We start from the raw sequence: 288,358 nt of genomic DNA, 5'->3' as shown, positions 1-288,358 counted from the left end.
ATGCAAATTATGCAATGCCCGTATGTAATCAACTCTCCTCACGCGTAGCGAGTCTACCCCTGTAGCGTTCAGACGGCCCAGTTTATATCGGTGCTGCCCCGCAAACTAGCATTTACTCCGGAGTAAATTTCTTAAACCACCTCCCGAGCAGGGTTAGATTTGCACCGGTTTAAGCAGCTTTCAGGAGCGACACCGGGATAACTTTGTACCGTGTGAACGCTCTACCGGGGCAGCCCCGGCGCTACACCGGAGTAAAAGTTGCCGTGTGAACACCCCTACCTAAATGATCCTTGTTCGGATCTAAAAGCGTGCAGTGAGGCAGTTTAGTCCTGCAACAAGACATGAGCGTCAGTGAATTCACCTCTCCTGAATGACTTCTGGAAATTATTCCATATGTGGATGTTCTGCATCTCTATTCTCACCTCAGTCCTATTTATAATCGAACCATGCTGAACTTCTCAGGTGGATCTACAAACTGAAACTTCTATCACGCAGGCAAAAACCTGGTGCTTCTACAAAAACCTTGATCTGTCTTTCGGTGAGAGACCGGTTTATTACAGACCAGCCTCGTCAGATTCTCGCTCATCTAAATATAGCTGTACTTAACAAGTTGGGTGTAAAGCTCAGCTCTAAAATAGGTGTTCGTGTTCTCTGAGGAAAGATGCAATCTGTTTCGCAAGACTGACTACAGTACGTTGTGCTGCTCTGCACAGCTAATAGAGCTGCTCTGTCATTTTATTGCAAAAATAAGTGTAATACTGTAGAACCAGTGTTGTAGTCGAGTCACTAAACCTCGAGTCCAGTCTCGAGTCCCCAGTGTTCAAGTCCAAGTCATGAAAAAAGAATTGAGTCGAGTCCAAGACTCCATCCGCACCATTTGACGGTGTCTGTTTCAGCGCCATTAACATTAGTTTGTATGAACAGGTGAATGTGCTTCTCTTTATCAGGGAGAGTGAAGTATTCCGTCAGAGATGGCTGGGAGACGGATGTAAGTGCAGAAGGTGTGTTTATTAATACAAGTGAAGACGGTAAACAATCCAGAACGGCAGGCAAAATCGTAAAACGGTGAAAACAGGCAAAAGGTCAAGCGAGGCACAAACAGGCCATCGTAGACTCTGCAGAATCAAAGACGAGAAACAAGAACTCAGGGATCAGGAACCCAAACAAGGAAATAAGGCTCGGTGATGTGTCAGTAACACAACTCAATACTTCGCAAAGTAAGTGTGCGTTCACGGTTTTTATATCGGCGTGCTGATTGCGCCTTAATCCTGTGCAGGTGTGAGTCGTTTACGGCACGCCTGAGAGTCCACTTGGCGCGTGCGCTGTCCGGAGCGCACCCAAGAGTCTCCAAGGCGCACAGGTGTGACACTCTTGCACGAAATTAGTACAAAAATTAATGTAGACATAAATATCTTATGCCAAATAATTATGGCATGTTACAAAAAAAAAAAGAAAAAAATCCGAGTCCTGGTCTCCAATTTACAAGTCCGAATGCAGTTAATGCACGAGTCTGAGTCATCAGTACTCAATTCCAAGTCAAGTCACGAGTCCTTAAAATTAGGACGCGAGTCGGACTCGAGTACTACAAGCCTGAGTAGAATTAACAGTTATTCTACAAAATCGAGTCGTACATGGGCTAAAAGCAGACGAGGCACGTAGCACCGAGTTGGCTATAAGCCGTGTACGATGAGATTGAGTGGAATAACTGTTTCTCTCCACAGTCACTGGATTTTGAGAAACAGAGCATTTTTATTTTTCAGCAAATTCAATAAATAAAAGCTTTATACAAAAACGCCCGACAAAATAATTTCCGCTTAGAACGTAAACAAACCGGCGAAATGACAGGAGCAATGTGTCAAAAATGTGATGATAAAAACCATATTTTCCGGGCGATAAGGCGCACCGGATTATAAGGCGCACTGTGAATTAACGTGTATGTTCACACATAAGGCGCACCGGATTGTAAGGCGCATTAAGCAAAACGCAGTCCAGTAAATCAAACTTTATTCCACTCAATTGTAACAACAAATACTGGTACAGAAAAATACACTCACTTATTGATTCATTCCTCTTCCAACCCGCTTGAAACCCGCTTCGTAAGCATGCCTCTTAACAGGTGCCATTTTGGGGGTCCTTTTACGTACACACAAATGTACTGTAATATAATGTTGAAGCACAGTACATATTATGTATAAAAAGTGGCAGGGGTAAGCGTACTAAATACTGTTCTCTGACTGGTTTATTGTTGCTAGCGTGTACTCCGGGCCCAGGCTGCCTTACATGAATGCACTTCTAGTTTAGACATTACAATCAGGCAGTCTTGTAGACTGCTCAGGGGTCCTGTTACGGGGCCGATCAGGTAGTGACACAGCGTACCATAATGCTCCGAATATCCATTGAGCGGAGCAGCTTCGTTGCTTACCAAAGTCGTACTTACACATTTCGACAAATTTTTGAGCGCATTGTACCACATAAAATCGGTCAGTAAGCACAACAAGTAAATCATACATAAGGCGCGCTGTCAATTTTTGAGAAAATTTAAGGATTTTAAGTGCGCCCTAGTCCCAAAAATACGGTGTGTATATATGGTTTTAGCCTAAGCATGACGCAACACGAGGGCCTGTTGCGAGTTTAGTCTGGCCAGGCAAGCTATCTCCAGCTCTTCCAAGCTCCCAAAAAATTGGGAGCCAATCAACTTTGAGCATCTCCAACGGCCCTGGGTAGAGGCGTGTTCAAGGCACTGACATAGTAGAACTGCGACCGGAAGCCATAGATTGTTTACAGAATCTATGATGGAAGCGCTTCATTCACTAGAAACATTACGAACATGGAGCAAGTTCTCGTTGAAAACGGAGCAAAGAGCAGCCCTGGAGGTATTTATTGAAAGGAAGGACGTTTTCGCCTTGCTCCCGACCGGCTTCGGTAAGAGTTTAATCTACCAGTTAGCCCCGTCGCGTCACATACGTCAGAGGAAAGAGTGATGTGATTGGTTTAAGCTTCGTCACAGCCTTTTCTGGCTTCGACCAGTAGCAAACTGAGGCATTTCAGGGAGGTGGGTCAACCACGGGCTCTGGGAAACGGTTGGGCTTAATATCTTTGCCAGACCAAATGCTCGCAGAGCTTTGAAGTCGCGTTAGCCAGACTAATATGGTTTTGTTTTCGAGTAGAGTTTTTATTTCGTCCTCGGTTGGTTCAGCAACACGCGCCGCCATTTTGTTTTTCCTCATCTCATGGTATATGAGCTGATATCCTAGTAGTAGAGTGGCCAATCAGAGTGTGTGACTGCTCATATCCAGTGAATGTGGATAGAATTAAACTTTTACTTAAAAGGGCACACGGTAGAGATCATACCTCCACCAAGCCACAGATCAACATCAAAATCAAAATCACTTGAACCGATGATAATACTAAAGCTGTATAACAAATTCCATCACAATCGGTTCACTACTTTTGAGTTACACTGGGAACAGAAACCATAACCTCCTCCAACAAAACTGGCAGAAATTTACATGTACAATTGAATCTCGTGAACCCTAAATCCGTGACGAGCGGCAGGGCTGTGCGATACAAACACTGACGTTACACTGATATCGTGATCAATGATGTCACAATAAGTTTTTCTGTGATATTGTGAATATCATTAACTTGTGTTATAAAATTACAAACTCATTTTTGTTAACATTGTGTTTAATCTTTAAAATTATAAACTTTTTTAAAATAAAACCTTATGTAAACGTTACAAATGAGGACTTTTGTAGACAATAAATAAAGATCATTAAACAGTTAGCTTTTTTTTTTTTTTTTTTAAATTGCAAGACTACTGCTTTGCTAGAAGTTTCTCCAGAAAAACGTCCCCATCATCATGATGATACACACGCCACAGTCAGTCACCCATGGCCAAGAGCCTAGGAAACAAAACTGGCTGTTTAGGTAGGAGGGGTGTACCTCTTTCTCCTGTCAATCACAGGGAAACTAGCCAATCATGGGCGTCTGTAAGCTCATGTATGTGGAAGAGGGTGGATAGCTCTTTCCTCTGAATTTTGGTACGCTGCAGTTTGAAAAGATGTTGCTGGCTGGCTTCACGTGACTCAGAGCAAGCATCCATCCATCCATCCATCCATCTTCTACCGCTTATCCGGATCCGGGTCGCGGGGGTAGCAGCCTAAGCAGAGCAGCCCAGACTTCCCTCTCCCCGGCCACCTCCACCAGCTCTTCTGGGGGAATACCGAAGCATTCCCAGGCCAGCAGAGAGATGTAATCTCTCTAGCGTGTCCTGGGTCTCCTCCCGGTGGGGCATGGCCAGAAAACCTCCCTTGGGAGGCGTCCAGGGAGCATCCTAACAAGGTGCCCAAACCACCTCAACTGACTCCTTTTGATGTGAAGGAGCAGCGGTTCTACTCCAAGTCTCTCCCGAATGACCAAGCTTCTCACCCTGTCTCTAAAGGAGAGCCCAGCCACCCTGCGGAAAAAACTCATTTCTACCGCTTGTATCCACGATCTCATTCTTTCAGTCGCAGCTCGTGACCATAGGTGAGAGTGGGAACGTAGATGGACCAGTAAATTGAGAGCTTTGCCTTTTGACTCCGCTCTCTCTTTACCACAACAGACCGGTTTAGCGTCCGCATCACTGCCGACGCTGCCCCGCTCCCCCATACCCTCACTCGTGAGCAAAACCCTGAGATACTTAAACTTTAGGTAGCAACTCCCCCCTGACCCGAAGTAGGCACTCCACCCATTTCCGGCTGAGCGCCATGGCCACAGACTTGGAGGTGCTGATCCTGGCTTCGTGTGACTCAGAGCAAGCACGTGCTAGCTTTCACCCTCACTGTCGTGTGACAGTGAGCTAGTAGGTGCGAGAAAGAGGGGGGCGGGGAACCCACACACACACCAACATTCCAACAGTGAAGAATCGTGAGATGATATTTTTGTCATATCGCCCACTCTAACAGCAAGTTTATCTGGCAAAAAAACTCTTTTCCTGGCATCGACACCCTGATTATGAGCAGAGCCCAGACTCCACCAGACTTCAAACAGGAGCATGGCTCAGCTCCAGCATTCTCCCAGCTCCACCTGGGTGTCTCAGCAAATCCTTTAGAACTGCTAACCCCCCCAATCACGGTCTTTGTGTTTAACATCAAAACAAGTCATGGTCTACCCACACACACACACAAAAGCTTTGAGCGACACAGAATTACTCATGAAGGCTGTACCACTGGGGAACAAAGCCGAGGTAAAACCAGCCCTTCCCAGTCCTGTAACTCTTTCCTCTGTGGAACGAACAGAGCACAGACAGCAGAAAGGAGAGCTCGGTCTGTGAGTGAACATGGAACTGGATTACGGATCAGCCGCGCGTCACAGATTCGACTTCATGTCCACATGATGCTGAACTAAACTTTTACAAACTTGACCCTTTCATTCCAGGTGTCCAGACTTCCAGAGCTTCAGTTTAAGGGCTTTAGGCTTCAGCAAAATACAAAATCACCTCCCGATCACAGAGAGAGAGCATTACTGCAAACTAACATACACTTCTGTGGATGGAGAAAGAAGAAGAAAGAAGAAAGAAAGAAAGAAAGAAAGAAAGAAAGAAAGAAAGAAAAGAAAGAAAGAAAGAAAGAAAGAAAGAAAGAAAGAAAGAAAGAAAGAAAGAAAGAAAGAAAGAAAGAAAGAAAGAAAGAAAGAAAGAAAGAAAGAAAGAAAGAAAGAAAGAAAGAAAGAAAGAAAGAAAGAAAGAAAGAAGAAAGAAAGAAAGAAAGAAAGAAAGAAAGAAAGAAAGAAAGAAAGAAAGAAAGAAAGAAAGAAAGAAGAAGAAAGAAAGAAAGAAAGAAAGAAAGAAAGAAAGAAAGAAAGAAAGAAAGAAAGAAAGAAAGAAAGAAAGAAAGAAAGAAAGAAAGAAAGAAGAGAGAAAGAAAGAAAGAAAAAAGAAAGAAAAGAAAGAAAGAAAGAAAGAAAGAAAGAAGAAAGAAAGAAAGAAAGAAAGAAAGAAAGAAAGAAAGAAAGAAAGAAAGAAAGAAAGAAAGAAAGAAGAAAGAAAGAGAAAGAAAGAAAGAAAGAAAGAAGAAAGAAAGAAAGAAAGAAACAAATGATGGATGGATTCATAAAGTAAGAAATAGGGATCGAAAATAAAGATAGATGGAAAAAAAAGAATTATGGATGGAAGAAAGAAAAAATAAAGATGGATGGATGAAATAAAGAAAGAAAAGATGGATGGGTGCATGGGTGAAGGAAAGAAAAAAGATGGATGATGGAGAAAAAAGAAAGAGGGGTGGAAAATAAAGATGGATAGAAGAAAAAAGAATTATGGATGGAAGAAAGAAAATAAGGAGGGATGGATGAAAGAAAGAAAGATGGCTGGAAGAAAGAAAAAGAGAAAGAAAAAATAAATAAAGATGGATGGATGGATGGATGGATGGAAGAAAAAGAAAGATAAAGATGGATGGAAGAAAGAAAGAGAAAAATAAAGAAAAAGAAACAAAGATGGATAGATGAAAGAAAGAAACAAAAGAAAAGTAAAGATGGATGCATGGATGAAAGAAAAAAAGAAGGATGGATGGAAGAAACCCAGACAGAAAGAAAGAAAGGGAAAAGACAAAGACAATGAATACAGACAATAAAGACAGAAAATGACAAAAGCTTGCACCACTGATCAGTACGCCACAATCAGTAACTGCAAAACGCTCAGAAATTATATTTTCTTTTAAAATGCGTCTTCAACGTCACGTATTTTAGACCTGAACGTTAAACACTGGAAGATTTTTTTTTAGGCACACTTCTTCAGCTTTTTCACTCATTCCTAACACTTTTTCATTCAGAATCAAACCGCACCCATCATGCAATTTAAGATTTAAAAAAATAATAAAGAGAGATAAAAAGAGAAAACACTTAAAAATCTAGATATACAGCCCAGTAATTTGAATATGAAAGGGTTAAAGGAGCAGTTTGTCTTTTTTTTTTTAAACCTTTGTTTCGATGCAATTCTTCCGAACCTTGTTTAATATTCTGGCATGACGTCGACACGGCAGCGAGGGCCCCTTCGGCTCGGAGACTTTTAAAGGCAGAGGGACAAGAGTCAGGTGAACACTACTGCATCAGTAATATTCAAACACCAGACATCTGATCAGCAGACAGCTCCCACTGCACACTCGGCTGCAAAACGCATTAAAGCAAAGTGGGCCTTCATATTTATACAAACGCAACAGCCAAAGAAGAGGGAAAAGAAGAAGAAACGTCTTCGGGAATAGTGATGTGATTATTTTTTTTTAACCACCCCAAACAGAGATTAGAAATGAGCAATTGCTGTGGCACAGATTCGGCACTGTGGTATACGAAGAGTGTCATATTTCTGGAAGCAAAATATGACGATGACCATCAATGAACCCATGCGTACAGAGTATAATAGCTCTTCTGAGAAAGAAACGATCACGCTTGAGTGAGACGCTCCGTGACGACGCTTGATATTAGACAGTAAGAAGAGTTCAACATGGAAGGACGAACAGCAGCCAGGAAGTGCTGAACAATACGCTGAATCGGAGCTGATCGTGTATCAGGAGGAAGTTATTGATGGCAGTAACTCCATGTTTTGTGGAGAAACGATGACTAGCGTTTCCCGACGGTGGGGAGTCCAGCACGCAGCCAGCGCACTTTCCACACGGTTATTCATTCTCAGCGCTCTCTAGCAACCAAACTAGCGACACCAAACACATAGCATGGCTGCTGATGAACATCGGCTTTTATATTCCGTCACAGAGGTTCATTAGTAAAATAATACAACGTTTTCGAACCATTTCAGAGAGAGCACAGAGTAATTTTCAAACGTGTAATTATCACAACAGCACAGATCTCCAGAAAGGTATCGGTGTTATGCACGTGATGTCACAAACAGATTTTGGAAGACTGTTTTCAACAGACCTTGAGAGTTTTATGGACAATGGAGAAAATATTAGATTAGCATAATGTTAATGAGACTTAACTGACTAAAATTATACAAAGTATAGCCTAAACGTAACAAGAATACACCAACTCCAAATTTGATCTCTTAATGACACTTTTTTAAGCATCACTTCACCCCTCAGCCCAACTTCGCCCACTGCACAATTTTGAAAAATGCTTTAAAAATGGCCAAGGAGTTGAGAAGAGGGCGGGGAGTGAAGGAGGCGTGGTTGTATGAGGTGTATTTGAAAATGAGGACAGTTTCACAGACTCCTACTCAAGGGCGGGGCCTGGGGAAGATGGGCCGCCTACTTCTGATTAAAAAGCGTTACATTTTTTTATTTTTAAGAAAAAGTTAACGATGTAGAGAAGTACGAAACGGTTGACTCTACGTCAGCATCAGCCTTGAAAGGTTCAGGGTGATATTCACCAGTAGAGGGCGTTTTGAGCATGTTCAACTCAAAATGCTGAATTTTATTTAAAAATGACAAAATTAACACCAGCATTGATGTTTTTCATCACGGTGCAGTTAGAGCATTTATTTCACAGCTGTAGCAATGTATATAGAATACCCTCCACAACTTTTGGCACCCCTTGTAAAGATTAGTAAAAAGAACAAATCCAGCCTTTGTTGAAGTCGCTCTGAACGAGAAAAATCCAACCTTTAATTGAAATAATTTTACAATTACATCGTACACTTTGGAGTCAGTTGATTGGAGTGTGTCGGAACTTTCAAGCTGTAATCCATGACTTCCTGATTAACTGGGGAACAAATATGAGGTGACACAGAGGCCAAATTCCCTTACCCTGTGTCCGAAATCGCTCCCTACTCGCTATATAGGGCGCTGTATAGTGGGGACGCCATTTTTAAACCTTAGTGAGGATTATTTACACTCTATATAGTGCACTCAAAGTATCCCACAATGCATCACGAAAAGTAGTGTACAACCGATGGTCACTAACCAAAGCAATATATCCCATCATGCATTGCGGTCGCGCTGAAAGAAATCAAATTAAGTCTCAAATTTGATTTAATAAAAGGCAGCGGCAAAGAAGAAAGTATTAAACTGAAAGATGCAGCAGACACAAAGTACTTTGTAGCGGAGCTCCCAAGCGGAGCACCATACCCAAGAAAAAATGGTAAACCCATCGTCAATTTTTTGTGGTCTGTCCATGTGTGTACCACCAGTTATACACACCGCCTAGTGGCCAGTGTTAGTAATTACCAGTCATACACACCGCCTAGTGGCCAGTGTTAGTAATTACCAGTCATACGCACCGCCTAGTGGCCAGTGTTAGTAATTACCAGTCATACGCACCGCCTAGTGGCCAGTGTTAGTAATTACCAGTCATACACACCGCCTAGTGGTCAGTGTTAGTAATTACCAGTCATACACACCACCTCGTGGCCAGTGCTAGCCAGTAAAGCAATAAAACAAAAGAGACTGGCTATGATATAAAAAAAATTCTACAACCCAGAAATAGATGGGCGCTCCGCTTTTAGGCAGTGCCTAAATCTATATATTATTGATTAATGCAGGAAATACGCTCAGTATAATATGGATTTATCACAAAAATACATCCATGTGTTTATTATTTTGAAAAACCACCAGCCGACTGATCTGGCACGTTTTAATTGTACGACAGTAATGATGACGTAAATACCAGCATGACGGAGTAGTGTCCGAAAGCAGTTTTTCATTTTACCAATGAGCTCACTGTATAGTCCTCTATATAGTAATTCCCCATTATAGGGAGTAGTGAATGAGTGAGTGATTTCGGACACAGAGTTAGCCATCCATCAACATGGAAGAAGTGTGTTGACCTTCATAAGTCAGGGCATAGTTATAAAAAATAGCTCCTCACCTGAAAATGTCCATTTCAGGTGCAATAATAAAAAAAGTGGACACCAACTGAAACTGTTACAGACTCACCTGGAAGAGAACCCAAGTTTATTTTACCCCCATGTACAGTGAGGAGGATAAGAGAGGCAAAAAAAAAAAATCCCCAAGGATCACTGTTGGTGAATTACGAGAAAAAGTAATATCTTGTGGTTTCCAAGTCTTCAAAACCACCATCAGACTCCACCTCCATGCCAACAGATTATTTAGGTCAGAGAGGAAAAAAAAAAAAGAGAAGCCTTTTCTGTCAGTTAACCACAAACACACCTGAAGTTTGTGAAATGCTACGACAACTTTGACTGGAACCATGTTCTCTGGTCTGATGGAACAAAAATGGAGCTTTTTGGTAATAAACACTCAAGGTGGGTTTGGTGTAAAAGAAGGATGGCTATAACGAAAAGAACCCGATCCCTACTGTAAAACATGGTGGAGGTTCTGTGTTGTTTTGGGGCTGTTTTTCCTCCAAAGGCCCTGAAACCTTGTTAGGGTCCACGGCATCATGGACTCCACGAAATACCAGGACATTTTAAATCAGAATCTGGCTCCTCTGCCAGGAAACTAAAACTGGGTCGTCATTGGATCTTCCAGCAGGACAATGATCCGATGTTCAAATCAACACAAAAATGGTTCACTGAGGACAGAATCAAGCTTCTGCCCTGACCATCTCAGTCCCCTGACCTGAACCCCAGTGAAACCCTGTGGGCTGAGCTGAAGAGGAGAGAGCACAGGAGAGGGCCAAGGACCCTGGATGATCTGGAGAGACTGTGTAAAGAGGAATGGGCTCAGATGCCCTGCTCTGTATCTCCAACCTTATGGAATGTTACAGGAGAGACTCAGTGCTGTTTTACTGGTAAGGGAGGTTGTACATAGTATTAAATGCAGGCGTGAAAATAACAGTGGTATGTGTTTTTGTTGAAAATAATTGCTTTTCTTCAGAATAAATTGATTTCAAGTGAAGGCTGGATTTTTCTCATTTTTTCAGTGTGAGATGAAGTGACTTCAACAGGTAGATTTGTTTTTCCCTAACTCTTTTTACTGGTCTTTACATGGGGTGCCAATAATTGTGGAGGGCACTGCAAGTCTGCAGTATCTCTTTAGGATTCAAATAAAATATATACTAGTGCATCTCAAAAAATTAGAATATTGTGAAAAAGTTCAATATTTTCTATCAGTTATTTAAGAAAATGAAAATGTTATATATTATAGACTCATTACACAAACTAAAATGTTTCAAGCATTTTTCTATTTTAATTTTAATCAGTATGGCATACAGTACAAAAACAAAAAAAATCTCAAAATATTAGAATATTTCATTTCGAGTTTGAGTAAAACAGTATGAACACAGTGTATCTCTCAGTCTAGTTCAGTACACACAACCACAATCATGGGGAAGACTGCTGAGTTGACTGTTGTCCAGAAGATGATCACTGATGCCCTCCACAAGGAGGGTAAGCCACAAAAGGTCATTGCTGAAAAGGGTGGCTGGAAAAGGTGCACAAGCAACAGGGATGGCCGCAGTCTTGAGAGGATTGTCAAGAAAAGTTGATTCAAGAACTTGGGAGAGCTTCACAAGGAGTGGACTGAGGCTGGTGTCGGTGTATCAAGACCCATCACGAACAGACATCTTCAAGAAAGGGGATACAACTTTCGCATCCCTAATATCAAGCTACTCCTGAGCCAGAGACAAATGTCAGAAGTGTCTTATCTGGGCTAAGGAGAGAAAGAAATGGACTGTTGCTCAGTGGTCCAAAGTCCTCTTTTCAGATGAAAGTGCATTTTGCATTTAATTTGGAAATCACGGTTCTAGAGTCTGGAGGAAGAGTGGAGAGGCACAGAATCCAAGGTGTTTGAAGCCCAGTGTGAAGTTTCCACAGTCTGTGATGATTTGGGGTGCCATGTCATCTGCTGGTGTTGGTCCACTGTATTTTATCAAGTCCAAAGTCAACACAGCCATCTACCAGGAGATTTTAGAGCACTTCATGCTTCCATCTGCTGACGAGCTTTTTGGAGATGCTGATTTCCTTTTCCAGCAGGACTTAGCACCTACCCACAGTGCCAAAACTACTACCAAATGGTTTGCTGACCATGATATTACTGTGTTTGATTGGCCAGCCAACTTGCCTGACCTGAACCCCAGAGAGAATCTATGGGGTATTGTCAAGAGGAAGATGAGAAACACCCGACCCAAAAATACAGATACGCTGAAGGCCACTATCAAAGCAACCTGGACTTCAATAACACCTCAGCAGTGCCACAGACTGATCACCTCCATGCCACACCGCATTGATACAGTAATTCATGGTAAAGGAGCCCCAACCAAGTATTGAGTGTATAAATGAATATACTTTTCAGAAGTTGGACATTTCTGTATTGTAAATCCTTTTTTTTGATTGATCTTAGGGAATATTCTAATAATTTGAGATACTGGATTTCTGATTTTCATGAGCTATAAGCCATAATCATCAAAATTAAAACAAAAAAGGCTTTAAATATTTCACTTTACATGCAATGAATATAGAATATATGAAAGTTGACCTTTTTGAATTAAATTATGAAAAAAATAACTTTCATGGTATTCTAATTTTTTGAGATGCACTAGTAACTCACACCCATGAAGCAACACAGTGAATGAAGATGGAGATACATCCTGCCAGTTAAACATGAAACACTGGATACATATTTGACATACTTTCCTTGATAGTGATGGTATAAAGTCCATAGCAAACACAAAACCTCAACCCAACCCGGTGTGCAAACAGTGACGCAGAACTTAACCTTTCGTCTGTTCGAGGAAGCGCTCATGCGCTGTTGTGCCCGACTGTACACAGCCTCACCCCTCCAAGAGTGGAAAAGACTTGAGGACTTGTACTTCATTATTATTTGGGGGTATTTATAGAGTCATTGAAACTGAATACTTATATTTTACTTAATTATATTGCTAAGAATAAAATCGTACGTTTTATTCCTTTACGTTTGTATTTAGATCTACTTCTGACAAAGCTTGACCTTCACATGCTGCACAACACAGTTCATGCTGTAGTGATCAGTGTGTGATGATGATGATCCGCCAGACTGCAGTGTTGAACGCGAGGATGAGAGCTCCTGGCCTTACCTCAGCGAAACATTTCAGTATGCAGGCGTAAACAATGACTCGCGTTACACGAGGCATCTCCGTTGTCTTCCTGAACACCATCTCGTTTGAAAAAAGCATGCTGGGGGAAGTTCTGCCAAGTTGCTCACATGAACTGGTTTTTTTTTTTTGCTCGTACCAGTTTAGACTAGTGTAGTTCTCTGATCAGCCAATCCCCTTGACAACAAGTCAAGTCAACTTTATTTGTATAGCGCTTTTAACAATAAACATTGTCGCAAAGCAGCTTTACAGAATTTGAACGACTTAAAATATGAGCTAATTTTATCCCTAATCTATCCCCAATGAGCAAGCCTGTAGCCACAGTAGCAAGGAAAAACTCCCTCAGATGACATGAGGAAGAAACCTCGAGAGGAACCAGATTCAAAAGGGAACCCATCCTCATTTGGGCAACAACAGACAACATAACTATAACATTAACAGTCCTAACATAAAGTCAGCTTCGTTGATGCTACAAACCCCCCACCGACGGAAACCCGAGTGCAAAACCATTCACGACAACCGCAGTCCCAAAGTCAGCAAGGTCAGCCGCGGTCGCAAAGTCAGCAAGGTCAGCCGCGGTCGCAAAGTCAGCAAGGTCAGCTGCGGTCGCAAAGTCAGCAAGGTCAGCTGCGGTCGCAAAGTCAGCAAGGTCAGCTGCGGTCCCAAAGTCAGCAAGGTCAGCTGTGGTCGCAAAGTCAGCAAGGTCAGCTGCGGTCGCAAAGTCAGCAAGGTCAGCTGCGGTCGCAAAGTCAGCAAGGTCAGCTGCGGTCCCAAAGTCAGCAAGGTCAGCTGCGGTCCCAAAGTCAGCAAGGTCAGCTGCGGTCCCAAAGTCAGCAAGGTCAGCTGCGGTCCCAAAGTCAGCTGCGGTCCCAAAGTCAGCAAGGCCAGCTACGGTCCCAAAGTCAGCAAGGTCAGCTGCGGTCCCAAAGTCAGCAAGGTCAGCTGCGGTCCCAAAGTCAGCAAGGTCAGCTGCGGTCCCAAAGTCAGCAAGGTCAACTGCTGTCTCCAGCCACAAAAAGCACCACTGCAAGAGTCCAGAGCATCCTCCAGGTGCGACCCCCAACTGTCCACATGGGGCCGCCCTCCACAGGAGCGATGCGATGAGACTCCAACCAGACACAGGGCACCAGGATGGATCAGGCAGGTCAGACAACAGCGCGATGCATGACATCATACAGAGCTTCAGCTCATGTTCACTTCAAACATCAGAATGGGAAAAATTGTGAACGCAAAGCGTGACTTCCTTTCACTGTGACATGGGTGTTGGTTTGAGCCAGATGGACTGGTTTGATTATTTCAACAAGAAACTGCTGATCTCCTGACACACAGAATGGTGCGAAAAACAAAAAACAAATATCGAGTCGAGTGAGCAATGACAGGTCTGTGGGTGGAAACAAACATCTTGTTGGTAAGAGAGGTCAGAGCAAAATGGCCAGACTGGTTTGAGCTTTTTGCCAGTAACTCATATAATCACTCTTTACAACCGTGGTGAGCAGAAAAGCATCTCGGCATGCAACACTGGGTTCCATTCCTGCAGCCAAGAACAGGAATTTCAGAATCAACGACGAGTCCCTATTAAAGCGGCCGGTGAGCGTATGACCGGCACACTTTGTCTTCAGGCAAAACAGCATAGATTTTATAACAGTTTCTTACAGTACACAGCTACAGTGAAAAAGCTGCAGTTGTTTTTGGGGTTTTTTTAAGCCACTTTGAATGGAATAAGATTTTGTCCCGTTGTTTATATAAGAACATTCGCTTGAATACAATTTCTCAGTACGTTTTCCACGACTGTTCCTAAGTGCAGGATTATAATCATAGCGCCCTGCTCCAGTGAGCTCCACTTAATAACAACAGTAGTAATTTATTTAGGATTTCGTGTTTCTCCCTCAGAAAGTTAAGCAGCAGTTTTCTGCCTCTTGCCTTGTCCTACTGAACCTAAACGAGGATTTGTAAGAAGATTTACAAACACAAACAGATCAGTGACGATCAGTGCAAGGGATGATGGGATCCCCGATGCCATTAGACTACTGGGACAAAAGTACTCAATCAGGATTGAGTATAACTTAATAATTTCGGGCTCAAAACTGAATAATCAGCTTAAATGTGGCTGATAAATTATGTTTAGGAAATATCCCTGGACATTTCTGTTTGTTGCTGGATAATCTAATGATTATTCCTTTTCCCCCCAATACCAATAACTAACTAATGGTAATTAAATTACAAATAAGAAATTTAATGAGGGTGGCACGGTGGTGTAGTGGTTAGCGCTGTCGCCTCACAGCAAGGTGGTCCAGGTTCGAGCCCCGTGGCCGGCGAGGGCCTTTCTGTGCGGAGTTTGCATGTTCTCCCCGTGTCCGTGTGGGTTTCCTCCGGGTGCTCCGGTTTCCCCCACAGTCCAAAGACATGCAGGTTAGGTTAACTGGTGACTCTAAATTGACCGTAGGTGTGAATGTGGGTGTGAATGGTTGTCTGTGTCTACGTGTCAGCCCTGTGATGACCTGGCGACTTGTCCAGGGTGTACCCCGCCTTTCGCCCGTAGTCAGCTGGGATAGGCTCCAGCTTGCCTGCGACCCTGTAGAACAGGATAAAGCGGCTAGAGATAATGAGATGAGAAATTTAATGAGTAATATTTTAAAAGCACAAGACACTAAATGAATCTTTATCTCTACAGTTTATCTAAACTGTACTAAATCTCATTCACACACACACACACACACACACACACGTTCACCATCATTCATCTTACCAAGTCTAAGTAAGCTATGAAATTGCTACTGCTATATTAAAAGCCTCTTAAATGAACAGTAATATGAAGCTATAATGTATACATTTCACTCACCAAGCAGGCGTGCTTTTGTTTTTCCATTTTTAACTGCCTCATGAGCGCTGGGCCTGAAACACAGCTTTGCGCACAGTGCCGTGTGCTGCAGTAGTATCAGCACTGCTGCGTTCGCTTTGGCACAGTAATGCAGCCTTACCAAATTGGTTTTAAAAATCACAAACACGTCATCATTAATTACCAGAATTCACATCCACAAAAGGGCAGAGTTGTGTTTCAACATGGTGCATGAAGCAATGTTAACGTCACAGCAATTTTGTCTCTAGCGCACTGTTACACTCATCGTCCATCTCCAAATGTTACCCTGCTGATATCAGCTGACCAAAATAGAGCAAACTGTACACTATCTGTTCATACAATGAACACAGGAAGTCAGTTAAAGAAATGAAGTTTGCTTTCAAGGTCTACAAGTGTAGACATCCAAAAAGGCTGTGTGTTATTTCTTTTTTCTGGTGAGCTCAAGATAACTAGTGTTGTTTTCTTGAGATCACAACTTCATTTTTCTCAAATGTCGAGATGAATTACTGGGCATACATACTATACATCAGGGAGCACCTTTACATAAAGTAACGGGTACAGTGGTGGAGTTACGGCCTTAAAGCTCCAAGGTTGTAGGTTCAATCCTGGACTGGGTGACTATGTTGTGGTTGACTATATTTTTCCTAGATTTCCTCTCCAGGTCAATAAAGTACATCTATCGATGGATCCATGGATGGTCCCTCAAATTGACTGGCAAAGAAACAGAGTACTTGTTTAGGATCACTATAGTGTTCACCATGGTGTAGTTGCAGAGTTGCCTTCTCATATGACGGGCATTCATTTGGAGATGGTCAGATGGATGGTCAGATGATCAGCTGGATATGGTCAGATGCTCAGATGGATGGTCAGATGCTCAGATGGATGGTAGGATGGACAGACAGTCGGCTGGATGGTTGGTCGGTCAGATAGATGGTCAGATGAATAGCAAGTTGGTCGGGTGAATGGATGTTAGATGGTCGTTCAGTCAGATGGATGGATGGTTGGTCGGTCAAATAGATGGTCGGATGGAGGGACAGTCGGTCGGACACTCAGATGGAAAGTTGGCTGGTCGGACAGATGGTCAGATGAATGGCAAGTTGGTCGGATGGATGGCTGGACGGATGGATGGCTGGTCGTTCAGTCAGATGCTCGGATGGATGGTTGGCCGATCAAATAGATGGTCGGATGGAGAGACGGTCAGTCGGCTGCTTGGATGGATGGTTGGTTGGTCAGATAGATGGTCAGTTGGTCGGATGGATGGATGGATGGTCGGTCGTTCGGTCGGATGGATAGCTAGTTGGTCAGATGCTTGGATGGATGGTTGGTCAGTCAAATAGATGGTCAGATGGAGGGATGGTCGATCGGATGCTCAGCTGAATGGTCGGTTGGTCAGATGGATGGATGATAGATGGTCAGGCAAATGGATGGCTGGTCGGTCAGATGCTCGGATAGATGGTTGGTCGGTCAAATAGGTGTCCGGATGGTCGGTTGGATGCTCAAATAAATGGTCGGTCAGTCAGATAGATGGTTGGATGGATGGACAGATGGATCCATCATGAGATGATGAGAAAAATTAGCTGTGATCTCGAAAATACAACTTTTCTTTTCTTGAGATCACAACCAAAAATAAACAAAACACATGGTCTTTGTGTACTACAAGCTTATTTACTGTTTAACCTGAACAATCAGAAGAAATCCTCTTTGAAAATCAATCATTCATTCTCAAGAAGGTTTAAGCATGCAAATAGTCGTTTTATGCACACATCACCTAAAATTCCTCTTCTACCTACAGTTAGACCTTTGTGAGCTGATGCACTGGTCACAGACCCCAGGATCTCTCAGAGTAAAGTGACCGACACACCATTCGACCTCTAAAGGAGAAACAGTACCATGATTTCAAGTCAGCATCCGTAACCTGAGCTTCAACTCCTGTTCCACTGCTTCCACTTTTAGAACAGTTACTGATTCTCATCATCTCTCAGAAACCTGTCTAAACCATCATGATTGCCATCAGCCAAAGACAGCAGCCCTTCATTTCCTGCTGAGGAAGCACAAAGTCTGGTGTGGGAAACGCTTCTTAAACCTTCTCCTGCCGTCTTAGCCGTGGGTTTCTAAAGAGATCTGTGAAGCTTCGCCTCTGTTCTCAATTCATTTACAATCCGCTCACAGCACAGGCAGAAACGACTATACTGAGCACAAGGCTGTAAGGCAAGGTTCTCCTGCTCTGCAAATGACAAAAAACACCAACACGCAAACAATCCGAACAAGCAGGTATCTCTTTATCCCAGTCAAGTCAGTGTACACGTGCGTATTTGTTCACATTTTAAGCATCAAAACAGCGAGTTTCAGCTAACATCTGCCAAAATTTCCAACTACATTTAAACTTCTAAGTTACATAGCATTTTCACACACACTTTATACTTGGGTGGTGCGGTCCGGTATCGTACACATGTCCCGTTAAATTTAAAAACGTTTAGTGTTTTTACTTGGCTAGTTTTGAAAAAGCAGTGTGGCTACTATCGGAAATAGAGCCTCTAAGCAACAAGAGTCGTCTTCCCTGCTAAGTGTTGGACTTTATTTACTTTACTAGTTTGTGTTTGTTAGATACTGTACTTGGGTCAATAGAGATCTTGCAGTCACGTGACCGGAAAGTACACAGTCGCCATCTTGTCGGTAAAAAACACCGCTGAATACTGCTGCACTCGTGTACAGAATGGATCAATTTCAACCGACGGACTACACGGCTCATTTTTCTAATGAACAGATAACTAGATATATGTCTAAAATAAACGACCTACAGATTAGTGATCCTTATGGCTTTCCAGATGTAGTTTTCGCGACCGTGTCCGCGGATATGGAACTGCCAGAGGTGGAATACCCGGACGTGTATAATTACCTCATTAACTTTCCCTCGCTGTTCAGTGGTGAAGCACTGCGTGTTTATAAATTTCTGGACAGTTATCTTTACAGAAATTCATGTGACCCCTAAAAGTGTAAAATAATTTTATATCTAGAGACTACACTGATTGTCACACCACTAAAGACCCAATCCACCCCCCCGCCCCAAGCCTTTTCTCAGGTTCCCACTTCCCGGAATTTTTTATTAGAGCAAGTCATAAACTTATGTTGCGAATAACCACATGGATATACTGAAATAAATACATGGCGAACCTGAGATGAAATGGTCACTGCACAGGCGCCAGTGATCGTTCTTTCCAGTCGGTTCCCATGCCTTGTTCTTGTTGTTTGCATCGGCCCGGCCGATAGCAGCAATCCACTTTGCACGCCTGTCAGGGTCCCGTGGCAGCCTATGAAACTTTCTTCCCGATTTCTGACCTCTCCTGTTGTGGCATTTATATGCCATACAACTCTCCGGCATTGTGGCACGGTAATATTTGAAGATTTGGGCGAAAAAAAAAAAAAGTCAGTGTTGGAAAGATGGCGGAAATATGGCGTTTGACCGACAAAAGGGCGACTGCTTACAATCTGGAGCGGATGTGACGTCACGTGCAAGAGCACTTGTCTCGTGTTAGCTAGCTACTACATATAACTAGCAATTTTGACTAGAATTAGTTAGGAACAATGCCTAGCAAGTTACGCGACTGATTCACCAAGCACTTAGTACAGGAGTCCTCAGAAATATTTTAGGCTGAGGCAGAGCGAGAACAAGTGGCTTGCGAAACTTTACCGAAATCATCAGTAATGTATTCAATTCAGCAGATGTTATTCAAGTAAAAAAAAAAAAATTTATTTGTCACAAGCTCACATCTTGGATTTAGACGTGTATCCAAATGAGACAAGGTGACTGCTTCAACCCGCAGCTCCAGGCCCCCCGAGTGGCGCAACAGAAAAACCGAGTGGCGCCCTTTCATCGCGAGTTCGAATCAGGACGTCACAGCCACGCTTTGACAGGAGTCAGAGAGCAAAACTGGTTGTGCTCTCTCTCCCTCCCTCTCTCCTCTGTTGATCATAGTGAGACTAGCCATTTGTTGGCTTCTGTGAGCTCGTGTATGTAGAAGAGGGTAGACAGCGAGTGTCTCTGATGCTGCTGTTCAACACACGCAAGTGCCGTTTATGTAGAATTAGGTTTGTGAATTTCCATCTAGGATTAATAAACGTGATCGATCAATTTATCGTGCTTAGTTACAGCCAATAACCTAAATGTTATAACTTGTAAGCATTCCTTACCTTATTAATGGGTAATTAAAGCGAGATCGCCTTTCGATTTCATAAAATGCGTGAAATTTAGTTGAAATCTTGGTCATTGTGATAAATGCTTATTTCTGCAATATCTCAGAAAAAAATAAAAACAGGCCATTCTGTGGCCGGGAAGTTATTTAATTTGAGGGGATTCCTGAGCAAATAACGCGCATTAAATCGCTCGCTTTGCGCAGTCGAGCAGACAGAGGAAGTCTGTGCGTGTGCGCAAGTTTACCACCTTCTTCTTCTTTTGGGTTTTATGGCAGCTGGCATTCACAGTGTTGCATTACTGCCATCTACAGGTTTACCTTTGACCGCGCACTGACAGTTCCATCATTCTGTCGCTAAACGAACAGCTGATCACACCGAGGTGCTCGCTGACCACTGATATTTATTAGTTTGGTCCTGCGTTTCCCTTCCTTCGTATAGAACATAACGTCTTTTCTTCACGCTTTCCGTTACTGCAATCGGTCTTTCACGTTTCATTTGCGTCCTCCACTTTCCTCTCCTGTTTCAAATTTGTATCCCACAATGCCTTGCGTGAATGCGGAAAGCCCACCACGCGATGCATGACGTAGTATCTTGAACTGGGTCATGGTGAAGCAGGAAAAAATAGCGGAGAATTTAGGGCCACGTGGAGATAAATTAATTAATTGTTTTGTTTTTTTAAAAATAACTAATAAAATTGGAAGTCTGTGATTTGAATTCAGTAACTTTTGGCCCGCTAAACAAAAATAATTAGGTGTCAGGGAAAATTTTTATGACCTACACTTGAGAAATCTGAAAGGCAGTCTCGCTTTAAAGCAAAAAAGACCAAACATTGGTGACTGCAGCTACGTTCAACTCGTAATCAGCTTCATGCGTTACATATGTCTGGCCACGCCCCTTCTCCACCCTCAGAGCCACAGGCAACACTATTATTAATCAGCAGTTGTTAGGGTGTGCGATAAGATGACGACGACAGTGTGTTGCGCAGAATCTCACAAGCCTCCCTCAGAGCAAAAGTACTTTTGAAATCCGTAGGAACATCACGAATACTTACAGTAATGAAGTAATGATGGTTGCACCGTGGACTCAAGAAACGATGAGCCAACTACAAGCACGAGTCTGCGTCCAGCAAACGTATACACATCTTCTACGCAGACGTGAATATAACTCACATTAAAAGTTAAAGAAGGACGTAAAGATCATTACACAGCATTCTCTGAACAAGTGCTCATCACTCAGACCTGTTTGTTTGTTGTATGGTGCTCATACACACACATGGCATTGCTCATCTCCGACAGATTAACCTAGATTACCGGTGGTGTACTGCAGACTCGTCTGAGCCGACACAGCCTACTTTACGAATCTATAGTCGGTACCACTTACCTCTTTTTTTCCCCTCATAGTGCAGTAAAAGTTCAACATAAAAGTAACCCCTGAGCACCAGATCACCTTGAGCGGAGGTTTAAACAAGTAAATTGAGACAGGACAAAACACAAACAGTACCATCAGACGGAAAGTATTTACTCAGCACTAATACCTAACTAAGTAACTCCAATGTCAGAACATTAACCAGAACTCGATGTGAAACAACCATACGGTCGTATGACACAGTGCAAAGATTCACACTCTTCGAAATTCAGCTCTACTCCACTAATCATTCATCATTTGTGATGGAAAGTCAAGTCAGGGCATCCTGTGATTACTCAAGCTCCATGATGCATGCTAATCTGGTTCTACATTTGATCTTATGTTAAAGTTTTACTCTTGGGAACATGCCATAAGCCATACTAACATTCATTCTAATGTACTTCACTCGCTGGGATGTAATAGCTAACGTGACCCTTGTCACTTCTTTCATACGCCTATATAACATCAATAAACTGCACGCTTGAATATATTGCATCACCATCACAAGAAGATTTTAGAGCTTACCTGAAGCGGTGGTGGAGATTCATGAAGTCAACACTATTGTTATACACACTCATGGTTCATGGACGTTGCCTTTATGCTGCCATTCCATCAAACCTGATCTTGGATTAGAACAAGTTTAGCGCTCCGCTTGAACAGACTCTCGGCTGTACTCTGGTGATTAGGATTTGCATCTACTGTTGTTCTCAGAGCAGCTGCTTAATCCTCCAATTAACCCCTTATTGTGCGGTCGGGAGAGAACGGAGCCTTATAGAGGCTTTGAACAGTCATGTGACCCCATAGCAACGGTAACTAGAGCGCCATGACGGGGGGCACGCTTGTAGTGCTTGATGCAGATGAGTGCAAATAGTTTTGAACGAAACAAAAACAGCAGATTTTTTTTTTTTATTTACTAAAAGTAATTCATCGAGGGGAAAAACTAGAGATTTCTAAATGCAGAAGGGGAAAATGGGGGGACATTCAGTGGGACTCTGTCACACAGAGTGGTCAAAAACCCAATGGTATGCTCACTTCATTTCCACAGAAGTAAGAATTTAAAAAAAATTAAAAATTCAGAACTGCAGCGTGGTGCTCATTCTTATACAGTGAGGTGAACATGAGCCTCAACACAGCGGCTCGGCAGAACCTAACCTTCACTGAGACTTAAAACGTGCATTTACTTTCGGGGATCCTTCAGGGCATGTAACATTAACAGTCCTAACATAAAGTCAGCTTTGTTGATGCTATAAACCCCCCACCGACGGAAACCCGAGCGCAAAACCGTTCACAACAACCGCAGCCCTAAAGTCTGCAAGTCACCTGCAGCCCTAAAGTCTGCAAGTCAGCTGCAGTCCCCAGCCACAAAAGCACCACTGCAAGAATCCAGAGCGTCCTCCAGGCACAACCCCCAACTGTCCACATGGGGCCACCCTCCACAGGAGCGATGCGATGAGACTCCAACCAGACACAGGGCACCAGGATGGATCAGGCAGGTCCAAGGAGCAGAAGAGGTCAGCATCTCGATCCCAGGACTGTTAATGTTATAGTCATGTTGTCTGTTGTTGCCCAAATGAGGGTGGGTTCCCTTTTGAGTCTGGTTCCTCTCAAGGTTTCTTCCTCATGTCGTCTGAGGGAGTTTTTCCTTGCCACCGTCGCCACAGGCTTGCTCATTGGGGATAGATTAGGGATAAAATTAGCTCATATTTTAAGTCGTTCAAATTCTGTAAAGCTGCTTTGCGACAATGTTTATTGTTAAAAGCGCTATACAAATAAACTTGACTTGGGACCCAGTCATTATGGTAAGCACCTGATGCTGATTTGAGCACAATCAGCACACACATATAAGGACACTAAGACTTTGTGAAGTATTCTGTCAGGTCTGTGGCGGTAGACGGATTAAAGTGCAGGAAGAATATTTATTAGCAGGTGTGACTGTACAAAAATGAAACGTCATAAACATGGCTACAAATGAACGTGACCGTGATAATGATGATACTTCACAAAGCATCTGTGTCCTTATATGCGTGTGCCGATTGCGCTCAAATCAGCATCAGGTGTTTCCCATAATCACGGGGTCCCAAGCATGTGCACAACGCACTCCGAAGGATCCCCGAATGTAAATGCACCGAGTCTCGGTGAAGGTTAGTCTGTGCCGAGCCGCTGTGTTGAGGCTCATGTTCACTTCACTGTACAAGAATGAGCGCTGCAGCAGTGAAAATTTTTAATTCTTACCTTCGTGGAAATGAAGTGAGTGAGTATACCATAGGGCTTTTGACTTCTCTGTTCAACACCGAGTCCCACCGAATGTACCCGCCCCCCCCATTTTCCCCTTCTACGTTTAGAAATCTCTCTAGTCCCCCCGCCCCATGATGAATTACTTTTGATAAATTCAAAAAAAAAATATATATACACGTATATATGTTTTTGTTTCGTTCAAAACAACTTGCACATCCAAAAATGCAGCAAAAACTTGCCGTACTGATCAATAACCACTAACTCGTCTGAATCAAGCACTACAAGCGCGCGCCCCGTCATGGCGTCCTAGTTACCGTTGCTTTGGGGTCACGTGACCGTACAAAGCCTTACTTCACATGCATACAGCAGCGACGGACTCCCTCTGAAGGCTAAGGCACATTTTATGAGCTCTGATTAAGCATTAATAAGGTGCAAAAGTGTTCCTGGAATAGGATCGGTTCATATCATGCACCTTGAGGGAAGAAGGAACAGCAGATGAATGGCTTTTCCTGGAAGAATATTGACACATGACTGCCAGGTTTCCCAATGTTTCATGTTAGGAGTGCCAAGTTGGAACCAGCTCAGACTTCAGTTCAGTCACGCTTTTAAACAATGGACCAATGTTACAAAGCAGATTTACAGAAACCCAGAAATACAGTCCTGTGCAAAAGTCTTAGGCATACTGTCTCATCTCCCATCTCATTATCTCTAGCCGCTTTATCCTGTTCTACAGGGTGGCAGGCAAGCTGGAGCCTATCCCAGCTGACTACGGCCAAAAGGTGGGGTACACCCTGGACAAGTCGCCAGGTCATCACAGGGCTGACACATAGACACAGACAACCATTCACACTCACATTCACACCTACGCTCAATTTAGAGTCACCAGTTAACCTAACCTGCATGTCTTTGGACTGTGGGGGAAACCGGAGCACCCGGAGGAAACCCACGCGGACACGGGGAGAACATGCAAACTCCGCACAGAAAGGCCCTCGCCGGCCACGGGGCTCGAACCCGGACCTTCTCGCTGTGAGGCGACAGCGCTAACCACTACACCACCGTGCCGCCCCTGGTTCAACATTTTTAAAAAATTAAAATAAAAATAATACTATGATAAAACAGTAATCAGTAAGCCATAATGAATGAAACAAAGTCAATATTTGGTGAGACGACCCTATCCTTTAAAAAAAAAAAATCGTCTGAGGTCCAGTGAGTGCAGTTTTATGCAGAAATGAGCTGTAGGTTTTACTGAGCATCTTCCAGCCTAAGACTTTAGTGCAGTCGTGTAGATTTAGATCCCCAGTGAGCAAGCCAGAGGAGATAGTGGTGGGGGAAAACTTCCTGATCCGACACGAGGAAGAAACCTTGTGAGGAACCAGACTTGAAAGAAAACCCATCCTCCTCTGTGTGATCACGTTTCATTACCATTCAAAAACCGGATTCTATAAAGGCGAACAGTGCTAAGTGTATTGAAAGGATCCTTATGATTAGCATCAGGGGCTAAACTAGTTTCAGTCAGTGCAATCTGTAGGCTAACCGAGTGAGACCATCTTCAGGCATCTTTAGGTCCTCAGCAATCTCACAGCACACTTTAGGCTCCCCATGTCAAGCCATCCTCAGCAGCAGCCAGGGGTTCTCCGAGCAGAAGTACAGTACCAGGATGGACCAAGCAGGTCCAGAGGGTGGAAGGGACAGGAACCGAGATCCCAGTAAGGTGAACAGATTCTGATAGAAAGCCATTACGCTGCAAGTCTAAAGCCATTTTTAACAAATATACAATTCTCTCCATTATAATATAGTGCTGTGCTTGAACATATACTCTAAATAATGATGCGCAATTATGATGTAATCTGGTAAGACGTTAAAAAGCTATAAAAACAAAAAACGTGACGTTTCATTTAAATACACCATAATACTAATCTTAGTATGTTAATCTGCAGAGTTATACAGACAGAAATCATACACCGTCCCTAAATACAGAACCAAAGTCACAGCTGTCTGCATCAAAAAGTATTACAAGATGAAGTTCTAAGGATGCTTTTTCACGTGCAGTGTTGGAATTGAATCCTGGGGTGTTTGCAACTGGTGTGGTTTCATTTAAGCACGTGAGAACACCCGCTAGTTAAAACAACAGATCCGAGGTGGTCTCGGCCCGGCTCCAAACCCTAATGCGGCTCGATCTGGACCCTGAACAGACTCGACTGGATAAAGTGAACCCATCATGCTGTGCGCTTCGGTTCCTGCAGGAACCTTCTTTGTAGATGCAACGTGCAAACTGAGCCAAAGGACAGATGTAGCAGTGCGGGGGAGGGGGAAGAGGTGCTCTGGATATTTGGAGTTTAAAACAAAAAACAACCCCACACCATACACACAACCTTCTAAACTAGTTATTTATATAAAAACATATTAATATTTATTGAGCACCGTCTCCATGGTCTCCGTGCTCGGGTGATCTTATTCGCTTAGGTACAGTGTGATATGGAATCATGGGAGTGCCATTAAAAAAATTAATAAACAAACAAGTGTTGCCAGGCAGGGCGGCACGGTGGTGTAGTGGTTAGCGCTGTCGCCTCACAGCAAGAAGGTCCGGGTTCGAGCCCCGTGGCCGGCGAGGGCCTTTCTGTGCGGAGTTTGCATGTTGTCCGCGTGGGTTTCCTCCGGGTGCTCCGGTTTCCCCCACAGTCCAAAGACATGCAGGTTAGGTTAACTGGTGACTCTAAATTGACCGTAGGTGTGAATGTGAGTGTGAATGGTTGTCTGTGTCTATGTGTCAGCCCTGTGATGACCTGGCGACTTGTCCAGGGTGTACCCCGCCTTTCGCCCGTAGTCAGCTGGGATAGGCTCCAGCTTGCCTGCGACCCTGTAGAACAGGATAAAGCGGCTAGAGATGAGATGGAAAAAGTTCCCTATGGTTACTGCTTATAAATAAAATAGTTTTCTGATCCCATGTCCATACAGTAAATATCTTATCTCATCTCATTATCTCTAACCGCTTTATCCTGTTCTACAGGGTCGCAGGCAAGCTGGAGCCTATCCCAGCTGACTACGGGCGAGAGGCGGGGTACACCCTGGACAAGTCGCCAGGTCATCACAGGGCTGACACATAGACAGACAACCATTCACACTCACATTCACACCTACGGTCAATTTAGAGTCACCAGTTAACCTAACCTGCATGTCTTTGGACTGTGGGGGAAACCGGAGCACCCGGAGGAAACCCACGCGGACACGGGGAGAACATGCAAACTCCACACAGAAAGGCCCTCGCTGGCCACGGGGCTCGAACCCGGACCTTCTTGCTGTGAGGCGACAGCGCTAACCACTACACCACCGTGCCACCCCTACAGTAAATATAGCATATATATTTACTCTATGAGGCCACAAAAATGAAGCATAATCCAAAAAATGAACAATTAAAAAATAAATAAAAAAAATCACAGAAGTAAAATATACCAAGTGTCTGTACTTTATATTATTCAACTCTTACAGTTTTCGAAACTAAGACCTCTGAACCGAGGCTGACATGCACATGCTGTCGCCACGACCCACACTCTTATTTCCTGGAAATGGCCAAGTGCTAGAGCTCAGTGGAACGTGCTTTCCCTCTGTAATAAGCATAAACATGTCTGAAAGCGATTTCTTTAGTCTAGTCCATTTATTTCGAATGGTGAACTGAATTGTATACACTCACCAGCCATTTTAATCGGAACACGTGTATGTGTATGCACAGTGCGCGATTGTTACACTCTTACAGCATGACGACGTAGTGGCTAGCGCCTCTATATGAGGCAGTAAAAAACACAACAAAAACAATTTTGACCTTTTTGGTGACCTTAACCAGACGACCCTCAAAATGCTGGAGGTTCTATTTGAGACCAATGCCCAGCTATCCTGAACGTTTCATGAAGATTGATCCAGCTGTTTTCCTGTAATATAATTTACAAAAAAAAAAAAAAGACCGAAAACACTTCGCCCTGCTTACTCCATAGCAGGTGAGGTAATAAATAAAATCTGGAAAAGAATAAGAAAATAAAAAAATGTTGAAAACGTATAAGAAAATAGATATTATGAAACTAAATGCATTAATAAACACAAAAATAAAAGGATAAGAAGATAAATGCAGAAATAAAAATAAATTAAGAAATTCCCAATAGGGAAGAGCAAAAGCAATAAAGAAAAACATTTATTTTTCTTATTCATTTATATCAATTTATTTATTGTGTTTTATTGCTGCATTTATTTTCTTATTTTATTTTTGCATGTTTATTTTTTTCTTATTCTGTTATTTTTAATCCTGCATTTATTTTTATATTTTTTTAATTTTATGTATTTTCTTATTCTTTTACAAATTTAATCTTCACAGCACTCATGTGAGTCCATAGTATGAAACCAAATAAATAAACAAACAAACAAACCCACAAACAAAATATCTTCTATCTGATTGTGGATTAACAGGTGTGAACGCTCCTCCAACAAAGCTGAGAAGAACTGAACGAAAAGAACCGTGAACATCGGCCACTTCTGATAAAATTCAGCTGAATCGGTCAAACGAACTGAAGAGCAGCTGCGTGCGTTAGTACGAGAGAGTGATCCAAACAAACCGTTATAAAATATTCATCATAATCTGAATAGCAGCCACATGCTGCAGTTCAGCCGTGCACATTCCTGACACTGCAGGGGCTTTCGAGGGAAATTAATTCCCATTATAAAGCTCTTTACAGACTAACGTTTCACAGAATTCAGCCGGTTTCACCGTTTCCTCAAGGTCATTAAACGGCTCCCAGGAATGAACATCATCTCAAGACACCATCGTTAGGAATCTGCAGACTTCGAATTAAAATGACTCCACTAACGACAACAAATAAAGAAGATCTTTTTAAAAAGGAGCCTCAGGAGAAGAAACTGGAACTAACTTGGAGCTGCAGTGAGATTTAAGGAGTTCAATTCCTGCTTATAAAGCCATGAGAAGTCTAAAGCCATTTTTAATGAATACACAATTTTCTGTACTATAAATAACACGAGCACGCTGTGTCTCCACACGATTATTACGGTACATTAGTGCCTTCTTATCTTAAAAAAAATTTTTTTAAATATGATCACAGACTACAAAATAAGCTTCTTAAAAAGATATTTGCCACAATTTAAATCATACTTTATTGGAATAATTAATACACAACATGTATTTTATGAGAGCAGTGCACTTACACAACCAGAGCAGATAAACGAGCACAAGCGACTTTAATGGCGTATTCACACCTACGTTGTTTGGTCCGGACCAAACGAACCAAATTTCCCTTGGTCCGGACCTTTTGGGTTGGTCTGAATACAAACCACCGAACTCTGGTCTGGACCAAACAAGCGGACCGAGACCGAGCTGCAAGGTCGGACTCGGTCCGGACCAAAGGAACCCTGGTGCGGATCTTTTGGAGGTGTGAAAGCAGACCGGACCTAATCCGACAGTTTTGCTTTTTTGTACCTCGGGAGTTTCCGTCGTTTGTCGAGCATTATGGGAAACAGAGTCTTGACACTCCACCGCAAAGTGCAAACACTGTTTCGGTTGTCAAGGGAACCTTACAACAGTCGTTCAGTCATTCAGACCAGTGGTAGGCTAGACTACAGAGTACAAAAAATGAGTAGGGGGCAAACGTGGGCCGAGGAAGAAACGCGCACCCTTGTGGATATATGGGCAGATGTCCACATATCTGAGCTTTTGGAGAGAACACACAAAAATGCCGACGTGTTTGCTGTATTCAGTGAGAAAATGAAGGAGAAGGGGTTCACGCGCTCCCCAGAACAATGTCGGCTAAAAGTGAAGAAACTCCGTCAGACCTACATTAAAATCAGGGACGTTCTTTCAAAAAGTGGCGGTACTAGCGACGCAAAAAAGAAATTCATCTATTACGTGAAGAGCCAGAACTGTCACAACATGATGTGCGCTCATCAGCGCTATCCTCCGTAGCCGCCTTGCCCTTTGTCGTCGTCGTTGATAAATTACTTGTACAATAGCATAGTAATCGCACAATTGTGAAAACTGGAAAAAACATATAGCTTTGATGACATTAAAAAGAATAACAGCACGGAAAGCCTCCATGACTACTTTTGAACTTAACGCTTTGTGCGCGTGTCGTCTCTGACCAATAGCTGAACGACCTCAGGGCGCGTGGCTTTGTTGACAGATTTTGGTCCGCTTACTATAGGCTACGTTCACACTGCAGGCTGAAGTGACTCAAATCCGATCTTTTCGCCCATATGTGACCTGTATCCGATCTTTTATTGACAATATGAACGACACAGATCCGATTTTTTCAAATCCGACCCAGGCCGTTTGGATATGTGGTGCTAATTCCGATCCCTATCCGCTCTTTTCATATGCGACTTCAGTCTGAACCGCCAGGTCGCATTCATCCGACTTACACGTCATCAACAAGCCACAAACGTCACTATTCTGCGCTGAAGTAGGCGGCGGGTCTCTCAAAAAAAGTTACAACAACATGGCGCATAATCATGGGCGCAGATAGAGGGTGGGACTCGTCCCACCCAGATTTAAATTCACCTCGTTCGGTCCCCCCCCCACTTATAGGGAGGAAAAAACGTCTATGCTGTCCTTCTTTGCATAAGGCAAACCTCACGGAAAAATCAAAAGACTAATTACCATTCGGTTTATTGAGGTGCACAGCAGTGTATACATAGTTGCAACAACTCACATAAAACAAAGACTGATATTCGGTTGGTTGAGCTGCGCAGACTGCACAGGTTGCGAGCTCGAGCTTGGTTGCTATGGTTACTAACAACAAGTTTGACAGGCATATCGGGGTTGGTTTGCTGGCAGCTTTGTCCCCCCCAGTTTTTTGTCCCCCCCAGTTCAAAAAACGTATCTGCACCCCTGCGCATGACATCAATGCGAGGGACGCTTCGGGCTGTGAAGGTTCTGAATCTTCTCAATGGAAGGACGCAGAGGTTAGGGAGCTGATTTCCATTTGGGGGGATGCAGCTATTCAAGCTAGATTGGATGAGTCATACCGCAACCGGGCGGTTTTACTTCCGTAAACACTGGCCATGCTCACTGCGTGTGACGTCGTCGTATCCTGCAATGTGCATGCGGAACACTTTTAGGTCGCTTTTCGTTCATACTGAGGATCACATACAAGTCGCATATATTTGTTAATGTGAACGACCTCACAAAAAAATCGGATTTCACAAAAAAATCGGAATTGAGCATTAAGCCTTGCAGTGTGAACGTAGCGAAAATGTACAGTGTGAAAGCGAACCGCACCAAAATGAAAAAATACAAAAAACCATTTGGTTCGGACCAAAGCAAGTGAACTATCGAACTATCCTGGTCTGAATACACCCTGAGACTCATTTTAACACGCGCGACGAATCCGTACGAGGCGTGACATGAGACACGGAGCAGGTTTCTTCTTCTTGGAAGAGATCAGCAGGTGTGATTTGTCAGTAATAAAGTCATAAAAGAATCAGATTTACGTCACCAACGTGGCAAAATAGAGGAGACGCCCAGCTGAAAGTCTGGTGCTTTATTTTTTGAAAAACATTCCACACACCGCAGGCTGTTTACAGTAACAACAGCAGCACAGAAAGACGCAGCAGCGTCCAAATTTAACCTCAAAACAGAATCAGTGTTTTTCAGAGCAGGAGCTGTTCGACTGATCGATGCACTAGTCTGATGTACTGCGGCTGGGAACAAAACCCAAAGACAGACAGTAAAGAACGCAGACTAAACCTACTGATAAACATATTCCAGAATACACAAAGCCGTTTCTGTAGACCACGATGGGAAAAAAAAAGAAAAAAAAAAAAAAAAAAAAAAAAGTGTTGAGTTGGTTTTTTATTTGTTTAATCCAACGTTAGCACTTTTATAGTCAAGTGTAAAAGGTGTGCACAGGACTCCGCCCACTCCTGAAGGAACTCTGACCAACCCCGCCCACTCTCGCAGGTATATTTTTTGTCTGTACCCACCATTTCACTCCAGCTGTGCTAATAAAACATCCAAAAATAGTGATGTGAAGAAATGCCGTTTTAAGACGACTAGTCGACTACTTTTTTTGACTTGGTGATCAACTAGGAAAAATGAACAGTCGTGTTACACGGTCGTTTAGGTTATATTATACAGACGCGAGTGTTTTACTGGGAAATACGCCACTCGTATTTTTCATACGCGCTCCATCCGGGACATGGAGAACCAAAACCGCGAAATGAATCTCTATATATGACTCACGAGGAAATCGATGAATTGTTTTGATAAATTTGGGGACTTTGTGACTGTGTCAATATAATAAAAAGAAAAATCACACATTGGCTTGAAGATATGAAGTTTATCTTCTCGTGTTGAAAAAGTCACATTTTTCAGACGAAATCCATCACGGATCTGAGTGACATATTTAAACAATATTGGCTGGCGTCAAGTGGTATATCAGATATATTCCATTCAGCGAGTAAAGGGGTGTTCACACCGCACATATTTGCATCGATGCTGCACCGATGTATTTTGTTGCGATGTATCTTACACCGGTGTAAATTTTGTGGCACGTTCACACATCACAACCCTGCTTACTAGAGAGAAGCGTGTTAGCACCGGTGCAGCCCCACTTGCGTTCACACGGCAGTTTTTGCGACCGTGCTATACGATAGTAATAATGCGGAAATGAAATATGCGCATGCGTGAAAATGTACTTCCTTTTCCCGGTTGTCATGGCATCACCAAGCGCCGGGAAAACAACGTGGATGAAAACACCAGTGTTGCCAGATACTGCTGACGTTTTCCAGCCCAAAAGATGTTCAAATCCGCCAAAATGCACTTAAAACCGCCCAATCTGGCAACACTGGAAGACACGCAGTTCCATTGTTGTTATTTGCCATTTTGGAAGCGCAAAATACCAGGATGCAAATTATGCAATGCCCGTATGTAATCAACTCTCCTCACGCGTAGCGAGTCTACCCCTGTAGCGTTCAGACGGCCCATTTTATAATCGGTGCTGCCCCGCAAACTAGCATTTACTCCGGAGTAAATTTCTTAAACCACCTCCCGAGCAGGGTTAGATTTGCACCGGTTTAAGCAGCTTTCAGGGGCGACACCGGTATAACTTTGTACCGTGTGAACGCTCTACCGGGGCAGCCCCGGCGCTACACTGGAGTAAAAGTTGCCGTGTGAACATCCCTTATGATACTGAACCAGTCGAAGAGGAGTATATATCTGATACACCACGAAAAAAGCCAGCCATGATTATTATTACTACACACACACTTCATATCAGCATTCTCGAAGGCCGACACTAGCTTACCCGTGACTCAGTGCTGTTAGTGCAGCAGTCCAGTTAGCTTCCAGCCAGTGTAGCAGTAGCGAAGGCCAACACTAGCTTACTCGCAATCGCAACTTGGTGCTGTTAGCACGGCAGTCCAATTACCTTCCAGCCGGTGTAGTGCTAGCAAAGGCCAATACTAGCGCAGTCAAGCCGATCATCATCATCATCCCTGTGTAGTTTACTTCATTACTTTTAAAATCAACATTTACAGCTACACACAACAGGGCGACCTGGCAGCCAAAATTCTCTCAAAATCTTCCGTATTTAACACATTATCCTGGCAGCCACGTTTGTTTACAAATTGTCACTGGCACTCGATAACGCGTTTTACGTCTCTAACGCGTGACGTCATGTCTTGATGAGCATGCGATATCGTAAACCATATTTGATGCTCATTCTCCATTGGGTAGAGTGACCTAATACACGTAGGATAAGTGATATACTAACAATATTGCACGCTATCGAACCAAACGAATGAAACCTGCCAGAAGGGAATAGCACACGCTTTTATTCCGTCGAAAAAGTGTCCTGTATGTATAATAATTCCTGATATTTCACTCTGATGATGCCACTCCCAGTGTTTTCCTGCTGACTGGATGCGTGTTGTCAAATGCCTCAGTCACAGCCGGCCGTACGTGCTCCTACGGCCGGTCTACATGCAAAAAACGCAAGAAACGCATGGAGGGCGCGCGTGTGACGTGCTGATTTTCGAGCCGTAGACTGGCCGCAGACCAGCTGCAGAGGTTCTTTGTCATGTCAAACAAACTCTATGGGCGCTTACGTTTTTTTTTTTTCAGGTTGCAAGACAAACTTACGGCCAACATGCGTCTTTCTCCACGAACAAAACAAAAAAAAAAAAGGCAGCGATTTGGGAAACGCCAAAAATCGCACGGCCAAAAAAATCGTACGTCCGGTTGTGACCTAGGCTATAATGGCAAACCGGTTCAGAATTAAAATTGAGTAACATGGATTTTTTTTTCTTTGTGGATGTGTCCATATAATATTAAAAAACACATTATATGGTTGCACGAAGATATGAAGTTTATCTTCTTGTGTTGAAAATATATACACATTCACCACTCGAAGATAAACTTCATATCTTTGCACAACCGTGTAAAATCCTCTGTATCTGTTCGCCTTTATTTCAAGTTTATTTTTTCATAGCGCTTTTAACAATTGACATTGTCGCAAAGCAGCTTTACAGAATTTGAACGACTTTAAACATGAGCTAATTTTATCCCTAATCTATCCCCAATGAGCAAGCCCGTGGTGACTGTGGTGAGGAAAAACTCCCTCAGACGGCATGAGGAAGAAACCTCGAGAGGAACCAGACTCAAAAGGGAACCCATCCTCATCTGGGTGATAACAGATAGCGTGATTATAACATTAACGGTTTTAACAGGAAGTCTGTTTTGTTAATGTTATAAACTCTTCACTGATGGAAATTTGAGTGCAAAACTGTTCATGACAACTGCAGTCCTAAAGATAGCAAGTCAACTGTAGTCCTCAGCCATAAAAGCATTACTGTAAGTGTCCAGAGCGTCCTCCAAGTGCGACTTTCGACTGTCCATAAGGGGCCGTCCTCCACAGGAGCGATGCGATGAGACTCCAGCCAGACGTAGGGCACCAGGATGGATCAGGCAGGTCCGAGGAGCAGAAGAGGTCAGCATCTCGGTCTCAGGATTGACATGTAACTCATGTCAGATTTATTTTGCTTTAAGAGTCCAAATTATTGATATTAACCTCTATGAATCTTTCCAAAATGTCAGGAACCAATGAGAATAAAACTCCAAAAATACAACATTAAGTATTTATTTATCATTTACATCTTGTGCTCGGCATGTTCATCCTTACGACCTGCATTTTCCCAGCCGCTGTATTATGTTTTTGCAGAATTTGCTCGACATATTTGTACAACTGATAAGTTAAGGAACTGAATTAGGCTTAAAATGCCATCGGGGCCAGGGTAGGGTAGGAGCCAAGTTCGACACCCCTGGTGTAAATGTGAAGGTATTTAGCTCTTTGTTGTGGATGAAGGGAAATGGGATGTGGTTGGAGCTGTTCTCCAACCAGCACAGTGATCCTGTACACTGTCAGAAACAGGGGTACAGTAGGAGTCCATTTCTGTGCCCCCAAGGTCCGATCTACACTAAGGTACCCCCTAGGGCTCATTATTGGACTTCAAGGTAACTATGCGTACCTTTATAGGGCCAAAGAGGGACATATATGGTCCCAAGCACTGTACAAAGGGTACTGGTATTGCCCCAGTGACAAGCTGTTGTACCCCTAAAGGTACAATAATATACTTTATTTTTTTTGTGGTCCGGTTTCCATCAAACCCTGCGCTCTGACTGGCTGGCGAGCAGGTCCTTATCCTACGATATGGACCTCTGGCAACTTGCTCGTTCACAACAAACATAGTAGCAATTTTTGTCAACATTTATCTTTTTTTTTTTTAAATAAGATTTATAAGATTTTTATCAAAAATCTTATAAATTTTTGCCAGCATTTCTCAGGAGAATAGCATTAATTTTACAGCATGGATAGCGATAACGACAGTGTTCACAGCGAAAGCGAGTTTTACTACCCTGAGGAAGAAGAAATAAAAGAAAACATTTCAGGAGAAAGCTAAAAACCTCTAACTGTTGCTAACGCCGAGCAAAAACATGGCTGAATCCTGAATGACTCAATTTTGTATAAATAGGGGACTACATAGGCGGCAAAATGTCGTTTTTTTTCCTGCCATGGAAGTGCACTTGTATACCGAGGAGGAAGCCATTTGCATTACAGCCGTGAATGAGGATTCAAAATGGCGGCTCGGCTCGGTTTTCCCTTTCGGGCGCTCTCGTTTTCTGTTAGAATTTGGTAAAGAAAAAAATATATATTATTCACCAGCTTAAGGTCGGTCCGTATGGTGAAATACCATGACCTCGGCCTTGAATACTGACCTCGGCCCAGAGGGCCTCGCTCAGTACTTTCAAGACCTTGGTCACGGTATTTCACCATACAGACCTCCCAGCTGGTAAATTTTATATTATATATATATATATATATATATATATATATATATATATATATATATATATATATATATACACACATATACACACACACATATATTTTCTAAGAGTGTACTTTGTCTGTACTCCGTGTCCAAGTGAAACCGATATTCATATTGTAACAACCCTAATCAACATTTGAAAACAGCGAATATCAGCATGCTTTGAACGGAGGGACAGAGTTTTTCCAATTTTTCCAGAAAGGAAATGTAGGATGGGTTTTCATCGTTCCCTTACAGCGATATTCCTCCGAGATCCGCCGACTGCTGCTCTTTTCCATGGCAGGAACACGAGCTCTGGACTGGAGAGCAAGGGTGTGAAATGAGTCATTATACTTAAGACATGATTCAGTGTTGAACTGGGTGAACACACACACACACACACGTTGCTATGTTAAGAGATATCAGAGGCCTCCCTGGTCTGATGTGATAATATTATTCCTAACACTGAACAATGACACAAAAAAAAAAAAGCAAGATAGTGAATTCAATACAAACACATTTATTTCTCCACGGAGGAAACTGGTTCCTGTCTCTCATCACCACCTCCTCCTCCTCCTCCTCCCCCCCTCTTTCCCTGACTTTTCAAAGTACAATTCCCAGATAAAACAAAAATGTCTTAAAAATACCAAAAACTCCCATGTGACCCCAGTACAGGACACCGCCGCCGCCACCACAATAACCCCAAGCTCTGTCAGGCTGATGATATCAGCGTCACTGCTGACGGGCGACTGCGCTTCGACGCTTTCTATCTCAACGATTTTGATCAACTTTTTAAGGTCATCCAATCAGCGTGCTAGCAGCGAATCACATGACCTCCTGAGAGCTTCTGAAATTTTCAACAAAAGATGGCGGCGTCTCAACGGCAGTGGAGCGAAGAAAAAGAGAGAGATGACTTGCATCTTTGTCTAGCGGCAAGTTGTTCTGCGTAAACCCAAAGTGGTAAATTTACCTCATCAAATGATTAGAAAGCCAACACGCATCTATTTTTATGAGTTCAGGTTGGAATTAAGACGTTTATTTATTTATTTATTTAAACTGCCGCTAGCGAACCACCGCTCCACAGAGACTGAATGTGATTTCAGTAACTAGCAGTGGTTTTTGCTAACATAGTTAGCTGAAAGTTATCACTAGCTATGTCGGGAGAACGTTAGCTCTCTTGCGTCAAGTTAAAAGTGATGGGCAGCTCGTGATTTTTTTTTTTAATTGTCGAACTTATCGTCTGAGCCAATTCACATACAGAGCACGACTACTTGTGGAACCTGAGGGGGGAAGAAAACGGTACAAACTTCGGTTCGGGATGTAAAAAAGAAGGAAAGCCTTTCAGGAGCTCTGTCAGCTGTCTCCTGCTCCACGTCCTTTTTGCTGAGATGAGAATTAAACCATTATGTGTTTGTGATCTATGCGTCAGTTATAGCATATATGATTGAAGCTAGTAGCATTTTAAAAGAATTTTTTTTTTAAAGTGTTTATTATTAACAGAATAACGTGGTTATTTTGACTTATAAAATGTTAAAATAATCGCAAAGTATCTTTTGACCAGAGTATCTATTCGGTTTTGTTCCAGAAGTGATCCTTACTTGAGCGAAATGAATAAAAGGCTGAAGCCGAGACAAAAGTGACCGCTGCAAATGTTTCAGTGTCCATCTTTGCGGTGTCGGTCTCCCTGGCAGTAGATTTGCTCTTATCTGATTGCTTGTTGCCCTAATTACCCATTGTATCCTGCTCACATTGCCCAAAAAGTTGCCCCGTATTTCATCACCTTCAGAGTCTTTTTCAGACATGGAGTTAGAATTGACCGGACCGTCCTTCATCCTCCTTCATATGAATGAAGCGGCCGGAGAAATTATTTCATTGCTGAATCTTCATTTCATTTCATTGCACGCTTCCCGGAGGGGTGTTTATCTGTGTGTTGTGTTCTTAAACACCTCTCTGGACCAGGAAGAGGACGAAGGAAAGGCATGGCCTGGAAGCTGAGCGTGAATTCACGGATTTGTTGAACAAACATTAATGCATGAATTTGTTCACAGAAGCATTTACACACAAATAAAAGGGAAAAAAAAGTGCATTCGTGAAAAGCTAAATCAGGTTAAGGGGAGGAAAAATAAATAAATAAATAAATAAATAAATAAAACACATTTGTATCCTACTCACTAAATTAAGTTAATTTTCATTAATTGGCTTCAGATCTTATAATTTTCATGACTGTGTAATTTCACATCCAGACTGGTTGGCGTGGTGCAGACTGTTCACCATTAAAGGAGAACTGAAGTCATATACCGGTATAAACTTGCTTTATTTCTTAATTAACGTGTTATTCGGTTACATTTTCGGTTTTAGTAACCTTATATCGTGATTCGTCTCCGCAACTAATTGCAATTAAATATTATACTTATCAGCCTATTGGGTTTTTAGCCATGTTGAATGTAGTTCGTTTGGTTCACGGCAGGCATCGCTTATCCGCGCGATCTTCACGAGACTTGTGCGAGACTTCGAAATGTGAAGTGTCAGCACCGCCATTTTGAAAACTGTTTTCCAAACGAAATATTGCACAAAAACGAGTTTAAATGACGATTACTGCATACTTTTTTCAAACTTTCCTGATCACTGTCAAAACAAATAAAACTTCCGGCTTGATTAGGTCAACATTCGAAAGCGGGCGCGCAAGTCTTTTGACAACGTTGGCAGATGTCGCCTGTGTCCAAAATCACTCCCTACTCACTATATAGCGAGGACGCCATTTTGTAGTGCTGTCCGAAACCTTAGTGAGGATTATTTACACCCTATATAGTGCACTCAAAGTATCCCACAATGCATCACGAAAATTAGTGTACAACACTGGTCACTAACCAAAGCAATATATCCCATCATGCATTGCGGTCGCGCTGAAAGAAGTCAAATTAAAAGTCTCAAATTGGATTTAATAAAAGGCAGAGGCAAAGAAGAAAGTATTCAGCCTTGATTTAAAAGAACTGAAAGATGCAGGTACTTTATATTGATTAATTTGGGAAATGCGCTCAGTATAATATGGATTTATCACAAAAATGCATGCATGTGTTTATTATTTTGAAAAACCACCAGCCGACTGATCTGGCACGTATTAATTGTGCGACAGTAATGACGTAAATACCAGCATGACAGACTAGTGTCCGAAAGTGTTTTTTTTTTTTTTCCACCAATGAGCTCACTATATAGTCCTCTATATAGTAATTCCCTATATAGGGAGTAGTGAACGAGAGTTATTTCGGACACAGGGTTTGATTTCTGCTGTACGTTTTACTTCCGTCCTACGACGTCTCGCACAGGTCTCAACGGATCTCGTTTACGGCCATCGCTTTGACATATGGACTGATATATTGCATAGCGTATTTCAAACACTCATAACTTGCTATAGCAGCGACAAAATAGCAATCAGAAATGCATTCCGATATTTAATGAGATAAATAGAATTTTGTTAATAAAAATTTGCCTTCAGTTCCCCTTTAACCCGATTCTGGAACCTGTTTGGAACTGATCAGGCAGAGCTAACTGTCTGACGAGAGCTAAAAAAAAATAAGCTTCTGTTGCTTTCACCTGATCCTCGATAAATATGACCGGTCATACTGATGTGCACAATAACGTCTTTATTCTCACAGCACGTCTGGAACACCAGCGTGAACTGCAAAAAACATATCGTGATTAAGAGCAAGCCAGAATTTATTCTCTAAAATGCCAAAATGTTGTGCTGTTGGGTATCAGAATTTGGGAAACGTCCATAAATAAAATACTTCCACACACTGTATTACCGAATCGGACACCTCTGGACACCAATGTTTACTTCACACTAAGAAAAACAGGCTCACTACATATGGAGGCTATACAAAGCACAGAAATGTAGCATACAGTTGTCCCATCTAGCAGTTTCCACATTCCCATGGTGAGGCTTTCCTACATTTGCCACAGGTGTATTTGCGGCAGCGTACACAAAGTTCAGTGCTTCTGTTATTATTGCAGAGTATGCGCACCTGGCACTGTCTTTTTCTTCTGAGAAACTCTCATCTCAACACTGCTGTTTGTGTTCTTCCCCTTGTGCCTTTTCCTGCAAAAGCCTGTTTTGAAGTTCCTCTGCAAGCTCCAGCATGAACAATTGGTGACTTTCTTTGGATCCTGTACGTACATGCTGTGTACAAAACATGTGCATTTGTGACAGCCATGTCAAGCAGGTTGTAAAACACAGCCATGGGCCATCTCCGTGTTCCTGCACGCACCGAGTAGTTGCGTGATTTCTGGTCCATGGTATCAATGCCGCATTTGAAATGGTTGTAATCAACAACAGTGTTTGGTTTTGGTTTTTGGGTGTCCACAATTTCCACTTTCTGATGCATGGTGCTCAGAAGACAAACAGATTTCTTTTTTTTGTTGCAAACACAGTCAGCAAGGCACTTCCAGATGTGAACACCTGTGTGGAGTACCCGTACAACTGGCGCCCCAAGGTTTCCTTTGCAGTTGCTGGTAGCTCCTGACGATTTTTGTTGATGGTGCCAAGCAGAGTTGTTTTTCATTGAAGAAGCCTGTTAGCCAAAAACAGAGAGGTGAAGAAACTGTCCATAGTTACAGTCCTTCCCTGGTCCATAAATGGTTCCATCAATTTCAAAACAACATTCTCTGATAGCCTCTCTCCCATCGGACGAGTGGTATCTTTTCCCAAGTAAGGGATGGCATCTGCTGCAATCCAAAACTTGATTCCAAACTTGTCAGGCTTGGATGGAATGTACTGCAGAAAGGGACAACGAACCTTTGAAGGAAATAACTGCTCATCCACGGTAACATATTGCCCTGGACTGTAGGACAACACAATTCTGAACAAACCGCTGACAGATGTCTGAAATTGCTGCAAATTTGTCCGTTTGTATGCGCTCCTTGTGGGTGTCCTTGTTGTCGAAGCGAAGGTACCGCTTTATTTCAAGAAAGCGGTTACGGGGCATTATGGCTTTGATATCTGGGTTGCCAAATCTATTGGCCCACATGAGTCGCATGGCACCAATGTAGCCCTTGGCAGCCCTTCGAAAAAGGATTGCAAGGAACGCCATCAGCTCGAAGACACTCATCCGCCAGCTTGGATTTGTTCTACGGCCCTCCTGGACCGTGCAGTCTCTGATGGTCAACAACATGCTGATATCCAACAAACACAGGAAGCTTTGAAGGCGACTCGTGACTTTGCGTGTTGCAAACTCTGTTGGCCCTCCAGATCCATTGAATGCTATCTGTGGAGTTTCATGAGCAGAAAAGTCTCCAACTTTGTGGTGGAACCACACTGTTCCATCTTTCGCCTTCTCTGTGGATCCAGGTGTTATGCCCACATGTGCAACTTTTTGTTTTTTATTACAAGGGGGGGGGTTTGACATGCATTGCGTCTTCCTCCTCATCTGACATGGCCTCTGTGTCTGAACTGTCCTGCTCAATCACATACTTGACCACCCGTCTCCTGGTGCGTCTTTGGAGGGGAGGATTTACTGGTGCAAGAGCAGTCGCATCCTCATCACTTGACGAATCGGTGACAAAATTTTAATTCTGAAATGCGAGGTCCACATCTCCATCAGATTCACAGTCTGACATGCTCCGTAGAATTGCTAAAGCCTCCTGAGCACTGATCCTTCTTGGTTGCTACATTGTGAAGTCTGGGTCTGCGTGCCAGGCATTCCCTATTTATGGTTGTTTCTCGCCCACAACATTCACACCTTTTACGACACGACACTCCCTTCCTTCGTCGAATCTAAATTGTATGATGCCCACTGAGTCTTACCAAAGGGCACATCAGAGGCTATTTCTCAGGTAACACAATTTGTCTTATGCCCTTGTCAAATGCCAGCACGGTTTTTGTTACAAATGTTATAGTGGAAAAATGGTAAATATTTTGGGTATGTGCCTTTTATGGCCAGTGATTCTTACAGAAGGGTACATCAGAGTTGCTGGCCTGCAGAATATCCTGCGTGTGGGGGTGGGGGGCTGGCAGGGACACAGCTCAATAATTAGGCTTCTTTACACAACAATGGGAGCCAGCTAGTGGTATGTTGTGGTGGTGGGGCTGCAGGCGTGCAGGAGGGAGGGGCCAGGGTTACAGGAATGCTGGGAAATGTAGTTCTTCTGTCATCAAGCGCCATTTTCAAAATGAATATTTGCCAGCCGTTATCTCTTTGGTTCAACTTATTTCACTTACTTTATTCTCATGCTGTGTTCACACTTATACCGGTACGAAAGTGGTATAACTGTATCGATACAAAGTATACCGGTACAGTTTAGTGCATCTGTCCACACTAGCGAGAAATGTTTGCGGTTTTCTTTCACGGTAGTTGAAATGCGCGTGCGCGAAATGTTTCCGTGGTTACCGAGTAACTTCCTTCCGAGAATATGGCGGATGAAACAACGTGTGTGCGCTTTTTGTTGTCAGTGTACAGTCTGTATTTCTGGTGGTCATTTATTCAGTCGAATCGTATAAAACGTGCGAGGCAGTTCAGAAAGAAACAAACGAATCTCCGTTCTTCACTATTTTATTCAGCGAAGACATCGATTGAGGTGTGTGACTTTGCGCATGCGCATTATATTTGTATCGATACAGAGCCGCTTCATCTGTCCACACTACAGCGAAGCGCTACAGTACCGATACTGTACCGGTACGAAACCCATACATTTGAGAGTTTCGTACCGATACAGTTATACCGCTACAGTACCGGTATACAGTAGTTGCTAGTGTGGACAGGTGTTGCGGTACGAAAGTAGTTTTGTATCGGTACAAAATCCCTAGTGTGGACAGGGTATTATTAGACTTATTCACACATTTGGGGGGGATTTCATTGCAGACTAAAGTCTGCACTTTGGGCCTTCTAAAACAGGGTGCCCACTCACACCTGACTGTCATCCCATTGATTGAAAACACCTGACTAAGTTCACCTTCAAATTAACTGCTAATCCTAGAGGTTCACATACTTTTGCCACTCACAGATATGTAATATTGGATCACACGGTTGGGTGAAGATCTGAAATTTATCTTCGAGTGGTGAATATATTTTCAACACGAGAAGATAAACTTCAGCTCTTCACGCCACTGTGTAATGTTCTTTATATTATATGGACACATCCACAAAAAAAAAAAATAAATAAAAATATTTTTTAAAAAATACTGGGAGTGACATCATCGGAGTGAAATATCAGGAATTATTATGCATACAGGACACTTTTTCGATGGAATAAAAACATGTTCTATTCCCTTCTATCAGGTTTCATTCATTTGGTTTGATAGCATGTGATATTGTTAGCATATCGCTTATCCTACGTGCATCATGTCACTCTACCCAATAGAGAATGAGTGTTGAATATGGTTTACGATATTGCATGGTTGTCAAAATATGACATTACATGTTGGAGACGTAAAACTTCTGCGCTAGAGAGCGAATGACAATTTGTAAACAAACATGGCCGCCAGGTTTGCTTCGTTAAATACGGAAGATTTTGAGAGAATTTTGAAAGAGAAAGACGCGTCGAACACCCGTAAGGAATGTGCATAGGCTTAGCTAGCGAGCCATGCAGCCGTGTTTTACACGGCCAATTCTCAAAAACCACGCCCATAAATTTTACACCAACCCGTGCTAACCAAAATTTTGTTTTGTGAAGTAATTTTATGCATTTCTGTCGACGGTTAGCGGTTTCCCGAGGCGTGCCCGGCCCACGCGCTTTCCATATATGGAACTTAAATCGAGAAAGTCAAATTTACCGCCAAAAACGTAGCGTTCTTATTGGTCGGACTTTGAAACGAGGCTTGAATGGAAGCGAAACACTACGGATTTTGAGAGCTTCGCCGGCGAAGCTCAACAGGTTTAGAATGAGGTCGTGTATTTCGATAAATATCTTCATGAGTTTATCATCCAAGCCTGATAAACATACTGACAAACTCTACACTTTACACTTTCCTATATGTCCACTGCCAAATAACATTATAGTTTTTTAAATGATGTAAATTAGATGAAACATAAAACTTGTCCCTTTCCTCAGTCCCACCAGACTCGGCGCACCAAGAGCCCGCTTCCGCATTCATAAAAGACTGTTCCCATGGTAACGGCATGGTCATCACTTTCACCCTTTCGGTTTCGATTGGTTTCTCTTTCGCCAAGATTTACATTATCTTAAAATAGTACTTTCATAAACTACCGCGTTTATGAAACACGGTACCGCGGGCCGTGTTTGTTTACAGTATTTACATTTCACGTAACTACAGGAACGTTTCCTTTCATTTCTAACTTAATTTCACTCTTAACTCCTGTTTATTGCACTTTTTAACAATCAAAACGATTCCTAACGTTTTGTGATGTAACATTTGCATTATGTATATTTCATAAAATCAAAACTTGTTAAAAGGTATCTATTATTTTCAGTCGTGTATATTACATAATCTTCAGAATCGGCTGAATCTCATTTGTTGTATTTAGTAAAGATGGATTCTGTGTAATACGACTCGATTGCAGCAATTTGTATCTTGTCTTAAGCGCACTAGAAATAATTTAAGGCTTCTACTTTTACTGCAGGAATTCGTAGATGATTTTATTGATAATTACAGTGATTTCTGGTTAATGAATAGGAAACTAAATTTAAACTTTGTTATAACATTTTAAGTTAGTAAATAAAATGTGTTAAATGCCTAATAAAATATAATTCACACAAAATTAAATGTTTTCTTTCATTTCTTTTTAAGGCTCAATTGCAGCTCCAGAAGTTGCCAGATTGCACCAAAAAAAAAAAAAAATTTCAAAATTTGCCCCCTGGTTGCGATCAAATTACACTCCCTACTTCCAGAAAAATCACTCCCAACCTTCCTAATCCTGGCTAAGCCCCTGGGAATGCATATGTATAATAATAATAATAATAATAATAATAAATAGCTTTTTTCATGGTATATCAGATATACTCGTTTTCGACTCGTTCAGTATCATGCTAGCTGAATGGAATATATCTGATATACCATTCAACACCAGCCAACATTATTTAAATATGTCGCTCAGACCCACGATGTATTTTGTACGAAAAATAGTGTATTTCCCAGTAAAACACTCATGTCTATACATCTCTGGTGATTGCAGGCTAGTCCAATGCTTATCATCATCTATAAGAATCTTCTAGAGTTTCACCATTTGAAAGTGTTCGCTGACAGTTAGGGAACAGTTTAGCGAACCTCAATTCGATTCCTAAGTAAAATTCTTGACAGAGTTTTTGAGTCAGATTATAACCAAGTAGCATCAGGTTGCTATGCTGAATGAATGAAGGATCGTGGTTTCAAGTCTCGACACGTGTGATCCAGTTCTCGAGAACCAAATTAGTTCCTTTGAAATGGTGGTGATGATAATGGCGGTGGTGATGGTGGCAATGATGGTGGTCGTAATGATGGTGGTGATGGTGGCAATGATGGTGGTCGTAATGATGATGGCAATGATGGTGGTAATGATGGAGTAAAACTGGCACTTCATCTCATCATGGATTTGTTAAGTGACGTACAAAGAACGAGTCCTGGTTCAACCATAAAACACATCAGGGATCAAAGTCCAAAACCTAAACTTTTACTCAGTCCTTATTACTCAATAACGCACTGTGCCAAAGCCATTTTCAGCTAATATCAGTTAATTTTCAGTAGAAATGTATCTAACCCCCCCCCCCATTATACCACATTGTTATTTTTCCCAGACTGCCATGACACCACATGGGAAGCTCATTTAATAAAATAAATAAAACAAACAAAAAATAAACTCAAACTAATGCAACTTTATTTCGAAAATGGCTTATAACATGCCAAGGTTTAAAATGTCCACAAGAAAAGTGGGGTAGGTTCGGACCTTTGGACCCGACAGGCCAAAAATAACCCCAGCAGCCTCCTCCAGTGTATTACGCCAGTTTCAGAGAGCGTGCTTTTCCCTGACCTTAGTGTTATAACGTTCCATGTGGGTCAAAAGCAGAAAAATGCTTAGATCTGAAAAAAAGAGAAGAGCGGTGAGGGGAATCTGATTACTGAGAATAAAGCCTGATTGTTGCAAAGAAGAAGGACTGAGAAAGTAACTGGGTCACTTCAGAGTTTGAGGATATCTGCGAGTACATCATAATGAACAAAACACACAGCTGCAATGCAAAGACAAATAAATAAATAAATAAATAAAACAATTAAAAAAAAAAAAAGCAACGTATTCTGATTGGTCAGTTAAAACGGTGTGTGTGTTTATCTGCGTAACTCACCCGTCATCTCTTAACTGACACCAATGCAGTGGTCTTTAAAATCCATTTCTCTTTAAATAAACTACTATTAAACTGGACACACACAGTAACATGTTTTACCTCCAATTCATCTCCAGAACATCATAAGTCAACTTTGCCGTTAGGGAACAGACTAGAAATATGGTGTGATGAGTTCATCAGTCCTGCAGGGCTCAGCTGTGTAATTTTAGAAAGTTTCATGTCTGCATGGGATTAGTCAGAGGTCACGCTTTTTGAAACTGCCACGTCGGCAAACTTTCCCAGTCGGCATCAGTCAGAAACAGACGACAAATTGGATAAAGCGAGTAGGTTGTTCAGCTTATAACAAGGAATTAAGAATGAGAAAAGTCTGATGCGAGCTACATGGTGCTGGATGATAAACGGCGGACGGGAACTGTATCTGACGCTGCGCCGATCCAATCGAATTAGTCGGGATATGAAAACATGCTCGAGGACCCGAATCGAAAGGAGTAACTGGTTAGACTGGGCTTCCCTGACGCAACTGATGCGTTTGCTTATTGTGTTAGCATGAAAGAGATGAAGTACTGTTGGGTTTCATTTTCACAAGTTAACTTCATTGTATAACTCAGCTAAAGACAGAAAGAAAGTTACAACAAACAAGAAAAAAAAAAATCCACTCTGAACGAACTTCTATACCTTTACACTTGACAAAATGGTGGATTACTTACACAACCCAGGCACTGAGACGAGTCGAATGTGTTGTATTGCTGAGTCGTTTTACACTAACAGCACATAGTCATACACATACAGCTCAAGGTTTGAGGTTTTGTGCATGCGGAGATGCTTTTCTGTTCACCACGGTTGTAAAGAGTGATTATTTGAGTTACTGTCGCCTTCCTGTCAGCTTGAACCAAACTGTGGTGGGTTTCCCAAAAGCCTCTTAATGCTAAGAGCCTCTTAACTAGGCAGAGAGAGAGAGAGAGAGAGAGAGAGAGAGAGAGAGAGAGAGAGTACAAGTGAGTGTTCTCATTGTGCTGCTCGCTCTAGCATTTAAATGATGATCTTTGTGCCTCGATGCTTTTGGGAAACTCTGCGCTGGCCGTTTTCCTCTGCTCTAACTCTGTCTAAACTCCAGAGACTATCGTTTGTGAAAATCCCAAAAGATGAACAGTTTCTTAAATACTCACACCAGTCCATCTGTCACTATGATCACCTGATTTACATAAAACCTGTATTTTTTTTTTCTTTTAAAAAAGATTCGATTTGGGACGGCACGGTGGTGTAGTGGTTAGCGCTGTCGCCTCACAGCAAGAAGGTCCTGGGTTCGAGCCCCGTGGCCGGCGAGGGCCTTTCTGTGTGGAGTTTGCATGTTCTCCCCGTGTCCGCGTGGGTTTCCTCCGGGTGCTCCGGTTTCCCCCACAGTCCAAAGACATGCAGGTTAGGTTAACCGGTGACTCTAAATTGACCGTAGGTGTGAATGTGAGTGTGAATGGTTGTCTGTGTCTGTCAGCCCTGTGATGACCTGGTGACTTGTCCAGGGTGTACCCCGCCTTTCGCCCGTAGTCAGCTGGGATAGGCTCCAGCTTGCCTGCGACCTGTAGAACAGGATAAAGCGGCTACAGATAATGAGATCCGATTTGTTTTATTAGTATTTAGGGTTCTGAATTTGTAAAAATCCAACATCTTACCCCTAGCAAATTTAAAGCAAAGGATACAACAGATTAACTTATGAATTTATTAAATACACCACAGCCGGGGGGGGGGATATCTCTACAAGAAGTGATTTTTTTGTCGCAGAATATCAAGCATGTCTGATACCTGCAATCTGTCACAAGCAACAAAAGGGGGGGGGGGGGGGGGGGGAGTTAAATCGCTGTCACAAATATCCACACACGAAGCGAGTTTTCACTTGCGTCAAAAAGTTGTCAAAAAGTAACTCTCACTCCAGTGTTCTAATGGTACAATGTGTTTGCTCATTGCCTCAGAAGGCTAATGGATGATTAGAAAACCCTTGTACAATCATGTTAGCACAGCTGAAAACAGTTGAGCTCTTTAGAGAAGCTATAAAACTGACCTTCCTTTGAGCAGATTGAGGCTACATCCACACGACAACGAGATTTTTTTTTTTTTTTTTTTAAATATTGCGTCCACATGGGCAACGGATCAGTAAAACATCAGGTTCATATGGCAACGCAATGCTTGCTGAAAACGATGCAATACACATGCCACACCTCTACGTGCGCTGTAAGACGGTCCCATCGGAGACACCAGAACAATAGAAGTAGACGCATGCGCATAAACCCCTTCTGTAGCATTAGCCACATATAGTTTTGATTATTAATCAGTAGCGTAAAATAGTATCTATTGTCTAAGACACATTTATATTTCATATTAAAATGTCTATGTAAATTAATACATAGAAAGCCTGGCCAGGCGCTGAACGTTCTTCTGCCTTCACTTTAAGAGAAATTCAGAGCAAGCATGAGCCTAGGAAGTCTATAGGGTTCTTCCCTGTCACTCACCCTGTCACTGTCACACGCACATACCTTCTCACTCCCTGTCCTATGGATATAGTCCCTTTAAATCACATGCTCGTTTTTTGAATGGAGACACGGAAAAAGAGGAACGAACGGGGGTAGATGGAAGCCGGTACGCCAACATTCTGATATCCTCCAGAATTCTTTAATGGCCCGGAATAAATTGAATGCTACACGTTGATGGATTACTTTGTTCTTCTACGCCCTTTTTGAGGAATGTATTGTCGGGCTTAAACCAACATCTGAAGAGGTGAGATCGCTCCTTTTTTTCCCCTATTTTTGCTGGCGGGATTGTTTTTGTTTTTGGAAAGCGCACAGGCGGTGCGCAGTTTTGTTTATACTGCTTCCGCAGTGTTTGGACTAAAGACTCTGCCCTAAGGGCTATTCTCTCACTCTCTCTCTCTCTCTCTCTCACTTTGAACCATTACACAATAAATATTCACAGTGAAAATATTTTGTAAGCGCGTTTCATGAACCAAGTTATAGGATTTGTTGACAACTCGCATCGAGTTCGTTACACTTCTACCCGGCATGAAGCACTGACAGTCATGTGGTTGTGACGTCATCGTAAACAAATCCGTTCTACTCATCCAGACGACTTCACAACGGCGCCGTTACCAGATTTTTCCACTCTGGAACCCGTTCTCAAAAGATTTCGTTTTGGGGCACCCAAAACGCCGGTGCCATGTGGACGCCAGGCCGAAACGATAAACAATTTTATCGGATTCACCTGAATCCGTTGCCGTGTGGACAGGGCCTGAGTTTCTGGAGCATCACATTTGTGGGGTCGATTAAATGCTCAAAATGGCCAGAAAAATGTCTTGACTATATTTTCTATTCATTTTACAACTTATGGTGGCAAATAAAAGTGTGACTTTTCATGGAAAACACAAAATTGTCTGGGTGACCCCAAACTTTTGAACGGTAGTATCTAAAATTAAGTGCTGTTTTAACTGTGCAGCAAACTAATCACAGCTCTTCTTTTAAAGTGCTTTTTTTCTTTCAGGAAAATAATTCAAGGCTAAAAACATGACCTGCACAAACCCACAACGTTGCAAAACCACCTACGCTGCAAACAGATCAATTCAAAATCAAGTCTAACCCCCCCAAAAAAAACCCCACCACATTACACAAACATTAACAGTTCCAAAAGATTCCAAATCCAATTCCAGAGTCTCTGCTATCCATTCCCCATGTAATGCCGAGGTCACCGCGATACTGACTGTGCGCATCGGATCGAGTTCTGTTATATTCTGACCCAGCACTGGTTTACAGAAATGTCCCAAAAGTAGCTTTTTTAGCGTGCACGAGAACACATGTTCTCCCAAAGTCTCAACTCTGTGAGAAAACCCTTAATTAGAATTCCACTCCTCATTACATGTTACATCACACTCTCTCTCTCTCTCACTCACACACACACTTCCGTGGTTGGAAGTGATCCAAGAGGAAGCAACGCAGAAAAAGGCTTGTGCTTCTTCAACACCACCTATGGAGAGAAGCAGCGATGCTATGAATAGAAAACAATAAAGGACATTATATCACCGTGGAGATAAGGACGAAGGAAACCCACTGAATGGAACGGCATTTGGCCAGACCAATTCTCTGCGGAGTCACTGTTGCCATTTAAACGGCGTGGATTCGGAGACGGCTGTGGAGATAGCAGGTCGACAATGCCTGCAGTGAAACGGACAAAGCAAGGCAGGATGAAATCGAACACGAGCCTTGGTTTTTAATCTCGGTTTGCAGTCATCTGATAGATTGAGCGAGTTTGAAGGCGGTAAACAAACCGCTAACGATACGGCACGCCAAGTCATTCTGTATGGCTTTACATACCCCAGAGATACCGTATGTGGGCTCGGTTTGGCCAAGTAAAAGACAAGACAATCCCACCAATATCGACATGGAACATCGTTCGATTTGAATCGATGAAATAAAAATGAAAAATCACAATTATCGTCAGGCTGTGTAAGCTTAGTTGGTTTTTTTTCCTTTTTCTTCTAGTTACAACTGCGTTGTTTAGACAGCAGAGGGCTGTACAAGAGCGGGAATACATGTGACTTCAGCCTAGGAGGAAGTAACAGCTCTAATTTCCAAAAACAAAAAACAAACAAAGATGCAAAATGGAAAAGAGCTGTTGTGTGATTGAGTACAAACGGATTTAACAAGAAATCAGAGCTCTTTACAGGCTGCTGAAAGGTAAAAAGAAGAACATCGAGGCGGTACAAATGTTCGTAAAAATCTATCAAGAAAAGGCCTACTTGTTATTAAATTCTCATTTTTAATAAAAGGGATATTTTAGTTAATAGGAGATTTTATTTTTTTCGCGGTCCAAATCCTGCGCTCTGATTGGCTGGCGAACAGGTCTGTATCCTACAGTACGGACCCCAGTTACGGACCTCTGGCGACTCGCTCGTTCACAACAACAAACATAGTAGCATTTTTTGTCAACATTTATCTTTTTTTAACAAGATTTATTTATAAGATTATCAAAAATCTTACACATTTTTCCAGCATTTCTCAGGAGAACAGCATTAATTTTACAGCATGGATAGCGATAACGACAGTGTTCACAGCGAAAGTGAGTTTTACTACCCTGAGGAAGAAGAAATAAAAGAAAACATTTCAGGAGAAAGCTAAAAACCTCTAACTGTTGCTAACGCCGAGCAAAAACATGGCTGAATCCTGAATGACTCAATTTTGTATAAATAGGGGACTACATAGGCGGCAAAATGTAGTTTTTTCCTGCCATGGAAGTGCACTTGTATACCGAGGAGGAAGCCATTTGCATTACAGCCGTGAATGAGGATTCAAAATGGCGGCTCGGCTCGGGTTTCCCTTTCGGGCGCTCTCGTTTTCTGTTAGAATTTGGTAAAGAAAAAAATAAATATATTATTTACCAGCTTAAAGTGTCATTCCACCATTGGATGTATTCTTTGGCATAAAATCCAATATATTTTATGACATGACTAGACAGAGAAATCTTTTAGCTTCAAAATGATATATCAAACATAATTTTTTGACGACAAGTATATTAATTTTGCGACCAAAGTCACCTCCCCTTTTAATTTCCGCGTGGTAGTGAAACGTGATGTCATCGGCAGGTTCCCCTTCTTGTGTACCACGTCATGTGTGACATGGCACAGATTATCAGCAATGGCGGATAGAACGCGATTGTCAGCTTCGGAAAAGAAGCGAAGGAAAATAGCAAGTGATGCCCAAAGGAGACGGTCGATGGTGAATATCGGCACAGCAATCGACAAGTGGAAATCGCGTCCTATCCGCCATTGCTGATAATCTGTGCCACATCACACGTGACGTGGTACACAAGAAGGGGAACCTGCCGATGACATCACGTTTCACTACTGCGCGGAAATTAAAAGGGTAGGTGACTTTGGTCGCAAAATTAATATACTTGTCGTTGTCAAAAAATTATGTTTGATATATCATTTTGAAGCTAAAAGATTTCTCTGTCTAGTCATATTGTCATAAAATATATTGTATTTTATGCCAAAAAAAAAAAATCCAATGGTGGAATGACACTTTAAGGTCGGTCCGTATGGTGAAATACCGTGACCTCGGCCTTGAATACTGACCTCGACCCAGAGGGCCTCGCTCAGTACTTTCAAGACCTCGGTCACGATATTTCACCATACGGACCTCCCAGCTGGTAAATAAAACGCATACGTATATATTTTACTCCAACCTTTACAAGGGTGGGTAATAAATTATTGGTGGATATTAAGAAAATAAAAGTTGTTTTTTATTTAACAAAAGAAATATTTAAATTGGTAAAGAATTGGAAAAGATGTTGATTTTTTTTGTAATAAAATTAATTTAATTTTTTTAATATTGTGGTAAAATGGAGTCATGAACCCAATATTGTGAGTTGGGCAAATTGTTCCTAATATTTATTTATTATTTGGGTGAGCAAGTAAACAAAGCGTACTAGCAAAAATCGATCAAATCTACCTTGACGGTAGTAAATAGTTTTATTCCTTACTTGTAAAAACAAACTTTATGTGGATGATTTGGATGAATGGATTAACTCATAGCCAATTCCAGTGGTTCATATGGGAATAAATTATTAAATAAACCCTTTTACAGCTGAGCACAAGACACCACCCTTCCTCTACTCAACAGGATCGATAACATTTGACGAAATACTCCAAAGTCCATCTTGTAAAGTTCTTTTACGTTTCTCAAGAACAAGGAAACAGTCTGACATCACCGTCCTGATTTACAGCTGTTTCTGCGCTCGCACAGAGCAGGCCAAGTCAAAAAAAGATTTCTACTCTGCACCACAGAGCACGGCATCTGGACTTCTCCAACTTCTCCTTGTGCACCACATGTCCAATAGAAAGCCATTCCTTTCTGCTGAAGGTTATCCAATTTGGATTTACGCTTTATCTAATCTCCATTACGGTTCTCAGCACGGCAGTGGGAGTGCGAGGGGAGTTTGTGTGGTACTTCAGCGTCACTGCTGGGAAAGAGAATAGTGGAGGAAAAAAAAAGGGTCCATTAATACAACCCCGATTCCAAAAAAGTTGGGACAAAAGTGCAAATTGTAAATAAAAACGGAATGCAATGATGTGGAAGTTTCAAAATTCCATATTTTGTTCAGAATGGAACATAGATGACATATCAAATGTTTAAACTGAGAAAATGTATCATTTAAAGAGAAAAATTAGGTGATTTTAAATTTCATGACAACACCACATCTCAAAAAAGTTGGGACAAGGCCATGTTTACCACTGTGAGACATCCCCTTTTCTCTTTACAACAGTCTGTAAACGTCTGGGGACTGAGGAGACAAGTTGCTCAAGTTTAGGGATAGGAATGTTAACCCGTTCTTGTCTAATGTAGGATACTAGTTGCTCAACTGTCTTAGGTCTTTTTTGTCGTATCTTCCGTTTTATGATGCGCCAAATGTTTTCTATGGGTGAAAGATCTGGACTGCAGGCTGGCCAGTTCAGTACCCGGACCCTTCTTCTACACAGCCATGATGCTGTAATTGATGCAGTATGTGGTTTGGCATTGTCATGTTGGAAAATGCAAGGTCTTCCCTGAAAGAGACGTCGTCTGGATGGGAGCATATGTTGCTCTAGAACCTGGATATACCTTTCAGCATTGATGGTGTCTTTCCAGATGTGTAAGCTGCCCATGCCACACTCACTAATGCAACCCCATACCATCAGAGATGCAGGCTTCTGAACTGAGCGCTGATAACAACTCGGGTCGTCCTTCTCCTCTTTAGTCCGAATGACATGGCAGCCCTGATTTCCATAAAGAACTTCAAATTTTGATTCGTCTGACCACAGAACAGTTTTCCACTTTGCCACAGTCCATTTTAAATGAGCCTTGGCCCAGAGAAGACGTCTGCGCTTCTGGATCATGTTTAGATACGGCTTCTTCTTTGAACTATAGAGTTTTAGCTGGCAACGGCAGATGGCACGGTGAATTGTGTTCACAGATGATGTTCTCTGGAAATATTCCTGAGCCCATTTTGTGATTTCCAATACAGAAGCATGCCTGTATGTGATGCAGTGCCGTCTAAGGGCCCGAAGATCACGGGCACCCAGTATGGTTTTCCGGCCTTGACCCTTACGCACAGAGATTCTTCCAGATTCTCTGAATCTTTTGATGTTATGCACTGTAGATGATGATATGTTCAAACTCTTTGCAATTTTACACTGTCGAACTCCTTTCTGATATTGCTCCACTATTTGTCGGCGCAGAATTAGGGGGATTGGTGATCCTCTTCCCAACTTTACTTCTGAGAGCCGCTGCTACTCCAAGATGCTCTTTTTATACCCAGTCATGTTAATGACCTATTGCCAATTGACCTAATGAGTTGCAATTTGGTCCTCCAGCTGTTCCTTTTTTGTACCTTTAACTTTTCCAGCCTCTTATTGCCCCTGTCCCAACTTTTTTGAGATGTGTTGCTGTCATGAAATTTCAAATGAGCCAATATTTGGCATGAAATTTCAAAATGTCTCACTTTCGACATTTGATATGTTGTCTATGTTCTATTGTGAATACAATATCAGTTTTTGAGATTTGCAAATTATTGCATTCCGTTTTTATTTACAATTTGTACTTTGTCCCAACTTTTTGGAATCGGGGTTGTACACCAGAATATACCAAAAAATACACAGCAGTCTCTAGATCTGACCTGATGACAGATGAGAGGATGATTAACACTCGGGTATTTAAGATCAGTCACGGTTCTAACCCTGGCACTGACGATCAAAATACTGTATCTCACAGCATTTCCTCACAGCCACTCTACATTTCACCTTAAAGACAAAAAGTGATGAATACTGACCATATCATTCTCAAAAATCTCTTTCGGTAAAAGATATTTGAACCATTTTTATCTTCAGTATAGACGCTCCAGCAAGCGTACTTTTCCTTTCATCTTCTGTCAAAAACAATCAGGAACCAAGGAAGTTTCAAACACAGAATAATACCAACACAGACAACGTTTAGAAGGATTCAGCGGAGCGGCAACAATTCTGGGGGACTCGAGGTAAATCGTTGCATTCCTAGCGCATCTATAACCTGGTCATGTTTCCTTTCATTTTCTCCACCAGCTTGGGTTGATTAACACGCCATTGGTGCCTTGATAAGTGTGATATTTATTGTCTAGATTATCATACCATAAAGAATGAAAGCATATGAAACACCTGTAATTAGCAGGGATAAGAGGAGCTATCGTTTCTAACTGAAGGATGCAAGATAGAGACCTAATAAAGCACCTAATAAATCACTATTCCAATATTATTATTATCTCATCTCATTATCTCTAGCCGCTTTATCCTGTTCTACAGGGTCGCAGGCAAGCTGGAGCCTATCCCAGCTGACTACGGGCGAAAGGCGGGGTACACCCTGGACAAGTCGCCAGGTCATCACAGGGCTGACACATAGACACAGACAACCATTCACACTCACATTCACACCTACGGTCAATTTAGAGTCACCAGTTAACCTAACCTGCATGTCTTTGGACTGTGGGGGAAACCGGAGCACCCGGAGGAAACCCACGCGGACACGGGGAGAACATGCAAACTCCGCACAGAAAGGCCCTCGCCGGCCACGGGGCTCGAACCCGGACCTTCTTGCTGTGAGGCGACAGCGCTAACCACTACACCACCGTGTCGTCCTATTATTATTATTATTATCATTATTATTGAGTGAGCACGTCACTGCTGTTCTGATGAGCCACAAAACAAATACTCTCTGGTCAGCGGTGGACTTTAGCACTGATAGAGAGCCTACAGTCAGCACAGCTGGACAGTAACAAAGTACATTTACTTGAGTGCTGTACTCAAGTACACTGAGTATCTGTACTTTACTTGAGTATTAATTTTTTTGGAAACTTATGACTTTAACTTCACTACATTTGAAAGACAAATATCGTACTTTTCACTCCACTACATTTCTATCAAGGTCCTCGTTACTATGAAGCAGCTTTGAAAATGGATGGTTTTTTTTTTCTTTTCTTAAAACATGTTTCGTTTTTTCACTGGCAACACTGAGACAGCCGATCAGTAATCACTAATATCACGTCACATCCATAGACTATAAAATCAAGATCAATGATTTCTCCGCAGCATTATTTGAACACGATCAGTTGATGGCAGAATGGAAGGAGGCGGTTCTTCTGGGGAACACACGCCCCCAGGGCCATACCTCGAACCCATGTTTCAGTTTTCTGAAAGGATTGAAGATTCGTTTCGTTTTAAATGTTTGCCGAAAACGAACCACATCACAGCCTCCAAAAACTCGCCGTCTGACCTGCAGAAGCATATTGAGGTATATAAACATTTTATTCCAAGAGAAAGCTTGTAATGAAGTTGTCTGTGCTTTTAGAGCTAGCGATAACGTTGCAATAGCTACGCAGTCTGGTTAGTCAAATGACTTTCTATGGATTTGCCCGCCAAGTTGCCGTCGCCATATCCACGGCTAACGTTAACACATAGCTAGTTAACTTGGACACTCTTAGTTAGCATTTAAAAACAGAGTTACGCTAACATGAATAATGTTAATTTATCTGAAGTCCTTTCAGAAATGTGTTTTAGCATAATCTTGCCAAATAAACAATGTAGAAATCTCTCTTTTCTAGTAGCGTTAGCTACCCAATATGATTTCGAGTTTGAAAAGAGTTTGCTAGCATGTCAGGTGGCGTTTCATTGACTAGCTAGCTTAACGTTAAACCACCATGATGGTACAGCATGCGTTCATTTTGTAAATCCAGTCGGTTGCTTCAGAGGCGTTAGGTTTTGTAAGCGTTGTGGCAATAATACAACAATGCGTTGACAGAAAATATACTTTTAATACTTAAGTATTTTTAAAAGCAAGAACTTCAGTACTTTAACTTGAGTAAAAATTTGACTGGACAACTTTCACTTGTATCAGAGAAACATTTGACCAGCGGGATCTGCACTTTGACTGAAGTAATGAAGTTGGGTACTTTGCCACCTCTGACTGTTAGTAACTGTGCACGCAGTCTGAGTATACCTAATAAAAATGACCAATAAGTATCTCAGCATAAGCATGTCTGCTTCTCAACCAGGAGATGGTGAGTTCCACTTGTGGTTGGGTGTGTAATATCACACCAAGGATATTACACAGTTGTGCAAAGATATGAAGTTTATCTTTGAGTGATGAATGTACGGTATATCACACACACACACCTAACCACAGTACATGGCCTTCTACCTTCCAATGCAACACTTCATATTGAGGCCATTACCAGAATATAAACAAGTGAAAGAACTGCATATAAACCGCGAGCTGCTCTAGTGGTTAGCATGTCCACTTCTCAACCAGGAGATCATGGAGTTCTTCATGTGGTCGGGCCATACCAAAGATCATCATAAAAATGGTACCTAGTGCCATCTGGCGAGGCCACAATGTAGATGTGAGTTTGGAATCAAACTCTCGTCATTACCAGAGGACCCCACCCCCCACCGTAACCCTAGCTATATAATAATAGGCAAGAGGACGACTGAAATGGAGATCAGCACCGCCCAACACGCCTTAAGGTCCTGATTAGTACTGGGACGGGAGACTGCCAGGGTCCTGGAACGGGAGGGACTATGATTATATATACACACACACAGTGGTATACAAAAGTTTGGGCATCCCTGGTCAAAATTACTGTTACTGTGAATAGTTAAGCAAGTTGAAGATGAAATGAACTCCAAAAGGCATCAAGATGAAACACTTTTCAACATTTTAAGCAATATCGGTTTGGTTTTGTACAATTTTAGAGTGAAAAAAGGAAAAGAGTAACTTGCAAAAAATAAGGGAACCCTAGGAGATTTGAGCACTCAAATCTGTGAATATTTATTGTGTAATGGTGCAAAGTGAGAGAGAGAGAGAGAGAGAGAGAGAGAGAGAGAGAGAGAGAGAGAGAGAGAGACACTGCCCTTAGGGCAGAGTCAATCCCGCCAGCAAAAATAGGGAAAAAAAGGAGCGATCTCACCTCTTCAGATGTTGGTTTAAATCCTACAATACATTCCTCAAAAAGGGCATAGAAGAGCAAATTAATCCATCAACTTGTAGCATTCAATTTATTCCGGACCATTAAAGACGCCGCCTTCCGCATAGAATCATACGTCATCCTCGCCGCCATATTGGATAGGTCAAAGCGGAGAATAAAGATTCATGTGCTGCGTTTAACTGTACCAACAGGTTTACCGTCCAAACGAGATCACATGGGATTACCTTTCACAGGTGAGAAACAACAAATTAATCCATCAACGTGTAGCATTCAATTTATTCCGGACCATTAAAGACGCCGCCTTCCGCGTAGAATCATACATCATCCTCGCCGCCATATTGGATAGGTCAAAGCAGAGAATAAAGATTAGCTGCGTTTAACTGTACCAACAGGTTTGCCGTCCAAACGAGATCACATGGGATTACCTTTCACAGGTGAGACTGGAAAAATACTTTTCATTGTATTTGGTCATTATAATGTAATTTTACGAACAGATTTTCCTGACTTTGTGGCTAATATGAAGTCTCGCGCATAATAGTTTATGCGCATGCGTCCTTACTTCTTTTGTTCTGGTGTCTCCGAAGGGACCGTCTTACAGCGCCCCTAGAGGTGTGGCATGTGTATTGCATCGTTTTCAGCAAGCGTTGCGTTGCCATATGGACCTGATATTTTACTGATCATTGCCCATTTGGACGCGATATATTTTTAAATAACATCTCGTTGCCGTTGTCGTGTGGATGTAGCCTCAGATCACTTTGACCAAGCTCTCAGACCTTAGTTAGTTTGTTAGGGTTATGGCTTGTTCACACTCATCGTTAGGAAAGGCCAGGTGAGGCAAATTTCAAAGCTTTATAAATACCTAGGCTCTTCGAACCTAGTCCCAAAAATCAGCAGCCATGGGTTCTTCTAAGCATCTTCCTACCACTCTGAAAATGGTTGAGGCCCACAAAGCAGGGGAAGGCTATAAGAAGATAGCAAAACGTTTTCAGATTGCCATTTCCTCAGTTCGAAATGTAATTAAGAAATGGCAGTTAACAGGAACAGTGGAGGTCGAGATAAGGTCTGGAAGACCAGGAAAAATTTCAGAGAGAGCTGCCCGTAGGATTGCTAGAAAGGCAAATCAGAACCCCCACTTGACTGCAAAAGACCTTCAGGAAGATTTAGCAGACTCTGGAGTTGTGCATTGTTCTACTGTTCAGCGATACCTGCACAAATATGGCTTTCATGGAAGAGTCATCAGAAGAAAACCTCTCCTGCGTCCTCACCACAAAATTCATCATCAGAAGTTTGCAAAAAAAAACATCTAAACAAGCCTGATGCATTTTGGAAACAAGTCCTGTGGACTGATGAGGTTAAAATGGAACTCTTTGGCAGCAACAAGCAAAGGCATGTTTGGAGAAAAAAGGACACAGAATCTCATGAAAAGAACACCACCTCTCCAACCATTAAGCATGGGGGTGGATCAATCATGCTTTGGGGTTGTGTTGCAGCCAATGACACAGGGAACGTTTCACGGGTAGAGGGAAAAATGGATTCAATGAAATTCCAGCAAATTCTGGAAGCAAACATAACACCATCTGTAAAAAAGCTGAAGTTGAAAAGAGGATGGCTTCTACAAATGGATAATGATCCTAAACACACCTCAAAATCCACAATAGACTACCTCAAGAGGCGCAAGCTGAAGGTTTTGCCCTGGCCCTCACAGTCCCCTGATCTGAACATCATTGAAAATCTGTGGATAGACCTCAAAACAGCAGTGCGTGCAAGACGGCCCAGGAATCTCTCAGAATTGGAAGACTTTTGCAAGGAAGAATGGATGAAAATTCCTCAAACAAGAATTGAAAGACTCTTGGCTGGCTACAAAAAAAGTGTTTACAAGCTGTGATACTTGCCAAAGGGGGTGTTACTAGGTACTAACCATGCAGGGTGCCCAAACTTTTGCTTCGGGCCCTTTTCCTTTTTTGTCATTTTGAAAATGTAAAACATGAAAATAAAAAGTTGTTTTTGCTTAAAATATAAAGGGAATGAGTCATCTTCAACTTTATGCCTTTTGGAGATCATTTCATCTTCAACTTACTTAACTGTTCACAGTAAGTTTGACCAGGGGTGCCCAAACTTTTGCATACCACTGTACACACACGGAGGACATTACACAGTTGCACAAAGATATGAAGTTTGAGTGGTGAATGTAGACATCACGGGTGAGCGGAGTGAACAAGTGAAAATATTTAACATGAGAAAATAAACTTCATATCTTCGTACCACCACATAATGTTCCTTATATCATATGGACACAAAAAATATATTAATATGCAAGTTAATCAAAAGAATTTTAATTTTGAACCGGTTCACCATTTTGACAACTTCCCATCAACTGGATGCACAACACTGGGAGTGACATCCCAGGAATTATTATACATACAGGACACTTTTTCCATGGAATAAAAATGTGTGTTCTATTCCCTTCTAGCAGGTTTACTGATGGCATGTAATATTAGTATCATATTGCTTACTCTCCATGCATTACACCACTCTCGCCAATGGAGCATGAGCGTGCAATATTGTTATAATATTGCACGTTGTCAAGACAACACGATGTCACACATTGGAGCTCATGCGAAGATCCAAGGACAAAATTTTCTGCTGTGCATGCGCACAATCATTTCTTTGTTGGCCAGGAGAAAGAGAAGACGGGGTTAATTCAGTGCTCGGTTTAAGCACGAAATAAATAAACTGAAACTAAAGACATGCTGAACACCTGAAAGGCTACAAAAACTTCATTACATATTCTTCATGCATATTTACAAGAGAAAAACATACCAACAGACATCAAAAAACTGGGAGAGAGATACGTCGGAGATGTAAAACTTCCACACTAGCAAGCAACTGTGACAGTTTGTAAACAAACATGGCCACCAGGTTTGCTTCGTTAAAAGCGGAAGATTTAAAGAGAAAGATGTGCTGAACACCCGAAAGGCTACCAAAACTTCCCTGGATATTCTTCACGCGTATTTACAAGAGAAAAACAGACCAACGGACATCAAAAAACTGGAAAAGAGAGCAATATTGGAAACATTGTCAGAGTTCTACTTGGAGGTGAGGAAAAGTGACGGAGACTTTTACAATAGGACGTCACTCGTGGACTTCACTCAGCAAAGCCATTTTGTTTGGAACAACTGCAGTGTAACAATTAACTATGACCAAAAGTAACTGAACTTGAACCGTCAGCCTGGATATCGCTTGTACTGTATATAAGTTGGTTGTTGTTCAGGCTTTTTGGACTTGTACCATTTTTATTGTTAGAACTTTGTACAGTACATTGGATCGACAGAACACTGAATTGCATTCGATCAGAATCAGCATTGGCAAGTTACCACCCTGTTCTTAACTTTTTGTAAAATCTATAATTGTTCCATCGAATGCGTTTGTGTAATAATAAATCAGCTACTCGTCTTCGACTCGTGCAGTATCATGCTAGCTGATTGGAATAGATCTGACAGATCACTCAAAGCCAGCCAATATTATTTAAATATTGGTCATTCAGATCCGCAAAGTATTTAATAATAATAATAATAATAATAATAATAATAATAATAATAAATTTCATTGACTTATAGTGCGCTTGTTACATTGAATATGCTCACACACGTGTTAAGAAATAAATTACAATAAAATACAGTTAGCCTGTCTTACACCCAAGTTAAGCGCCACACCCCATGTGGGTCAAACCCAACACAAACAAGCCCAGACAATAAGTTTTGCTCACCTGAATTTGGCCCAGCCCACGCAAAGCACAGTGCCCAACCCAAGCTTACAACATATAAAAATATAAATAACTAATTATTTTTTCCACGGCCCGGTTTCCATCAAATCCTGCACTCTGATTGGCTGGTGAGCGGGTCTGTATCCTACGATACGGACCCCAGTTATGGACCTCTGGCGACTCGCTCGTTCACAACAACATAGTAGTATTTTTTGTCAACATTTATCTTTTTTTTTTAAATAATATTTATTTATAAGATTATCAAAAATCTTATAAATTTTTGCCAGCATTTCTCAGGAGAACAGCATTAATTTTACAGCATGGATAGCGATAATGACAGTGTTCACAGCAAAAGCGAGTTTTACTACCCTGAGGAAGAAGAAATAAAAGAAAACATTTCAGGAGAAAGCTAAAAACCTCTAACTGTTGCTAACGCCGAGCAAAAACATGGCTGAATCCTGAATGACTCCTATTTGTATAAATAGGGGACTACATAGGTGGCAAAATGTAGGTTTTTTTTCCTGCCATGGAAGTGCACTTGTATACCGAGGAGGAAGCCATTTGCATTACAGCCGTGAATGAGGATTCAAAATGGCTGCTCGGCTCAGTTTTCCCTTTTGAGCGCTCTCGTTTTCTGTTAGAATTTGGTAAAGAAAAAATAAATATATTATTTACCAGCTTAAGGTCGGTCCGTATGGTGAAATACCGTGACCTCGGCCTTCAATACTGACCTCAGCCCAGAGGGTTGCCTCAGACCTCGGTCACAGTATTTCACCATACGGACCTCCCAGCTGGTAAATAACACACACACACACACACACACACACCTAATGCCATAGTACAGAAAATGAAAGCTGAATATGCCGTAATATAAACATTAAAATAAAATTATCCTACCAGCAGCAATATGCCTCCCTGAATAGAGGAGATTTCAGGAGGCGTTTAAAAGCGTCTACATTAGTGCAGTTTTGTATAAACGCAGTCGAACTGTTCCATAGTTTGGGTGCCCTAACGGTAAACGATCGGTCACCCAGAGTAGCTCGGGTCTTTATATTGGGAAACTGAAGTAAGAGTTTATCATCAGAAGATCTTAGATTGTATCTAGAAGCAGTTGAGTTTTACTCGTTCTGTAATATACATAGGAGTGAGTCCATTTAAAGCTTTATAAAGTAAAAATTTAACTGAATTCTGTAACTAATTGGTAACCAGCGGAGACTAAACAAGCAGGGACTGATGTGATCAAAGTGTCCAACGTTGCAAATTAGCCTCGCTGCTGCATTCCGTACACGCTGGAGTTTGTGCACGCTGGAATTACAGGGCGAGCCATACAGGAGGCTGGTACAGTAATCAGTGCAGCTCGTCACAAAAGCATTAACATCTGAGTCCAATCAAAACTGAGAAACTTCATAATCCTTCTAATGTTATATCGGTGAAAAGAGGCGGCCTTACAGATGTTATCAACATGTGTCCATCTTTAACTGTTCATCAAACCAGCAACCAAGGTTCTTTACTTCACTAGCTGGTGCAATTACACGGTCACCGATTCGCAAACTGTCTAGGTTAAAGGTAGACGGCCTTTTGATTTCATAAAATCAGTGAAATTTAGTTCCCTCTGAAATTTGGTCATTGTGATACATGTTTAAGTAATATCTTTAAAAAAAAAAAAAAAAAAACACACACAACACCCCAGCCCATTCTGTGGCTGGGAAGTTATTTAATTTGAGTGGATTCCTGAGCAAATAATGTGCATGAAACCGCTCGCTTCGCGCAGTCAAGCAGACAGAGGAAGTCCGTGTGTGCGCGCATGCGCAGGTTTACCTTTGAGCGTGCACTGACAGTTCCATCATTCTGTCGCTAAACGAACAGCTGATCACACCGAGGTGCTCGCTGAGTGCCCATATTTATTAGTTTGGTCCTGCGTTTCCTTTCCTTCGTATAGAACATAACGTCTTTTCTACTCGCTTTCCGTTACTGTAGTCGGTCTTTCACGTTTCATTCACACGCTCACGTCCTCCACTATTCTCTCCTGTTTCAAATTTGTATCTCATAATGCCTTGCGTGAACGGGGAAAGCCCACCACGTGATGTGATGCATGACGTAGTATCTTGAATTGGGTCATGGTGAAGCAGGAAAAAAAAAAAAAAAAAATAGCGGAGAATTTAGAGCCATGTGGCCCAAAATTCATTAATTATTCTCTTTTTAAAAAAACTAATACAATTGGAAGTCTGCGATTTGAATTCAGTAGCTTTCGGTCCACTAAACAAAAATAATTCGGTGTCGGGGAAAATTCTTTTTATGACCTACACTTAAATTCTGAAAGGCAGTCTAGCTTTAACTTTCACAAGTTGTCTCATCCCGAGGACGACAAATTCGGTTTTATCATCGTTTAGTTTAAGCCTGTCCGACCACGTCCATTCCCTGATGTCCACAATGCAGTTTTGCATGGTCTTTACAGCAGCCGATGAAAAATACGAGTTTTTCAGCACGAGAAGATAAACTTCATATCTTCAAGCCAACGTGTGAAGTTCTTTTTATGACACCAACACAAACAAAAAAGGTACGCAAACTTATCAAAAAACAATTCATCGATTTCCTCACCAGTCACATATAGAGATTTAGGTCACGGTGTTGGTTCTCCATGTCCCGGCTGGAGCTCGGATGAAAAACACGAGTGGCGTATTTCCCAGTAAAACACTCGCGTCTGTATAATATTTATACACTAAACCTTTTAAAAATCTTCCAGGTTTATCTAGATTAACGTAGATTTTGTCATCCAATCCTTTTGTAATCAAGAACCCCACTCAGCATTTCATTTGATTCACCAATGCTGTAATACTCGGGTTTCGCAGATCATGATTTAGCATTTGAGAGGAAAAAAAAAATGATTAGAGGAACGTAGTAGTTGTGTATGGTGTCACACCTCCAGATGAGCTTCTCTAAGCCAGTGGTTAAAGGTGGTGTCGCCTCCTTCATGTATAGTGGCGTAGCCCCCTGGCACTGCTGTTACTGGGCAATGCAACACTGGGTGGCCAGTGTCTTGTGGGGATTCCTGACATTTAGGGCATACAGGGGACTCGATGTAGCCCCAACGATGCAAACTGGCGGCTGACCTGGCACGTCTTGATCTAAGCCTGTTTGCTTGAGTCCGTTGTCTTCTAGTTTGGTTGAGGAAGCCAGATAGTGGATTGGTGGGGTTCTCCATTAGTTCCCCTCCTCTGGGAACATTTCAGTACAGGAATAGAGGAAAACCAGCATTCCCAACGCTTCAGGTTTAAGGAGAACTGGAAGGGTGTATCATCATCAGCTGTGCCGTCAGGAACTGCTTCAAAGCAAACAAGCTGGATATTTACTCCAAACGTGTTTGTGTTGAGAACGTGTGATGGTGGGAATACACCATTGTACTACACGTGAAGGGAAGTCGAATTTTGCCAGGCGCCGGTCGGCATTTCTCACGTCATCAGATTCTTCAGAAGTCTTCATTCAAGGAATGAGGAAACTCATTTCAATGAAATGCTCTTTGTGTTTTGTGGTGGTGTCCTGGTGAATAGCATCAGAAATCTTCAGTAAAGCATCAACGTTCTCATTTATCATCATTTGTAAAATGATAGATTTGACCCATCGCTGTCGGCCTGTTTAATCTTTTTAGGTCAAAGCCGAAATATTTCAGTGACACAACTAATGGATGTTTAACATATAGCCTACTTATCTAACGCTCGCCGAGTTGAACCTACAACCCCAATTCCAAAAAAGTTGGGATGCTGTGTAAACTGTAAATAAAAACAGAATATGATTTGCATATCATAGAAATCCTATGTTTCATTGAAAATAGTACAAAGACGACATGTTAAATGTTCAAACTGAGATATTTTATTGTTTTTTGAAAAATATATGTTCACTTTGGGGCAGCATGGTGGTGTAGTGGTTAGCGCTGTCTCCTCACAGCAAGAAGGTCCGGGTTCGAGCCCCGTGGCTGGCGAGGGCCTTTCTGTGTGGAGTTTGCATGTTCTCCCCGTGTCCGCGTGGGTTTCCTCCGGGTCCTCCGGTTTCCCCCACAGTCCAAAGACATGCAGGTTAAGTTAACTGGTGACTCTAAATTGACCGTAGGTGTGAATGTGAGTGTGAATGGTTGTCTGTGTCTATGTGTCAGCCCTGTGATGACCTGGCAACTTGTCCAGGGTGTACCCCGCCTTTCGTCCGTAGTCAGCTGGGATAGGCTCCAGCTTGCCTGCGACCCTGTAGAACAGGACAAAGTGGCTACAGATAATGAGATGAGATGTTCATTTTGAATTTGATGTCAGCAACACATTTCAGAAAAGTTGGGACGGGGCAACAAAAGACTGAAAAAGTTGTGCAATGCTAAAAAAAATTTTTTTTAAATAAATATGGTTAATTGGCAACAGGTCAGTAAAATGATTGGGTATAAAAAGAGCATCCCAGAGAGGCGGAGTCTCTCAGATGTAAAGATGGGGAGGGGTTCACCGCTCTGTGAAAGACTGCGTGGGCAAACAGTGCAACAGTTTAAGAATAACGTTCCTCAATGTAAAATTGCAAAGAATTTGGGGATCACATCATCTATGGTACATATCATTAAAAGATTCAGAGAATCTGGAGAAATCTCTGTATGCAAGAGACAAGGCTGAAAACTGACATTGGATGCCTGTGATCTTCAGGCCCTCAGGAGACACTGCATTAAAAACAGACGTGTCTGTTGTGGAAAATCACTGTATGGGCTCAGGAACACTTCAGAAACCCATCGTCTGTGAAAACAGTTCATTACTGCATCCACAAATGCAAGTTAAAACCAGATATAAACTAGAAAAGCACTCCGAGAGCGCAGACCTCCACCAAGAATCCTTTAAAAAAAATCCGGGATCCAGAAGGTGATCCGGATCACCGGCAAAATTTAATGGATTGTTACTTGTGCCCAGTCACACCTCTGGAAAAAATGTCAGAGCAATCCGTTCATTACTTTTTCCGTAATGTTGCTAACAGACAAACCAACCAACCAACCAACACTACCGAAAACATAACCACCTTGGCGGAGGTAATAACAACTAGAATGCATTTCTGGAAAAAATGCAAACGTGTGCTTGCTCAGGTGCGCTGCCATGGCGACCCGGCAAGAGAGGTGACCGCATGCCCACACGACAAGTTTTGTGTCAACACGCGAAAGTTTGGCCAAGACACAAGGCGGATTCTCATACGGAGATGACAAGCTGGCAAGGTTCTTTACAGGGACATCCCAGAGCATCACTAACATGAAAATGCAGATGTAATTCTAAATCCGTAAAGAGATATGACCCAAAACACGTTTTTGCTCATTGTGGCGCCCCCTAGTGGCCAAATGACACCAAATTTGATGAGGGTACATGAACTGGTGCCGAAAGTTCTGTCAACAAATATGGTCCTGATACGTCAAAGCGTTTCTGAGATATGAGCCAAAATATGTTTTTGCTAATTGTGACGCCCCCTAGTGGCCAAATGACACCATATTTGATGAGGGTAGTTTGGATGGTGTCCAAAATCATGCCACTAAATATGGTCTTGATACGTCAAAGTGTTTCCGTGATAGGAGCTCACTTCCTGTTTGGTGGCTTTGCCATCGATTTTGATTGGCTGCCATGGGCGAACGCCTTGACGTGTGAGCGAAACGAATATCATTCATTAGGCATGGACTGGAGATCATGTGTGCCAAGTTTCGTGATGATCAGACAAAACGTGCGGCCAGGGTCACTCTACCTTCACTTTGGACAAAACTCAAAATAGCGGAAAATCTAATTAGGCGGAGAATGACATCATAGGGTGCGTTGGAATTGTCTAGCTCCAAGGATTCCAACGGTACCAGACTTATGAAAATCGGATGTACGGATCAAAAGTTACGTGCATGAACGCATGTAAGACTGATCAGTTGGTGGCGCTACAGCGTGAGACGTACCAACATGAAAATGAAATCAATCAGGGTCCACTCCTCTATCAGTGTACCAAGTTTCATGACTTTACACCTTACGGTTTGGCCTACAGAAGGAAAAATCTGTTTTTTGTGTCACGCACCCATTCATTTCAATGGGGAAAAAAATTAATCCTTTAAAAAAAATCCAGGATCCAGAAGGTGATCCGGATCACCGCCAAAATTTAATGGATTGTTACTTGTGCCCAGTCACACCTCTGGAAAACATTTCAGAGCAATCCGTTCATTACTTTTTCCGTAATGTTGCTAACAGACAAACCAACCAACAAACAAACAAAACAAACAAACGCTACCGAAAACATAACCTCCTTGGTGGAGATAACAATATCCAGAAACACTGCCACCTTCTCTGGGCCCGATCTCTTATGATGGACTGAGGCGAAGTGGAAAATTGTCCCGAGATCTGACAAATCATGGACACCACGTCCTTCAGGCTAAAGAGGAAGGGGGACCATCCGGCTTATCAGTGCACAGTTCAAAAGCCAGCATGTGTGATGGTAAAGGGTGCATTAGTGCACATGCCATGGGGAGCTTGTACATCTGGGAAGGCGTCATTAATGCTGAATGATATAAACACGTTTCAGAGCAACATGCTGCCATCCAGACAAAATCTTTTTCAGGGAAGGCCTTCCTTCTTTCAGCAAGACAATGCCAAACCGCCTTCTGCACATATTAAAACTGCAGGTCTCCGTAATAAGAGTCCAGGTGCTAAAATGGCCTGCCTGCAGTCCAGACCTGTCTCCCATTTGAAACATTAGGTGCATTATGAAGCACAAAATACGACAAAGGAGACCCTGAACTGTTGAGCAATTGAAATTGTATATCAGCGGGGGGTGTCGTGGCTCAGGTGGATAAGGCGCCATACCATAAATCCGGGGACCCAGGTTCAATTTCGACCCGAGGTCATTTCCCGATCCCTCCCCGTCTCTCTCTCTCCCACTCATTTCCTGTCTCTACAGTGTCCTATCCAATAAAGGTGAAAAAAGCCCAAAGAAAATCTTTAAAAAAAAAAAAAGAAATTGTATATCAGGCAAGAATGGGATAACATTTTCTCTTTCAAAACTACAGCAGTTGGTCTCCTCAGTCCCCAAATGTTTACAGTGTTGTTAAAAGTAAAGGTGATACAACACAGTAGTAAACATGTCCCTGTCCCAGCTTTTCTGAAGTGTGTTGCTGATATCAAATTCAAAATGAGCATATATTTTTTCACAAAAAAATAAAATCTCAGTTTCAACATTTGATATGTTGCCTTTGTACTATTTTCAATGAAATATAGCGTTTCCGTGATTTGCAAATTATCACATTCTGTTTTCATTTACAGTTTACACAATGTCCCAGCGTTTTTGGAATTGGGGTTGTACACGGACTGATTTTATTTAACGCAGAATAACGTGAAAGATTCTCCACTGACCCTGAGAGTAAGCGAGGAAGATAGAGGAAGTGGGCGGGGCTTCCGGATGATATCAGTGACTTGTGCAGACCTTTCCAGATTCGTATGACGATTGGCTCGTCTCCTGTTTTATTGGGGAGACGACGTTCTTTTGGTGCATTTTTTGAGTGATGGCTCATAACCATGATGTTAAATTGCGGTGTTTAGGTTAGCACATCTGGTAATACAATATCATCAGAGTAAAGATCACTGGATATTTAATTAAGTCGTTATATTCCTCAACCCTGCTGTGTTTCAGTAGACAGCTTTGGCCTTCACGACTGTTTGTTTGGAGCCACAAGTAACACTCTTTCCCTTGCACCATCTGCTCTGTGGGTAAAGCACAGATTAGAGCTGCTGTTCCTCAGATAGCGCACACACACACACACCGCTCAGTCCTTCGGGTAATTCAGCCCAGTGCTCTCGTGTACCAACAGTTAATTAATTGTTACCAAAAGAATTTTTTTTTTTTTTTAAATCCTACACTGTCCTATGAGGCAGCCTTTCCCTCCCTGACCTTACAGGTCATTGTCAGGTCAGACGATCCTAAAGATTATTTCCTACAAGTTAAGAGATTTTCACTAATCGGTTTTAATAATTACACGATGGAGGCTGTTTCTAAAGCAGCTTGTATTGAGTCACTTGTCAAAAAAAATTTATTTCGAGGCATATCGAACTGAAATGTTCAGGACCACTTATAAAACACAGCTACACGTCTGACAAATCCTACAACATCTATTGGGATTCCCCCCCCCATCCAGAGATGCAGCAAAGTAGCGTAGATTTATTACGAGACACAATATGACTGGACTTCATATTGTTTAACCCCAATTCAAAAAAGTTGGGACGCTGTTTAAAGCGTCAATAAAAACCAAAAAGGACGATTTGCAAATCATAGAAACCCTATATTTCATTGAAAATGGTACAAGAGACAACGGATAAAATGCTGAAACTGAGAAATTTTATTGTTTGTTGTTTTTTTTTTAAATATATTCTCATTTGGAATTTGATATCAGCAACACATTTAAAAAAAAAAAAGTTGGGACAGGGGCATGTTTACTACTGTGTTGCGTCACCTCTGCTTTTAACGACACTCTGTAAATGTTTGGGAACTGAGGAGACTAGTTTTGAAAGAGAAATGTTGTCCCATTCTTGCCTGTTATACAATTTCAGTTGCTCAACAGTTCAGGGTCTCCTTTATCATATTTTGTGCTGCATAATGCGCCAAATGTTTTCAAATGGGAGACAGGTCTGGACTGCAGGCAGGCCAGTTTAGCACCTGGACTTTATCATGCAGTTTTAATACGTGCAGAAAGATGTTTGGCATTGTCTTGCTGAAAGAAGGAAGGCCTTCCCTGAGAAAGATTTTGTCTGGATGGCAGCATGTTGCTCTGAAACGTGTTTATATCATTCAGCATTAATGATGCCTTCCCAGATGTACAAGCTCCCCATGTCATGTGCACTAACGCACCCCCATATCATCACAGATGCTGGCTTTTGAACTGTGCACTGATAACCAGCCGGCCGGTCCCTCTCCTCTTTAGCCTGGAGGACGTGGTGTTACAAGTCTAAACGATCAGAAGCTGTTATTTCCCTTTGATAGCATAAAGTACGTACAGTATTATGATATCATCATGTAATAATCGAGACACTTTTGATACAAGCCAATTAAATTAATACATGTATTTATGACAAGATTTCAGTTTTCTTCATCTTTACTGTCATTACTTGTGTGGAAAGGTTCTTAAACTAGAAAATCATTCCATTTTGTTCATTAGAGCCAGCTACACTCGTCGTCCACTTTATTAGGAATGCCTGTACACCTACACATTCATGCAGTTCTCTCATCAGCCGATCACAAGGCAGCAGCACAATGCACAAAATCATACAGACGCGGGTCAACAGCTCCAGTGTGTAGCAAAAACAAAAGCCATTCCAATACTTTCAAAGGGAACTGTATATTCCTGTTCAATATACTCCATTATGAAAATGACATCCCTTTTTTTTTTTCTGGATACCGAGACCCATCAGATACACTGCTACTCAGCTTTAAAGGTGACATACGATACCCCTTTTCCACATGTTGACACATGTTCCCTGAGCTCTTAATGAAATATCTGTGACATACATTGGTCAAAAGACCCCAGCACCTTCTCACCCTGTCTAAACAGTCCTGCCCAGAACGGCTGATTTGAGTCTCCGTTCCTTTAAACGATAATGAGCCGCTCGTGAGCCCACCCCACCCCTCTTCCACCAGCCAATCAGGTAGCACTTTGCTCATTTGAAAAGGCAGTTCTGAAGCCATGACTGGAGATACTCAGATGAGAGGGTGGGATTATTCTAATGAGCTCCACTTGTGACATAGAAAGACGAGCCGAATCTGAACGGCTTGTTGAAACTCGTTTTCTGAAAGAAACAGAACAAAAACTTCACTCTGGTCTTATTTCAGGAGTTTGTAATGGTGGTTGGTAGACAGTTCAGATCTCCAAACGTATGTGCACAAGCACTGAAAGTGCGAGTTTTTCCCCTTTAAAAGGGACCAATTTAGTGTTTTTTTTATATGAAAGTATGTCCCTTTACACACTCATCCAGAAGGGTAATTTTGCACAAGGCCATCTGTCTACAGCAGAAAAAAATAAAAGAACAAAAATCCCAAAGGAGTCTGGAGCCAGATTCGTGACGTTACCTGCGGAAGCGCCAGCAGGCTGCGCGAGCTTTGCACGGTTTCAGTGCACAGCCTGTGTAGACCAAGCGCTCCCGTTTCTCTCTCATTGTCCGGTCTTTTGGGAAACGATGAGTACTAATCCCATCAAGATTGGTGTTGCTACACGCTCCTACGATACATCTGTTAACCATTTTAATAATTACGCGATAACGTTGAAGAAATTTGCAGAAAACCACCAGATCGTTTTCTCATAAACAAACCAGCGCTGATGTAGGATTCAGAGGGAGGCGTCCCGCATGCGACGTCACGAAAATCAGTGTTTGCCGGGAAATCCAAATGCCAAGTTTTTTCAGAGGTGGACCAATTCGCCTCAAATGGCTTGATTTCAACTGAATTTTTCTGGTATTGCGCAAGGTAAAAAAAATTGCACAAAATGTGACAGATATTTGACCCAAGTTTAATACAAAATAGGAGAATTGCATTGATCTCGCTCCTGAATTTACCCGTGATATGCACTTTAAAGTGTTTTTCATTTTTAATTGAAGCACCTCAGGGTTAAACTTTCACATTTACTCACACTTTAAAATACAGTAAAAGTATACATGTATCTCCATCTATTCTCCATAGCCGTTTATCCTGTGCAGGGTCACGGGCGAGTTGGAGCCTATCCCGGCAGACTATGGGCAAGACGCGGGGTCCACCCTGGACAAGTCGCCAGATCATCACAGGGCTGGCACAGAGAGACACAACCATTCACACTCACATTCACACCTACGGTCAATTTAGAGCCACCAATCAAAGGAGAACTGAAGGCAAAGTTTATCATAATAAAAATTCTATTTCTCATTTTATTAAATATCGGAATGCATTTTTGATCGCCATTTTGTCGCTGCTATAGCAAGTTATGAGTGTTTGAAATATGCTCTGTAATATATCAGTCCGTAAGTTAAAACGACGGCCGTAAACGAGATTCGTTGAGACCTGCGCGAGACATCGTAGGACGGAAGTAAAACGTATAGCGGAAATCAAAGTGACCGACGTCTGCCAACATTGTCAAAAGAATGCTGACGTAATCAAGCCGGAAGTTTGCCCCGTGTCCAAAATTGCTCCCTACTCACTATATAGGGCACTATATAGCGAGGACGCCATTTTGTAGTGCTGGATGAAACCTTAGTGAGGATTATTTACACCCAATATAGTGCACTCAAAGTATCCCACAATGCATCACAAAAATTGGTGTACAACGATGGTCACTAACCAAAGCAATATATCCCATCACGCATTGCGGTCGCGCTGAAAGAAATCAAATTAAAAAAGTCTCAAATTTGATTTAATAAAAGGCAGCGGCAAAGAAGAAAGTATTCAACCTTGATTTAAAAAGAACTGAAAGATGCAGCAGACACAAAGTACTTTGCATTGATTAATGCGGGAAATACGCTCAGTATAATATGGATTTATCACAAAAATACATGCATGTGTTTATTATTTTGAAAAACCACCAGCCGCCTGATCTGGCACGTTTTAATCGTGCGACAGTAATGACGTAAATACCAGCGTGACAGAGTAGTGTCCGAAAGCGGTTTTTCATTTTACCAAAATGGTCGAAGTTGTATGGAATAATCTCCATCACTGATGAACCTGGCAAATCTCGAAATTAATCCAAATTGGAAATGATATGGCGATCTGGCCGCTGTGTAAACAGTTTTCAAAATGGCGGCGCTGATGCTTCACGTTTTAAGTCTCGTACAAGTCTTGTGAAGATCGCACGGATAAGCGACGCCTGCCGGGGACCAAACGAACTACAATTCGACATGGCTAAAAACCGAAAAGGCCGATAAGTGTAATATAATATGCCAATACGAGTCACGATATAAGCTTAATAAAACCAAAAACGTAATTGAATAACACGTTAATTAAGAAATAAAGCAAGTTTAAAAATGACTTCAGTTCTTATTTAACCTAACCTGCATGTCTTTGGAGGAAACCCATGCAGACGCAGTGAGAACATGCAAACTCCACACCGAAAGGGCCGTCAGCCACTGGGCTCGAACCCGGAACCTTCTTGCTGTGAGGCGACGGTGCGAACCACTACACCACCGTGCTGCCAAAATCAATTCTAACAAAAGGAAAAACAGTCGCCAAGTCTCTTTATATGTAAACATTTCCCGTTCAATAAATACATCTCTTTTCCTATTCATATCTTAACAGTTTGATACAGACACTTTTTTTTTGCCTATTAACACAATACTCTGTGTCAGTATCGGATCAGTACCGTCTCTGCTTATCTTGTGATGAGGTCAAAAAAAAAAATAATCTGGGAACATCCAAAAATACTTCGAGAACATCAGGCCTTCAGCCAAACAAAGCTTTCACACAGAAACCGCGCTCCCTGATGAGATGTGCTCAGATGCAGCTGTGTTCTTGTGGTCTTGCTCCAGGACTCACATGGGAGGTGTGATGAGATCCTGATCCCAGCCCAGTCTGCCTGTTTGTCTCTCTCTCTCACACACACACACGCACACACACCCGAGGATTTGGGTTCGAGAAGCTGATTAGCTGCGACTGCAAGTTGTCCTGTTGGTATTTGGATGTTTTTTGGAACTAAAGTCCTTTCTACATCAACACTTAGTAGACAGAAAAATCTTATTTTTAAGGTGGATAAGTAAAATGAAGCAAAAAAAAAAAAAAAAAAAAGTGTACGCATCAGGAGGACTAGGCAATATGATCGTATGATGATACAATATCGATATTATGATAAACTAGTTCGTCACTCCTTGATATTGTTGGCATCATGATATCCTTTATTAGAAAATAATTACAAAGCCTGGAAGGAGTTCTGATAAAGTTAACTAGATGAAGTAGAAAATCTTTAAAAGGGTAAAATACTCCCTTTTTTTCACAGATTTCCTCTTTATTCTTGTACACGTTAAATAATAAAAGTTAAAAGAACAAAACGGTCCTGCTAGCAGTTTGTTACAAGACATAAAAATATCATGATGCGTACAGGATCATAGAAACGTAATGTATTGAATTATCACGATACGATATTTTGTCATATCGCCCATCCTTACTCAGTCACTCACTCATCTGGATACAGAGATTATAACTAACAAAAAAGAACGAAACCCGGGTCGTAAACTAACGAACTGTGAGAATAGTATCTCCCGTTACAGTATTTTACAACGTACAGATGCAGGAGCATATGTTCCTGTAATTAAACGCGTCATAAATTTAAATGCCACATTATGGAAATTTACAAGATATATATAGTTTTTTTTTCTCTCCTTATGTAACCTCCTTCCACTGGGAGCCAACATTCACACGACATCAATTAATGAGCGCACACCGGAGAGATCGTCTCGTGTGTCTGAAGACTTATTAAAACCTCTTAACCGTTTAGTATCCACACGTCATTAGATCATAAAAGACTGCTGATCTCTTAACGCAATTTTAAACACAGTCATAAATGCACAGCAGATGCATGAGGAGGAGGAGGAGGAGGAGAGATTACAGGTTAATGGATTACAAGGACAGGTTAATAAAAGTCTGAACATGTACAGTACTGTGAGTGCAGAAGTCTTAGGCACACGGAAAGAAATGCTGGAGAACAAAAATGTCTCAACGTTTAAAAAAAAAAATTACTATAAACAGTAATCAGTAAGCCATAATAAATACAACAAAGTCAGTATTTGGTGTGAGACGACCCTTTGCTTTTAAAAAAAATTATTATTAATAATAATAATAATAATAAAAAATAGTGGGCGGCACGGTGGTGTAGTGGTTAGCGCTGTCGCCTCACAGCAAGAAGGTCCGGGTTCGAGCCCCATGGCCGGCGAGGGCCTTTCTGTGCGGAGTTTGCATGTTCTCCCTGTGTCCGCGTGGGTTTCCTCCGGGTGCTCCGGTTTCCCCCACAGTCCAAAGACATGCAGGTTAGGCTAACTGGTGACTCTAAATTGAGCGTAGGTGTGAATGTGAATGGTTGTCTGTGTCTATGTGTCAGCCCTGTGATGACCTGGCGACTTGTCCAGGGTGTACCCCGCCTTTCGCCCGTAGTCAGCTGGGATAGGCTCCAGCTTGCCTGCGACCCTGTAAAACAGGATAAAGCGGCTAGAGATAATGAGATGAGATGAGATGAGTGGGCGGCGCGGTGGTGTAGTGGTTAGCGCTGTCGCCTCACAGCAAGAAGGTCCTGGGTTCGAGCCCCGTGGCCGGCGAGGGCCTTTCTGTGTGGAGTTTGCATGTTCTCCCCGTGTCCGCGTGGGTTTCCTCCGGGTGCTCCGGTTTCTCCCACAGTCCAAAGACATGCAGGTTAGGTTAACTGGTGACTCTAAATTGACCGTAGGTGTGAATGTGAGTGTGAATGGTTGTCTGTGTGTCAGCCCTGTCCAGGGTGTACCCCGCCTTTCGCCCGTAGTCAGCTGGGATAGGCTCCAGCTTGCCTGCGACCCTGTAGAACAGGATAAAGCGGCTACAGATAATGAGATAAGATGAGATAATAAATAGTACTCGGAGGTCCAGTGAGTGCAGTTTTATGCAGAAATGAGCTGTGGGTTTTACTGAGCATCTTACAGAACCAGCCACAGTTCTTCTGGACACTTTGACGGTCATACTTGCTTCTTAATTGGTAGCACGGTGGTGTAGTGGTTAGCACGGTTGCCTCACAGCAAAAAGGTTCCAGGTTCGAGCCCCGTGGCCGGCGAAGGCCTTTCTGTGTGGAGTTTGCATGTTCTCCCCGTGTCCGCATGGGTTTCCTCCGGGTGCTCCGGTTTCCCCCACAGTCCAAAGACATGCAGTTAGGTTGACGTGGGGCAGTCTTGGGCTGAGGTGCCCTTGAGCAAGGTACCTGACCCCTGACTGCTCCCCGGGCGCTCTAGTGTGGCTGCCCACTGCTCTGAGTGTGCGTGTGTTCACTGCTTCAGATGGGTTAAATGCAGAGGATGAATTTCACTGTGCTTGAAGTGTGCATGTGACAAAGGTTTCTTCTTCTAATTTTGCCCCAAAACCCATCAGCCTTCATTATGTTTTCTTTTTTTTCATCTAAAAACTGCTCTCTTATGGAATATTACAAACATTTTTCCCCTGTAACGTTTAATTTTGTGCTGGAAAACAAACATTTGGACTCTAAAATGTTTTGACTCGATAACGTAGAAATCATAAAATAGAAATCTATAACAAAGTTTGCATGAAAGGAAAAAAAAAAAAAAATTAGGGGCCTAAAACTTTTGTACAGTACTGTATGGAGACTGCGTGCTTTTTATTCTCTATAGTAATCTGGATGTAAAGCAGGAATGGCTGAAGTGCCCTTGAGGAAGGCGTCTAACCCCGAACTGCTCTCCAGGCGGCTCTGGGTGTGCTATATGTCGCTCTGGATAAGAGCGTCTGCTAAACGTCTGTAATGTAATGTAGGCCTGTGTGATTTGGGGATACATGGGATCGTTGTACAATAGACAAATGCATATCGAGAGATATTTTCCCCACACCTATAGCACCAACGTCTCAAAAGCCACTCTGCATAACAAGAACTCGCTTAAATTTTATTCACATAGCACTTTTAACAATGAGCATGCTCCCAAAGCAGTTTTACAGAAATCTGGATTTCTTTGTTGATCCTAAACGAGCACAGAGGAGCGTGAGACACGCCGACACACAACACTCGTCTGGATTCCTGAAACGCTGAATAAAGCAGCCTAATGTTTACTTTTTATATTTATTTAGTCTTCCCATCGCTCCCATTTTCACAGTGTTTTGTTTCTCTTGTTCTCGTTTGTGATCCTTCTGTTCAATGTCACTCCCCTAATAAAAGGACGGGGGAAAAAAAGTGCCTTTCACAGGATTACCCACAAAGCAGTCAGGAGTGCATGCAGCCGTTCTGGATAAATAATCTATCAGTTTTAGAGAAAACTTTCTTTATATAATCTACAGCACTGTGCAAAAGTCTTAGGCACCCTTCCCCCCCCCCATACGAACTCCGTTATAGATTTCTATTCTATGACTTCCACATGACAGAGTCAAAGCATTACAAGCTCAAAATTAAATCTCTTTCAATATATGCTTGTCTACCGTACCACAATCACCAAAGCCTACATTACAGACGTTTAGCAGACGCTCTTATCCAGAGCGACATATACCGTAACGCACCCAGAGCGGCCTGGGGAGCAGTTCGGGGTTAGACACCTTACTCAAGGGCACTTCAGCCATTCCTGCTGGTCCAGGGAATTGAACCGGCAACCTTTTGGTCCCAAAGCTACTTCTCTAGCCATTAGGCCATGGCTTCCCCTACATCCAGATTATTATAGAGAATAAAAAGCACACAGTCTCCATACAGTACTGTACAAAAGTTTTAGGCCCCTAATTTTTTTTCCTTTCATACAAACTTTTGTGATAGAGTTCTATTTCATGATTTCTGCATTATCGAGTCAAAACATTATGGAACAGCCTTCCAAGTAGTGTTCGGGACTCAGACACAGTCTCAGTGTTTAAGTCTCGGCTGAAAACATAGGCCGAATCCCATTTCACCCCTTGGACCAACCCCTTGGCCCTTCCCCTCCATTTTGCGCGTTCACGTGAAGGGGTAGGGGTATCCCAATCCCAGTTAACGCGGAGGGGTAGGGGAAGGGGTAGGGCTTCTGTACCCCTCCAAACGGAGATTTTCCTGGAGCTGACTCCGAACGAAGGGGTTTGAGTGATTTCCCACAATGCCATGCGGATTTCAGCGAGATTTCATGCGGATTTCAGAAAGATGGCGGTTCCCGCGGCAAAAGATTGTCATAAATGTATTTTCTCCATTATTTACGTGTTTTAAGTTGTTATCCAGAGGAAACACGCCGCTTGATTCGCTTTCGAGCTGAGAATGAGCAGCGATTTCTGAAATCCAAGCTGCTGCTAAAAAGCTTTGGGAGTGAGTATTGTTTTCGGTTGCTTGACTGCGTACGTTTTGTTCTGTTATTCTCGCTTTTATTGTTTACATGAGTGTTCTGACACCTCATTCTGTCGGATGTGGTGCATGAAGCGCCAAAGATATCCCATTCAGTGGTGTTAGTTAACAAATCACACCCTGCCAGCAGAGAGTTCTAGTTCTGGCTCTGACTGTAGCGGCTGGTCGCAGCCAATGACGCATTTAGTCGCGTTTTGCTAACGTAAACGCTGACGGAGGTACGCGATGACGTATGCGATCGTTGAAGGGCTATCCCAATACGTAGGGGTTGAATTTCAAGCCCTATCCCTTGTAGCTCAGTTTCAAGGGGAAGGGCCAAGGGGAAGGGGGAGGGGTAGAAATTAGAATTGGGCCACAGGCTATCTGTTTAGTCAAGCCTTGTGTTAATGGTGTTTATGAGGTAAAGGAGTAGATCTGGAGGATCCTCAGACAGAGTGTTTTGGTAAACTGGGATGTATGGATGCTGTCAGTCCCCACTCGCTTGCTCACTCGAGTTTGTTGATGGTGTAGTGGCTGCTGCTTTATGTCCCGGGGCCCCTCATGCCTGTGTTACCTTCTGGCTCTCCCCTTTTAGTTATGCTGTCATGGTTAGTTGCCGGAGTCCCTGCTTGCACTCAGCGCAATATGTATACTGTTCCTACTTATTCAGGTGACATTGGGCATACCTAACAACCTGTGTTTTCTCTCTCTCTCTCTCTCTCTCTCTCTCTCCCCCCCAAAAAAATCTGTCCCTCTGAGTTACATGTCAATCCTGAGATGGAGATGCTGACCTCTTCTGCTCCTCGGACCTGCCTGATCCATCCTGGTGCCCTGTGTCTGGCTGGAGTCTCATCGCATCGCTCCTGTGGAGGACGGCCCCATGAGGACAGTTGGGGGTCGCGCCTGGAGGACACTCTGGACTCTTGCAGTGGTGTTTTTGTGGCTGGGGACTGCAGTTGTTAACAGTTTTGCACTCGGGTTTCCGTTGGTGGGGGGGTTTATAGCATCAACGAAGCTGACTTTATGTTAAAACTGTTAATGTTATAGTCATGCTGTCTGTTGTTGCCCAAATGAGGATGGGTTCCCTTTTGAGTCTGGTTCCTCTCGAGGTTTCTTCCTCGTGTCGTCTGAGGGAGTTTTTCCTTGCCACCGTTGCCACAGGCTTCATCATTGGGGATAGATTAGGGATAAAATTAGCTCATGTTTTAAGTTATTCAAATTCTGTAAACCTGCTTTGCAGCAATGTTTATTGTTAAACGCGCAAAAAAAAATATTACAAAAACATTAGAGTCCAAACGTTCGTTTTACAGCACAAAATTAAATGCTACAGGGGGGAAAAAAAAAGTTTGTAAAATGTCTGATGCAGTATATTCCATAAGAGAGCACTTTTCAGATTAAAAAAAGGAGAACATAATGAAGGCTGCTGCGTTTTGGTGTAAAATGAAGACATGAGTGCGACAGTCAAAGTGTCCAGAAGAACTGTGGCTGGTTCTGGAAGATGCTTAGTAAAACCTACAGCTCATTTCTGCATAAAACTGCACTCACTGGACCTCAGACTATCTTTTTTTTTTTTTTTTTTTAAAAGCAAAGGGTCATCTCACACCAAATATTGACTGTTACATTTATTATGCCTTACTGATTACTGTATTTTTCTTCATGTTGAAACATTTTTTTTCAACCATTTTTGATCAACAGCATTTCTTTACACGTGCCTAAGACTTCTGTACAGTACTGCATGTACATATTCTTTCAAGATATGAAAAAAAAAGTCCATATCGTGAGATCAGATTTAGTCCGTATGGCCCAGCCCTGCTTGGGTGTAACACATCATGATGTGTATTTTGGTCTGGAGAGTGGGGGAACAGAAAAGATTTACTGTAAGCTTTAACCTTTCATCTTAATATAAATCCCATCACACTGCATTTCCTTGTGGATAATAATTAAATCATTAACAGTGTATTTAGTGATCATACCTAAAGGTACACACACATGTTGAAAGGGACCAAGTGTTATTGTAGTGAACAGTGGAAATCTATAAATAGTACAGTTAAAACCAATTCTTTTTAAAAATGGAAAACGAACATTATCCAGTTTTAGTTTCTCGAGGAAAGGCTCAGAAGAAAAGGAGGTACCTTCTTCCTGTATTCTTGCGAGACGATTTCTCAGCTGTACTCTTTTCATGTAGATTCTATGCACTAATATTCCTGGAATTAAAGGTGAAGTACAATGGTGCTTGAAAGTTTGTGAACCCTTTAGAATCTTCTAGATTTCTGCATAAATAAGTCCTACAAATGAGACAAAATTATTATACTTGGTCATTTATTTATTGAGGAAAATGATCCAATATTACATATCTGTGAGTGGCAAAAGTATGTGAACCTTTGCTTTCAGTATCTGGTGTGACCCCCTTGTGCAGCAATAACTGCAGCTAAACGTTTCCGGTAACTGTTGATCAGTCCTGCACACCGGCTTGGAGGAATTTTATCCCGTTCCTCCGTACAGAACAGCTTCAACTCTGGGATGTTGGTGGGTTTCCTCACATGAACTGCTCGCTTCAGGTCCTTCCACAACATTTCCATTGGATTAAGGTCAGGACTTTGACTTGGCCATTCCAAAACATTAACTTTATTCTTCTTTAACCATTCTTTGGTAGAACGACTTGTGTGCTTAGGGTCGTTCTCTTGCTGCATGACCCACCTTCTCTTGAGATTCAGTTCATGGACAGATGTCCTGACATTTTCCCTTTAGAATTCGCCGGTATAATTCAGAATTCATTGTTCCATCAATGATGGCAAGCCGTTCTGGCCCAGATGCAGCAAAACAGGCCCAAACCATAATACTGCCACCGCCATGTTTCACAGATGGGATAAGGTTCTTATGCTGGAATGCAGTGTTTTCCTTTCTCCAAATATAACGCTTCTCATTTAAACCAAAAAAATTCTATTTTGGTCTCATCCATCCACAAAACATTTTTCCAATAGCCTTCTGGCTTGTCTACGTGATCTTTGCTGCTCGTCTGCAGTTTGCTAATGTTCTTTTTGGAGAGCAGTGGCTTTCTCCTCGCAACCCTGCCATGCACACCATTGTTGTTCAGTGTTCTCCTGATGGTGGACTCATGAACATTAGCCAATGTGAGAGAGGCCTTCAGTTGCTTAAAAGTTACCCTGGGGTCCTTTGTGACCTCGCCAACTATTACACACCTTGCTCTTGGATCTTTGTTGGTCGACCACTCCTGGGGAGGGTAACAATGGTCTTGAATTTCCTCCATTTGTACACAATCTGTCTGACTGTGGATTGGTGGAGTCCAAATTCTTTAGAGATGGTTTTCTAACCTTTTCCAGCCTGATGAGCATCAACAACGCTTTTTCTGAGGTCCTCAGAAATCTCCTTTGTTCATACCATGATACACTTCCATAAACGTGTTGTGAAGATCAGACGTTGATAGATCCCTGTTCTTTAAATAAAACAGGGTGCCCACTCGCACCTGATTGTCATCCCATTGATTGAAAACACCTGACTCTAATTTCACCTTCAAATGAACTGCTAATCCTAGAGGTTCACATACTTTTGCCACTCACAGATATGTAATATTGGATCATTTTCCGCAATAAATAAATGACCAAGTCTAATATTTTTGTCTCATTTGTTTAACTGGGTTCTCTTTATCTACTTTTAGGACTTGTGTGAAAATCTGATGATGTTTTAGGTCATATTTATACAGAAATATAGAAAATTCTAAACGGTTCACAAACTTTCAAGCACCACTGTATATCCCTTCTACCACACTCTCTCTCCTTTGGACCTCCATCCATCCATCCATTACCACTTATCCTGTGCAGGGTTGCAGGCAAGCGAGAGCCTATCCCAGCTGACTATAGGCGAGAGGCGGGGTACACCCTGGACACGTCACCACAGGGAAACACACAGACAACCAACCATTCACACTCACATTCACACCTACGGTCAATTTAGAGTCACCAGTTAACCTAACCTGCATGTCTTTGGACTGTGGGGGAAACCGGAGCACCCGGAGGAAACCCACGCGGACACGGGGAGAACATGCAAACTCTGCACAGAAAGGCCCTCGCCGGCCACGGGGCTCGAACCCGGACCTTCTTGCTGTGAGGCGACAGCACTAACCACTACACCACCTATTAAAAAAAAAAAAAAAACACCACACACCTATTGGTCCTTTAAATAAGCAATGATCTGGCAACATCTGGAAAGCACCCCTGTTGCAAAAACCACAACAAGCTGGATTATTTTTAAAGATGGCTTCAGAAAACCAGTAAAATTAAAAAGCAGCTAGAGGGAGAGGGGAAAGAAGAAAAAAAAAAACCCACCCACTCACTCTCTGTGGTCAAACCCACAAGCAAGGCTTAATCAATCAGTGTACCACTACCTGCTTAGGGTTGCCAGATTGGCTCACGCTTTGTAACCATTTACCTTTAAATCCTCACAATTGGAAGCACAATCCCTCAAATCCCCCCGAGACCCGTCAGCGCTACAGCACAGAAACGGCCCGGTTCATCCAGTCAGTGTAAATGTTGATATTTTTATGATCAATCTGGCAACCCTGTGTAATTCCGCAGCTGCGCGTGAGCTCCAGAGCTGCCTAATGCCATGGCAACCCGAGTGCCTGTCCATAACCACCATAGACAGGTGTGTGTGTGTGTGTGTGTGTGTTTTCTCCTATTTAATTCTTCTCACACAAACTATAAACCGCACACAATAATAATAATAATAATAATGATAATAATAATGATGATGATGATGATGAAGAATAAGAAGTAAAACACACCCAGCTCGTCTCCACTCAGCTCCACTGCAGTGCCTGTGCTCCCAGCCCGGGGATGAGAGCAGTGTGGAGGGGTTTAAGGGAGAAATGAAGGCGTTACTTACTCCACAGCGGTGTTGATTATTTCCCAGCTGCTCTGAGGTCACCGCATTGCTGTTATTCCAGCCTCAACACCATCATCATGATGATGATGTCCGGTGCACGCGCTCTCGGCTTCAAGGTTTAAATTCAAGCGACGGTTACAACCGGAAGCGGTGAATAAATAGGAGGAAAGTCAGAAAGAGCACAAACAGAGAGAGAAAGAGAGAGTGTGAGAGCCAGGTTCGGCTTCTGAGAATAGTACAGGATACTCTCTCTCTCTCTCTCCGCCCTCCCTCACTCACTCACTCACTCACCTTTCCTCTCCTCTCCTCTCCTCAGGAAGCAGCAGCGCCCTCTACCGGACTCTCTGGCTATCCACACTGTATTGTGTGCTGGAGAGGTTTCCCAACTTCTGTCCTGTTTTCCCTGCTCGAACACCTCCATCACCTCATCACATGCGGTTATACTGAAATAAAGCACAGCAGGGAGTGGCACTGTGGTGTAGTGGTTAGCACTGTCGCCTCACAGCAAGAAGGTCCGGGTCCGAGCCCCGTGGGCCTTTCTGTGCGGAGTTTGCATGTTCTCCCCGTGTCCACATGGGTTTCCTCTGGGTGCTCCGGTTTCCCCCACAGTCCAAAGACATGCAGGTTAGGTTAACTGGCGACTCTAAATTGACCGTAGGTGTGAATGTGAGTGTGAATGGTTGTCTGTGTCTATGTGCAGCCCTGTGATGACCTGGCGACTTGTCCAGGGTGTACCCCGCCTTTCGCCCGTAGTCAGCTGGGATAGGCTCCAGCTCGCCTGCGACCCTGTAGAACAGGATAAAGCAGCTAGAGATAATGAGATGAGATAAAAACAGGTTTCATTCATTTGCTTTGATAGCATGCAATATTGGTGTCGCCTCACAGCGAGAAGGTTCTAGGTTCGAGCCCAGCAGCTGATGAGGGCCATTCTGTGTAGATTTTGCATGTTCTTCTTGTGTCTGCATGGGTTTCTTCCAGGTGCTCCAGTTTCCCCCACAGTCCAAAGACATGCAGGTTAGGTTAACTGGTGACTCTAAATTGAGCGTAGGTGTGAATGTGAGTGTGAATGGTTGTCTGTGTCTATGTGTCAGCCCTGTGATGACCTGGCGACTTGTCCAGGGTGTACCCCGCCTTTCACCCGTAGTCAGATGGGATAGGCTCCAGTTTGCCCACCACCCTGTGTAGGATAAGCAGCTACATATAATGGATGGATGGATGGGTTTGATAGCATGCAATATTGGTGTCGCCTCACAGCAAGAAGGTTCTAGGTTCAAGCCCAGCAGCCAATGAGGGCCGTTCTGTGTAGAGTTTGCATGTTCTCCTAGTGTCCACGTGGGTTTCTTCCAGGTGCTCTGGTTTCCCCAACAGTCCAAAGACATGCAGGTTAGGTTAACTGGTGGCTCTAAATTCACTGATCTGGTTAAACACAAGACTGCACAAATTATGTATAAAGCAAGACATAACCTTCTTCCGGGTGAGGTACAAAATACGTTTATGGAAAGGCAGGGTGGGTATAACCTGAGAGGGGAAATGAATTTTAAGAGAGTAAATGTTAGAACAACTATGAAAAGTATGTGCATAACAGTCTGTGGGGTGAAATTGTGGAATGGTCTGGAAAATGAACTCAAAAATAGCACCAACATAAAACTGTTTAAAAAATTATATAAAAACATGTTAATAAAAATATATGAGAATGAGGACAGGCAGACTATATAGGTGATGATGAAATTGAGAGTAAGTCTGTGACTGGTCTTGTATTTAGTGTATAGTTATAGGTATGTGTATATGTATGTACTGTATATATGTATTGTATGTGTGTCTATATGCATAACATAAGTATCTGTATATATGATTTGATTTGGTCAATATTATACCATGTCGGTATGTTTTGGTATGTTGGTATGTTTTCTTTTTTGTTTATTGCTTTTGTTTTCTTTTGTATATATAGTTTATTATGGTGGAAAGTGACATTTGATTAGCGGTGGTATAGAGGGTTAGGATTGGATAAGTTATTACTTCTTCCTAATCCTTTCTGAACATTATGTTATTGCCTTGTGGCTACGCTATTCTGTTTGTTTATGATGATGTTTTGATTATTGTATTTTTTTAATTTAAATTTTTATATCTTTCTTCTTTATTGTTCAGAATAAAGTAATCAATCAATCAATCAATCAATCAATAAATTGACCGTAGGTGTGAATGTGAGTGTGAATGGTTGTTTGTCTCTGTGTGTCAGCACTGTGATGATCTGGTGACTTGTCCAGAATGTACCCTGACTCTCGCCCATAGTCAGCTGGGATAGGTTCCAGTTTGCCCGCAATCCTGTACAGGATAAGTGGTTACAGATAATGGATGGATGGATGGATGGATGGGAGCATGCAATATTGTTAGCATATCACTTGTCCTACATGTATTATGTCACTCTACCCAATGGAGAATGAGTGTTGAATATGCAGCGCCCTCCACAATTATTGGCACCCCTCATTAAGATATGTTCTTAGGCTTCTAATAAAGTCTTTTTTTTTAAATAATATAGGACAACAATGCAAAGAAAGAGAAAAATCCAACCTTTAATTCAAATGCATTTATTCAGTGAGAAAAAAATTCCACATTAAGAAAAAATTCTTTTACATGAAATCATGTGTGCCACAATTATTGGCACCCCTGATGTTAATACTTTGTACAACTCCCTTTTGCCAACAAGACAGCACTTAATATTCTCCTAGAACATTTCACAGGATGGGAGAATACAGAGAGAGGGATCTTCGACCATTCCTCTTTGCACAATCTCGCTAAATCATCCAGAGTCCTGGGTCCTCTCCTATGCACTCTCCTCTTCAGCTCACCCCACAGGTTTTCAATTGGGTTGAGGTCTAGGGACTGAGATGGCCATGGGAGGCATGGCCGTAACTACCATTGAGGACACCGAGGTCATGTCCTCGGTATTTTTTTCAGAAATTTCAAATTGGTCTACGCTGAATTCGAGCAGTGATCAATGTAAAATGCAGCGTCCGCATCCACATGTCATCTGTATTTCCCCCCAATAAAATTCACATTTGTCTAATGTCATCTGAAATCTCTCAGCCTCTATCTCTATCATTGCCGTGTCTAACGCAGCGTCATGCGACGTAGCCTATACTAGTGTCGGCCGGGGAAGTTGAGTTTTGGATAAAACAGGCAGGGTGTAGTCTACGCTCTATCACATATGGGCCATTCACATGATGATTTAAGTCTTTTTTTTTTTGCGAATCAGCTGTATGATACGAGCTGAGCTCGTGGCTACTTAAGCTGCATACAGGCATGTAATTTCACTATGGAATGAGGAAGCTAAACAGAGCGCAGAGGAGCTGAAACACCGCGAAGCAAACAGACACATGGTTTTTACATCGGAGATAACCATTTCTAGCAAAAAAACCCAACCAAAAGGAAGCTTGGATTACATTCCATCGGAGGCATTGGTGTGTGCAAGGCGCCGTTTCTCTTTCTGATGGGGTAAGTTTATTAATCTAAGGCTGTGTGGTTATTTTTGCATGTAACGGAGAGTGTTGTGGTTTGGTTAAGCCTAGGTCACAACCGGACGTACGATTTTTTGGCCGTGTGATTTTTGGCGTTTCCCAAATCGCTGCGGGGTTTTTTTTGTTCATGGAGAAAGACGCGCGTTGGCCGTAGGTTTGTCTTGCAACCTGAAAAAAACGTAAGCGCCCGTAGAGTTTGTTTGACATGACAAAGAACCTCTGCGGCCGGTCTGCAGCTCAAAAATCAGCACATCACACGCGCGCTCTCGTGCGTTTCACACGCGCCCTCCGTGCGTTTCTTGCGTTTTTTGCATGTAGACCGGCCGTAGGAGCGCGTACTGTACGGCCGGTTGTGACCGAGGCTTTACATGAAACTAGCATTGTGTTAGTTGTGTCATCATCGTGCTATCTTTCTTTCTTATGGTGTGAGTAATTTTTCCACCCACAAAACGTTAAAGTATACTTTAGGACTTATTTTTGTACTTCATAATTGTGTTGGGCATACTTTGCATGGAAGGAAAATTGACGTGGTGATCTTTGTTTACATGAAAGTAGCATCGTGCTAGCTCGTCGGGGGTAGAGCTTTCCTTAATATCATGCAAATGAGCACCATTATGTGCCCGCCCTGCACCCAGAGTAGCTGAGATGGAAAACTTTGAGGGCGATCTTCTCCCTTTTCTGTTTTAAGAGGTATGCACTTTCAAAAGGCCACACATTCTTCAAATATTGTCAGATCTCCACATGGAAGGCATCATTGGAAAGCTTAGAAACTGTACTTTCTGAATCTGTCAATAACTCAAAATGCCCCCGGGCCGACATGTGTCCCTGGATTCTGGATTTGGGCACATATGCCTACCTAACCTAACGTAGGCTAATAGTCACATAGCATTATAGGGCTTTACCCGAGTGCAAAATGAAAAAGTTGCAACAAACTAAATTAAGGTTTGGACAGCCAACAGAAGAGCAGGGAAAGAGAAGGAGGGAAGGTGAGAAAATATTGTCAGTGCAGTGGCAGACCGTTCATCAGTGTCATGCCAACTTTCCAAGGGGAAACATTTCATTGTCATTGCCTATTACATTTTAGTTAGCATTTCGAGAAACATTCAAAACTACGTTGTCACAGGCAGCCCTGTGCAGGGCTGACTAAACGGGCTTGTTCGAGTAACTCACTCTCTCTCTTTCTCTCATAACTCTCTCTCACTCACTCACACACACACACACACACACACACACACACACATACACACAAATAATACACTCTCACACACTCTCTCTAATACATAGTCTTCACCCAGAAGTAATAGCCCTACATTCTAATGTAATTTAAGATAATGAAATGTAAATAATGCCAAAACTTCAGGTAGCTGAGCAATACACTCAGTTCAGTTTTGACTTTTATGTCAGACAAAACTCCACAGTTCTGATGGCACAGTTTTAGAATTGTTGAAGTAAATGTGTTATGAGCCAAACTTACATTACAGGCAATGGTGAGAACACTCTTGCCGCTTTTCCACTACCAACGCGGCTGAGTCGGGCTGAGCCGTGCCGTGCTGAGTCGAGCTGAGCGGGGCTGTTGGAGTTGCATTTCGACTACAACCGCGCTGAACCGTGCTGGCTGGAAGTGGGTGGACACATTGGGTGGAGTTAGCGAAAGTGGGTGGACGTCACGTGATGTCGTTAAGCGGCGCAAACAGTGACATCAATGATCTTTTAAGCGGTAGTCTCACGACCCGGATAGTAAACAGTAAACATGGAGGACATGGAGTCGTTAGTGTTGCTGGTCTTGGTGCTGTGGCTTGTTGTCACCGACAACGCCAACAGATACTGGCAAGAGCGTATAGATGAGGCGAGGCGCATAAGGCTTCAGAAATTCTCGTAATTATTCTTCTTCCGGGTTTACGGTGTTTACAGATCCCAGCGTGCTCGCGGGGCGTGTGTGGGCATGTGAGGACACTCCTCCTCACCAATCAGTGCACAGGGGAGTGTCTGCTCACGCCCCCAGCCTCACTCAGCTCGGTTTGGCTCACTTCAGCCCCACTCCAAAACCGTGCGAGTTTTGGGTGCTAAGCAGGGCTGAAGCGAGCTGAGTCGTGCTGTTTTGAGATAGTCGAAACGCGAGCCGTGTCGGGCTAAAGTGAACTGAAGTGAGCTGAAAAAGGGTAGTGGAAAAGGGCCATCTGTTTCAGAGAATGCATGCAAATGGATTTCAATTCAAGACAGCCAGATAGACTGATGCCTTTACATTACTGCACAGAATGTCTCTACACATACAGACACCCACAAATAACACACAAACTCTCTCACGCTCTCTCTCACACACACACACACACACACACACACACACACACACACACACACACACTATTATTATAAGGTGTAATACTAAAGCTTACAATTCAGCAGTTCACACCCTTTCTGTCATGTGTATGCTGCAATGTAAATAATGCCAATACTTTAGGTAACTGGTACTTTAGGTATGTATACTCAGTTCAAGAGTTCACTACATTTCTACTTTTATGTCAGATAAAACACCACAGTTATGGTGCCACAGTTTTAGAATTGTTAAAATAACTGTGTCCTCTACCAAATCTATCCTTATTTATTTATTTAAGTTGTGCCGGGGGGCTTCGGTGCTGTCAGCCATGTTTGACCTCGGTATTTGAAAAATCCTGGCTACGGCCCTGATGGGAGGAGCTTGATTTTGTGTCTGGTGAACCATTTTTGTGTAGATTTGGCCCCATGTTTAGGGTCATTATCTTGCTGAAAGACCCAGTGACGACCCATCTTCAGCTTTCAGGCAAAGACCACCAGATTTTGATTTAAAATGTCCTGGTATTTCAAAGAGTTCATGATGCCATGCACCCTAACAAGGTTCCCGGGGTCTTTGGAAGAGAAACAGGCCCACAGCATCACCGATCCTCCCCCATACTTCACAGTGGGCGTGAGGTGCTTTTCCGCATACTCATCTTTTGTGTTACGCCAGACCCACTTAGTGTGTTTGTTGCCAAAAAGCTCGATCTTGGTCTCATCTGACCAAAGCACACGGTCCCAGTTGAAGTCCCAGTACCGCTTAGCGAACTCCAGACGTTTACGTTTATGCTTGTAAGTGAGAAAAGGCTTTTTCCGTGCATGCCTCCCAAACAGCTTGTTGGCATGTAGATGGTGCCTGATGGTTGTTATGGAGACTTTGTGACCCCAAGATGCTGCTCTTTGATGCAATTCTCTAACAGTGAGCTTTGGAGAACTTTTTACTTCTCTTACCATCCTCCTCACTGTGCGTGGTGGCAAGATAAACTTGCATCCTCGTCCAGGCTTGTTTGCCACTGTTCCAGTTGTTTTAAACTTCTTGATGATTCCTCTGACTGTAGATATGGGCAGGTGTAGGCGAGTGGCTATTTTCTTGTAGCCGTTGCCTGACTTATGAAGGTCGACACACATCTGCCTTACTTGAATGGTGTGTTCTCTTGTCTTTCCCATGTTGAAGAGTGGATAAGAGAAATAGGCCTCTGTGTCACATCATATTTATACCCCAGGGAAACAGGATGTGATAAATTACTAATTAAAGGTTCCTAGATACTCTGATCAACTTTATAAACTACAGTAGAAATGACAGAAATGCTTCAATTACATTTATTTTCTAGGAATTGTTATGGGTGCCAATAATTGTGGAACAGGTGATTTTATGAAAAATAATTATTTCTTAGTCAGGGATGTTTTTATTTTTTTAATTCACTTGAGTTAAGGGTTACATTTTTCTACAATTTTCAGTGTGAGATTATGCTTCTGCAGTAAAATTTGAATTTATTTTAAGGCTTTTAACACATCTTAACTGGGGTGCCAATAATTGTGGAGGGCGCTGTAGTTTACAATATTGCATGGTTGTCAAGACAACATGACATTACACATCAGAGACGTAAAACTTGCACACTAGCGAATGACTGCGACAATTTGTAAACAAACATGGCTGCCAGGTTTGTTTCATTAAATACAGAAAAATTTGAAAGAGAAAGACGCATTGAACGCCTGAAAGGAATGTGTGTGTATAATAATAATAATAATAATAATAATAATAATAATAATAATGGCTGGCATTTTTCATGGTGTATCAGACATTCTTGTCTTCGACTCATTCAATATTATGCTCGCCGAATGGAATATATCTGATATACCATGCAACCCCAGCCAATATTATTTTATTATATCCCTCATCAAAAAACTCCCATGCAGGGATTGGTCAAGGATGGCTCACGTGACATAAAATAGTTCCACCATTGATTAAGCAAGGTATCTCGTGACATCAATAATAAAAAATAAAAAAAATGGATATGGTGTGAGTCATTCATGGTGTATTATGGCTGTACCATGAACTGGCGTCACAATTTCAAGCTATACGGCCGACTCGAGTCACAGCTGTGGCTCTGCAAGCATTTCTGTGTGTGTAGATCTATATATCATGATCATGCCTAGCGAGGCAGGCGAAAGCATGGAACATTGCACATGTGCAGGTCGAAGGTCACGCCGATGTAAAAAACAAACGTGGCTGCCTCCAGTGAGTTTATGCCAAGATTCAATCTTAACACTTTTAGTTTGGAATTTTTTGATGAGGGATATAAATCTAATATACACTTGTGTTCAAAATAATAGCAGTCCAACACAACTAACCAGATCAATCACTGTTTTTGGTGGAAATTATATTACTACATGGCAAATAATTTACCAGTAGGTGTAGTAGAGTCATAGAAAACCAACAGACCCAACATTCATGATATGCATGCTCCCGAGTCTGTGTAATCGAATAATTAAGTGAAAGGGACGTGTTCAAAATAATAGCAGTGTGGAGTTTAATTAGTGAGGTCATTCATTCTGTGAAAAAACAGATGTCAGTCAGGTGGCCCTAATTTAAGGATGAAGCCAGCACATGTTGTACATCCATTTCTCTCTGAAAACCTGAGAAACATGGGTCGTTCCAGACATTGTTCAGAAGAACAGCGTGCTTTGATTAAAACGTTGATTGGAGAGGTAAAGCGTATACTGTAAAGAAGTGCAGAAAATGATGGGCTGCTCAGCTAAAATGATCTCCAGCGCTTTAAAATGGACAGCAAAGCCAGAGAGACGTGGAAGAAAACAGAAGACTACCATTCGAATGGATCGAAGAATAGCCAGAATGGCAAAGACTCAGCCAATGATCAGCTCCAGGGTGATCAGAGACGGTCTGAAGTTACCTGTGAGTACTGTGACAATTAGAAGATGCCTGTGTGAAGCTAATCTATCGGCAAGAAGCCCCCGCAAAGTTCCACTGTTAAAAAAAAGACGTGCTGAAGAGGATCCAATTTGCCAAAGAACACATCGACTGGCCTAAAGAGAAATGGAAAAACATTTTGTGGACTGATGAAAGTAAAATTGTTCTTTTTGGGTCCAAGAGCCGCAGACAGTTTTTCAGACGACCCCCAAACACTGAATTCAAGCCACAGTACACTCTGAAGACAGTGAAGCATGGTGGTGCAAGCATCATGATATGGGAATGTTTCTCTTACTATGGTGTTGGGTCCATTTATCGCATACCAGGGATCATGGATCAGTTTGCATATATCAAAATACTCGAGGAGGTCATGTTGCCTTATGCTGAAGAGGAAATGCCCTTGAAATGGGTGTTTCAACAAGACAACGACCCCAAACACACCAGTAAGCGAGCAGCACCAGGGTTCAAGACCAACAAAATGAAAGTTATGGAGTGGCCAGCCCAATCCCCGGACCTTAATCTGATAGAAAACTTGTGGGGTGACATCAAAAATGCTGTTTCTGAGGCAAAACCAAGAAATGCAGAGGAATTGTGGAATGTTGTCAAATCATCCTGGGCTGGAATACCTGTTCACAGGTGCCAGAAGTTCTCAGAAACCGTGGTTATACAACTAAATATTAGTTTAGTGATTCACAGGAATACTAAATCCTTAAGATTTTTTCAGTTTATACAGTAAATATTTGGAGTTTGTAATGAAAAATGCAGACACTGCTATTTTTTTGAACAGCCCAGTGTTCATTTTTCTTCATTTTCTGTAAAGTAATTAAAATATTCATACATTTTTCTTCATGTTTTGATGTAGAATATAATGTGCATTGTTCCCAATGCATGGAAATAAAAACTATTATAAGGATTTTGAGCTTTACTCACGTTTTTAAACACACTGCTATTATTTTGTACACAACTGTACCATGCACTGAGAGACTCCGGGAATTACGGATTCTCTTCAGTGACTGGGGTAGGACGATTTTCTTCAGAGCTATGCCAGTCACCTCAGAGAATCCATAATTTCAACTGGAGCCTCTCAGTGCCTGGTATTTTAGATTATTATTTAGCAGTTATTCCACAAAATCGAGTCGTACATGAGCTGATAGTTGATGAGGCGCATAGCACCAAGTTGGCTCTAAGCCATGTACAACGAGATTGAGTGGAATAACTGTTTTATTCTATCCACATTCACTGGAATTTGAGAAACAGCATTTTTATTTGTATTTTTTTGCAAATTCGATAAATAAAAACTTTATACAAAACGTCCGACAAAATCATTTCCACTTAGAATGTAAACAAACCGGCGAAATGACGGGAGCAATTTGTGAAAAATGCTATAATAATAATTCTTGAAACATAAAAAAAGATACATTCTTACTATTAAATACTTTCATTCCATATTTTGCTGATTCGTTTTGTATTTTGGGGGGTTTTATTTTCGAGTAGAGCAACACGATCCGCCATTTTCTTCTTCTTCTTCTTCTTTAGGGTTTTTGGTGGTTGGCAAACCAGCTTAAAGGTGCATTACCGCTACCAACTGGACTGGAGTGTGGAACAGGAGACATTGGGGGGAAAAAACTATATTCTTTTATTTAGCTATTTCTGTTTATTTTAAATACTTAATAGCAAAGTGATATATCTGACTTGATGCACTCTGCCATTTTGTTTTTCTCTACTCACAATATATGAGCTGATATCCTAGTAGTAGAGTAGCCAATCAGAGTGCACTATTGCTCATATCCAGTGACTGCGGATAGAATAATTATCGATATTCACTGAGCCTAAGGTGGATAATTGTTTTCGTGTAAATACACAGGTGACTATTTAAAAAAAAAAAAAATTAAATTGTATTTAAAACAATTTATTTCAAACTTCAAAAGCAGCATGTAAATGTAATAACGGCATGGTGCAGACTTGTGTCACTTATCTAAGTCGAGTCACATAAAATACTTTGTTTTGAAATCGATAAAATAAGTCACAATTCCAGCTTACCTTTGAATAATTTTAGACCAAACTTTGTAGCATCTTTAGTGCTTTTAGGAACAGCATTTTCTTTCATCATTTGTAATTCTTCCTCATTTACAGTGACAAAGCGATTGGCCGCCATTTTGACGAGTCGCTCGAGGTGATTATCGAGAAATAGTCTGAATTTCTCGACCAATCAGCGCACTTGATTTTCTATAATCACCTGCGTATTTATACTAAATAAGGGATAATGTACAGCAAGCCAGTCGTTATCAATGAAATAAACCCCAACAGGAAGATGGGTCTCATCTGAACCTGATGTGAAGCAGAGGAACCTTGACTCACCCTGAAGGAGTTTATTTCACAATAACAACCAGCTTGCTGTACATGATGCCACTTATGACATGGCTACTTACTAAAGAAATCAATAATTTGACACAAAATATTGATTTAAAATTGATTTTATTGCTTCTGCTACTGATATGGTCTATTGCAACAGTGTTAAACAGTAGCAGTCAAAAGTTTGTACACCTCTACTCTTCATGTGCAGGTTTTTCTATATTTTGTATTTTCTATATTGTAGAACAATACTGAAGATATCAAAACTATGAAAAAACATCTGGAATATATCTGGAATTATGTGGTAAACAAAAAAGTACCAACATGCTAACAGAGTGTTTCTCTGTACTAACTATTGTAGCCCAACAAGTAAATCTGTCTCATCTGACCATAAAACTTTCCTCTAGAATGCTTTTTCTTTGTCCATGTGGTCACCTACAAGCTTTAGTCAAGCTTGAAGATGTCAGGTTTGGAGCAGGGGCTTCTTTTTTGGACAGCAGCCTTTCAGTCCATGGCGATGTAAAACTAATTTCATTGTAGACCGTGTTCCAGTAGCTTCCAGATCATGGCAGGCCTGTGCCTTGATGGTTCCTGGGTTGTTCCAGACCATCCATACCAATTTCCTCTCAGCTGAGGGGGACAGTTTGGTTTTCTTTCCAGACCTTGGTAAAGTTCCTACACAACTTTGTTGTTGAACAGTAGTCAATCATGATCACTAACAGGAAGTTAAAAGGCTTTGGCCTTGGCAAGTTAAAAGACATTTTGGAACTTTCAGCACCACTGAATTAATGACCTAAGTGGGTGTACAGTACCAGTCAAAGGTTTGTACACCTCTCCTCATTCATGTTTTTTTCTCTATTGTGACTATTTTCTTCATTGTAGAACAATACTGAAGACATAAAAAGCTACAAAATAACATATGGAACATATATGGAATTATGTGGTAAACAAAAAATGTTTAAAAAAACAATCTTTGATATTTTAGATTCATCAAAATATCCAGTGTTTACCTTGATGACACTTTACACACTACTGGCATTATCTTAACCAGCTTCATGAGGTAGTCACCTGGAATGCTTTTCAATTAGCAGGTGTTTCTCATCAAAAGTTAATTAGTGCAATTTCTTGCCTTCTTAATGAATTTGAGATCAAACAGTAAGTAGTAAATAATAAAAATACAGTAAATAGCCCTATTCCACAATGGTAGTCATCCATATTACAGTATTTCAAGAACTGCTCAACTAAATAAAGAGAAACAACAGCCATCATTACTTTAAGACATGAAATGACTTTTAATTAATACAATTAAAGAACAATCACTGAGCTAGAAGGTGTGTCCAAACTTTTGACTGGTACTGTACATAACAGCCTGTTATACAGAAATAACAGACCATAGAATGCCAAAATCAGGAATTCAACAAAGCCCTTAACCCCACACCCTAACCCCTAACCCTCTAACCCTAAGCCTAACTCTAACCCTCTACTTACTTACTTACTTACTATGTCGAGCTAGCTCGGCTAAGCCTCAACATACGTCTTCTCCATTCTTCTTTGTCGCTCATTAAGGCAGGGAGGTCTGCAATCTGGCAGCTGATGTCATTTGCTATTTGCTCTGGGTATGTCCTCTTGGGGCGACCCTGCGATCTCCTTCCATGGGAGGGTGTCCATAAAACTATTTCACTAGCCAGTTCCTGCTTGGTGCGCCAGCAATGCCCGGCGAAACGCAGTCTCTGTTGTCTGATAGAGTGGCTGAGGGGTGGGATGTTGGCGTAGAGTTCTTTGTTTGTGGTATGATCACGCCAGGACCTGTTTAGAGCGGCACGGAACATACGGGTGTAGGCCCCATCCAACTTCCTCTCCAGTTCAGAAGTCAGGGTCCAGGAGATTGAGCCATATGTAAGGATTGACTCCACTGTCGCCCTGAAGAAGTTCCTCTTTAGGTCATCTGGGAGGGTTGATTTCCAGATCTTATCCATTCCGTTAAGGAATCCATCCATGCTTTTCCAAGTCTAATGTCGACGTCTCGTTCGGTCGAGGCAATGTAGCTACCAAGGTACTTAAAATCGTCCACCTGTTTGATCTTTTCGCTGCTCAGACTGCTCATACCTGCTGATGCATCTTGGTTCAGGCACATGAACTCCGTTTTCTCAGCATTAACGCAGAGCCTGATTTTTTTGGCTAGCTTCTCAATGCTATGAAGGAGTGAGGTTGCATCTCTTAGTTCGTCTGCAAGGATTGCAATGTCATCAGCATAGTCAGTGTCTGTGATCTTCTGAGCTGGATGCCTTCTGCTTCTCCGTTCGGTGAGAGGCAAGGCAAGGCAAGTTTATTTATATAGCACATTTCATACACAGTGGCAGTTCAATGTGCTTTACAGAAGTAAAAGCAAAACAGTAAACAATAGAAAATAAAATTACATAAAATAAATGGGGAAGAAAATTAATAAGAATTAAACAATAGTAGAAATAAAATAATAAAATGAGATAAACGTTCAATTTAAAAAAAAACAGCAGAATAAAATAGAATAAAAGTTAAGTAAAATTTAAAACATGGAGAGACTGTAAAAGTAAAGAGTTTAAAACATGTAGAGATGGCAATATTAATAATTTAGCAGAAAGCATCTGAAAACAGCTTGGTCTTTAACCTAGATTTGAAGCTGCCAACAGCAGGAGCATTTTTGATGTCCTCTGGCAGTTGGTTCCATAGCTGTACTGCATAGTAGCTAAAAGCTGCTTCACCACACTTTGTTTTAACAACAGGTTTTAATAGTAAATTTTTCTGCTGCGATCTGGTAGATCTGATTGGGTTAGGCCGCTGCAACATATCAGAGAGGTAATTGGGCCCTGTACCATTTAGAGATTTGTACACCAGCAGCAATGCTTTAAAGTCAATTCTGTAGCTTACTGGAAGCCAGTGACGGGACCTTAGAATTGGAGTAATGTGTTCTGTTCTTTTTGTTCGTGTGAGAACCCTAGCTGCTGCATTTTGAACCAGCTGAAGTCGTTTGACGGTTTTTTTGGCAGGCCTGTGAAAAGGCCATTGCAGTAATCAACCCTACTAGAGATGAAGGCATGTATCAGTTTTTCCAGATCATTTTTTGACATAAGTCCTCTTAGTTTGGAAATGTTTTTAGGTGATAAAATGCCATTTTAGTGATTGCTTTCATATGCCTCTCAAAGTTTAGCTCGCTGTCAATGAAAACACCAAGATTTTTAACCATTTCTTTTGTTTTAATCCCCTTTGTGTCAAGAATAGTGGTAATCCTGAGTCTTTCATCTTTTTTTCCAAATAGAATTACTTCTGTTTTATCTGTATTCAGCTGAAGAAAATTTTGTGACATCCAGTTGTTGATTTGATCGATACACTGGTAGAGACATTCAAGGGGGGCATAATCATTAGGTGATAGAGCAAGATAAATTTGGGTATCATCTGCATAGCAGTGATATAAAATTGAATTGTTCTTGATAATTTGCCCAAGTGGGAGCATATAAAGGTTGAATAGTAATGGTCCAAGAATCGACCCCTGGGGGACACCACAGGTCAAGGACATTGATGCTGAGGTACAATTTCCCATGGTAACAAAGAAGCTTCTATCTTTTAAGTATGATTTTAACCAATTGATAACTTTACCAGTCAACCCAACCCAATGTTCAAGTCGACATAGCAGTATGTTGTGATCAACAGTATCAAAAGCTGCACTGAGGTCCAGTAATACCAGGACCAATGTTTTGCCTGCATCAGTATTAAGACGTATGTCATTTATAACTTTAATCAGCGCTGTTTCAGTGCTATGATTGGCACGAAATCCTGATTGAAAGTTATCAAAACAGCTGTTTGATATCAAGAAGGCAGTTAATTGATTGAAGACAATTTTTTCAAGGATTTTCCCGATGAATGGTAGATTTGATATTGGCCTGTAGTTATTTAATACTGAAGCATCCAGATTATTCTTTTTAAGTAGGGGCTTTACAACGGCTTTTTTCAAGGACACAGGAACAATGCCAGTCTCTAGGGATGTATTTATGATTTGAAGCACATCTGTAATTATAAGATGTAGAACAGACTTAAAAAAGTTGGTGGGCAGAATGTCCAATTCAGATGTTGAGGAACTGAGATTTTGTACAGTTTTTTCAAGAGTCTCATAATCAATTAAACAAAATTCTGACATTGTGTTGAAGTTATCTATCTGTGTCACTGGTGATTGCAGCTTTTCAATTATTTGCAACTGAGATATATTATGAGCAATATTATGTCGTATTTTATCAATTTTACCTTTAAAGAAGGATGCAAACTCATTGCATTTATTAACTGAGAGAAGTTCAGGTGCTAATTGTGGTGGGGGATTTGTTAGCTTCTCTACTGTTGAAAATAGCACACGGGCATTGTTCATATTCCTGTTGATGATGTTGGAGAAGAAAGACTGTCTTGCTTTACGAATTTCATAATTATATTTACAAAGCATCTCTTTATGGATTTGATAATGGATGTCAAGTTTAGTTTTGCGCCATTTTCTTTCAGTCTTTCTACATTCTCTCTTTAACAGTTTAACAGCTGGGTATTGCTTCCATGGTGCTTTCTGCTTATCATTGACTCTTTTGATTTTGAATGGAGCAATATCATCCATAATTTGGGTCATATTTAAATTAAAAATTTCCAGTAAATCATCTCCAGAGTCTGACATTTTGGTTGAGGTCTGAGAGAGAGCTTGCTCAAAGAGAACACGTGTTGTCGTTTATGACTCTCCTACCCATAGTCATTGAGCTGTTCTGAATGTGAGGAGACATAGAAACATCAGATAAAACACAAAAATGATCAGATAAGGCCAGGTCAACAACAGTAGTAGAAACAGTAAGACCCTTTGTGATGACAAGGTCAAGGGTATGACCACGAGAGTGGGTCAGCCCCTGTACATGTTGTACAAGGTTGAAGTTGTCAATAAGTGCAAGTAGTTCATTGGCATAGGTGTTTTCAGGATTATCTACATGCAAGTTAAAATCCCCAGATATAATAAGACAGTCAAACTCTAAGCAAATGACTGACAACAGTTCACCAAACTCTTCCAGAAAAACTTTGGCTGAATGTCTCGGAGGCCTGTAAATAGTTAATAATAATAAAGCCTAGTAAAGCCAAGTTCCATGTTGTCGTCGAGGGCTTTTCTTAGGACATAGTCCAGGCAGATGATGAAAATAAAAGGGGCCAGGGTGTCTCCTTGCAGGACTCCAGTGGTGATTTCGAAGAAGTCAGTGTCTCCATCTGGAGAGCGTACCATAGACCAGGTGTTTTTGTATAGCATCATGATGGCGTCTACTGTTTCCTTTGGTATTCCATATGTGGTCAGGATCTCCTCCATTTTTCCACAGTAGATGGAATCAAAGGCTTTAGAGAAGTTGACAAACAGTAGGGTTGCAGGAAGATTTTTCATGTTTACTCCTTCTAATATCCTACGGATGGTCAGTATCTGTCCAGAGGTAGATTTGTTTGCTCTGAAGCCATTTTGGTTCTTCCTCAGTATAGGGTCGACTTCTGGGTGTACTCTGTTCAGTAGCATCAGGTTGTAGATTTTCACCGCAATTGCAGTGTGTGATGCCTCTATAGTTCTTCGTGATCCCGAGGTTACCCTTTTTGGGGAAAGGGAGTAAGCAGCCTTTAGACCATCTCGCAATGGGGTCCTGATTATAGACGCTGTTGGCCATATCTAATAGGGTGTGATGGAATTCTTCTAGCTTCCATACTTCAGCTGGTATCTCGTCGAGTCTGCAGGCTTTACCATTTTGAATGCAGCAGATTGCCAACTTGAATTCTTCCATTGTAAAGGGGCCTTTCTTTATATTAAGCTCGTTTGCAACTACTGGTGTCACAGGCTCGTTGGAGATTACAGGTGGCTTACCAAGCAGGTCTTGGAAATGTTGTTGCCAAAGCTGAAGTCGCTCTTCCTGGCTCGAGGCTTTCAATTTGCCCTGGGTGATGTTTTTCCTCCCACTGATTTCGTTGACAGTCTTCCATGCTTCAGCTGCCTTTTTATTGCTAGAAGTGGTTCTGATGTGGTGGATCTTTCTCTGCAGGTATTCCGTTTGCTCAGTTTCATATGAGCCTTTGAGCACCACCCGAGCATCTTCAAATTGCTTAACATTTTCAAGAGAAGGAAGAGAGGTTTTAAGCTGTGCAGCTGTGTGCAGATCATGTCGTTTTTGGCATATCTCTGTTGATTCCCACGGTTTTCGTTTCTTTGCCTTGGGTTTCAGCGGGATGGTGTGTTTGGCGGTTTCCCTGCAAGCTATTTCCAAATTTTCGTAGGTGGAATTTACAGAAGGGATTGATGTAGAGTCTTGGAGGGAAGCGAATCTGTTATTCAGCTGGATAACAAAGGCCTCGTGGATCTTAGGATTCATCTTTAGCGTTGACCAGTCATCAAAGTAGATGCTTGATTTCCTCTTATTTGCACGAAGACTCAGGCGGATTCGAGATGAAACAATACGGTGGTCAGATGCAATGCTGATGAAGGAGTTAAAGGCTCTACAGTTCTTAGCACTGTTTCTCCACTTTCAATGAATGATTATGTAGTCTAGTTGGGCCTTGTATCCATTTGGGGCTGTGTGAGTCCATTGCTGTCCCCATCTTTTCTGAAAGATTGTATTCAGGCAAACGAGGTTATTTTCTTTGAGGTAGTCTTTCAGCATTTGGCCATTTCGATTTGTTTTTTGGTGGAATGCGAATTTGAAGCTGTCGTCCTGACCAAGATGGGCATTGAAGTCCCCGCCAATGATAAGGATGTTATGTTTCGGGACTTGTCTGGTCACTGCTGTCAGTTCTTCATAGAAACGCTCGACTTTGGGCTCATCACTCACATTAGTTGGGCTGTAGCAGGAGATGACAGTTGTTTGAGGGTTTCCATTGAAGGTGGCTATCATTATCCTTGGGACTATTATTTCAACACTGGCGAGTGCTTTGTAAGCTGCAGGGCTGAAAAGCATCCCCACTCCTCCAGTCGTAGCGTTGACTCTATTTTTCCATGCTGGGCAGGTGATCAGTCTCCAATCTCCATGAGAGTGTACCATGGTGTTTAGGTCATCATGAGTGAACCTGTGCTCTTGTACGCAGACAATGTCGTGATTTGTGGCTTCAGCAGATGCAATCATTTCGGGGATTTTCTCAACCTTCTGGAGTGTCTGTACGTTGAGGGTGCCAACAAAGATATATTTTTCCCTTTCATTAGCCTTGGTGTAGCTGTCTTATTATCAATTTCATCCTCATAGTCGTTGTCATCATCATCCTTCCCAGTAGCTGATTTTTCGACTGCAGCCTGGGAGGCCACTGCAGGACGCGCTCCTTGTTTGACCGAGCGACGAGCGATGCAGGATGAACGTCGATTTGGGTTGTGTGTCATGAATTAGCTTTCAGTAGCATTTATAACTGCTTGTGGTCGCTGCTCCATACAAGCGTGTGCAGTACCCTCCCTGAGAGTGTTTGTGCCTTGCTGAGACATCCAACAAAGTTGAGATGAACTGCCTCGCCATGAGTAGATAGAACCAGATTTACAGTGTCGTTCACTGCTCCTTCTACCGAATCCAACATCCTGCTCCCCGATGTCTTCAACGTAACCCTGCTCAGGTGGCAAAACGGGTACTATGCCTTGCCAAAGGGCATACCGTGATTTTGTCTGGCACTGCTTATTCAACCTATTCGCAGCCAGCCTCTATTACGGAGGCCATTACCCTATCCGCAACCTGGGGAGCCGGTGGATGGGAGTTATCATCTCCTCTAAGTGTAACCTAACCCTCTAACCCTAACCTCTAACCCTATAGCCCTAAGCCTAACCCTCTAATCCTAATCCTCTAACCCTAACCCTAAGCCTAACCCTCTAACTGTAACCTAACCCTGTAACCCTAACTCTCTAACACTAACCCTAGCTCTAACACCTGACCCTAAACCCTAACCCTAACCCTCTAACGCTAACTTTAACCCTAACCACTAACCCTGACCCTCTAACCCTAACCCTCTAGCTGTAACCTAACCCTCTAACCCTAATCCTTGACCCTGACCCTAACCCCTAACCTAACCCTAACTTTAACCCAAATCTTTGACCCTAACTCTAACCCCTAATTGTAACCCTAACCCCTGACCCTAACCCAAACCCTAATGCCTAAACTCTAACCCCTAAACTCTAACAGTAACCCTAAACCAAACCCTTAACCCTAACGCTAACCTTAACCCTGACCCTAAACTTAAACCTAAACCTAATCCTAAACCCAAACCCTAACCCAAACCCTAACTCTCTTTAACCTAACCCTAACCCTGAGCCTGAACCCTAACCCTCAAATATCAAATATGCAGATCATGAGATCTGCTGTGGTGACCCCTAACAGGAGCAGCCAAAAGAAGAAGAAGAAAAAGAAGCAACACGGTGGTGCAGCGCACTGTCTCCTCATAGCAAGAAAGTTCTGGGTTCTAACCTTTGTGTGTGGCATTTGCATGTTTTCCTTGTTTGCATGTTCATGTTTGGGTTTCCTTAGGGTGCTCTGGTTTCCTTCCATAGGTGTGAATGTGAGCGTGAATGTTGGTGTCTGTGTTAATCCAGTAATAGATTCGTGACCTGTCCAGGGTGTACCCTGCCTCTTGCTCAAAGTCAGCTGGGATTGGCTCAAGCTTCCCCTGTAACCCTGACGGAGAAGCCAAATAGATAACCCCTTCAGACATAATGTGTACAATTGTACACATGAAGTTCCATAGCATTTTTCCTTGTGTCCAAAGAGGATAATGTATGGATGGATGAAATATGAATCATCTCTTTTGACTTGACCAACAATTTTACCAAAAATGCGCTATTTGACAGCTATAAGCCCACTGTTTCCATGACTTGCTCTTGTTTTTAGATGTTGCACAATTTTGGGACAGTGTGCTCACTGACCCACTTTACATCTATAGAGTTATTATTACACCTAGTGGTAACTTGGAATTAAACCAAAGACCCACAGAGGCCCATTGGAGCAGGATCCTCATTGGCCCATGCTTGGGGGAGGATCAATGAACAGGATAGTCGAGTTTTGTTTTATAGCAAATAACTGGAATTAAGTCTAATAAACTGCCACAAACAAAGGCAAACCCTGCGTCTCAATTTGTGTACTTCTGTTAGTACACTTCCATATAGAACACTGTGTCCACTATTTAATTGCATAATGTGTGAATTTTGAGAGGAAAGTGCTGTCTGAAATCCAATGCAGCAAGTTGTGCACTTACTGGAAATGATTATTTCAATCTTTGACCAAGATTGTCACATCACCCACCAAAAAAAATATCTGCTGGCTTTTTTTTTTTTTTTGCTTACTTCTTAAAAATAAACCGGTTTTTAGTTTTCCTAGCTTGTGTGTATAAATATTTCACACAATGTGGGAACCGTAGTGCCACTGGCATCAACAACTTTGGTGGTCCCTCCCCTTCCACTACGTAGGCAAGATGACCAATGAGGGTGAGAAATGTCCAGCATTGCACACTCAACTTTTTGACCATTTTGAGTACACCATCTGGCTATGTTGTACACTTGCATGTTGCCATACTTGTCAGTGTGAACGCACTTATGCTCTCAAAATAGCAAGTGTAAGTGCAGAAGTACACAGATTGAGACACACAGATACTGTAAGTGCAGACAGCAGGTATCTGATGTACAGAACCATTTCTACTGTATGATATAGCCACTGCAATGATTAGGAGAGGGAAAGGGGGTTAGGAAATGGAACTTGTCCCTGTATCAGTAATGCACAACAGTGACCTTTTTTCCCACCCAAAAGCTGAGAAAAAGAAGAACAATGTGTCATTTTCCAATTTTTGAATTTTTGGGCTGGTTTCAGGACTTTTGTGTGTTTTTTGAGGTATAGTAGGGCTGAAAATTTTGCTGAAACCTGGCAACCCTGGTGTGGCAGCGGGGGCATGGTCAAGCGCCGGTCTGTGACAGGAGGGCGGAGTCAGGGAAGGTAAGTGGCAGAATCACTACACCTGAGGTCAATTAACCTGTGTTTGTGTGTTTTCCCAGTGACCGCGCCCTACTTAAGGAGGGAGAGCGAGAGCAGAGGGAGCTCTTCCCCAAACCAGACGCCGGTTGTGTGTGTGTGTGTCTGTATGTTAGACTGAAAAGTGTGACAATAAAAACTCACTTTACCAACCTGAACTCTGTCCTACCGTCTTCTGTGCTCCGCCTTTGTGTGAGAACTGCTACAGTAGTATCGAAACCTGGGATTATCTGGAGCGCAGAAGCAGAACAGCCCCATGGAGTCCTCCCCATTCACCGACCTGGTCCACGCCCTTGCCACGGCCCAGCAAAGCCAGCACCAGGTGCTAGTCACCCTCCGAAAGGAGCAGGAACAGCGGTTCGAGGCCCTGGTGTTGGCCCAGCAAGAAGATCGTCAGGCATTCCAGCACCTCCTCGCGTCGGCAGGGTCTGCCAACGCTCCCACCGCAGGCCCGTCGCCCCTCACCCTAACAAAGATGGGCCTGCAGGATGACCCCGAGGCATTCCTCACGCTCTTTGAGCAAGTCGCAGAGACCTCGGGGTGGCCGATGGAACAGCGTGCGGCCCGCCTCCTCCCCCTGCTAACGGGAGAGGCTCAGCTGGCCGCACTACAGCTCCCCGCCGACTGCCGGCTGGCCTACGCGGACCTTCGCCGGGCCGTCCTCCAGCGTGTGGGGCGCACCCCCGAGCAGCAGCAGCGCTTCCGCGCTTTGTGCTTGGAGGAAGTCGGCCGGCCGTTTGCGTTTGGCCAGCAACTCTGGGACACCTGCTGGCGGTGGTTGAGGGCCGACAACCGCGATGCCGAGGGGATCATTGACCAGGTGGTACTGGAACAATTCATCGCACGCTTGCCAGCAAGAACCGCGGAGTGGGTCCAGTGCCACCGCCCGGCGTCGCTGGACTAGGCAATCGAGCTGCCGGAGGACCATTTGGCGGCTGTCCCGGTGGCAGGACAGCAGGCAGCCTCTTCTCTCCTCTCCTTTCTCTCTCTCTCCCCTCTCCTCCTGTGTCTCGTCCTCGCCCCATTCCCCCACCACGGAGGCGGGGGCTGGCGCCACCCCAGCCGGCCCGCCGCACCCGTGGTGCCCTCCCGTTTCTCCCTTCTGTGTCTGTCTCTCCCCCCCCCCTCAGGTGAGTGAGCCCCAGAACCCCGGTGCTGAGAAGAAGCCCAGGCCGGTTTGCTGGCGCTGCGGGGAGCCGGGCCACCTCCAACAGCAGTGCACGGTAATGGAGGTGGGCGCGGTGGTTCGGATCCCTGACACGCCAGGAGCCGCCCTCGATCGGGCCGGAGTGTATCGCATACCGGTGAGTATTCAAGGGGATACATATCAGGCCTTGGTGGATTCTGGTTGTAATCAGACCTCAATTCACCAAAGCCTGGTGCAAGATGAGGCATTGGGGGGAGCACAGGGGGTGAAGGTGTTGTGTGTGCATGGGGATGTTCACAGCTACCCTTTGGTGTCGGTCCACATTTTTTTCCGAGGGGAAAAATTTATAGTAAAGGCGGCGGTTAATCCCCGCCTCACCCACTCGATAATTTTGGGGACTGATTGGCTGGGATTCGGGGAGTTGATGAGTCATTTAGTGAGGAGTGGGTCCTGCCATAATTCAGCAGGGGGAGGTCCCGGTGTCGCCTTGGCGGGAGCAGTTGTCACAGAGCCGTCTACGTCATCTCCGCGTCAGAGTGAGGAGCCACAGGCTCCTCCTCCCTCTCTCGGGGAATCCCTGGCAGATTTCCCGTTAGAGCAGTCGCGAGATGAGACTCTGTGGCATGCGTTTGACCAAGTGAGAGTAATTGATGGTCAAACACTCCCGCCGGACGCCACCCTGTCCTTCCCCTATTTTTCTATTATGAAAGATAGATTATACCGAGTGACGCAGGACACTCAGACGAAAGAGCAAATCACGCAGCTTTTAAATCCAAAAAGCCGCCAGGAATTGTATCTGTGAAGATACTCGGATTCTATGATGATCCATGAGAGGATAAATACTTGATACTCCCTATTAGACAGACAGAACTGAGGATGCCTTTCGGATGAGAGGCGAAACGTCTTCAAGACTTTTCAAGCAAGTCCAGTTGCTCTCTTCTACCAACCACAGATTACCGCCGGGAATTGGTATTCCAGGCGGCTCATTTTAATCCCATGGCTGGACACTTAGGGCAGGATAAGACACTAGCCCGAATAATGACCCGATTCTATTGGCCGGGGATTCGCGGCGATGTCCGTAGGTGGTGTACAGCATGCCGCGAATGCCAGTTAGTAAATCCAGCGGCCATTCCAAAAGCGCCTTTGCACCCTCTACCATTAATCGAGACCCCGTTCGAAAGAATTGGGATGGATCTTGTCGGGCCATTAGATCGGTCAGCACGAGGGTACCGCTTTATATTAGTTCTGGTGGACTATGCAACGCGATACCCGGAAGCAGTGCCTCTCCGCAATATCTCAGCACGCAGTATTGCGGAGGCGCTGTTCCGCGTCATCTCCCGAGTTGGAATCCCGAAAGAGATTCTGACTGATCAAGGCACCTTGTTTATGTCATGAACACTGAACGAACTGTATGGGTTATTAGGGATTAAGCTGATCCGCACCAGTGTGTATCACCCGCAAACGGACGGTTTAGTTGAACGGTTCAATTGCACCCTCAAGAATATAATTAAAAAATTCGTAAGTGAGGATGCACGTAACTGGGATAAATGGCTTGAACCCTTGCTGTTTTCAGTGCGAGAGGTCCCCCAAGCCTCCACGGGGTTCTCCCCGTTTGAATTATTATATGGGTGTAAGCCGCGAGGCATTTTAGATGTGCTGTGAGAAAATTGGGAGGAGGGACCTTCACCAAGTAAAAATGAAATTCAGTACGTTATTGACCTGCGTGCAAAACTCAACACATTCACACACCTAACCCAGGAGAATTTGCGGCAGGCCCAAGAACGGCAAACCCGCCTGTACGACAAGGGTACGCGTCTTAGAGAGTTCGCACCGGGAGATAAAGTACTTGTACTGTTGCCCACATCGAGCTCCAAATTAGTCGCCAAGTGGCAAGGACCCTTTGAGGTCACACAGCGAATCGGGGACGTCGACTATGAGGTGAGGCGAACGGACAGGGGTGGGGTGCTACAGATTTACCACCTCAATCTGCTCAAACTCTGGAACGAGGAGGTCCCCGTGGCATTGGTGTCGGTGGTTCCAGAGAAGGCAGAGCTGGGGCCGGAGGTTCAAAAGGGAACATTAGCATCACGTACCTCTCCGGTCCCCTGTGGAGACCACCTCTCCCCGACCCAACTTGCGGAGGTTGCCCAGTTGCAGACCGAGTTTTCGGACATGTTCTCGCCCCTGCCTGGCCGCACCAACCTCATAGAGCACCACATTGAGACGCCCCCGGGGGTGGTAGTGCATAGCCGCCCTTACAGGCTACCCGAACACAAGAAAAAATTGGTTCAGGAAGAACTCGAGGCCATGCTCGAAATGGGCATTGTCGAGGAGTCCCACAGTGACCGGAGCAGCCCAGTGGTCTTGGTACCCAAGGCCGAAGGGTCAGTCCGGTTCTGTGTGGACTATAGAAAAGTCAACGCGGTGTCTAAATTCGATGCCTCGTATTGATGAGCTGCTCGATCGACTAGGCACAGCTTGCTTTTATTCGACACTGGATTTAACAAAGGGATATTGGCAGATCCCCTTGACTCCACTATCCCGAGAAAAAACAGCCTTTTCCACACCATTCGGCTTACACCAATTTGTCACACTTCCTTTTGGGTTGTTTGGAGCACCCGCTACGTTTCAGCGGCTGATGGACAGGGTCCTCCGCCCCCACGCCACCTATGCGGCCGCCTACCTTGACGACATTATTGTCTATAGTAATGACTGGCCGAGGCACCTCGAACATCTGAGGGCCGTCCTTAGGTCGCTGAGGTGAGCGGGTCTCACAGCCAACCCGAAGAAGTGTGTGATTGGGCGGGTGGAAGTATGGTATCTGGGCTTCCACTTGGGCAACAGGCAGGTGCGTCCCCAAATTAACAAAACCGCAGCAATTGCGGCCTGCCCGAGGCCCAAGACCAAAAAGGGGGTGAGACAGTTCCTGGGGCTGGCTGGCTATTATCGTATGTTTATACCTAATTATTCGGACGTCACCAGCCCGCTGACTGATCTGACTAAAAAGGGGGCACCAGATCCGGTCCAGTGGACGGAGCAATGCCAGCGGGCTTTTTCTGACGTAAAGGCCGCACTGTGTGGGGGGCCACTTTTACACTCCCCTGACTTTTCTCTCCCCTTTATTTTACAGATGGATGCATCGGACAGAGGGCTGGGGGCTGTTTTGTCCCAGGAGGTGGAGGGGGAGGACCGCCCAGTCTTGTACATCAGTAGGAAGCTGTCGGTGCGTGAGGGGTGCTACAGCACCGTTGAAAAAGAGTGCTTAGCAATCAAGTGGGCGGTCCTCGCCCTCCGTTACTACCTGCTGGGACGCCCTTTCACCCTCTGTTCGGACCACGCATCCCTCCAGTGGCTCCACCGCATGAAGGATGCCAACGCGCGGATCACCCGTTGGTATCTGGCACTCCAACCCTTCAATTTCAAGGTGAACCACAGGCCAGGGGCGCAGATGGTTGTGGCGGACTTCCTCTCCCGTCAAGGGGGGGGGGGGGGGGGGAGTCAGCTGCAGGCTGGAAAGCCGCCCGGCCTGAGTCGGGAGGTGGGGGTATGTGGCAGCGGGGGCATGGTCAAGCTCCGGTCTGTGACAGGAGGGCGGAGTCAGGGAAGGTAAGTGGCAGAATCACTACACCTGAGGTCAATTAACCTGTGTTTGTATGTCTTCCCAGTGACCGCGCCCTACTTAAGGAGGGAGCGCGAGAGCAGAGGGAGCTCTTCCCCGAACCAGACACTGGTTGTGTGTGTGTGTCTGTATGTTAGACTGAAAAGTGAGACAATAAAAACCCGCATTACCAACCTGAACTCTGTCCTACCGTCTTCTGTGCTCCGCCTTTGTGTGAGAACTGCTACACCTGGTTAATGATATTTCTTTGAACCCGGTTGAATAAATGTCCATCTAAAACTGCTCACCACAGATTGCTAGACTGTAAACTGGATGACTGTATGTTGTCAACTCTCAACCACCAACAGTATTAGTTTCCATCCATCCATTGTCTATATCGCTTATCCATCAGGGTCACAGAAAAAGCTGGAGCCAATCTCAGCTGACTTCAGGCAAGAGGCAAGGTACATCCTGGGCAGGTCGTTAATCTATCATAGTGCCAAATATAGAGACGAACAACCATTCACACTCACATTCACACCTATAGGCAATTTAGAGTAGCCCATCCATCCATTATCTGTAGCTGCTTATCCTGTTCTACAGGGTTGCAGGCAAGCTGGAGCCTATCCCAGCTGACTATGGGCAAGAGGCAGGGTACACCCTGGACAAGTTGCCAGGTTATCACAAGGCTGACACAAAGACAAACAACCATTCATACTCACATTCACACCTACGGTCAATTTAGAGCCACCAATTAGCCTAACCTGCAAGTCTTTGGACTGTGGGGGAAACCGGAGCACCTGCAGGAAACCCACGCAGACACGGGGAGAACATGCAAACTCCACACAGAAAGGCCCTCGCCAGCCACTGGGCTCGAACCCAGGACCTTCTTGCTGTAAGGCAACAGTGCTAACCACTACACCACTGTGTCACCCGCTGTGAGGCATCCATCTATCCATTATCTGTAGCCACTTATCCTGTCCTACAGGGTCGCAGGCAAGCTGGAGCCTATCCCAGCTGACTATGGGCGAGAGGCGGGGTACACCCTGGACAAGTCATCAGGTCATCGCAGGGCTGACACATAGACACAGACAACCATTCACACTCACACCTATTGTCAATTTAGAGCTACCAATTAGCCTAACCTGCATGCCTTTGGACTGTGGGGGAAACCGGAGCACCCAGAGGAAACGCATGCAGACACAGGGAGAACATGCAAACTCCACACAGAAAGGCCCTCGTCAGCCACTGGGCTCGAACCCAAGACCTTCTTGCTGTAAGGCGACAGTGCTAACCACTACACCACCATGCCACCCGCTGTGAGGCATATTATATTATATTATATTGCAGACTGAAGCTAACCACTTGTCACTCATGGATATGACAGATAGTGAAACAAAGTTTTGATTTAAAATCACTTTAATTATTCACTTCTTTTTGGACCTAACTATTTCACTAGTAAGAGGACATGAGTGTAACTAGTTAACTAGTAAGGTCAAAAAGACCCAAACTTCTACAACTACTGGACATTTTGGCTCTTATTACTTAACTATTGATTCATTTTGAACCTCACTAATTAACCAATAAGGTTAAAAACACCCTAACTAGTCTAACTAGTGGACCTTTGGCCCTCACTAATGTAACCAGTAAGGTCAAAAACACATTACTAGACAACATATAAGCTGCAATATGCAGCTACTAGTTAACTATTTGCAGTTTCCCAGGCCAACATGTTAACTACTGTGCAACATGCAAATGAAGCGTTCAGGGAAAATGATAAAATCCTGAGTCCTGATTGGTTTGCATTTTTCATTTTGAGCTGGAGAGCCAAAAGAATGCTTCAATGCAGGCTTCTTCTCCATCCCCTCATAGAATTTTGTGCAACTAGTGAGCATTTTAGCTTTCACTAGTTCAACTAGTAAATACTTTTAGCCTCACTAGTTAACTCGTAAAGTCAAAAGACATTCCACCTAGTCAAAATGTGTCCCACTAGTGTTACTCATGGATATTTTGGGCCTATCCCTTACGCAACGAAAATATATTTCTCAATATATAAACTGAATATATTTTATGTGTATTCATATATTGTGAAATTTAAATATCAATACATCATATGATATATTATATAATATATATGCAAGTTATATATTGCAATATATGGGAAAATACTGCAATTATTGCCATTTTCATATATTGAATAAATACATATTGTTTTGAAAATATACTATATAATATATTGTTATATATATTGAAATATGTTCCACGTTATATATGAGATTATATATTGGAAGAGGCATTGTAAATCTCATCTCATTATCTCTAGCCGCTTTATCCTGTTCTACAGGGTCGCAGGCAAGCTGGAGCCTATCCCAGCTGACTACGGGCGAAAGGCGGGGTACACCCTGGACAAGTCGCCAGGTCATCACAGGGCTGACACATAGACACAGACAACCATTCACACTCACATTCACACCTACGGTCAATTTAGAGTCACCAGTTAACCTAACCTGCATGTCTTTGGACTGTGGGGGAAACCGGAGCACCCGGAGGAAACCCACGCGGACACGGGGAGAACATGCAAACTCCACACAGAAAGGCCCTCACCGGCCACGGGGCTCGAACCCGGACCTTCTTGCTGTGAGGCGACAGCGCTAACCACTACACTACCGTGCCGCCCGCATTGTAAATATATGTAAAATGATATGAGATAATATACTTCAATGTACAAGATAATATAATCAGATTTCTATGGGAACATATATGTATAAGGTCTTAAATATGTTGAAAAATATATTGATTTATATGAAAGAATATATTTAATTATATATAATTATCATATTATATATTGTATACATGGTAAATATGAAATAATCTAATGTACAATGTCATATTTTAAAATGTAAATAATATATTGAATAATACATCAATGTAGTTTACATTAACTGAATGAGGTTTATTTCAAAAGCAGCAGCTGAAGGGTCAGTGACCTGAGAACAAAAAGAATGAAAGGCATGTCACCATGGTTCCATCTGAAGCTGAGCATCATAATAATCATCATCATAATAACAACGTACATAATGTGTTCAGTGAATGGCAAACTGTTCGCTGGTAGGGATGTGCCATATAATAATTAGTTCCAGGCCATAAAATCTTTTTTTTTTTAAATATATTATATTTTTATGTAATCCAACACAACTATAAATTAACAAAAATACTTTAAAAAATAAATAAAACATTTCCAATAGGACAACTGTCCTTCATTGTAATGAAATAAAACAGTCTTCAGTGCAAAAAACCCCCAGAACAATCCCTCAGTGGAAAAAACAGGAAAACAATCCTTTAGTGCAGTGGTATGGATCCCACATGTTAACTTGTCAAGACCCGCTCTGATTGGCCAGCCTTGGCCAATCCTTCAGTTGTCCTTGGACTTTTTCTTTTCCTGGTGTCTTAACTCACAGATCCTTTTGTTTATGGCCGTTCGTATGTCTGGAATCTTCGCCCTTGGGTGTTGCTGAACAACTGCATCTGTAAAAGATAATAAAATAAGAAAGACATCCAGAATGTGGGCGGCACGGTGGTGTAGTGGTTAGCGCTGTCGCCTCACAACAAGGTCGTCCGGGTTCGAGCCCCGTGGCTGGCGAGGGCCTTTCTGTGTGGAGTTTGCATGTTCTCCCCGTGTCCGCGTGGGTTTCCTCTGGGTGCTCCGGTTTCCCCCACAGTCCAAAGGCATGCAGGTTAGGTTAACTGGTGACTCTAAATTGACCGTAGGTGTGAATGTGAGTGTGAATGGTTGTCTGTGTCTATGTGTCAGCCCTGTGATGACCTGGCGACTTGTCCAGGGTGTACCCTGCCTTTCACCCGTAGTCAGCTGGGATAGGCTCTAGCTTGCCTGCGACCCTGTAGAACAGGATAAAGCGGCTAGAGATAATGAGATGAGATCCACAATGTTAGCCTCTGATTGTTGCAAAAGGAAAGATGAGGTGGATCCCAATACTGGTAATATTTTTCTTGTATGCCTAGTCCTTGCTCCTCAGTGGGTTACCTGTAAATGGTTCAGTCTGAAATCAGAATTGGATTCTCAAGGAACCAAGGAAGGAGTTAAGAAGGTTCTCCAAGGGGCTAACAGAGCGAGGAGGTTACACTACTGTATCCACTTTACGTTTTCCAGGAAGTATTTTGGTCAGTGAGAGCATGTACTTGTCATAGCCAAGCATCTGCCTATGGGAGGAGAATTGGTGCTGGTGCTGGGATTTTAAAGCTACTACAGGGGATCCATTTTAACGCTGATAAAATGTTTGATGTATTCTAACTAGATAGAGAAATCGCTTTATATCTAAAAGAATATCAAAGTTGTTAAACCTTTTAATTAGTCCATCTGTTTCGCTATTAGTTGTGTACATTTCAGTCCCAAAGTGTTTGTTACCCTTTACCATTTACAATAACTTTGCAAAATATATTAATCCATTAAAAATAAATTCTTACTGTCTTACTGAGTAAAGCTTTAAGCTTCTTGGGGTCCAGAGGCTGGTGTCTCTCTGCGGATGGATCGACCTTATTGACCCCTCTCGTCAGGTTGGACTTCAGTACAGTGGCGGCTGGCAGTCTTTCAAACAGGGGAGGCTGGTCGGTTACGATATTTCCAGATTTTAAAAGAAAAAACACATCAATTTTGCCCATACTCTTGCCTCTGATCTGGCTGATTGTTGGCAGGGTCACAAACTGAAATAACAGGTTCTTTTGGCCCATTAGCCTACTGTCCAATATACATGATGGTGGCGTTGGGGGAGTATATTTTAACATTTTATATTTTAAAATTGTGGCATGCGGCACGGTGGTGTAGTGGTTAGCGCTGTCGCCTCACAGCAAGAAGGTCCTGGGTTCGAGCCCCGGGGCCGGCGAGGGCCTTTCTGTGCGGAGTTTGCATGTTCTCCCCGTGTCCACGTGGGTTTCCTCCGGGTGCTCCGGTTTCCCCCACAGTCCAAAGACATGCAGGTTAGGTTAACTGGTGACTCTAAATTGACCGTAGGTGTGAATGTGAGTGTGAATGGTTGTCTGTGTCTATGTGTCAGCCCTGTGATGACCTGGCGACTTGTCCAGGGTGTACCCCGCCTTTCGCCCGTAGTCAGCTGGGATAGGCTCCAGCTTGCCTGCGACCCTGTAGAAGGATAAAGCGGCTAGAGATAATGAGAATGAGATGAGATGGGAAATTGTGGCATGTTGTTTAAAAATTGATCATTATTGAAAGCAGCTCTTTGTCAGGAACCTCAGCAGTAACAGCAGAGTGTTCTGGAATAGGCACAAGCACTGACCTTGGGGAGCCAAACTTAGAGCTGGGTGCCACACATTTCACTCAATGACAATTTCCCTATATTTTACTTATTTTGACTGAGAAATGTTTTATTGACAATTTTGATAACCCTTCACTTTTAATCCAGGTTTGTAGTGTGAAATGTTCTCGGCTGTGTTTTTGTTTAAAAATGTTTTCCAAATTGTAGCTGTGTTTAATTCATATCCAGAAAAATATATATTCCAATATAATATACTCAGCATAAACATTTTAAATAGATTCTATATTTTTGGTCCATCCATGACATATTACTAAAGTAGCCTATTTACTGTTGTTGATGTGGGTCACTTGCTGTTAGCCAATTCAATTTCTCATACCAGGAGAGCTGAAAGGAACGAGTATTATTCCCTACCTTTTTCACCAAGTCAATTTGAGGCGTTGGTCTACCCTGCTCTTTAATTTTAATTTTTTCCTCGAAAGGAAGACTGGCAAATGGCTTCGCCAAAATTAAATCAGCAATGCTTGGCATCCGTGCACAGCTTTCTTGCTAGCTGACTAGCCCCCTCAAGTTCAAGTTCAGTCACTCAAATAAACGAAATTTCTGGAACTAAGATAGCAAACTTGACAACACTATATTTACACTTTATTTACATTGAAAATATATACAAACTAAAAAAGCTGGTAGAAACCATATGTAATGAATGAAATCGAAATGTAAGCTGATCTCTTACAATACACCACAGCACTTGCGAATCCGCATGGGACTGAACTGAAATTCACCGCTGCCTGTCTATATTTGAAACGAGCTGTCAATCAAAGAAAATATCCGGCCGCTTTCACCAATCACCAGTCTCCTCGCGGAAACTGCCATGTCCCTCCCACTGTGAGGCTCAGAGTCCGTGGGATGGGCATTTTCGCAGTATTTGTCCAATAATCGTCTTGCATTTTGAGATTGAAAAGCGCAGAGCTCCCAAATGCCATTGAAGTCCACTGAGGCTGGGAGTCCGTGGGACTCCGTGGGTGGGTGTTTTCACAGTATTTGTCCAATAATCGTCTTGCATTTTGAGATTGAAAAGTGCATAGCTCCCAAATGCCATTGAAGTGCACTGAGGCTGGGCTGCATCACGCTGTCATGAGGGGGAAAAACTCACGCACACATTAGGCGAACTGGGGAAAGTTATAACGGAATGATTTCGCACTGTAGTTGGGTTGAGCACATATATTTCTGTGATTCTGGATCTGAAATAGCAATGTTATAAGGTCGGCTATAACATAAGCCTAGCGCAATTCATCCTACACAATGTTCGTCATTTTTAGAGGAGGCTGAGCCTCCCTCGTTGTCTTAGAGCAATCGCCCGTGCTTCAGTAGGACATCAATGCTGAACAGGCCCAGCAGGAGGGTGCAGGCTATCCCTTTCGCTGTGGGTTGTGCTTTTGCAGTCTCCCAACAATGGGCAGACACTGTGGTGGAGTCATCATTCCCTAGTTGCACCTAATTAATTGTAAGAAGGAAAGAAAAACAGGAATAAAAACAAAGAAAATCACCAGTGACAGAATGTTTTATGTTTTTAATTGATCATTACAAAAATGTACTTATTGATGTTGGTTTGGGAGATGTGGGTTGAGGAGGTGATGGTAAAGCAACACTGGCCTCATATTCGCTTTCACCTTCATAGCTTGAGCTCTGTGACCTTATCCAAAATGAGGGTCTTCACAGCTGCTAAGAGTGATGGAATTTCTGGAAAATAAGGCCCACTGAATTAACCACAACAGGACTCCAAATAAGTTGTAAATACATAACATGTAAAAGAAAATATCAATGTAACAAAATACACCTCTGCTCATTTTTTGCTGTCTCAAAGTGTAACAAAATGTGCTGGTGAGGGGTTCTGAAGACATTACAGGGTATCTGCCAGACCAACTTTGCCTCAGTGGGGCATTGAGGCAAATCCCGCTCCAGTGTTTAGCCCTAGGACCTAGGCTAAAGTTTTTTCCTCCAGGAAACCCTATACTACATCTGTAATTTTCCCTAAAATGTAGAAACAGTTATCTCATCTCATTATCTCTAGCCGCTTTATCCTGTTCTACAAGGTCGCAGGCAAGCTGGCTAGTGGGGGTTTGCTGGATTATCACACCAGCGAACCAAGTTCGAATCCCAGCAAAACCCTAACGGAAAGACTCCGTCATGACCGACTCAGTAGAGGCTGCTTCAACTGTCTACCTGGCCAACCTTCAGGGAATTATGGCAGCTTTGACACGCTTCGGAGCGACCATGGAAGCTCATGGACGAACGCTCACCAGCCAACGTGAGGCCCTTGCTCGCCACGAGGAACTGCTTCAGCAAATTGGGAAAACCTCTGCCTGCATCTCCTCATCCTGATCCAGCTCCTGTTCCTGCTCCAGTGCCTCCCGCCACACTGTCTCCTTCACCTCGCGAACCCAGCCTTCCTGCACCACAGAGGTATGACGGCAAGCACGGTGAGTGCTGGGAGTTCCTTACCCAGTGTCAACTCACCTTTGAGCTATAGCCTACCACCTACACTATGGATCGCCGCAAGATCACCTTTGTGATAACCTTGTTAGCTGGTAAGGCACGAGCTTGGGCAACAGCTATCTGGCAGAGACGGGGACCCGAGTGCTCTGATTTTGAACTATTTACTGAAGAGATGCTTCGGGTCTTCGACCAGGCGGACATCAGTACCGACGCAGCCAGAAAGCTCATGTCCATCCGGCAAGGAGGAAGCGTCGCAGATTACGCCATCTCGTTCCGGACGCTCGCAGCAGTAAGTGGATGGAACAAGACTGCCCTGGTGTCAGCCTTCTACCATGGTCTGTCTGACCCCATCAAGGACAGCCTGGCCTCTATTGGATGCCCAAGTGACCTCGAAACTCTCATCTCACATTCTACTCGTCTGGACAACAGGATGAGAGAATGCCGCCAAGTCCTGAGCCCCCCCAGCCTCCCTACCTCTACCTGGAGCCCGTCTACCTCCTCCAGTGACTGTTCAGAACCTATGCAAGTGGGTCGTACTCGCCTCTCTGCATCTGAGAGGGAGCGCAGAAGGAGGGACAAGTGCTGCATCTACTGTGGCAAGCCTGGTCACTTCTGAGCATCATGTCCCGAACTCTCGGGAAAAGGACCGCCCCGTCCAGCCAAGGAAGGGTTGTGACGGGGCCTACCCTCTCTCCCGGACTCCCTGGCCAAGGAATCTACATCCCGGTCTCCATCTCCTGGGGGGAGTCTGTCCACTCTTGTCAAGCTTTGTTAGACTCAGGGGCGGCTGGGAACTTTATGGATATTCACTTCGCCCAAAGTATCAATGTCCCGACTGCACCTCTTGAAGTCCCACTGTCTGTGTCTGCCCTCGATGGCCAAGCGTTAGGTGATGGAAGAGTCACCCAAGTTACTTCTCCAGTCTTCCTCCATTTTCTATGGGGTTGAGATCTGGAGACTTGCTAGGCCACTCCAGGACCTTGAAATGCTTCTTACGAAGCCACTCCTTCGTTGCCCGGGCAGTGTGTTTGGGATCATTGTCATGCTGAAAGACCCAGCCACATTTCATCTTCAATGCCCTTGCTGATGGAAGGAGGTTTTCACTCAAAATCTCACGATACATGGCCCCATTCATTCTTTCCTTTACACGGATCAGTCATTCTGGTCCCTTTGCAGAAAAACAGCCCCAAAGCATGATGTTTCCACCCCAATGCTTCATAGTAGGTATGGTGTCCTATGGATGCAACTCAGCATTCTTTCTCCTCCAATAGGGGTGTCACGGTATGAAAATTTAACATGACGGTTATTGTGACCAAAATTATCGCGGTGTACAGTATTATCACGGTTATTTGAGTGGGCGTGGCTCAGGTTGAGTGGGCGTGGTTCAGGTTTTCAAGTTTGGACTGCAGACAAGTGGATCCTGACATGGAGATGCAAGTACAGTATGTGGAAATAGGGAGCATGCAGCAATGGGTTAAAAAGTGCAGTGTTTATTATATAATGTAAAATATATATATATATATATATATATATATAAATAAATTCTAATGAAAACTGCCGTTTTCAACATCATGGTAAAGCAAAACTGGTTATGGAAGAAGCATTATCATAAAATCTGCACAGGGTGCACTACTACTAAGTTATACCCAACAAACGCTAACCACAGCTAGTGCTAGATGCATTTTAAAACTGCTAGCAGTGGCCGTCTTTCGACAATAAAGATTATCATCAAGGTCTAACATTATTGACAGTCGGAAATAATTGTTTCATCTTCCCTCGTCAAAAGTCAAAAGTTACTTTGCGCATTTCAGCTAAAACATACGCGTTAACCTACCTTGCACTTGCTGTACAGATGCTGATGATGGTCTTGCAGATGAGTCATTAGATTTGATGTATTGCTGCCTTTCGCTGACACCTTTTTTCTGCACACTCTACATGCAGGAGCACCGTCATCAACAAGTTGTCCCTCCGAATTTTTGAAATATCCAAAATATTTCCACACTTCCGATTTTATCCGCTTGGAAGGCGGATAGATGTCTTCATCTTGATGACCACCACAGTCTCCTCCTTCCGCCATGCTTGAACTTTGGACAGTGAGTGAGTGAACTTGAGTGGCGTCGGCGGGAAAACTCGCACGAAAGTTCAAAGTCTCGCGAAAATGGAAGCTATCGCGGTTTTGACACTCAGAAGGTTATGGTCACCGTCAAAATATTTTAGCGCGGTAACCGTGTACACCGGTAATCGTGACAGCCCTATCCTCCAAACACGACAAGTTGAGTTTTTACCAAAAAGTTCTATTTTGGTTTCATCTGACCATATAACATTCTCCCAGTCCTCTTCTGGATCATCCAAATGCTCTCTAGCAAACTTCAGACGGGCCTGGACATGTACTGGCTTAAGCAGGGGGACACGTCTGGCACTGCAGGATTTGAGTCCCTGGCGGCGTAGTGTGTTACTGATGGTAGCCTTTGTTACTTTGGTCCCAGCTCTCTGCAGGTCATTCACTAGGTCCCCCCGTGTGGTTCTGGGATTTTTGCTCACCGTTCTTGTGATCATTTTGACCCCACAGGGTGAGATCTTGTGTGGAGCCCCAGATCGAGGGAGATTATCAGTGGTCTTGTATGTCTTCCATTTTCTAATAATTGCTCCCACAGTTGATTTCTTTACACCAAGCTGCTTACCTATTGCAGATTCAGTCTTCCCAGCCTGGTGCAGGTCTACAATTTTGTTTCTGGTGTCCTTTGACAGCTCTTTGGTCTTGGCCATAGTCGAGTTTGGAGTGTGACTGAGGTTGTGGACAGGTGTCTGTTATACTGATAACGAGTTCAAACAGGTGCCATTAATACAGGTAACGAGTGGAGGACAGAGGAGCCTCTTAAGGAAGAAGTTACAGGTCTGTGAGAGCCAGAAATCTTGCTTGTTTGTAGGTGACCAAATACTTATTTTACTGAGGAATTTACCAATTAATTCATTAAAAATCCTACAATGTGATTTCCTGGATTCTTTCCCCCCATTCTGTCTCTCATAGTTGAAGTGTACCTATGATGAAAATTACAGGCCTCTCATCTTTAAGTGGGAGAACTTGCACAATTGGTGGCTGACTAAATACTTTTTTGCCCCACTGTAAATTGTGATGGAGTTCCAGTATTCAAATCATCCCAGTATGGAATTTGGCCATTACAAGGGATGGTAAACGATCTTCCTTATCATGTCCGTAAAGAGAATGTTTTACTTTTTGGCCGATGGTTTGGTACTAAAAAGCCAAATGTTAATACATTTTTAAAACCATTCACACAAGAGTGTCAGTCATTGTCAACTGTTGGCTTCAAGTTAGACAAAAACATTGTGAAGCATTGTAGAATGATGGCAGCTGTTATGATGTGTGATTCAGTTGCCAGGCCCATTCTGCAAAACATGGTCCAATTTAATGGTCATTATGGGTGCAGCCTTTGTCTCCATCCTGGTGAACAAGTTCCAAAGGGAAATGGAACTGTTAGGGTTTATCCATACAGAGATGTTCCAAAAAGGGATCATGCTTCAACCCTCACTGATCCAAGGGAGGCTGTGCATACCACACAATCTGTGAGGGGCATTAAAGGACCCACATGTCTTGTCAACATCCCACACTGACATCATATCTGGAATGCCTCCTGACCATATGCATAATGTACATCTTGGAGTTGTTCGGCAAATGACAAGCATGTGGCTGGATAGTGAACACCATGAGGAGCCATACTATATTGGTAATCGTGTTCCTGAGCTTGACCAACAACTCTTGAGAATTAAACCACCTTGCAATATCACAAGAGTACCCCGCTCTTTTCAGCAAAGGAAGTTTTGGAAAGCTAATGAATGGCAGAACTGGTTACTTTATAGCATTTTTGTGCAAAATTGAATACTACCCCATGCATTTTACCAGCACTGGTTAATCCCATGGCCGTAGCCAGCTATGAGGCCACTGAGCTCTGGACCTCGTCATTTTTAAGAGCTGAAAATACATTTGTACACTAAATATTCAACTGGATAAAAAAATAAAGAATAACATTAAAACGTCTCTGTAAAAAGTGCATTGTTAATTATGTTAAATGTTGATTCTGTCTTCTGTGTCTGTTTCGTGCGTGCAGCTCTGAGACCAAGAACACAAAAGAAATGAGCGTGTGACTCGGGGGAGGAACGTAGTGCAGTAGACATGGTTTTTTCATGGTAACCATCAGCGCACTTTCATGAAGCTGTTAAATTTACATTTTCGAAGCAGCGCAGTTTTGTCCTCATTGCTTGGGCCAGATCAAACCAATAAACAAGCTTAAATTATTCTTACTCTTGCCACATGATTTTTTTTTCAAAAACTGATGATATTCAGTTCAAACACCATTAAAAGTAATTTCAGGACTAGATCTCTTGTGTGACGTGTAATTCACCCCTCTTATTTAAATATGTCGAAAGTTTTTTGGCGCGCGCTTTGCGCATCACGGACCTCGGTGATTTTAAAATGCTGCCTATGGCCCTGGTTAATCCTTGTCACCTTCATGTTCTTGCTATGTAAGGACACTGTCATATCAGAGGGGTTAAAAAGATGTGAAAAACTAGTTGTTGAGTTTGTCAAACAGTTTGAAATACTGTATGGAAAGGAAAATGTGTCATTTAACGTACAACTCCGATTCCAAAAAAGTTGGGACAAAGTACAAATTGTAAATAAAAACGGAATGCAATAATTTACAAATCTCAAAAACTGATATTGTATTCACAATAGAACATAAACAACATTTCAAATGTCGAAAGTGAGACTTTTTGAAATTTCATGCCAAATATTGGCTCATTTGAAATTTCATGACAGCAACACATCTCAAGAAAGTTGGGACAGGGGCAATAAGAGGCTGGAAAAGTTAAAGGTACAAAAAAGGAACAGCTGGAGGACCAAATTGCAACTCATTAGGTCAATTGGCAATAGGTCATTAACATGACTGGGTATAAAAAGAGCATCTTGGAGTGGCAGCGGCTCTCAGAAGTAAAGATGGGAAGAGGATCACCAATCCCCCCAATTCTGCGCCGACAAATAGTGGAGCAATATCAGAAAGGAGTTCGACAGTGTAAAATTGCAAAGAGTTTGAACATATCATCATCTACAGTGCATAATATCATCAAAAGATTCAGAGAATCTGGAAGAATCTCTGTGCGTAAGGGTCAAGGCTGGAAAACCATACTGGGTGCCCGTGATCTTCGGGCCCTTAGACGGCACTGCATCACATACAGGCATGCTTCTGTATTGGAAATCACAAAATGGGCTCAGGAATATTTCCAGAGAACATTATTTGTGAACACAATTCACCGTGCCATCCGCCGTTGCCAGCTAAAACTCTATAGTTCAAAGAAGAAGCCGTATCTAAACATGATCCAGAAGCGCAGACGTCTTCTCTGGGCCAAGGCTCATTTAAAATGGACTGTGGCAAAGTGGAAAACTGTTCTGTGGTCAGACGAATCAAAATTTGAAGTTCTTTATGGAAATCAAGGACGCCGTGTCATTCGGACTAAAGAGGAGAAGGACGACCCAAGTTATCGGCGCTCAGTTCAGAAGCCTGCATCTCTGATGGTATGGGGTTGCATTAGTGCGTGTGGCATGGGCAGCTTACACATCTGGAAAGACACCATCAATGCTGAAAGGTATATCCAGGTTCTAGAGCAACATATGCTCCCATCCAGACAACGTCTCTTTCAGGGAAGACCTTGCATTTTCCAACATGACAATGCCAAACCACATACTGCATCAATTACAGCATCATGGCTGCGTAGAAGAAGGGTCCGGGTACTGAACTGGCCAGCCTGCAGTCCAGATCTTTCACCCATAGAAAACATTTGGCGCATCATAAAACGGAAGATACGACAAAAAAGACCTAAGACAGTTGAGCAACTAGAATCCTACATTAGACAAGAATGGGTTAACATTCCTATCCCTAAACTTGAGCAACTTGTCTTCTCAGTCCCCAGACGTTTACAGACTGTTGTAAAGAGAAAAGGGGATGTCTCACAGTGGTAAACATGGCCTTGTCCCAACTTTTTTGAGATGTGTTGTTGTCATGAAATTTAAAATCACCTAATTTTTCTCTTTAAATGATACATTTTCTCAGTTTAAACATTTGATATGTCATCTATGTTCTATTCTGAATAAAATATGGAATTTTGAAACTTCCACATCATTGCATTCTGTTTTTATTTACAATTTGTACTTTGTCCCAACTTTTTTGGAATCGGGGTTGTACATTTATGTCTTCATTTGCCAGACTCTGTGAGAAGTTGGGGACCTTTGTGGACATATTCAGGATACATTTTTGAGTCTTTTAATGAGGAGATACTGAAGATGTTTCATGGCACCCAGAGTGTTGCCTTACAAATAATGAAACAATTCACATATAGACAAGTGTTGCCTCTTGAAAAACAATGCACTGAGAAATGCTGTGCCTAGATGTATACAGCTGTCTAACAACTTGACTGGTGAAAAAAGCTGAAACAGTTTGAAAGAGTAGCAGATCAAGTTGTGACCCTTGGTTTACACTATGTACGAAAACTTACTAACGAAGAGATACTGGCTATGAGAGAGAAACTTTCAGCTGTGAAAATATTCAGTAGAACTTTCATCAAAGGAGAACTGTATTGCTCAGAGCAGTTCACTAGAGTAATGAAAAGGAACAGCTTCACTGTTTTGTTGGATAATGGACACAATCACTGTATTATTACATTGTGGTAGAGAGACTTCTCATCTTCTCATTATCTCTAGCCGCTTTATCCTGTTCTACAGGGTCGCAGGCAAGCTGGAGCCTATCCCAGCTGACTACGGGCGAAAGGCGGGGTACACCCTGGACAAGTCGCCAGGTCATCACAGGGCTGACACATAGACACAGACAACCATTCACACTCACATTCACACCTACGGTCAATTTAGAGTCACCAGTTAACCTAACCTGCATGTCTTTGGACTGTGGGGGAAACCGGAGCACCCGGAGGAAACCCACGCGGACACGGGGAGAAAATGCAAACTCTGCACAGAAAGGCCCTCGCCGGCCACGGGGCTCGAACCCGGACCTTCTTGCTATGAGGCGACAGCGCTAACTACTACACCACCGTGCCGCCCAGTAGAGAGACTTGATAACAGAAAATGTTTTGCTGTTGGAAGACAGTATGATAATTCACACAGTTCAGTGCTAAATTTAGAAAATGTAGTTGGCTTGAAAAGAATGTTACAGGGCAGGAAACAGGTTTTTGATGTGATGAAATTCAACAGGAAATGTATGTTAGTTGATCTGCCACATTATGCCAACCTTTATGTATGTATGTACAGTATACCTCCATGTTCCAGTGTGGAGGACTGAAATGTCATGTGGAGGAATAAAATGTTGAGGATGAAATGCCACGTCATTTTTTGCTGCTGTTAATCTCATCTCATTATCTCTAGCCGCTTTGTCCTGTTCTACAGGGTCGCAGGCAAGCTGGAGCCTATCCCAGCTGACTACGGGCGAAAGGCGGGGTACACCCTGGACAAGTCGCCAGGTCATCACAGGGCTGATACATAGACACAGACAACCATTCACACTCACATTCACACCTACGGTCAATTTAGAGTCACCAGTTAACCTAACCTGCATGTCTTTGGACTGTGGGGGAAACCGGAGCACCCGGAGGAAGCCCACGCGGACACGGGGAGAACATGCAAACTCCGCACAGAAAGGCCCTCGCCAGCCATGGGGCTCGAACCTGGACCTTCTTGCTGTGAGGCAACAGCGCTAACCACTACACCACCGTGCCGCCCACATTAAAGTGCATATCATGGGTAAATTCAGGAGCAAGATCAATGTAATTCTCCTATTTTATATTAAACTTTGGTCAAATATCTGTTGCATTTTGTGCAATTTTTTTACCTTGCGCAATACCAGAAAAATTCAGTTGAAATCAAGCCATATGAGGCGAATTTGTCCGCCTCTGAAAAAACTTGGCATTTGGATTTCCCGGCAAACATTGATTTTCGTGACGTCGCGTGCGGGACGCCTCCCTCTGAATCCTACGTCAGCGCTGGTTTGTTTATGAGAAAACGACCTGGTGGTTTTCTGCAAATTTCTTCAACGTTATCGCGTAATTATTAAAATGGCTAACAGATGTATCGTAGGAGGGCGTAGCAACACCAATCTTGATGGGATTAGTACTCATCGTTTCCCAAAAGACCGGACAATCAGAGAGAAATGGGAGCGCTTGGTCTACACAGGCTGTGCACTGAAACCGTGCAAAGCTCGTGCAGCCTGCTGGCGCTTCCACACGTGACGTCACAAATCTGGCTCCAGACTCCCTTGGGATTTTTGTTCTTTTATTTTTTTCTGCTGTAGACAGATGGCCTTGTGCAAAATTACCCTTCTGGATGAGTGTGTAAAGGGACATACTTTCATATAAAAAAACACTAAATTGGTCCAGAGTATGCCCTTTAATAAAGATATAAAATCACAGAGTATTACAGCAGGACAGGCACAACGTGGTCAGTGTGTGTGTGTATGTATATATGAGTGTTTAGTCTACGTCTAGTTCATATCTATAGTGCAGGGGTCACCAAACTTTTTTCTCTGGGGGCCACATTGTTGCTCCTGACTGTGATGGGGGCCGGGGTCGGGTCAGCTATATAACATAGAATTGTATGACCCAGACAAATATGACCACCAGCAGGCCTCATTGTGTAGTAGAGATTACTAGCCTGGCCAGCCATCCCCACTACTATAGCCACACTACTACAGTATATCCCCACACTACTATATCCCCACTACTATATCAACACTTGATTCTTGGCACATATTTGTTTATCTTTACTAGTGGTTTCCAAAAGTAGTAATCGAGTCTTCACACTTTGTTTTAATTTGAAATACCACAGATATTCCATTTATTTATTTTCTAATAAAAATAACATCAAAGCTGTCAAGGTAAGAAATATCTGCCTAGTTGAGGTGATTGACACTGGCAAAGGTGAGTGGAAAATTATAAATTGTAGGTAGGCCTGTTGATATTATTAATAATATTAATAATAATTGTGTGCAGCACTTAATAAAGGTCAAATAAATAGGCCTATAAATACATTTTTAAAAAACAGTGAAATTATAATATGAGCAATAGATCAATAGATCACAGCAGCTGTGCTGTGTCCTGCACGTCATTGCTCTCATCCATGGCCAAAGCAAAAAACTCGAATTCTGACGCTCTCTCATTCAGCTGGTCATACACGTTGTCCCCCAAATCTTCGGTTCACCTGGTCATAGTACTGTAGGTGCGGAGAGACTCACCGTGTTGAGCGCACCCTTCCATCCTTCTTGTCGGGACACACTTCCTCGGCCACAGCAAGCATGCATACTTTAACAAAATCCCCATCAGTAAACGGCTTTCCATGGGTAGCTAGTAGGTGAGCTACCTTATAGCTAGCTCAGACAGCAGCCTGGTTGATCTGGGTTTGGTGAAGGAATACATTCTGTTGTGCAGCCAGTCCGCATTTCATCCTCCGAATCCTGTCTTCTCTTGTTTGCCCTCGCAAACTAGCATACTCTTTGTGGCGGGTTTCGTAGTGACGACGCAGATTATATTCTTTGAAAACCGACACACTTTCTTTACATATAAGACAAACTGCACGGTCCTTACACTGAACGAAAAAATAACCGGTGGTCCACTGTTCTTTAAAAACTCTGCACTCTCTGTCAACTTTTCACTAACCGCTAGCCATTTTGCTGTCCTGAACACTGACAGTTCTCTGCACGTGCGCTGCCTGTCACTGCTTGATCGCGAGCATATGATGAAAATTCGGAAAATATGAATAGTTCAGGGCGGCACGGTGGTGTAGTGGTTAGCGCTGTCGCCTCACAGCAAGAAGGTCCTGGGTTCGAGCCCCGGGGCCGGCGAGGGCCTTTCTGTGCGGAGTTTGCATGTTCTCCCCGTGTCCGCGTGGGTTTCCTCCGGGTGCTCCGGTTTCCCCCACAGTCCAAAGACATGCAGGTTAGGTTAACTGGTGACTCTAAATTGACCGTAGGTGTGAATGTGAGTGTGAATGGTTGTCTGTGTCTATGTGTCAGCCCTGTGATGACCTGGCGACTTGTCCAGGGTGTACCCCGCCTTTCGCCCGTAGTCAGCTGGGATAGGCTCCAGCTTGCCTGCGACCCTGTAGAAGGATAAAGCGGCTAGAGATAATGTGATGTGTGAATAGTTCATTTTATAATGAAATATCAATTTTAATTGATAAAATCAACAAAATACAAGATGCAAACATGTTATTATTTGCCAAAAAGCAATTTAAAAAAATAGGTCATGACCACTTTTGGGGATTGCCTCATAGGGCCGGTCAAAGGGGGGTGGCGGGCCAGATCCGGCCCGTGGGCCGTAGTTTGGTGACCCCTGTTTATAGTGTTTATACTGTTTATATTGTTTGTTTTTTCAATTATTCTATTTTTATTTTTATTTATTGCATTGCCTGTTTGCACTGTGGGTCAGAGAGGACTGAAATTTCATCTGTGCTGTATGTCGAGCATGTATAGCATATTTGACAATAAAGTTGACTTGACTTGACTTTATATTCTGTTTGGTGTTTGAAAAACACACGTACCCCTATATTATAAACTATACGGTACCGAAACTAATGCGGTCAAAGCGGATTGTAGGTTTTGCTCACATGACCGTGTGACGTCACAGGAGAAAACGGAAGAGGATATCGTGCTCCTGGGGTGAGGAAATAAACAAAACGCTGTTTTGTTAAATTTTTGGATGCAGTGGCTGTGTGTGATCAGATGAGGATTGGCCGGTGTTTGTTGGGTTCCGGGGTTAGACTGGTGTTCGAGTCCCTGATGTGAGCGGCACTGGTTCAGCTGGTGTGACTGGTCGCCGTTCAATACAAAGAAACTTGTGGAATGGTCAGGTGGGCTTTACTGGGATTTGATGTGCCGATAAACAGTCGCGTTTCACATGCAACAGAGAAAGTTAAAGTTTTAATATAAGCATTTTTTTATATAAATATATAATGTATGTATTTTGAAGTTGCTATAAATGTTTAGGTTTCGTTTCCGTGGCCCTGAGAATAAACCGAAAGCTACAGTCGGCTGATGTGGTGTGTTTTCTTCATCAGGTCCAATTATGCCACAAATTATTAAAATAAAAAAAATCCCACCATGTCGAATTGGCCTCATGAAGTTTTTGATGGTTGTGATGGGAATTTCCCACACCTGTGACGTCACACACACACACACACACACACAGTCCACCAGCCTGGGCTTTGATTCCTGATGTTATTGTTTTTAACACTTTATATCTGAAACACAATAAGTTCTGATCTGCTGGCACTAATTAACTAGTCTAGTAACCTAAAAGAGTATATATATATATATATATATATATATATATATAGTGTGTGTGTGTAGTACTGTGCAAAAGTCTTATGCATTTTTTTTCCATACAAGCATGCTATAGATCAACATTTTAGAGTCCAAACGTTTGTTTTCCAGCACAAAATTAAATGTTACAGAAAAAAAAAAAAGTTCGTATCTGAGCAGCATATTATATAAGAGAGCACTTTTCAGATTAAAAAAGAAACCATAATGAAGGCTGCTGGGGTTTGGGGCAAAATGAAGAAGCGAGTGTGACAGTCAAAGTGTCCAGAAGAACTGTGGCTGGTTCTGGAAGATGCTCAGTAAAACCTACAGATCATTTCCGCATAAAACTGCACCTCAGACTACTATTTATTTATTTTTATATATTTTTTTAAGCAAAAGGTCGTCTCACAGGTGGCACGGTGGTGTAGTGGTTAGTGCTGTCGCCTCACAGCAAGAAGGTCCGGGTTCAAGCCCCGTGGCCGGCGAGGGCCTTTCTGTGTGGAGTTTGCATGTTCTCCCCGTGTCCGCGTGGGTTTCCTCCGGGTGCTCCGGTTTCCCCCACAGTTTCCCCCAAAGACATGCAGATTAGGTTAACTGGTGACTCTAAATTGAGCGTAGGTGTGAATGTGAGTGTGAATGGTTGTCTGTGTCTATGTGTCAGCCCTGTGATGACCTGGCGACTTGTCCAGGGTGTACCCCGCCTTTCGCCCGTAGTCAGCTGGGATAGGCTCCAGCTCGCCTGCGACCCTGTAGAACAGGATAAAGCGGCTAGAGATGATGAGATGAGATAAACCATTTTTGATCCACAGCATTTCTTTCCATGTACTTAAGACTTTTGCACAGTTTTGTGTGTGTATAGGGTATTTTAAAAAATATTGATATTATTTGAGATGTAAATATCCCAGAAACTACATCATCTAGGCAAATGAACCTGAACAGGCTTAATGCTGAGCAATATAAGATTTATTCCTAAAAATTTGATTGAGAAATTCCATGTATGTGGATTCCATGAACATTTTCACAAATCTCCAATATTCGTGAACCTGCTCGCTTGACCGTCTCTTCTGATGCTGGTGGTCGTCCAGATCCTTTTGCCCTGCTGCACAGACAGCTTTCCTCTTTGAACTTTTTGTGCCGTGTCCAAATCTGCATTGCATTTGGTGCATTTTTAGACAATTCTCTTATAAATGCACGCTGCACGGTCTTGTTCGACTCTGTTCGAGCGTACTCTAACAGTGTTTCTCAACCTTTTTTCAGTCACAGCACCCTTCAGAAGTATGCAAATTCTCAAGGCACCCCCATATAAAATATACACAGTCACGCTGACCCCGGCAGTGACGTTGTAACATGGGAAAGGGGGCCGTGAGACAAATTTTGATGATGCATGAGGTGGCGATGATCTGCATTAGTGTAACTATCGTTTTTTTGGAATTTTAATTCATTTTATTTATTTCAGTGTTAGAATATATCATTTTTTGACGGCACCCCGGTTGAGAAAGGCTGCTCTAACACACAAAACACCTTTTCTTTGCCAATGAATGGCATTTCTATACCTAAAAAGATAAAAACATAAAATTTTGACCTTTTTTCACACATGCTGTTAAAATTAGAGGTCAATTGAACAAGAATTGGGAAAGTTATTAGACTGAAATGATATGAAATTTTTTGAAACACCCTGTATGTAATCTTATCTCAGTGGCAATGAAAAACTTTATCAGGTAAGATGAGAAAGAAACTTTGAGAGGAGCCAGACGTAAAAGGGAACCCATCCTCATCTGGGTGACACCGGATTGTGCAATTATAAATTATTCACTTCGATAACTGTGTGCTATATGATAAAAAAAAATGCAATTTTATACCTAGGAAATTCATTATAGTTTTAATACGAAGTCTGTTTTGTTGAAGTTATCAACTGTTCACTGATGGAGACTTGAGTGCAAAATTATTCATCGAAATTGCGGTCATAAAGCTATCGTGTAGCAATTGTACTCCTCAGCCGTCTTCATGGTGAGGCCATCAGTGGTTTTGAAGTGACCTCAGTACATTATGGAACTGCATGAAGGTGATGCCTGGAGAATAAGCATGTCCTTTCTTTAAAAAAAATCTGTTCATGTTCTAGGTTCCTCTGAAGAAGAACATCATGCAGAGTACGACAAACTACCTGTGGCTGATCTCAGACCTGCTGGGTCAAGGGGCCACAGCCAACGTGTACCGGGGCAGACACAAGGTGCGTGCAAACAGGACGTTCTAATCTGTTGTGGGATATGGGGCTCGGTTATAGCAGTGTCATACTGATGTTTCATCTGTTTTATGGAACATCAGGAAACCACAAGCCTGCTTTTGTCCTCCTGCATCTTAGTGGCTGGGTTTAGACAGGTCACAAATATACCACGCACATCTACAGTGGGGTCCAAATGTCTGAAAGCACGAGTGAAAATGCTTTGAGTTTTCTAGTTTCGTACAATTTTCATTGCAAATTATTTTGTATGAAGTAGACTCTTTGAAATATCAACATGAATTTCAGAGTTTCTTAGTATTTGGTTTGTCCCTTTTTTGCTTTAAAGGACATGGGACATGGATTTTTTTCTGGGTATAATTATGTATAAAGGACATAAGAAATGCCATCTAAATCACTGCAGGGCGTCAAAAATGTGAAAATCATCACATTATTCAACTTTTTTTATACATCAGCGTAAAACAATGATTCGTTAATTAGCTAGGTGGTCACGTGACCCGTGACGTCACAAAAACTTTCCAAGGAGCCAGCGCTTGGGAATCTAATGTAAACAGGTTACCGAAATGGACACCATCGACAGTGACATTCCCGATGTTTCACAGAGATGTGAAGTTAGACCCTATCAATTCGAACCAATAGCTGGAAATTCACATGAACATAGATCTTGTCTTTACTCTGACGGGTCAGATGATTCTGAGAGTGAGAGTTCATTCAATCCCCATGAAACTGAAAGCGGTCGGCTCGATAACACTTAAAAACAATTCTGCTCAAAGGCTAATGATCTGTTGAAAGAAGTATTATTTTTGTATCATACATTGAAAGTTCATCATAGATCTAGCTAAAGTCCGTTGCAAGCTAGGTTTTTTTTTTTGGCTGATATTTTTCGAGATTGATTGAGATACAATGCTTCCAGAGTCCGAGATGAAAACATTCAAAATGGCGAAACGAGTCAGAATTATGATAATCAATAATTGATACACCCAAAATTATAATACTAATCCTTACCTCGGCTTTCAGTCGCTTAGCGAATGCACCTCGGCATTTTTCCGCATGAGGCCCATGGTAAAACCACACTTCCAGGAGGGGCTGCCGTCTGCCTCCCAAGCCGGCCGAGAGCGCTCCTCGTCGGGCACAGCCAGGCAGGCGAATGCCCTGGTCCGTCCGCCCTGTCTAAAAAATAATGGTACAACTCCGAGTGAAGGTATCAATGCGCTGCTGAAGCGCGCAGAAGGTGTTAGTACGCCTGTCATTATAGTGCCGACTTTCCATAGCATAGCAAATCGCCACGTTTCAATCTGTGTAACTGAACTTTGTTTCATGTCACTGGTCATATAAACCTATGTAAACAGGAAAAACGCGGAAGAGTTTGGTCGCATCTAACTACAGCCCCAAAAAATACCATTGGCCATGCTGAGCCTAGCTACATTGCTAACAGGAGTAACAGCGCGTCTGACTGACTGGGAGGTCGCAATACACCATGATGTTCAATGTACGTTAAACACTCTAAAAACGAAACAATTTTCTTGTCATCCAAGACACAAAAACTATTTTGTCGCATTCGTCATCATCACGATTCACACTTCTCCATATTCATCTACCCGCTTGTGCTGTACCCGAAAGTTTTTGTGACGTATGATCACGTGACAGCGGCTCTTCCGGTTGTAAAATATGCATATCGGAGCTCGAGCAGAAATGCCATATAATCATCACGAATATAACGATTTTGCTGAATTTAATAGATAATTTTTTATTTGTTGATGCAATTATTTCATATTTTTAATGGAAAGAAACTGATATAGCGTGCATTTATGTTTCATGTCCCATGTCCTTTAAGGACAGTGTGCACTAGAGCTGCATGGGCTCCACAAGTTTGTGTGAAACCTGATGATCCATTTTAGATCAAATCCATCCGCTCAACACTAGCATGGCGGTCTCTGAAAGACTGCTCAGGCGTCTGCCCAGGAGGTTGTCAGTTTTATGGCTTGAGCAGCTTTTCATCTCATGTCTCTCATCCTCCGCTTTCCGTCTATTGGTTTCAAAGGTCTTACAGTGGTGCTTGAAAGTTTGTGAACCCTTTAGAATTTTCTATATTTCTGCATAAATATGACCTAAAACATCATCAGATTTTCACACAAGTCCTAAAAGTAGATCAAGAGAACCCAGTTAAACAAATGAGACAAAAATATTATACTTCTCATTTATTTATTGAGGAAAATGATCCCATATTACATATCTGTGAGTGGCAAAAGTATGTGACCCTCTAGGATTAGCAGTTAATTTGAAGGTGAAATTAGAGTCAGGTGTTTTCAATCAATGGGATGACAATCAGGTGTGAGTGGGCACCCTGTTTTATTTAAAGAACAGGGATCTATCAAAGTCTGATCTTCACAACATGTTTGTGGAAGTGTATCATGGCACGAACAAAGGAGATTTCTGAGGACCTCAGAAAAAGCGTTGTTGATGCTCATCAGGTTGGAAAAGGTTACAAAACCATCTCTAAAGAGTTTGGACTCCACCAATCCACAGTCAGACAGATTGTGTACAAATGGAGGAAATTCAAGACCATTGTTACCCTCCCCAGGAGTGGTCGACCAACAAAGATCACTCCAAGAGCAAGGCGTGTAATAGTCGGTGAGGTCACAAAGGACCCCAGGGTAACTTCTAAGCAACTGAAGGCCTCTCTCACATTGGCTAATGCTAATGTTCATGAGTCCACCATCAGGAGAACACTGAACAACAATGGTGTGCATGGCAGGGTTACGAGGAGAAAGCCACTGCTCTCCAAAAAGAACATTGCTGCTCGTCTGCAGTTTGCTAAAGATCACATGGACAAGCCAGAAGGCTATTGGAAAAATGTTTTGTGGATGGATGAGACCAAAATAGAACTTTTTGGTTTAAATGAGAAGCGTTATGTTTGGAGAAAGGAAAACACTGCATTCCAGCATAAGACCCTTATCTCATCTGTGAAACATGGTGGTGGTAGTATCATGGTTTGGGCCTGTTTTGCTGCATCTGGGCCAGGACGGCTTGCCATCATTGATGGAACAATGAATTCTGAATTATACCAGCGAATTCTAAAGGAAAATGTCAGGACATCTGTCCATGAACTGAATCTCAAGAGAAGGTGGGTCATGCAGCAAGACAACGACCCTAAGCACACAAGTCGTTCTACCAAAGAATGGTTAAAGAAGAATAAAGTTAATGTTTTGGAATGGCAAGTCAAAGTCCTGACCTTAATCCAATGGAAATGTTGTGGAAGGACCTGAAGCGAGCAGTTCATGTGAGGAAACCCACCAACATCCCAGAGTTGAAGCTGTTCTGTATGGAGGAATGGGCTAAAATTCCTCCAAGCCGATATTGCTGCACAAGGGGGTCACACCAGATCAAAGCAAAGGTTCACATACTTTTGCCACTCACAGATATGTAATATTGGATCATTTTCCTCAATAAATAAATGGCCAAGTATAATATTTTTGTCTCATTTGTTTAACTGGGTTCTCTTTTTCTACTTTTAGGACTTGTGTGAAAATCTGATGATGTTTTAGGTCATATTTATGCAGAAATATAGAACATTCTAAAGGGTTCACAAACTTTCAAGCACCACTGTATATTGTCTGAATATGATGCTATCTGTGTTAATTTTATAAAAGATTATACAGTGAATGGTGTAGTGGTTAGCACGGTTGCCTCACAGCAAGAAGGTTCTGGGTTCGAGCCCCGTGGCCGGCGAGGGCCTTTCTGTGCGGAGTTTGCATGTTCTCCCCGTGTCCGCGTGGGTTTCCTCCGGGTGCTCCGGTTTCCCCCACAGTCCAAAGACATGCAGGTTAGGTTAATATGGGATGGCCGTGGGCTGAGGTGCCCTTGAGCGAGGCACCGAACTCCCAACTGCTCCCCGGATGCTGTTAGCATGGCTGCCCACTGCTCTGGGTATGTGTGTGCGGTCATTGCTCGCGTGTGTGTGCATGTGTGTGTTCACTGCTTCAGATGGGTTAAATGCAGAGAGGAAATTTCACAAGTGTGTGATGAATAAAGTTGTGCTTTCTTTCTTTTCTTTGACGCTATTTCAAGAAGCAAAATGCTATTTCAAAATGGCAGTTTCCCCGGATGCTGTTTGAAATCCCTGGGGAGAGACACGGCTCTTTACTCACTTGTTTCAGGGTTCATTATTTGTTGAAGTCAACATTCATAATAAGTGTCCTGTTCCTTCGATTGCTTGCATTCTGATATAAGCGTGAGCGGGGGGATACGTCAGTGACCAGTAGCTCACAGTTGAGCTTGTTTAGAAAAGACTTTCAGGTTTAGTCATGTACAAAGCACAGACTGTTGCAGACGCATGATTCGCTGTGAATTCATTACAATAGCATTGAAGGGTCAGTTGGCTTCAGTGTACAAAGGAGTGACAAATTAAAGGAAAAGCTAAAGTGAAGCGTCTCGGTGGTCAGAACAGATGGGTGCATGTAGGTTTGTTTCTACAAGTCTTTGTAACAATACTGGATCTTTAGGATGATGGTGAGGTATTCAAGAGAGCTGAGATGTGGTAACTGTGAAGGCCATGAAATATATATACCGTATTTTCCGGACTATACGTCGCTCCGGAGTTTAAGTCGCATCAGCCAAAAAATGCATTATGAAGATGAAAAAAACATATATACGTCGCACCGGACTATAAGTCGCACTTTTTTGAAGGGTTATTCTATCCATGGAATCTGTGATTGTATCTGATAAGCGGCGCGTGGTTACTGCGCGACTGCATTGTTTATTTAATAAACGAACAGCTGAGCAGTGATAACGCGCCCTTTGCCCTGTAAGTAGCCTAGTCTGATTATTTTAAATATCTACTACTATCTTTAATACTATCACTATCGTTATTACTAATAGCCTATATTATTATTATAACTAATATTAGTAGCCTATTTCTGATGCATTAATCAGTTTGCTTTTAGATTATTTTTACCGGTAGGGCTTATTATCGCCCCATGGCTCTTTCATCTGTGTTATTAAAGCTGTAGTCATCATCGAGGAGAGTCATTCTTCATTTTTGTCGAATTTTATTTCATTAAATCAGAGGTCAAGTAGGCTATAGGTAGATCATCTCCAAAGACAACCGTCTAGTGAAAAAAACAACAACCGCTTTTAAATACCCTACTTAAATCCTTAAAAAGAGTAATTTAACTCATGTCTTGTGTGATCTGATCTCCAATGGTGAAATAAACCAGTTGTGATATGAGTAGTCTGTTATTTTAGAAGATAAATTTAATATATAATTTAATATATAGCCTAATAAAAATAATATTTTATAACATATCACGACATATTACTGTCTGTAACTGTTCGTCACTAAAGCGTTTTCTAAGATCATAATGTCTGATATTATTATTATTATTTTACACACACAATAAGCGCGTGTGCGTAAAGTTATAGTAAACCACCCCCCACCTTTTTTTTTTTTTGAGTCGCCGGACCCACCCACCTCCTGCGTTCCGGGACCTCCCACTTCACAAATTAAGCACTGCCTAAAATCATTACATAACTTATTTAAATAACTATAGGCCTATCATTAATAATAAAACACAGGTCAATCAAGTTTATCAAGCTGGCGATTTCACTCCAAATCAGCAAATCCATTGAATTCCTCATCCTCGGTGTCGCTTCTGAACAACTCTGCCAACTCCAGCGGCAGGCGAAGTGCCGTTTCCTCTTCTTCTGCGTGGCTGTCGTCAGACTCAGCATCAGCTCCCAGTTATTCCGCGGTGAAAAAAAAAAAAAAAACATATATACGTCGCACCGGAGTATAAGTCGCATGGCTAGCCGAACTATGAAAAAAAGTGCGACTTATAGTCCGAAAAATACGGTATGTTATTTACCAGCTGGGTGGTCCATATCGTGAAATACTGTGACCGAGGTCTTGAAAGTACTGAGCGAGGCCTTCTGGGCCGAGGTCAGTATTCAAGGCCGAGGTCACGGTATTTCACCATACGGACCGACCTTAAGCTGGTAAATAATATATTTATTTTTTCTTTACCAAATTCTAACAGAAAACGAGAGCGCCCGAAAGGGAAAACCGAGCCGAGCCGCCATTTTGAATCCTCATTCACGGCTGTAATGCAAATGGCTTCCTCCTCGGTATACAAGTGCACTTCAATGGCAGGAAAAAAACTACATTTTGCCACCTATGTAGTCCCCTATTTATACAAAATTGAGTCATTCAGGATTCAGCCATGTTTTTGCTCGGCGTTAGCAACAGTTAGAGGTTTTTAGCTTTCTCCTGAAATGTTTTCTTTTATTTCTTCTTCCTCAAGGCAGTAAAACTCGGTATCGTTGTGAACACTGTCGTTATCGCTATCCATGCTGTAAAATTAATGCTGTTCTCCTGAGAAATGCTGGCAAAAATGTATAAGATTTTTGATAATCTTATAAAAAAAAGATAAATGTTGACAAAAAAAATGCTACCATGTTTGTTGTTGTTGTGAACGAGTGAGTCACCAGAGGTCCGTAACTGGGGTCCGTATCGTAGGTTACGGACCCGCTCGCCAGCCAATCAGAGCGCAGGATTTGATGGAAACTGGACCGCGAAAAAAATACGATTTTATATTATATGGACACGAGTGTTTTATTGGGACATACGCCAGTCGTATTTTTCATACAAACTACATCTGGGACATGGAGAACCAAAACGTGAGGAAATCGATGAATTGTTTTGATAAATTTGGGGATTTTTTGTTTGTGAATGTGTCGATATAATAAAAAGAAAATCACATGCTGGCTTGAAGATATGAAGTTTATCTTCTCGTGTTGGAAAAACTCGCGTTTTTCAGACGAAATCCATCGCGGACCTGAGTGACATATTTCACTCTGCTGGCGTCACTCCCAGTGTTCTCCCGCTGACTAGACACGTGTTGTCAAAATGGCAAACCAGTTCAAAATTAAAATTCTTTTGATTAACTTGTGATTTTATTCATTTATTTTATTGGTATTTATTTAATTTTTTGTGGATGTGTCCATATAATATAAAGGACATTACACGGTGGCGCGAAGATATGAAGTTTATCTTCTCTCATCTCATCTCATTATCTCTAGCCGCTTTATCCTTCTACAGGGTCGCAGGCAAGCTGGAGCCTATCCCAGCTGACTACGGGCGAGAGGCGGGGTACACCCTGGACAAGTCGCCAGGTCATCACAGGGCTGACACATAGACACAGACAACCATTCACACTCACATTCACACCTACGGTCAATTTAGAGTCACCAGTTAACCTAACCTGCATGTCTTTGGACTGTGGGGGAAACCGGAGCACCCGGAGGAAACCCACGCGGACACGGGGAGAACATGCAAACTCCGCACAGAAAGGCCCTCGCCGGCCACGGGGCTCGAACCCGGACCTTCTTGCTGTGAGGCGACAGCGCTAACCACTACACCACCGTGCCGCCCCAGTTTATCTTCTCGTGTTGAAAAATATTTTCACTCATTCGCTTCACTCACTCGTGAATACATACATTCACCACTCAAAGATAAGCTTCACATCTTTGCACAAATGTGTAATATCCTCCATGCATCATTCTCGGATTCAGTGAGACATTATACCCTGTGGAAAGGGGGCGGAGTCACCCTGGAAGCAACCACTCCCATCAAGATAAAAACGTTTCATTAAAGAAGAAATTTGTATTGATATGGAGAGGAACCAGACCACGCCAGCAAAAAAAAAAGCGCTTTTTTTTCCCTTTAATTTGTCATTTGTTGAGACATTTTTGCAAATAATATTTGTAGAAAACATGTTTCTTGTTAAAGGATTCACTTTGTCCACAGGGTCTCTATAGCGTTGTGTAGTTTGACAGCATTGTAAAGCAGTGGATATTGCCGAATAACATGGCACACGCTGTTAAAGCTAGACGGCCTTTTGATTTCATAAAATCGGTGAAATTTAGTTCCTTCTGAAATTTGGTCATTACGATATATGTTTATTTCTGTAATATGTCACAAAATATCAGGCCATTCTGTGGCTGGGAAGTTATCTAATTTGAGCGGATTCCCGAGGAAATAATGTGCATGAAATCGCTTGCTTCGCGCAGTCAAGCAGACAGAGGAAGTCCGTGTGTGTGCGCATGCGCAGGTTTACCTTTGAGCGTGCACTGACAGTTCCATCATTCTGTCGCTAAACGAACAGCTGATCACACCGAGGTGCTCACTGAGCGCCGATATTTATTAGTTTGGGCCTGCGTTTCCTTTCCTTCGTATAGAACATAACGTCTTTTCTTCTCGCTTTCCGTTACTGTAGTCGGTCTTTCACGTTTCATTCGCACGCTCACGTCCTCCATTTTTCTCTCCTGTTTCAAATTTGTATCCCACAATGCCTTGCGCGAACCGGGAAAGCCCACCACGTCATGCATGATGTTGTATCTTATATTGCGTCATGGTGAAGCAGGAAAAAAATAACAGAAAATTTAGGGCCACGTGGAGATAAATTCATTAATTGTTCTATTTAAAAAAAAAAAAGAGTAAAATTGGAAGTCTGCGATTCGAATTCGAGTTTTCGGTCCACTAAACAAAAATACTTGGGTGTTGGGAAAATTCTTTTTATGACCTACACTTGAAAAATCTGAAAGGCGGTCTACCTTTAAAGCTGTGAAGGTAAGCTGAAGTCGTCTCCTCACCTCCTTCCAGCTCTAAATATCCAGTAATTGCTGAATAATTTGGCATGTTGTAGAGTAACGGCCCTTTTCCACTACCCTTTTTCAGCTCACTTCAGCTCGCTTCAGCTCACTTCAGCTCGCTTCAGCTCACTTCAGCCTGACACGGCTCGCGTTTCAACTACCAAAACCAGCACGACTCAGCTCGCTTCAGCCCTGCTTAGCCCCTAAAACTCGCACCGTTTTGGAGTGGGGCTGAAGCGAGCCAAAGCGAGCCGAGTGAGGCTGGGGGCGTGAGCAGACACTCCCCTGTGCACTGATTGGTGAGGAGGAGTGTCCTCACATGCCCACACACGCCCCGCGAGCACGCTGGGATCTGTAAACACCGTAAACCCGGAAGAATAATAATTACGAATTACGAGAATTTCTGAAGCCTTATGCGCCTCGCCTCATCTATACGCTCTTGCCAGTATCTGTTGGCGTTGTCGGTGACAACAAGCCACAGCACCAAGACCAGCAACACTAACGACTCCATGTCCTCCATGTTTATTGTTTACTATCCGGGTCGTGAGACTACCGCTTAAAAGATCACTGATGTCACTGTTTGCGCCGCTTAACGACATCACGTGACGTCCACCCACTTTCGCTAACTCCACCCAATGTGTCCACCCACTTCCAGCCAGCACGGTTCAGCGCGGTTGTAGTCGAAATGCAACTCCAACAACCCCACTCAGCTCGACACGGCACGGCACCGCTCAGCCCGACTCAGCCGCGTTTGTAGTGGAAAAGCGGCATAAGTGAATTCTCTCAGTTTGAAAGCGGGAGACCCTCAGAAAGCCATGCAGTAGATCTCAGAATCTCGTCAGTTCTTATAGGATTAAGCAACTTTAGTTCTACTTTGTTGTGAACCATATATCTTTTTTTTTTTTCCCTGCAGAAAACAGGCGATCTCTATGCCGTCAAGGTCTTCAACAACCTCAGCTTCCTGCGGCCTCTGGATGTGCAGATGAGAGAGTTTGAGGTGCTCAAGAAACTCAACCACAAGAACATCGTCAAGCTTTTCGCCGTTGAGGAAGAGGTAGGACGTTCAAGTGACACGAATAATAAACTCAAGTGTTGCAGATCACATACAGTGAGAACAAAAGTGCTCGTGACTGATTTACACAGCGCAGGAAAAACACCACAGGCGTGGCGTGCTGTTATAGGAAAATAAATCAACATTGTGATTGTGTGATGTTTCCCAGTGCGAAGTGGATGGATTATTTTCTCACAGCAGTGTGTCCTGAAGTGTTTTTTTTTTCCTTCTTCATATATTACAGTTATTTGCTAATACTAACATTTGTGGCAGATCACAGAATCCAGGGACACATGTCAGCCCGGGGGCATTTTGAGTTATTGACAGATTCAGAAAGTACAGTTTCTAAGCTTTCCAATGATGCCTTCCATGTGGAGATCTGACAATATTTGAAGAATGTGTGGCCTTTTGAAAGTGTATACTTCTTAAAACAGAAAAGGGAGAAAATCGCCCTCAAAGTTTTCCATCTCAGCTACTCTGGGTGCAGGGCGGGCACATAATGCTGCTCATCTGCATGATATTAAGGAAAGCCCTACCCCCTACGAGCTAGCGCGATACTACTTTCATGTAAACAAAGATCACCACGTCAATTTTTCTTCCATGCAAAGTATGCCCAACACAATTATGAAGTACAAAAATAAGTCCTAAAGTATACTTTAACGTTTTGTGGTTGAAAAATTACTCACACCGTAAGAAAGAAAAATAGCACGATGATGACACAACTAACACAACACTAGTTTCATGTAAAGCCTCGGTCACAACCGGCCGTACAGTACGCGCTCCTACGGCCGGTCTACACGCAAAAAACGCAAGAAACGCACGGAGAGCACGCATGAAACGCACGAGAACGCGCATGTGACGTGCTGATTTTCGAGCCGCAGACCAGCCGCAGAGGTTCTTTGTCATGTCAAACAAACTCTACGGGCGCTTACGGTTTTTTCAGGTTTCAAGACAAACTTACGGCCAACGCACGTCTTTCTCCATGAACAAAAAAAAAAAACGCAGCGATTTGGGAAACGCCAAAAATCACACGGCCAAAAAATCGTACGTCCGGTTGTGACCTAGGCTTAACCAAACCACAACACTCTCCGTTACATGCAAAAATAACCACACAGCCTTAGATTAATAAACTTACCCCATCAGAAAGAGAAACGGCGCCTTGCACACACCAATGCCTCCGATGGAATGTAATCCTAGAACGGTCCGTGTATCATCTGATCATTCAAGTATTCTATTCAATCTGGAAAACGAGGTTGCGGGGTTTTTTTTTTTGCTAGAAATGGTGATCTCCGATGTAAATACCGTGTGTCTGTTTGCTTTGCGGTTTTCAGCTCCTCTGCGCTCTGTTTAGCTTCCTCATTCCATAGTGAAATCACACACCTCTATGAAGTTAAGTAGCCATGCGCTCAGCCCGTATCATACAGCTGATTCACGAAAAAACAAAACAAAAGACTTAAATCATCATGTGAATGGCCCATATGGTAATTTACCCACACCCCCCAGCAGGCTACAGTCCTGACAAAAATGAGACAATTTGCAACAAAAAATGTATGCTTTTCCAACAAAACAATCTATTATCTGAAATACTGATTGCATTCTTCAAGATCTCAACTTGCACATGATGGAAAAAAACAAAAATCACAAATTTAAAAAAAAAATGCTTCTTTTGCGATTATCTCGGATTCATTTCGGCCGACATGTGTCCCTGGATTCGGTGAGGGGTCACATTTTTTACTTTTTAAATAATGAAACAGACTTTAAAAAAAAAAAAACATTTATAGCTACATCTCAAAAAAAGAAACGCGGCTCCTTACAGAAAATGTTGCCATGTCAGCAGTTACACACAATTTTTTTTTATTTTTATTTTTTTTTAAACTTATGTGGAGCATCTGCGATACAAGGTCCGATAAATAAGGTGTAATGATAAAAAAAAATCGTATGGGAACGAGAGCATTACTATAAACACATTTGTATTGTAGCCAACACTATTGTCAGAGCTGCTGTTCTAGAAAACAAATCAACATGTTCTATCCAATCAGATTCGAGAACAGTGCTGCGATGTAATCCTATTTACATAGACTCAGAATACTGAGCTGGATCCGGGCTTTTTACCATATCAGATTTTCATTGGGTCAGAAGTTTACATACGCTTTGTTACTATTTGGTGTCGTTGCCTTTTAATTGCTTGAACTTGAATCTTCTCACGAGACGTAGCTGGAATTTTTGCTCATTCCTCCTGGTGGAACTCGGTCAGAATTGTGGGCCTTCTTGCTCAAAAACACTTTTTCGGTTCAGTCCAAACACCAAAACAGCATCACAACACGATGCCGCCACCCCCATGTTTCACAGTTGGATTAAAAGCCGCACCCTTTTTCTTTCATCCATGAAGCTAATCATTATGACCAAACAGTTCAGTTCTCATTTCATCTGACCAGAGAATACTCCTCCAAAAATCTCCTCCTTCAAACTTCAGTCTGGTTTTATATTCTCGGGGTTGGTGTAGGGGTTTCTTGCTTGCACAAATTTCTCGTCCATTCAGGCCATGGTGATGTAGGACTCTCGTAATGGTGGCTGTACATACCGTCCTTTGGTCCCTGATGTCTCTTCCTCCATCACCAGTTTCTGTATTGTTGTAAAGTTTTGACCCAGTGGAATTCTGATACAATGGATTATTAAAACTGAAATAATTCTGTCTCTGGCTGATATTTTTAAAATGACCTCTGATTTGAACAAAGTTGACATATGGTAACACGAAATGTATGTTTGAAAAACTTGGATTGAACATCTTTAGCCTTGACATGTGTAAGCTTTAGAACGTTAGTATAACGTAAGACGTGAAGTTAGTGTAATTAGCAGACAAAGAACCAGAAGGGCAAGTTTTTATATATATATATATATATATATATATATATATATATATATATATATAAAAATGTTATTTACCAGCTGGGAGGTCCATATCGTGAAATACCGTGGCCGAGGTCTTGAAAGTACTGAGCGAGGCCCTCTGGGCCGAGGTCAGTATTCAAGGCCGAGGTAACGGTATTTCACCATACAGACCGACCTTAAGCTGGTAGATAATATATTTATTTTTTCTTTACCAAATTCTAACAGAAAACGAGAGCACCCGAAAGGGAAAACCGAGCCGAGCCGCCATTTTGAATCCTCATTCACGGCTGTAATGCAAATGGCTTCCTCCTCGGTATACAAGTGCACTTCCATGGCTGGAAAAAAACTACATTTTGCCGCCTATGTAGTCCCCTATTTATACAAAATTGAGTCATTCAGGATTCAGCCATGTTTTTGCTTGGCGTTAGCAACAGTTAGAGGTTTTTAGCTTTCTCCTGAAATGTTTTCTTTTATTTCTTCTTCCTCAGGGTAGCAAAACTCGCTTTCGTTGTGAACACTGTCGTTATTGCTATCCATGATGTAAAATTAATGCTATTATGCTGAGAAATGCTGGCAAAAATTTATAAGATTTTTGATAAAAATATTATAAATAAGTCTTATAAAAAAGATAAATGTTGACAAAAAATGCTACTATGTTTGTTGTTGTTGTGAACGAGCGAGTCGCCAGAGGTCCGTCACCAGGGTCCGTACCATAGGATATGGACCCGCTCGCCAGCCAATCAGAGCGCAGGATTTGATGGAAACCGGACCACGAAAAAATACATTTATTTATGGCATGCAGTCTATTCATAGGTCATATAGCCTTCAATGTTTAGGAATGACCATCAAATTAAGGATTTTTTTGTTTGCTAAATATTTGCCTCAGCCAGTAGGACTAAGCATGAGGGTGATAATTAAAATGGGTGATGAAGGGGATCATGTGCGTCGCTCCTGACTGTCCTGGTGTCTAAGAGACTGTATTTTAATGATTATTCTGTTTCTTTTTCACCAGTCGAACACACGTCACAAGGTCTTGGTGATGGAATACTGTCCATATGGCAGTCTCTACACAGTGCTTGAGGAGCCATCTAATGCTTACGGTCTCCCTGAAGACGAGTTCCTCATCGTGCTGCAAGATGTTGGTGAGTGTCGTCTTAATTGAGAGTTGAAGTAGAAATCCGATAAAATGTTGATTGGATTTGATTTGAATTTGATTATGGAGTCATAGGAGTGCCATAAAAAAGAATAAATCTGTAAAAGAATAAGAAAATAAATAAAAGGATAAGAAAATAAAGAATAAGAAAATAATAAATGCAGAAATGAAAATAAGACAAGCGTTGCCAGGCAGAACAAACCTCGCCTGGCAGCATTTATTTTATACCTATATGTTGATAATGGTAATATTTCTCAATCATCAGCTGTCAGGTTACAGTCCTATGAAAACCCATGACCTTGAGTTTGATATTTCAAAGTCATTCAAGGTCAAAGATCATGGTGCCAAATGAAAGGCCATATGGGAGTTCCTATATGCTCATAATAGTAAACATTTGTCTATCGGCAACCGTTTTTGAGTTATAATGGAAAATGTTTTGACCGAAAGGTTGACCTTTCCGGTGACCTTGACCTTCACGTTGACCTGATTACCCCCAAAATTTAATCAGGTAATCTACGGACCATTGCCCACCTACCCTGAAAATCTGAAGTAAATCGGTGCAACTGTCTAGACGCTAGATTGTTAACAAACTGATTACAATACCTTGCCCCACTACTCCATCGCGGGCGAGGTAAAAATAAATAAAAATAAAATAAGAAAATAAGTGTAGAAATAAAATAATAAGAAAACAAATAATGAATAGGAAGTAAATGAAAAAATAAGAAAATAAGTGCGTTTCTTTATTTCTTTTTCATGTCAAAGTGACCTTTGTCATTCAAACCACACAACAAGTATTGCCCAGCAGAATGAAATTGCGTCTCTCTTACCTCCAGGTGCAGTGAAAGATATAACCGACATAAATAGACATACTAAGACCAAATACATTTTGGTGCGGACAGGAGGGGGAAGGTTTGCTCTTCTCATTCGACGCAGGAAGTGCAGTTGCTGCTGTGCCTTCTTGACGAGGGAAGTGGTGTTTGCAGACCACGTTAGGTCACCTGTGATGTGCACCCCCAGGAACCTGGTGCTCCTAACTGACTCCAGAGTGTTGCCGTTGATCGTGAGTGGTGTGTGTACCGCGTCCTTCTTCCTGAAGTCAACGCTGATCTCCTTCGTCTTGTTGGCATTCGGTGACCGGTTATTGTTATTACACCAGGCAACAAGTTGGTTCACTTCCTCCCTCTGGCTAAGTCGTTATCATCCTTGCTGATCAGGCCTACAACTGCTGTGTCATCCGAAAACTTAATGATGTAGTTCGAGTTACGTTGGACACAACAGTTGTGAGTCATCAGGGTAAACAGTAGGTGACTCAGAACACAGCCCTGGGGAACCCCGCTGTTTAAGATGGTTTCTGAAGTGTTTTTTCCAGCTTGTACTGTCTGTCTGGGGTCTATATATGAGGGAAGTCTAGTAACCAGTTACACAGTGGGGTGTTGAGACCCAATGGGCCAAGTTTTGTAACCAAGTCTTGTGGGATAACAGAGAACTCAAGTCAGTGAAGAGCATCCGCACATAACCGTTCTTATTCTCCAGATGTGCCAGGCTCAGGTGCAGTGCTGCCGATAGGGCGTCATCAGTGGAGCGGTTAGGACGAAATGCAAACCGAAGTGGGTAGAGTGTTACAGGGAGTCTAGATGTTCCTTGACCAGCCTCTCAGAGCACTTCATCATGATGGAAGTGAGTGCTATAAGGGTGGTAGTCATTGAGGGTTTTTGCTGGTGTCTTCTTCGGCAATGGTATGGTGGTGGTGGCCTGGAAACATGGGGCTACGATAGCTTGGCTCAGAGAGGTGCTGTAAATGTCTATGAGGACGTGCGTTAGTTGGTCTGCACAGTCCCTGAATACACACCCTGATATGTTGTCAGGCCCTGCAGCTTTCCGTGGGTTGACTCTAGGGAGGGTCCTCCTGACATCAGTTGGATCAAGACGGAGTACTTCATCATCTGGGCAGTGAGGGGCTTTCTTTGCTAGCATGGTGCGCTTTTCCTCAAACTAGCTGAAGTAGGCATTTAGTGTATTGAGGAAGTTTGTGTTGTCATTGCAAGATGGTGGAGGGGACCTGTAGTCTGTAATGGACTGGTTGCCTTGCCATATGCACCTGGAGTCTTTTGCGTTAAGGAAGTGACTGGATTTTCTGTCCATAAGCAGGCTTAGCTACTCTCATGCCCCGATTCAAATCAGTTCCAGCAGATCCGAGAGCATCTTCGTGCCCGGACTTGAAGGCATCATTACATGCTTTCAGAAGTGCATGTACCTTTCTGGTGAGCCAGGGTTTCTGGATGACACATATAGAGATGTTCTTGATGACTGTCACATCGTCTACACGCTTGGCTACGTATCCCATCACAGACACAGCATACTCCCCCACACTGAACTCCTTTTTCCCTGTTTTTTCGTTTGCTTGAGTGGCCAAGCTGTCAGTGAACTGGCATTGGGTGGGCCTTCCTACCCAGGCTGAGTAATCAGTTCCTGCACATATGAATCCTGCTTTGGTAGGAGCTTTTTAACATGTGACGTGGGCTTACACCTACGCAGTGTAAATGTGGTAGCGGTTTGAATCTGGGAGGGAAGGCGAGGATTTGCTTCCTCTGTGCATGCTGGCCGTTATCTGGTCTTAAGGCCAATTTATGCTGACAACCCAGTCCTCGCAGACGGCGTCGCAGATAGCGTCTGCGTAGCCCCCCCACCTTCGCAGACGCTCTGCGCGCACCTCCCAAAAATTGTGACCACCTCAGAAGCCTCGCAGACAGCGTCACAGACAAGAGGGCTCTGATTGGTCCACTCTACATCCGCTGTACACGCACTTCCGCTTCCCTACTTTCCCGGTTTGTTTTGTTTTCACGACCACCATTTTTAAAAACACGAGCGAAGATGGAGCAGCACGAAGAGCGGTTGATCGAGGAAGTACGTACATCTATACGACTCCAGTTCTAGTCATTAAAAAAAAAAGTTCTAGTCATTATAAGTAACCGGAGGATAAACACTCCACTAACCACACCCACCAACTACTTCTAGCGACTTCGCACCCCCTTGCGTTGTGCCGGTGAATAACATCGCACACGCCTATTACTCCCTGCTCGACGATAAATTACAACTGTCTGCGAAAAGCTATCTGCGAAAGCCTTGTCGCAAGAGCATGCAGAGGCCTTTATTCTTTTGCAGTTTTGTTGTGTAGTGCTTAGTGTCACTGCCTCAGAGCTCAAAGATCCTCAGCTTGAAATAATTCTTCTTTTTTTAATTTTTATACCCCTCTGGGTATAAAACGATTTCCGTCCATCCCGGAAAGGGTGCTCACCTTCTGAAATCAACTCCTCTCACAATGTTTGGAGGAATTTTACGAAACTCGACAGGATTCTTTATGTCGGTAGTACGCAGATTGTAATTTCGTTCAATTCGGTCACATTTGACCAGAGTTACAGTCCTTGATTAACAAAATTATAATTTGACAATTTCACGAGAATGTGTTTTCCTTCTGAAATCAACTCCTCTCACAATTTGTGGAGGAATTTCACCAAACTTGGCAAAAGGCTTTGTTATATGACAGTTATACGCATATTGAAATTTCGTTCAATTTGGGCAAATTTTCCCAGAGTTATGCGCTTGATTATTAACAAACTTGTACTTTGGCAATTTCATCAAGGTGTGCTTGCTTTCTGAAATCAACTTCCCTTACAATTTTTATCCCCCGCTGGCCGAAAGGCCCGAAGAGGGATTATGTCGTGGCGATGTCCGTCCATCCCAGGAAGGGTGCTCACCTTCTGAAATCAACTCCTCTCGCAATGTTTGGAGGAATTTCACGAAACTTGTCAGGTTTCTTTGTTATATGTTGCTAATACGCATATTGCAATTTTGTTCAATTCAGTCGCATTTTACCAGAGTTATGGCCGAGTTGCCAGCGGGAGATATTGTGCTCTCAGAGCACTCTTGTTAAATTCAAATTCAGGTTTATTGACTCCATATTTGACAGTAGTGCCTGTTGTAATTCAAATCACAAGTTCTTTTAACAGTGCATAATCATATGTGGTGAAGTTTTCTGTCAGGACATATTTATCTAACATTTATGGAAGGAGTCTCGAATGTAAGTGCTTGTTTTCTCTCATGGGAAAGTCTGCTGGATGGAGAGTTTTGTATCTGTGATGTGTCTAGCTGTGTATTTTGTCTTATTAGCTTAAAGAGAGAGAGGGGGAAAAGTGTCTGGTGAGGGAATATTTATTGCTGCTCTAAATCCAGTATCTCACTGGGCTGCGACGGCCTGCAACTAGTTGGAGACACAATTATTGCGATAAAATAATGCGAATTAGCGACAATTTTCACTTGGAATCGCACTGAATTGATATTCGTATTTATCGCAATTGTTGTGTCTCCTTCTAGTCGCAGGGTGTCGCAGCTCATTGAGATACTGGCTGAACTCGCACTTCCTGTCTCACGGAAACTGACTTGAGAAGGGTTTGTGACGGCTTTGCGACACCAGCGACGCATTTGCGGCTATTTTGAAAGAAATTTTGTCGCACAAATTTTCTGAGCATGTTCAAAATTTCAGCGACGAAGGAGCGACACTTTGCGACTCACATGAGGAAATTGAGAAGCCCCACAAATGTTTCAAGACACTTTTGAAACTCTCTCGCGAATGACGTTCGCAATTTGTCGCAAGATGTCGCAGCCCAGTGAGATACTGGCTTAATGTACGTGGTAACTATGAGGTGATAGATTTCAACTCGTTTCCTGATATTTACGCCTAGATGTGTTGGCCAACATGGGACCTTTAGTGGCAGACCACCCAATTTTTCATCTCATCTCATTATCTCTAGCCGCTTTATCCTTCTACAGGGTCGCAGGCAAGCTGGAGCCTATCCCAGCTGACTACGGGCGAAAGGCGGGGTACACCCTGGACAAGTCGCCAGGTCATCACAGGGCTGACACATAGACACAGACAACCATTCACACCTACGGTCAATTTAGAGTCACCAGTTAACCTAACCTGCATGTCTTTGGACTGTGGGGGAAACCGGAGCACCCGGAGGAAACCCACGCGGACACGGGGAGAACATGCAAACTCCACACAGAAGGGCCCTCGCCGGCCCCGGGGCTCGAACCCAGGACCTTGTTGCTGTGAGGCGACAGCGCTAACCACTACACCACCGTGCCGCCCCCACCCAATTTTTATTTGAGCAAAAGTATTGGGGTAGATATTCCAATTAACGTGAATAACATTTAATAATTGGTGGCATATCCCTTTCCTGTAAGAACTGCTTCAAATGGGTGACCCACTGACATTAGCAAATTGTTGCATTCTTCCTTTGTGATGCTTTTCAGTGCTTGTACTGCAGCTTCGTTCAGTAGTTGTTTGTTACTGGGGGGGGTTTCTCCTCTTCAGGAGGTGAAATGCATGCTCAGTTGGGTTAAAGTCTGGTGATTGACTGACTTGGCCAGTCTAAAACCTTCCACTTTTCCCTCCTGATGAAATCCTTTCTTGTGTTGGCAGTGTGTTTTTTGGGCCATGAGCAGATCCTGTCCCCTTTTCTTTTCTCAGGTTTAAAATAACTGCTTTTCACCCATAGGCAGCTCTGTGGTCTTCATGTTGGTTTATCCTTTTTTAACAACAAATGTATTATTCACGTGTGAAACCCAGGGCTCAAACCAAGAGTAGATATTCAGAGATATTAACTGTTTTTTATTCTTATTAATCAATCAATCAATCAATCAATCAATCAATCAATCAATCAATAAACCAATCAACCAGTCATCAGGGCACACCTGGGAAACAAAAAAAAAACACCCGTCAGTCATGTTCTGATATTTTTGATCACTTGGAATGTGGGTGGCTTCAAACAAAAGGTGCCAGGTTCTAAGTTGTTTAAGACCTGTAGATGTAAACATCAGGAAATGAAAGCTGAAATTCTGATCTAGTATCTCATATTCATCTTTTCATCTCAAACACCAACGTCTTCAGTGTCTAGCAAAAACAAAATAGTTAGTCTTGCTGTTCCAATACTTTTGGAGGGGACTGTGCACACGGCTAACGCTGTTCTGACTTTTCTGATGTTCACAGTGGCTGGAATGAACCACCTGCGGGAGTACGGAATAGTCCACCGGGACATTAAACCAGGGAACATCATGCGTGTAATTGGGGAAGATGGACGCTCTGTATACAAACTTACGGATTTCGGGGCAGCGAGAGAGCTGGAAGATGATGAACAGTTTGTGTCGTTGTACGGGACAGAGGAGTACCTGGTAAGACCTGGTGGAGTGTTCCTAAAAAAACCCCAAAACTGTCCATATGCTTGGAAAGCTTGAGTTTAACCCATGATGCAAATATCATTGTCATGTGCTGCTTTGAGCTTACTGATATTTAGGGCCCGAGCCCGAAAGGGCGAAGGCCCTATTGATCTTGTTCGGTTTTTTATTATTAGGGCCCGAGCCCTATAGGGCGAAGGCCCTATTGATCTTGTTCGGTTTTTTATTATTATTATTAGGGCCCGAGCCCTATAGGGCGAAGGCCCTATTGATCTTGTTCGGTTTTTTATTAGGGCCCGAGCCCTATAGGGCGAAGGCCCTATTGATCTTGTTCGGTTTTTTATTATTATTATTATTATTAGGGCCCGAGCCCTATAGGGCGAAGGCCCTATTGATCTTGTTCGGTTTTTTATTATTATTATTATTATTATTCCTTAGTCGCGGTCGCTGTTCGGCCTTTTTTGGGGCACTTCCTGTGGACGAAAACGCGCATATTTTGGATCATTTTATCGGCATCCCCTACGCTACTCAGATCCAAAACCCCAGATCTGGGCGGGGCTCTGGGCCTCTATAGCGCCCCCTAACGCCTTGAAAATTTTGCCTTTTTTCGAAGGCTCCTGGTTGCCATATAGTTTGTCGTAGAGGAACGAAATTTGGTTCACATATGTATCTTACTGAGACGAACAAAAAACGTTCTATGAATGCATAGCCACGCCCAACAGGAAGTGAGGTAATTTTACTTTTGTGCGAAATGCATGGCCACGAAGACGGCGCAACTCCTCCTAGACCGTTCATGGGAATGTCACCAAAATTGATACACATCATCTACAGACATGGCTGACAAAAGTTACTAAATACGTTTCACGTAGGATAAAACGTTCAGAAGTTATACGTCAATCAATTTTCACTTCAAAATTTTACATGCTAAAAAATTCATAACAAATCTTCTAATTGCTCAAAACTGCTCATACTTCACACGCAAATCACTCATTGGGCTTCTGACATGTTATCCAAATTCTGTGATATTTCGCCACTGGGGGCGCTATTTTTGGGCAAAAAATCCAATCTTTCCTCAAATTTGGTCAAACTTCACGGCCACCCTCTTACTACCTCCCATGTCATGTATACCGCATTTTGGGAATTTTCGTCCATGGGGGGCGCTGTTTTTGGCCGACGCAATTGCTCCAAAACGGGTTTTTGGTAAATAATTCCATAATGCTTTTCCTTCACACCACTACCTTGTGATAGTGCGTTCCTGTTGTGGACACTTATTTTTCCAACTCATAATCGCTCATGTACAGCATAGCGCCACCTTCTGACATGGGAAAAACCAAAAAATTTATTCTTCAAAAATCTATATCTCATCTTCTATTTACTCAATTGTCATCAAACTTCATACGCAAACTCTTCATAGCTCACCTGACATGTCCGCCAAATTTTGTGCACTTTCGCCCCTGGGGGTGCTGGTTATGGCGGAAATGATATTGCAGCTTCTGATTTGTCAAACTTGGCAAGCGAACTCTTTTCAAGACCCTTATTGGGGCGCTTGCCATGGTCGACAACGCACGAAATTTGGCTCCTTTTTCTTAGACTGCCACCGCTACTGAGAACCAAAAGCCCAGATCCAGCCGGGCCTCAGGGCCTCTATAGCGCCCCCTAACTCGTTGTGATTTTGGCCTCCCGCTTTAAGGTGCCTGGTTGCCATGTAGTTTGTAGGAGTGGCGTGCCATTTGGTAGGCATATGTATCTCACTAAGCCGGACAAAAATGTAATGCCAATGCATTAGCCACGCCCAACAGGAAGTGAGGTAATTTCACTTTTGTGCGAAATGCATGGCCACGAAGACGGCGCAACTCCTCCTAGACTGTTCATAGGAATGTCACCAAAATTGATACACATCATCTACAGACATGGCTGACAAAAGTTACTAAATAAGTTTCACGTAGCTTGAACCGCTCAGAAGTTATACCTCAATCAATTTTTAATGCAAAATTTTACATGCTTAAAAATTCATAACAAATCTTCTAATTGCTCAAAACTGCTCATACTTCACACGCAAATCCCTCATTGGGCTTCTGACATGTTCCCCATTTTCTGTGATATTTCGCCACTGGGGGCGCTATTTTTGGGCAAACAATCCAATCTTTCCTCAAATTTGGTCAAACTTCACGGCCACCCTCTTACTACCGCCCATGTCATGTATACCACATTTTGGGAATTTTCGTCCATGGGGGGCGCTGTTTTTGGCCGACGCAATTTCTCCAAAACGGGTTTTTGGTAAATAATTCCATAATGCTTTTCCTTCACACCACTACCTTGTGATAGTGCGTTGCTGTTGTAGACACTTATTTCTCCAACTCATAATCGCTCATGTACAGCATAGCGCCACCTTCTGACATGGGAAAAACCAAAAAATTTATTCTTCAAAAATCTATCTCTCATCTTCTATTTACTCAATTGTCATCAAACTTCATACGCAAACTCTTCATAGCTCTCCTGACATATCCGCCAAATTTTGTGCACTTTCACCCCTGGGGGTGCTGGTTATGGCACAAATGATATTGCAGCTTCTGATTGGTCAAACTTGGCAAGCAGACTCTTTACGGTATTTCGCGGGGACGCATGCCCCCGCCCCCACTGGCCGCTGGCGCGAGGGCCCGTCAAGGCCGCTTGCGGCTTTAATTATTATTATTCTTATTCTTATTATTATTATTATTCCTTAGTCGCGGTCGCTGTTCGGCCTTTTTTGGGGCACTTCCTGTGGACGAAAACGCGCATATTTTGGATCATTTTATCGGCATCCCCTACGCTACTCAGATCCAAAACCCCAGATCTGGGCGGGGCTCTGGGCCTCTATAGCGCCCCCTAACGCCTTGAAAATTTTGCCTTTTTTCGAAGGCTCCTGGTTGCCATATAGTTTGTCGTAGAGGAACGAAATTTGGTTCACATATGTATCTTACTGAGACGAACAAAAAAAGTTCTATGAATGCATAGCCACGCCCAACAGGAAGTGAGGTAATTTTACTTTTGTGCGAAATGCATGGCCACGAAGACGGCGCAACTCCTCCTAGACCGTTCATGGGAATGTCACCAAAATTGATACACATCATCTACAGACATGGCTGACAAAAGTTACTAAATACGTTTCACGTAGGATAAAACGTTCAGAAGTTATACGTCAATCAATTTTCACTTCAAAATTTTACATGCTAAAAAATTCATAACAAATCTTCTAATTGCTCAAAACTGCTCATACTTCACACGCAAATCACTCATTGGGCTTCTGACATGTTACCCAATTTCTGTGATATTTCGCCACTGGGGGCGCTATTTTTGGGCAAAAAATCCAATCTTTCCTCAAATTTGGTCAAACTTCACGGCCACCCTCTTACTACCTCCCATGTCATGTATACCGCATTTTGGGAATTTTCGTCCATGGGGGGCGCTGTTTTTGGCCGACGCAATTGCTCCAAAACGGGTTTTTGGTAAATAATTCCATAATGCTTTTCCTTCACACCACTACCTTGTGATAGTGCGTTCCTGTTGTAGACACTTATTTTTCCAACTCATAATCGCTCATGTACAGCATAGCGCCACCTTCTGACATGGGAAAAACCAAAAAATTTATTCTTCAAAAATCTATATCTCATCTTCTATTTACTCAATTGTCATCAAACTTCATACGCAAACTCTTCGTAGCTCACCTGACATGTCCGCCAAATTTTGTGCACTTTCGCCCCTGGGGGTGCTGGTTATGGCGGAAATGATATTGCAGCTTCTGATTTGTCAAACTTGGCAAGCAAACTCTTTTCAAGACCCTTATTGGGGCGCTTGCCATGGTCGACAACGCACGAAATTTGGCTCCTTTTTCTTAGACTGCCACCGCTACTGAGAACCAAAAGCCCAGGTCCAGCCGGGCCTCAGGGCCTCTATAGCGCCCCCTACCTCGTTGTGATTTTGGCCTCCCGCTTTAAGGTGCCTGGTTGCCATGTAGTTTGTAGGAGTGGCATGCCATTTGGTACGCATATGTATCTCACTAAGCCGGACAAAAATGTAATGCCAATGCATTAGCCACGCCCAACAGGAAGTGAGGTAATTTCACTTTTGTGCGAAATGCATGGCCACGAAGACGGCGCAACTCCTCCTAGACTGTTCATAGGAATGTCACCAAAATTGATACACATCATCTACAGACATGGCTGACAAAAGTTACTAAATAAGTTTCACGTAGCTTAAACCGCTCAGAAGTTATACGTCAATCAATTTTTAATGCAAAATTTTACATGCTTAAAAATTCATAACAAATCTTCTAATTGCTCAAAACTGCTCATACTTCACACGCAAATCCCTCATTGGGCTTCTGACATGTTCCCCATTTTCTGTGATATTTCGCCACTGGGGGCGCTATTTTTGGGCAAACAATCCAATCTTTCCTCAAATTTGGTCAAACTTCACGGCCACCCTCTTACTACCGCCCATGTCATGTATACCACATTTTGGGAATTTTCGTCCATGGGGGGCGCTGTTTTTGGCCGACGCAATTTCTCCAAAACGGGTTTTTGGTAAATAACTCCATAATGCTTTTCCTTCACACCACTACCTTGTGATAGTGCGTTGCTGTTGTAGACACTTATTTCTCCAACTCATAATCGCTCATGTACAGCATAGCGCCACCTTCTGACATGGGAAAAACCAAAAAATTTATTCTTCAAAAATCTATCTCTCATCTTCTATTTACTCAATTGTCATCAAACTTCATACGCAAACTCTTCATAGCTCTCCTGACATATCCGCCAAATTTTGTGCACTTTCACCCCTGGGGGTGCTGGTTATGGCACAAATGATATTGCAGCTTCTGATTGGTCAAACTTGGCAAGCAGACTCTTTACGGTATTTCGCGGAGACGCATGCCCCCGCCCCCACTGGCCGCTGGCGCGAGGGCCCGTCAAGGCCGCTTGCGGCTTTAATTATTAGGGCCCGAGCCCGAAAGGGCGAAGGCCCTATTGATCTTGTTCGGTTTTTTATTAGGGCCCGAGCCCTATAGGGCGAAGGCCCTATTGATCTTGTTCGGTTTTTTATTATTATTATTCTTATTATTATTATTATTCCTTAGTCGCGGTCGCTGTTCGGCCTTTTTTGGGGCACTTCCTGTGGACGAAAACGCGCATATTTTGGATCATTTTATCGGCATCCCCTACGCTACTCAGATCCAAAACCCCAGATCTGGGCAGGGCTCTGGGCCTCTATAGCGCCCCCTAACGCCTTGAAAATTTTGCCTTTTTTCGAAGGCTCCTGGTTGCCATATAGTTTGTCGTAGAGGAACGAAATTTGGTTCACATATGTATCTTACTGAGACGAACAAAAAAAGTTCGATGAATGCATAGCCACGCCCAACAGGAAGTGAGGTAATTTTACTTTTGTGCGAAATGCATGGCCACGAAGACGGCGCAACTCCTCCTAGACCGTTCATGGGAATGTCACCAAAATTGATACACATCATCTACAGACATGGCTGACAAAAGTTACTAAATACGTTTCACGTAGGATAAAACGTTCAGAAGTTATACGTCAATCAATTTTCACTTCAAAATTTTACATGCTAAAAAATTCATAACAAATCTTCTAATTGCTCAAAACTGCTCATACTTCACACGCAAATCACTCATTGGGCTTCTGACATGTTACCCAATTTCTGTGATATTTCGCCACTGGGGGCGCTATTTTTGGGCAAAAAATCCAATCTTTCCTCAAATTTGGTCAAACTTCACGGCCACCCTCTTACTACCTCCCATGTCATGTATACCGCATTTTGGGAATTTTCGTCCATGGGGGGCGCTGTTTTTGGCCGACGCAATTGCTCCAAAACGGGTTTTTGGTAAATAATTCCATAATGCTTTTCCTTCACACCACTACCTTGTGATAGTGCGTTCCTGTTGTAGACACTTATTTTTCCAACTCATAATCGCTCATGTACAGCATAGCGCCACCTTCTGACATGGGAAAAACCAAAAAATTTATTCTTCAAAAATCTATATCTCATCTTCTATTTACTCAATTGTCATCAAACTTCATACGCAAACTCTTCATAGCTCACCTGACATGTCCGCCAAATTTTGTGCACTTTCGCCCCTGGGGGTGCTGGTTATGGCGGAAATGATATTGCAGCTTCTGATTTGTCAAACTTGGCAAGCAAACTCTTTTCAAGACCCTTATTGGGGCGCTTGCCATGGTCGACAACGCACGAAATTTGGCTCCTTTTTCTTAGACTGCCACCGCTACTGAGAACCAAAAGCCCAGATCCAGCCGGGCCTCAGGGCCTCTATAGCGCCCCCTAACTCGTTGTGATTTTGGCCTCCCGCTTTAAGGTGCCTGGTTGCCATGTAGTTTGTAGGAGTGGCATGCCATTTGGTACGCATATGTATCTCACTAAGCCGGACAAAAATGTAATGCCAATGCATTAGCCACGCCCAACAGGAAGTGAGGTAATTTCACTTTTGTGCGAAATGCATGGCCATGAAGACGGCGCAACTCCTCCTAGACTGTTCATAGGAATGTCACCAAAATTGATACACATCATCTACAGACATGGCTGACAAAAGTTACTAAATAGGTTTCACGTAGCTTAAACCGCTCAGAAGTTATACGTCAATCAATTTTTAATGCAAAATTTTACATGCTTAAAAATTCATAACAAATCTTCTAATTGCTCAAAACTGCTCATACTTCACACGCAAATCCCTCATTGGGCTTCTGACATGTTCCCCATTTTCTGTGATATTTCGCCACTGGGGGCGCTATTTTTGGGCAAACAATCCAATCTTTCCTCAAATTTGGTCAAACTTCACGGCCACCCTCTTACTACCGCCCATGTCATGTACACCACATTTTGGGAATTTTCGTCCATGGGGGGCGCTGTTTTTGGCCGACGCAATTTCTCCAAAACGGGTTTTTGGTAAATAATTCCATAATGCTTTTCCTTCACACCACTACCTTGTGATAGTGCATTGCTGTTGTAGACACTTATTTCTCCAACTCATAATCGCTCATGTACAGCATAGCGCCACCTTCTGACATGGGAAAAACCAAAAAATTTATTCTTCAAAAATCTATCTCTCATCTTCTATTTACTCAATTGTCATCAAACTTCATACGCAAACTCTTCATAGCTCTCCTGACATATCCGCCAAATTTTGTGCACTTTCACCCCTGGGGGTGCTGGTTATGGCACAAATGATATTGCAGCTTCTGATTGGTCAAACTTGGCAAGCAGACTCTTTACGGTATTTCGCGGGGACGCATGCCCCCGCCCCCCCTGGCCGCTGGCGCGAGGGCCCGTCGAGGCCGCTTGCGGCTTTAATTATTATTATTATTATTATTATTAGGGCCCGAGCCCTATAGGGCGAAGGCCCTATTGATCTTGTTCGGTTTTTTATTATTATTATTCTTATTATTATTATTATTCCTTAGTCGCGGTCGCTGTTCGGCCTTTTTTGGGGCACTTCCTGTGGACGAAAACGCGCATATTTTGGATCATTTTATCGGCATCCCCTACGCTACTCAGATCCAAAACCCCAGATCTGGGCGGGGCTCTGGGCCTCTATAGCGCCCCCTAACGCCTTGAAAATTTTGCCTTTTTTCGAAGGCTCCTGGTTGCCATATAGTTTGTCGTAGAGGAACGAAATTTGGTTCACATATGTATCTTACTGAGACGAACAAAAAACGTTCTATGAATGCATAGCCACGCCCAACAGGAAGTGAGGTAATTTTACTTTTGTGCGAAATGCATGGCCACGAAGACGGCGCAACTCCTCCTAGACCGTTCATGGGAATGTCACCAAAATTGATACACATCATCTACAGACATGGCTGACAAAAGTTACTAAATACGTTTCACGTAGGATAAAACGTTCAGAAGTTATACGTCAATCAATTTTCACTTCAAAATTTTACATGCTAAAAAATTCATAACAAATCTTCTAATTGCTCAAAACTGCTCATACTTCACACGCAAATCACTCATTGGGCTTCTGACATGTTACCCAATTTCTGTGATATTTCGCCACTGGGGGCGCTATTTTTGGGCAAAAAATCCAATCTTTCCTCAAATTTGGTCAAACTTCACGGCCACCCTCTTACTACCTCCCATGTCATGTATACCGCATTTTGGGAATTTTCGTCCATGGGGGGCGCTGTTTTTGGCCGACGCAATTGCTCCAAAACGGGTTTTTGGTAAATAATTCCATAATGCTTTTCCTTCACACCACTACCTTGTGATAGTGCGTTCCTGTTGTGGACACTTATTTTTCCAACTCATAATCGCTCATGTACAGCATAGCGCCACCTTCTGACATGGGAAAAACCAAAAAATTTATTCTTCAAAAATCTATATCTCATCTTCTATTTACTCAATTGTCATCAAACTTCATACGCAAACTCTTCATAGCTCACCTGACATGTCCGCCAAATTTTGTGCACTTTCGCCCCTGGGGGTGCTGGTTATGGCGGAAATGATATTGCAGCTTCTGATTTGTCAAACTTGGCAAGCAAACTCTTTTCAAGACCCTTATTGGGGCGCTTGCCATGGTCGACAACGCACGAAATTTGGCTCCTTTTTCTTAGACTGCCACCGCTACTGAGAACCAAAAGCCCAGATCCAGCCGGGCCTCAGGGCCTCTATAGCGCCCCCTAACTCGTTGTGATTTTGGCCTCCCGCTTTAAGGTGCCTGGTTGCCATGTAGTTTGTAGGAGTGGCGTGCCATTTGGTACGCATATGTATCTCACTAAGCCGGACAAAAATGTAATGCCAATGCATTAGCCACGCCCAACAGGAAGTGAGGTAATTTCACTTTTGTGCGAAATGCATGGCCACGAAGACGGCGCAACTCCTCCTAGACTGTTCATAGGAATGTCACCAAAATTGATACACATCATCTACAGACATGGCTGACAAAAGTTACTAAATAAGTTTCACGTAGCTTGAACCGCTCAGAAGTTATACGTCAATCAATTTTTAATGCAAAATTTTACATGCTTAAAAATTCATAACAAATCTTCTAATTGCTCAAAACTGCTCATACTTCACACGCAAATCCCTCATTGGGCTTCTGACATGTTCCCCATTTTCTGTGATATTTCGCCACTGGGGGCGCTATTTTTGGGCAAACAATCCAATCTTTCCTCAAATTTGGTCAAACTTCACGGCCACCCTCTTACTACCGCCCATGTCATGTATACCACATTTTGGGAATTTTCGTCCATGGGGGGCGCTGTTTTTGGCCGACGCAATTTCTCCAAAACGGGTTTTTGGTAAATAATTCCATAATGCTTTTCCTTCACACCACTACCTTGTGATAGTGCGTTGCTGTTGTAGACACTTATTTCTCCAACTCATAATCGCTCATGTACAGCATAGCGCCACCTTCTGACATGGGAAAAACCAAAAAATTTATTCTTCAAAAATCTATCTCTCATCTTCTATTTACTCAATTGTCATCAAACTTCATACGCAAACTCTTCATAGCTCTCCTGACATATCCGCCAAATTTTGTGCACTTTCACCCCTGGGGGTGCTGGTTATGGCACAAATGATATTGCAGCTTCTGATTGGTCAAACTTGGCAAGCAGACTCTTTACGGTATTTCGCGGGGACGCATGCCCCCGCCCCCACTGGCCGCTGGCGCGAGGGCCCGTCAAGGCCGCTTGCGGCTTTAATTATTATTATTATTATTATTATTCCTTAGTCGCGGTCGCTGTTCGGCCTTTTTTGGGGCACTTCCTGTGGACGAAAACGCGCATATTTTGGATCATTTTATCGGCATCCCCTACGCTACTCAGATCCAAAACCCCAGATCTGGGCGGGGCTCTGGGCCTCTATAGCGCCCCCTAACGCCTTGAAAATTTTGCCTTTTTTCGAAGGCTCCTGGTTGCCATATAGTTTGTCGTAGAGGAACGAAATTTGGTTCACATATGTATCTTACTGAGACGAACAAAAAAAGTTCTATGAATGCATAGCCACGCCCAACAGGAAGTGAGGTAATTTTACTTTTGTGCGAAATGCATGGCCACGAAGACGGCGCAACTCCTCCTAGACCGTTCATGGGAATGTCACCAAAATTGATACACATCATCTACAGACATGGCTGACAAAAGTTACTAAATACGTTTCACGTAGGATAAAACGTTCAGAAGTTATACGTCAATCAATTTTCACTTCAAAATTTTACATGCTAAAAAATTCATAACAAATCTTCTAATTGCTCAAAACTGCTCATACTTCACACGCAAATCACTCATTGGGCTTCTGACATGTTACCCAATTTCTGTGATATTTCGCCACTGGGGGCGCTATTTTTGGGCAAAAAATCCAATCTTTCCTCAAATTTGGTCAAACTTCACGGCCACCCTCTTACTACGTCCCATGTCATGTATACCGCATTTTGGGAATTTTCGTCCATGGGGGGCGCTGTTTTTGGCCGACGCAATTGCTCCAAAACGGGTTTTTGGTAAATAATTCCATAATGCTTTTCCTTCACACCACTACCTTGTGATAGTGCGTTCCTGTTGTAGACACTTATTTTTCCAACTCATAATCGCTCATGTACAGCATAGCGCCACCTTCTGACATGGGAAAAACCAAAAAATTTATTCTTCAAAAATCTATATCTCATCTTCTATTTACTCAATTGTCATCAAACTTCATACGCAAACTCTTCATAGCTCACCTGACATGTCCGCCAAATTTTGTGCACTTTCGCCCCTGGGGGTGCTGGTTATGGCGGAAATGATATTGCAGCTTCTGATTTGTCAAACTTGGCAAGCAAACTCTTTTCAAGACCCTTATTGGGGCGCTTGCCATGGTCGACAACGCACGAAATTTGGCTCCTTTTTCTTAGACTGCCACCGCTACTGAGAACCAAAAGCCCAGATCCAGCCGGGCCTCAGGGCCTCTATAGCGCCCCCTAACTCGTTGTGATTTTGGCCTCCCGCTTTAAGGTGCCTGGTTGCCATGTAGTTTGTAGGAGTGGCATGCCATTTGGTACGCATATGTATCTCACTAAGCCGGACAAAAATGTAATGCCAATGCATTAGCCACGCCCAACAGGAAGTGAGGTAATTTCACTTTTGTGCGAAATGCATGGCCATGAAGACGGCGCAACTCCTCCTAGACTGTTCATAGGAATGTCACCAAAATTGATACACATCATCTACAGACATGGCTGACAAAAGTTACTAAATAAGTTTCACGTAGCTTAAACCGCTCAGAAGTTATACGTCAATCAATTTTTAATGCAAAATTTTACATGCTTAAAAATTCATAACAAATCTTCTAATTGCTCAAAACTGCTCATACTTCACACGCAAATCCCTCATTGGGCTTCTGACATGTTCCCCATTTTCTGTGATATTTCGCCACTGGGGGCGCTATTTTTGGGCAAACAATCCAATCTTTCCTCAAATTTGGTCAAACTTCACGGCCACCCTCTTACTACCGCCCATGTCATGTACACCACATTTTGGGAATTTTCGTCCATGGGGGGCGCTGTTTTTGGCCGACGCAATTTCTCCAAAACGGGTTTTTGGTAAATAATTCCATAATGCTTTTCCTTCACACCACTACCTTGTGATAGTGCATTGCTGTTGTAGACACTTATTTCTCCAACTCATAATCGCTCATGTACAGCATAGCGCCACCTTCTGACATGGGAAAGACCAAAAAATTTATTCTTCAAAAATCTATCTCTCATCTTCTATTTACTCAATTGTCATCAAACTTCATACGCAAACTCTTCATAGCTCTCCTGACATATCCGCCAAATTTTGTGCACTTTCACCCCTGGGGGTGCTGGTTATGGCACAAATGATATTGCAGCTTCTGATTGGTCAAACTTGGCAAGCAGACTCTTTACGGTATTTCGCGGGGACGCATGCCCCCGCCCCCCCTGGCCGCTGGCGCGAGGGCCCGTCAAGGCCGCTTGCGGCTTTAATTATTATTATTATTATTCCTTAGTCGCGGTCGCTGTTCGGCCTTTTTTGGGGCACTTCCTGTGGACGAAAACGCGCATATTTTGGATCATTTTATCGGCATCCCCTACGCTACTCAGATCCAAAACCCCAGATCTGGGCGGGGCTCTGGGCCTCTATAGCGCCCCCTAACGCCTTGAAAATTTTGCCTTTTTTCGAAGGCTCCTGGTTGCCATATAGTTTGTCGTAGAGGAACGAAATTTGGTTCACATATGTATCTTACTGAGACGAACAAAAAAAGTTCTATGAATGCATAGCCACGCCCAACAGGAAGTGAGGTAATTTTACTTTTGTGCGAAATGCATGGCCACGAAGACGGCGCAACTCCTCCTAGACCGTTCATGGGAATGTCACCAACATTGATACACATCATCTACAGACATGGCTGACAAAAGTTACTAAATACGTTTCACGTAGGATAAACCGTTCAGAAGTTATACGTCAATCAATTTTCACTTCAAAATTTTACATGCTAAAAAATTCATTACAAATCTTCTAATTGCTCAAAACTGCTCATACTTCACACGCAAATCACTCATTGGGCTTCTGACATGTTACCCAATTTCTGTGATATTTCGCCACTGGGGGCGCTATTTTTGGGCAAAAAATCCAATCTTTCCTCAAATTTGGTCAAACTTCACGGCCACCCTCTTTCTACCTCCCATGTCATGTATACCGCATTTTGGGAATTTTCGTCCATGGGGGGCGCTGTTTTTGGCCGACGCAATTGCTCCAAAACGGGTTTTTGGTAAATAATTCCATAATGCTTTTCCTTCACACCACTACCTTGTGATAGTGCGTTCCTGTTGTAGACACTTATTTTTCCAACTCATAATCGCTCATGTACAGCATAGCGCCACCTTCTGACATGGGAAAAACCAAAAAATTTATTCTTCAAAAATCTATATCTCATCTTCTATTTACTCAATTGTCATCAAACTTCATACGCAAACTCTTCATAGCTCACCTGACATGTCCGCCAAATTTTGTGCACTTTCGCCCCTGGGGGTGCTGGTTATGGCGGAAATGATATTGCAGCTTCTGATTTGTCAAACTTGGCAAGCAAACTCTTTTCAAGACCCTTATTGGGGCGCTTGCCATGGTCGACAACGCACGAAATTTGGCTCCTTTTTCTTAGACTGCCACCGCTACTGAGAACCAAAAGCCCAGATCCAGCCGGGCCTCAGGGCCTCTATAGCGCCCCCTGACTCGTTGTGATTTTGGCCTCCCGCTTTAAGGTGCCTGGTTGCCTTGTAGTTTGTAGGAGTGGCATGCCATTTGGTACGCATATGTATCTCACTAAGCCGGACAAAAATGTAATGCCAATGCATTAGCCACGCCCAACAGGAAGTGAGGTAATTTCACTTTTGTGCGAAATGCATGGCCATGAAGACGGCGCAACTCCTCCTAGACTGTTCATAGGAATGTCACCAAAATTGATACACATCATCTACAGACATGGCTGACAAAAGTTACTAAATAAGTTTCACGTAGCTTAAACCGCTCAGAAGTTATACGTCAATCAATTTTTAATGCAAAATTTTACATGCTTAAAAATTCATAACAAATCTTCTAATTGCTCAAAACTGCTCATACTTCACACGCAAATCCCTCATTGGGCTTCTGACATGTTCCCCATTTTCTGTGATATTTCGCCACTGGGGGCGCTATTTTTGGGCAAACAATCCAATCTTTCCTCAAATTTGGTCAAACTTCACGGCCACCCACTTACTACCGCCCATGTCATGTACACCACATTTTGGGAATTTTCGTCCATGGGGGGCGCTGTTTTTGGCCGACGCAATTTCTCCAAAACGGGTTTTTGGTAAATAATTCCATAATGCTTTTCCTTCACACCACTACCTTGTGATAGTGCATTGCTGTTGTAGACACTTATTTCTCCAACTCATAATCGCTCATGTACAGCATAGCGCCACCTTCTGACATGGGAAAAACCAAAAAATTTATTCTTCAAAAATCTATCTCTCATCTTCTATTTACTCAATTGTCATCAAACTTCATACGCAAACTCTTCATAGCTCTCCTGACATATCCGCCAAATTTTGTGCACTTTCACCCCTGGGGGTGCTGGTTATGGCACAAATGATATTGCAGCTTCTGATTGGTCAAACTTGGCAAGCAGACTCTTTACGGTATTTCGCGGGGACGCATGCCCCCGCCCCCCCTGGCCGCTGGCGCGAGGGCCCGTCGAGGCCGCTTGCGGCTTTAATTATTATTATTCTTATTATTATTATTATTATACCTTAGTCGCGGTCGCTGTTCGGCCTTTTTTGGGGCACTTCCTGTGGACGAAAACGCGCATATTTTGGATCATTTTATCGGCATCCCCTACGCTACTCAGATCCAAAACCCCAGATCTGGGCGGGGCTCTGGGCCTCTATAGCGCCCCCTAACGCCTTGAAAATTTTGCCTTTTTTCGAAGGCTCCTGGTTGCCATATAGTTTGTCGTAGAGGAACGAAATTTGGTTCACATATGTATCTTACTGAGACGAACAAAAAACGTTCTATGAATGCATAGCCACGCCCAACAGGAAGTGAGGTAATTTTACTTTTGTGCGAAATGCATGGCCACGAAGACGGCGCAACTCCTCCTAGACCGTTCATGGGAATGTCCCCAAAATTGATACACATCATCTACAGACATGGCTGACAAAAGTTACTAAATACGTTTCACGTAGGATAAAACGTTCAGAAGTTATACGTCGATCAATTTTCACTTCAAAATTTTACATGCTAAAAAATTCATAACAAATCTTCTAATTGCTCAAAACTGCTCATACTTCACACGCAAATCACTCATTGGGCTTCTGACATGTTGCCCAATTTCTGTGATATTTCGCCACTGGGGGCGCTATTTTTGGGCAAAAAATCCAATCTTTCCTCAAATTTGGTCAAACTTCACGGCCACCCTCTTACTACCTCCCATGTCATGTATACCGCATTTTGGGAATTTTCGTCCATGGGGGGCGCTGTTTTTGGCCGACGCAATTGCTCCAAAACGGGTTTTTGGTAAATAATTCCATAATGCTTTTCCTTCACACCACTACCTTTTGATAGTGCGTTCCTGTTGTGGACACTTATTTTTCCAACTCATAATCGCTCATGTACAGCATAGCGCCACCTTCTGACATGGGAAAAACCAAAAAATTTATTCTTCAAAAATCTATATCTCATCTTCTATTTACTCAATTGTCATCAAACTTCATACGCAAACTCTTCATAGCTCACCTGACATGTCCGCCAAATTTTGTGCACTTTCGCCCCTGGGGGTGCTGGTTATGGCGGAAATGATATTGCAGCTTCTGATTTGTCAAACTTGGCAAGCAAACTCTTTTCAAGACCCTTATTGGGGCGCTTGCCATGGTCGACAACGCACGAAATTTGGCTCCTTTTTCTTAGACTGCCACCGCTACTGAGAACCAAAAGCCCAGATCCAGCCGGGCCTCAGGGCCTCTATAGCGCCCCCTAACTCGTTGTGATTTTGGCCTCCCGCTTTAAGGTGCCTGGTTGCCATGTAGTTTGTAGGAGTGGCGTGCCATTTGGTAGGCATATGTATCTCACTAAGCCGGACAAAAATGTAATGCCAATGCATTAGCCACGCCCAACAGGAAGTGAGGTGATTTCACTTTTGTGCGAAATGCATGGCCACGAAGACGGCGCAACTCCTCCTAGACTGTTCATAGGAATGTCACCAAAGTTGATACACATCATCTACAGACATGGCTGACAAAAGTTACTAAATAAGTTTCACGTAGCTTAAACCGCTCAGAAGTTATACGTCAATCAATTTTTAATGCAAAATTTTACATGCTTAAAAATTCATAACAAATCTTCTAATTGCTCAAAACTGCTCATACTTCACACGCAAATCCCTCATTGGGCTTCTGACATGTTCCCCATTTTCTGTGATATTTCGCCACTGGGGGCGCTATTTTTGGGCAAACAATCCAATCTTTCCTCAAATTTGGTCAAACTTCACGGCCACCCTCTTACTACCGCCCATGTCATGTATACCACATTTTGGGAATTTTCGTCCATGGGGGGCGCTGTTTTTGGCCGACGCAATTTCTCCAAAACGGGTTTTTGGTAAATAATTCCATAATGCTTTTCCTTCACACCACTACCTTGTGATAGTGCGTTGCTGTTGTAGACACTTATTTCTCCAACTCATAATCGCTCATGTACAGCATAGCGCCACCTTCTGACATGGGAAAAACCAAAACATTTATTCTTCAAAAATCTATCTCTCATCTTCTATTTACTCAATTGTCATCAAACTTCATACGCAAACTCTTCATAGCTCTCCTGACATATCCGCCAAATTTTGTGCACTTTCACCCCTGGGGGTGCTGGTTATGGCACAAACGATGTTGCAGCTTCTGATTGGTCAAACTTGGCAAGCAGACTCTTTACGGTATTTCGCGGGGACGCATGCCCCCGCCCCCACTGGCCGCTGGCGCGAGGGCCCGTCAAGGCCGCTTGCGGCTTTAATTAGGGCCCGAGCCCTATAGGGCGAAGGCCCTATTGATCTTGTTCGGTTTTTTATTATTATTATTATTATTATTCTTATTATTATTATTATTCTTATTATTATTATTCCTTAGTCGCGGTCGCTGTTCGGCCTTTTTTGGGGCACTTCCTGTGGACGAAAACGCGCATATTTTGGATCATTTTATCGGCATCCCCTACGCTACTCAGATCCAAAACCCCAGATCTGGGCGGGGCTCTGGGCCTCTATAGCGCCCCCTAACGCCTTGAAAATTTTGCCTTTTTTCGAAGGCTCCTGGTTGCCATATAGTTTGTCGTAGAGGAACGAAATTTGGTTCACATATGTATCTTACTGACACGAACAAAAAAAGTTCTATGAATGCATAGCCACGCCCAACAGGAAGTGAGGTAATTTTACTTTTGTGCGAAATGCATGGCCACGAAGACGGCGCAACTCCTCCTAGACCGTTCATGGGAATGTCACCAAAATTGATACACATCATCTACAGACATGGCTGACAAAAGTTACTAAATACGTTTCACGTAGGATAAAACGTTCAGAAGTTATACGTCAATCAATTTTCACTTCAAAATTTTACATGCTAAAAAATTCATAACAAATCTTCTAATTGCTCAAAACTGCTCATACTTCACACGCAAATCACTCATTGGGCTTCTGACATGTTACCCAATTTCTGTGATATTTCGCCACTGGGGGCGCTATTTTTGGGCAAAAAATCCAATCTTTCCTCAAATTTGGTCAAACTTCACGGCCACCCTCTTACTACCTCCCATGTCATGTATACCGCATTTTGGGAATTTTCGTCCATGGGGGGCGCTGTTTTTGGCCGACGCAATTGCTCCAAAACGGGTTTTTGGTAAATAATTCCATAATGCTTTTCCTTCACACCACTACCTTGTGATAGTGCGTTCCTGTTGTAGACACTTATTTTTCCAACTCATAATCGCTCATGTACAGCATAGCGCCACCTTCTGACATGGGAAAAACCAAAAAATTTATTCTTCAAAAATCTATATCTCATCTTCTATTTACTCAATTGTCATCAAACTTCATACGCAAACTCTTCATAGCTCACCTGACATGTCCGCCAAATTTTGTGCACTTTCGCCCCTGGGGGTGCTGGTTATGGCGGAAATGATATTGCAGCTTCTGATTTGTCAAACTTGGCAAGCAAACTCTTTTCAAGACCCTTATTGGGGCGCTTGCCATGGTCGACAACGCACGAAATTTGGCTCCTTTTTCTTAGACTGCCACCGCTACTGAGAACCAAAAGCCCAGATCCAGCCGGGCCTCAGGGCCTCTATAGCGCCCCCTAACTCGTTGTGATTTTGGCCTCCCGCTTTAAGGTGCCTGGTTGCCATGTAGTTTGTAGGAGTGGCATGCCATTTGGTACGCATATGTATCTCACTAAGCCGGACAAAAATGTAATGCCAATGCATTAGCCACGCCCAACAGGAAGTGAGGTAATTTCACTTTTGTGCGAAATGCATGGCCATGAAGACGGCGCAACTCCTCCTAGACTGTTCATAGGAATGTCACCAAAATTGATACACATCATCTACAGACATGGCTGACAAAAGTTACTAAATAAGTTTCATGTAGCTTAAACCGCTCAGAAGTTATACGTCAATCAATTTTTAATGCAAAATTTTACATGCTTAAAAATTCATAACAAATCTTCTAATTGCTCAAAACTGCTCATACTTCACACGCAAATCCCTCATTGGGCTTCTGACATGTTCCCCATTTTCTGTGATATTTCGCCACTGGGGGCGCTATTTTTGGGCAAACAATCCAATCTTTCCTCAAATTTGGTCAAACTTCACGGCCACCCTCTTACTACCGCCCATGTCATGTACACCACATTTTGGGAATTTTCGTCCATGGGGGGCGCTGTTTTTGGCCGACGCAATTTCTCCAAAACGGGTTTTTGGTAAATGATTCCATAATGCTTTTCCTTCACACCACTACCTTGTGATAGTGCGTTGCTGTTGTAGACACTTATTTCTCCAACTCATGATCGCTCATGTACAGCATAGCGCCACCTTCTGACATGGGAAAAACCAAAAAATTTATTCTTCAAAAATCTATCTCTCATCTTCTATTTACTCAATTGTCATCAAACTTCATACGCAAACTCTTCATAGCTCTCCTGACATATCCGCCAAATTTTGTGCACTTTCACCCCTGGGGGTGCTGGTTATGGCACAAATGATATTGCAGCTTCTGATTGGTCAAACTTGGCAAGCACACTCTTTACGGTATTTCGCGGGGACGCATGCCCCCGCCCCCCCTGGCCGCTGGCGCGAGGGCCCGTCAAGGCCGCTTGCGGCTTTAATTCTTATTATTATTATTCCTTAGTCGCGGTCGCTGTTCGGCCTTTTTTGGGGCACTTCCTGTGGACGAAAACGCGCATATTTTGGATCATTTTATCGGCATCCCCTACGCTACTCAGATCCAAAACCCCAGATCTGGGCGGGGCTCTGGGCCTCTATAGCGCCCCCTAACGCCTTGAAAATTTTGCCTTTTTTCGAAGGCTCCTGGTTGCCATATAGTTTGTCGTAGAGGAACGAAATTTGGTTCACATATGTATCTTACTGAGACGAACAAAAAACGTTCTATGAATGCATAGCCACGCCCAACAGGAAGTGAGGTAATTTTACTTTTGTGCGAAATGCATGGCCACGAAGACGGCGCAACTCCTCCTAGACCGTTCATGGGAATGTCACCAAAATTGATACACATCATCTACAGACATGGCTGACAAAAGTTACTAAATACGTTTCACGTAGGATAAAACGTTCAGAAGTTATACGTCAATCAATTTTCACTTCAAAATTTTACATGCTAAAAAATTCATAACAAATCTTCTAATTGCTCAAAACTGCTCATACTTCACACGCTAATCACTCATTGGGCTTCTGACATGTTACCCAATTTCTGTGATTTTTCGCCACTGGGGGCGCTATTTTTGGGCAAAAAATCCAATCTTTCCTCAAATTTGGTCAAACTTCACGGCCACCCTCTTACTACCTCCCATGTCATGTATACCGCATTTTGGGAATTTTCGTCCATGGGGGGCGCTGTTTTTGGCCGACGCAATTGCTCCAAAACGGGTTTTTGGTAAATTATTCAATAATGCTTTTCCTTCACACCACTACCTTGTGATAGTGCGTTCCTGTTGTGGACACTTATTTTTCCAACTTATAATCGCTCATGTACACCATAGCGCCACCTTCTGACATGGGAAAAACCAAAAAATTTATTCTTCAAAAATCTATATCTCATCTTCTATTTACTCAATTGTCATCAAACTTCATACGCAAACTCTTCATAGCTCACCTGACATGTCCGCCAAATTTTGTGCACTTTCGCCCCTGGGGGTGCTGGTTATGGCGGAAATGATATTGCAGCTTCTGATTTGTCAAACTTGGCAAGCAAACTCTTTTCAAGACCCTTATTGGGGCGCTTGCCATGGTCGACAACGCACGAAATTTGGCTCCTTTTTCTTAGACTGCCACCGCTACTGGGAACCAAAAGCCCAGATCCAGCCGGGCCTCAGGGCCTCTATAGCGCCCCCTAACTCGTTGTGATTTTGGCCTCCCGCTTTAAGGTGCCTGGTTGCCATGTAGTTTGTAGGAGTGGCGTGCCATTTGGTACGCATATGTATCTCACTAAGCCGGACAAAAATGTAATGCCAATGCATTAGCCACGCCCAACAGGAAGTGAGGTAATTTCACTTTTGTGCGAAATGCATGGCCACGAAGACGGCGCAACTCCTCCTAGACTGTTCATAGGAATGTCACCAAAATTGATACACATCATCTACAGACATGGCTGACAAAAGTTACTAAATAAGTTTCACGTAGCTTAAACCGCTCAGAAGTTATACGTCAATCAATTTTTAATGCAAAATTTTACATGCTTAAAAATTCATAACAAATCTTCTAATTGCTCAAAACTGCTCATACTTCACACGCAAATCCCTCATTGGGCTTCTGACATGTTCCCCATTTTCTGTGATATTTCGCCACTGGGGGCGCTATTTTTGGGCAAACAATCCAATCTTTCCTCAAATTTGGTCAAACTTCACGGCCACCCTCTTACTACCGCCCATGACATGGGAAAAACCAAAAAATTTATTCTTCAAAAATCTATATCTCATCTTCTATTTACTCAATTGTCATCAAACTTCATACGCAAACTCTTCATAGCTCACCTGACATGTCCGCCAAATTTTGTGCACTTTCGCCCCTGGGGGTGCTGGTTATGGCGGAAATGATATTGCAGCTTCTGATTTGTCAAACTTGGCAAGCAAACTCTTTTCAAGACCCTTATTGGGGCGCTTGCCATGGTCGACAACGCACGAAATTTGGCTCCTTTTTCTTAGACTGCCACCGCTACTGGGAACCAAAAGCCCAGATCCAGCCGGGCCTCAGGGCCTCTATAGCGCCCCCTAACTCGTTGTGATTTTGGCCTCCCGCTTTAAGGTGCCTGGTTGCCATGTAGTTTGTAGGAGTGGCGTGCCATTTGGTACGCATATGTATCTCACTAAGCCGGACAAAAATGTAATGCCAATGCATTAGCCACGCCCAACAGGAAGTGAGGTAATTTCACTTTTGTGCGAAATGCATGGCCACGAAGACGGCGCAACTCCTCCTAGACTGTTCATAGGAATGTCACCAAAATTGATACACATCATCTACAGACATGGCTGACAAAAGTTACTAAATAAGTTTCACGTAGCTTAAACCGCTCAGAAGTTATACGTCAATCAATTTTTAATGCAAAATTTTACATGCTTAAAAATTCATAACAAATCTTCTAATTGCTCAAAACTGCTCATACTTCACACGCAAATCCCTCATTGGGCTTCTGACATGTTCCCCATTTTCTGTGATATTTCGCCACTGGGGGCGCTATTTTTGGGCCAACAATCCAATCTTTCCTCAAATTTGGTCAAACTTCACGGCCACCCTCTTACTACCGCCCATGTCATGTATACCACATTTTGGGAATTTTCGTCCATGGGGGGCGCTGTTTTTGGCCGACGCAATTTCTCCAAAACGGGTTTTTGGTAAATAATTCCATAATGCTTTTCCTTCACACCACTACCTTGTGATAGTGCGTTGCTGTTGTAGACACTTATTTCTCCAACTCATAATCGCTCATGTACAGCATAGCGCCACCTTCTGCCATGGGAAAAACCAAAAAATTTATTCTTCAAAAATCTATCTCTCATCTTCTATTTACTCAATTGTCATCAAACTTCTTACGCAAACTCTTCATAGCTCTCCTGACATATCCGCCAAATTTTGTGCACTTTCACCCCTGGGGGTGCTGGTTATGGCACAAATGATATTGCAGCTTCTGATTGGTCAAACTTGGCAAGCAGACTCTTTACGGTATTTCGCGGGGACGCATGCCCCCGCCCCCCCTGGCCGCTGGCGCGAGGGCCCGTCAAGGCCGCTTGCGGCTTTAATTAGGGCCCGAGCCCTATAGGGCGAAGGCCCTATTGATCTTGTTCGGTTTTTTATTATTAGGGCCCGAGCCCGAAAGGGCGAAGGCCCTATTGATCTTGTTCGGTTTTTTATTATTATTATTATTATTCCTTAGTCGCGGTCGCTGTTCGGCCTTTTTTGGGGCACTTCCTGTGGACGAAAACGCGCATATTTTGGATCATTTTATCGGCATCCCCTACGCTACTCAGATCCAAAACCCCAGATCTGGGCGGGGCTCTGGGCCTCTATAGCGCCCCCTAACGCCTTGAAAATTTTGCCTTTTTTCGAAGGCTCCTGGTTGCCATATAGTTTGTCGTAGAGGAACGAAATTTGGTTCACATATGTATCTTACTGAGACGAACAAAAAAAGTTCTATGAATGCATAGCCACGCCCAACAGGAAGTGAGGTAATTTTACTTTTGTGCGAAATGCATGGCCACGAAGACGGCGCAACTCCTCCTAGACCGTTCATGGGAATGTCACCAACATTGATACACATCATCTACAGACATGGCTGACAAAAGTTACTAAATACGTTTCACGTAGGATAAACCGTTCAGAAGTTATACGTCAATCAATTTTCACTTCAAAATTTTACATGCTAAAAAATTCATAACAAATCTTCTAATTGCTCAAAACTGCTCATACTTCACACGCAAATCACTCATTGGGCTTCTGACATGTTACCCAATTTCTGTGATATTTCGCCACTGGGGGCGCTATTTTTGGGCAAAAAATCCAATCTTTCCTCAAATTTGGTCAAACTTCACGGCCACCCTCTTTCTACCTCCCATGTCATGTATACCGCATTTTGGGAATTTTCGTCCATGGGGGGCGCTGTTTTTGGCCGACGCAATTGCTCCAAAACGGGTTTTTGGTAAATAATTCCATAATGCTTTTCCTTCACACCACTACCTTGTGATAGTGCGTTCCTGTTGTAGACACTTATTTTTCCAACTCATAATCGCTCATGTACAGCATAGCGCCACCTTCTGACATGGGAAAAACCAAAAAATTTATTCTTCAAAAATCTATATCTCATCTTCTATTTACTCAATTGTCATCAAACTTCATACGCAAACTCTTCCTAGCTCACCTGACATGTCCGCCAAATTTTGTGCACTTTCGCCCCTGGGGGTGCTGGTTATGGCGGAAATGATATTGCAGCTTCTGATTTGTCAAACTTGGCAAGCAAACTCTTTTCAAGACCCTTATTGGGGCGCTTGCCATGGTCGACAACGCACGAAATTTGGCTCCTTTTTCTTAGACTGCCACCGCTACTGAGAACCAAAAGCCCAGATCCAGCCGGGCCTCAGGGCCTCTATAGCGCCCCCTAACTCGTTGTGATTTTGGCCTCCCGCTTTAAGGTGCCTGGTTGCCATGTAGTTTGTAGGAGTGGCATGCCATTTGGTACGCATATGTATCTCACTAAGCCGGACAAAAATGTAATGCCAATGCATTAGCCACGCCCAACAGGAAGTGAGGTAATTTCACTTTTGTGCGAAATGCATGGCCACGAAGACGGCGCAACTCCTCCTAGACTGTTCATAGGAATGTCACCAAAATTGATACACATCATCTACAGACATGGCTGACAAAAGTTACTAAATAAGTTTCACGTAGCTTAAACCGCTCAGAAGTTATACGTCAATCAATTTTTAATGCAAAATTTTACATGCTTAAAAATTCATAACAAATCTTCTAATTGCTCAAAACTGCTCATACTTCACACGCAAATCCCTCATTGGGCTTCTGACATGTTCCCCATTTTCTGTGATATTTCGCCACTGGGGGCGCTATTTTTGGGCAAACAATCCAATCTTTCCTCAAATTTGGTCAAACTTCACGGCCACCCTCTTACTACCGCCCATGTCATGTATACCACATTTTGGGAATTTTCGTCCATGGGGGGCGCTGTTTTTGGCCGACGCAATTTCTCCAAAACGGGTTTTTGGTAAATAACTCCATAATGCTTTTCCTTCACACCACTACCTTGTGATAGTGCGTTGCTGTTGTAGACACTTATTTCTCCAACTCATAATCGCTCATGTACAGCATAGCGCCACCTTCTGACATGGGAAAAACCAAAAAATTTATTCTTCAAAAATCTATCTCTCATCTTCTATTTACTCAATTGTCATTAAACTTCATACGCAAACTCTTCATAGCTCTCCTGACATATCCGCCAAATTTTGTGCACTTTCACCCCTGGGGGTGCTGGTTATGGCACAAATGATATTGCAGCTTCTGATTGGTCAAACTTGGCAAGCAGACTCTTTACGGTATTTCGCGGGGACGCATGCCCCCGCCCCCACTGGCCGCTGGCGCGAGGGCCCGTCAAGGCCGCTTGCGGCTTTAATTATTATTATTATTCCTTAGTCGCGGTCGCTGTTCGGCCTTTTTTGGGGCACTTCCTGTGGACGAAAACGCGCATATTTTGGATCATTTTATCGGCATCCCCTACGCTACTCAGATCCAAAACCCCAGATCTGGGCGGGGCTCTGGGCCTCTATAGCGCCCCCTAACGCCTTGAAAATTTTGCCTTTTTTCGAAGGCTCCTGGTTGCCATATAGTTTGTCGTAGAGGAACGAAATTTGGTTCACATATGTATCTTACTGAGACGAACAAAAAATGTTCTATGAATGCATAGCCACGCCCAACAGGAAGTGAGGTAATTTTACTTTTGTGCGAAATGCATGGCCACGAAGACGGCGCAACTCCTCCTAGACCGTTCATGGGAATGTCACCAAAATTGATACACATCATCTACAGACATGGCTGACAAAAGTTACTAAATACGTTTCACGTAGGATAAAACGTTCAGAAGTTATACGTCAATCAATTTTCACTTCAAAATTTTACATGCTAAAAAATTCATAACAAATCTTCTAATTGCTCAAAACTGCTCATACTTCACACGCAAATCACTCATTGGGCTTCTGACATGTTACCCAATTTCTGTGATATTTCGCCACTGGGGGCGCTATTTTTGGGCAAAAAATCCAATCTTTCCTCAAATTTGGTCAAACTTCACGGCCACCCTCTTTCTACCTCCCAGGTCATGTATACCGCATTTTGGGAATTTTCGTCCATGGGGGGCGCTGTTTTTGGCCGACGCAATTGCTCCAAAACGGGTTTTTGGTAAATAATTCCATAATGCTTTTCCTTCACACCACTACCTTGTGATAGTGCGTTCCTGTTGTAGACACTTATTTTTCCAACTCATAATCGCTCATGTACAGCATAGCGCCACCTTCTGACATGGGAAAAACCAAAAAATTTATTCTTCAAAAATCTATATCTCATCTTCTATTTACTCAATTGTCATCAAACTTCATACGCAAACTCTTCATAGCTCACCTGACATGTCCGCCAAATTTTGTGCACTTTCGCCCCTGGGGGTGCTGGTTATGGCGGAAATGATATTGCAGCTTCTGATTTGTCAAACTTGGCAAGCAAACTCTTTTCAAGACCCTTATTGGGGCGCTTGCCATGGTCGACAACGCACGAAATTTGGCTCCTTTTTCTTAGACTGCCACCGCTACTGAGAACCAAAAGCCCAGATCCAGCCGGGCCTCAGGGCCTCTATAGCGCCCCCTAACTCGTTGTGATTTTGGCCTCCCGCTTTAAGGTGCCTGGTTGCCTTGTAGTTTGTAGGAGTGGCATGCCATTTGGTACGCATATGTATCTCACTAAGCCGGACAAAAATGTAATGCCAATGCATTAGCCACGCCCAACAGGAAGTGAGGTAATTTCACTTTTGTGCGAAATGCATGGCCATGAAGACGGCGCAACTCCTCCTAGACTGTTCATAGGAATGTCACCAAAATTGATACACATCATCTACAGACATGGCTGACAAAAGTTACTAAATAAGTTTCACGTAGCTTAAACCGCTCAGAAGTTATACGTCAATCAATTTTTAATGCAAAATTTTACATGCTTAAAAATTCATAACAAATCTTCTAATTGCTCAAAACTGCTCATACTTCACACGCAAATCCCTCATTGGGCTTCTGACATGTTCCCCATTTTCTGTGATATTTCGCCACTGGGGGCGCTATTTTTGGGCAAGCAATCCAATCTTTCCTCAAATTTGGTCAAACTTCACGGCCACCCACTTACTACCGCCCATGTCATGTACACCACATTTTGGGAATTTTCGTCCATGGGGGGCGCTGTTTTTGGCCGACGCAATTTCTCCAAAACGGGTTTTTGGTAAATAATTCCATAATGCTTTTCCTTCACACCACTACCTTGTGATAGTGCATTGCTGTTGTAGACACTTATTTCTCCAACTCATAATCGCTCATGTACAGCATAGCGCCACCTTCTGACATGGGAAAAACCAAAAAATTTATTCTTCAAAAATCTATCTCTCATCTTCTATTTACTCAATTGTCATCAAACTTCATACGCAAACTCTTCATAGCTCTCCTGACATATCCGCCAAATTTTGTGCACTTTCACCCCTGGGGGTGCTGGTTATGGCACAAATGATATTGCAGCTTCTGATTGGTCAAACTTGGCAAGCAGACTCTTTACGGTATTTCGCGGGGACGCATGCCCCCGCCCCCCCTGGCCGCTGGCGCGAGGGCCCGTCAAGGCCGCTTGCGGCTTTAATTATTATTATTATTATTATTCTTATTATTATTATTCCTTAGTCGCGGTCGCTGTTCGGCCTTTTTTGGGGCACTTCCTGTGGACGAAAACGCGCATATTTTGGATCATTTTATCGGCATCCCCTACGCTACTCAGATCCAAAACCCCAGATCTGGGCGGGGCTCTGGGCCTCTATAGCGCCCCCTAACGCCTTGAAAATTTTGCCTTTTTTCGAAGGCTCCTGGTTGCCATATAGTTTGTCGTAGAGGAACGAAATTTGGTTCACATATGTATCTTACTGAGACGAACAAAAAAAGTTCTATGAATGCATAGCCACGCCCAACAGGAAGTGAGGTAATTTTACTTTTGTGCGAAATGCATGGCCACGAAGACGGCGCAACTCCTCCTAGACCGTTCATGGGAATGTCACCAAAATTGATACACATCATCTACAGACATGGCTGACAAAAGTTACTAAATACGTTTCACGTAGGATAAAACGTTCAGAAGTTATACGTCAATCAATTTTCACTTCAAAATTTTACATGCTAAAAAATTCATAACAAATCTTCTAATTGCTCAAAACTGCTCATACTTCACACGCAAATCACTCATTGGGCTTCTGACATGTTACCCAATTTCTGTGATATTTCGCCACTGGGGGCGCTATTTTTGGGCAAAAAATCCAATCTTTCCTCAAATTTGGTCAAACTTCACGGCCACCCTCTTACTACCTCCCATGTCATGTATACCGCATTTTGGGAATTTTCGTCCATGGGGGGCCCTGTTTTTGGCCGACGCAATTGCTCCAAAACGGGTTTTTGGTAAATAATTCCATAATGCTTTTCCTTCACACCACTACCTTGTGATAGTGCGTTCCTGTTGTGGACACTTATTTTTCCAACTCATAATCGCTCATGTACAGCATAGCGCCACCTTCTGACATGGGAAAAACCAAAAAATTTATTCTTCAAAAATCTATATCTCATCTTCTATTTACTCAATTGTCATCAAACTTCATACGCAAACTCTTCATAGCTCACCTGACATGTCCGCCAAATTTTGTGCACTTTCGCCCCTGGGGGTGCTGGTTATGGCGGAAATGATATTGCAGCTTCTGATTTGTCAAACTTGGCAAGCAAACTCTTTTCAAGACCCTTATTGGGGCGCTTGCCATGGTCGACAACGCACGAAATTTGGCTCCTTTTTCTTAGACTGCCACCGCTACTGAGAACCAAAAGCCCAGATCCAGCCGGGCCTCAGGGCCTCTATAGCGCCCCCTAACTCGTTGTGATTTTGGCCTCCCGCTTTAAGGTGCCTGGTTGCCATGTAGTTTGTAGGAGTGGCATGCCATTTGGTACGCATATGTATCTCACTAAGCCGGACAAAAATGTAATGCCAATGCATTAGCCACGCCCAACAGGAAGTGAGGTAATTTCACTTTTGTGCGAAATGCATGGCCACGAAGACGGCGCAACTCCTCCTAGACTGTTCATAGGAATGTCACCAAAATTGATACACATCATCTACAGACATGGCTGACAAAAGTTACTAAATAAGTTTCGCGCAGCTTAAACCGCTCAGAAGTTATACGTCAATCAATTTTTAATGCAAAATTTTACATGCTTAAAAATTCATAACAAATCTTCTAATTGCTCAAAACTGCTCATACTTCACACGCAAATCACTCATTGGGCTTCTGACATGTTACCCAATTTCTGTGATATTTCGCCACTGGGGGCGCTATTTTTGGGCAAAAAATCCAATCTTTCCTCAAATTTGGTCAAACTTCACGGCCACCCTCTTACTTCCTCCCATGTCATGTATACCGCATTTTGGGAATTTTCGTCCATGGGGGGCGCTGTTTTTGGCCGACGCAATTGCTCCGAAACGGGTTTTTGGTAAATAATTCCATAATGCTTTTCCTTCACACCACTACCTTGTGATAGTGCGTTGCTGTTGTAGACACTTATTTCTCCAACTCATAATCGCTCATGTACAGCATAGCGCCACCTTCTGACATGGGAAAAACCAAAACATTTATTCTTCAAAAATCTATCTCTCATCTTCTATTTACTCAATTGTCATCAAACTTCATACGCAAACTCTTCATAGCTCTCCTGACATATCCGCCAAATTTTGTGCGCTTTCTCCCCTGGGGGTGCTGGTTATGGCACAAATGATATTGCAGCTTCTGATTGGTCAAACTTGGCAAGCAGACTCTTTACGGTATTTCGCGGGGACGCATGCCCCCGCCCCCCCTGGCCGCTGGCGCGAGGGCCCGTCAAGGCCGCTTGCGGCTTTAATTATTATTATTATTATTATTATTCCTTAGTCGCGGTCGCTGTTCGGCCTTTTTTGGGGCACTTCCTGTGGACGAAAACGCGCATATTTTGGATCATTTTATCGGCATCCCCTACGCTACTCAGATCCAAAACCCCAGATCTGGGCGGGGCTCTGGGCCTCTATAGCGCCCCCTAACGCCTTGAAAATTTTGCCTTTTTCCGAAGGCTCCTGGTTGCCATATAGTTTGTCGTAGAGGAACGAAATTTGGTTCACATATGTATCTTACTGAGACGAACAAAAAAAGTTCTATGAATGCATAGCCACGCCCAACAGGAAGTGAGGTAATTTTACTTTTGTGCGAAATGCATGGCCACGAAGACGGCGCAACTCCTCCTAGACCGTTCATGGGAATGTCACCAAAATTGATACACATCATCTACAGACATGGCTGACAAAAGTTACTAAATACGTTTCACGTAGGATAAAACGTTCAGAAGTTATACGTCAATCAATTTTCACTTCAAAATTTTACATGCTAAAAAATTCATAACAAATCTTCTAATTGCTCAAAACTGCTCATACTTCACACGCAAATCCCTCATTGGGCTTCTGACATGTTCCCCATTTTCTGTGATATTTCGCCACTGGGGGCGCTATTTTTGGGCAAACAATCCAATCTTTCCTCAAATTTGGTCAAACTTCACGGCCACCCTCTTACTACCGCCCATGTCATGTATACCACATTTTGGGAATTTTCGTCCATGGGGGGCGCTGTTTTTGGCCGACGCAATTTCTCCAAAACGGGTTTTTGGTAAATAATTCCATAATGCTTTTCCTTCACACCACTACCTTGTGATAGTGCGTTGCTGTTGTAGACACTTATTTCTCCAACTCATAATCGCTCATGTACAGCATAGCGCCACCTTCTGACATGGGAAAAACCAAAAAATTTATTCTTCAAAAATCTATCTCTCATCTTCTATTTACTCAATTGTCATCAAACTTCATACGCAATCTCTTCATAGCTCTCCTGACATATCCGCCAAATTTTGTGCACTTTCACCCCTGGGGGTGCTGGTTATGGCACAAATGATATTGCAGCTTCTGATTGGTCAAACTTGGCAAGCAGACTCTTTACGGTATTTCGCGGGGACGCATGCCCCCGCCCCCCCTGGCCGCTGGCGCGAGGGCCCGTCGAGGCCGCTTGCGGCTTTAATATAATATGTAGTTGTACAGAGTAGATCACTGGTTCTCAATGTTTTTGTAGTCAGGGACAACTTTATCGATAAAATAAATTCCACAGACCCCTTCAGTCTCAATTTAGTTCATGAACATTATTTAAAATTGACTAATAATACTTTTTGGAGCCATATAGGTATATTTCTGAAATTTCTACCAGTAGAACACCTTAGGTTTGACTGCACTTTAGTGCTTAGACCCCTAATTGTAATAACTTTGATAACGTGGCTTGTGATTTCCACCGCTGTAACAAAATAAAATGGTCACTGACCCCTTACCTGTAGTTGACTTGCGACCACGTGATCAAAATGTGCTCCGTCATGAGCGTCCGCCATGATGGTGGATAAACAAAGCAACTAGGATGGCAGGCGCTGAAAGCGTGTCTGTAAACAATGCTGAATTTTCTCACGATTTGAGCGAAGATTCGATACAAAGAGAAGATAGATATGTGTGGGTTTGACCCATATTATTTTAAAAAGTCAGACTTTACTGAAGCTAAGACGCGTCTACCGACCATCGAGTACGAATACAGGTAATTTCATCCAAAGCCTTTTTCATACGCACTATCAATTATTTTATATTTCAGGTATTTGTTTGTTCGAAAAAAAAGGAGTTCTCAATGGAATCTGATCGAAACAAAACACATTTTTACAAAGCAAATGAGTGCCATAGTACGTGCGCTTCGACACTAAGGGGGGGTAACCACGTTGGCCCGTGCCACTTGCTGACCCTGGGATGAGTTCACGCCCTGGTCGTTGAAGGCTGTTCGCTTGCATGTCTGTTTCCGACTGGATCCTATTAAATCTTCAGGCGCGGAGCAGCGCTCTCGCAGGGGCTTTGTTCGTGAATCCCAGGCCGAGGTGCGGTCCTACCGACCCGAGACTGTGCTCTTTCGAATGGGGAGGCTTAGAGGGAGGTGCCTGTAAAATTTGTCTTTGCTGCGAGCTCTGTTGGCCGAGTTATTCATTTTTAAAGCCGGCTGGATCATGTTAAATCTTTAGGCACGGAGCGGGGCTTTCGTTCACGAACACTGGAATACCTGAAATATAACATAAGGCGACTCATTTTAGATTTTTCGGATCACGGATCCGCCGACGGCAGTTAAATACTACCGCTAGAAAAATAAAAAGTCTGTGCGTATTTTTATTTTAACCACCAATACATACAAAAAGAAATGTAAAAAAAAAGTCATATATTTTTCTTGTAACAGCACTGTATCCCTGGTACTAGGTCATATTTATTTAAGTAAACAGTATTAGAATCGCAAATGCAAACGACAATGTGTGTTGTATATATCCACTTCAGCCGAGTCCGAAAACAAAACTATTTATGACATTGAGTATTCACTAGAATGTTTTTATGGTATTTACAACCGCTTTACGACAGTGTCAACCTCGTGCTGACCATGGCTGACGCTGACAGCATGGATTCCGAGCTATCGCCTCAACTGTACGTAAGCATAAAGTGTGGTAAAGAAAAGTCTTTTCACTGTCTCACGAACCAAAACGTGGGCGATTTCGTCTCTCAAGTGTTGAAAGTAAACAATGAAAAGATCAAAACGATCTTTGGTTCTCAGAAAGAAGGTGGTGATGTAACGAGCGCGATGCCGAATATGCCTGCCATAACGTTAGTTCGCGATTTTGGCTGCAAGTATCTGACTGTGGAATTAGAAGAGGATGGTGCCGCAGAGAGTCCTATCGAATCAAGTAGCACGAACGTATCAGCCTTCGATGTGCTCATGAGAGCGCAACGGTCATATGACCACATACCTTCAGAGAAGTAAGTATTGGAATGCTAGTCCGTGTTATAAACTTATACACAAGAACGCGCGCACACACACACATACCACATACTATATATATATATATATATCTATATATATATATATCTATATATATATATATATATATATATATATATATATACATATATATATATATATATATATATATATATATATATATTGTGTGCGCGTGTGTATGTATGTAAAGTGTGTCTCTTGAATTTAAATTATTTTATCATCTTAATCCGACATTGAAATTTTGCCATGCAAAAAAAAAATTGGACAAGGATACTTTTTTTTTTATTTTTTTATTTCGACCGACATCATCAAAAATATGTTGAAAAAATACGTGAACCTAAAGATAAAAAATGGGTGGCCCAATTGATAGTGCGTATGAAAAAGGCTTTGGACGAAATGTCTTAACTATTGGACGAAATGGTCATTGAATGAAGTGTCCTGATGCCCTCGTATCCTCTCCGTACTAAGCCTCAGAGTTTCCTCGCCCTCTTTCCAAACCACTGACAGAATTCTAAAAAATTTGAACGTGCCACGGTCGCGAGTACCATTGTGACCACTAAGGTATTAGGCAGAGACCCGTCCACCCGTAAATTTGACGGGCAATTGCCGATTTCAACGGGCAAGTATACACACAGACGGATACTGAAACGGACGATAATGCCGAAAATTTTCGCACATGAATACTCCCACATGTCGTCCGATAAATCCAGTTATGTTCCGCCCACACACGGACTGGCCATCGGGAGTAGCGGGAGTTTTCCCGGTGGGCCGGTGGTTCAGCGTGGGCCGGCGGAGAAAAAAAAAAAAAAAAACAGTTGCGCGCTGGCCTTTAATATGATAAGCAATGTTAACAGTTTCTTTAACAAACTGTTAACATTGCTTATTACAGTTGCGCGCTGGCCTTTAATATGATAAGCAATGTTAACAGTTTGTTAAAGAAACTGTTAACATTGCTTATCATATTAAAGGCCAGCGCGCAACTGTTTTTTTTTTTTTTTTTTTTTTCTCCGCTGGCCCACACTGAACCACCGGCCCACTGGGAAAACTCCCGCTACTCCCGATGGCCAGTCCGTGTGTGGTTCCGCCATCATTTACAAATCGTAAGAAACACAGTTTAATACGAAAAATACTGAAAACTTGAAATGAAAAATCAGAATATTTCATCGTTTCCGCCATTTTGGCCCGCACTGAATCTTGTAACATGCGGACTGAATAAATCGCGAATTCTGATTGGTCGAAAATTGCCAAACACCCTGCGTTGTAGTTTCCTCTTTCTTGGCGGGAGAACCGCATTTTTTTTTGCTGACTCACTCTTCTGGATCAAGATGAATCCCAACAAACGCCCCAAATTGAATGTGACAAAAACTGATTCGTTTTTCCACAAAAAGACAGAAAAGGTATGTGTGATACATTGATTAACAAGGGGGTTTCATTGGGGTATGGTAAAATAGAATACTGTTGGGTTTTTTTTTTTATTAAATACTGTAACTAGATCAAAAGATTATATACAATTCATTGTTGTTTATTTTCTTTTCACTTTTGTTACCAAATCAAACACCATACATACATCTGATACATTCAGGAGTGAAACTGAAAAAAATACAAAGTAAAAATATGCAATATTTCTGATCAAAAATTACACGCCATTTCACCCTGAAAATGTCCTAGAATGCAGGAAATGAAGTCTAAATTTCAAAAATTTTCTGGGGGAGCATGCCCCCAGACCCCCCTAGAGGGACTTCGCGCCTGCGGCGCTCGTCTTCGCACCTGCGGCGCTTATCAGGATTATATAAAATATTATTTTTGACTGGTAAATTTCTTTTTCTGCCTAATACCCTAGTGACCACAACCATATACAGCACAAAGATATGGCAGAGCTAAAAGAATGCTTAAAGGGCTGATGACACGAACATGACTCTATGCAATTTCTTAAATAAACTATACAACATGGCAAACATGTTAGATTTCTGTTATTATTACGTGAAAAGAAGCTGTTGTTACGCAAATATCCAACTTTTAATTGCACAGCGCAAGAAAACTGGGTCCGTGGCTCGCGGCCATGTTGTGACGTCAGCGGGAGAACACGCTGCGGTTCACTGGCTGTTCTACTCTGGTTCTACTCAATGGAAATGGCGCATGAAAACGCCGGTGAACTCTCTAGTGCTAGCTCTTCCTCTTCTGGGAGTCTAGAATTGTGTTGATCTCTTCCGAATAGAATCTATGATAGCCTACCCTCTTTACCCTTTGCCTCTCGTTGCTAGGCGGCAGTTACATGAAAGCCGCAAGCTTTCACAAGCAAATACATGACTGATATCACGCCGACTTTATGATTACATTTATGATTATCATGTAGAATCTATAGCTCTACGTACCTTTATCTTATGTCGTTTCACAACACATGTTCTGACAGGAGGACTGTCTTTGGATCCGGCAGAGCTACTAGTAGACCCCCTCCGGAATACTGGCAGTGTTGCCAGATTGGGATTTTTCCCGCCCAGTTGAGCGGTTTCAAGTGCATTTTGGTGGGTTTTGAACATATTTTGGGCTGGAAAACGTCAGCAGTATCTGTTGCCAGATACTGCTGACGTTTTCCAGCCCAAAATATGTTCAAAACCCACCAAAATGCACTTGAAACCGCTCAACTGGGCGGGAAAAATCCCAATCTGACAACACTGTGTAGGCACTGCTGATGGTAGTAACACACGTTTGTGCTGAACTGCACACCCAAGAGATTCTTTTAAGCTGGGAAGGGTGTCAAAACAATCCAAATCGAAGTGTTCAGAGCACAGGACGGATGTTGGTGAGGGCTCCCACTTGTCACGAGTGCGCCTGACTTGCTTCACCCACTTCGCATGCAGCTCGGGATCTCTGGGAAACTTGAATAAACTTACCCCATCCTTGTAGGTTTTGGAGCAAAAGCCGGCAACACAACGCGAAGGCATAACTAAAATATATATGTATAATAATAATACTAATAATGACAAACTGAACACCTGCCGCATCAACAATAAACTGGTAAGTTAGGAGGAAGGTTCTTTCGCTGACGTCATATAGCTCCTCCTCCGTCTCCTGGGTGCTGCAGCCCCGTCAAATTTGCCGAAATAGCCGCGTTTATCATCATAACTTGTAAAATAGGTGCCTTCGTGAATGAATATATGGATCAATGGGAATTACTTTTTATGTTATAAAACATCGCCAAAGATGTCAAAAACGTGTCATCAGCACTTGAAAGCAGTGGAAAAACAAAGAGTTGTGCAGGCATGACTATGTTTTGTATTGAATGTCGCTTGACCCCGCATTTATATCTCCACCAACATGGCCGACATCCGGGTTTCTGTTTTGCTTTGATGTCACTTGAAAGTCAAGGATGCTTCACTGACTCCTGGGGGACCCCGGACCCCACTTTGAGAACCACTGGAGTGGATTATTTAGCTTTCTAGTGCAAACGTTTGACAAATACGGTTTTGTATATGTTAACAATTTCACACTAGATGGGTAATATCTAGAAAACACAGCAGACACGTAGTGCAGGTAGCGAGGTAGACGACATCTTCACTCAGTATGTTGAGGGGAAAAAAAGAGATGGGAGATGATGTGTGTGTTCGAACAGAGATAATCGCATGTGAGGTGTTTTTTCATCTCTTTTTTTTTTTTTTTTAACATTATACTATATGTTTTTGATATTAGGAATACAGATACATACCCTCACCGACCACTTTAATAGGAACTTGTTCTTGAGTCTAAGATTCCTGTTCTTGGCTGCAGGAGTGGAACCCAGTGTGTTGTTCTGTTCTGCTGCTGCATGCTGAGATGCTTTTCTGCTCAGCACGGTTGTAAAGAGTGATTATATGAGTTACTATATCCTTCCTGGCAAAAAAGCTTGAACCAGTCTGTCCATTTCCCTCTGACCTCTCTTATCAACAAGGCGTTTGTTTCCACCCACAGAACTCAATGTCAATGTTTTTTGTTTTCCGCACCATTCTATGTAAACACTAGAGACTTGTGTGTGAAAACCCCAGGAGATCAGCAGTTTCTGAAATACTCAAACCAGTCCATCTGGCTCAAAGCAACACCCATGCCACAGTGAAAGAAAGTCACACTTTGAGATCACAATTTTTCCCATTCTGTTTGAACATTGTGAACATGAACTGAAGCTCTTGATTTGTATCTGCGTGATCTGATGCATCGTGCTGCTGTCGAGGGATCGGCTGATTAGAGAACAGCATAAAACAACAGGTGGATGGGCATTCCTAATAAAGTGGCCGGTGAATGTATATTCAAAATGACTGTTTAATAAATGTTATCACCTAATAGTGCATGCTGATGAATAGTTTCTGTTAGTCTGTTTTTTTTCCTCAAAGCATCCTGTTCTAATCAACAGAACAGAACTCTTTAAAAATGTATAAATGTATATCTATGTTATAAAAGCGGTCAAAAATAGCATAACACGCAACCACGGCTGTAACAGCTCGAAAAAGAGACCTGTTTTAAAAGTTTTTCGTGATGATCTCGTCGATACTGATGTAGCTGTGTGAGATTTCTCTATCACAGTATACCATAATGCTGCATTCATTGATTTACTTCCAACTATATGATGCAGAGCCTAATCTAGGGCACGTAATACGCGTTTTTTTACCTGTCTGTCACACATCCACTTTTTGGGCACGAGAGTGATATCGCGTATCTATTCATTTTATCGCGCATTTATAAGTAGAGAGCGTGTAGTCGCGTTTTACTGAATTTTGTGTGTATCAATTTGTCAGCACCAGCTAGCAAGCACTGCGGTAAATATAGCATTGTTTACACACCAATCGGAAAGGACCAAAGTATTCCGAATGGTTTATTTAGCGGGTAAAACAGTTTTGTGAACTATTATATCATTGGTCACTGAACCGGAAGACAGTGTATCTCAACCAATCGTGTGAAGTGTTTTAAAAATACCCAAAAGCACATGGCATATCGTTCTGTCTCATCCAAACAGAACAATGTCAAAACGCGTGGTCACGTTGAAAGACCTTTGGACAAAAAAAGGAAACAAAACGAAGACACAGAAGTGACAGATACTAATCCAGCCGACATTACACAACCTGATACAAGTACTACCGATGAACCAACCAAGAAGAAAACGAAATATGAAACCGAAGTCGACGATGTTACCACCGAAGTGACAGCCCAGGCAGATACAAATATTAACCTAGTCATATTTGAAATGCAATATTATACAACCCCGATTCCAAAAAAGTTGGGACAAAGTACAAATTGTAAATAAAAACGGAATGCAATGATGTGGAAGTTTCAAAATTCCATATTTTGTTCAGAATAGAACATAGATGACGCATCAAATGTTTAAACTGAGAAAATGTATCATTTAAAGAGAAAAATTAGGTGATTTTTAAATTTCATGACAACACCACATCTCAAAAAAGTTGGGACAAGGCCATGTTTACCACTGTGAGACATCCCCTTTTCTCTTTACAACAGTCTGTAAACGTCTGGGGACTGAGGAGACAAGCTGCTCAAGTTTAGGGATAGGAATGTTAATCCATTCTTGTCTAATGTAGGATTCTAGTTGCTCAACTGTCTTAGGTCTTTTTTGTCGTATCTTCCGTTTTATAATGCGCCAAATGCTTTCTATGGGTGAAAGATCTGGACTGCAGGCTGGCCAGTTCAGTACCCGGACCCTTCTTCTACACAGCCATGATGCTGTAATTGATGCAGTATGTGGTTTGGCATTGTCATGTTGGAAAATGCAAGGTCTTCCCTGAAAGAGACGTCGTCTGGATGGGAGCATATGTTGCTCTAGAACCTGGATATACCTTTCAGCATTGATGGTGTCTTTCCAGATGTGTAAGCTGCCCATGCCACACGCACTAATGCAACCCCATACCATCAGAGATGCAGGCTTCTGAACTGAGCGCTGATAACAACTTGGGTCGTCCTTCTCCTCTTTAGTCCGAATGACACGGCGTCCCTGATTTCCATAAAGAACTTCACATTTTGATTCGTCTGACCACAGAACAGTTTTCCACTTTGCCGCAGTCCATTTTAAATGAGCCTTGGCCCAGAGAAGACGTCTGCGCTTCTGGATCATGTTTAGATACGGCTCTTCTTTGAACTATAGAGTTTTAGCTGGCAACGGCGGATGGCACGGTGAATTGTGTTCACAGATAATGTTCTCTGGAAATATTCCTGAGCCCATTTTGTGATTTCCAATACAGAAGCATGCCTGTATGTGATGCGGTGCCGTCTAAGGGCCCGAAGATCACGGGCACCCAGTATGGTTTTCCGGCCTTGACCCTTACGCACAGAGATTCTTCCAGATTCTCTGAATCTTTTGATGATATTATGCACTGTAGATGATGATATGTTCAAACTCTTTGCAATTTTACACTGTCGAACTCCTTTCTGATATTGCTCCACTATTTGTCGGCGCAGAATTAGGGGGATTGGTGATCCTCTTCCCATCTTTACTTCTGAGAGCCGCTGCCACTCCAAGATGCTCTTTTTATACCCAGTCATGTTAATGACCTATTGCCAATTGACCTAATGAGTTGCAATTTGGTCCTCCAGCTGTTCCTTTTTTGTACCTTTAACTTTTCCAGCCTCTTATTGCCCCTATCCCAACTTTTTTGAGATGTGTTGCTGTCATGAAATTTCAAATGAGCCAATATTTGGCATGAAATTTCAAAATGTCTCACTTTCGACATTTGATATGTTGTCTATGTTCTATTGTGAATACAATATCAGTTTTTGAGATTTGCAAATTATTGCATTCCGTTTTTATTTACAATTTGTACTTTGTCCCAACTTTTTTGGAATCGGGGTTGTACTACTGGTGGTCAAATTGGTAAAAATAGGCTAGTCACATGATTTATAGTAACAGTAACCTAGTCATATAACAGAAAACTAGTCATATTTGTAAGGTTTTGCAGTATATAATTCTTCATATAGTTTTTGATCTAAAATCTTTACATTTTTAAAGTTCAGATCTGATCATAATGTTTGTGCAATACTATAAACTGTGGATAAGTGTTTGCTGATATGGTTTTCATATCACTGTATTAAAGGATATATATAGTGCCATAATTATGATCTTATATAGATTAACATCTGATATGAATGTTTGTTACATGTATTTAGTTTTATTAATAAAACTGTTCTGTTTATAGATGTACTCTTGAAAACATCTACCAATGTATTACTTATTTTTCTGTCCCCACTAACTGGAACAAATGAGGGATATTTTTACCCATGTTAATATTTTCTGTCCCCTGTTTCTACAACTAGTGAGGGATCGGTCCCCTGTTTTCAAATTCCTAGATTAGGCTCTGTGATGTATGATTCATACCAAGTTAAAGACGGCCCTTGTTTCTATCACGGGTATTTTTTTTAAAGGGTGGATATTGCTTTTTATTCTATCCACATTCACTGGATATGAGCAGTTGTAGGCTCTGATTGGCTACTCTGCTACTAGGATATCAGCTCATATACCGTGAGTAGAGAAAAACAAAATATCGGTGCATGTTGCTGAACCAGCAGAGGACGAAATAAAAACTCTATTCGAAAACAAAACCCCCCAAAAATAAAAGCAAAAAAAAAAATACAGAATGAAAGTATTCGATATTCGATGGTAAGAATGTGTGTGTGTGTGTGTGTGTATGTATATATATATATATATATATATATATATATATATATATATATATATATATATATATATAAAAATTTTTCAAGAATTATTATTATCGCATTGTTCACAAATTGCTTCCGTCATTTCACCGATTTGTTTACATTCTAAGCGGAAATTATTTTGTCGGATGTTTTGTATAAAGTTTTTATTTATCAAATTTGCAAAAAATAAAAATGCTCTGTTTTTTTCAAAATCCAGTGAATGTGGAGAGAATAAAACAGTTATTCCACTCAATTTCATCGTACATGGATTATAGCCAACTCGGTGTTATGCACCTCGTTGGCTGTTGGCTCATGTACAGCTCGATTTCGTGGAATAACTGTTTAAATATTATATAGATACGAGTGTTTTACTGGGAAATACACCACTCGTATTTTTCATCCGGGACATGGAGAACCAAAACCGTGACATAAATCTTGATATGTGACTTGTGAGGAAATCGGGGGAATTGTTTTGATAAATTTAGGGACTTCATTTGTGAATGTGTCGATATAATAAAAAGAAAATCACAAGCTGGCTTGAAGATATGAAGTTTATCTTCTCGTGCTGAAAAACTCGCATTTTTCAGATGAAATACATCTCGGATCTGAGTGACTTATTTCCTGATATTTCACTCCGATGATGTCATTTCCAGCGTTTTCACCACTGGGATCTTTGTGCCACCATGTAATATCCTATATATACATGTTTATGCCTCTGTGTGTGTGTGTGTGTGTGTGTGTGTGTGTGTGTGTGTGTGTGTGTGTGTGTAACAGCATCCAGACATGTATGAGCGAGCCGTGTTGAGAAAAGACCATCAGAAGAAGTACGGAGCCACAGTGGACCTGTGGAGCATTGGCGTCACATTCTATCACGCAGCGACCGGCAGCCTGCCGTTCCGACCTTTCGAAGGACCTCGCAGGAACAAGGAAGTTATGTAAGACCTGTACATGTGCTTACTGCTCAAACTGCAGGAACTGTTCTGTTTATATTAGCAGGCGACTGGTCGTGTTCTAAGGGAAATTACATAACTAGGGACGCGGCAAGCCGGTTGCAACAAATCCAATTTCCCCAGTTTGTCCGATGTCCTCCATCTGTACTCTCCCAGCTTTTAGTTTCGACTTATGGGTCAGCCTCAGTTTCAACAGCGAGTGGTTTAGAATTTAACGGATCAGAACAGTTTTTTGGAAGGTTGTTAATGAATAAAATCCGCTTGTGCGATATTGATTTTTCCCTGATCGTGATTTTCCTTTTGGAAATTTCACGATAATCGATTTAATCGTCCAGGAAACAAACGTTTACACCATTTTCCGCTTAAAGCAGGGTACAGGAGTGCGAAATAATGTTAACAGCTGTGCAATCAGAAACTCTGATAATCTCAGAATCTCAGCTGGATGGTGAATTTTGAAGTGATTCTGTGGTAAAATGCAGTTTAAAAAAAAATCGCATTTTGATATAATCTTTGTTCAAATCGGTTGTCTAATGTCCACGTGGCATATTTTTCTGTTGATGCAGAGCAAGAGAGCACACAGTTTAAAAAAACAGCTTATTTAATCACTTTCTGATTATTAGGACCATTAATATAATTTGTAAAGTGTTAGATTTGTCACTTCGTTATACGCCTGTTTAATCTGCTTGGGTCACACTATTGTAATTATTATTTATTTATTTAATTTTTTTTTGTGTGTGTGTGCGCTCGTGTTTCTGTTTTGAGAGATGATACGCCTAAAGGATAAACAATATCATAAACCGACGTTCAGGGGCTTCAAAGTTTGGGAGAATAGCAGGGTACAAATAATTTACAGCAGGGTGCAAAATGATGCACGCAAAGCATCATAGATAGATAGATATGCAAGTACGAATTTTTCATGGGGCGGGATGGTTTGGAACAGGCCATCTAAAATTGGGATAACATTTACCCGGGACGGGTATTTGAGGCGGGTCGTCTAGCTTAAGCTTGATTAGCGTTGTTACGCACGCCAGTGTTTCCCACAGAAATTTTGGAGACTATGCGGGAGGCGTGGGGGTTGTTTAAAATTGATGTATATGTTAAATATTAAGTTATGAGTGAAAAACTATTGATTAAAAAAACAGACACTGAGAAATGGTCCTATAAACAACTTTACCAATATAAAAGATTACCAGGACTACAAAAATGCAGAAAAATAGGCTTTACTTATCCAAATGCACCTGTTGGTTCAAAAGTTAAAGTGCAGAGAACCTCACAGCACAACATGAAGTTACCTTAAAATATAATATAAATGCCTCAGCTTTCATGTAAGAAAAAAAAACTATTAATACTAGTACTGTGTGCAGGCAGTCTCTCCTGAAGACTAAATTAAACAATAATTATAAACTAATAAAATAAATGGCTCAGGCTTCATAGGAGAAAAAAAAAACAATTTGAACAGAAACTCACAGTATGATGCTGAAGCTGCCTAAACAATGGAAAATAAAATACCATTTTGGCAAAAACGTTGGCATCCATTAATTTCTTGTATTAAGTAAAAAAAAAAATATGTTGCCAGATACTGCTGACGTTTTACAGCCCAAAATATGTTCAAAACCCGCCAAAATGCACTTAAAACCACCCAAATTGGACGGGAAACCGCGCAATCTAGCAACACAGGCGGCAGTAATGGCTGCACTCATGTCGAGGATGTAAACACCCTTGACGCGGCAACGGACATACATGACATAGTGGATGTAATTTATGTTCACAACTTTTTTTGCTGTCAGAAATATTTAATATTAAATTTTGTGACTCGACTGACAATAGCCGGCGGCATAACAAGCCATAACAAGCCATCATTGAACAAGACAAGATATTTATATCACAAGTTTCATAAAGAGCATAGGTTAAAAGCAGTTAAAAACAATTAAAAGCACAAGTAAACATATAAGTCTTTAGCTTGGTTTTAAAAATGGACAAGGTGGGGGCAGATCTGAGGTCTTCTGGGAGTTTATTCCAGCTAAGAGTGGCATAATAGCAGAAAGCGGCTGCACCATGTTTTGTTTTAATCCTTGGAACAATTAGCAGGCCAGTCCCTGATGACCTAAGAGGTCTAGATGGTTCGTATTCAAGAAGCATTTCGGTGATGTATTTTGGGCCTAAACCATTTAGCGATTTATACACTATGGAGCACTTGCATGTGACGTCACAGCCGATCCAGATTGTGACAGACGCCATCTTGTCGGTCAAATGCCATATTTCCGCCTTCTACTTCTGCTTCTACCTTTTCTTCTGGAAAACCCAATTCTACTACAACGGCTGCGGCTACAAGCTCTCCCTACCTGTGCACGGTTTTTATGTTTTTTGTGTGTATTTTTGCGTGTTGTTCGTCTGTACCGGACTTCAATATCCACTACAACCGTATGGACTTACTGGACATTGGTTTCCAGCAGAAACTGACGGTTTGTAGCGATTTCCATCGCATGCACAACATTCCGGACGAGATAGCGAGACCAGCGGGGTCTCCGTGGATTGTTATCGGAAGCAAAGCGAAGGAGGCAGCGCCGGGAGCGGAAGCAAAAGCGAGGCTGCAGAGCTGGCCTGTTGACTAAGCTCAGAAAACAGCCACTCAAATCTCCACTGCTAAGCCTCTATCTCTCCAACGCCAGATCCATGTAAACAAGACGGACGATTTGGAATTACAGCTGGAATTACCTTATTCTATTCTATAATCGGCTGGTCAGTGCTATACTAGATACTGATATAAATAGTATTAGTACTCAATACTTAAGTGACTTACCCGTCCAATGAGGATTGTTATTTTCTTGTTTACAAGATGCCACATCTGAGTCGCTGACAAATCCTGAATTTCTGTAGAGATAACTGTGCAGAGATTTATAAGCACGCAGTGCTTCACCACTGAACAGCGAGGGAAAGTTAATGAGGTAATTGTACACGTCTGGGTATTCCGCTGGCAGTTCAATATCCACTGACACGGTCATGAAAACTCCGTCCGGTAAGCCATAAGGGTCACTAATCTGTAGATCGTTTATTTTAGACATATATCTAGTTATCTGTTCATTAGAAAAATGAGCCGTGTAGTCCGTCGGTTGAAATTGATCCATTCTGTACACGAGTGCAGCAGTATACAGCGGCGTTTTTTACCGACAAGATGGCGGCTGTGTACTTTCCGGTCATGTGACTGCAAGATCTCTATTAGAAGGATTTTAAAATCTATTCTGTAATATACTGGAAGCCAATGTAGGGATTTAAGAATTGGAGTAATGTGTTCAACTTTTTTTGTTCTAGTTAAAATTCTGGCAGCGGCATTCTGAATGAGCTGCAATTGTTGAACAGCTTTTTTAGGGAGACCTTTGTAGAGGCTATTGCAGCAGTCTAACCTGCTAGAGATGAAAGCATGAATTAATTTCTCTAGGTCTTGTTTGGACATAAAGCCTCTAATGGCCCTTTTCCACTACCCTTTTTCAGCTCACTTCAGCCCGACACGGCTCGCGTTTCGACTACCTCAGAGCAGCACGACTCAGCTCGCTTCAGCCCTACTCAGCACCCAAAACTCGCACGGTTTTGGAGTGGGGCTGAAGCGAGCCAAACCGAGCCGAGTGGGGCTAGGGGCGTGAGGAGACACTCCCCTGTGCACTGATTGGTGAGGAGGAGTGTCCTCACATGCCCACACACGCCCCGCGAGCACGCTGGGATCTGTAAACCCGGAAGAAGAAGAATTACGAGAATTTCTGAAGCCTTATGCGCCTCGCCTCATCTATACGCTCTTGCCAGTATCTGTTGGCGTTGTCGGTGACAACAAGCCACAGCACCAAGACCAGCAACACTAATGACTCCATGTCCTCCATGTTTATTGTTTACTATCCGGGTTGTGAGACTACCGCTTAAAAGGTCACTGATGTCACTGTTTGCGCCGCCTAACGACATCACGTGACGTCCACCTACTTTCGCTAGCTCCACCCAATGTGTCCACCCACTTCCAGCCAGCACGGTTCAGCGCGGTTGTAGTCGAAATGCAACTCCAACAGCCCCGCTCAGCTTGACTCAGCCCAACTCAGCATGGCACGGCTCAGCCCAACTCAGCCGCGTTGGTAGTGGAAAAGCGGCATAAGGCTTGCTATATTTTTTTTTATATACTTGTCTAAAGTTGAACATATACAGCACCGTGTTCTTACCTCACAGCAAGAAGGTTCTGGGTTCGAGCCCAGCGGCCAGCGAGGGCCTTTCTGTGCGGAGTTTGCATGTTCTGTGTGGGTTTCCTCTGGGTGCTCCGGTTTCCCCCACAGTCCAAAGACATGCAGGTTAGGCTAACATAGGGCAGCCATGGGCTGAGGTTGGGCTGAAGTGCCCTTGAGCAAGGAAGCAAACCCACAACTGCTCCCTGGGTGCTGTAGCATAGCTGCTCACTGCTCTCTCTCTCTCTCTCTCTCTCTCTCTCTCTGTGTGTGTGTGTGTGTGTGTGTGTGTGTGTGTGTGTGTGTGTGTGTGTGTGTGTGTTCACTACTTCAGATGGGTTACATGCAGAGAGGAATTTCACTGTGCTTAAGTGCATGTGTGATAAAGTTGTTGTTCTTATTCACTTTAATGAACTTTAAGCGTTCTTCTTGACAGAAAGCAAGATCTCAAAACAGCAGTGCAAATCATCACAAATTCATATGTTGATTGGCTCATCTGCTTTTTTATTTTGCTGTATTTTTTGAGCGACAACACATGCTAGCGCACTCCTCCCATGTTTTAAAGCACCTAGCTAGCTCCCATTGATTTGTACATTCCTGTTTAAGGTGCTTCTGGTAAAATTGGCATCCCTGCTTCCTTTTCATCATCGTTTGACACATTCGTGAAAAGTATCATTTGCCATGATGTTTACTGTAGTAACTGTTTCAAACTAAGAAGTGGAAATTTACGTGACAAAAACAGACAAGCGGAACGATACACACAGTTTCGTTTTGTTAAAATGTCGCAGTGTGGTTATAGGAAATATAAGCCATAGACATATAAACATAGACGCCGCATTGAGCTGGTGGCCCCGTTGCTGGGATACGTCAGAGTGTCCGCCATATTGGATGTGGCAAATCTTCCCCGTAAACCAATGCAAGTAAATGGACTGAACTTCATAAAGCCCCTTTCTACAATAATATTTAACTCGATGCCTTTTATTCACCCATTAACACACGCGTATATATTTGGGAAACAAACAGGCATCAAAACAATACATATAACTTTTAATGTGATGGTTATAAATAGTGTGCGAAATACCCGTCAATATTCTGAATGACCGCCAAACTGAGTTCGGCCAGGTTCTAACGTCATACCAAAACAAAATGCATCACTGATTCCTTCACATTCAGAAAGGTTAAAAACATTCATCATACGTTCAAAAACGTTCATCATAGTGTGGCACTGTATTATCTAACTTAATTCTCACTGCTTATAACTCTACACCTACCCGGTGGAGATGAGCTGGGAAACTGAAGACTGAAGGAACAGCTCCCTCTCTGATCCTGACTGTCTGACCTGTTCGGTCAAAATCCTCCGTTCTGAAGTGTTCACTGCAGAGCATGGATGACGGAGTAGCAGAAAACCCTTCCCGTCGCACAGCTGTCTCCCACTGCTTTTTCATGTCTTTATTTTTGGGAAACCTACATAGTATGTGAAAAGTTAGCTAAGCAACTAACAACAATCAGCGTAGTTACGAAGGAAATACTTCGTTGTTTGGAGACAGGTTTCACCGAGCGGCTATTATGCGCGAGACTTCATATTAGCCACAAAGTCAGAAAAATCTGTTTGTAAAATTACGTTATAATGACCAAATACAATGAAAAGTATTTTTCCAGTCTCACCTGTGAAAGGTAATCCCATGTGATCTTGTTTGGACGGTAAACCTGTTGGTACAGTTAAACGCAGCACATGAATGAGGCATCTTTATTCTCGGCTACTGTCTAGACCAGGGGGTTTCAAAGTGTGGGAGAGTCAGCCCCCCCTCGGAGAGCAAATAAACAACAGCGCCCCCCCCCCTTACAATTTTTGTTGTTGCTATACTTAATGTTCCATTCGTATTTTTAAAAAATGGTTGTTGTACACATTATTTTTTTCTTTTTCACATTTTAAACATCTGTGCTTTTTAAAACATCTTGTTTTACACATTTTAAACATCTCATAGCATCGTTAGCTAGCACCTCTTGGCAGACAACACACTGTGGCAGTGGAGCATCTTCAGATCCAGTCCATGAAAATCCAAACTTTAAATAATCGTGGTCATACTTCCTTCTTTTTTCAGTCCCCCCCAGGATTCCGCGGGCCTTTTTTGTGATTGTTGCGGGCTAAAATGTCTGATGTTGTGGGGGGTTTTCCAAAAAATTGCGATGAAAGTTGCAGTGTTTTTTTAGGTTTTTGTTGCGATTACATTGCGGGAGGAAGTGAAAGTTGCGAGAAATTGTTGCGATTTTCTCTTTTTGTGATTAAAATTGAGTGATATGTTAAATATGAAGTTATTACTGAAAAACTATTGATTAAAAAAACAAAGACACTGAGAAATGGTCCTATAAACAACTTTACCAGGACTACAAAAATACAGAAAAATAGGCTTTACTTGTCCAAATGCACCTGTTGGTTCAAAAGTTAAAGTGCAGAGAACCTCACAGCACAACATGAAGTTACCTTAAAATATAATATAAATGCCTCAGCTTTCATGTAAGAAAAAAAACCTATTAATACCAGTACTGTGTGCAGGCAGTCTCTCCTGAAGACTAAATTAAACAATAATTATAAACTAATAAAATAAATGGCTCAGGCTTCATAGAAGAAAAAAACAATTTGAACAGAATCTCACAGTATGATGCTGAAGCTGCCTAAACAATGGAAAATAAAATACCATTTTGGCAAAAATGTTGGCATCCATTAATTTCTTGTATTAAGTAAAAAAAAAAAAGTGCACACAGTCCTTCACTGTAAACATAACACACTTTCAGTAACAGAATTTAAGCCTATATAAACACTGACTCGCACATCATGCAATGTTGCCAGATACTGCTGACGTTTTCCAGTCCAAAATATGTTCAAAACCCGCCAAAATGCACTTGAAACCGCCCAATCTGGCAACACTGCACGCATGCTGCTTCTCTTGAATGTTAACACGGAAGTAAGGCGGAAGGTAGTTTGTCGACGTCACCTCAAGACGACGCCAACGATTGGTCAAATTTGCGGGAAAGTTGCAGTGATTGGATATAATTGCAACACCGCCCTGAATTTGCGGGGATTGGTTGAATTTGCGCTGAAGTTGCAAATCGCAACATCCTGGAGGCTCTGGTTTTTTGCTTGGCACAGACTGTCTCCTCACTCCCTGTAGCTTTAGGTACTAAAAATCAATCCATTTTGTCTCTGGTAAAGGCTAGCTGAAGTTCGCTAAATGTCCGCAATAGTAACTTATTCTGGTTTATTTTTCCTCACGTTGCGCCCCCCTGAAGAACTCTGGCGCCCCACACTTTGAAAAGCCCTGGTCTAGACGCTATACCAGAGACGGTTGAAGAATCTCCACTTTGCCACATCCAATATGGCGGCGAGGATGACGTATGATTCTATGCAGAATGCGGTGTCTATGTTTGTGTCTATGATATAAACACTCTCTTGGAATGACTAATCTCGCTTGACCAATCAGATTAGTGGAACAAAACTAACTGTCTAATGTAGGAACGTAACCTTATGTAGGATGAATATCGTTACCCCTAATTAAGCCTAATCCACGGTTAATGCTTATTTACTTTGGGAAGCTTCTTATTTTTGTTTTACGTTACGTTTGGTTTCTCGCAGGTATAAGATTATTACCGAGAAGCCCTCGGGAACCATCTCAGGACAGCAGAAGTTTGAGAATGGCAAGATCGAGTGGAGCACAGAGATGCCGGTGTCTTGCAGCCTGTCTAAGTACGAACGCTTTGACATTCACGCACATGCTGTGATTAAATTCAATACTGTTCTTTCGGCAAAAATGACGTGATTTGTCTTTGTCGGTCATTGATTTGATTCAGAGGCCTACAGAGTTTGCTAACCCCAGTTCTGGCCAACATACTGGAGGCAGACCAGGAGAAGTGCTGGGGATTTGACCAGTTCTTTGCCGAGACCAGTGACATCCTGCACCGCACGGTGGTTTACGTCTTCAGCCTACAGCAAGCCACGCTACACCACGTCTACATCCACACGTACAACACGTGAGTGCACTAGAATACCCAGAATCACATGCACGGCACAAAGAAAGAAGTGTGAGCTATTTACAGAATACAGTATAATGGGTTTGGAGCTCCAGTGCCACCTGGAAGTGGATTATTTTTCCAGTAACAGTGTATGGAGAAGTGTTTTATTCCTTTTATACCACAGCAATTCATCAGTGATGATGATTTTTTATTTGCTGTATCTATATTTAGACATGGTGTGGTGTGAAATAAAGTCTCCTTACAGAAAGGGTCACCATATTAACAAACGCACGCGTTTTTAACCCGTTTATGTGGAGCATTCGCTGTACAAGTCCCTGTGTAAAAGAATGAAAAACGAATTAGAACTTGTGATTTGAATCAGAAGCCAGAAAATCAGACAATGGAACTGAATCAACACATGAGCACTCTGACCAATCAGAATCGAGCAACAGCATCATGGTGTACTTCTCAGTTTGCTATAGTAAACACAGTGTCTTGCAAAAGTATTCATCCCCCTTGGTGTTTGTCCTGTTTTGTAGCATTACAAGCTGGAATTAAAATGGATTTTGGAGGGTTAGCACCATTTGATTTGCACAACACGCCGACCACTTTAAAGGTGAAACTTGTTTTATTGTGACACAAACAATAATTAAGATGAAAAAACAGAAATCTGGAGTGTGCATAAGTATTCACCCGTTTTGTATGAAACCCCTAAATAAGAGCCGCTCCAACCAATTCACTTCATAAGTCACATAATTAGTTGATTAAGATCCACCTGTGTGCAATCACATGCAAGCAAGCAACATGAAAACCAAGGAGCCTCCAAACAGGTCAGAGACAAAGTTGTGGAGGAGTATAGATCAGGGTTGGGTTATAAAAAATATCCCAAACTTTGAATATCCCAGGGAGCTCCATTAAATCCATTATAGCACAATGGAAAGAATATGGCACCACTACAAACCTGACAAGAGAAGGCCGCCCACCAAAACTCACAGACCGGGCAAGGACGGCATTAATCAGAGATGCAACAAAGACACCAAAGATAACACTGGAGGAGCTGCAAAGATCCACAGCGGAGATGGGAGTATCTGTCCATAGGACCACTTTAAGCTGTACACTCCACAGAGTGGGGCTTTATGGAAGAGTGGCCAGAAGAAAAGCCATTGCTTAAAGAAAAAAACAAGAAATCACGTTTGGAGTTTGCCCAGCAGCATGTGGCAGACTCCCCAAACACATGGAAGGAGATTCTCTGGTCAGATGAGACTAAAATTGAACTTTTGGCCATCATGGGAAATGCCGTGTGTGGTGCAAACCCAACACCCTGAGAACACCATTCCTACAGTGAAGCATGGTGGTGGCAGCATCATGCTGTGGGGATGTTTTTCATCTGCAGGGACAGGAAAGCTGGTCAGGATTGAAGGAAAGATGGATGGCACTAAATACAGGGCAATTCTGGAGGAAAACCTGTTTGAGTCGGCCAGAGGTTTGAGACTGGGACAAAGGTTCACGTTCCAGCAGGACAATGACCCTAAACATACTGCTAAAGCTACACTTGAGTGGTTTACAGGGAAACATTTAAATGTCTTGGAATGGCCTAATCAAAGCCCAGACCTCAATCCAATTGAGAATCTGTGGCATAACTTGAAGATTGCTGTACACCAACGCAACCCATCTAACTTGAAGGAGTTGGAGCCGTTTTGCCTTGAGGAACGGGCAACAATCCCAGTGGCTAGATGTGCTAAGCTAATAGAGACATACCCCAAGAGACTTGCAGCTGTAATTGCAGCACAAGGTGGCTCTACAAAGTATTGACTTTGGGGGGTGAATACCTCTGCACACTCCAGATTTCTGTTTTTTCATCTTAATTATTGTTTGTGTAACAATAAAAACAAACAAAACAATTTTCATCTTTCAAGTGGTAGGCATGTTGGGTATTGAATTGAATTGAATTTATTTTTTATTTCGAACATGTATAAAAAAAATGTAACTATTTGTACATACAAAAGAAAGAAAACAAGAAAGTGACGAAAAAAAAATAAAATAACATAAAGAGCTAAGACATTACAATACACCGCACATTGTTCGAAAAAGGAGTGGGAAGAAGTACAATACTTTTTTAATTTCCCACCCCTTTTTAACTACCCCGAAATCCAAACTTAATTAATACACCTATAAAAATATATACCATATATACACTTCATGAATATCTATATAAATATATAATTACAAAAATAAATATATACTACATACCATATATACACTTCATAAATATCTATATAAATATATAATTACAAAAATTAATATATACTACATACCATATATACACTTCAAAAATATCTATATAAATATTTAATTACAAAAATAAATGTATACTACATTCCATATATACACTTCAAAAATATCTATATAAATATATAATTACAAATATATATATATATATATATATATATATATATATATACACACACACACTTCTTAAATATATAATTACAAAAATAAATATCTACTACATACCTGTCCCTGTAAATATGAATATATAAACTATCCCCATAAATAAATATATACCATATACTAAGTTAGTTCTAATATAACAATCAACCCTATTCTATTTATCACTCATCATCCTCTGTTAACATACTTCCTCTTCTATATACTTGTTTAAAAATATTTTTTGTACCTTTTTTTAAACAGATTTATATTTACACTTTGTTTTATTTCTGTCTCCAGTCTGTTCCATAAAGTCACCCCACAGCTTGATACGCTCATGCTTTTCATATTTGTTCGAACCTTTGGTTTTTTAAAATTTAGGTCTCCCCTTAGATTATATCCCCCCTCTCTCTCACTAAACATTCCTTGTATATTTTTTGGCAATAGATTCTTTCTCGCTTTGTACATTATTTGTGCTGTTCTGAATTTGACCAGATCCATAAATTTCAACATGTGTGAGTTTATGAATAGTGGGTTTGTGTGATCTCTGTTTCCTGTTTTGTTTATTGTCCTTATCGCTCTTTTCTGTATTGTACATATCGGCTGCAGGGTGGTTTTGTAGGTGTTTCCCCAGACTTCGACACAGTAAGTCAGATGTGGCAAAAATAATGAGTAATATAGAGTATGCAAAGATTTGCAATCAAGAATATGTTTTGTTTTCCACAGAATTGCCGAGCACTTTGCCAGTTTTGCTCGTACGTATCCTACATGAGGTTTCCAGCAGACTTTATGATCCAAAATCACACCAAGAAATTTAATTTCCTGTACCATTTCTATCTTAGTATTGTCTATTATCAATTCTACATTACAATCTATTTTGTTTCTCCCAAACAACATGATCTTTGTTTTGCTTAGATTTAATGATAATTTATTTTTGTCAAACCATAGTTTTAGTTTATTTATTTCAGTTGTGATTGTCTCTAAAGTCTGCTGCAAATTCTCACCGGAACAAAAAATATTAGTGTCATCTGCAAACAAAACAAATTTCAGTACTCGCGAAATTCTACATATGTCAATATATAATATGAATAATTTCGGACCTAATATTGACCCCTGTGGTACCCCGCATGTACCGTAATGCTCATGAAATGAGATTTATGGTCATCTATCTGCACAAACTGTTGCCTGTTTCTTAGATAGCTCGACAGCCAGCTCCACCCAACTCCCCTAACACCACACTTTTCTAGTTTACTTAATAATATACTATGATCAATAGTATCGAATGCTTTTTTTAGGTCCACAAATACTCCAATTGCTATTTTTTTATTGTCTACATTTTGTGATTTCCTCTATTAGTTCCATTAGTGCCATCGATGTTGATCTGTCCGTCCTGAATCCATATTGACTGTCTGTAAGGAGGTTGTGTTTTTCAGTGAATTTGTCCAGTCTATCTGAAAAGTTTTTCGAGTATTTTGGAGAATTGGGGGAGTAAAGAAACAGGCCTGTAGTTTGTGAAATGGTGTCTATCTCCGGTTTTAAACAATGGTATCACTTTTGCAATTTTCATTTTGTCTGGAAATGTACCTGATTGAAAAGATAAATTGCAGATGTGGGTGAGTGGTTTCACAATTCCCTCAATAACTGTCTTTACTGTTAACATGTCTATATCATTCCAGTCTGCAGAAGTTTTGTTCTTACATTTTCTTACAATTTGGATAATTTCTTCCTCATCAGTTGCAGTTAGAAAAATTGGACTTGGATTTCTGTCCCCCATATCTTCTATGTCCCCACAGTGTGTTGTCTCGGGTTCCTTTATTTTTGCCGCTAAATCTGGTCCCACATTTACAAAGAATTGGTTAAAACCATTCACCACATCCTCCATATTTTTTATGATCTTATCATTTTCAGTGTAGTACTCCGGGTAATTTGTAGTTTTGGATCCATTTCTCACAATACCATTTAGTACAGTCCATGTACCTTTTAATATGGTTTTATTTTTCTCCACTAATTTATTATAATAGTCTTTCTTACATATCCTCATAATATTAGTTAATTTATTTTTATATTTTTTATTTTTTTCTCTGCCTCTATAGTTCGATGCTTTAAGAATTGTCTGTATAATATATTTTTCTTTTTGCAGGCATTTTGTAGCCCCTTGGTGACCCACGGACTATTTGTATATTTATGTATATTACTGTATTTCTTTATAGGACTAATAGGGTAAATCAAATGGTGCTAACCCCCCAAAAAATCCATTTTAATTCCAGCTTGTAGCGTGACAAAAAAGGACACACACAAAGGGGGATGAATAATTTTGCAAGACACTGTATCAAAACTGTGGTTATGTGTAATAAAATTCTTGTCGGCCATTTTGCTTTCAGCACAGCCTGAATCCAGTTTAGATTAACCGTAAGCCTAACCCGTTTACTTGTGTATGCTATTGTGACCCACTTTTTGTTCCTTTCTTCTTCTTCTCTTTTTTTTTTCCCTCTCCAGAGCCACGCTTTTTCAGGAGCTGCTCTTCAGACGCACCAACATCAGCCCTCCCAATCAGGAGCTCCTGTACGAGGGCCGACACCTCATGCTGGACCCCAACAGACAGGCGCAGACGTTCCCTCGCACCAGCAGGGACAATCCCATCATGCTCCTCAGCAGGGAACTCGTCAATACCGTTGGGCTCATCTTCGAAGACCGTAAGACCACGTCTCTCTGTCAGGCATTCTGTCTCTGACACACTTTACATCGTTACAGTTCTTCAACTCGGGGCATTTCTTTTCATTTTTACCACAGTACAACAGTACATTTTATTTTTAGTCTAATACACAAAGTAATTTGCTAAATAAACACCATTTCTTGGATGGCAGATGCGTTTGCACAGATTGCGAGTACAGTAAAATATGAAGAATCTATTGATAGTCATTTTTTATTTCATAATCTCAGGTCTGAGTCAAGCCTGTACATTTCAGAGTGAACATTTTGTTCTACTTTTAGTAAGATAAAAAAATAAAGTGGATCATTTTGACTGGAACAGAATGTGAGTGAAGCTGCGGTGGGTAAATTATAAGCTTTATCTGGAACATGATTATGATTTTGTGTGTGTGTGTGTGTAGCGAGCCCTCCTAAAGTGCAGCCACGGTATGATTTGGACTTGGATGCCAGCTATGCGAAGGTAATGACGCACAAAAGGACACTAAAATTATAGCATGTTATAGAAACACATGTTTTATTTTGCTAATGCATTATGTTAAGGCTCCTTTAATTAATGGCTTACACAAAACAAACCACATACACGCAGCATCACAGTATATCATGTGTTGCATGTAGGTATATAACTAACGAACTACCACTTGTATTAATTGATTGATTATTGATATACAAAAAATAAGACAGAATAAACACTAACATTAAGCAAGGACTCAAAGCATCAGTCAGTAAAATCAGGGCCAACATTATATGCCACATGAACCAACACCTTAATTAACATTTGCGTTTTTAACTGGCAAAATTCTGATCTTAGGTTGAACAGGAAGTTCTAATGTAGAGTTACCTCTAGAGTGCCCCTACATGCAAGGAAACATGATGAAGTGCCCTTCCAGTAGAGAAAATGAGATACCTTGCCCTATAGGCTCCCTTACATGCAATAAAATGTGATTAAGTACCCTTTAGGAAGCTCTTCCAATGGAGTGTGAGATTCAGTGGCCTGTATGGTTCCCCTCCATGCAAGGAAACATGATGACATGCCCTAATGGGTGCTCTTCCAGTGGAGAAAATGATCTGCATTGCCCTATAGGCTCCCTTACATGTGAGAAAATGTGATGAGATACCCTTTAGGAAACTATTCAGGCAGAGAATGTTAGATTCAGTGATCTGTATGGTTCTCCTAAATGCATGGAAACTTGATGAAGTGCCCTAATGGGTGCCCTTCCAATGGAGAAAATGAGATACATTGCCCTATAGGTTCCCTTACATGTGAGAAAATGTGATGAGGTACCCTTTAGGAAGCTCTTCCAATGGAGAATGTGATTGAGTGACCTGTAGGGTTCCCCTCCATGCAAGGAAACTTGATGGAAGTGCCCTAATGGGTGCCCTTCCAGTGGAGAAAACGAGATTCGTTGCCCTATAGGTTATCTTACTTGTGAGAAAATGCGATGAGGCACCTTTTAGGAAGCTCTTCCAGCGGAGAATGTGATACAGTGCCCTATAGGTTTCTCCTCCATGCAAAGAAACATGATGAAATGCCCTTCCAGTGGAGAAAATGAGCTGCATTGCCCTATAGGCTTCCTTACATGTGAGAAAACATGATGAGGTACACTTTAGGAAGCTCTTCAAGCACAGAATGTTAGATTCAATGATCTGTAGGGTTCTACATGCAAGGAAACATGATGAAGTGCCCTAATGGGTGCCCTTCCAGTGGAGAAAATGATATTCATTGCCCTATAGGCTCCTCTACATACGCGTCTGTCCTGACATCTGGAGATCAGAGTCCAGTGCTGTAATTTTTAATCAAGGGTAGAATAAACTTTGAATGCTGTGAAAAACAAATAACACATGCTGACGTTTAACATCAGCTAATAAAGTAAACATTGTTAGTTAACGAAACTTTAACATAAAGGTTCATGGATACATGGAAATTGCAATTAAACTTGAGACATTCAATCCATAATCTGTCTGAGCGTTCTTAATCAGTGTTCAAACATCTTTCTTAGCTATGCGTACTCCAGTCTTCCCTTGCACACGATTCTGTTTCAAGAAGCTTGGATGTGTTGATAAATTAAAAAAAAAGTTGTTTAAGACAATAGCATTTCTACAACAGCAGGAAGAGCACCATTAGGACTTTTGTTTAAGCTGTGCTACATACTTGGAAGGAAGACAGACAGACAGGAAGGAAGGAAGACAGACAGGAAGGAAGGAAGACAGACAGATAGGAAGGAAGGAAGGAAGGAAGGCAGGCAGACAGGAAGGAAGGAAGGAAGGAAGGAAGGAAGGAAGGAAGACTGTCTTCCTTCCTGTCTGTCTGTCTGTCTGTCTTCCTTCCTGTCTGTCTGCCTGCCTTCCTGTCTGTCTGTCTTCCTTCCCGTCTGTCTCGTCTGTCTTCCTTCTCGTCTGTCTTCCTTCCTGTCTGTCTGTCTGACAGACAGGAAGGAAGACAGACAAGACAGACGGGAAGGAAGACAGACAGACAGACAGGAAGGAAGACAGACAGACAGGGAGGAAGGAAGGAAGACACACAGACAGAAAGGAAGACAGACACACAGACAGGAAGGAAGACAGACACACAGACAGGAAGGAAGACAGACAGACAGGAAGGAAGGAAGGAAGGAAGGAAGGAAGGAAGGAAGGAAGACAGACAGACAGACAGAAAGGAAGACAGACACACAGACAGGAAGGAAGACAGACACACAGACAGGAAGGAAGACAGACAGACAGAAAGGAAGGAAGGAAGGAAGGAAGGAAGGAAGGCTGTCTTCCTTCCTGACTGTCTTCCTTCCTGTCTGTCTGTCTGCCTGCCTTCCTGTCTGTCTGTCTTCCTTCCCGTCTGTCTTGTCTGTCTTCCTTCCCGTCTGTCTGTCTGTCTTCCTTCCTGTCTGTCTGTCTGTCTGTCTGACAGACAGATGGGAAGGAAGACAGACAAGACAGATGGGAAGGAAGACAGACAAGACAGACGGGAAGGAAGACAGACAGACAGGAAGGCAGGCAGACAAGAAGGAAGGAAGGAAGGAGGGCAGACAGGAAGGAAGGAAGACAGGAGGACAGACAGGAAGGAAGGAAGACAGGAGGGCAGGAAGGAAGACAGACAGACACACAGGTAGGAAGGAAGACAGACAGACACACAGGTAGGAAGGAAGACAGACAGACACACAGGTAGGAAGGAAGACAGACAGACACACAGGTAGGAAGGAAGACAGACAGACACACAGGTAGGAAGGAAGACAGACACACAGGTAGGAAGGAATACAGACACACAGGAAGGAAGGAAGGAAGGAAGGAAGGAAGCAAGGAAGGAAGGAAGGAAGACAGACACAGGAAGGAAGGAAGACAGACACACAGGAAGGAAGGAAGACAGACACACAGGAAGGAAGGAAGACAGACAGGAAGGAAGGATGGAAGACGGAAAGACAGAGTAGATTTAGTAAAGATACTGTAAATATGGTGCTCTTCTGGTGAAGGGTTTCTTTTGTTGTTGTTTTTTAATCACTAAGCATTAGAAGGTGAGAATGCGATTTGTGTTTGCTGTCATAGACAAAGTACAAACTTCTCCTAGCGAAGTCTTCAAATACCTAAACCCTTAAAAGTTACTTATCACAGCTTTAAGAAAGAGGCTGTAATTCTGAGATAACCTGAACAGCTGTCCATCATCTTACATTCTTTATTTTATTATATTCTCAAACTATGATGCAGCATAAGTGCCAAAAATGTATGCCTCGTACCATAACACTCCTCCGACTTAATTTAACAGTAATCTTTTATTGTTTTAGACGTTTGCTGGTGACGTGGGCCACCTGTGGAAAACCTCCGAGTCATTACTCGTCTATCAGGAGCTGGTGAGGAAAGGAGTGAGGGGTCTTATGTAAGTCCACTGTTTTTTTTTCACGTTCCTCATTTTGCATCGGAGCGCTGCATACGAGCTATCATGTAAAAATAAGAGAAAAAGAGCAGGCTGGGTCCCTCACCTCACCCCCACACACACGCAATAAAAATGGCTGATGAGCCAATCAGCATGTGAATTTGGAGTGACTGACAGTCATGCAGAAGTTTTGAGCAGTCCAGTATTCATGCTGTTTTCGTCTTACCTTGGGAAAAACGCAGAGTTACGGGAGTTTGTCTTTAGTTAGCGCGAAGCCAGCTAACGGTCATGAGTGACGTGTATCACAGTAATGACATCCTCAAAACACTAAACTGTACAGTCAGTGTTATAGATTTAACACCCTAATACAGTCTGTCTGTATGTTGATCGATCTAAAGCCACTACCTGTATACAGTGTCTTGCAAAAGTATTCATCCCCCTTGATGTTTGTCCTGTTTTGTCGCATTACAAGCTGGAATCAAAATGGATTTTTGGAGGGTTAGCACCATTTGATTTACACAACCTGCCTACAGCTCTAAAGCTGCAAATTGTCTTTTTATTGTGACACAAACAATAATTAAGATGAAAGAACAGAAATCTGGAGTGTGCGTAAGTATTCACCCCCTTTCGTATGAAACCCCTGAATAAGAGCCGGTCCAACCAATTCACTTCATAAGCCACATAATTATTTGATTAAGATCCACCTGTGTGCAATCAAAGTGTCACATGATCTGTCACATGATGTCTGTATAAATCTGGAAGGACCCTGACTCTGCAACACGACTAAGCAAGCAACATGAAAACCAAGGAGCCTCCAAACAGGTCAGAGACAAAGTTGTGGAGAAGTATAGATCAGGGTTGGGTTATTAAAAAAAAAATCCCAAACTTTGAATATCCCAGGGAGCTCCATTAAATCCATTATAGCAAAATGGAAAGAATATGGCACCACTACAAACCTGACAAGAGAAGGCCGCCCACCAAAACTCACAGACTGGGCAAGGAGGGCATTAATCAGAGACGCAACAAAGACACCAAAGATAACACTGAAGGAGCTGCAAAGATCCACAGTGGAGATGGGAGGATCTGTCCATAGGACCACTTTAAGCTGTACACTCCACAGAGCGGGGCTTTATGGAAGAGTGGCCAGAAAAAGGCCATTGCTTAAGAAATCACGTTTGGAGTTTGCCCAACAGCATGTGGCAGACTCCCCAAACACATGGAAGGAGATTCTCTGGTCAGATGAGACTAAAATTGAATTTTTTGGCCATCATGGGAAACGCCATGTGTGGCGCAAACCCAACACCCTGAGAACACCATTCCTACAGTGAAGCATGGTGGTGGCAGCATCATGCTGTGGGGATGTTTTTCAGCTGGTCAGGACTGAAGGAAAAATGGATGGCAGTAAATACAGGGCAATTCTGGAGGAAAACCTGTTTGAGTCGGCCAGAGGTTTGAGACTGGGACGAAGGTTCACGTTCCAGCAGGACAATGACCCTAAACATACTGCTAAAGCTACACTGGAGTGATTTAAAGGGAAGCATTTAAATGCCTTGGAATGGCCTAATCAAAGCCCAGACCTCAATCTGTGGCATAACTTGAAGATTGCTGTACACCAACGCAACCCATCTAACTTGAAGGAGTTGGAGCAGTTTTGCCTTGAGGAACGGGCAACAATCCCAGTGGCTCGATGTGCTAAGCTAATAGAGACATACCCCAAGAGACTTGCAGCTGTAATTGCAGCAAAAGGTGGCTCTACAAAGTATTGACTAGGGGGTGAATACCTCTGCACACTCCAGATTTCTGTTTTTTCATCTTAATTGTTGTTTGTGTCACAATAAAAAAAAACAATTAGCACCTTTAAAGTGGTCGGCGTGTTGTGTAAATCAAATGGTGCTAACCCCTCAAAAATCCATCTTAATTCCAGCTTGTAATGTGACAAACACAAAGGACAAACACAAAGGGAGACGAATACTTTTGCAAGACACTGTATACAGTACAGTAGAACTCATTTAAAGGTAAGAAGCGTTGCTGTGTTTACTCTTCATGCTGACGTCACTTGCTGAACTTGGGGTTGAGCAGACCTTCCCGGGTTCCCAAGTAGGAATTTGGAGTTGAGGAAATGTTTTCTTTGGTTCATTTTTGGATTACGCTTCATTTTTGTGGCCTCATAGAGTAAATATATATGCTATATTTACTGTATGGACATTGTATCGGAGAACTATTTTATTTATAAGCAGTAGCCACATGGACCCATAGGGTACCTATTTTTACAAATACTGGTGTGATTTGTTGTAACATGTTGCAACAGCAATGTAATCATTGCTGATTGGCTAGAACCATAACAAGAACCAGTGGAATGGCGCGATACAATCTAGATTCAACATCATTATCTCACCGTTCCATTGGCTCTCGGCTTCACTTAATATAGCTATTTGACGCTGTATACTTGTATCCTCTGTGCTGAAAACAGCTGTAACGAGGTCAGAAGAGCGACTCCAACAGTGTTCACTGATTATTTTGTAACGCAGTAGTGTTTAGAACGAAAAGCGGTAGGCGGTATTCACGTGTCAAAATCGGTAAACTACTGCGTAAATCGGTAGACTTAGCAAGTATGTATTACCTCTGCCAGCTTTGTTGGAGGAGGTTATGTTTTTGCCTCTGTTTGTTTGTTTGTTTTTTGTTTGCCTGTTTCCAACGTAACTCAAAATATAGTGAACGGATTTTGATGAAATTTTGAGGAAGGTGAGCCATGAGCCAAGGAACAACTGATTTAGATTTTGATGCAAATCCAAATATATACTAGCCTAGTAAACTAGACCCACCCGCCTAGCGGCCAAAAATATTTTTGCCTAGCGAGTGGGTCTAGCCTCGCACCATATAAACAAAAACACCCCGGGCATCAAATCGTGCCCGCCAATCACAACGCAAGGTTTTTGTTTGGATTCTTTGGGCGGGCTTTTGCAGGAGTGACGACAAGGCTGCGCGACGCTGGAGAAAGCGCAACAGGAAAGATGGCTACGGCTAGTGAACAGCGCGCGTTTGACTCCGCTTTGGAATCAGTTTTAGAAGAATTAGACTTGGAGTTTTCGTTGGAACATGAGCAGGAAGAGGCTCTCCGCTCATTCCTTTTCAAGAAGGACGTTTTCGCTGTTTTGCCGACCGGCTATGGCAAAAGTCTGATCTACCAGCTGGCTCCGCTCGTAGCCAAAAGGATGGGGCTAGTTTGTGCAGTACGAAGAATTAATAAACAGCTTTGAAACATTACTTTTTGATTGTTTCTTATTTTCCCGTTATTTTAAATTTAAGGGAAATTATTTCACCAAACACCACTAAATAAAAACTCAAAAACAGTTTAAGCAAACCCTTGAAAAACACTTGGAAAAAATAAGAGTGTATGTTAAGTATGTGGTACAGACTCCAAACTTGTGGTCATTATCTCCAAACTTCTTAATATCTAGAACCTGTTTATTAATTAATACGCATTTTGAAAAATTATTTATTTCAAGGCCTCCCCCACTGCTTTCTGTCACTCTGACTACGTCACAGTCACTGTTGCGCTGATTGGTCAGAGCGTTGGCCTATACGCACAGAGACAGTTTGAAAGACAGCGGGTTGTCCCTACCCACCCCCGTCGGAAATGTCTACGGATCGAGGCCAGACTAAATATTCACATTTAGTCTGGCTTGCCAGGCTAAATATATACAGTACTGTAAGTGCAAAAGTCTTAGGCACATGTAAAGAAATGCTGTAGCCCAAAAATGGCTTAAAAATAATGAAATGTTTTAACACTAAAAAAAAAAAATACTATCAGAAACACTTTTACGCTACGTTCACACTGCAAGACTTAATGCTCAATTCTGATTTTTTTGTGAAATCCGATTTTTTTGTGAGGTCGTTCACATTAACAAATATATGCGACTTGTATGTGATCCTCAGTATGAACGAAAAGCGACCTAAAAGTGTTCCGCATGCGCATTGCAGGATACGACGACGTCACACGCAGTGAGCATGGCCAGTGTTTACGGAAGTAAAACCGCACGGTTGCGGTATGACCCATCCAATCTAGCTTGAATAGCTGCATCCCCCCAAATGGAAATCAGCTCCCTAACCTCTGCGTCCTTCCATTGAGAAGATTCAGAACCTTCACAGCCCGAAGCGTCCCTCGCATTGATGTCATGCGCAGGGGCGCAGATACGTTTTTTGAACTGGGGGGGACAACTGTGGGGGGACAAAGCTGCCAGCAAACCAACCCCAACCCCGATATGCCTGTCAAACTTGTTGTGGGTTACCATAGCAACCAAGCTCGAGCTCGCAACCTGTGCAGTCTGCGCAGCTCAACCAACCGAATATCAGTCTTTGTTTTGTTTTATGTGAGTTGTTGCAACTATGTATGTACTGCTGTGCACCTCAATAAACCGAATGGTAATTAGTCTTTTGATTTTTCCGTGAGGTTTGCCTTATGCAAAGAAAGACAGCATAGACGTTTTTTCCTCCCTATAAGTGGGGGGGACCGAACGAGGTGAATTTAAATCTGGGTGGGACGAGTCCCACCCTCTATCTGCGCCTGTGATTATGCACCATGTTGTTGTAACTTTTTTTGAGAGACCCGCCGCCTACTTCAGCGCAGAATAGTGACGTTTGTGGCTTGTTGATGACGATGTAAGTCGGATGAATGCGACCTGGCGGTTCAGACTGAAGTCGCATATGAAAAGAGCGGATAGGAATCGGAATTAGGATCACATATCCAAACGGCCTGGGTCGGATTTGAAAAAATCGGATCTGTGTCGTTCATATTGTCAATAAAAGATTGGATACAGGTCACATATGGGTGAAAAGATTGGATTTGAGTCACTTCAGCCTGCAGTGTGAACGTAGCCTTATTGCCAGGTATGTGGACACACACGAGGAATTTGACTCCGGTTCACTTAGCTCTCATAGTACAAAACAGATAAAAAAGCGTAGACACAAAACAAGCAAACAACAACAACAACAAAATAGGTGCATAGTGCAAAGTAATCCAGGTAAGTCAAGTATGGAATAGTTAAATAAATATAAAGTATACAGCGTGCACAGAATGACTGTATAAGTGTTCAGATATTTTACAAGTGATATTACTGATATATGAATCTGGATTTTAGCTGTTCATCACAGAAAGGATTTCCCTTTTGGTGCAATATGGTGCATAGTGCAAAGATGAATAGTAAATTTAAATAAGTATAAATATAATATAAGTAACAGTGAGCACAGAATGACAGTATGAGTGTGCAGATATTTTGCAAGTGATATTACTGATATATGAATCTGGATTTTAGCTGTTCATCACAGAGACAGCCTGAGGGAAGAAACTGTTCTTGTGTCTGGTTGTTTTTGCATACAGTCAGTGCGTTTACATGCACATAGAGAAAATCGAATTTCTGCCATTGCTCGACTGAAATCGAAGTTCTAAATACCATGGAAACACCTTAGCTCGGCTGAAATTGAACCGAACTGGATTTCTCGTAATCGAGCTACGCGACCTAGATTATGCGATTGTAGCCGAGCTACTTAGTGCATGTAAACCCTATCGAGCTACGTAGTCGAGCTACTTACTTCAGCACTGCCCCTTCCGGAAGTAACGAGTGACGAGACCACAAGCAGGAAACACGACAGCCTTGGTCGGCATGACAACAGTAGTAGCGAGCAGCAGAAGAGGTCAGGAGGAACAAACGAAGAAGAGAAAATGGCGAGCAGAAACGTGCACTTCTGGAGCAATGAGGAGACAGAGTTCATGCTCATTCAGCTTAAGGAGTTGAATATATTAAAATTCATGGACGGGAGAAAAACGCGCAATGGAGAACACAGAACTGATAACTTTGTTTACACTCTTGAATCACTCTTCTTCATGACGACAACTGGAATTTTACCAACACGATGGGGCATGTAGCGCCACCTGTGGCTCGGGTGCACAATGTACCTCACACAATAGCCCGATTTCCTTGTGTGCATGTAGGATTGGATTTCTCTGGCACCCCTGCTGGGACCCTTAGCTCGATTACCGACAGCAGCTCGATTTGGATGTGCATGTAAACGTACTGAGTGATCTATATCGCCTCCCTGAGGGGAGAAGATTAAACAGATTGTGACCAGGGTGTGATGGGTCCGCAGAGATGTTACCTGCCCGTTTCCTGACTCTGGACAAGTATAGGTCTTGGATGGAGGGCAGGTTGACACCATTAATTTTCTCTGCAGACCTTATTGTCTGTTGCAGTCTGTTCTTCTCCTGTTTGGTGACCGATCCAAACCAAACAGTGATGGAAGAGCAAAGAACAGACTGAATGATGGCAGAGTAGAATTGTGTCAGCAGCTTCTTAGGCAGGTTGAGCTTCCTGAGCTGGCGCAGAAAGTACAACCTCTGCTGAGCCTATAATCAGTAAGCCATAATAAATGAAACAAAGTCAGTATTTGGTGTGAGACGACCCTTTGCTTTAAAAAAAAAAAAAAGAGTGCATTTTATGCGGAAATGAGCTGTAGGTTTTACTGAGCATCTTACAGAACCAGCCACGGTTCTTCCGGACACTTTGACTGTCGCACTCGCTTCTTCATTTTGTACCAAAACCCAGCAGCCTTCATTATGTTTTCTTTTTTCATCTGAAAAGTGCTTTCTTGTGTAATATGCTGCTCAGATACACACTTTTTTTTTTTTTTCTTTTCCCTGTAACATTTAATTTTGTGCTGGAAAACGAACGTTTGGACTCTGAAATGTTTTTGTAATGTTTTGACTTGATATAATGTAGAAATCATCGAATAAAAATCTATAACAAATCAGAATATCCAGATGTTTACTATGTAGCTTGGCGGAGGTATGCATTCTCCTGAGTGCCCTTCTAGTTGAATAAGGTCTGGGTGCAGAAATCATTTGCACCGTGTTCATTTGTTCAAACATTTTTGGTGTCCAAACTGTAAAATAGGAAATGCGTTTTAGTTTGTAATCCAATGTGTTCAATTACAAAGTCTGACAAGTCAGCGATTCTCACGAGTGGAAGAGTAACGACTGATTTTTATTTTTCATTAAACATCCTTTCATTTTGTACTCGTTCACGCAACAGTTCCAATCCGCGACATTTCTAAATAAACAAAGCATCGACAGTTCATTCATTAAGACCTGCAGCTCAGTGTACCTTTTGTTTTTCCCAGAGAGTTGATGAAAGAGGACTTCAACGAGGCGGCGCATAAGAAAGCTGAAATTTTCCACATGTGTAACCACTGCAATCAAACCCTGGAGAAGACCGAACAGCTGTAAGAGCTGCAAAACATCATCCAGGATAAACAAAGCTGATTATACACTGACTTCACCCTTTCAAACATAAAAAAGATTGAAAACATATCCAGATTCTACACATGACATACATAAAATTGCATGCTGTTTTTTTTTTTAAGCAAATATCACTTATTATTAAAAAGTAAATGGATTCGCCATCTGTAGGAACACCATGACATTTCAACATATACAACCTGATACAGTATTAAACCTGAAATAAGAAAGAAATTGTCTTCCAAGGTGTTTAGAAACAAGAAATTAACATTTAATGTTAATCAGCAAAATTGTAAATTCATATCATTGTTGAACAAAACATAGCAATATTCTTTGACATGTACAAAATGTAGGACTGTTGTATAATATAAAGGTGAGTTCAGATGTCGGACATCTTTTAATTTATGAAGCGAAGGGGTTTAATACAAATGCATCTGGTACAAAGATATTTTTCTTTAAATTTTGTGTAGGAAGTTGAGAAAAACAAATCATCATCCTGATTTATGTTCAATTAAAGGAGAACTGAAGGCAAATTTTTTATGATCAAAATTCTATTTATCTCATTTTATTAAATATCGGAATGCATTTTTGATCGCTATTTTGTCGCTGCTATAGCAAGTTATGAGTGTTTGAAATATGCTCTGTAATATACAGTGTTTGGCAAGTTACTTCAAAACTGTTTTGCATTATTTATTACTTGTTACTGTCATTTTAAAGTAATTAGTTACATTACAATATTACTGTATTTAAAATGTAAGGCATTACACTACTATTGCATTACTTTTAAGCAGGGTGCGATTTGTCAAAAAACCAGAAGGGGGGATGTGTTTTTTTTGTTTTTTTTTTTAATCATGAAAGGTCACAAAATTAAGGTAACAATAGGCTAACAGCACAATAACATCCGATGATATCAAATGAATAACACTAAATGAAAACGAACACTAAACCAGAGTCTTCCTATCTCTCTGACTAAATACATGAACACAACAAAGTTCGCATTGCTTGTCGCGTTGCTGTGATGTTTCTCTCCCTCCGGATTAAATGGACAGTGACTCGAAAATCACTAAAATACATGAATACTGGGGGCGTCGTGGCTCAGGTGGATAAGGCGCCATACCATAAATCCGGGGACCCGGGTTCGATTCCGGCCCGAGGTCATTTCCCGATCCCTCCCCGTCTCTCTCTCTCTCCCGCTCATTTCCTGTCTCTACACTGTCCTATCCAATAATAAAGGTGAAAAAAAAGCCCCAAAAAATAAAATAAAATACATGAATACTAAATGAACAGTTTGCTCTGATGGCGCAGTTCACGTTGTGCGCAGCTTTCCGATTTAAACTGTTTTTTTCTCATCCTTATACTTCCTGTTTCATGGACTGTAACGGATTTGCTTATTTAGTAATTTTAATACAGAATTTACTTTGAAATTATAGTCAGACACTCCAACGCCCCCCTAAAAAAAAAACGGCTGTGAAAAAGGCGGCATCCGCCAAAAGGCGCGCTGTTTGCATCCCTGCATAGAACGCAAAGATATTGTTATTATCTACAATGTATCTATTTGCTGGGGACGTTCGTGAACATCAAAGCTGCCACTTCGGGTCATTTTGAAAGTGAGTGCAATGTAGACCATAGAAAACTGTCACAACATGCCTGTCATGTCAACTTTTTTTTGGTTTGTTTGTTTTATTGACGGGGTTGTCCCCGAGGATTTTTTTTTCAGCAGAGATAAAAACCAGAGGGGGGGATGATCCCCACCATCCCCCCCAGCAAATCACACCCAGCTTTTAAGTTACTCTCACCAAAATAACTGGAAGTACAGTATGGATTTGGCTTTGTGATTTTATCGCCACTCTCATCCTCCGCTTGCTTCCTTGCTAACTTCATGCTACTACGGCACCTCTGTAAATGTTTAGTTAAATTACTGGTGCTATTTCGGGAAGTGGACAGCTCTTTAGGTTTAGCACGCAAAGTGCATTTGACTACGATGTTCTTCACATCCTTATTTTTCACAAACTTAAAGTAATGGGCGTGTGCCCATCTGGAGAATGTGCTTTCCGACGTTAGATCAGCTGCAGGTTCACTCCTCTCTCTCTCCTGTCTGACTAGCCTAAAGGAAAAGGAAGTGAAACATTTTGCGCGGACGTTTCACCTCTGCTGATCTCGCGTGATTTTGGCGAATTTGTATGAAGGAAAAAAACCCACCACTTCATTCCAGGTTAAAAATGCATTGTAACGTGCGTTACTGACATTTGTACCGAGTAAAATATTACCAATTTTTTTCTGTAATGCCTTACATTACCGCGTTACCGCAAAAAGCAATGCATTACAGTAATTCGTTACTTTTGTAACGCGTTACTCCCAACACTGGTAATATATCAGTCCATATGTCAAAGCAATGGCCATAAACGAGATTCGTTGAGACCTGTGCGAGACGTCGTAGGACGGAAGTAAAACGTACAGCGGAAATCAAAGCGACCGACATCTGCCAACGTTGTCAAGACTCGCACGCCCTCTTTCGAATGCTGATGTAATCAAGCCGGAAGTTTTGTTTGTTTTGATAGCAATCAGGAAAGTTTGAAAAAAGTAGGCAGTAATCGTCATTTAAACTAATTTTTGTGCAATATTTCGTTTGGAAAACAGTTTTCAAAATGGCGGCTCTGACACCTGGTTGACACTTCATGTTTCGAAGTCTCGCACAAGTCTCGTGAAGATCGCGCGGATAAGCGACGCCTGCCGTGGACCAAACGAACTAAATTCAACACGGCTAAAAACCCAATAGGCCGATAAGTATATTTAATTGCAAGTTGCCAATACGAGTCACGGTATAAGGTTACAAAAACTGAAAACGTAATTGAATAACACGTTAATTAAGAAATAAAGCAAGTTTACAAATGACTTCAGTTCTCATTTAAATTGAATTAATTAAATTAAATCATTAAATTAATGCTTTGATACGCTTTGGAGGTGATTTATAACTTGGGAAACTTTTGGTTTTCCTAAACTCGGCCTTTTATGCATTAGCGAGGACAAGGACACTGTGCATAGTGACTCGTTATAGTGATTTACAGTGGTGCTTGAAAGTTTGTGAACCCTTTAGAATTTTCCATATTTCTGCATAAATATGACCTAAAACGACATCAGATTTTCACACAAGTCCTAAAAGTAGATAAAGAGAAACCAGTTAAACAAATGAGACAAAAATATTATACTTGGTCATTTATTTATTGAGAAAAATGATCCAATATTACATATCTGTGAGTGGCAAAATTATGTGAACCTTTGCTTTCAGTATCTGGTGTGACCCCCTTGTGCAGCAATAACTGCAACTAAACATTTCTGGTAACTGTTGATCAGTCCTGCACACCGGCTTGGAGGAATTTTAGCCCGTTCCTCCGTACAGAACAGCTTCAACTCTGGGATGTTGGTGGGTTTCCTCACATGAACTGCTCGCTTCAGGTCCTTCCACAACATTTCCATTGGATTAAGGTCAGGACTTTGACTTGGCCATTCCAAAACATTAACTTTATTCTTCTTTAACCATTCTTTGGTAGAACGACTTGTGTGCTTAGGGTCGTTGTCTTGCTGCATGACCCACCTTCTCTTGAGATTCAGTTCATGGACAGATGTCCTGACATTTTCCTTTAGAATTCGCTGGTATAATTCAGAATTCATTGTTCCATCAATGATGGCAAGCCGTCCTGGCCCAGATGCAGCAAAACAGGCCCAAACCATGATACTACCACCACCATGTTTCACAGATGGGATAAGGTTCTTATGCTGGAATGCGGTGTTTTCCTTTCTCCAAACATAACGCTTCTCATTTAAACCAAAAAGTTCTATTTTGGTCTCATCTGTCCACAAAACATTTTTCCAATAGCCTTCTGACTTGTCCACATGATCTTTAGCAAACTGCAGACGAGCAGCAATGTTCTTTTTGGAGAGCAGTGGCTTTCTCCTTGCAACCCTGCCATGCACACCATTGTTGTTCAGTGTTCTCCTGATGGTGGACTCATGAACATTAACCTTAGCCAATGTGAGAGAGGCCTTCAGTTGCTTAGAAGTTACCCTGGGGTCCTTTGTGACCTCGCTGACTATTACACGCCTTGCTCTTGGAGTGATCTTTGTTGGTCGACCACTCCTGGGGAGGGTAACAATGGTCTTGAATTTCCTCCATTTGTACACAATCTGTCTGACTGTGGATTGGTGGAGTCCAAACTCTTTAGAGATGGTTTTGTAACCTTTTCCAGCCTGATGAGCATCAACAACGCTTTTTCTGAGGTCCTCAGAAATCTCCTTTGTCCGTACCATGATACACTTCCACAAACATGTTGTGAAGATCAGACTTTGATAGATCCCTGTTCTTTAAATAAAACAGGGTGCCCACTCACACCTGATTGTCATCCCATTGATTGAAAACACCTGACTCTAATTTCACCTTCAAATTAACTGCTAATCCTAGAGGTTCACATACTTTTGCCACTCACAGATATGCAATATTGGATCATTTTCCTTAATAAATAAATGACCAAGTATAATATTTTTGTCGCATTTGTTTAACTGGGTTCTCTTTATCTACTTTTAGGACTTGTGTGAAAATCTGTTGATGTTTTAGGTCATATTTATGCAGAAATATAGAAAATTCTTAAGGGTTCACAAACTTTCAAGCACCACTGTATGCTCTTTTGATATGTATGAACACTAGTATTTATTAACTAATCAGCACTGTCCATTTTTTTTGTTTGTTTTATAGGTGTGCAGCGTTAATGCAGGGAAATATGTTATCAGCCGAATATGATGAAATCCCGGATTTGCACAAGAAAGTGATGAGGGTAAGTTTCCATTATTACTGCTTACATTTTCTCTACAAACAGTTTCCCTCCTGCTGTTAAACAAGCGGTTAGATTTTGTCCAGAAGAGACACGCCTAAATTTGAATCAAGCTAGTGACTGACATCAATGAAGACTTTATTATTATTATTATTATTATTATTATTATTATTATGTTTTCAGTTCTTAGCCCTGAATGAATATACACCGATCAGCTATAACGTTATGACCACTGACAGGTGAAGTGAATAACACTGATTATCTCATTACGGTGGCACCTGCCAAGGAGTGGGATATACTGCATTAGGCAGCAAGAGAACAGTCAGTTCTTGAAGTTGATGTGTTGGAAGCAGGAAAAATGGGCAAGTGTAAGGATCTGAGCGACTGAGGGCCAAACTGTGATGGCATGATGGCTGGGTCTGAGTTTCTCCAAAATGGCACATCTTGTGGGCTGCTCCCAGTATGCAGGGGTTAGTACCTACCAAAAGTGGACCAAGGAAGGACAACCGGCGAACTGGCGACAGGGTCATAGGTGTCAAAGGCTCATTGATTCACATGGGGCACGAAGACTAGCCCAAATGGTCTAATCCCACAGAAGAACTACTGTAGCACAAACTACTGAAAAAGTTAATGTTGATACCTTTCTGTTTTCGCCAGCATTAACTTTTTCAGCAGCTTATGCTACAGGAGCTTTTCTGTGGGATTGGACCATATGGGCTAGCCTTCGTGCCCCATGTGAATCCAAGAGCCTTCGACGACCATGACTACCTTTGAAGATACAGTCCCCACTGAACATATTGGGATGACAAGGCTAATTCTGTTGTTTCTGCTATACACTGCAGAAACAACAGAATGCATTCTGTTCTGCTCCTCGGACCTGCTTGATCCATCCTGGTGCCCTGTGTCTGGTCGGAGTTTTATCGCATCGCTCCTGTGAAGGACGGCCCCATGAGGACAGTTGAGGGTTACACCTGGAGGACGCTCTGGACTCTTACAGTAATGCTTTTATGGCTGAGGACTACAGTTGACTTGCTAACTTTAAGACTGCAGTTGTCATGAACAGTTTTGCACTCAAGTTTCCATCAATGAAGAGTTTATAACATCAACGAAACTGACTTCATGTTAAAACTGTTAATGTTATAGTCATGCTGTCTGTTGTTGCCCAAATGAGGATGGGTTCCCTTTTGAGTCTGGTTCCTCTCGAGGTTTCTTCCTCATGTCGTCTGAGGGAGTTTTTCCTTGCCACCGTCGCCACAGGCTTCCTCATTGGGGATAGATTAGGGACAAAATTAGCTCATGTTTTAAGTCGTTCAAATTCTGTAAAGCTGCTTTGCAACAATGTTTATTGTTAAAAGCGCTATACAAATAAACTTGACTTGACATTGTCCAAGGAAGGACAACCGGAGAACCAGCACAGAAGTCGTCTTCTATGCTGGTTCACTGGTTGTCCTTCCTTGGACCAGTTTTGTTGGTTACTAACCCCTGCATACCAGGAACAGCCCACAAGATGTGCCATTTTGTTCGATGCTCAGACCCAGTCATTTCGCCATCGCAGTTTGGCCCTCGGTCGCTCCGATCCTTACCCTTGCCCATTTTTCCTGCTTCCAACACATCAACTTCAAGAACTGACTGTTCTCTTGCTGCCTAATGCAGTATATCCCACCCCTTGGCAGGTGCCATTGTAATGAGATAATCAATGTTATTCTTGTCACCTGTCCGTGGTCAGAATATTATGGCTGATCGTTGTATCTCTGCTTTAAGCGCACACACACATTCTCATGTTTGTTTCCTGTCTGCATGCAGCTGTCTAACTCACTAGGCTCCATGGATCAGACCATGCAAGACCTCAAAAACAAATTCCTTCCTGGAGGAATACTGACAGATACATGGACACAGCAAGTGGGCACACACCCTGAAGATAGAAAGTGAGGATTGTGTTCATAAATCTAGTCGTATACACTATCGGAGTATGTGAGTACCGCATGCCAAAATCACTAGGAGCTTTCAAAAGGTTTTCTTATGAGGAAAAAAAAAATCCCAGAACAATTATCTGATTAGCCAGTGACTGAAAAATACTTTTCCATTTATCGATTATCCTTAGTGTATATACACACAGCAGGTATGTATCGAAAACTTGTACGATATATACATATATGTTATTTACCAGCTGGGAGGTCCGTATCGTGAAATACCGTGACCGAGGTCTTGGAAGTACTGAGCGAGGCCCTCTGGGCTGAGGTCAGTATTCAAGCCCGAAGTCACGGTATTTCACCATACGGACCGACCTTAAGCTGGTAAATAATATATTTATTTTTTTCTTTACCAAATTCTAACAGAAAACGAGAGCGCCCGAAAGGGAAAACCGAGCCGAGCCGCCATTTTGAATCCTCATTCACGGCTGTAATGCAAATTGCTTCCTCCTCGGTATACAAGTGCACTTCCATGGCAGGAAAAAAACTACATTTTGCCGCCTATGTAGCCCCCTATTTATACAAAATTGAGTCATTCAGGATTCAGCCATGTTTTTGCTCGGCGTTAGCAACAGTTACAGGTTTTTAGCTTTCTCTTGAAAAGTTTTCTTTTATTTCTTCTTCCTCAGGGTAGTAAAACTCGCTTTCGCTGTGAACACTGTCGTTATCGCTATCCATGATGTAAAATTAATGCTGTTCTCCTGAGAAATGCTGGCAAAAATTTATAAGATTTTTGATAAAAATCTTATAAATGAATCTTATTTAAAAAAAAAGAGAAATGTTGACAAAAACTGCTACTATGTTTGTTGTTGTGAACGAGCGAGTCGCCAGAAGTCCGTATCTGGGGTCCGTATCGTAGGATATGGACCCGCTCGCCAGCCAATCAGAGTGCAGGATTTGATGGAAACCGGACCGCGAAAAAAATAAATTACAATATTTACAATAATTATTATTTTGGGAACCAAATATCGTCACTAACCCTGAACACTTGTCTTCTAAGGTGCTTTAATTTGAACTCCAGACAAGGCACTCGCGTAAATATAACTTCCATTAAAGTTTAGGAATTAAACTAAGGAAAAATGTATTCATTTTAAAATGTGTGGAAGCTTGGGAAAACCCTTCACTTCCACTTCAACCATTATTTTAGCAAGGAAACATGTTGAATATTAATATTTCTCTTTATTAGAGATTGATTTTTAAACAAATAAGTTCATTAAGCCCTGTTTACCCCGCCAAGGAGGTTATGTTTGCCATGTGGTTGGTTTGTTTTTCTTTGTTTGTTTACCAATCCAATTTCTATAAAATTTGGTGGAAGGGTGTAGCATGGGCCAAACAAGAACCCATTGAATTCTAGAGGTGATTCACATCACAGGGTGGAGCCAAGAATTTAGTTTCACTTTCGCTAACGTTATGAGATACAGCATTTGGTCTTAAAGGAGAACTGAAGGCAAATTTTTTATGATCAAAATTCTATTTCTCATTTTATTAAATATCGGAATGCGTTTTTGATCGCTATTTTGTCGCTGCTATAGCAAGTTATGAGTGTTTGAAATATGCTCTGTAATATATCAGTCCATATGTCAAAGCAATGGCCGTAAACGAGATTCGCTGAGACCTGTGCGAGACATCGTAGGACGGAAGTAAAATGTACAGCGGAAATCAAAGCGACCGACATCTGTCAATGTTGTCAAAAGACGTGCGCGCCCTCTTTTGAACGTTGATGTAATCAAGCCGGAAGTTTTGTTTGTTTTGATAGCAATCAGGAAAGTTTGAAAAAAGTAGGCAGTAATCGTCATTTAAACTCGTTTTTGTGCAATACTTCGTTTGGAAAACAGTTTTCAAAATGGCGGCACTGACACCTGGCTGACACTTCTTCACGTTTCGAAGTCTCGCACAAGTCTCGTGGAGATCGCGCGGATAAGCGACGCCTGCCGTGGACCAAACGAACTACATTCAACACGGCTAAAAACCGAGTAGGCCGATAAGTATAATATTTAATTGCAATTAGTTACCAATACAAGTCATGATATAAGGTTACTAAAACCAAAAACGTAATTGAATAACATGTTAATTAAGACATAAAGCAAGTTTACAGTTCTCCTTTAAAGGTGCTGACTGCAAAGTGATCTGAAATTTTCAAAAAAAAATAATTTTCATGCATGGCATTTTCTTATGTCTCAAAAGAACAATATCATGTGGATGTAATCATTTTGATGTCCTGAGAGTCGCTTTTCTCCGTTTTGGGACTTTTCTTCTCTCCTGAGGTAAACAGAACAGCCCTACAGAAACAGCCAAATGTGAGGAGCTTTAACTAATTAGCATAATTATGGAACTGCGTCACACCAAGATGGTAACATGCGGAAAACATCGTGACTCTGCATCGACATCAGAGAGCTTTGAGTCGCAGGGATGTAATTTGTGGTTGACGTTTGTGAATAGAGCTGTGAAACAAAAGATGAATATACCTTTTCTCTGTTACTGCTTTTGTCTCGTCTCGTCTTCTTCCGCTTATCCAGGACCGGGTCGCGGAGGCAGCAGTCTAAGCATGGAAGCCCAAACTTCCCTTTCCCCAGACACCTCGGCCAGCTCCTCGGGAAGAACACCGAGGCGTTCCCAGGCCAGCCGAGAGACATAGTCCCTCCAGCGTGTCCTGGGTCTTCCCCGGGGCCTCCTCCCGGGGGGACATGCCTGGAACACCTCCCCAGGGAGGCGTCCAGGAGGCATCCGAAAAAGATGCCCGAGCCACCTCAGCTGGTTCCTCTCGATGTGGAACCCCTCCTAGAACTGCCACCTTATTGTGGTGGAGGGGTTTGTGTGCTTGAATGATCCTAGGAGCTATGTTGTCGGGGGCATTATGCCCCTGTTAGGGTTTCCCAAGGCAGACAGGTCCTAGGTGACAGGCCAGACCAAGAGCAGTTCACCAAAAAAACCCTATGGAGAAAAAATCCAGGACCGTGACGTCGCCCGGTAGGACGCAGCCGGGGCCCCACCCTGGAGCCAGGCCCGGGGTTGGGGCTCGTATGCGAGCGCTTGGTGGCCGGGCCTTTGCCCATGGGGCCCGGCCGGGCTCAGCCCGAAGAGGTGACGTGGGCCCGACCTCCTGTGGGTTCACCACCCACAGAGGTAGCAGTAGGGGTTTGGTGCAGTGTGGATTGGGTGGCAGTCGAAGGCAGGGGCCTCGACGACCTGATCCCCGGACACAGCGGCTGGCTGTTGGGACATGGAATTGCTTTTGTATTATTTGTTTTTTTTTCTCTGTAAGATCAAAACATTAGGTGTATAACTCCATACTCGCTACCGTAAGGCTAAGATAGCTAAGCGCTAGCTAGAATGATTTAGTTATCTGTCCAGAAAAAAGGCGTCTATCTAACCTTGCTCTGTCTTCCAGTTGCATTCACTAGACAGGCTTTCCTTTTCTTTTCCGCCGGCTTTTAGCTGGAGGGAGAGCCGAGTCCGCCATGTTTCCTCACACCGACTTGTTTTGGTTAAAAGTAGGTTAAACACACCCCACGGTGGTCACTTGTTTTTATATTGTTGCTCACTTGCTTCGGCGATCTCCGGAATCGTAAAATGCGGGACGCTTTTTATCTCGGCAAAACATTCACACGCAGGATACGCAGTGTGTGCAGCAGCGAAACATCCCGAAACTCCGACAGCAACAGAAATAGAGCATTTTGCCCAGAATTCAACTTTGCAGTCAGAACCTTTAATAAAAGTCTGCACTGAAAAATGCCACACATCTTAAAATCCACTAGATGGCAGTAAAGTTCAGTAGTGATAAAGCATAGCCAGTGTAGAAATACGATGACGCTGTATCACAATCCACGTTCACTGGTACCAGTAATCTTCTGCAATACACATGTAGGCACGTAATTCTAATAATTTTGGAAATGTATCCGGTTATATAAAGTGTTTGCGGTCGCAGGTTTGCACGTTGTCGAAGACTCGACTGTTGTCCTTCTTCTAAAAAGAACCAAAATAATCTGCTAATAGAATAAGACAATTTGATGAGTAAAATGTCCAGAAATAGGCTGATTTTTATAGAACAGTGTCATAATTAAGAAATATTAGCCAACCTTTCCTTTATTCAGGATATTTTCACTTGCTATGATAATGTGTTTTTCTATTCCATACAGTAGTTGTTTGTTTGTTTTTTCCCCCAAGTGTACAGGAGGAGATGAGTTCCCACAGTTACACAAACCTCCCTGATTAATACAGTGAACTGGTTTTCCTGTGATGAATGTGACCCTGTAGCTCGTCCTCCGTGAACGCGACTCTGTGATTTAAATATAAAGTCAGATTCAGAGAACCAGACCAGTGGTCATGCACAGATGTCATTACTCACTCACTCACTCTCTCTCTCTCTCTCTCTCTCTCTCTCTCTCTCTCTCTCTTCATTTTCCAGCGTGGAGAAAATCAAAGTTCTTCTCGATGCCATTACGGCCATCTATCAGCAGTTCAAGAAGGACAAAGCTGAACGACGTGAGAACCACAGACACACTCATTTTACACATCAGCTAAATCTAGTACAAATTACAGCCCTAAATACTGTGTGTCTTTGTCTCTCTCTTTCTCTCTCTCTCTCTCTCTGTCTTTTTGTGTCTGTCTCTCTGTCTGTCTCTCTCTCTCTCTCTCTTTGTTTCTGTCTTGCACTCTGTCCATCTCTGTCTCTCTCTCTTCTTGCTCTCACTTTTTTCCTCTCTCTCTTTCTTGCACTCTTTCATTCATTCTTTCTCCCTCTCCTTCCCCTTCCCTTCTTGCTCTCACACTCTCTCTCTTCTCTCTCATTCACACTTTTTTCCCCTCGCTCTCTTGCTCTCTCACACTTTCTTTCTTTCTTTCTTTCTTTCTTTCTTTCTTTCTTTCTCTTGTTCTCTCTGTCTTTCTCTCTCTCTTTTTTTGTCTCTGTCTTTCTCTGTCTTGTACTCTGTCCATCTGTCTGTCTCTCTCTCTTCTTGCTCTCTCACTTTTTCCTCTCACTCTTTCTTGCACTCTTTCATTCATTCTTTCTCCCTCTCCTTCCCCTTCCCTTCTTGTTCTCTCATTCACACTTTTTTTCCCCTCGCTCTCTTGCTCTCTCGCACTTTCTTTCTCTCTTTTTCTTTCTCTTGTTCTCTCTCTGTCTTTCTCTCTGTCTTTTTGTCTCTCTCTTTTTTGTCTCTGTCTTTCTCTGTCTTTCTCTGTCTTGTACTCTGTCCATCTCTGTCTCTCTCTCTTCTTGCTCTCTCACTTTTTCCTCTCACTCTCTTTCTTGCACTCTTTCATTCATTCTTTCTCCCTCTCCTTCCCCTTCCCTTCTTGTTCTCACACACACTCTTCTCTCTCATTCACACTTTTTTCCCCTCGCTCTCTTGCTCTCTCACACTTTCTTTCTCTCTTTTTCTTTCTTTCTTTCTCTTGTTTTCTCTCTCTGTCTTTCTGTCTTTGTCTCTCTTTTGTCTCTTTCTGTCTCTCTTTTTGTCTCTCTCTGTCTCTCTCTCTCTGTCTTTCTCTGTCTTGTACTCTGTCCATCTCGGTCTCTCACTTTTTTCCTCTCACTCTTTCTTGCACTCTTTCATACATTCTTTCTCCCTCTCCTTCCCCTTCCCTTCTTGCTCTGACACTCTCTCTTTTCTCTCTCATTCACACTTTTTCCCCTCGCTCTCTTGCTCTCTCACACTCTCTCTTTTTCTTTCTTTCTCTTGTGTGTTCTCTCTCTCTCTCCCCCCAGGTCTACCTTACAATGAAGAACAAATCCACAAATTTGACAAGTGAGCTTTGTGTCTTTTTATTTTCTGGTGATTTCTCATTATTAGCTTTCGTAAGATATTCTCCCTAACGTTAATTTTCACGATTAAAAGGCAGAAGCTGGTGTATCATGCCACCAAAGCCCGTGCCCTGTTCACAGACGAGTGCGCGATGAAGTATCGGCTCTTCATCTCCAAGAGCGAGGAGTGGATGAGGTACTGATTTAGGGAGACACTCGCTGTTTAGAAATCACAGCTTAAGGTGTTTTATTTTGACACGAATCGAATTCTTACTGTCTTATTATATACTGTCTGAGAGTGGGGATTGGAGGGGCGACTGATTCAGCCAAACTCCAGTCTGCAAAAAGTGAGACTTTTTTTTTTGAAAAATGAATGAATGAGTCCATTAGTTTTGAAATCAGCAAGTCAGTAAATTATTAAGCACAACAACTAAGATGCAGCGACAGGAGGGAAACAGAAATAGATGTGAGAGAGACGTGTGTGTGTGTGTGTGTGTGCGCTCGCACGTGTGTGAGAGAGAGAGACTTGTGTTGCCAAGTGTGGCTGGCCTGTTGCCATGGAAACTCAGGCAGAGAAGTTGTGGAGAAGCCAATCAGGACAAGATAATCTCAGGTCCTTGTTTTTCTGCACAGTTCTGTGTGTGTGTGTGTGTGTGTGTGTGTGTGTGTGTGTGTGTATATATACACACGTATGGAAGAGAAAATGACTTGTAATCTCGAGTTCTTTTTATTAAGATTCAGCACCAAAGACAAAATCGCAATGAATTTTTAACATCTAATGAATTTCTCATGTCTAAGTCCACTGTCAGGAACGGCTTTATTTCATACTCTTATGATGAATAAAAATATTATTCTTATAGAGAACGGTGTGTGTGCATGAGAGAGAGGGAGAGAGAAGGTGGACATGTTAAAACTTGAGTCTGCTCCAGAATTATTGGCCCCCTGATAAAGATTATATAAAGAGGGAAAACAAATTCTTTGTTCAAACTAACTTAACATACAAGAGAAATCTAACCTCTATATTGAAGGAAATTAAGAAAAATTATACGTAATATCACAATTATTGGCACCCCTGCCTTTCGTACTGCTTTTGCCATCGTATCAGGACTGATTCTTGTATCATACTTCGTAAGATTGAAAAATAAAGATGAAGGAATCTGACTCTGCATAATGCAGTCAGTTTCAGCGGCATCTAGTGTTTGTGATGAGATTGTTGACCTTGAGATGGCGTCGAATTGTAAATTTGGGGACTTGCCGACACCCAAAATGCTGCTGTCTTCTACAATTTTCTAACTGTGATCCTTGGAGAAATGTTTATCTGTGAAGTCATCCTCCTCACTGTGCATGGGGGCAAAATACACTTGCGTCCTCTTCCAGGCAGCTCTGTTTGTCTTTGACTGCTTAATGCTTAATTATTGCCTTTAGAGTGGATACGGGCCTTTTGGGTGTTGGGGTTTTCTTTAAACAGACAGCCATTTTTATAGCCATTGGCTGGTTTATGAAGGTGATGATGAGTGACTGACTAATGAAATGCGTCATCTCATATTTATACCCCAGTGAAACAGGAAGTGATGGATAACTCCAGAAGGGTTCCTAAACACTCACACTGTATAAAAACGTGTAAATGAGAACATTTTGTTTATAAAGATTTCTAGGGGTGCCAAAAATATTGACATGTTTTTATATATATATAATATACTGTGTGTGCAGCGCCGGCGATTGCTATAGGCGACCTAGGCAATTGCCTAGAGCGCAAAGTGTGCCCACGGGCGCCAAGGGCGACCAAAACCCCACCAAAAAGGAGGGATGGAGTTATTGAATGGAGATGTTACCAAGTGCATCAAGTGGTGTACAGTGTTTTCAACCACTGTGCTGCCGAACTCTAGTACCGCGGAACACTAGTGTGCCGTGAGAGATCACCAAGTGTACCGTGGAAAATTATAGAATGACTGTATATTGTAAATATTGGCAACAGCGTTTTAGTTTCAGTCAACATTTTCTATTGGTGATGTGCCTTGAGATTTTTTCATTGAAAAAAGTGCGCCCTGGCTCATGAAAGGTTGAAAACCTTTTTTACAACACCTCTGATGCGGCTGGGGATGTAGAAATACGCGCTCCTTACCTCTGCTGTAGTAATCACATCATGCATTTTTCAGTGGGAAATCACCGACCATATGGCGCCGTCATCCCCAACAGCATCAGAGGTGCATCTTTTCCAAGCATTTGCCATTTAATCACCACCGGGTAGAATAACAATCAATAGCAAAATAAGAAGCCTCAATAATAAAGCCGACACTATAGCTCATACAGCACACTTGCTGCATCGCATTACATGCGCATTCGCATTCTCAATTGTCCATATTAACAACTTGCTTGCTTGTCTTGCACAGCTAATTACTGCAGCGTTTTTTAAACTACTACCTTGAGCATCAACCAAGAGATCTCAAGAGAAATATCATTTGATGATATTATCAAGGAATTTGCCATTAGGAAGACCAGACGAGTCCCATTGTAATGTTACTTCAATAACAAAGTACCCATAATAGCACTTTTGTTTGAAAATACAGCCCATTGATGTCCTAACAGGGTGCTTAAGTTTGCACAATTTAGAATTGTAGAATTTTTTATTCATTAAATTTAATTCTTCAGAGATGACTTAACTTTTAATAGCAAAAAAGAAACTAAAAATAATTTCTTGTTTATTGTCCATGCACGACACTTTGAACAGGGTGCGGAAGAGTTTTTGCCCATTATATGAAGATATGTATTGAATTTGTGTGGTCATTTTACTTTGTGACACTTTATGTGAATAATGATAACAATAATAATAATGAAAAAGATAAAAATGACTTCTTGTTTATTGTCCATGCACTGTACATTGTTTAATAGAATAGAGTGATTAGATTAAAGTGTTATTTAGATGTTATTAGAGGGGTTTTTTTTTGGGGGGGCGCCAAAACTCAATCTCGCCTAGGGCAGCCAAAGACCTAGAGCCGGCCCTGTGTGTGTGTGTGTATATAGCGCTATTAGTGTCTTGCAAACGTATTCATCCCCCTTGGTGTTTGGCCTGTTTTGTCTCATCACAAGCTGGAATTAAAATGGATGTTTGAGGGGTTAACACCATTTCATTTACACAACATGCCTGCAACTTTAAAGGTGCAAATTATTTATTTATTTATTTATTTATTTTTAAAGTGGGACATAAACAATAAGTAAGATGGGAAAAAAACGTGCATAGGTACTCTTCACCCCCCTTGCTGCAATTACAGCTGCAAGTCTCTTGGGGTATGTCTCTATTAGCTTAGCACATCGAGCCACTGGGATTGTTGCCCGTTCCTCAAGGCAAAACTGCTCCAACTCCTTCAAGTTAGATGGGTTGCATTGGTGTACAGCAATCTTCAAGTTATGCCGCAGGTTCTCAATTGGATTGAGGTCTGGGCTTTGATTAGGCCATTCCAAGGCATTTAGATGTTTCCCTTTAAACCACTCCAGTGTAGCTTTAGCAGTATGTTTAGGGTCATTGTCCTGCTGGAACGTGAACCTTCGTCCCAGTCTCAAACCTCTGGCCGACTCAAACAGGTTTTCCTCCAGAATTGCCCTGTATTTAGTGCCATCCATCTTTCCTTCAGTCCTGACCAACTTTCCTGTCCCTGCAGATGAAAAACATCCCCACAGCATGATGCTGCCACCACCATGCTTCACTGTAGGAATGGTGTTCTCAGGGTGTTGGGTTTGCACCACACATGGCATTTCCCATGATGGCCAAAAAGATCAGTTTTAGTCTCATTGGACCAGAGAATCTTCTTCCATGTGTTTGGGGAGTCTGCCACATGCTGCTGGGCAAACTCCAAATGTGTTTTCTTAAACAATGTTTTTTTTTTTTGTTTTGTTTTTTCTGGCCACTCTTCCATAAAGCCCCGCTCTGTGGAGTGTACGGCTTAAAGTGGTCCTATGGACAGATCCTCCCATCTCCGCTGTGGATCTTTGCAACTCCTTCAGTGTTATCTTTGGTGTCTTTGTTGCATCTCTGATTAATGCCGTCCTTGCCCGGTCTGTGAGTTTTGGTGGGCGGCCTTCTCTTGTCAGGTTTGTAATGGTGCCATATTCTTTCCATTTTGCTATAATGGATTTAATGGAGCTCCCTGGGATATTCAGAGTTTGGGATATTTTTTATAACCCAACCCTGATCTATTCTTCTCCACAACTTTGTCTCTGACCTGTTTGGAGGCTCCTTGGTTTTCATGTTGCTTGCTTAGTCGTGTTGCAGAGTCAGGGTCCTTCCAGAACAGGATGATTTATACAGACATCATGTGACAGATCATGTGACACTTTGATTGCACACAGGTGGATCTTAATCAAATAATTATGTGACTTATGAAGTGAATTGGTTGGACCGGCTCTTATTTAGGGGTTTCATACAAAAGGGGGTGAATACTTATGCACACTCCAGATTTCTGGGTTTTTTAAAACTTAATTATCATTTGTGTCACCATAAAACAATTTTCACCTTTAAAGTGGTCGGCATGTTGTGTAAATCAAATGGTGCTAACCCTCCAAAATCCATTTTAATTCCAGCTTGTAATGCGACAAAACAGGACAAACACCAAGGGGGATGAATACTTTTGCAAGACTGTGGTGTTTTTCTTTTTATAGACACACACACACAGGCCACTTAATTTGTTCTTGATTGTAAGATCCCTGTTCTTGGCTGCAGGAGTGGAACCCAGTGTCTTCTGCTGCTGCATGCTGAGATGCTTTTCTGCTCACCACAGTTGTAAAGAGTGATTATATGAGTTACTATATCCTTCCTGGCAGCTCAAACCAATCTGTCCATTTTCCTCTGACCTCTCTTATCAACAAGGCGTTTGTTTCCATCCACATAACTGTCGCTCACTCGATGTTTTTTGTTTTCCGCACCATTCTATGTAAACACTAGAGACTGTTGTGTGTGAAAACCCCAGGAGATCAGCAGTTTCTGAAATACTCAAACCAGTCCATCTGGCTCAAACCAACACCCATGCCACAGTGAAAGAAAGTCACACTTTGAGATCACAGTTTTTTCCCGTCCTGATGTTTGAAGTGAACATGAACTGAAGCTCTTGAGTTGTATCTGCATGATTTGATGCATCGTGCTGCTGTCGAGGGATCGGCCGATTAGAGAACGGCATAAACCAGCAGGTGGATGGGTGCTCCTAATGAAGTGGCTGGAGAGTGTATATCTCTTAGAGATCTCCTATGCTTTTAACTGAATAAAATCTTTATTTTTTAAAATTTATTTTCGTAAGTATGTGTCCGTATTTGAGGAGAACGTTTACGAAGCTCTTCATCACTGAGCCAAAGATGACCAGTTGTTAGTGGGAATGTAATGAACTCTGAATCTCAGCGATGATGATGATGGTGGGGTCATGACTTTGTTAATATGTCATTACAGGAAGGTGCATCATGTTAGGAAGCAGCTGCTGTCTTTGAACAACCAGTTTCTCAATATGGAACAGGAAGTGACCGTGATCACACAGCGTGTGTACAAGGTAACGGCAACATGAAGCACTCTTTGTGCATCTCCAACTGGATTGGTGAAAAATTGGAAAAGTCAAGAACAAGAGACGTGCCAATTGGAACCGTGAGCTCGTTTTGTGTGATTTATACATGTCTGATGTCAGCATGTGTGTGTTTAGATTCAGGAACAGCTCCCACAGAAGATCATGCCCATTGCATCGAGTGGCATCAAGCCCCAGGCTTACCTCAGCCAGAGCACTCTGGTGGAAATGACAGCAGGGTGAGTGTGTGCGCGCGCTGTAGACACTAGCCTACAGCAATCCCTCCATCCTGTGTTCAATTGGTGCCTAATTCCATCTCAACAGAAATGTCAAACGTTCACATATCCATAACTTGCTTGCAAGATGTGACTGGAAAAGATTCACAGGTGGACAGTAACGAAGTACATTTACTTGAGTACTGTACTAAGTACAGTTTTTGAGTATCTGTACTTTGAGTGTTTTTTTTTTTGGAAACTTATGACTTTAACTTCACTACATTTGAAAGACAAATATCGTACTTTTCACTCCACTACGTTTCTATCAAGGTCCTCATTACTCGTGACTATGAAGCAGCTTTGAAAGTGGATGTTTTTTTCTTTTCTTTTCTAAAACATGATTGATTTTTTTCACCGGCAACACTGAGACAGCCGATCAGTAATCACTCGGGTCACGTCACGTCCATAGACTATAAAATCAAGATCAATGATTTCTCCGCAGCATTATTTGAACTCGATCAGTTGATGGCAGAATGGAAGGAGGCGGTTCTTCTGGGGTATGGGTTCATACCTCGAACCCATGTTTCAGTTTTCTGAAAGGATTAAAGATTTGTTTCGTTTTAAATGTTTGCTTTGTTTGTCTAAAACGAACCACATCACGGCCTACAAAAACTCGCCGTCTGACCTGCAGAAGCATATTGAGGTATATAAACGTTTTATTCCAAGAGAAAGCTTGCAACGAAGTTGTCTGTGCTTTTAGAGCTAGCGATAACGTTGCAATAGCTACGCAGTCTGGTTAGTCAAATGACTTTCTATGGATTTGCCCACCAAGTTGCCGTCGCCTTATCCACGGCTAACGTTAACACATAGCTAGTTAACTTGGACACTCTTAGTTAGCATTTAAAAATGGAGTTACGCTAACATGAGTAACGTTAACTTATCTGAAGTCCTTTCAGAAATATGTTTCAGCATAATCTTGCCAAATAAACCGTAGCGTTAGCTACCCAATATGATTTCGAGTTTGAAAAGAGTTTGCTAGCATGTCAGGTGGCGTTTGACTGACTAGCTAGCTTAACGTTAAACCACCATGACGGCACAGCATGCGTTTATTTTGTGAATTCACATTTCTGTGTTTGGTAACGGCATTAGGTTTTGTAAGTGTTGTGGCAATAATACAACAATGCGTTGACCGAAAATGTACTTTTAATACTTAAGTATTTTTAAAAGCAAGAACTTGAGTAAAAATTTTACTGGACAACTTTCACTTGTATCGGGGAAACATTTGACCAGCGGGATCTGTACTTTGACTGAAGTAATGAAGTTGGATACTTTGCCACCTCTGAAAAGATTTATATATAAATTATCTCTTTCTTTCTTCTATCATCTCGTGCTGTATATCACATCACTGTAACTGCTGTGGAACGGAGCCTTTAGCATTAGTGTTAGATGGGTATTTAGCAGCCACAATAAAGCTATCTTAGATACTTTGTGGACATCACATTTATGTGCTCTGTGAATATCCGATTCCAGATGTAGTCCCTGGTTTTTGCTGTTACAATAAGCTCCACTATTCTCTTCTGGGAAGGCTTTTCATTAGATTTTGGGGTGTGGCTATGGGGATTTGTCATCGTTCAGCTACAAGAGCATTAGTGAAACCAGGCACTGATGTTGGGTGATGAGGTCTGGGGTGCAATTGGTGTTCCAGTTCATCCAAAGACATTATAAAGACTCCTCCTATAGACAAATCTATGGGAAAAGTCTGTAACGCCAGATGCACACATCTCACCCCTTTCCCCAAAAAGCCAATCGTTTGCCGAACCAGATCAAACTTTAATGTTTTTTTGGTTTTTTTTTTTTAATCAGATTTGACTTATGATGCTGTTTTTATGTCCCAGTGGCCACTGAAAGTGCAGTTATGGCTCTTGCACCATTCATTTAGATAGCAACTTGATCTTGTTAGCTTGGCTGCCAAGTGGCAAGATGGCTGCCAAGTGGCAAGACTTGCCGATGAGGACTTTGGTTCATCCCTAAGGTGTTCAGTGAGGTTGAGGTCAAGGCTCTGTGCAAGAGTCCTTCCATTCCAACCTTAACGAAACAAAGCCTCCATAGATAATTGTGTGTTTCGGTCTTTGTGGCACTAGTTTGAACCACATATGGGTGTCCATATAGTGTATGTATATATGCATTTTAATTCACACAGAGATGTATATTCACTAGAGAACGAAGCTTTTTTTTTCCTTCTTTTTGGCTGGTAATATACTGATTTTTTTATCATTGTGAAGGATGAAGAAATTGAAAGAGGAGATGGAAGGAGTAGTCAAAGAGCTGGCAGAAAACAATCTTTTCCTGGAGAGGTAACTAACAAGTCTGTCTTGGTGAAATGCAGATTTACTATGTTTAATATGCTTACTAAATTTAAAAAAATGTGTGTGTGTGTAAAACTCTGCTTTAGGTTTGGCACTCTAACGGTAGATGGCGGACTGAGAAATGTGGACAGAATCTGAGAGCACGGCTACGGGACAGCACGGCTTAAAGAAATAGTTCAGACCATAAAAAGAAATGGCGTGCATTTTTGGTTCAAACTATTCCTTTAAAGCCAAGGTTTATTTTGAAGGAATAAATAAGATTACCAAATATATATTTCTGTATATATGTTAATGTAAATACTGATCATCTAGAGAGAATTTATTCGACTGCCTTTTTCCTTTTCTTACTTATTCCCTAAGTTAAATGCCAGCTGCCTGCTTTTAAGCTTGATGACCTGCTTATCTTGACGTCTGTCCATCTGTGCTTGTATCCGATCCATTTTTCCCCCCTCACACTTAATTTTTCTAAGGCGAATATGACTTTCAGATAACTAGACTGTACTGTATTCGTCTCTGAATGCTACACATGCGCAACATTAAAGACTGCAAACCTGCTATTACTGTGTTATTTTTATAATGGATTCCCAACGTACTTGTATTCGTTTAAAAACAGGTACCGTGGTGCTTGAAAGTTTGTGAACCCTTTAGAATGTTCTATATTTCTGCATAAATATGACCTAAAACATCATCAGATTTTCACACAAGTCCTAAAAGTAGATAAAGAGAACCCAGTTAAACAAGTGAGACAAAAATATTATACTTGGTCATTTATTTATTGAGGAAAATGATCCAATATTACATATCTGTGAGTGGCAAAAGTATGTGAACTTCTAGGATTAGCAGTTAATTTGAAGGTGAAATTAGAGTCAGGTGTTTTCAATCAATGGGATGACAGTCAGGTGTGAGTGGGCACCCTGTTTTATTTAAAGAACAGGGATCTATCAAAGTCTGATCTTCACAACACATGTTTGTGGAAGTGTATCATGGCACGAACAAAGGAGATTTCTGAGGACCTCAGAAATTGTGTACAAATGGAGGAAATCCAAGACCATTGTTACCCTCCCCAGGAGTGGTTGACCAACAAAGATCACTCCAAGAGCAAGGCGTGGAATAGTTGGCGAGGTCACAAAGGACCCCAGGGTAACTTCTAAGCAACTGAAGGCCTCTCTCACATTGGCTAATGTTAATGAGTCCACCATCAGTAGAACACTGAACAACAATGGTGTGCATGGCAGGGTTCCAAGGAGAAAGCCACTGCTCTCCAAAAAGAACATTGCTGCTCGTCTGCAGTTTGCTAAAGATCACGTGGACAAGCCAGAAGGCTTTTGGAATAATGTTTTGTGGATGGATGAGACCAAAATAGAACTTTTTGGTTTAAATGAGAAGCGTTATGTTTGAAGAAAGGAAAACACTGCATTCCAGCGTAAGAACGTTATCCCATCTGTGAAACATGGTGGTGGTAGTATCATGGTTTGGGCCCGTTTTGCTGCATCTGGGCCAGGACGGCTTGCCATCATTGATGGAACAATGAATTCTGAATTATACCAGAGAATTCTAAAGGAAAATGTCAGGACTTCTGTCCATGAACTGAATCTCAAGAGAAGGTGGGTCATGCAGCAAGACAACGACCCTAAGCACACAAGTCGTTCTATCAAAGAATGGTTAAAGAAGAATAAAGTTAACGTTTTGGAATGGCCAAGTCAAAGTCCTGACCTTAATCCAATGTAAATGTTGTGGAAGGACCTGAAGCGAGCAGTTCATGTGAGGAAACCCACCAACATCCCAGAGTTGAAGCTGTTCTGTACGGAGGAACGGGCTAAAATTCCCCCAAGCCGGTGTGCAGGACTGATCAACAGTTACCGGAAACGTCTAGTTGCAGTTATTGCTGCACAAGGGGGTCACACCAGATACTGAAAGGAAAGCTTCACATACTTTTGCCACTCACAGATATGTAATATTGGATCATTTCCCTCAATAAATAAGTGACCAAGTATAATATTTGTCTCATTTGTTTAACTGGATTCTCTTTATCTACTTTTAGGACTTGTGTGAAAATCTGATGATTTAGTTCATATTTATGCAGAAATGTAGACAATTCCAAAGGGTTCACAAACTTTCAAGCACCACTGTATGTTTTGTATGAAGATTTAAACAGAGGTGATATCTGATCGAGCAGAGGCATCTTATGAAGAAAAAACAAGAGATGAAAATGACTTTACCTTTGTAATATGTACAGTATTTTTGAGTCATCCATGGAAACCAGGTCAGCTGTAATGATTCAGAAGAACAGAAGGTGTAGAAAGTGATATTACGACATGGTTGATCTCATATCCTTTAACTCTCTTCCACCCACCTGCCATATGAACAGATAATGCATGCCAGGAATGTCACATTTTACATAGGCTCCTGGAACGGTCCGAAATACCAATGGCTGACGGCAGCAGCCAATTAATAGTGTTGCTCACTGTGTCCTGTGAATTCATCCCAGCTGTAGGCCTGATGAGTAACGACTACAGGAAGAGCGAAACAGATGAATACTTTACGGTATGCCTGGATACATCATCTAACATCAAAGATATTACTATGAGTCAAAGAGTGTAATGGTTACGCAAGAGGTTACCTAGTTGCAGTGAGGGTTTTATCATTCCACGATCTGAACATTGAAGCAAATGTGAAAAATACACCATTGTTGCACAGAATTTACAGAGATGATAGCATTGCTTCTGATTTACAGTCCCATCATCATCGTCGTCATCATCTCTCCTAATCACACATTAGACTCCCATGGTGACCATTACAAGAGTCACTCCATTCAGCCTTCAGGTTGCCCTGACAACAGGATACGTTGCTACAGTGACTACATCAAATCTGCAAACGACAGCAAACCCATCTAATGGTTTCATGTGAACCGAATGTCAGTCAAACCCACAAAAATAAATACGAAATAATACTGATGTTCAGGATAATCATATATCTACATACCCATTAGTAGTGAAATAGTGTAGTCTACATGTGGTGGTGTGGTATTATGGGTTGTATTATTATTATTATTATTATTATTATTATGTAATGTTATGTTGACCATGACTGGTGTAGGAAAAGGTTGATTTGTACACTAGAGGGCATCCATGGATCAGAACATTTACAGGGAATTTGACCTTGAAAATGACAGGAAAGGTTCCTTTAAAAACAGATCCAGCACAATTTTTTTTTTTTTTTACTTTCGTATTTTTGGGGTTGATGTAGCTACCAGGTAATGGAAAACTTAAAAAAAAAAATTTAACCAACACTTGGTGTAAAACATAAAACGACTTACTAAAATCCTCTCTGTTTTCAAGTAATGCCGATAGACAAGAATGATTGTCTCATCTCATCTCATTATCTCTAGCCGCTTTATCCTGTTCTACAGGGTTGCAGGCGAGCTGGAGCCTATCCCGGCTGACTACGGGCGAAAGGCGGGGTACACCCTGGACAAGTCGCCAGGTCATCACAGGGCCAACACATAGACACAGACAACCATTCACACTCACATTCACACCTACGGTCAATTTAGAGTCACCAGTTAACCTAACCTGCATGTCTTTGGACTGTGGGGGAAACCGGAGCACCCGGAGGAAACCCACGCGGACACGGGGAGAACATGCAAACTCCACACAGAAAGGCCCTCGCCGGCCACGGGGCTCGAACCCGGACCTTCTTGCTGTGAGGTGACAGCGCTAACCACTACACCACCGTGCCGCCCCAAGAATGATTGTATTTATAATTATTTTAGATAATTATATTATTGAAAGTAATTATTCTAATCCAGATATCATGTTCCAACAGGGCGGCACGGTGGTGCAGTGGTTAGCGCTGTCGCCTCACAGCAAGAAGGTCCGGGTTCGAGCCCCGTGGCCGGCGAGGGCCTTTCTGTGTGGAGTTTGCATGTTCTCCCCGTGTCCGCGTGGGTTTCCTCCGGGTGCTCCGGTTTCCCCCACAGTCCAAAGACATGCAGGTTAGGTTAACTGGTGACTCTAAATTGACCGTAGGTGTGAATGTGAGTGTGAATGGTTGTCTGTGTCTATGTGTCAGCCCTGTGATGACCTGGCGACTTGTCCAGGGTGTACCCCGCCTTTCGCCCGTAGTCAGCTGGGATAGGCTCCAGCTTGCCTGCGACCCTGTAGAACAGGATAAAGCGGCTAGAGATAATGAGATGAGATGTTCCAACAGCTGTCACTATGTTGTGTTCTTTAATAACTAGGTATATTATAATGGCCCAGTGCCAGCCCACATTCATCAATTTTTCATGGTGCAATAAAAATGACCTCATGCTAATAGGGCTCTCAGAACACCTCCGTCTGCTTTGATAAGACTGTGTTTCAGACATGATGTAAACCAGAACACTATAAGTGAAATACCAAACACTCAGAAAGACAATATTCAACTGTCCTGTACATTTCCTTATCACAGGGTGGGTACTGTTATCTTTTCGACCACTTTAATACACATTATATGTTCAAAAGTACTGGATACCGACACCTGACCATCACGGCATTGTTGAACACCCCATTCCAAAACTACGGGCATTACAATGGATTTGTCCCACCTTTCTATTTCCACGTTTCTGAGAAGGCTTTCCACTGGAGTTTGGAATGTGGCTGTGGGGATTTTTTTATTTTTTCCAATTCAGCCATAAGAGCATTAGTGATGCTGTGCTCTGGCATACAGTCAGTGTTCCAGTTCATCCCAAAGGTTTTCAGTGGGGTTGAGGTCAGGGCTCTGTTCCAGTGAAGGGAAATTGTAATGTTACAGCTTATAAAGAAATTCTGTACAATTGTGTGCATGCATTTGCGCATTACTTTGTGGCAGCAGGTTGGGAATGGGCCACACATGGGTGTGATGGTCAGGTCTCCAGATACTTTTGGCCATATAGCACATATCTTTCACCTGGAAATATGGACACATTTAGTGTACATTTAAAACAGATTTAAGATGCATATTTGCACTATATATATATATATATATATATATATATATATATATATATATATATATATACACACAGCAATAGTTGTATAGCGCTAGATCCCTTTTACTGTAGTGTTAAAGGTGCTCAATAGGCACCTTTCTAGGTAAAAGATACATACTAAAAGCACAAAGGGTGTATGCTTGAGAGTACCACCTCCTTCTTCTGGGCCATTTTGGCTTAGTTTTTAAAAGCTGCAAAAATATCTATAATGACGCTGATCAATACTGAATCAATACCAACTGACAGTGGACTTGGGTTCAACAATAAAACTGACCTTCATAATCATGAGCATTTTTGCCCCAGAATTATCTGATATCTGGGTGTAGCTTACTTTTGTCCATTTTCATAGCATATAACAGTGTATAAAGCAACTTTTAAACAGTACAGAAGAATACAGTGTAGTACTTTACCAGTTACCAGATTCAGAAACCACAAACAGGTCTATGAGACTGCAGTGTAAAGGTGAGTGTGATGGTTTTGCCAGATACATTTAGTATGATGCGAGTTTGTGGTTATAATGGCATAGATCCAGTATAGAACTAAAAAAGGGAAAATTTAGGCACTAAATGTTTGTGAACATCTATCACACTCGTATGTGGTTCTTCTCCAAACTGCTGCCACAAAGTTGGAAGGACACAATTGTATAAAATGTCTTTGTATGCTGTAGCATTACAATTTCCCTTCACTGGAGCTAAAATCTGTTCCAGCATGACCATGATCCTGTCCACAAAACGAGCTCCGTGAAGACATGGTTTGCCAAAGTTAGAGTAGAGGAACTCAAGTGTCCTGCACAGAACCCTGATGTCAACCCCACCGAACACCTTTGGGATGAACTGGAATGCCAACTGAGACCTCCTTGCTCGACATCAGTACACTTGTGGCTAAATGAGCGCAAATTCTTTCTAGAAATACAACCCTGATTCCAAAAAATTTGGGACAAAGTACAAATTATAAATAAAAACAGAATGCAATAATTTACAAAACTCAAAAACTGATATTGTATTCACAATAGAACATAGACAACATGTCAAATGTCAAAAGTAAGACTTTTTGAAATTTCATGACAGCAACACGTCTCAAAAAAGTTGGGACAGGGGCAATAAGAGGCTGGAAAAGTTAAAGGTACAAAAAAGGAACAGCTGGAGGACCAAATTGCAACTCATTAGGTCAATTGGCAATAGGTCATTAACATGACTGGGTATAAAAAGAGCATCTTGGAGTGGCAGCGGCTCTCAGAAGTAAAGATGGGAAGAGGATCACCAATCCCCCTAATTCTGCGCCGACAAATAGTGGAGCAATATCAGAAAGGAGTTCGACAGTGTAAAATTGCAGAGAGTTTGAACATATCATCATCTACAGTGCATAATATCATCAAAAGATTCAGAGAATCTGGAAGAATCTCTGTGCGTAAGGGTCAAGGCCGGAAAACCATACTGGGTGCCCGTGATCTTCGGGCCCTTAGACGGCACTGCATCACATACAGGCATGCTTCTGTATTGGAAATCACAAAATGGGCTCAGGAATATTTCCAGAGAACATTATCTGTGAACACAATTCACCGTGCCATCCGCCGTTGCCAGCTAAAACTCTATAGTTCAAAGAAGAAGCCGTATCTAAACATGATCCAGAAGCGCAGACGTCTTCTCTGGGCCAAGGCTCATTTAAAATGGACTGTGGCAAAGTGGAAAACTGTTCTGTGGTCAGACGAATCAAAATTTGAAGTTCTTTATGGAAATCAGGGACGCCGTGTCATTTGGACTAAAGAGGAGAAGGACGACCCAAGTTCTCATCAGCGCTCAGTTCAGAAGCCTGCATCTCTGATGGTATGGGGTTGCATTAGTGCGTGTGGCATGGGCAGCTTACACATCTGGAAAGACACCATCAATGCTGAAAGGTATATCCAGGTTCTAGAGCAACATATGCTCCCATCCAGACGACATCTCTTTCAGGGAAGACCTTGCATTTTCCGACATGACAATGCCAAACCACATACTGCATCAATTACAGCATCATGGCTGCGTAGAAGAAGGGTCCGGGTACTGAACTGGCCAGCCTGCAGTCCAGATCTTTCACCCATAGAAAACATTTGGCGCATTATAAAACGGAAGATACGACAAAAAAGATCCAAGACAGTTGAGCAACTAGAATCCTACATTAGACAAGAATGGGTTAACATTCCTATCCCTAAACTTGAGCAACTTGTCTCCTCAGTCCCCAGACGTTTACAGACTGTTGTAAAGAGAAAAGGGGATGTCTCACAGTGGGAAACATGGCCTTGTCCCAACTTTTTTGAGATGTGTTGTTGTCATGAAATTTAAAATCACCTAATTTTTCTCTTTAAATGATACATTTTCTCAGTTTAAACATTTGATATGTCATCTATGTTCTATTCTGAATAAAATATGGAATTTTGAAACTTGCACATCATTGCATTCTGTTTTTGTTTATAATTTGTACTTTGGCCCAACTTTTTTGGAATCAGGGTTGTACAATACATTCGTAAAATTTGCAAAATTATCTTCCAATAGAACAAGACCATGTCAAGCTTGAAATTAGTATCATGCAGTGTTGTAGTCGAGTCACTAAACTTTGAGTCCAAGTCCAGTCTCGAGTCCCCAGTGTTCAAGTCCAAGTCATTAAAAAAATTGAGTTGAGTCAGAGTCGAGTCCGAGAACAAGACTCCAACTGCAACGTTTGACAGTGGCTGTTTTAGCACCATTAACACCAGTTTGTTCCTGAACATGCTGTATGAACAGGTGAATGTGCTTCTCTTTATCAGGGAGAGTGAAGTATTCCATCAGAGATGGCTGGGAGACGGATGTAAGTGCAGAAGGTGTGTTTATTAATACAAGTGAAGATGGTAAACAATCCAGAACGGCAGGCAAAATCGTAAAATGATGAAACAGGCAACAGGTCGAGCGAGGCACAAACAGGCTACCGTAGACTCGGCAGAATCAAAGACGAGAAACAGGAAATCAGGGATCAGGAACCCAAACAAGGAAATAAGGCTCAGTGATGTGTCAGTAACGCAACTCAATACTTTGCATAGTAAGTGTGTTTTCACAGTTTTTATATAGGTGCACTGATTGCGCCTTAATCCTGTGCAGGTGTGAGTTGTTTACGGTGTGCGCACGTGAGAGTCTGCTTGGCGCGCGCGCTGTCCAGAGCGCAGCCGAGAGTTTATCTGATGATCGCACCAAAGCACGCAAGTGTGACACTCTGACATGAAATTAGTACAAAAATTAATGTAGATATAAATAAGTTAATATAACATGCCAAATTACTATGGCATGTTACAAAAAATATAGAAAAAAATCAGAGTCCTCGTCTCCAATTTACGAGTCCAAATGCAAGTCATCAGTACTTAAGTCCAAGTCGAGTCACGAGTCCTTAAAATTAGGGCATGAGTCAGACTCGAGTCCGAGTCCTGGGCTCGAGTACTACAAGCCTTGTAACATGTCTAGAAACAAATTTAATAATCTCAGATTTTGTGTATTGTAATCTTCTAATAGGGAATAGTAGATTATTCTGACTATATTCAAGACAATTACCCTGGCCAACTTTGTTAGAAGAGGTAATGTTTTTGCCTGTTTGTTTCTTTGTTTGTTTGTTTGTTTGTTTGTTTGTTTGTGTGGTTGGTTGTCTGTTCCCATTGTAACTCAAAAAGTAATGAATGGATTTTGATGAAATTTAGAGGAAAGATGAGCCATGAGCCAAGGAACAATTGATTACATTTTGATGCAAATCCAGATATGCATGTACAGTAGATCCAGGATTTTCATGACTTTTCCCAATGTAACTCAAAAAGTAGTGAACAGATGTGGATGAAATTTGGTGAACAGCTTTAGTATGATCCTCGGTTCAAGTGATTTGAGTTTGATTTTGATAATATGTTCCTTGGTGGAGGCATGAACTCAGCTGGTTCATTTTTGTAGTGAGGTGTCTACATTATTTTGTCCGTATAATGTCCAATTTTTAAAAAGCATAATAATGTATAAAATCAGTTTAAACAGCACAGAAGAGTACTGTATAGCATATTTAAGAGGATAACAGATCCAGAGACCACAGGTGTATGAAGTAAGAGTGATGATTTTGGTGAACACATTGAGCATGATGCTAATGTGTGTGTAAAGAGGGACATTTGGACACTGGATTTGTTTTTAGTCCTGGCTTTCTAAAGAACAGACAGACTAAAAAACATGACAGACTTTCACATGGACTTAACTTAGCAGGCTAAATCAGTGCCACAGAAACAGACCTTCCAGTTGTTTTTGTTTGTATTTTTTATTTTTTCCCCTTTTCGAATGGGAACACACTGCCCGCCTCAGACTCCACAACAGCCAGAATGGCTGAGGAGAAAGTGCCAGCATGGACGTGATGGTGAAATCGTGAAACCGTCATTTAGCTGTGTATACACACACACACATACACACACACACACATACACACACACACACACATACAGACACACACACGCGCACACACATACAGACACACACGCACATACAGACACACACACACACACACACATACAGACACACACGCACATACAGACACACACACACACACACACATACAGACACACACGCACATACAGACACACGCGCGCACACACACACACACACAGACAGACGGACAGTCCTCAGACGTGGCGGCAGCGCGCGCGCGTTGGAGCGAAAGGGCACTGAAGGCGGGCGCCGCAGGTCCTCTATAAACACCTCCTCACTCCTGATGCAGCACTCATTTCATTTGGTGGGTTAAAAGAAAGAGAAGAGCGCAGCAGGCTGGGTCCCTGCAGGAAAATGAGATGAAGTCGGGCGGTTTCTCGGCACGGGGCGGATGTTTAAGGATGCTGCGCGAGCGAGGAGGAAACGGTACCGGACCCGGCTCAGGGATGAGTGAAGCCAAAAACGAGCTCTCTCTTTCCACGAGGTGAGGTATGTAAGAATAATGCATGTGTTATTTCCCTGCTTTTATAACCGTAATATGATGTGTTTAATTAATGGGAGGAAAAGAAGGGAAACGCGCTGTTCCCTTCATCTCCACCGACATCACACACCACCACCTCACTAATGACATCACACCATCACCAACCTCACTAATGACATCACACCATCACCTACCTCACTACTGACATCACACCATCACCAACCTCACTAATGATCATCACCAACCTCACTACTGACATCACACCATCACCAACCTCACTAATGATCATCACCAACCTCACTAATTTCCATCACACCATCACCAACCTCACTAATGATCATCACCAACCTCACTAATGACCATCACCAATCTCAGTAATGACCATCACATCCATCACCAACTTCACTAATGACCATCACATCCATCACCAATCTCACTAATGACCATCACACCATCACCAACCTCACTAATGACCATCACACATCACCAACTTCACTAATGACCATCACATCCATCACCAATCTCACTAATGACCATCACATTCATCACCAACTTCACTAATGACCATCACATCCATCACCAACCTCACTAATGACCATCACATCATCACCAACCTCACTAATGATCATCACACATCACCAACCTCACTAATGATCATCACCAACCTCACTAATGACCATCACACATCACCAACCATACTAATGACATCACACCATCAATCTCACTAATGACCATCACATCCATCACAAACTTCACTAATGACCATCACATCCATCACCAATCTCACTAATGACATCACATCCATCACCAACTTCACTAATGACATCACATCCATCACCAACTTCACTAATGACCATCACATCCATCACCAACCTCACTAATGACCATCACATCCATTACCAACCTCACTAATGACTATCACATCATCACCAACCTCACTAATGACCATCACACATCACCAACCTCACTAATGACCATCACCAACCTCACTAATGACCATCACACCATCACCAACCTCACTAACGACCATCACCAACCTCACTAATGATCATCACCAACCTCACTAATGATCATCACCAACCTCACTAATGACCATCACATCCATCACTAATCTCACTAATGACCATCACATCCATCACTAATCTCACTAATGACCATCACATCCATCACTAATCTCACTAATGACCATCACATCCATCACCAACCTCATTAATGACCATCACACATCACCAACCTCATTAATGACCCTCACACCATCATCAATCTCACTCATGTCCATCACACCATCACCAACCTCACTAATGGCCATCACACCATCACCAACCTGATTAATGACCATCACACCATCACCAACCTCATTAATGACCATCACACATCACCAACCTCACTAATGGCCATCACACCATCACCAACTTCATTAATAACCATCACCAACCTCACTAATGACCAACACACCATCACCAACCTCAATACTGACCATCACACATCACCAACCTCACTAATGACCATCAACAACCTCACAAATGACCATCACTAACCTCACTAATGACCATCACACCATCACCAATCTCACTAATGACCATCACCAACCTCACTAATGACATCACGACATCACCACCCTCACTAATGACTGTCACACCATCACCAACCTCATTAATGACCATCACACCATCACCAACCTCACTAATGGCCATCACACCATCACCAACTTCATTAATAACCATCACCAACCTCACTAATGACCAACACACCATCACCAACCTCAATACTGACCATCACACATCACCAACCTCACTAATGACCATCAACAACCTCACTAATGACCATCACTAACCTCACTAATGACCATCACACCAACACCAACCTCACTAATGACTATCACACCATCACCAACCTCATTAATGACATCACGACATCACCAACCTCACTAATGACCGTCACGACATCACCAACCTCACTAATGACATCACACCATCACCAATCTCACTAATGACCGTCACACCATCACCAACCTCACTAATGACCATCACGCCATCACCAACATCACTAATGACCATCACATCACCAACCTCACTAATTACCATCACACCATCACCAACCTCATTAATGACCATCACACCGTCACCAACCTCATTAATGACATCACACATCACCAATCTCATTAATGACCATCACACCATCATCAATCTCACTAATGTCCATCACAACATCACCAACCTCACTAATGGACATCATACCATCACCAAACTCATTAATAACCATCACCAACCTCACTAATGACCATCACACCATCACCAACCTCAGTACTGACATCACACATCACCAACCTTACTAATGACCATCAACAACCTCACTAATGACCATCACCAACCTCACTAATGACCATCACCAACCTCACAAATGACCATCACACCATCACCAACCTCACTAATGACCATCACCAACCTCACTAATGACTATCACACCATCACCTACCTCATTAATGACCATCACCAACCTCACTAATGATCATCACCAACCTCACTAATGACCATCACATCCATCACTAATCTCACTAATGACCATCACATCCATCACCAACCTCACTAATGACCATCACATCCATCACCAACCTCATTAATGACCATCACACATAACCAACCTTATTAATGACCCTCACACCATCATCAATCTCACTCATGTCCATCACACCATCACTAACCTCACTCATGGCCATTCACACCATCACAACCTCATTAATGACCATCACACCATCACCAACCTCATTAATGACCATCACACATCACCAGCCTCATTAATGACCCTCACACCATCATCAATCTCACTAATGTGCATCACAACATCACCAACCTCACTAATGGCCATCACACCATCACCAACCTCATTAATAACCATCACCAACCTCACTAATGACCATCACACCATCACCAACCTCAATACTGACCATCACACATCACCAACCTCACTAATGACCATCACTAACCTCACTAATGACCATCACACCAACACCAACCTCATTAATGACCATCACACCATCACCAACCTCACTAATGACATCACGACATCACCAACCTCAATAATGACCGTCACGCCATCACCAACCTCACTAATGACATCACACCATCACCAATCTCACTAATGACCATCACATCATCACCAACCTCACTAATGACCATCACATCACCAACCTCACTGACCATCACACATCACCAACCTCACTAATGATCATCACCAACCTCACTAATGACCATCACACCATCACCAACCTCATTAATGACCATCACCAACCTCATTAATGACCATCACACATCACCAACCTCATTAATGACCCTCACACCATCATCAATCTCACTAATGTCCATCACAACATCACCAACCTCACTAATGACCATCACACCATCACCAACCTCAATACTGACCATCACACATCACCAACCTCACTAATGACCATCAACAACCTCACTAATGACCATCACTAACCTCACTAATGACCATCACACCATCACCAACCTCACTAATGACCATCACCAACCTCACTAATGACATCACGACATCACCAACCTCACTAATGACCGTCACGCCATCACCAACCTCACTAATGACATCACACCATCACCAATCTCACTAATGACCGTCACACCATCACCAACGTCACTAATGACCATCACATCACCAACCTCACTAATGACCATCACACATCACCAACCTCACTAATGATCATCACCAACCTCACTAATGACCATCACATCCATCACTAATCTCACTAATGACCATCACATCCATCACTAATCTCACTAATGACCATCACATCCATCACCAACCTCACTAATGACCATCACATCCATCACCAACCTCATTAATGACCATCACACATCACCAACCTCATTAATGACCCTCACACCATTATCAATCTCACTCATGTCCATCACATCATCACCAATCTCACTCATGTCCATCACACCATCACCAACCTCATTAATGACCATCACACCATCACCAACCTCATTAATGACCATCACACATCACCAACCTCATCAATGACCCTCACACCATCATCAATCTCACTAATGTCCATCACAACATCACCAACCTCACTAATGTCCATCACACCATCACCAACCTCATTAATGACCATCACACCATCACCAACCTTACTAATGACCATCACACCATCACCAACCTCAATACTGACCATCACACATCACCAACCTCACTAATGACCATCAACAACCTCACTAATGACCATCACACCATCACCAACCTCACTAATGACCATCACCAACCTCACTAATGACATCACACCATCACCAATCTCACTAATGAGCGTCACACCATCACTAACCTCACTAATGACCATCACACATCACCAACCTCACTAATGACCATCACATCACTAACCTCACTAATGACCATCACACATCACCAACCTCACTAATGACATCACACATCACCAACCTCACTAATGATCATCACCAACCTCACTAATGACCATCACATCCATCACTAATCTCACTAATGACCATCACATCCACCACTAATCTCACTAATGACCATCACATCCATCACCAACCTCATTAATGACCATCACACATCACCAACCTCATTAATGACCCTCACACCATTATCAATCTCACTCATGTCCATCACACCATCACCAATCTCACTAATGGCCATCACACCATCACCAACCTCATTAATGACCATCACACATCACCAACCTCATCAATGACCCTCACACCATCATCAATCTCACTAATGTCCATCACAACATCACCAACCTCATTAATGACCATCACACCATCACCAACCTTACTAATGACCATCACACCATCACCAACCTCAATACTGACCATCACACATCACCAACCTCACTAATGACCATCAACAACCTCACTAATGACCATCACTAACCTCACTAATGACCATCACACCATCACCAACCTCAATACTGACCATCACACATCACCAATCTCACTAATGACCATCAACAACCTCACTAATGACCATCACTAACCTCACTAATGACCATCACACCATCACCAACCTCACTAATGACATCACGACATCACCAACCGCACTAATGACCGTCACGCCATCACCAACCTCACTAATGACATCACGCCATCACCAACCTCACTAATGACCATCATGCCATCACCAACGTCACTAATGACCATCACATCATCACCAACCATACTAATGACATCACACCATCTTCAATCTCACTAATGACCATCACCAATCTCACTAATGACCATCACATCCATCAACAACTTCACTAATGACCATCACATCCATCACCAACCTCACTAATGACCATCGCATCCATTACCAACCTCACTAATGACATCACACATCACCAACCTCACTAATGACCATCACACCATCACCAACCTCACTAATGACCATCACCAACCTCACTAATGACTATCACACCATCACCAACCTCACTAATGACCATCATGCCATCACCAACCTCACTAATGACCATCATGCCATCACCAACCTCACTAATGACCATCACGCCATCACCAACCTCACTAATGACCGTCACACCATCACCAACCTCAGTAATGACCATCACACCATCACCAACCTCACTAATGACGTCACACCATCTTCAATCTCATTAATGAACATCACGCATCATTATTCTCACTAATGAACATCACACCATCGTCAATCTCATTAATCGCATCACACCATCACCAATCTCACTAATGACCATCACATCTTCACCAACTTCACTAATGACATCACGCCATCACCAACCTCACTAATGACCATCATGCCATCACCAACCTCACTAATGACCATCACGCCATCACCAACCTCACTAATGACCGTCACACCATCACCAACCTCAGTAATGACCATCACATCCATCACCAATCTCACTAATGACATCACATCCATCACCAACTTCACTAATGACCATCACATCCATCACCAACCTCACTAATGACCATCGCATCCATTACCAACCTCACTAATGACCATCGCATCCATTACCAACCTCACTAATGACCATCACATCCATCACCAACCTCACTAATGACCATCGCATCCATTACCAACCTCACTAATGACCATCACACATCACCAACCTCACTAATGACCATCATGCCATCACCAACCTCACTAATGACCGTCACACCATCACCAACCTCAGTAATGACCATCACACCATCACCAACCTCACTAATGTCACACCATCTTCAATCTCATTAATGAACATCACGCATCATTATTCTCACTAATGAACATCACACCATCGTCAATCTCATTAATCGCATCACACCATCACCAATCTCACTAATGACCATCACATCCTCACCAACTTCACTAATGACATCACGCCATCACCAACATCACTAATGACCATCACGCCATCACCAACCTCACTAATGACATCACACCATCACCAAGCTCACTAATCACCGTCACACCATCACCAACCTCAGTAATGACCATCATGCCATCACCAACCTCACTACTGACCATTACGCATTGCCAACCTCACTAATGATCAACACACTATCACCAACCTCACTAATGACCATCACACATCACCAACCATACTAATGACATCACACCATCATCAATCTCACTAATGACCATCACACCATCACCAACCTCACTAATGACATCACTCCATCTTCAATCTCATTAATGACCATCACAAATCATTAGTCTCACTAATGACCATCACACCATCATCACTCTCATTAATCACATCACACCATCACCAATCTCACTAATGACATCACACCATCAGTCTCATTTATTACCATCACACATCACCAATCTCACGAATGACCATCACACCATCACCAATCTTATTAATGACCCTCACACATCATCAGTCTCACTAATGACCATCACACCATCACCAATTTTATTAATGACCATTACACATCACTAATCTCATTAATGACATCACATCCATCATTAATCTCATTAATGACTATCACAAATCACCAATCTCATGAATGACCATCACACCATCACCAATCTTAACAATGACCCACGCACATCACCAGTCTCACTAATGACCAGCACACCATCATCAATCTAATTAATGAACATTACACCATCACCAATCTCATTAATGACCATCGCACCATCACCAGTCTTATTAATGACCATCTGCAATCTCATTAATGGCTATAAGAATCATAACAATCTCATTAATGGCCATCACAATGACCATTGCACCATCACCAATTTCATTTATGACATCACACATCAGCAATCTCATGAATGACATCACACCATCCCCAGTCTCATTAATGACCATCACACCATCACCAGTCTCATTAGTGACCATCACACCATCACCAATCTCATTAATGACATCACACCATCACGAATCTCATTAGTGACCATCACACCATCACCAGTCTCATTAGTGACCATCACCAGTCTCATTAGTGACATCACACCATCACCAGTCTCATTAGTGACCATCACACCATCACCAATCTCATTAGTGACCATCACACCATCACCAATCTCATTAGTGACCATCACACCATCACCAGTCTCATTAGTGACCATCACACCATCACCAGTCTCATTAGTGACCATCACCAGTCTCATTAGTGATCATCACACCATCACCAGTCTGATTAGTGACCATCACACCATCACCAGTCTCATTAGTGACCGTCACACCATCACCAATCTCATTAGTGACCATCACACCATCACCAGTCTCATTAGTGACCATCACACCATCACCAGTCTCATTAGTGATGTCACACCATCACCAATCTCAGTAGTGACCATCACACCATCACCAGTCTCATTAGTGACCATCACACCATCACCAGTCTCATTAGTGACCATCACCAGTCTCATTAGTGACTGTCACACCATCACCAATGTCATTAGTGACCATCACACCATCATCAGTCTCATTAGTAACCATCACACCATCACCAGTCTCATCACCAGTCTCATTAGTGGCGTCACACCATCACCAATCTCATTAGTGACCATCACACCATCACCAGTCTCATTAGTGACCATCACCAGTCTCATTAGTGACCATCACACCATCACCAGTCTCATCACCAGTCTCATTAGTGATGTCACACCATCACCAATCTCATTAGTGACCATCACACCATCACCAGTCTCATTAGTGACCGTCACACCATCACCAATCTCATTAGTGACAATCACCAGTCTCATTAGTGACCATCACACCATCACCAGTCTCATTAGTGACCATCACACCATCACCAGTCTCATTAGTGACCATCACACCATCACCAGTCTCATTAGTGACCATCACCAGTCTCATTAGTGACCATCACACCATCACCAGTCTCATTAGTGACCATCACACCATTACCAGTCTCATTAGTGACCATCACCAGTCTCATTAGTGATGTCACACCATCACCAATCTCATTAGTGACCATCACACCATCACCAGTTTCATTAGTGACCATCACCAGTCTCATTAGTGACCATCACAATGACCATTACAATCCTCAACAATCTCATTTTGTCCTAAAATGCTGTGCACATTTCCAACACAAAGTGAATCATAATCACTGAAGACATTTTTGTCAGCATCATGGACTTAATATCACTGATGAATGAATGGACAGGACTGATTCATTCACTGTGTGCCACCACAACACTGCACAAAATAAAATCACATCTTAACAGCTCAGCAAGAAGAAATGTCTTGTATATAGTCAAATGTGTCTAGATTTCCTGTTATAAGGTCACAATAAACCAAATATATGATTATTAAACATTTTTAATTCAATAGGTGTGCTCTATTGGTATAATTTGCTCATTTTAAATATTTATTTCTAGAAATAAGCTTGAAATTATTAGAAATGTCAAGAAATAGGTTTAATAATTATACATTTGGTTTGTTGTAATTTTATAACAGGAAATTCTAGCTAAATTTGATTATATTTCAGATATTTTGACTCTTCTCTGCAGTTGTAAGCCAATAACCTTTACAAGACGTCACATATTGACGAGTCTCATTTCTCCCAGAAAGGCACATTGGCTCCCTGTCCTACACTTGTATAGTGACTGATCTTAGTAATAAAAAGAAAACAAAAAACTGGCAGCAGTTTGATCAGAAATGGCAGCCATGTCACTCTGGCTCATTTTGATAACTGCTGTTGCCAGGGAATGGAGGACAGAGATAGAGGAAAGAGGCCACTGGGGTAAACACACCGCTGAGATAAGCACAGGGCTGCAGGGAAATGAGCGCTGTCTCTGGGAGCCAGTGTTTAGCATGCATTCCCTCAATGCACTTAATGAATAATGAGAGTGAAGGTCAGGTGTAGTGTTTGTACAGCAAAGCACATGCTGTTGCATTTTTGACAGACTGTTAATCTATGTCCAATGCTACATTCAGAACATGGTGCTACCTTGAAATATTATTTTGTGGCCAGAGATGGCTACAAGGTCAAACAAACTCTAATTGTTTTAAATTCAATTAAAATTTTATTTGCAGACCTGCCGCCCTTTACCTTTCCTTAATTTTGCATTTTAACATCAAGGTACGCTGCTATGAGTTAGAAAATGCACAAAAAAGGTACATGAGCCAATAGACATGTGACTCTAGAATGACTGAGAGTTGATTTCAGCTCACCAATAGCAACAGACCCCATAGAAGTCCCGCCTCCTTCCTTTATGTGTAATTTTTTAGCATTGTTTAACTAAAACAGCATCATTCCCCCCTATTCCCACCCACACAAATGCTTAACAATGTATATATGTATGTCTATACACATAATACAATTTCTACCTTAGACAAGTGATTTGTGAATGGACCCTGGGGTTGGTAGGTCTGCATTTGGATAGTGCTTTTAACAATAGGTATACAAAGCAGCTGTACAGAAATCCAGATGTAGATTTAGAGCAAACCAGAGGTGACAATGGTGGTGGTGGTGGGGAATTCCCCATGACATGTTGAGGAAGAAACCTTGAGAGGAACCAGACTCCAAAGGGAAGTGTTTGTGAAAGGATGTTCAGTATGAGCATATTGTGAATAGGAGTCATAAACAGTCTTAGGGTTTCCATGTACCATCCATACCAGCAGCTTGAGAGTCACAAGAGCAGAAAGATCCAAGTAGATGTCAAGGTTCAGGATGAATCAGGCAGGTCTATATACTCCTGATTCTCATCTGTCTACAACCCTGGTTCCAAAAAAGCTGGGACGCTGTGTAAAACATAAATAAAAACAGAATTTAATGATTTGCAAATCCTTTTTGACGTATATTCAATTGAATAAAATACAAAGACAAGATATTTAATGTTCAAACTGATAAACTTTATTCATCTCATTCGCGGGCCAGATCCGGCCCGCCACCCCCCTTTGACCGGCCCCCCAGCCCCTCTGCCCCCCATCACTTGAACCGGCCCTATGAGGCAATCCCCAAAAGTGGTCATGGCCTATTTTTTAAATTGCTTTTTGGCAAATAATAACATGTCTGCATCTTGTATTTTGTTGATTTTATCAATTAAAATTGATATTTAGTTATAAAATGAACTATTCATATTTTCCGAATTTTCGTCATATGCTCGCGATCAAGCAGTGACAGGCAGCGCATGCGCAAAGAACTATCAGTGTTCAGGACAGCAAAGTGGCTAGCGGTAAGCGAAAAGCTGACAGAGAGTGCAGAGTTTTTAAAGAACAGTGGACCACCGATTATTTTTTCGTTCAGTGTAAGGACCGTGCAGTTTGTCTTGTATGTAAAGAAAGTGTGCCGGTTTTCAAAGAATATAATCTGCGTCGTCACTATGAAACCCGCCACAAAGCAGGGTTCGAATTATACATTTGACCCTATGGGGGTCTCTATTTAAAAAAAAAAAAAGCAATGCATACTCGCTCTCCTGGACCAGCGCACTTTTGCGCACTGCAGTGCACAGCTTTCACACACAGGCGCGCGCACGCACACACACGCGGTGTTGCATGCATATTATATATATATATATATATATATATATATATATATATATATATATATATATATATATATATATTGTTAAACAAATTATATATATATATATATATATATATATATATATATATATATATATATATATATATATTGTTAAACAAAGGAAGATCGTTGTGAGATAGAGGACAAGTCTTCTTCGGACATTCGATTTCGCAGGCTGCAAATTTCAGTTTGCGCGCATAGTGGTGTGGTGGTGAAGTACAGCCGCACATGTTGCGGTTTAATAACACGTTCAATACAAAGTTATGGCTGCATGGTGATCGGAAATGAAATGAGTTTTATTTATATTTATATGGTGATATAGGCTATTCAAGCTTATTATGGTGATATATGACGTATTTGAGAGAGTTGCACAGAAAATTAAGTTTGCTTCTTTCATGGGAGCCTGAGGGAATGGGAGCTCAGCTCCTATTGGCTCCCACGTAATTCGAACTATGCCACAAAGAGTATGCTAGTTTGCGAGGGCAAACAAGAGAAGACAGGATTCGGAGGATGAAATGCGGACTGGCTGCACAACAGAATGTATTCCTTCGCCAAACCCAGATCAACCAGGCTGCTGTCCGAGCTCGCTATAAGGTAGCTCGCCTACTAGCTACCCATGGAAAGCCGTTTACTGATGGGGACTTTGTTAAAGTATGCATGCTTGCTGTGGCCGAGGAGGTGTATCCCGACAAGAAGGATATGCGCTCAACGCAGTGAGTCTCTCCGCACCTACTACGACCAGGCAAACTGAAGATTTGGGGGACAACGTGTATGACCAGCTGAATGAGAGAGCGTCAGAATTCGAGTTTTTTGCTTTGGCTATGGATGAGAGCAATGACGTGCAGGACACAGCACAACTGCTGTGATCTATTGCTCATATTATTATAATTTCACTGTTTTTTAAAATGTATTTATTTTATAGGCCTATTTATTTGACCTTTATTAAGTGCTGCATACAATTATTATTAATATTATTAATAATATCAACAGGCTTACCTACAATTTATAATTTTCCACTCACCTTTGCCAGTGTCAATCACCTCAACTAGACAGATGTTTCTTACCTTGACAGCTTTGATATTATTTTTATTAGAAAATAAATAAATGGAATATATGTGGTATTTCAAATTAAAACAAAGTGTGAAGACTAGTAAAGATAAACAAATATGTGCCAGGAATCAAGTGTTGATATAGTAGTGGGGATATAGTAGTGTGGATATAGTAGTATGGATATAGTAGTGAGGATATAGTAGTATGGATATAGTAGTGTGGATATAGTAGTATGGATATAGTAGTGAGGATATAGTAGTATGGATATAGTAGTGGGGATATAGTAGTATGGATATAGTAGTGTGGATATAGTAGTATGGATATAGTAGTGAGGATATAGTAGTATGGATATAGTAGTGTGGATATAGTAGTGAGGATATAGTAGTATGGATATAGTAGTGTGGATATAGTAGTGAGGATATAGTAGTGGGGATATAGTAGTATGGATATAGTAGTGGGGATATAGTAGTGTGGATATAGTAGTATGGATATAGTAGTGAGGATATAGTAGTATGGATATAGTAGTGGGGATATAGTAGTGGGGATGGCCGTGCCAGGCTAGTAATCTCTACTACACAATGAGGCCTGCTGGTGGTCATATTTGTCTGGGTTATACAATTCTGTGTGATATAGCTGACCCGACCCCGGCCCCCATCACAGTCAGGAACGACAATGTGGCCCCCAGAGAAAAAAGTTTGGTGACCCCTGTTCTACAGGGTCACAGGCAAGCTGGAGCCTATCCCAGCTGACTACGGGCGAAAGGTGGGGTACACCCTGGACAAATCGCCAGGTCATCACAGGGCTGACACATAGACACAGACAACCATTCACACTCACATTCACACCTACGGTCAATTTAGAGTCACCAGTTAACCTAACCTGCATGTCTTTGGACTGTGGGGGAAACCGGAGCACCCGGAGGAAACCCACGCGGACACGGGGAGAACATGCAAACTCCGCACAGAAAGGCCCTCGCCGGCTATGGGGCTCGAACCCGGACCTTCTTGCTGTGAGGCGACAGTGCTAACCACTACACCACCGTGCCGCCCATAAACTTTATTGTTTTTTTGTAAATATACACTCATACTGAATTTGATGCCTGCAACACGGTCCAAAAAAAGTTAGGACACTGGCATATTTACCACTGTGTTACATCACCTTTTCTTTTAACAACACTCAGTAAGAGTTTTGGAACTGAGGACACTAACTGTTGAAGTTTTGAACATGAATTTCTTTCCCATTCTTGCTTGATATAAGACTTCAGTTGCTCAACAGTTCAGGGTCTCTGTTGTCATATTTTGCGCTTCATAATGCACAATACATTTTCAACGGGAGACAGATCTGGACTGTAGACAGGCCAGTTTAGCGCCTGCACTCTTTTACTGTGAAGCCCTGCTGTTTTAATATATGCAGAATGTGGCTTGGCATTGTCTTTCTGGAATAAGCAAGGACATCCTTGAAAAGCTGTTGTTCCAAAACCTGTAAGTACCTTTCAGCATTATTGGTACTTTCACAGATGTGCAAGTTACCCATGCCATGGGCACTAACACACTTCCATACCATCACAGATGCTGGCTTTTGAACTTTGTGATGGTAACAATCTGGATGGTACTTTTCCTCTTTAGCCCGGAGGACACATCGTCCATGATTTCCAAAAACAATTCAAAATGTGAATTTGTCAGACCATAGCACACTTTTCCACTTTGCATCAATTCATCCCAGATGAGCTCAGGCCCAGAGAATTCAGTAGCGTTTCTGGATGTTGTTAATATTTGGCTTTTGCTTTGCATGGTGGATGCCGCGACAAACTGTGTTTACTGATAACGGTTTTCCAAAGTGTTCCTGAGCCTATGTAGTAATGTCCTTTATACAATCTTGTCGTTTTTAATGCAGTGTCGCCTGAGGGATCAAAGGTCACGGGTGTTCAGCGTTGGTTTTCAGCCTTGCCCCTTACATGCACAGATTCCTCTGGATTCTCTGAATCTTTTGATAATATTATGGAATATTGATGATGAAATTCCTAAATTCCTTGCAATTGTACTTGGAGAAACATTGTTCTTAAACTGTTGGACCATTTGTCCATGCAGTTTTTTTTTACAAAGTTGTGAATCTCGCTCCATCTTTGCCTGGGAATGACTGAGCCTTTCAAATTCACCGAGTAACCTGTAGAATGTTTACCAAACAAGTGTTTTTTGAGCATTCCATAATTTTCCCATTCTTTAGTTGCTCCTGTCCCAACTTTTTTAGGCATTAAATTCAGAATGAGTGTACCGTATGTTTACAACAAACATTAAAGTTTGAACATTAAACATCTTGTCTGTATATTTTTATTCAATTGAATATAGGTCAAAAAGGATTTGCAAATCATTGCATTCTGTTTTTATTTATGTTTTACACAGCATCCCAACATTTTTGGAATCGGGGTTGTATATAAATATGTTTACATCTACTATTAATTAGTGACTACCCATAAAACAGTGTATAATCAGCAACACGACATACTGCTTCTTCTTCAGAGCTGCCTTCGAGAAATTGTGGCGGCTTCCAAGAAGTTTATTCTTCATCCATGAACAGCGGTTCATCACTTAATTGTGCTGACATCATTTCCTCAGCTTTATTGCATACACAAACGCAGACACAGGCTGCCTGTCTCAGAAGTAATTACCAGAGTATGCCCTGTACAACTTCATTAAACAATATCTCCTTGCCATTTCTATTCCCCAAGCATCCTGACAAGTCTTTGCTGCGATCAGCTGAGCCAGGAAACTCTTAATGAATTAAAATGTAAATGGCCGTGGAGACCATTAGAGCTGATCTACAGCTTATTTCCAGGACAAAACGTCAGTGGGAGGATGACAATTGTTGAAACGTATTATTCTGTGAACACAAAAGGTCAGTGTTGTGCTGCTATTGTGTGCAAGGGACAATCTGGATTTTATTGCCATGGAAACATATTTTGTCATGTCCCTTTAGGGAAAATAGTGGTAATACTAACAAGTGTTGCCAGGCAAAACAAACCTCGCCTGGCAGCACTTATTTTATACCTATATGTTGATAATGGTAATATTTCTCAATAATCAGCTGTCAGGTTACAGTCCTATGAAAACCCATGACCTCGAGTTTGACATTTCAAAGTCATTCAAGGTCAAAGTCATGGTGCCAAATGAAAGCCCATATGGCACTTCCTATAAGTTTATAATGGGAAATATCTGTCTACCACCAACCGTTTTCAAGTTACAGCCCTTTGAAAATCCATGACCTTTCAAGGTCACATATCATGGTGCCAAATGAAAGGCCATATGGGAGTTCCTATATGCTCATAATAGTAAACATTTATCTATCGGCAACCGTTTTTGAGCTATAACGGAAAATATGTTATTTTGACCGAAAGGTTGACCTTTCCAGTGACCTTGACCTTCACCTTGACCCAATTACCCCCCAAATTTAATCAGGTAATCTACGGACCATTGCCCACCTACCCTGAAAATTTGAAGTCAGTCGGTGCAACCAACTAGACGCTAGATTGTTAACAGTCAGACACGCACACAAACAAACCACACTGATTACAATACCTCGCACCGCTGAGTCCGTCGCGGACGAGGTAATAATAGTGAGCGATTTGAGTTACGTTCAGTCATCCCAGAGCGCGAACACGATGTTCTGTCGTATCATGACAAGTGAATTGAGCAAGAATTCATCTCATCTCATTATCTCTAGCCGCTTTATCCTGTTCTACAGGGTCGCAGGCAAGCTGGAGCCTATCCCAGCTGACTACGGGCGAAAGGCGGGGTACACCCTGGACAAGTCGCCAGGTCATCACAGGGCTGACACATAGACACAGACAACCATTCACACTCACATTCACACCTACGCTCAATTTAGAGTCACCAGTTAACCTAACCTGCATGTCTTTGGACTGTGGGGGAAACCGGAGCACCCGGAGGAAACCCACGCGGACACAGGGAGAACATGCAAACTCCGCACAGAAAGGCCCTCGCCGGCCCCGGGGCTCGAACCCAGGACCTTCTTGCTGTGAGGCGACAGCGCTAACCACTACACCACCGTGCCGCCCCTGAGCAAGAATTATAAACAGTAAAGATGTTGATCGTTATGTGGCTTGAAAATCAGAATAAATCAGCAAAACATTAGATGTGCTAACTCAACTATTTGCTAGCATAGCAGTAGGAAAGTGCTTAGCAGGCCATAGTAGTGGATGAATGGAAAAAAAAACACTTTAATCATCATCATTAAAAAAAAATGCCACCAGAGAACAGAACAAGACCTTCCTGGAGTGTTATAAAACAGGAAAAGCATGTAGAGTTTGTGAGAAAGTCTTACAGATAGCATGATGGAAAGAGAAGAAAAGAATAGCGAAACATAGCGACATGGGCACACATGAAAACACACAAAACTGTCCCACTTGTCTGGATATTGATAAAAATATGAACCGGTCAGATGTCTGTGAAGATTCTCAGTCATCCAGGTCATGGTAAACTGTGGGTGGTAAAAGAGAGCAACTGGACTTGCTTGAAGAATCTTGAAGACGTTTCACCTCTCATCCGAAAGGCTTCTTCAGTTCTGTCTGACTGGTAGGGAACATCAGGTATTTATCCTCTCATGGATGAAAAGCTCATCTAAGGTGTGAATTATGTGAAAGGGGAGAGCGCGAACGCAGCCCCCCACTATCAGAAATTATGCAGTTGAGATTCCTGCATTTGAGGAATTCACAAAGGTCAGCACAGCCTGAGTGCAATGGTTAGACCTCACTTTGGGCAAAGCACCTTCTTGATCATGGTGTTGCCCCTGCCAGGTGAGTATGAGCTTTTCATCCATGAGAGGATAAGGCCAAAAAAAAAAAAAAATAGTGTGTTTCCAGTAACATGAAATACTAAAATAAGGTCGGTAGGTAGGAAAGGTTTTTTTTTCTTAATTTTTTTTAAATTTTGTTCGAAAAAATTAACACAAGTAAACATCTTACAAAATAGTATTTTGGCACAGAATCCTTTATACCACACATCATAATAAAATAAGTGTTTTAAATCTTTAAACGAATAAAAAAATATCGCGAGAGTTCGAGTTATGATCTACGGAAGCGATATTTCATGATATTTTCATGTAATAACGTGAAAACACCTTATCAAGAAATAACGTGAAAATAACGTCCTAGGCTAGGCTACTTCCATTAAAAGCAGACGGCCTCGCCTAGCCTACTGTAGAACTTGGGTCGAGCAAAAACACCGAGCAAAAACATGGCTGAATCCTGAATGACTCCTATTTGTATAAATAGGGGACTACATAGGCGACAAAATGTAGTGTTTTTCCCTGCCATGGAAGTGCACTTGTATACTGAAAAGGAAGTAATTTGCATTACAGCCTTGAATAAGGATTCAAAATGGCGGCTCGGCTCAGTTTTCCCTTCCTCCTTCAGTATACAAGTGCGCTTCCATGTTTATGCAGGAGGGCTGATAGAAGTGGCGAAACATTTTACTTTTTATCGTTTCTTTCACAACTTGAATGCGTTGAAACAAAAAATTATGACAAACTAACGCCGCTTACACTAAAATATCGAGGGAAATTTGTAATAAAAACTTTACGGTCGGCAATTTCGACGCGGAAATTCTCGATCGGTCGGGTTACCGGAAACACACTATTTTTTTTATTTGGCCTAAATACCTGATGCTCCTTACCAGTCAGACAGAACTGAAGAAGCCTTTTGGATGAGAGTTGAAACGTCTTCAAGATTCTTCAAGCAAGTCCAGTTGCTCTCTTTTACCACCCACAGAACCGGTCAGATCCAAAATCTCCTTCATTGCCAAAACGTAGAATGTTCATCCCTACTAGTCACTCACTATGGACTACAGTGAGTATACATTCAGCTTATTGAAATAAAGTTTGAAGGAAACTGAAAAGTGTTGGGCAAGTTCACTGGTCGCCCCCATATGGTGCAAGAGAAAAGCCAGCACCCAAGGGAGCAAAACTAGGGGTGGGAGGGATGGTACACTCCCTCCATCTGTCAATCAGAGTGCCAATCATGGGCTTCTGTGAGCTCGGGTACGTGGAAGAGGGCATATAGTACTTTCCACTGTGTGTTTAAACACTGCTCTGTATAAGCAGCAGTTTTAAAAAAAATGCAGTTGGCTGGTTTAATGTGTCTCAGAGGAAGTAGGTGTTAGTCTTCAGAGTCCCTAGTCGGTTCAAAAGATGTAGTAGCTAAGCAACAAATTGATTAGCTGCTAACAAATGAGCTGTCCCTGATGTTGAGCTGCGAAAAAAAAAAAAAAACCTGGACTGGTCATATGTGTGTGTTAGCTTGTAGTGTTTATTTCTGCTTCATGCTTGAGCATAATTACTCCAGAACTATGACCCTGACTAGAATGAAATGCTAACTGAAATTAAATACATTTCTTCTACTTAGCAACACGAGTTCTATGAATAAACATTGCAGAGCTGACCAGACTGTGCTTTAAGTAAAAATAAAGCTTAAAAGTCTTTGTTCATGACATTTCTCTCTTGGTCCATTACAGGTCTGACTTACCACAGCTACAGAAATGGTGTACGCTTTGCCAATGGATGCTGCGAAGCCGTCTCTGCACACGACACTCCTGACATACCTGATGCCGAACAGTTCGGAGAGGGACAACGTGTCGACTCTCCCAGGCAGTTCACCCACACCTGTCTGCAATTTGGACACGCCCTCGTTCCAGCCTAACAGCACCCGGGTGTCCTACGAGCTCACTCCAGCAGAAGTGACCATTCTCGGGCTGATCTTTGGAATCTTTTGGTTGGTCTCAGTTCTAGGGAATGCTTTGGTGTGTCTGGTGATACACCGCAGCCGCAGAACTCAGTCCACTACAAATTACTTTGTGGTGTCTATGGCCTGTGCTGATTTGCTGCTGAGCTTGGGCTGCGCTCCGTTCCTTCTGCTCCAGGTCTCATCCGGGTATTGGCCCCTGAGCGCGGCAGCCTGCAAGGCAGTGCGTTACATCCAGCACTTGTGCCCTGGTGTGCAGGTCTACGTGCTTCTTTCCATCTGTGTGGATCGCTTCTACACGATCGTGTATCCACTAAGCTTCAAAGTGTCTCGGGAGAAGGCAAAACGCATGATTCTGGCTTCCTGGCTCTTTGACACAGCCTTCGTCTCGCCGTGCCTCTTTTTCTATGGATCTCCTTCATCAATTGCGCAAAGACACTGCGAATTTTTCCTTCCAGGATCTTGGGATGGTCTGGCCTACGCTCTGATTCACCTCCTGTTTGGGTTCCTGGTTCCAGCGCTTCTTATCTTATCCTTCTACCAGAGGGTCGTGCGCTACATCTGGCGGATTAGTGTGGACGGACGCACTGTGCGAAGGACTATGAACATCGTACCCAGAACAAAAGTGAAAACCATCAAGATGTTCCTGATGCTCAACACTGTGTTCCTCCTCACATGGATGCCTTTTTATGTAGCACAGCTTTGGCATCCTGATGTATCTGCTGGCCCCAGCAGGCAGGGGGCGCTGTTCTTTGTTGCAGTCGCATGGATGTCGTTCAGCTCCACTGCTTCGAAGCCAACGCTGTACTCGGTGTACAACGCCAATTTCAGACGAGGAATGAGAGAGACGTTCTGCATGTCGTCGATGAAGTGCTACCGGAGCAACGCGTACACCATCACCGCCAGTTCACGGATAGCGAAAAAAAATTACGTCGGTGTAGTAGACTTGCCTGTGCCGCCAAAAACTCTGATCAAAGATTCCGTTTATGACACTTTTGACCGTGAAGCGAAAGAGAAAAAACTAGCATGGCCTATAAGTGTCAACCCACCAAATACATTTGTATAGATTGGTATGGCGTGGTGACGTCCGTCCGAACGTCCTCAAAGGTGCTTAGGTTCACATTTCTTGGAATGCACCAAGCATCAAGAACTGAAAGTCCTCTACCTATCGTCATTCGAACTGAAACAGACAAGTAGGATGTGAAAGAAGCAAAAACGTGCTCAGTTTAACTGACAGTAGCCAGGTGTCTGGCTCATATGTTCGTGAGGAGAAACACTTTTTGTCTCATTTCTATCTGTAGTATGTTAGGTAACGTTAAATTCCTGTGTGTTGTTTCTCGTGATCATAAATGTCGTGATGAAAAACGGAAGACGCTTGTTGAGAGAAAGGAACCGCAAGTCTGTCGTATCTACAGTACTGTGCAAAAGTCTTAGACACCCTATGTTTTTTTTTCCATATAAACTTTGTTATAGATTTCTATTTTATGATTTCGACATTATCGAGTCAAAACATTACAACATTTTAGAGTCCAAACGTTCGTTTTCCAGCACAAAATTAAATGTTGCAGGGGAAAAAAAAGTTTGTAATATGTCTGAGCAACATATTCCATAAGAGAGCACTTTTCAGATTAAAAAAGAAACCATAATGAAGGCTGCTGGGTTTTGGTGTAAAATGAAGAAGCGAGTGTGACCGTCAAAGCGTCCAGAAGAACTGTGGCTGGTTCTGGAAGATGCTCAGTAAAACCTACAGCTCATTTCCACATAAAACTGCACTCATTGGACCTGAGACTACTTTTTTTTTTTAAAGCAAAGGGTCGTCTCACACCAAATACTGACTTTGTTTCATTTATTATGCCTTACTGATTACTGTTTATAGTATTTTTTTTAATTTTGAAACATTTCATTATTTTTAAGCCATTTTTGTTCTACAGCATTTCTTTACACGTGCCTAAGACTTTTGTGCTTACAGTACTGTACATGTCCATGCGGTCTAAGATTTGTTCTACGGGATTTTTGAGAAGAATGGGCTTTCTGATGATACTACTGCTGTGATGATGCTTTCATTTATTACCATAGAGTGTTACTTTCTGTAGGAAACACATCCTGTTCCGGCAAATGTCCCGATCTGTGTTGCATTAATCAATGATGAGTAAAGAATAAAAAAAAAAAGAATTAGTTGCATATCAAATACATGCTCAATGTCTGAATGTTTGAGTAATAGTCTTCTATGAAGATCACTGTAGAGCAGATGGCGTTATTTCTTCCTTTATGAGTAGCAAACAGTGTTCAAATATACAGTGGTGCTTGAAAGTTTGTAAACCCTTTAGAATTTTCTATATATTTCTGCATAAATATGACCTAAAACATCATCAAATAAAGAGAACCCAGTTAAACAAATGAGACAAAAATATTATACTTGGTCATTTATTTATTGAGGAAAATGATCCAATATTACATATCTGTGAGTGGCAAAAGTATGTGAACCTTTGCTTTCAGTATCTGGTGTGACCCCCTTGTGCAGCAATAACTGCAACTAAACGTTTCCGATAACTGTTGATCAGTCCTGCACACCAGCTTGGAGGAGTTTTAGCCCGTTCCTCCATACAGAACAGCTTCAACTCTGGGATGTTGGTGGGTTTCCTCACATGAACTGCTTGCTTCAGGTCCTTCCACAACATTTCCATTGGATTAAGGTCAGGACTTTGACTTGGCCATTCCAAAACATTAACTTTATTCTTCTTTAACCATTCTTTGGCAGAACGACTTGTGTGCTTAGGGTCGTTGTCTTGCTGCATGACCCACCTTCTCTTGAGATTCAGTTCATGGACAGATGTCCTGACATTTTCCTTTAGAATTCGCTGGTATAATTCATCAATGATGGCAAGCTGTCCTGGCCCAGATGGAGCAAAACAGGCCCAAACCATGATACTACCACCACCATGTTTCACAGATGGGATAAGGTTCTTATGCTGGAATGCAGTGTTTTCCTTTCTCCAAACATAATGCTTCTCATTTAAACCAAAAAGTTCTATTTTGGTCTCAATCATCCACAAAACATTTTTCCAATAGCCTTCTGGCTTGTCGACGTGATCTTTAGCAAACTGCAGACGAGCAGCAATGTTCTTTTTGGAGAGCAGTGGCTTTCTCCTTGGAACCCTGCCATGCACACCATTGTTGTTCAGTGTTCTCCTGATGGTGGACTCATGAACATTAGCCAATGTGAGAGAGGCCTTCAGTTGCTTAGAAGTTACCCTGGGGTCCTTTGTGACCTCGCTGACGATTTCACACCTTGCTCTTGGAGTGATCTTTGTTGGTCGACCACTCCTGGGGAGGGTAACAATGGTCTTGAATTTCCTCCATTTGTACACAATCTGTCTGACTGTGGATTGGTGGAGTCCAAACTCTTTAGAGATGGTTTTGTAACCTTTTCCAGCCTGATGAGCATCAACAACGCTTTTTCTGAGGTCCTCAGAAATCTCCTTTGTTCGTGCCATGATACACTTCCACAAACGTGTTGTGAAGATCAGACTTTGATAGATCCCTGTTCTTTAAATAAAACAGGGTGCCCACTCACACCTGATTGTCATCCCATTGATTGAAAACACCTGACTCTAATTTCACCTTCAAATTAACTGCTAATCCTAGAGGTTCACATACTTTTGCTACTCACAGATATATAATATTGGATCATTTTCCTCAATAAATAAATGACCAAGTATAATATTTTTGTCTCATTTGTTTAACTGGGTTCTCTTTATCTACTTTTAGGACTTGTGTGAAAATCTGATGTTTTAGGTCATATTTATGCAGAAATATAGAAAATTCTAAAGGGTTCACAAACTTTCGAGCACCACTAATAGATCCATTCACACAAAGCTATTTCAATATGAACACCATCAGTGTCTAAATGAAGACGGTGTGACATTTTCAACATTAACTTTCCATGCTTGTGTGCGCTCTGGTTGATTGTCTGACTGAGAAGAAACCTCAAATTAAATTTAATTATATTTGACAAAAGGCATAAACCAGAAGACATCAGGTCTTTCACTGTAAAATCTATCACCATTAAGCAAGACATGAATTTACAGATAACATCAATTAACTGTGGAAGATCAGAAAGGTCAGGAGTTTTCTTGACATCACGATGGCGAAATGTACAATATGATGAGGCAATTTCCGTCACGGTTAGCCTCATGTCTGTGCATCCATCACTCAAAAAGGCGTCTCTGCACCTGTAACGTCATGGATCGTGATGCTGAACAGGTCATCAGTTTCATCACGAGACAACTTGAGGGACCAGGATGTGTCCATGGTTACTGCATGACGTTTAAGAGATGCCACTTAAATGGTTTGTTGCTCACAACTCCTCCCCCTCCTCTTTGTCACAATCTTCACAAATGAGCTGTAATTACTGCAGAATCTCAGAGATCCACTTTTGTTATCTTGACCTCACAGGAAAAAAAAGAGATCACATGATGTGATGAATAATGGAATCAGTTAGAAAAAAATAGAAATATCCTTTAGGACTGAATGAAAAAACAAACCACTGACAAACCCAGTAGAGGAAAGAAATCTTAAACATTTCCACTAAGCAATTGCACATCTTTATTAGGTTTTTTTTTGTTACATAGACAAATAGTTTCAGCTTTTGCCAACAGTTCTATACATACTTTATACATAAATATAAAAATAATCCATATATTTCTGTGCAAAATAATGACGTTATTGGAAACGGACAGGCAAGAAACAGGGAAACAGAAGCACAGCACTGTTCAAAAGCACGTTATCGATCCAGTCATTTTGCTTGACGTAACGTCGATTTGTTTGTCTCATTCACATAAATGTTATGTCAAATGATCAAATTATTCATATTGTCCAAAATATGAAAATATGGTATGTTTATCAACACAGCTTATCTACTCGGTCTTCAACTTGGTTTCATACATCATGTTAAATGTTCTAGTTATAAACTAACCCTTTCTTTCGGTGCACTATCTGGTCTGAATATGCACATGTCTGGAAATCATCTGGAGAAAAATAATATTTTTATACACACACACACCATTCACTGGATATGAGCAATCGCACGCTCTGATTGGCTACTCTACTACTAGGCTATCGGCTCATATACCATGAGTAGAGAAAAACAAAATGGCGGCACATGATGCTGAACCAACCGAGGACGAAATAAAAACTCTACTTGCAAATAAAACCCCAAAAATTATCAAGTATTTAAAAGAAATAGAAACAGTCTGCCCCAATAGCTCCTGTTCCACACTCCAGCCCAGTAGGTGGCGGTAATGCACCTTTAAGTTGGTTTGCCAACCACCAAAAAACCCTTAAGACGACGACGACCCCCCCCCCCCCCCCCCAAAAAAAAGCAACAAAATACAGAAGAAAAGCATTTGATGGTAAGAACTTATTGATTGGCTACATGCTCTGATTGGCTACTCTACTACTAGGCTATCAGCTCGTATACCGTGAGTAAAGAAAAACAAAATGGCAGCGTGTTGCTGAACTAACCGAGGACAAAATAAAAACTACTCGAAACAAAACCCCAAAAAATACAAAAAAAGAAAAAGCAAAATATGGAATAAAAGCATTTGATGGTAAGGACTTTATTTTTCCTTTTTAATTTTTCAAGAATTATAGCATTTTTTTTTTCACAAATTGCTCCTGTCATTTCGCCGGTTTGTTGACATTCTAAGCGGATATGATTTTGTCAGACGTTTTATGCAAGTTTTCATTTATCGAATTTGCAAAGAATAAAAATGCTCTGTTTCTCAGAATCCAGTGAATGTGGAGAGAATAAAACCGTTATTCCACTCACTCAATCTCGTCGTACACGGCTTATAGCTATCGGCTCATGTACGACTCGATTTTGTGGAATAACTGTTAAATAAGTTTGATTAAATCAACAAGTTAAATAGCAAAATTAAGAAACTGAACATGATTCCTTAACATCCTAATGAGAACTGATTCTGAAATGTTACAAATACAATAATATTGATGTGAGAGAGAGTGTGTGTTAACATGATGTAGAAGAGAGCATCATTTCAGAAACAGACAGATCAGATCGCAAAAGGGTTATACAGTGACTAAAAAAAGCAGAATCCACACTTATGGTTGTGGAGAGACAAAAAAGAAAGTGCATTACATTTCAGAAATAAGAAATAAATACATACGAAATAACGTTTCACTCTGTATCTCTGCTTCACAAATTCAACAAAGAAACGAGAGCTTGAACCCAGTGCGATGCAAATCTTCATAATTCTTTAAAGTGCTTAGAGCGTAATCATTCTGGCCACGCCCAGTGTGTGCATGTGTCTCGTTTGTCCTTTGACGGTTGATATTTGTACCATCTTGCACAATTTGTTTTCTGACTTTCTGAAACTTGCAACGATTTGACACTTGCCTCACAATCGCCTTTCACTTCGGTCTAAATCTGAAAGGGGATTAAACGCAAACGTTGCCAAAATGATGATCGTTACAAAGACAGTACTGTGGACTTGAACAGATTTAGTGTTCCTGACGCCGTTTCCTCCAAAAAAAGAGAACAAAAACCACAAACAAAACCCCTGTATGTACTGTGCATGACTGCTGCACTGGTCCTTCATATATACCAGTTTACGTAGCTCTATTCATCATCAACCCCCTTGGCGCCTGGAGCGAGCTGGACTGTCTTTAAAAGGAACCTGAACCTAAGTCGATTTGCTCTGGCTGATGCCTGATGAGTTGTATTTGCCATTTTTGGGTGTTTTGGTGGCACTGTTGCTTTGTGAGCCTTTCTGATCATCTCCTGTTAAGAGAGCTTTGATTTCCGATGGGATTTTTCCCTGGTCCATGGCAATGCACCACTGCTTGTACTAAACAAACAAACAAACAAACAAACACACAGAGAATAAAATGTTAACATCCTGTCAGGGTTTACACATTCCTAAAATCAAAATGTCTGCCATTATGACCTCGAAGCCTTCAGACCCGGTCTTAACCTCAGTCTCAGGTGATTCAAACTAGAGCCCTGCACTCCCGCACGAGTCCCGCGGGACCCGACGCAAAGCAGTGCGGCGCGGGACAAATTTTGAAAGCTCATTGCGGGCGGGAGGGGGAGTGCACAATGTGGGAGCAGGTGGGAGAGGTGATAAGCTGCAGTCCCGCTAACTAAAAATGTGTTTAAAATAAAATTTATAAACTATTAATTTATGTCTACCATATATAATTTGTGTTGGATATTTTCATCTCATCTCATCTCATTATCTCTAGCCGCTTTATCCTTCTACAGGGTCGCAGGCAAGCTGGAGCCTATCCCAGCTGACTACAGGCGAAAGGCGGGGTACACCCTGGACAAGTCGCCAGGTCATCACAGGGCTGACACATAGACACAGACAACCATTCACACTCACATTCACACCTACGCTCAATTTAGAGTCACCAGTTAACCTAACCTGCATGTCTTTGGACTGTGGGGGAAACCGGAGCACCCGGAGGAAACCCACGCGGACACGGGGAGAACATGCAAACTCCGCACAGAAAGGCCCTCGCCGGCCACGGGGCTCGAACCCAGGACCTTCTTGCTGTGAGGCGACAGCGCTAACCACTACACCACCGTGCCGCCGTTGGATATTTTATTTGGCATTAATAATAACATTTTAAGATGCCTAAATTTGCGGATGTGGTCTAATCTCGCGTACGTTTCCGATTCCTTTCCGCTCTTCCGTGTTTGAGATCTCCGATCATGGCAGAAGAGCAGAGCTCCTCTAGTGAAGCTCACAATGGACATCTCTGTAAAGCCTCAGCTGCGCGTGCCGCCTGGCAACACGCACCCTCGCTACGTGCGCTAGGTGAAGGATCGGTCAGTGGAGAGCTCAGCTAAGCTCAGCATGTTTAATTCCCCAAGCCAATGACAAGAACTTTCCTGAGAAATAACGCGAACGTCTGCATCATGCGGGATTTGCGGGCGGGAGCGGGACAAAACATGGCAGGCGCGGGCGGGAGCGGGACTGAAAATCATAATTCTTTGCGGGAGCGGGACTGCACAATGCGGGAGCGGGACTGAAAATTCTGTCCCGCGCAGACCTCTAATTCAAACCCGAACCGATTTGAGTGGCCGAATGCGTTAACGCACTTCAACACCGAGACGTGTGTAGATCAGCCACGTGATACTATACCTACTTTAACCAAAAACACTTTTTTCTCCCTGAAGTTAAATTAACTAACAGTAGCAAAGTATCTAATGTAGGGGAAAAAAACAGAACCCCACACACACACACAAGCATATTAGATTTGGTTTTATCTAAAAATGTTAACTTGTTACTGTATTATTTACTTAAAGGTGCAATAAGCAAAATTTTTCATTTCTTACCAACACAAATAATGTGGCAAAAATATGTAAAAGTGATTAAAAAATAATAATAAGCAGATTCATTTAAGTCATACTCTCGGCACAAGTGTATTACATGGCTAGGAGAAGAAAAAACAACAACAACCCTGTGTTCAAGTCTGGAATGATCATTTATATTCGGATTGGCCTCCTGTCACTCGTTTTTACAGACACGCCTCCTACATCTCTTCAAATCATCACGAGGAGAATTTCACACGTTTATAGAGTTGGCTTCCACTCAGATGAATGTCCTTGCTAATGCTAACTCCAGTCGGCATGCTAACTACAGTATAGGATCTGAGGGCGGAGCTTTACATACAACCCCGATTCCAAAAAAGTTGGGACAAAGTACAAATTGTAAATAAAAACAGAATGCAATAATTTACAAATCTCAAAAACTGATATTATATTCACAATAGAACATAGACAACATATCAAATGTAGAAAGTGAGACATTTTGAAATTTCATGCCAAATATTGGCTCATTTCAAATTTCATGACAGCAACACATCTCAAAAAAGTTGGGACAGGGGCAATAAGAGGCTGGAAAAGTTAAAGGTACAAAAAAGGAACAGCTGGAGGACCAAATTGCAACTCATTAGGTCAATTGGCAATAGGTCATTAACATGACTGGGTATAAAAAGAGCATCTTGGAGTGGCAGCGGCTCTCAGAAGTAAAGATGGGAAGAGGATCACCAATCCCCCTAATTCTGCACCGACAAATAGTGGAGCAATATCAGAAAGGAGTTCGACAGTGTAAAATTGCAGAGTTTGAACATATCATCATCTACAGTGCATAATATCATCAAAAGATTCAGAGAATCTGGAAGAATCTCTGTGCGTAAGGGTCAAGGCCAGAAAACCATACTGGGTGCCCGTGATCTTCGGGCCCTTAAACGGCACTGCATCACATACAGGCATGCTTCTGTATTGGAAATCACAAAATGGGCTCAGGAATATTTCCAGAGAACATTATCTGTGAACACAATTCACTGTGTCATCCACCGTTGCCAGCTAAAACTCTATAGTTCAAAGAAGAAGCCGTATCTAAACATGATCCAGAAGCGCAGACGTCTTCTCTGGGCCAAGGCTCATTTAAAATGGACTGTGGCAAAGTGGAAAACTGTTCTGTGGTCAGACGAATCAAAATTTGAAGTTCTTTATGGAAATCAGGGACGCCGTGTCATTCGGACTAAAGAGGAGAAGGACGACCCAAGTTGTTATCAGCACTCAGTTCAGAAGCCTGCATCTCTGATGGTATGGGGTTGCATTAGTGCGTGTGGCATGGGCAGCTTACACATCTGGAAAGACACCATCAATGCTGAAAGGTATATCCAGGTTCTAGAGCAACATATGCTCCCATCCAGACGACATCTCTTTCAGGGAAGACCTTGCATTTTCCAACATGACAATGCCAAACCACATACTGCATCAATTACAGCATCATGGCTGCGTAGAAGAAGGGTCCGGGTACTGAACTGGCCAGCCTGCAGTCCAGATCTTTCACCCAGAGAAAACATTTGGCGCATCATAAAACGGAAGATACGACAAAAAAGACCTAAGACAGTTGAGCAACTAGAATCCCACATTAGACAAGAATGGGTTAACATTCCTATCCCTAAACTTGAGCAACTTGTCTCCTCAGTCCCCAGACGTTTACAGACTGTTGTAAAGAGAAAAGGGGATGTCTCACAGTGGTAAACATGGCCTTGTCCCAACTTTGAGATGTGTTGTCATGAAATTTAAAAATCACCTAATTTTTCTCTTTAAATGAGACATTTTCTCAGTTTAAACATTTGATATGTCATCTATGTTCTATTCTGAACAAAATATGGAATTTTGAAACTTGCACATCATTGCATTCCGTTTTTATTTACAATTTGTACTTTGTCCCAACTTTTTTGGAATCGGGGTTGTATACGGATGGGACAAAGTGTGGGTTCAAAGAGCAAAAAATTACATTACATTCAACTCTATTTACACTTAGTTTTTTTTTTTTTTACACAGTTATGTAATACACCATTTAAAGGATCTTTGAATAAATGTAAACATTAATGAAGTTATAATACAACACTTTGATAGACATAGTTAATTTAAATCACAAGCTGAAAATTGTACTGCTCTCTTAAAGGTGCAATAAGCAAATATATAAATGAAAAAAAAAAATGTAGAAAATTATTAAAAATAACAGTATAAACCAGAACAATGTATTATGTAGCAGGGGTAAAAAAAAAAAAAAAAAAAAAAAAAAAAACAGAAACCTGCCTTCACGTCCAGAATGTTTGTTTGTATTCGGATTGGCTGCTTGTCGGCCACTTTATAGACACGCCCCCAACACACCTTCTGAAATCATTATGAGGCAAAGCTGCATGTTCATAGAGCTGAACATCCGAATGTGCCTGAAAGTGATGTCATGACATGGAGCTAAATATAGTTCTAGTTGAAACACCCCAAGTTTTGGGGGTGGAGCTTGGTGTACATGGGTGGAAATGGGGTGGGTCTTAACAAGTAAAATAAATTTCATTCAAATCTCATTGAACCCCTCGCATTTATCCTTTAGAGACCTTACCTAATGCACCTTTAATCAGGAAAACTGGAATTATTATAATAATTTTAATATTAACTTTTGAAGTCCACTATCCCAAATGGTTTATATTTCACTACATACACTGCCTACATAGGGTACAGCATTTGACTGCCTACAAAATACACTACACTGTCAGCAGAACACCATCTAAGATTGAGCTACGGTAAAAATACACACATGCAGATTTTTGAAAAAACAGATTTTTTGCCTTGATAAAGTTACTTCGATAAATGTGAGGAGTATTGATAAACTACTCGAACGAATACAAGTGCAATGTTACTGAATCATAAACTCATTCGCCAGAGCGCATTAGAAACTCTGATGTGCTTCCTAACGAGACTAAAAACAAAAATAAAATGAGGACAATAACACTACGTTCACACTGCAAGGCTTAATGCTCAATTCCGATTTTTTTGTGAAATCTGATTTTTTTGTGAGGTCGTTCACATTAACAAATATATGCGACTTGTATGTGATCCTCAGTATGAACGAAAAGCGACCTAAAAGTGTTCCGCATGCGCATTGCAGGATACGACGACGTCACACGCAGTGAGCATGGCCAGTGTTTACGGAAGTAAAACCGCCCGGTTGCGGTATGACCCATCCAATCTAGCTTGAATAGCTGCATCCCCCCAAATGGAAATCAGCTCCCTAACCTCTGCGTCCTTCCATTGAGAAGATTCAGAACCTTCACAGCCCGAAGCGTCCCTCGCATTGATGTCATGCGCAGGGGCGCAGATACGTTTTTTTGAACTGGGGGGGACAAAAAACTGGGGGGGGACAAAGCTGCCAGCAAACCAACCCCAACCCCGATAGGCCTGTCAAACTTGTTGTGGGTTACTATAGCAACCAAGCTCGAGCTCGCAACCTGTGCAGTCTGCGCAGCTCAACCAACCGAATATCAGTCTTTGTTTTATGTGAGTTGTTGCAACTATGTATACACTGCTGTGCACCTCAATAACCCGAATGGTAATTAGTCTTTTGATTTTTCCGTGAGGTTTGCCTTATGCAAAGAAAGACAGCATAGACGTTTTTTCCTCCCTATAAGTGGGGGGGGACCGAACGAGGTGAATTTAAATCTGGGTGGGACGAGTCCCCCCCTCTATCTGCGCCCGTGATTATGCGCCATGTTGTTGTAACTTTTTTTGAGAGACCCGCCGCCTACTTCAGCGCAGAATAGTGACATTTGTGGCTTGTTGATGACGTCCAAGTCGGATGAATGCGACCTGGCGGTTCAGACTGAAGTCGCATATGAAAAGATCGGATAGGAATCGGAATTAGGATCACATATCCAAACGGCCTGGGTTGGATTTGAAAAAAATCGGATCTGTGTCGTTCATATTGTCAATAAAAGATCGGATACAGGTCACATATGGGCGAAAAGATCGGATTTGAGTCACTTCAGCCTGCAGTGTGAACGTAGCCTAAGTGTTCGCCCTGAGAGGGCTGAATTTCTGTATTTAAGTCTTTATCCTCGTCTGGTGGTGGTGAAGTGAAGCACACTGATGGAGTCTTTGTCTAACTTTAACAATAGTTCTCTTACAGCACAATCTCCCCTGCTGGCAACTCGGCCATAACTCTGGTAAAATGCGATTGAATTGAACGAAACTGCAATACGCGTATTACTGACATATAACAAAGGATCCTGTCAAGTTTTGTGAAATTCCTCCAAAAATTGAGAGAGGAGTTGATTTCAGAAGGTGAGCACCCTTCCCGGGACGGACGGACGGACGGACATCGCCACGACATAATCCCCCTTCGGGCCTTTCGGCCAGCGGGGGATAAAAATCGTGAGGGAAGTTGATTTCAGAAAGCAAGCACACCTTGATGAAATTGCCAAAGTACAAGTTTACTAATAATCAAGCGCATAACTCTGGGAAATTTGCCCAAATTAAACGAAATTTCAATATGCGTATAACTGTCATATAACAAAGCCTTTTGCCAAGTTTGGTGAAATTCCTCCACAAATCATGACAGGAGTTGATTTCAGAAGAACGAAACTGTCAAAGTACAAGTTATTTCATCAAGGGTCAAAACTCTGGTAAAGTTTTCACAAATGAAATTAAATCGCAATATGCGTATTACCGTCATATAACAATAGTCTGGTTAACACCAGACCATTTCACAAGTGAAATATGGTCTGGAATCCGCCTATTGAATTTCTCGTAGGGGAGGTGTGGTTTACGATTGTCAACGGCCATTTATTGGACGTTGAGAATGTCTATCATTTGGTGTATACGTAGCCCATGGCCAATCATGGCAGTTGTACCCGGTGACGTAGTTAGAGCGACGAAGAGGCGAAGAAGAGAAGGCAAAACAAAAATAGGAAAACAATGGCACCGAACGATTACTGCCGTTTGTGCAAGACAAATACGAGAGAAGCTGGACCCTCCGTATTTGGACATTCAACAGACATGTTTTTGACCAAAAAAAACCAACGAGCATATCCAAGAGGTTAGCGCTGTTAGGTGGTGTGATTGGCTTCCGTTTGTCGAGTAGTACGCGTCACCGTCTTTCCACCCCTCCCCACTCTCTGATTGGCTCCCTAACTCAGGCGAGCCTTTAGACCATAGTTTCCATGCTGCCTTTTCAGATCGGAACAATTGTGCAAAGCAGCATGGGATTTCCCAGGCTAATATAACAAGGCCTTTTGCCACGCTTCGAGAAATTTGTCCAAAAATTGTGAGAGGAGTTGATTTCAGAAGGCAAGCACACCTTCATGAAATTGCCAAAGTACAGGGTTGTTAATCAAAGGCCACGACTCTGGTAAAACGTGACCAAATTGAACAAAATAACAATATGCGTATTAATGACATACAACAAGGCCTTTTGCCAAGTTTGGTGAAATTCATCCAAAAATTGTGAGAGGAGTTGATTTCAGAAGGTGAGCACACTTCCCGGGACAGACGGACGGAAATCACCATGACATAATCCCCCTTTGGGCCTTTCAGCCAGCGGAGGATAACTAGTTATTGAACATGGAGAATGTGAGGAACCCACCATCTCTAGTTCTTCTCTCAGGGCACAGATGGCTCTCTCTTTGCTGGACACCAGCTCCTCCAGGTACTGGTAGCGCAGCTTCTTCCTGGCTCGACATTCTCGCGCACTCTGCCTGCTGCGTTCCAGTTTCGCCTTCAGGTCGATCTTTGCCGGTTTTCGGCCACGTTTTCCTGGTTTCTTCACCTTTCCACCAACCATCTGCTGAGAAAACGGGGAGGCTGATGTTAAGCTGAAGTTACATAAAATAGGAATGAAACGTGTCGTTCTTTGATAGAAAATTTCTATTCAGTGTTGGCAAAATGAGACTAATAAAACACGTAGGGACGTGCTGGTATAGGAAAATAATCAACTTTGGGCTGGTAAAGCATCACACTATCATAATTACACAATCATCATGATATAACTTGGTGCACTTGGAGACCACAGACCTCAGCCAAGGACAACAGTCGACTCTTCTTTGATACGCAAACCTGTAACCACAACCGTTGTATTTTATTACTGGTACCCATGAATGTGGGTTCCAAGAAAATTTAAACACTTGCGTGCCGGCACCATCGCCAGATCCACCAGCAATAACTGGAGTCATGAGGAGGAACCACAGCCAGTTTCTGCCCCTACTCTTCTACTGTTTGTTGTGGTGGGGCCCCTCCAGATTGGAGGCTCCTTGCTAGTGGTGCTGGGTGACACAAACTGTTTGGCTACTCAAACCAAGCTCCATCTTCCCTCTTCAGGCAGATGAACAAGACGCTTTCTCAACTGTTTCCTGAAGATCATTTATGATTCTCTTTACTTCCATGGGTGCAATCCAAAGCAAACGCACAAGAGGTACGTCAACTCACAGCTGACATAACCGCAGCATCCCACTGCCATGTGATGGCATCCAGCTCTCCATCTTCTCTTTACACACGCCTCTACCAACTGCTCATAACGTTTATCCTTCCTGTCCTTTCCATCTGCAAGGTTCTTTTCCCATGGGCCTGTCAATTCTAACATTACTCTCTTTCCATCTTCACTCCAAACCATGATATCCAGTCACTGTGTTGTGGCCAAAATAGGAAAAGTCAGAGCATTTTGCAGATCAGCTGTTAATCGCCAATTCCCCACCCATTCTTCATCCACCACCTGTACCTTCGGAGCTGCCTTCCTCGATCCTTTCCTGCCAGCACTGTGGAAGGCTACCTGACCAAGCACCTCAGGTGTAGGCAGGTTTCCTTCCCTAAACTGACTCAACTTGGCTTCTAGTACCTTCAAAAGGTTATTACTGGTACCCGTGAATGTGGATCGTGATCTGGAGGAATCATATTTCTACACTGACTGTGTTTTTTCAGTACTGAACTTTACTGCCATCTAGTGGATTTTAAGATGTATGGTGTTGCTGAGCGCAGACTTCCACCAAGGCGAAATGCCGACTCTTGTAACATTAGCGAAAGAGACAATACATTCGTGCATCCACCATGTGACTTGGATCCTCGCCAAAGTTTAACAGGTTCTTCCTCGGCTCATGCTACACCCTTCCACAGAATTTCATGGAAATCAGGTAGGGAGGTTTTGCGCAAGAAAGACAAAACAAACTGCACCGAAAACATAACCTCCTTGGCAGAGATAAAATGTCCAAATATCCATGGTATTACCACTAATATGGAATCAATTTTGTGCCAAAATGTTCATACAATACTTTTGAAATAATCAAACAAAAACGACAAATCAAAATAGTCAATTTTTTTAGACTGGCAAACAAATTATTCGTGTAATCGTGCAAAATCAGTCTATTACTCTTCAGAAACCTTTTATTTTTGTTCCGCGGCTTTCTCAGTTTTGTTTGACGTAATTTATTTTGGTTGCGATTCCAGCTCTCATTTGCGCTCCCTGACTTTTTGCTTGCAGTTTTGGCACAAACTTCATGTGTGGGTGGGCTGTCCAGGAATGCATTCCCATTGGGTAACTTGTGTTTGACTGACAGCTACACTCAGCCATTCCCCCGGAGGCTGTTACGGCCATTTCCTACTCGGATTCTGGCGGACTGTTTGACGAGTGACCGATCCATTGACGGTACACAAGGATCGAGTGGACTTCAGTGGCGACTATGATATTGAATTAATTCAACAAAGTGTAAGTGCGGGACAAATGTGTTGTATGTGTTGCAGTAGTGCACATTATGCAGGTGTTTCATGGCAAGTCAAATGTTAGCCTTAGCTCCACTACCCAATATAATAGCTGTCTTGCTAATGTTAAACACGCCTGCATAATGTGCACTACTGCAACACATACAGCACGTTTGTCCCGTATTTACACTTTGTTGAATTAATTCAATATCATAGTCGCCACTGAAGTCCACTCCATCCTTGTTTACCGTCAATGGATCGGTCACTCGTCAAACAGTCCGCCAGAATCCGAGTAGGAAATGGCCACAACAGCCTCCGGGGGAATGGCTGAGCGTAACTGTCAGTCAAACACAAGTTAGCCAATGGGAATGCATTCCTGGACAGCCCACCCACACGTGAAGTTTGTGCCAAAACTGCAAGCAAAAAGTCAGGGAGCGCAAACGAGAAAGCTGGAATCGCAACCAAAATAAATTACATCAAACATAACTGAGAAAGACGCGGAACAAAAATAAAAGGTTTCTGAAGAGTAATGGACTGATATTTTGCACGATAACACGAATAATTTGTTTGCCAGTCTAAAAAAATTGACTTTAATTTTTTTTTTTTTTGAATTTTGATTTATCGTTTTTGTTTGATATTTCAAAAGTATTGTATGAACATTTTGGCACAAAATTGATTCCATACACTAATAACATGGTAAATAAAAACAAACAACTAATAATAATAATAATAATAGGATATTATTACAATGACTATTAAAATATTTTATAATTCATTTGTATAAATTTTTTTTAATAATTAAAAAAAACAACAATATTAAGTAACAAAACGGGAATTAAAAAAAAAAAATTGTGATTCGTCATCACATTACATTAACGCCATTTAGCAGACACTCTTATCCAGAGCGATGTACAACACACCCAGAGCAGCCTGAGGAGTATCAGGGGTTAGGTGCCTTCCTCAAGGGCACTTTATCCATTCCTGCTGGTCTAGGGAATCGAACCGGTGACCTTTTGGTCCCGAATTTGCTTCTCTAACCATTAGGTCATGGCTTCCCCGTTGTTTAATAAATCCCTTTAATCAATGTTTAATAAGTAAAAATGATGGGAGATGAATCACACCACTACGTTGATTATTTTTCTACAGGAGCATGAACTTCCAAGACAACATTACAGTAATATAATATAATGGAAAAGAGTGTTTTACTGGGAAATACACCACTCGTATTTTTCATCCGCGCTCCATCCAGGACATGGAGGAACAAAACCGTAACAAATCTCTATGTGTCACTCGTGAGGAACTCAATGAATTGTTTTGATAAGTTTGGGGACTTTGTTTGTGAATATAATAAATGATATAATAAAAAGAAAAATATCACACGATGGCTTGAAGATATGAAATTTATCTTCTCGTGTTTTTTATATAATATATATTATAGTGTGTGCGTTATTGTGTTATGGATATGGAATATATGAATGTGAAAATGCTCTTAATTACCTCGCCCGCGACGGAATAAGCGGGGTGAGGTGATCAGTGTGGTTTGTTTGTGTGTCTGACTGTTAACAATCTAGCATCTAGACGGTTTCACCAATTGACTTCAAATTTTCAGGGCAGGTGGGCAATAGTGTGTAGATTAGCTGATTACATTTTGGGGATAATCAGGCCAAGGTCACCAGAAAGGTCAGGCGAGGTTTGTTTTGCCTGGCAACACGTGTTTCACTATTAGACATAGCTATGAGTTCTACTGTCGATTTTTTAAAACAATTTGACTTCACTAAGCAGAGGCACGGTGGTGTAGTGGTTAGCGCTGTTGCCTCACAGCAAGAAGGTCGGGGTTCGAGCCCCGTGGCCGGCGAGGGCTTTTCTGTGCAGAGTTTGCATGTTCTCCCCATGTCCGCATGGGTTTCCCCCACAGTCCAAAGACATGCAGGTTAGGTTAACTGGTGACTCTATTGGAGCTTTTCCACTACCAACGCGGCTGAGTTGGGCTGAGTCGAGCTGAGTTGGGCTGAGTCGAGCTGAGTGGGGCTGTTGGGGTTGTATTTCGACTACAACCGCGCTGAACCGTGCTGGCTGGAAGTGGGTGGACACATTGGGTGGAGTTAGCGAAAGTGGGTGGACATCACGTGATGTCATTAGGCGGCGCAAACAGTGACATCAGTGACCTTTTAAGCGGTAGTCTCACGACCCTTTGTCGTAATTCTTCTTCTTCCGGGTTTACGGTGTTTACAGATCCCAGCGTGCTCGCGGGGCGTGTGTGGGCATGTGAGGACACTCCTCCTCACCAATCAGTGCACAGGGGAGTGTCTGCTCACGCCCCTAGCCCCACTCGGCTCGGTTGGGCTCACTTCAGCCCCACTCCAAAACCATGCGAGTTTTGGGTGCTGAGTAAGGCTGAAGTGAGCGGAGTCGTGCTGCTCTGAGGTAGTCAAAACGCGAGCCGTGTCGGGCTGAAGTGAGCTGAAAAAGGGTAGTGGAAAAGGCCCATAATGCTGTGTTCACACTTATACCGGTATGATAGTGGTATAACTGTATCGATACAAAGTATACCGGTACAGTTTAGTGCATCTGTCCACACTAGCGAGAAACGCTTGTGGTTTTCTTTCACGGTAGTTGAAATGTGCGTGCGCGAAATGTTTCCGTGGTTACCGAGTAACTTCCTTCCGAGAATATGGCGGATGAAACAACGTGTGTGTGCTTTTCGTTGTCAGTGTACAGTCTGTATTTCTGGTGGTCATTTATTCAGTCGAATCATATAAAACGCGCGAGGCAGTTGAGGAAGAAACAAAGAAAACGAATCTCCGTTCTTCACTATTTTATTCAGTGAAGACATCGATTGAGGTGTGTGACTTTGCGCATGCGCATTATATTTGTATCGATACAGAGCCGCTTCATCCGTCCACACTACAGCGAAGCGCTACAGTACCGATACTGTACCGGTACGAAACCCATACATTTGTGGGTTTCATACCGATCCAGTTATACCGCTACAGTACCGGTACAGTTGCTAGTGTGGACAGGTGTTGCGGTACGAAAGTAGTATCGTATCGGTACAAAATCCCTAGTGTGGACAGGGTATAAATTGACCGTAGGTGTGAATGTGAGTGTGAATGGTTGTCTGTGTCTATGTGTCAGCCCTGTGATGACCTGGCGACTTGTCCAGGGTGTACCCCGCCTTTCGCCCGTAGTCAGCTGGGATAGGCTCCAGCTTGCCTGCAACCCTGTAGAACAGGATAAGTGGCTACAGATAATGAGATGAGATTTTGTCGCTGCTATAGCAAGTTATGAGTGTTCGATTCCGTCAGTGGTTTGGAAAGAGGGCGAGGAAACTCTGAGGCTTAGTACGGAGAGGATACGAGGGCATCAGGACACTTCGTCCAATGACCATTTCGTCCAAAGCCTTTTTCATACACACTATCAATTATGTTATATTTCAGGTATTCCAGTGTTCGCGAACGAAAGCCCCGCTCCGTGCCTAAAGATTTAACATGATCCAGCCGGCTTTAAAAATGAATAACTCGGCCAACAGAGCTCACAGCGAAGACAAATTTTACAGGCACCTCCCTCTAAGCCTCCCCATTCGAAAGAGCACAGTCTCGGGTCAGTAGGACCGCACCTCGGCCTGGGATTCACGAACAAAGCCCCTGCGAGAGCGCTGCTCCGCGCCTGAAGATTTAATAGGATCCAGTCAGAAACACAGACATGCGAGCGAACAGCCTGCAACGACCAGGGCGTGAACTCATCCCAGGGTCAGCAAGTGGCACGGGCCGACGTGGTTACCCCCCCTTAGTGTCGAAGCGCACGTACTATGGCACTCATTTGCTTGACAAAAATGTGTTTTGTTTCGATCAGATTCCATTGAGAACTCCTTTTTTTCGAACAAACAAATACCTGAAATATAAAATAATTGATAGTGCGTATGAAAAAGGCTTTGGATGAAATGACCTGTATTCGTACTCGATGGTCGGTAGACGCGTCTTATCTTCAGAAAAGTCTGACTTTTTTAAATAATATGGATCAAACCCACACATATCTATCTTCTCTTTGTATCGAATCTTCGCTCAAATCGTGAGAAAATTCAGCATTGTTTACAGACACACTTTCAGCGCCTGCCATCCTAGTTGCTTTGTTTATCCACCATCATGGCGGACGCTCATGACGGAGCACATTTTGATCACGTGGTTGCAAGTCATCCAGTCACTGCAGTAATTATCCAATCAGAGGCTCTTATGTATTTGCATATTTAAATCCAAATGACTTTTTGTGCACACACACACACACACACACGCGTGCATCTCAAAAAATTAGAATACCATGAAAAAGTTCTTTTTTTCATAATGTAATTCAAAAAGGTAAACTTTCATATATTCTATATTCATTACATGTAAAGTGAAATATTTAAAGCCTTTTTTGTTTTAATTTTGATGATTATGGCTTATAGCTCATGAAAATCAGAAATCCAGTATCTCAAATTATTAGAATATTCCCCAAGATCAATCAAAAAAAGGATTTACAATACAGAAATGTCCAACTTCTGAAAAGTATATTCATTTATACGCTCAGTACTTGGTTGGGGCTCCTTTACCATGAATTACTGTATCAATGCGGTGTGGCATGGAGGTGATCAGTCTGTGGCACTGCTGAGGTGTTATTGAAGCCCAGGTTGCTTTGATAGTGGCCTTCAGCGTATCTGTATTTTTGGGTCGGGTGTTTCTCATCTTCCTCTTGACAATACCCCATAGATTCTCTCTGGGGTTCAGGTCAGGCAAGTTGGCTGGCCAATCAAACACAGTAATATCATGGTCAGCAAACCATTTGGTAGTAGTTTTGGCACTATGGGTAGGTGCTAAGTCCTGCTGGAAAAGGAAATCAGCATCTCCAAAAAGCTCATCAGCAGATGGAAGCATGAAGTGCTCTAAAATCTCCTGGTAGATGGCTGTGTTGACTTTGGACTTGATAAAATACAGTGGACCAACACCAGCAGATGACATGGCACCCCAAATCATCACAGACTGTGGAAACTTCACACTGGGCTTCAAACACCTTGGATTCTGTGCCTCTCCACTCTTCCTCCAGACTCTAGAACCGTGATTTCCAAATTAAATGCAAAATGTACTTTCATCTGAAAAGAGGACTTTGGACCACTGAGCAACAGTCCATTTCTTTCTCGCCTTAGCCCAGATAAGACACTTTTGACATTGTCTCTGGCTCAGGAGTAGCTTGATATTAGGAATGCGAAAGTTGTATCCCCTTTCTTGAAGATGTCTGTTCGTGATGGGTCTTGATACACTGACACCAGCCTCAGTCCACTCCTTGTGAAGCTCTCCCAAGTTCTTGAATCGACTTTTCTTGACAATCCTCTCAAGACTGCGGCCATCCCTGTTGCTTGTGCACCTTTTCCAGCCACCCTTTTCAGCAGTGACCTTTTGTGGCTTACCCTCCTTGTGGAGGGCATCAGTGATCATCTTCTGGACAACAGTCAAGTCAGCAGTCTTCCCCATGATTGTGGTTGTGTGTACTGAACTAGACCGAGAGATACACTGTGTTCATACTGTTTTACTCAAACTCGAAATGAAATATTCTAATATTTTGAGATTTTTTTTTTATGTTTTTGTACTGTATGCCATACTGATTAAAATTAAAATAGAAAAATGCTTGAAACATTTTAGTTTATGTGTAATGAGTCTATAACATTTTCACTTTCTTAAATACACTACCGTTCAAAAGTTTGGGGTCACTTTGAAATGTCCTTATTTTTGAAAGAAAAGCACTGTTCTTTTCAATGAAGATCACTTTAAACTAATCAGAAATGCACTCTATACATTGCTAATGTGGTAAATGACTATTCTAGCTGCAAATGTGTGGTTTTTGGTGCAATATCTCCATAGGTGTATAGAGGCCCATTTCCAGCAACTCTCACTCCAGTGTTCTAATGGTACAATGTGTTTGCTCATTGCCTCAGAAGGCTAATGGATGATTAGAAAACCCTTGTACAATCATGTTAGCACAGCTGAAAACAGTTGAGCTCTTTAGAGAAGCTATAAAACTGACCTTCCTTTGAGCAGATTGAGTTTCTGGAGCATCACATTTGTGGGGTCGATTAAATGCTCAAAATGGCCAGAAAAATGTCTCGACTATATTTTCTATTCATTTTACAGCTTATGGTGGTAAATAAAAGTGTGACTTTTCATGGAAAACACAAAATTGTCTGGGTGACCCCAAACTTTTGAACGGTAGTGTATATATAAAACCAACTATTAATATGTCAATTAACAGTTATTCCACGAAATCAAGTCGTACATGAGCGGACATGTGATGGGGCACGTAGCACCGAGTTGTCTATAATCCATGTACGACAAGACTGAGTGGAATAACTGTTTTATTCTCTCCACATTCACTGACTTTTGAGAAACAGAGCATTTTTATTTTTTGCACATTTGATCAATAAAAACTTTATACAAAACGTCTGACAAAATCATTTCCGCTTAGAATGTAAACAAACTGGCAAAATAACAGCAGCAATTTGTGAAAAATGCGATAATAATAATAATAATAATAATAATAATAATAATAATTCTTGACCAAAAAAAAAAAGATACGTTCTTACCATCAAATACTTTTATGCCATGTTTCGTTGCTTTTTTTTTTGGTGTTTTGTTTTCGAGTAGAGTT

General features: G+C 42.3%; 4 protein-coding genes and 1 non-coding gene across 17 annotated transcripts in view; 2 read left to right on the top strand and 3 right to left on the bottom strand.

Moving 5' to 3' along the window:
* eps8a (epidermal growth factor receptor pathway substrate 8a) overlaps positions 1-84,156 on the bottom strand; it is a 192,395-nt gene extending 108,239 nt beyond the window's left edge. For 7 of the 9 annotated variants that reach the window (XM_060902865.1, XM_060902872.1, XM_060902870.1 and 4 more), the window contains exon 1: positions 83,932-84,156. The gene's annotated coding sequence lies outside the window, so the exon portion shown is untranslated. The other 2 variants (XM_060902867.1, XM_060902866.1) reach the window with 2 other exon arrangements.
* A 44,091-nt stretch (positions 84,157-128,247) lies between these two features.
* tbk1 (TANK-binding kinase 1) lies at positions 128,248-237,446 on the top strand. Of its 2 annotated transcripts, none has more exons than XM_060902864.1 (21): positions 128,248-128,291; positions 131,053-131,160; positions 140,732-140,872; positions 144,771-144,900; positions 150,961-151,142; positions 191,572-191,732; positions 199,575-199,685; positions 199,790-199,969; positions 204,875-205,071; positions 205,489-205,547; positions 208,855-208,946; positions 216,117-216,218; positions 220,982-221,060; positions 222,861-222,982; positions 227,433-227,509; positions 228,738-228,777; positions 228,868-228,969; positions 234,205-234,301; positions 234,449-234,549; positions 236,808-236,879; positions 236,978-237,446. In XM_060902864.1, exons 2-21 carry the CDS (start codon positions 131,074-131,076, stop codon positions 237,027-237,029), a joined length of 2,184 nt encoding a protein of 727 aa, XP_060758847.1. In that variant the 5' UTR covers positions 128,248-128,291; positions 131,053-131,073; the 3' UTR covers positions 237,030-237,446. The 2 variants fall into 2 exon arrangements, with proteins under 2 accessions (XP_060758847.1, XP_060758845.1); XM_060902862.1 differs by lacking the exon at positions 128,248-128,291 and adding an exon at positions 128,299-128,482.
* Positions 237,447-246,505: 9,059 nt separating this feature from the next.
* Positions 246,506-267,724, top strand: gpr19 (G protein-coupled receptor 19). 2 transcript variants are annotated; one of them, XM_060903596.1, is made up of 2 exons: positions 246,506-246,831; positions 265,391-267,724. In XM_060903596.1, the coding sequence occupies exon 2, from the start codon at positions 265,415-265,417 to the stop codon at positions 266,681-266,683; it is 1,269 nt and encodes a 422-aa protein (XP_060759579.1). In that variant the 5' UTR covers positions 246,506-246,831; positions 265,391-265,414; the 3' UTR covers positions 266,684-267,724. The 2 variants fall into 2 exon arrangements, with proteins under 2 accessions (XP_060759579.1, XP_060759578.1); XM_060903595.1 differs by having other exon boundaries at positions 246,506-246,836.
* LOC132870248 (U1 spliceosomal RNA) lies at positions 263,521-263,684 on the bottom strand. The gene has a single exon (XR_009651089.1). It is a non-coding gene; the product is annotated as a U1 spliceosomal RNA (small nuclear RNA).
* A 3,247-nt stretch (positions 267,725-270,971) lies between the features above and the next one.
* crebl2 (cAMP responsive element binding protein-like 2) overlaps positions 270,972-288,358 on the bottom strand; it is a 23,920-nt gene continuing 6,533 nt past the window's right edge. For 2 of the 3 annotated variants that reach the window (XM_060902860.1, XM_060902861.1), the window contains exons 2-3: positions 279,585-279,782; positions 270,972-272,483 (exon numbers count right to left, since the gene is read on the bottom strand). In XM_060902860.1, the coding sequence (XP_060758843.1) occupies positions 272,319-272,483; positions 279,585-279,782 (363 nt within the window). In that variant the 3' untranslated portion in view covers positions 270,972-272,318. Of the gene's footprint in view, positions 272,484-279,584; positions 279,786-288,358 lie in introns of all 3 variants that reach the window. The other variant, XM_060902859.1, reaches the window with a different exon arrangement.

This window comes from Neoarius graeffei, chromosome 21 (genome assembly GCF_027579695.1).
Source record: "Neoarius graeffei isolate fNeoGra1 chromosome 21, fNeoGra1.pri, whole genome shotgun sequence".
NCBI lineage: Eukaryota > Metazoa > Chordata > Actinopteri > Siluriformes > Ariidae > Neoarius > Neoarius graeffei.
The sequence above is the reverse complement of the archived record's forward strand: the minus strand, read 5'-3'. Positions and strand labels throughout refer to the sequence as shown.

Coding starts and splice junctions, on each gene's coding strand:
- tbk1 (XM_060902864.1), top strand. CDS start 131,074: ATGCAGAGTACGACAAACTACCTGTGGCTGATCTCAGACCTGCTGGGT. Junction 199,686..199,789: donor GTGTCTTGCAGCCTGTCTAA/GTACGAACGCTT, acceptor GATTTGATTCAG/AGGCCTACAGAGTTTGCTAA. Junction 208,947..216,116: donor AAAGGAGTGAGGGGTCTTAT/GTAAGTCCACTG, acceptor TGTTTTTCCCAG/AGAGTTGATGAAAGAGGACT.
- gpr19 (XM_060903596.1), top strand. CDS start 265,415: ATGGTGTACGCTTTGCCAATGGATGCTGCGAAGCCGTCTCTGCACACG.